This window comes from Cnephaeus nilssonii (assembly GCF_951640355.1).
Source record: "Cnephaeus nilssonii genome assembly, chromosome: 5".
NCBI classification, from domain to species: domain Eukaryota; kingdom Metazoa; phylum Chordata; class Mammalia; order Chiroptera; family Vespertilionidae; genus Cnephaeus; species Cnephaeus nilssonii.
The window spans coordinates 95,703,558-95,991,915 of record NC_137076.1 but is presented as its reverse complement, the minus strand read 5'-3'; the positions used below and the strand labels follow the sequence as shown (position 1 = coordinate 95,991,915).

Sequence of the window (288,358 nt, the reverse complement as noted above, 5' to 3'; positions counted from 1 at the left end):
AAGCAAAGTTTTGAAGTTGACCTCAAGAGCTAGAGTAGATGGATAGAGCATTTTCGATTCCGGAGAGACTGCGCTCAAATTCTCCATCAAACACCTCCTCGTGCTCTTTTTTTTCCCTCTTAAACAATAGAAGATATCTAATCAGTCTCCTTGGAAAGCCCTGTCACAGGAGGCTGCCCTCCCTCCCCCCCGCCCCCGCCAGCCCCCAATGACCTCACTTCAATCTTATCTCCACTTCTTTCACAGAATGTGAAAATTACTTTGAACTTGAAGATTTAAAAGAAAGCATTTGACCTACAGTTTTTCCTACTGAGGCAGCCAAGGCAATGAGTCCTCACTGTCCCATCCTTAACTAAAGCCATCCCTCTGATTGCTGGCAGAGACCATAAGAAAGAAAGCTTCACAGGTGGGTTGGGAGCCTCTGGTTGGATTTTTAGTTTGACAATATTTGAAAAACAAGTTTTAAACATGGAGCACTGTGATGAAGGGATGAGGAAATATTTTTCTGACAAATAAAAAATAAGGATATTTACATTAGTAGAGACTCTGAGAAACCATCCTACCTAATAATAGAGTAATATGCAAATTGACCATACCTTCCCTACACCCACAAGCCACGCCCACCAGCCACGCCCACCAGGAAACCGTTGCAGGGACGCTGGGGTTCAGCAGAGCCCAAGGCCGGGAAAGCCTCAGGTGGAGGCTTTCCAGGCCTTGGGCACCAGCAGGGAGCCTGCACGGATCGCAGGAAACCACTGGGGGTCGGCTCCTGCGATCCTTAGCAGGGATGTTGGGTGCGGCCGAGCCCAAGGCCACTGCCCGGGGCCAAGCCCCGACCCTGAAAGAAGGCAGAAGGCGGTGGCCACAGCCAAGGCCTGGGTCCCTGGTGCCGGCAGAAAACTGGTGCAGGCAGCCAGGTGAATGAAGGTCTATTGCACGAATCTTCGTGCAAATGGGCTGCTAGTCCTATATAATAAAAGGGTAATATGCAAATTGACCCTAACAGCAGAATGATGGGTCGCTATGATGCGCACTGACCACCAGGGGGCAGACGCTCAACGCAGGAGCTGCCCCCTGGTGGTTAGTGTGCTCCCACAGGGGGAGCTCCGTAGCCGTGGCAGGAGCCTCTCCCACTTCTGAGGGAGCGCTAAGGATGTCCAACTGTGGCTTAGGCCTGCTGCCCGTGGGGAGCTGGCCTAAGCTGGCAGGTGGACACCCCCCAAGGGCTCCTGGGCTGCCAGAGGGATGTCTAAGCCAGCAGGGGGTCCCGGACTACTAGAGGGCGCAGACCAAGCTGAGGGACCTGCTCTAGTACATTCATAAGTAGCTCCCAGTCAACTAATCCCTCTTTGTTTTCAGGCGTGTATAGTTAGGAAGCATTCTCTGCTTTATTGTTCCTCTGCTTGTTGGTCATGAATTATTAATGATATTCTGATATATCAGGGAGGCTACCTGACATTTATCATGTTCCCTCTCCAAGGCCTCCCTACTGAGATGAGCTCTCTTATTGAAACCTCAGTCAATCATTTGTGCATTTATTGAGCACCTACTATCTAATCAGGCTATAGAGCAATGCAGACATAGAAAACACAGTTCTTGGCCTCAAGGAAAGGAAGACAAAGAATCAATTATGTCATGTGTTAGATGAGAGACAGCTTCAAGAGTGGAAACGGGGCTACCCTGGGCACTGTTGCAGTAATCACATTAGAGGTGGATTGTGGCTGCATGAAAAAGAAATGAACAGATTCTAGGGATGTTTTAGAGTACAAATCAATAGGATTTGGTATTAAATTGGATGTGAAGGCATAATTGAATGGGGAACATCAAGTCTGATGCCTTGGTTTTTGTCAGAGGCTAAAGAAGGGGCTGGCTGGCAGGTGGGCTATTGATTTACATCAATGGTAAGCAAAGATCTGAAGGCATGCTGCTGTTTATTAGTATTGTGTGGACATTGAGCACACCTAAAAAACAATAATGACTAGAACTACAAGTTTTGACATACATGTGTTCCTGGATAAGAGGAAAGAAAGTGGTAATGATTGGCACTAGGTAGGCTCAGTTTTTTGCCATAGGCCCCTGGAGGGCTGTTGCCAGGTGATATTGAGCAACTGGTAACATTTCCTGGTGATACTGAGCAACTGGTGACATTTCCTGGTTAGCTTTGATAGCCCCCCTATAAGTTGCCCAATACCCTTCCAACTCAGACAGCCTATCCTTAGATTCTACACACACTCAAAACTGACACTGAAAGAGAACACTGTTCATTCATTCAGTCAACATATAGTTATTGATCTCTGCCATGTACCTCGCCCTGGAGAACCTAGAAATATAGCTAAGCACATAGCTGAGCTATTTGGGTTTTAATCTAGTTGGAGTCAGTAACTTTTGGAGCTGAATCAACACATCTAGAATTGTAGAAATTGGACAGTAAAGAAAACAATGGTTTGTATCTATGTGCCAATTATTAGCTAGATAATCATGTAGGCTAGTTTGCCTGGGAGGTCTTTACATCTTTGATTTTCTCTTTTTGAAGTATGGAGATGGTAAACTCAATAAAAACTAATGGATGACAAGTTTTCAAAGACTTAATTCCAATTAAAACTAAGTTAAGGAAAAAAGGCTTGTATCTCTACATGGATAAAATATTCCCAGCTGGCTAATTTACTGTGTGCCCTGTAAATCCTTTATGCCTGAAAAAAGCCATTTGTCAGCCTCTTCAAAGGTTATGTCATTTCCCTTTTAGGCATGCAACAGTTGAGTAGCTTGAAATGGGAATAATGAATGCTTTTTACATAACAATTGGATTATTTCAAGAAACCACCTCAATAAATACTCAATGCAAACCAATATATGTGAAAAGATATTTAAAAGAATAAATTTCCCTATATCCCAGGATCTTATTACCTCTACAGTAAAAATAGAATAGAAATAATAAATGTTAAAACAAGGCAGAGGGTAATATGCATTGGGGTGGGTGCAGGCAAACATCCTTCCTTTCATAGGTGGAAGGTGGCATCTGATTCACTCTCTGGAATAAAATAATATTGGAATGAGCACCTTTAGCCCATTTCTCCATCTTATTATCCATTTCTCCCCATAGGAGAATGAAGAACTTATGCATTGATGATCTCGGAGAAATCTGGATATTTAGAGAGGAAAAAGCCAATGCTTACAGTATATTGGGTTAAATAAAATATATTATTAAAATTAATTTTGCTGTTTTAAATTTTTCATACTAAAATTAATTTTTCATACTAAAAATTAATTTTACTCTTAAATTTTTCATACTAAAATTTTTAAAACTGTATGTACAGCTCATATTATGCTTCTATTGCACAGCAGTGCTCTAAGTCATTTTCTTGAACAAGTTTGTTAAGGAAGCTACAATTTTTCAATTAGCTGGCTCTATAAGCATCTTTCCTGCAGACTCAACTTTTCCCACATGGGATGTAGACTTGGGAAGGGGTGGATGAATAGGGAAGCCCTCAGGTCTAAGCCATGTTTAATAATCTAAGAACACTTGTCATTTATGAGTTTTGTAGCCTCATTTATTAATTATCCCTTTTGGCTTCTTCTGTCTATTTCAATGGTGAGAACTAGGACAAAAGGACAAGGATTATCAGGCTCTTTTAAGCATGAAGGGGCAGATGAACTACTATGAGAATATATAGGAGGAAGAGAACATTTTAAATCTAAGGTATATAAAGAAGACTAATAACAAAATGGCATTTGCCATTGAGCTATGCATGTAGAACCATTCTAGGAAAAGGGCATATTAGAGACAGAATCTTGGAACCAGGCAATGTGGAAGAGGTTTTGGAGATAGCTAATCATCCCATTTGGCTGGATATTAGGATCTTTGCCTGGGCAATGCATAATGTCTCCCAAGGTTGCTTAGGACACGTTATGAAGGAACTTGAATGAAGGCTATGAATATTTGGATTTCCTCTTGGCAATAAAGAGCCACAAAATAGTTGCTGAGCAGGGGAATAAGATAAATGGGGCTCTGGTTTGAAATAAATGTTAGTAATGGGAAGAAGAGACTGACCTAAAGAGAAATTGGAAGCAGAGATACCAACAAACCCAAGAATTGCCCAATAGTCTATAGAACCTGTACATTGATGGTTATGAAAGCCAAATTGGTTTGGAAAATAATGGATTGGAAAATCCAAATAATGAATTAGAAAAATCTATAATTTTTAAAATTTGAATTCTATTAGTAATTATTGAAAATATATTCTAACCCAGCCTTGTGTAAGTCAGATGGGTTTACTGTCCTCATTCATATAGTCTCCTGGGGAAAATAGCTGCTAAACAAATATTTTAAAGTGTGTTACTGAACATTGGGAAGGTCGAGTGCAAAGTATTTCTAGTGCGTTTTATTTTAGAGAGTCCTAAACTAAGTCCAACACCATCATTTTATAGCCACGGAGCATTCAAAGTTTAAGCATCAGAAAGTGACATTTCAGCTGAGCCCAGGAAAATAATTCACCAGTGGGGACTCATTGTATCAGGAGGGAGGAGACCAAATATGCCAGGCTTGGGAAAAAATTGGTATGAAGAAGTTAAGATGAGTAAGAGCATGATGCTTTTAAAGAAACTAAAGGAATTCAGTATGACTAGAATTGAGAGCAAGAGGAGAAGAAAGGCGTGGATGAGAATAAAATCATGCATGGCTCTGTCATAATGGAGACTGCCGTCCAAATCCTTGCCAAACACTGGGAAGTCACTGAAAGATTTCATACTGTGATAGGAAATTATTAGATATAAATTCAATATTGGGATGAGAAGATAGGTTGAACCCACCTAACCACATGGCTGAGGGGACAGAAGGAGAGGTGTGCTACAGTGTATAGAAAACAGTGTGCCTAGAAGAAGACAGAAAAAGTTGCTAAGCAGACTATTAAAGATGTCCATTTGCAGAAATAAAAAAAGAGTAAATTATGGATTGAAAGGGGGAAGAGAAGGAGTAGAAACTCATAGGAAGCTATTATATGTAGTCAAGGGGAAGATGGCGGTTACCTGAATTTTAATTGTACCTGTGCAAGTAGAAACAAACAAATAAATAAAAGATTCTAGAATTATTTAGGAAGGAAATAGAGACTTGATGGCTGGTTGACTGTAGGAAGGTGATGGAGAGAGCATAGCCAAGGACAGTATTCACTATTCACATTGCTGGCATGGTAGATGATGCCTTCCATGAAGAAAAGGAACAAGGAAAAGTATAGAGAATATTTAAAGTATCACATGCCGTGTGTGTGTGTGTGTGTGTGTGTGTGTGTGTGTGTGTGTGTGTGTATACTTTTTTCCTGTTGGATTAGACTTGTCAGGAATTTGGAATATATATATATACTTTTTTCCTGTTGGATTAGACTTGTCAGGAATTTAAGTCCAACACCATCATTTTATAGCCAAGGAGCATTCAAAGTTTAACTGATATTTGCAAGATCTCACAACTGATTAATAATGGAGCTAGAACTATACCTAGACCTCTTGAATCCTATGTAGCCCAGCTCTTTGCTCTACATCCTTGCTTCTCAAAACACGGTCTAAAGATCCGAAGCATCAGCATCACCAGGGATCTTATAAAAAGTACAGATCTAAGGCCCCACCTAAATCTCCTGAATCTGAATCCGCATTTCAACAGATTCTCATAGAATTTGTATGCACATTAGAGTTTGAGTTTTACTATTCCACATCATACATTTCTATTTTGTGTGTAGACATCCAAAGCTAAATCCACAAGATATCATTCTTTATAGCCAGAATACAAATACTTTTATTTTCCTTTTTCTTTTACATAACCCAGCACCATAAATCTCAATTCTTTTTAAGTAAAAAGAACTATTCGTAGGCATGCCAGGGGGCTGCTTTTACTATTTTGGAAAAGAAAGTTTAAAAATATCAGCCACTTTTTCTATGACAGAGAATGTAATTGAATATAGCTGTGAGTTCAAAATGCAATCAATCTATTTTTAATGACTTAAATTGTTCTTAAGGATAAAGATAGCACAGTTTATCTCTTAGGTGTTGCTGGCTTTGTAACTCACCCTTGATACCAATCTGACTAATTCTGGACCATTTCTTGTTCCCAATTATTTGTAGGAGAAGAGAACATGCTCTTTGTTCTCAAAGGCTGTGGTCACTTCCCAGAGTGACTTTGTTCTGCACAAGCTTCCAGGATATTTAAGTATTTTTAATAGAAACTAGTTTGATTTGCATTTAGATCAAAATTTGTATTTTCAGGTGATCTTCTGATTCATTCTTCACCCTATACATAGCAGAGTAGCACAATCTTTTGTTACCTTTTTCAATAACTTGGTCCAATATTTCTTTCTTTTCTTTCCTCTTATAACATTTCTTTTACAAACTCTAACCCAGTCAATTTCTTCTAGTGCACCAATACCTGAAAGTGGCCAGGTCTTCATTAGCCCATAGCTCAGAGGTCATATTTCTATGACAACTCTTCCCAAAGCAGAGCATATTCTTATTTGTCTTGGTTTTCCAGAACCTGACATAATGTATACCCACTCTTCAAAGACTGAAAAACAAGTGACAAACATCCCCAAACCAAATGGTCTTAAACAATAGAGTTCATTAACTCACAAAACCAAACAGTCCAGAATATGTTCTGATTTGGGGGAAGGCTTGATTTAGTGGTTTAAACCCACCAAATCACCATGGCCCAGGTGTCTTGGCAACATGATGGCCTCAGTGCTTCCAGGCTTCGCATCTTCCTATCACACCATCAGGGAGAGAGAGCATATCCTCTGGTTCTTGCCATGGAAGACAGAGAAAACTCCTGCTTTTAAGAAGCCCCGTAGTTTCTTCTTGTTTTTAATTGGCTATGGAGTGCCCAACCCTGAATATTCCTAGGTGGTCATGGAGATGGACTATGTTGATTGGCTTAAGCTAATCAAGGACACTCTTAAAATCAGAGGGTGGTGGTGGGGCCTATCCATGCCACCTGGTATATATATACCCAAGAGAATATGTGCACTAGAGAAAAATTTTAAAGTTATTCCAAAGACAAAGACAGCAAACTAAAGATGTCTGTGTGTTGAGTAAATGAGTGAACAATTGAATTCATATTGATTTTATATGCCTTAACACAGAACCAAGTCTTAAAATGCAATCTAAAATTGGTAAAGATTATTTCTTGGATAATTTCTAAGAAGGCAGAGCAGTATCAAAATCTTCTTATCACTCAAAGCAAAATTATTCATCTTTCTATAAATCTTTAAACCAGTTTATCTTGTCCTCTACACGCAGATCTTCTTTTTCAAGGAGATAATTAATCTCTTTTGGTCTGTGCTGGTCAGAATGTGATGGAATCTTGCCAACCATGGATTTTGCTATTACTGAGATTTGAAATTTGTTAAAATTCTCAGCTCACATTTAACCTCAAATACCTTTTCATTGTTAGCTTACCTTTCTTCCTCCTCAAAGGCCAAAGCTAAATACCAACGGAACACTCTGCCTCAGTCTTCATTTGGCTCAGACTCCCTGTCTGGTAACTGAAACCCAAAGTTCATTCAGAGTTAATGATAGACCGCCATCCTAGTTGTTCTTTGGTCTGATGGTGCAGCAGTTCAACATGATTGAAAGCAACATCTACTAGAATCTAATAACAATGGCTGTCAGCTCATATTTGTGGCCCTTCCTCTTTGTTGCATGCTCTCTTTTTTTTTAATTTCTTTATTGATTATTACATATGTGTCCTTATCCCCCCATTACCCCTCCATTCCCCCCCCCACTCATGCCCTCTCCCCCCTGTTGTCTGTGTCCATTGGTTAGGCCTATATGCATGCATACAAGTCCTTTGGTTGATCTCTCCCCCTTACCCCCACCCTCCCCTACTTTCCCTCTGAGGTTTGACGGTCTGATCGATGTTTCTCTGTCTCTGGATTTGTTTTTGTTCATCAGTTTATGTTGTTCTCTTCCTTTTAGATAGCTAGTGATTAAAACCTGCTCTGATTTAGTGTCCAAAAATAAATATGTATCTTTTACCTTTCTAAAGAAATTACATATTACAACTGGAATATGAAGCTGAGTCCTCTTAAATTATAGAGCAGAATTCTGACTTGGTTCTTTTTTTTTTTTTTTCTAACTAGCTGCCATTTCAATGACAGCTGTCAGCTACTGTAAATATATTCTTAGTTTGGATATAAGTAATTTAAATATCCACCTATGAAGTGTCATGCTCTGCTCCACTCTTAAATCAATCCCAGTGAAATATGAAAATTAATTTTTTAAAATTACTGTAGCACAACTAAGACTGTGTTCTGCATGACAGCGACAACATATTGTGGAAAATTTAAAGTTATGGAATCGGTCATTTTCTCCAAACACGTTAAGCATTTTCACAGGGAATGGTAAATACAGTCTTCTTAGACAGCCACATTTTTTTTCTCCACTCCTGGTTTAGACCCCACTTATTAGAATATGACTTGCTATTGCCATAGAGGAGAATTGTTAGGTTTACAACTATACTACAGACCATCCTGTGGCCCTAATAGGGCACCCTTTAAAGATGGATTTGGATTCAGAGTTCCCTTCTCCAAATTACTTGCTGTGAGGAGGTAGGCTAGTTGCCTAGCCTCTCTGACCTCAGTCTCTCTCAGAAATCAATGAGCTAGTCCTGAAGAGCAGTACCTACAAGCCTGGGACGTGGTAGCTACTCAGTGAATGCTAACTGCTATTGACCCATAAGTCCTCACGTATTCATCTCCAGCCCTTCCCAGAGTCAGTGCAGTTAACCTTCATGGGGATAAGGGGTAGGGAGAAGGAAGAGAGACACTCACCGACATATTTGGTTATTGTGTGGTAAATGTTTTGAGGAAAGCATCTTTAGGGTAGAAAATTAGAAGTAATAACTATTTAATATATCTGTCTGAAAAACATATCCAAGTTTATATGACATCTACATTGCAAGCCTAGACCTGCCACGTGTAAATAAAGACACCGAAACACAGTCACATCCATTTATTTTACCTTATTATCTTTAACTGCTTTCATGTTTTAATGGTAGAGTTGAATAATTGCAGCAGAGGCCACCTGGTCTGAAAAACCTCAAATATTTAATATTTGTCTTCTTACAGAAAAAGTTTGCCTACCCCTGGGCTAGAACTTCACTTAAGTTTATTAGAAGGGGGACTAGACGCATTCAATGGGTTGGTGTAAGTTACCTTCAATATCCATTTCAACAGTCTCCTTCTGGTGTCATAGAGATATAATTCTTTAAAGATAGAACCTAAAAGACAAAATATGTTTACTTCCCTTAGACTTATAGCCACATAACATTCTCAGTCCCTCTGAAAGCAGAACTGGAGACAAGCACTTGGGTGCCGGTAGTTTATTTGGGAAGTGATCCCAGGAAACAGCAGTGGAGGATTGGAAAGATTGAGATAGAATAGGAGAGAAAGGCTGTGTTTTCAAGCTGATCACTGCCATGGGTGACTGGGGCTCAATCTTGCAAATATCCTTGAAGAGCTGTGTCAGATGCAACTACAATGTCCACCTGAGGAATAGAAGAAAAGTGCATCTATCCGCCAGCTTCAATCGCTCATTGGGCAAGCACCCCCGGGAGTGTTAACTCTCTCCCATTTCCAGATTTGTGCATGCACCACCACTAAAGGATTTCCATGTATATCCCTCGTCTCAGCCACATAGGAGATCCAGGCTCAGGAAGTGAGAAGTGCATAGGGCAGCTGTAGTGAGATGCATGAGTTGCTATCAGCTGCTCCAACATGAAAATGAGTTGCTTAGTAGTGGCTGGAGCAGAAGGCAGGCTAGGCAGATATGAGGCAGGCCACAGCAGGAGTCCAACATGGTACCTGATATTCATTGAGTGCTTAGGCTGTGCAGATCACTGAGTGAGAAATGCTGTCTCTGCATTCTCGCCCTAACTTTGATACCAGCACAATGAGCTAAAAAGGTTCTTTAACTACTTCTTACAGTTAAAGAAAGTAATGAAGGAACTTAAGTTAGAGACACTAAATAGATACAACTAATGATGGTAATTCATATTTATCTCCTGATACTTTCATATGCTAGCCAATGCTATAATTCCTTTCCTTGAACGGATTCATTTAATCCCCACAATAAATACTGCAGGTAGGAGATATTATCTGTCTTTGATGCCTGAGGACAATGAGGTTTAGAGAAGTTAAATAGTTTGCCTAAAGATATACAGCAAGTAAATGGGAGAGCTTAGTTGGAACTCCAACCCAGGTCTCCCTAACTCCAGAGGTCACGCTCTTAAGCATTTCCTTAATCTTCTTTCCAAAATTTCTATAATTGCTTCTTGGCCAAACACATATTTATCATTACACACATTTTCTGATAGAATCTTTGTGAGCATTTTAATGATTCCTACACTATGAGTAGGCCAAATGCTCAATCTAGATGAGTCAATAAAAAGGTTGAAAACTTCAACATGTTCATCATTTAATCAGTTATTTTAATCACTTGTTATTGATTAGATGACAGGAAAGTAGTGTGCATCCAAACGAAATTATAATCAATAAGTATGCTGGAGTCTTCACCAAGTCCTTATGGGCATTTAGATTTTCATTATTTAGCTCCCAGATGGTAGAAATATAGCCCAAGTCTGTAAATAGTATTTTAAAGCACATTAATACATTTTAAACTGATTTTCATGGCTCAATGTACCAGGGCTTTACCTACAATGATAAGCAAAAGGCAGTATCCCAGATGAAGTGATAAAATTAGGTTTCACAATAGCCTGGGGCCGTGAGACTAGACCTGAATCCATAGCCACTAGTCATGAATTCAAGGTCTACCTCTGCCACCCAGGTGGCCCAAGGAAAGTCCTTCCAAGTCGGTTGCCTGATTTTCACAATGAGATACAGTATACCTGCCACACTATCCTAAGGTTCAGGTGAGGTCACATACTTGAGAACACAACCTTAAATATAATATAAATGTAATTGATAGCTGGCAGGATAGAAGTCTATTTCAGCTGGGGCGCAGGAGCAGCTGAGCTGCTGTCAAATGTGCCTGGTGGTATCTTTGACTACAATGAACTGATTTGTTGCTGTCAAAAATTATGCACCTGCAATAATAAATTCAAGAGCCTGGAAGCACTGAACTTTAACTGCAGGGAATCTGTTAAGACTCTGGATGATCATAATTAACGCATATTTCAGCAAGACATTGATCATTGATCTTGCTGCTTGAGAACATTAGCATTTGGGGCCAAGGAAATAACTAACAGTATATTTTGAACAAGACCCCCCCCCTTTTTTTTTCAGTCAAATAGGCACATAACTTTGGGAAGTTTTCATAAAAATAAATGGTTCAGTTGAACTAAATTGATGGACAAACTTATGATTTCAATAGAGGACAAAACATGTATTGAACTGAGAAATAATGATTCTTAAAATGCACTGATCTTTTTTAAAATATATATATTTTTTTATTTCAGAGAGGAAGAGGGAGGGAGAGAGAGAGATACCAATGATGAGAGAGAATCATTGATTGGCTGCCTCCTGCACATCCCACACTGGGGATTGAGCCTGCAACCTGGGCATACTGCCCTGACCCAGAATCAAACCGTGATGACATGGTTCATAGGTCGATGCTCAACCACTGAGCCATGCTAGCTGGGCAAAAAAAAAAAAAAAAAAGCGCTGATCTTTATTAGGTGCTGAGCATGTACCAGACATTTAGCTAAACACCTTCTGTTCTTTGCCATCTTGGAGAATCTACCTTCTACTTGCAAAGTTATTCAAAGTCATGTGGGTAGTATTTGTCCTCCTATTTTTTTGTGTGTATGTGTTCTGCTAAATCAGTGGTCGACAAACTCATTAGTCAACAGAGCCAGATATCAACAGTACAACGATTGAAATTTCTTTTGAGAACCAAATTTTTTAAACTTAAACTTCTTCTAACACCACTTCAAAATAGACTCACCCAGGCCGTGGTATTTTGTGGAAGAGCCACACTCAAGGGGCCAAAGAGCCGCATGTGGCTCGCGAGCCGCAGTTTGCCGACCATGGTGATAAATGATTCTAGAACATGAATCTTCTCTGTTTTGGATTCATATTAATCCATAGACTGTGTAGGGGGGACAGTGAGTTGAAACTTGTTTAGAGATTTACAACAACATGGACAAACCTGGAGGACATTACCCTAAGTGAAATAAACCAGACACAGAAGGACAAATACTACACGATTCCACTTACTTATGTGAGGAATCTAAAATAGTCAAACTTACAGACTTAGAGAGTAGAATGGTGGTTACCAGGGGCTGGGAGAAGGAGGAAATGGAGAGTTGTTGTAAAGAGGTATGAAGTCTGAGTTATGCAAGATGAATTAGTCTAGAGATCTACTGTATACCATAGTGCCTAGAGTCAACAATACCGAATTTTGCACTTTCAAAATTTGTTAAAAGGGTAGTGCTCATGTTAAGTGTTCTTGCCATGAGGAGTAGGGGAGCAGAGAGAGGCAGGAGGGTACTTGCCTAGAGAAGGACAAAGCACAGATCCTACATGAGGACCAGCTGACAAAAGGGTCGAATTTCTTCTCCTTTCTAAGAACCTCCTCTGGAAGGCTTAGGCTTTTTTATCCTCTGCCTCTGAAGTTTCAAAGGAAAAGTTCCTCCCTGCCAAAGATGCAGGGCAAAGAGATGACCTGCTCTTTCTCCACCTCAGAGCCAGTCAGCAGCTGCAAAGAGCCTGAAGGGAAGTGGCATTGGTTGAAATAAACTTTATGTGATGTTCTTGCAGGAAGGTACATGCTGACTCTGACATTGCTCCTGATTCTGTTGTCAAACTCTCCTTGTATCTCCCTCAGTCAGTGATTTAATTGCTTCTTCCCCTTCCGGGAGCTTTTGCAAGTGCCCTGGCCTCCCCTGTATTCCAGTATGATTGGAGTAGAGGCATCTGGTGATATATTCCTCCAGTGCAATCACAGTGCTACCTGCTGGAGTGTCTGTAATCACCCCACCTTGCGCGCGCGCACACACACACACACACCACTACATACACCACACACATCACGCTACACACACCACACACACCACGCACATACTATATACACACACCACACATAGCACATACACATCACACACACCGCACAGACACACACCATACACACACACAATAAGATACAACTGACACATGTGACTAGACTCTTACTTATAGCTGTTTTGTTGTTGTAAGAAGAGTTAACATGAGATCTACCCTCTTAACCAATTTTAATGCATAAGACAGTGCTGCTAACTATAGGCACTGAGGTGGACAGCAGATCTCTAGAACCTGTTATTCTTGCGTAGCTGAGACTTTATGCTTGTTGACTGGTAACTTCCCACCCCCAACCCTCTCCTGGCAACCACAATTCTACTCTCTGATTCTATGAGCTTGACTATTTTGGTTTTCTTATATAAGTGGAATCATGCAGTATTTGTCCTTTTATTCCTGGCTGTTTCACTTCACACAGTGTCCTCCAGGTTTATCCATGTCACATATTGCAGGATTTCCTCCTTTTAGAACTATCATATGATCCAGCAATCCCGCTTCTGGGTGTTTATCCAATTGAATTAAAATCAAGAATTCAAAAAGAGCCTGGCCAGCATTGCTCAGTGGTTGAGCATCGACCTATGAACCAGGAGGTCAAGGTTCAATTTCTGATCCGGGCACTGGTCCAAGCACATACTGGGGTTGCAGGCTCAATCCCCAGTGGGGGGGGGGGGTGCAAGAGGCAGCCAATCAATGATTCTCTCTCATCGTTGATGTTTCTATCCCTCTCTCTCTCTCCCTGCCCCTCTCTGAAATCAATAAAGACATACTTTTTTAAAATGAACTCAAAGAGATAGCTACACTCCCGTGTTCATTGCAGCATTAGTCACAATAGCCACGATGTGAAAACCACCTAAATTTCCATCAACAGATGAATAGATAAAGAAACTGTGGTAAATACACAATAGAATGTTCTTCAGCCTTAAAATAGTCTTTTTTTAATTGGAAAACTTTTGGTTTTCTATTTTGTTGTTTTACTTTTAATCTTCCAAAATTTACAAAATGAATATCACACACACTCTCACACACACACACACACACACACACACATGAAATATTGGTAGTTATATAACCCTGGTCCACATTCCAATATGGTTACAGCCATGAAATCTCAGAAGGGCCTGCCTTTATAGACTGAATGAATTAAATGTTCTTCATGTTCTACAGGCCCCTCCTGGCCCACTTAATGTTATACTTTTGGATGGTCCCTGTAACATGAAAATTTGATATCTCTTGGTTAATAAATCTCATTTTTACCTCCAGAAACTCTAAGTCCCTATGTCTGAGTGGTCAGTCCCCAAAGAAAAAAAATTATATGGTCTGCTTATCTCTTTCCAGTGATAAAAGCTTGTTTATATCACCCAGGCTGACTTAGGTCCCTCATGATAAAATATGAGTAACTAGAATGTACTAGAATATAAGTTCCATGAAGACAAGAATGTTTCTGTTTGTCTTCATCACAACTGTATCTGTAGCATATGAAACAGTGCCTACACTTAGGAAATACTCAAGAAACACTGTTGAAGAACTAAGTGAACCAAATTCGTACGAAAGCTACAGGCCTTCCTAATTCTTGAGGTAGAAGAGGGATACTGTGTTCATTTAGTGACTGTGATCCTATATGTTGGCTAAATAAAACTAAATGTCTAGAGCAGGCGTCCTCAAACTACGGCCCGTGGGCCACATGCGGGTGTTTTTGCCGTCTTATTTTTTTTACTTCAAAATAAGATATGTGCAGTGTGCATAGGAATTTGTTCATAGTTTTTTTTAAACTATAGTCCGGCCCTCCAACGGTCTGAGGGACAGTGAACTGGCCCTCTGTTTAAAAGTTTGAGGACCCCTGGTCTAGAGTCCAGCGGTCGGCAAACTCATTAGTCAACAGAGCCAAATATCAACAGTACAACGATTGAAATTTCTTCTGAGAGCCAAATTTTTTTAACTTAAACTTCTTCTAACGCCACTTCTTCAAAATAGACTCGCCCAGGCCATGGTATTTTGTGGAAGAGCCACACTCAAGGGGCCAAAGAGCCACATGTTTGCCGACCATGGGTCTAGACCATTTTATTTCTATAAGAGAGAGTTGGGGTTAAAGCAATTGGTAATTAAGCTGCTTAAGTTCAAATTCCAGTTGGCCACTAACAGCTGTGTGACCTTGGACAGATTACTTATGCTGTCTATGCCTCAGTATCTCTATCTCTAAAATGGTATTTACCCACAGGGGCAGTGGGGGCTTGCCCGGGGTGGGAATTGGGGGCGGGGAGGTCAACTGGGGGGAAATGAGACATATGTAAAACTTTAGACAATAAAATTATAAATAAAATAAAATGGTATTTACCTCATAGAGTCAGGAGGTTGAATGAGATAACCAATGTAAGGCATTTAGCAGAATATTTAGCCCATAGTATGTGCTTGATAAGCATTAGATGTTAATTTTGTGTTTTGAAGCTAATTTTATTTATTTATTTTAAATATGTTTTCATTGATTTATTTTTAGAGGGAGAGAGGGAGAGAGGGAGAGAAAGAAAGGGAGAGGGAGAGAGAGAAAGATCCATCAGCTGCCTCCTGCACACCCCCTACTGGGGATCGAGCCCACAACCCAGGCTTGTGCCCTGACTGGGAATTGAACCAGTGACCTCTTGGAGCATGGGTCAAAGCTCAACCAACTGAACTACACCAGCCAGGGCTGAAGCATATTTTAGAAAAGAGGCTAATAAATCATTTTATCTGGAGCAGAGAATACATGTAGGGCAATAGTGGAAGATAATGCTAGAGCTACATAGAGGATCCGGAATTCAATTCTAAGGCATCTCAGTAGTGGGAGTGACACAGTGTGCTTAAACAGCAAAATGGTGTAATGTTCCTCCACCTATGCATTAGAAAAATACATCTGTTAGTAGCAGGGGATGGGCTGGATTCAAGGCAGTTACGGCCCATGGTCTCTACAGGTACTGACAAGTACAGATTCCGGGTTTTCTTTCACTTACTTTCTTGTCATACACGTGGACGTTATTCTTATTTCCTTCAGTTTGGGGGGTTTGATAGATTTCTAAAAGATTAATTAGTTCCTGGATTTGTAAATTAGGCAAAGCCAGGAGCTTGGGCTTCCTCCCTCCCAGGCAAAAAAATCTACATGAGCACTTCTCAGAATAATGCACCAATCAAGGAAGGAAATTTTGCCCACTCCCTTTGCTTTCTATGGTACTTAAGCCTTTGGAAATAAATGGCCCTTGTGACCAAGAGGTCATCAGGAAAGCTATCCTGGGAGCTCTTCAAAGTCAGCAGTCACAGCGTGTTTATAGCCCAGTGAGAGGAGGAAGCTAAGGAGGACATGCTGTTCAGGGCTGTTTTCAAGCACTGTTCCACTTGGACTCACTCTCTCCATCCATGGGTGGAAAATTCAATTAATCTCCAGTTTGGGGCTATTTCTCTAAACTAATAAGCAATATCTCCTAGAATGTTAAAATAATTAAACAGGAGGCATCATATCATTCTTTCCAGCCAAAGACCCAAAGAAGAAAACCACTTATGAGCATGCTAAGAGGGAATCTGGTTTTGTAAACAAAAAGAAATCAATTACATTTTGCACTCAGATTATTAGCCTGTCATACATGTATACATTTTTTTACCATTCAGCAAATGTGTACGGAGTAGCTACTTTATTCCTGATCCTAGCTCTATAGTGTCGAATAGCACAATGTCCCTGTCCCCATGGAACATATATACAGTCCCACCCTATATGTCATGCCTAATGCCTTTGAAGTCTATATAGGGTAATAATTAAGAGTTTGAATTCTGGAGTCACACAAACCTGGGGTAGAATCCTATACTAGCTATATAGTCTTGAGAAAATTAACTTCTCTAAGTGGCAGCTACTTTATCAGTAAAATGGAGAAAGTAATAGAATTGATCACATATCTTATTTTAAAGATTAAATGAGATAATGCATGTAAAGAGACTACCATCATGTGAAAGACATAGTAAGTGCTCAGTAAATGTTGTATTACATTTATGACCATCATGATGCCTAGCAATAGCTCATTCTAGTAACAGATTCTATCCTTGCTCCCACTTACCTGTTCCTACACAACAATTGGTATATCTTTTGAATTTAGCAGGCCATGAACAAAAATAACAGGGGGAAAACACACACATCTTTTGGAATTAGTAGGAAAGCAATAGGTCCATTCTATAAACTTGGCTTCATCAATATTATCAAACAGCTATCAAAGTGTGAGTTAATATATTAAAATGATTGATTGCTTTAAGAGTTTTTCATTTTTTATTTGGGATAGGTAGTGATAATAAACAAATCCAATAAAATACATAACAGCTAATCAGTTAGATACTTGTAATCATTAAAGAAGCAAAAATAAAATTACCTGTCCTAGATAATATTTGTGATTCCCAAAATGGTGTCAGTGAAAATGATTTTATTCTTACTGAAAAAAAATGAACAGTCTAGAAACCCTAGAAAAAGAGAATAATTTAGGGTAATAATTTACAGATTTCTAAATTATGTTCATGAAATCATTGAAAACATTTTTTATTGTATTCATAAATTCTTCTGTTTTTTTCTGGAGATCTATATTTCACCCATTCAATACCAAACTCTATGCATGGGAAAAGAATAGTTTTGGAGTTAGCTAAAGAGTGGCCACCTCTACTGTATGACTTTAGAGGCCAAAGCGGTTGCACATATCATATTTCTCCTTTGCTTACCTAGAATTTCAGTTAATACCTTTAATTACTATTTGAACCTCAATTGCTCATCAGGAAGGTAAATATTTAAGCTGTTATCAAGCGCTTACATTTTGACCTGATGAATTTATTAGCATGCTAGGTGATTATATGCTCACTGACCACGATTCAGACAGTCCCGAATGTTAAAAATCTCACTCTCCTTCCATGCAAAAATAACCAGTTGCCAAAGTTTCATACATAAACTTATATTTACCCAAATATTATTCTTTATGTAAATGGGGCCATATTATATACACTGGATTTTGATGAATTCATTACTAGTATAAAAATATGTTTAATAGTCTGTTGAGGGGAGGATTCATTCTTTTAACAGCTGCATAGTATCTATGTTTATTTAACCAATCACTGCAGTGGTTGATGAACATCTAGACTATTTATCCACCCCACAATGAATTAACTTTCTTACCTGTCTATTCATTCTCAGGGCCTGACCAAAGCAGAGAACTGTATAAACAATGGGTCTCTTTTTGGAGACAAAACAATATATTAGAAATTTAGGTTATAAAACCATTAGTATCAGTCTCAAAGATCTGAAGGCTTAAGGCTTGTAAGGGATTCAGAAAGATTAGATGTTTGTTGATAAAAACTTCATGTCCTAAATAAGAATTGACTTTTCTCCAAATAAGCTGACTCTCCTGATCTCAGATGTTGAGACAAGTCAGCATGGAGAGAGGGGTCTCAGAGACCTGAGCAATTTAAAAATGCTAATGACGCATATCTTCATCAGAGGGTCTTTGCTATGGATTTGAATAAATATGTTGCTAAGAAGGAAAAAAACAGGGATTAGTTTTAATTACTGAAATGATTTGTTGGCAATAACAAACACAGTGCTTAAGATATAGCCCTCCGGCCCAGCCCGTGTGGCTCAGTGGTTGAGCATTGACCCATGCACCAAGAGGTTGCTGGTTTGATTTCCAGGCAGGGCACATGCCTGGGTTGTGGGCTCAATCCCAGGCAGGGGCCGTGCAGGAGGCAGCCAATTGATGTTCATGTTTCTCTCTCATCGTTGTTTCTATCTCTCTCTCCCTTGCCTTTCCTTTCTGACAATCAATAAAAACATGTATTTTTTTTAAAAATTATATAGCCCTCTGTATCACACAGGCAGGTTAAAATAAAAATCATCTATATGCTCATCCAAAGAAGAAAATTAGTGATTGAAATTGTGGGTCCTGTCAGAGATAACAGAGTGATGCTTCTGAAGGTGGGAGTCCATAGAGTCCCCTGCTGTGATGCTGGGGACCACAATCACATTGGACACATGGATACCCCAATGCCACAGGGGCTGAATGGTTCTAATTATTATGCAGTGGCATTAAATTAAAGGAAACCATGTTGGAAAAGAAAGATAATTTATTTTAAGTCATGGGAAATGTCTAATGTCTCTTGGGAATGGAACTACTTAGGAAAACAAATGAAATTAAACACGGTAGCTTTATAATATAAGTTTAATTTATGCCTATAATTTAATTGAGTTGACTGATAGCCAAGCTCGTTCATTACTTGGGCACACAACAGCTTCAGTGGCAACAGGTCAATTTTTCCACATCACCCTCATTCAAAACATGATCCTACTGAGGTTCTCTAAGTCTTCCTTGTACAACTCACCAAACTCATCTGGTGCTATTCTAGTATTTTGTGGATGCAATTAACAGTAGAAAACCCTGATTAAAGCATTATGATTAATTCATGTGGAGTCATTTCCACTTCATCAGTCCTGTTCATTTGAATCCATGCGTAATGTCTCTTTTTAGCCACCACTTCTTTATTTAAATAAACAATCAAAATCTCTTCTATGTCAGTAGCAGACGGGGAGAAAACTGGGTGCCGAAGGGTTGTGTTTTGATCAATTTGCAGGTTCTTTCAGAGCTGGGCGCTGATAAGTTTATTTATGCTGAGAACATTTTTAGACTTAAGTCAGATGTCAAATGTGAATTTCAAAGGCACTTCAACCAGCCTTTAGTATCAAAATGGTATTTGATGTCCAGGACCTTATAAAGCCTTCAATTTCCATTCAGCAAAGAAAGTCATAATTTTCTACTATGGAAACTGATAGAAGAAAATGTCTTAATTTCTGTATTCGCCTCCCAGGCACTCCTTTCTGAGGAGACTGCTTCCCCACCCCCACCCCGGGCTTCGCCTCTGTTTCTTAATGGTTTTTCTGTTCCAAGATTCCTTGGGTTTCTTCACTAAAGTCGCTCTGTACCATGTTGGTGCTCTTTATCCCCAGTGAAGAAGAGAAGCTTGTCTATTACATCAAACACTGAGGACTAAGTTGAAAGTGAATCCGATGAGCTGACCTAGAGACAGATAATAAATAGAGCTCACCCACAAACAAATGCTTGCGGGTAGGGACACTTCAGCCACACTTTTGCATATATATTAATCTCTCCCTGACCTCCCCACCCCAGTGTGCCATGATGAAAATTAGGTTAGCATGGGTTTGTTCCATTCTTTGAAAATGTGGTATTTTGAGAGGCCAGTAATTGACAATGCTATGAAGATTATGCATAATGAATTTCCAAATGCCCTTCAAAGGGATTTTTCTTTTCTTAAATCAAGAATGTTCAGCACAATTTACAACAGCTAAGATTTGGAAATAGGCTAAATGCCCATCAGCAGATGAGTGGATTAGAAAACTATGGTACATCTACACAATGGAATACTATGCTGCTGTAAAAAAGAAGGAATTCTTACCATTTGCAGCAGTATGGATGGAACTGGAGAGCATTATGCTAAGTGAAATAAGCCAGTCAGTGAAAGAAAAATACCACATAATCTCACTCATTTATGCATAATAAAGAACATTATAACCTAATGAACAAAAAGATAGATACAGAGGCAGAGAAGCATCAAACAGACTGTCAAATTATAGCGGGAAGGCTGGGGAGGGTTGGGGGAGGTGGAGGTAAGAGATCAATCAAAGGACTTGTATGCATGCATATTAGCAAAACCAAAGGACGCAAGACACTGGGGGGGTGGGGGGCGGGGCTGTGAGGGCATGTGTGGGGGGGGGGCGGGGGGGCGGGTAGGGGAGGCCAGGAGGTCAATGGGGGGAAAAAGGAGACATATGTACTACTATTTGTAATACTTTAAACAATAAAATAAAATTTTAAAACAAAGAAATATCTATAAAATAAATGTTCTTTCCTTATAACTTTAAAAAAAAAATGTTATGTACACTACCTAACGAATATCATCAACAGGTATAGGTAATGATTTGGTGAACTCAGACATTAGAAAGAGCCATAGCAGAGCATAAATAAGTGTCCCTTAGGCTGACATCAGGGCTGGAAATATAGGTGAAAGATGTAAGGAAGCAGAATGGTGCCCATTCTTCCTCCTTAGTTCCCCCATCATTGTTCAAATATTTAACTCTCAGGAAATGCTGAGGTTTTGAATTGTTTTGATATCCTATTTCTGCTATTCCTCTGAGAGAGAGAGAGAGAAAGAGGGAGAGAGGAGTTTAATAAACCAGGGATTGAACCAGAAATAAGAGTGTATTGCTTTGAGCTCACCTCTTCACTTCTCTGGATCCTTCACGTATAGCAAATGGGGGAGGAAGGGAACTGTTGGACTAGCTCCTAATGTTTCTCTCATTTCTAACATTCTCTACGGAAAATTGTTAAAGTTGGTTTGAAATTATAAACTCTACTCTCTGAAATGTTTGAGACGAGATGATGTCATAGCTAGACTTGAGCACATTTTAGAAGAGACAAAAATAGGCCCGTGGATATAAATCAAAAGAGCCCTGCTCTTTGAGGAGTTAGGTCAGTGTGATCAGAATGCTGCTGAAGAAGCAGTAAATTCAAGGAAAGTTCTCACAAGTATCTTCTTTTCTCGTAGGCCAAACATGATGTCATAACTTAAGCTGAAGTACTTGATATATTTTATCTACTTTCTCAGGAGAACAGCCACCAAAGGGGGCGGGGGGAGAGGGAGGGAGAGGGAGAGGAACTAAACATTACTGGTTTAATTTTTTTATTTGTTTTTATCACATCTTAACGAATCAGGAGTCTAAAATTACCCAGTCTCCATGGTCTGTTTGCTCCTTCCACTGCTCGAACTTGTTTGGCATTTCAGCAATCTTCTCGTGCTCATGAAAACATTTACAGTGCTTGCCTTGAGATTGTTGATTAAAAGTGTGCAGGCTTGAAAAACTATCTGCTACATAAACCAATCCTATAAGCCTGTCTTTTCCCACTGAACAAATATTGTATTCTGCTTAGTTCCTTTCTCTTTGTATTGTGATCTATTTTATTTCTTCTCATTTAAGTGTTCAATGTGTGCTTGGAAAGAATACATATTGTCAAATATTTGAAACAATGATCCATCACACAAACTTACTATGTTTGCTCTTAAACCTTCAATATCCTTTCTGACTTCTCTGCTCAGTCTAACCATTACTAAGAGTGGAGTGTATGGAGTTCTTGTAGTCGGGATAGCTACCATCTTTTTCACCATTAAGTTCACCGTTACTGATGGTATCTTCAACATCAATATTGTTTATATCAAAAGCATTAGTGACCCAGGATAACTCTGAATTTCCCTCACTGACTTGCATAATTTCACTGGTTGTAAGCATATGCTTCAAAGATCCTATCTTAATTCAACAATTTGTGCTCCTTATTCCAAGTGAAATTATCTTCATTTCAGATTGCAGGGTCAGGTAAATCCTCTCTGAGGTGACAATTAAATTGAGACCTGAAAAATAAGAAGAAATTATTCTGGAAGAGAGTGAAAAACAAGATCATAGCAGGGAGAACAAACACTATTCACACTAATCTCAAGTAGGAAAGTGTGATATTGTGGTTTATAATAAGAAATGTATATATTTATAGTTGGCCTTTCTCCCTGTTTTGCTCCCAGAATCCTTGGAATTTCATAAGAAGTGACAGTGGTCAGGGGGTCTCTTGTTATGTTAATCAGGTAACTTCTAGTATTCACTGAAGGTTGGGGGCTGAATGCCTAGAGACCAACCATGTGATTAGAAGTTGGAACTTTTAGTCCTAACCCTTGTCCTCCAGGGAGGAGAGAAAAGCTGGCAATTGAATTCAGTTATCAAGAATCAATCTTGCCTTTGTAATGAAGCCTCCATAAAAACCAAAAGGAGAGGATTGGGAGAGCTTCAAGGTTGTGAACACATGGTGTGCTGGAGAGGGCATGGAAGCTCTATGCAGGTCTCCATACCATACCATGTGTATCTCTTCCAACTGGCTACTCCTGAGTTACATCTATAATAATAAAAGTGTAATATGCTAATTAGACCTGACAACCTTCCATACAAAGCCTGGGCTGTGAGGGAAGCCTGTGTCCCGGGTGCCAGATGGAAGCCGGTGCTGGCAGCTGGGGGAAGGAAGGCCTACTCTTGCACAAATTTCATGCATTGGGCCTCTAGTCCTATATAATAAAAAGCTAATATGCAAATAGACCCAATGGCGGAACAACCCAACAACCGGTTGTTAGGATGTGCGCTGACCCCCAGGGGGCGTGTGGGAAACATGGCAGGTGTTGGCCACGACGGGATGGTAGAGCAGGTGAGCAGGGGCACCAGACCAAGGCGGGGCACCGGTTGCTGTCATTGGGGCGAGCCTAGTGATTACTGAAAATTCATTGCTCCCATGTGCCACAGTCCCACTCAGCACTCACACCCGCTGCCGGCGCCGTCCCTGCTCACACCTGCTACTGGCACTGGAGCCACCACTTGCACCTGTTGCTGGCGCCCGGCACCAGCCCCAATCGCTTGACACTGTCAGCATGTGTGAGCGGCTCAAATTGCCCCTGAGGGCTTCTCTACCTCCCCCTGCTCCTGAGAGGCAATTGGGGCAGCAACTGCCACTTGCACCCACTGCTGGCGCCGGCCCCAATTGAACTGCCATCAGCCTGTGGGAGCAGCAGTGGTGGGAGCGGGGCTGCCTCCAGACAGGGGACGGGGCCAAGGTGGGAGGGGCCATCTGGGGGTGCGGAGGATGGGCCGAGACCCGCCCCTGTGCCCACTACAGCCTCACGGCCTACAGTTCCTTTCAAGGTGCACAAATTTATGCCCTGGGCCCCTAGTTATTTTATAATAAACCAAAAATTGAGTAAGTAAATTGTTTCTCTGAGTTCTATGAGCTGCTCTAACAATTTCATCAAACCCCAGGAGAGTGTGGTTGGAACCTCCATCAATGGCCAATTCAGAAGTATAGCCGATAAACTGGTGTCTAAAGTGGGGTATGAGGTGGGAGGGGACAGTTTCTTAGGACTGAGCCCTAGACCTGTGGGACATGATGTTATCACCAGACAGATAGTGTCAACATTGAGTTAAACTGTAGGACACTCAGCTGGTGCTGTGGATCATTGGTGTGGAGAAAAAGACCCATGCATTCAGTGACCAGAAATGTCAGAGGTGAAGTGTTCTATGTGAGTAGTAAAGAAGACATGGGAGGAAGAAGACTGAGTTTTTCCAATTCAGAAATATATTGTTTAATCAAGCATTTGAAAATATACAAGCTTGAATGAGAAGGAACATGTCACTAGATGAAGCTCGTAGAGAGTCATAGGCTGGGTCATATAATAAGGATTTATATGACCCAGTCATAGGCTGTGTCATATAAATCCTTATGATAATTTTTAAGTTTTATATCTTATCCATGGCATAGTTTTATGCAGTGAAGTACAAATTTGCTTTGTGGAGAATGAGCTGGAAAAGAGTAAGACTGAACACAAGGAGACGGATTAAGCAGGCTATTGAAAGTGTCCATGTGAAAAATAACAATGACTTGGATTAAGACAGTGGCTGTGGAGGTGGGTGACTGGTTGGAATTGGGATATATATTAAAGGGAGAATCAATAGGACTTGGTGGGAGAACAAACAAAGATATGTGAAAAGAAAGCATCAAGAGTTTTTGCTTAAATGTTACAAAAGCTTATACTTATACAGATTTTATAAAATACTTCATTATCTGAAATGATACTCAAAATAACCAATGGGATCACCATTATTATCATTTTTACAGATAAAGAAAAAAGGCTCAAAGCAGTCAAACTGTCTATTGTTACTCCAATACATTAATCCTCAGCTGAAACTAGAGGCAAATTCTGTAATACTGGTCCAGGGCTCTTTTCCTGTACAGGGTGTGGCAAAAGTAGATTTACAGTTGTTCATATGGAAAATAATACAATAATAAAACAAGAATAAACTCGGTGTTTTGTATACTCACAACGTTTGCCCCATCCTGAATATAGCTTTACTTCATCAGTGTGTGTTTTAAAAATACAATGAAGGACTCATGGCAATTATCAGAGTTGATGTTTCTGCCATGCCCTCATCACTACAGAAGTCCCAGCCAAACCCATCACCAGGAAATTGAAGCCAATAATCTGGAGCCAATAATAATCATAATAGATGAATTTTATTGACACCACAGTCTTTCAAGCCTTTTAACATGCATTATCTCATTTACTTGTCATACTAATCCTGTGGTACGTATACTAATATTAACCCATTTAGAGTTGAGAAAACTGAGGTACAGAAAGATTAAATCATTTTCCCAAGATGACTGAAATTGTAATTGGCTAAGTCAGAATTTGCCAGAGTCTACACTACGCTGCCCATGATGAACTCCAGAAGAAAATGTTAATGGTACACACATGGACAACATCACAGTGTGATTGCAAGAAAACTGGATTCACACTCAAAAGATCAGCATTTCTGTGCTGGCTTTGTCACTGACTTTCAGTCCATGCCTCACCCCTCAAGCCCTGCTGTGATCACTTTCTACTCATAAAATGACAGGCTTTCATTACATGATTTCTTGGGCTCCTTCTGATTCCTATTCTTTTTTTTTTATTTTCCTGTATGTTTGTAGGTAATCATATTTTCAAGAGTTGGTTAATATAGTTTGGATTACAGCCAGCCAATCCCCTCACTGACCATCCCACCCAATTTTCTCTTCAGGCTTAAACACCATTCCCTCCCCTAGAGACCTCCAGCCCCACCCTTGTTTCTTAGACAGTTCTCAGCGGGCTTAGAGGGTGCTCCGTTGCTAGCTTGGCAATTAACTCATCCTGCTTGCACACTCCCAGTGCAAAGCGCTAAATTGTAGGAGGTGTTTATCATATGTCAGGGTGACAGCCTCCTGCTGTTGGCTTTGATTTGCTAAATACCTGCAAAAGATTTCCTAACTGGAACACCTGGTCTGCAGAGCAGGCTGCACCCCAAAGCTGCAGGCAGCATCTCAAGAGGTTCCTGAGTGCCCTCCTGCACCCCTCATCCCCCCTCTCTGCTTTTCCGAGGGAAGTGAAGAGGAATAGGGCAGAACCTTGAATGAACCGAGATTTACCAAAGTCCATTGGCTTTGTTAGACTAGTATTTTATTTAAAAGACAAAAACACCAAAACCCAGGAGCCAGTGCTAAGACTTCTAATTTGTTGGACTCAGACATGTCTGAATACGAATTTTATATTTTTTGCATATACAGATTCTGCTATCTTGGGTAATTACTTAACATTTCTGAGTCTGTACTGAAATGGTTAAGGAAGTGGGAACCCACCTTCATCTCTTTGCCCTGACTGATACTATACTAATGAGCAATTATGGTGTGCTTATTATGTACCAGGATCTATGCCAAATACATCAGCTGCACACACTTATTTAATCTTTCCAACACCCCAGGACTTTAAATAACTTGCTCCCTGGTCATCCACCAGGGGTACTACAACCTGGTTCACTTAGCTCAGCCTGGGTCTCCTTCCCTCTGTCCTGTTCGCCACAACCCAGACATCAGGCTATACTTTCTCAAAGGTAGCAATGAGTTAGCAAGCAGAATACTTTCTGCTGTGTTTTTTTTTTCTTCTCAATTATAAAATTCCACGGCTCCATGAAAGCGCGGTGGTCCTTAACCAAGCTGGGAAGACACAATGGTAAGTCAGCAACTCCCTAGTCCCTTGATTAGAGAGCAGGAGAAAGGTTTACTGAGTGGTTACTCAGAGAACACTTTTGAGAATACTGTCTCCTCTGTCCATGTATAACGATGACTGGTTTGAATCAGTCCCAGTCTTTCCATTTGGAATTTGCAAATCAATGGTCCATTGGCTTTGTTAGACTAGTATTTTACTTAAAAAACAAAAACACCAAAACCCAGGAGCCAGTGCTAAGACTTCTAATTTGTTGGACTCAGACATGTCTGAATACGAATTTTATATTTTTTGCATATACAGATTCTGCTATCTTGGGTAATTACTTAACATTTCTGAGCCTCAATGTTCTCATCTGTAAAGTGAAAATAATATAGTACTTGCCTCAAAGGCTGGTATGAGAATTAATATGTGAACTTTATAGGGGAGAAGAAGCATGGAATTGTGAAAATGCATGTGCATTTGAATCTGGTCTCTGAGACTTCAAAACATTTAATACATTACTCAGTGTCTGTGTGTCCATATTCTTTGCCTATAAAGGGCAATAAGGCCAGCCGGCGTGGCTTAGTGGTTAAGCATCAACCTGTGAACCAGGAGGTTACGGTTTGATTCCTGATCAGGGCACATGCCCGGGTTGTGGGCTCGATCCCCAGTGTGGGGTGTGCAGGAGGCAGCTGATCAATGATTCTCTCTCATCATTGATGTTTCTCTCTCTCTTTCTCTCCCTTCCTCTCTGAAATCAATAAAAATATATATTAAAAAATAATAAATGGGACTAATAATACTCCTTTAAGGGTTGTGGTAAGAACTAAATGAAATAACGTATGTCAGATGCCTAGAGCAGCCCCTGGCACAGAGTGCTCAGTAGGTATATATAGTTCCTTCTGTTTATATACATTCATATTTTGATGTCTTAATTTTTTCAATCACATATAACTAAGGGAAAATTCGTTAATTAGGTTGATGAACATGAGCATCACTCGGGAATTCAGGGGATTGATATATTTGTAGATAAATTAGTTTCTCCCAACTTTTATAGTTAGGAGTTGTGAACTGCAGTCACACAAATGCATGTGGGTCTCAGCAAATGGTATAGTTGAAAGGTGTGCATTCGGCCACAATGACCAGAAGAGTTCGCCATGCTGGTGAGCGGATAGCATCACAGCCTGTTGATTCTGTGCAGAGCATTGTGACTCTCTCTCTAGTAAGGGACACACTGAAGCCAAGTCTGTCCTGGGAGATGGGGCATTTGCTGGGGGAATTAGTGCCATGAGATGTGGGCCCTTCCCAAATTGGAGCTCTTGTAGCAGGACCTCCAGTTCCTAAAATTGACAAAATCTTTCCCACTGTTTCTCAGTTCTTTTATTTGTCTTACACATACAATTATTGGACTTCATTTTTCTGTTGGGAATAGGTAATTGCAATTCCTGGGAAATATCAAAAAATGTTTCCAGCCCTAGCTGGTTTGGCTCAGTGGATAGAGCATCGGCTTGCTGACTGAAGGGTCCTGGGTTCGATTCCAGTCAAGGGCACATGCCCAGGTTGTGGACTCGAGGCAGCCAATCAATGATTCTCTCTCATCATTGATGTTTCTATCTCTCTTTCCCCTCTCCCTTCCTCTCTGAAATCTATAAAAATATATTTTTAAAAAAATGTTTCCATGCTGGGTTTATATAAAAGTATAGTTGTAATGGCTCTTGGGAGAAGGGGGCTTGACTTTGCAGAACACATGTTCAGGATCTTTCTGTGGCACTCCTTAAGGAGTCTGTCCTGAATAGACGTTTTCAGTATCAGGGCACTGAAAACAGGCAGATTTCTTACTCTCAAAAGCTGACTTCTAGGCCAGGAGAGGCATGTGGAAACCTCAGACCCTTGGCATAGGAGAAGCTTGCAGGTCAGAGGCCAACACCCAAATCACAGGTGCAGTATTGTTCCTGTAATAGTGAGCTGTTGAGAAAGAGACACTGGGGAGCTGAACAAAAGTACTGAGTTTAGAGTCAGAGATCTTGCCTAAGTTCCAACAGTGTGACCTGGACTAAGTTACCCATCCTCTGTACATGACCGTATCTTTCTGTAAGAGGGGATACTAGCATCCACCTCAGCAGGGATACTAATGCCCACCTCGGTGGGGTTTTGTGAGGAGTAAGTAAAATAACATACACAAAATTCTTAGACTGTTCTGGCTCAGAATATGGACAAATGTATGATAACCTCTCTCATTCTTGATTCCTTGGGAGGAAGGGGGATTTTTCAAAGTGTTGCACTTCTGTCCTCCATGTTTAAAAGGAACACTCAGACTAGGGTAGTAAGTGATCCTAAGGCCCTTTGTTGAATATTTACTACATACCAGCATGATATGTGTTCAACATTACAAGATCTCTTTCATCTTCATCTCCTTTTTTTTTCTTTTAAAGATTTTTTTAAATTTTTTAGTGTTATTTTTAAAAAGTATATATTTTTATTGATTTCAGAGGGAGGAAATGAGATGGACAGAGAGACACACATTGATGGGAGAGAAACATTAATTGGCTGCCTCCTGCATGCCCTTTACTGGGGATCTAACCCACAACCCAGGCATGTACCCTAACTGGGAATCAAACTGGCAATCTTTTGGTGCATGGGAAGCCGCCCAACCACTGAGTCACACCAGCCAGGGCTATCATCACCTCCTTTTTACAGATTAAGAAACTGAGTCTCCAGTTTTAAGTAACTCCATCAGTAACCTAGTTAGGAAGTAGCAGAATCCAGGTCTACCAGGAGAGCCAATAAATACACTCCATGCCTACACTTTACAGCTATACTAAAATCTTGGTGGCATGGCTATCCCTTTTTTCCCTTCTTCCTGACCTCTTTTCAGTAGCTTTTCTACAGTAAAGCCCTACTCATGTGGGATTTTTAAGCTTCTGATGTTAAGACTACCATTGCACATTATTCAGCAAACACTTTCTTCATATCCAGTTTGAAGTTATGGGTGTGTTGGAACCACTTGAAGAAGCAAACTGTCCTCAAAGGCATTGTAAACCCTCAGTCACATAGGTGGGCTGAGTATCATTGTTCTTGTTTACTCATTAAATGAGGTCAGCTCTCCTGGGCAAACAAGTGTCAATCCTAGCTCGTTTCCTATCTGTCTCTGACACTGAGCTAGAAGTAGCTTTAGAGTTGACCTTGTCTGTCTTCTTCATTTTCCACCAAAGGGGACTCTAGAGGTTAAGAGCAGTAATGCAGTGGAACAGCAGGAGCTACAGCCATAGTCATGTTCATAGCAGCAGAACTGAGTGCTCCCTATGAACCAGGTAGAGTGCTCTGCCCCCCATTTAAACTATTTCATTTAGTCTTCATAAACAGCTATGAAAAACAAACATGATTTTTATCTTCATTTTATAGGTGAAGAAACAGAGAGGTTAGGTAATTTGTTCAAGGTCAGTTAGCCAAGAAGTAATGGCCCTAACACATTTGCACAGTGTATTCATCCAAAAAATAAAACATCAACTCCATCTTAAAGGCATCGCCACATTGGAGTCCCTCATACTACCCCACATGAGTTTGGTGGGTGACGTTTTCTGAAATGTGCAAAACCATATAAGTGAGGCAGATATAAATCATAAAGCCTAAAAAGGCGAAGAACAACTGTGGACAGCCGTGGATGAGGTCATTTGATTTCCTGTGAAGAATTAAAACAAGGATCAGCAACCTATGGCCTGTGGGTCAAATCCAGTCCAGCATTTGTTTTTCCTAAATCAGGTTTTATTGAAACACAGTCAAAGCTCTTTTTGTATATATTGTCCGTGGCTGCTTTCATGTGACAATGGCACAGATGAATAGTTGCCAGAATGACTTAATGGCCTGCAAAAGCTAAAGTATTCACTATTTGTCTCTTGGCAGAACAAGTTCGCTGACCCCTGGCCTAGAACATCAGCAGTTCTAATGATGTTCTACATTCCTCCCAGATCACATGGCCACCTCCTGCTGCTCCAAGAGGTAACCGCTATTCTAAATTTATGGTGCACCATTATCTTGCTTAGTTTAAAAAGTTTCTTTTTTTTTCTCTTTTAAAATATGTTTTTACTGATTTTAGAGAGAGGGGGAAAGAGAGGGATAGAAACATCTATCAGTTGCCTCTTGCATGCCCCCTACTTGAGATCAAGCCCACAATCAGGGCATGTGCTCTGACGGGGAATTGAACTGACAACCTCTCTCAGTGTTGGGGACAACATTGGAGCCACACCGCCCAGGGCAGGAAACTTTTTATTGAGGTACACACATAGAGAAATGCACAAACCCCAAGTTTATTCCGCAGGTGCATGGTCATCTGCCATACAGTGGTTCTCGCACCGGATCTGGTTATCCGGTTAACTGGCAGAAAACGGAGTGAAAGGGTGCCTGACCCAGAGACCACAGCAAGAACAAAGGGGTGCCAACGAACTGCTGATCTAGCTGGGAGCATCCTAGAGGCTGGGCTTGGAGTGAACCAAGTGGTTTCCCAGAATGACCTTGGGTGGGAAAAGTCAGAGGTCAAGTGTAGGTTGTATGAACAAGAGAAGCAATGTGGGGAAATCCAATCTGCTTCACTTACAGTAGGCGGTTGGAAATGGAAGAAAATTCGCATGAGGGCTGGAACAAAGTGAGAAGCTGAGGGAGTGCCCGGGAGAGGCAGTGCTCATGGCAGCGACCACTGCTGAGCCCATTCTTAGGGAGAGTGGGTTCACTGGGCTGGTTTCAAAGCATCACTTTGTAGCTGGTGTAGCTTTGGATTTCTCACAACAAGAGCATGAATGTGTCTTAAAATAATGGGCACATACTACCAAAACAGGGTGGAACGACGTATTCAGACAGACAGCCTATTTTGTAATGCCTCCCTCTACTCACCCACCCAGGTCCCAGTTGCCACGAGGAATTTCATTATTATAGGCAGATGGCTCAAAAATAATCTTTCCTACACTTTTACCTCACACTTTTTATGACTTTGAGGACTCAAGATTTTACTTTTCCTATTAAAAAAACTAAACAACCTGGGATCTTTAAAAGTGAAATGCCAGTCTTTGTTTCAGATTATCTGAGAGTTGGGAAAATCCTGAATTGCTGTTTACTGTGACTACCAGAAAGATTACACGTATATTATGTACATGTCACTTTGGAATGTCCTTCTGTTGGGCATCAGGGTGAAAGGATTTCTGTGGTTTATATAAACCAGAAATGCTCTCTGCTCTTTTGAGAAGGGCTGAAGCTATCTCCATGCTTTCTCTGGTTCAAAGTCCCTTTTCTCAGTTACCTGGGCACTCTGGGAGAGAGTGTCCCAAATCCTAACACAGACCGCCTGGAGAAACCTGATTGCATTGAATTAAAATAAGTTTGCCACTAGCTCTGAATTAAATGTTAGAAGCATCAGAGCCCTGTGTTTGTTTGAATTCTGTCCTAAAGAAGAAGATGGTGGGAGGAGCTTCCGGGATGCGTTCCTTCCCTAAGGATCAGTAGATTTGCAAACACTGAGCTCAGGAAAATGTATCCTGTCATAGAAAAACATGAAAAAGTGCATGTATCTTCCCAGCATTTGGTGAATATTCCAGTCCCAAGTTCCCAAGCTGAGGTGTGAAAAAACAGAGAAGGTGGGAGAAAAAAAGTCGCTGCTGCCCTTTCAATGCACATCAGATTTAGAGGCTAATTTGGAAACTGCATTTGCCTTTATTCTTCTTGACTTAAGTTAATGGGATGAAAATAGCTTCAGAACACATCATTTCTTTTCCAATTTCACAAAGCCACAACCCTTTATTAAGGCGCCTGACCTTCCCCACTCTAGTGAGTGTGTTTTGTTTTCTTAATTTCACCAACCAGCAGATAACCAGTCCAATGTCACTCACCGAACCTGGCATAGGACAGTGAGCACCTAATTAGCCCCGTGTTAAATGTAAAGTAGACAAAACCATCACCGGGGGAAAATCGTTTTTCCAGAAATGTACACTCAATAGGATTCGTGATTTCCTATCTCGGATGCAATGTTTCAATATAGGGAGAAAGTCAAAGGATGCCTGTGGTGAGGGTTTTGTTTGTTTGCATAAGTTACCTTGAAGGATCATCAACAAAGATGATAAAACAAAAGAATATAGAATTTGGATTCTGACAGACCTAGGTTAAGTACTGTTCCCACCAGCCAGCAGTATAATCTCCCCCAAGTTACTGAACACACGGTTTCCCAAACCTGATTCATATACATCAGAATCGCCCAGGCTTTGGCCGAACAACCTGCTTTTTAAACAAGCACTTTAGATGACACTAATGCACAGCCAGGTTTGGGAGCTTCTCACGTGTATTCTCTACTCCTCAGTGTCCTCATCTACAAGATGTGCTTCCATACCTACCCCACATGAGAGTCCTCAAGGAGATAAAGGACACACGGCATCTTTGTCATTGTCCTGCACCCAGTACAGACTAGATATTCTCCTTTGGACTAAATACTTTGAGATGATTTCATGCAGATTTCAGCTCACTTTTAATTCATCATAACTGCCATGGGTTTATCATTTCATTACCGCACAAGACAGTGACAGCAGTCTTGCTGCTAAAGGAAACCAACAAGTCACAAATGAAGCATCTCCCAGCTGAGGGGCATGAGGAGAAAGTCTGAGAAACATTTTCCTTCTTTTAAACCAAAGATTGAGCTCTGCAAAATCAGTTCAACAAAATGGATTTGAAAGGATTACAGGTTCTTCCCCACTTTCTTTCCATCTGGAAGCAAATGAAGATGTGAGAAGCACTGTACAGCAGGTGACCATGCTGATTTTCTGGGTCCCTTCCTCGAGGTATTGATCATCTCTGCTCACAGCAATTCCCTCCCATTCAACCGGTCAGTTCCTGCAATGGTTGACACCTTTTAATAGCTTCTTTCTGTTCCCTCAAAAAGCATTTCCTGTGTGGACTGGCTCTTGCTCCAGCCCCACCCACTGTGGAAACCACAGCGTTAAAAACAACCAAGCTCCCACCAGGACGATTATTTCAGGATAGATGGCGTGATGGTGTCTGCATAGCATTTTTTACTTCTCAGTCTCTTTCATAGCCTCCTCATATCAGCTTGCCCAACACTGGAGGTAGCTAAAGCAGGTATCATTGCTGCCTTTTTAAAGATGATAAGAGCGAGGAATCGGAGAGAGCAAGGTCACAGAGCTGGTTGAGTGACCAAGATGGAGTCAGAAGCACCAGATTCTTAGGTTGTATTGTTCAGGACTCCAACGCACATGGCCTTGAGGGTGTTGGCTCTTAGAACCAGGAAGTCTAATGAACAGGTCAGTGTTTTAGGCACAGATGGTTGCAGAATACAAATGATACCATCAAGCATAAGTGGCGCCGAGTCCCTCTGACTCTCTCTGCATATATCTTTGTCTCCGTGTATGTTTGTATGTGTCTGTGTGTGCTTTGCTTCCTGGCTGTGCCTGTGTGTCTGTACCTGTGTGTAAAGTAACTGCCCTTTCTCTGGTTTTGTCGCCATCTTCCTTTGGTCTCTTTCTGCCTTTTTCTGTCTATCAGTCTCTCCCTGCCCATCTCTCCAACTCCCTTTCTCCAGATGTTTCTTTCATCTGGCTCCTCTCTCTCTCTCTCTCTCTCTCTCTCTCTCTCTCTCTCTCTCTCTCTCTCTCTCTCTCTGTCTCTCTCTCTCTCAGTTATTAGCTATTTTCTTCTTTTTGAATTTCAGTCTTAGGTTTCTTCAATAGGGTGTTAAGATGGTCCCTTGTAGTTTCTGTAAGCTTCCATGCTTACAGACACATGGGGTACAATGGAAATCTCCTCTTTCTCTTTCTTCCCTTCTCCCCGCCCCTTCTCTTCCGTTTTCCCCTCACCCCTCCCTCACTCTTGCTCTAGCTCCTACTGTCATCAGAACAAACCCCTAATGCTGCCTCTGATTGACCTTGCTTAGTCGTGCTCCTCACACAGACAACACTGGTGCCCTGGACAATCTGACAATCAATGCCAGCCCTTTGGATTCAGTCCCATCAGATGCACTTGGAGGGAGGAATAACAGTTTTGTCACTGAAAAGCAGGAGGCTCTCACCAAAAAAAAAAAAAAAAGAGAGAGAGAAATCTGCTGAATTGGCAAAATCAGTACACATTCAGACAGCCTTCATTTTAGTACACCACGTAGTGCGTCCCATGTATGGTGTCTTTAAGGATTCTTAGTCCTTTGAAGTTAGGTCAAAGACAGAATTCCATATTGTTACCTGAAATAGTGCCATGTGATAAGAGTCATGGAGGGCAAAAGCATTTGAACAGGCTGATGACCTGCTTCTTACAGATAAACCTCACCCATCATGGACTTTTATGAGAAGATATGTTTACCTGTGCTAAAAGAAGATGATAGAAGGAAGGAATGCTTAAGCAAATCACATCATCTGAGCCTCAGTTTCCCCATTGTCACATGGGGTAATATAAGTCATAGGTACTTTTGCAGACCACAGAATCCACTCTGGTTAGTTAAACAAGAAAGTGATTTATTGCAAACTTACATAATTTCTGGGAACCATCCTGGGCTGCTGTTTAACCAGGACCCAGTGCAGTTAGCAGAAATGTCCAGTCATCCTATGGGCCGCTCTGGGGAAGCTCTATTGTAGATTTCACCCGCAGCTTGAACTGAAGATGATGGAGTCAGAGAACAGCAGTCTTAGGTTGTTGCCCCGCAAGAGCCTCCACCATTGTGTTTGCAAGAAGATCCCATCTCAGTGTGCAGAGCCCCCACCTCTTGTTGCTCATTTCCCACAGACAGATACAGAAACCACACACAAGCCTGCTCCTGGGGGGAGGGGAAGGCCTGCCCATGCGCTTTATCTATGGCCTGGGTCCTGTGGGCCCTTGTTAGACACCCAAGTGTTAGGTCAACAAGCCTGGGCCTTGCATTCAGGCCAATCTGGGCTCAAAGAGGTGTGATTTTTACTTTAACATCTTTAAATTCTCCATTTTAGCCCCCTGTTAAATAGGAATCCCTGCAAAGAGAGATCAAGCATGCAGGGCACCTGACCCATAGCACACTCTCAGCACAAGGTAGCTATTCGTGTTTTCTCTACGAGACTCAAAAATGTGTGACAATATATCACAGACACACCTTTTCCTTCTCTCTTATGATCATCTCCATGGCCCATCTTTTTACACACAACTGCACTGAATATACGTGTCTGCGAGTGTTTGCTGCTAAAGCCTCCTCCAGTGAAAAGTTCGTCCTTGGCAGCCTTTATTTTCAACTTCTAATGACCCCACCTGAGACCTTCCTCTGCAGCGCATGCCTCCTCCCCCGCACAGGCCGGGTCCTCCCACAGAGGCAGCTCTGCCGCTCGCCTGGACCAGGAGTCAGAAGGCACTCCAGGACACATTGCTTAGCTCTCTGCTTCCTGGACACCAGGCCCATCTCCATGGCATCACTCAGCTGAAAATAGACAAGAGGTTTATTTCAGATCCATAGAGGGGAAAAAAGCAGATAGATGGGGAGATGATTAAAACGAGAGACTGACAAATCTTCCTGCACATTCCAGAACCAACCTCCTCCTCTAAAAGCTTTCTGGCCACTTCAGCCCTAATGTTGTCCCCATTCCTCCTGACCCATAGTACTCAACTGCTACACCTCAGACCCTGAACCAGAAATTTAATTTAATTTTGCTGTTTTCTGTCAATTGTGGGTTGTTGTTTTGGGGATTTTTTTTTTTTTGTATCCTTCATAAACTATAAAGTTCTACAGGGGAGGAGTCAAGATCTATTATTTTCCTTTTTCATGTTTTTCTTTTTTAATATATATATATATATATATATATATATATATATATATATATATATTTGACTTTAGATCAAAAGGAAGAGAGAGAGAAAGAGAGAGAGAGAGCAAGAGAGAGGGAGAGCAAGAGAGAAACATCAATGATGAGAGGGAATCATTGATTCGCTATCTCCTGCATGCCCTACACTGGGGACTGAGCAACCCAGGCATGTGCCCCAAACAGGAATTGAACTGTGACCTCCTGGTTCATAGGTCAATGCTCAACCACTGAGCCATGCCGGCCGGGCTATTCTTTTTCTATACTCCCCTCGCCACCCCACACCCAATTCCTAAATCAGGAGTATGGCTTTGAAATAATCAGACTTGTCTCAACTGCTTACTAGCTATGTGGCAAGTCTCTTAATTTCCCTAAGTTTTAATATTTTGGGGGTGGGAACTGTTTAAATAAGATTATTGTAAATCATGCAACATAATACTTGCCACAATAAGAGAGAGCTCTCACCTGAAAATGTGGGTCCTGAACTCGTGCTGTCTAGGGTTTTATGTTGGCTCCAGCACTTATTGGCAGTTTTATGTAACTTCATTGTGTATCATTTCTATATCTTTAAAAAGGAGTCCAATGATAGTCCTGAGTAGTGTTGTTGGGAGAGTTGAGTGAGACAAGCCATAAAAAGTGCTTAGTAAAATATCTGGCTTACATAAACTTCAGCAAAATTCTCTATCGCCTTCTCCAGAGAGGCTAAATTCAGACCAGCTGAAAGAATACACACCATCTGAATCTGCTCAGTCTTTCAGAAACATTGTTTGATTCTCTTTTTAACTCACTTAACTAAATATTTCCTTGTTACCCACTCTTGTATTTTTATCACCATACCCCTCCTTCATCCTTAGACTATCTCTTGCCCTTGATTGTTACAAAACAAATGGTGTAGGTGCCTTCTGATAAATTAGTGGATAAGGAACATCATCGCTTTTAAATATAGCAAGTGAGTACTTTGTTCTACGAAGATGCCATACTTTCCTCTCCATAAGCCAATAGACAAAGAGCAGAGGTCTGTTCAGGCCACTTGGTGCCCCCTGCTGGCTGCAGGAGATTTGGGCCCTCCTTTGGCTCTTGGATGAAAGGAAAGGGTCAATGCAAATGTAAGAGCTCTCCCAGCTTCCCACACTACAAGTTCAGCTACTGTTCTGGAGGATGTTCTCTTCTAAACTTGACTCTGGCAGCTGAATGCCACACGAAGCTCCAACCCACAGTCATCACCCCCTTCTCAGGATGCTTATTATGCTCCTGGTCTAATTTGGAATTGCTTACGTCTTGTTTATTATGTGCTAGCTTTGTGTTCTTCTGTTTAGTTTCCTCAGCCACCCCTGCAATCATTAGCTTTGTCTCTATTAAATTTTCCACTTACAACTTATACTTAGATAAACATAGTCCTAGGAGAGGACCTTAAACTTCCCCTTCTCTTCCATCCTGTGTCTGTGATTACAAAAGAAAAAGCAGGGGGACGATTGAAAATGAGGGCCGTGAAAGCAGAGATGTTCTAAAAGAATGGTTAATGAAGGAAAATGTGTAATAAGTGTCTGGTCTGCGCCCTGAAGCCCTCACAATTAGCTGAGAAAGACAGACATGAACACACTCCACTATGGCATGAGAAGACACACCCTTGCCTTGGCTCTCAGGGGAAGGAGCCTCTATATTCATGGCTCAGACAAGAGTCAGAGATAGATTTGTGAACGTATCTTCTCATTGGGATCAGCTGTATTTCCACTTTTTCTCCCTTCATGAGAATCCAGTCTCTTTCAGTTGGTGACCATTCATGTCTTTGGAGGACTTACAAAAATTAGAAGCCATCTCACTCATCTGAAGCCCTGTCCTCCTTTGAAAAACTCTCAACTATTGATGATATCTTTTATTTCTCCATCCCACTCATTAGTGGTTGGGTTCTCTCATTTTGGTGTCTTCCTTCCTAATGCTTTCAACTCAACAGGTGATGATAGCATGTTATGGGGCTGGATTGTGCTTTGGCAGGGACAGGAGTTTTTCACTGCTCTTTGAGGTTGGTGGGAAGAAAAGGCAAGCCCAACATCACAGAGTGGTTTTTTTCACTGATTTTGAAGAGATATCCACTTTTTCTGGTCACTGATTCTTAGAAGAACCAGAGAGAGCTGGACAGGATCTCTCAACTAATGAGCCGTCGGATGGCACTGAAATAAGACAACATTAGTAGCCTGAAAGCCAGTGTCCAGGACAACCCCCTAACCAGTGAGCAGTGCACCGATTCACCGGAATTGAGCTGCAGTAGAAGACAGTGAGGCACACACTGGGGGGTCCTTATATTTTGAATGCTGGTTATAAAAAGTGAAGCTGAATTAAATGAGTGACTGCACCTGCAGCAGCAAAAAAGAAAAAATGAATCCTAGGAGAAAGTGAGACAGACTCAAACTTCTAATTTGGAAATGAGCCAAATTATAGTCTGAATTTGGTGCTTGTCTTCTGATCTACCAAGTGGCAGGTGGGCCAACAGATTCTAGACAGCTATTTCCTCCTCTCCTTTTTTAAATACATATATATACATGATTTCAAAGAATAAGGAAGAGGGAGAGAGAGATAGAAACTCAATGATGAGAGAGAATTATTGATTGGCTGCCTCCTGCACACCCCCTACTGGGGACTGAGTCCAAAACCCAGGCATGTGCCTTTGATTGGAATTGAATCTGGGACCCCTCAGTCCGAAGACTGATGCTCTATCCACTGAGCCAACCAGCTAGGGCCCTCCTCTCCTTTTGAGTACAAGAAAGGGAAGCATACTTGGTAGACTGGAGTAATATAAAATCTGGAAGTAGCTCTTGAGATCATTGCTACCTGCACATGTTTTAAGTGAGGACATCAAACCCCAGATAGTGTTCATGACATGCCCAGGGCCACCCACCTATCACTGGCAGACTGAGATTTGAACTCAGGACCTTTGACTTCTTACCCACTACTCTTTGAAATCTACAGGATTCCTATCTTTGGGGCAATACTTGTTGTTGGTCATCATAATTAGAGGAATCTTAAATATTGCCATTAAAAAACACCTACCAGTTTTGTCTTATGAGTACACAGTATTATAGGAGTTGTCCAATATCTAGACATGTATTCACCCAGCAACACAGTTTGAGTCGAGGTTCCACTGTCTCTAGCTGCAGTTAAAGTGCATTATGCCTGATCATGTTAAAGTCAGAGAAGGAAGCAAATAGGACATTGACTGTCCATGGTAGAAATTGGTACAGGAACCTCACACCTCGACTGGGGACAGGGATCTCAAGTCAGCTTCTAAAGCAAACACCACAGATAGTCAGAAATCACCCATCAACACCCCTCCAAAGGCACGAGTGGAGATCATAATACGAGCTCTCAGCGTATCCAACACAGACTGCATTTGCTCCGATTTGGGAACAGATTGCTCTTTCTTCAACTGAGCACCAGATGAAGTGGTGAGCTGGCTTGCATCCAGGGGCAATGTTGTATGAAAAATATGTATCTTTAAACACTAAACACTCAGCGGAGTGAGAGGCTCACTCCCTGGGAATCGGGAGAGAACTCGCTACCCAGGGAGAAGAGCATATTGGTAGCTCCGTGTCAGGATGCCTCGGGCCATATGGTTCAGTGGAGTGACTGGCGAGTCACCTGCATTATTTATTCTCTGCCCTTCCTCTTTGCTACTCCTTGTTTTTGCTGAGCCCCTGGAGTCAAATTTGCCAAATGTAATGTATATTAGGATTTCACCGAACTTCCCTGAAATTTAGCAGTTTGGTTGCATAACTCACTGGCCCAGAATAATGAAGCTACATGTATACACATATGGACTTATTTTTGCGGATTTCTCTGCCAAAGAGCCTCTGTGCTTCCATCTCAGCTGCAGTTATCGCTGCAGCAATTGTCTGGTGACAATTTTTTTAAAGGTGGTGTAATTGGGAGTTAAGAGAACTAGGTTCTAATCCTGCTTTTACAATGAACTAGCTGGGAAACCTTGTACAGTTTGTCTAACCTCTGAATCTCACATTCTTCATCTTCAAAGAGAGGGCTCAGAAAAGATATCCACGGTGACTTTTAGTTCTAAATTTATGTTAGGATACTGCAAGTACTGAGACTTCAACCAGAAATAGAGTAATTTAATACCTCCCCTTCCTGTTCCCTCTTTTCTCTGTCCTTCTCTCCCTCCTTTCCTAGTGCCTTTCTGATGCCCCTCTCCTTCTGATCCCTCTCTTCCTCTTGTCACTTACCCCCTCCCTCCTTTCCTTCCTTTGTTTCTTCTTCCCTCCCTCCCTCCCTTCTTTCCACCTTCCCTTCCTTTCTTCTTCCTAACCATAATTAGGTGCCTATTGTGTGCTAAAGTATATGTAGGCCCTACGGTTACAAACACAACCTTGAGATTAGAACATACTGTCTCTTGCACATTGAAATAGCTCTTCGCTTATCATAAATGAAACTGAGCAAGTCCAGTCTAATACTATTATCATAGAATAATTCAGTGTGAAGTGGTTTGGGGAAAGCACATCTTTTATCCAATTTGGATAAGCAAAGATGCCTTTTAGATTGCAGCAGGAAGTCACACACATTTTTCCTGAATTATGTTTTCTAAAGCTGCTCTATTTATTGGTAAAGAAACAGAAAGACTAGCCCTAGCAGGTTTGGCTCAGTGGATAGAGGGTCAGCTTGCAAGCCAAAGAAACAGAAAGGACTAAAGCATAATAGTCAGGGCTGTCTGGAATCTTCTTCCATTATATTCCATTCACCCCCAGTGCCAGAGCAGAGACCAGGTGTGGAATTAGACAGACCTCGTTCACACAGGAGCACTACCACTTCCTGGCTGAGACGCCCTGAATGCACACCTTCACCTCTCAGAGTCACTGAGTCTGCTTCTATATAACGTGAGAACGCCTACCCTGCAGAGCTGTGGTGAGGAATGATGCTGTGCGGGCAAAGAGCCTAGGAGGGTGCTGCACCACAACAGGTACCAAACAGAAGGTAACTAAGCATAATTATGGGCACAATTCCAGGGAGAGGAACTCACACTCACATCGCACCTGCCATGTGTCAAGAATTGTATCCTAAGGCGGGGCCAGGCTGCCATGACACATTGATCGCAAAGTGTATAATGGCCCAAACAAAGCAGAAGTTCATATCACTCATCTAACAGCACAGGTGGGTTCATGGTCGGCAGTTGGCTTTCCTCCGCGTGGCACCTCGGAGACCCAGTCTCCTTTCATCTTGTGCTCAGCGTCACCCTCATCATCTCGTCTGGCAGAGACAGGAAGAAGAAGGCATCCCTGCTTCCTGAAAGCCTTGGCCCAAAAGTGATAGATATTACTTCCGTTCTCAGTCCATTATTGAGACGTGCTCACCAGGCCACCGCTGGCTGGAAGCAGGAGCTAGAAGATGGCCCTGCTGCAAAGCCACTACCCAGATGTGACTGCATCCCAGAGAAGGACAACCAAAGGCTGGGGGACAGCTGACTCTGTTACGGTGACTTTGACTGTTAAGCCACTTAAGTCTATGACGTAGGTATGATCATCCCCATCTTATTGATAAGGAAATTGCAGGCCAGTTATTGAGTAACCTTCCAGGTCAGCGGGACCCGAGTCCAGCAGTCAGACTCTGAGGCCGGCATTCCCAGTCTCACCTAACCTCAGTCCTGAGACAGGGAGCACACTCTGGAATGGTGGGTTGGATTATACCCATACAGCATGTCCCAAAGGGTTTTAATTAACATGCAAAATGAGCATTTATAGCCTTTCTTTATAATTCATAACATCTGGCAACTCTGGGTCCTTATTCTAGCAAGGCAACAACTGCCTGAAGATTACCCCACCTCCAATGCCTTAGATGGGTCATGTGCTATCTGGTTCACTCACCACTACCCCCGCCCTCCCCAGTTTATCCCCATCCAACTTTACCCATAGGCATGACAGCTCTGCTATAAGCAATATCTTCATAATTTAATTTCTTGATATGGAGAGTCAACATTTTCCTCTAAAAAACTTGTAATAGGCATGTGGAGATCAAAGAAATTTTATACACACACACACACACACATATATGTATATATTATCAGAGACTATTTAATACTTTTTGTGCTTCTTTAAATTTTGTGCTTCACATCACTATGTCTCACCTCAGATTTATTACTCTGTCTTGATTCACAAACTCACCTAAACAAATTTCCCTGCACACCCCACCCTTTAACCACCCCATGGGTCCAAAGACCTCTCCTCCTCTCCAAAACCGGTTTTATGTCTCTTTTCCTAGTTCCCTCCCTCTCTGCGCTTATCTGCACTCCTCATTCCACTCCCAACAATAGCTTGGTTTCTATCAGTTTCATCCATCTAATCAATACAGCAGCTATTTGTCAACAGAGCCCAGAGAGTTTTGACTTCATGTTCTCAAGATTAGAGTTCAGTAAAGACTCAGAAAAGCAGAGGACAAAGGACTGAAGGGGAGGATGCACACTGATTGTGGAGCGAGAGCACAGGATGAGCCAGGAACCCACCCCTCTGGGGAGTTGTCCCCTGACCCTGAAAATCAACTCCAGCTTTGCAGTCTGCAAAATGGCGCCTCAGAGGGTGGGGAGTGACCAGCCAGGCCAATCTCACCACATTTAATGAAATGCACTTTTAATTCAGAGGCATAACTGACTCATCTACCAGGTTTGGCTTTAACAATACAGTGACTTGCAACATGGAAGGTGCTCATTGGATTCTCAATTTCTAAATGTATTTATTATCTGGGTTCCCCAAGGGCGTGATTTTTTAAACAGTTGCCTCACTATGTGCACTTTCTATTATCAATCTTCATTTAACTTTCTAATTGGTCATTCTTCTGCCCTTACTACTGCCCTAATCCTTCTTGAGCGCACCAGGAAACCCTTCTAAGCAAAAGATCAAGAAAACCTGTTCCCATTGGTCCATACAATGTGTTCCCAAATGAGTCCCAGGGAACACTATTCAACAGGAAGCTCCTAAAAGGAAAGTTTTATGCTCCTGTAAGTTTTGCTAGAACTACCTACTATATTGTTCTTTAGCATATTCCTGACAGAAGGTAAAATAATGCCTCAGTTAACAAAACAAACACCATTGAAATGTAACTCTGTATTCCCCATACTTATTCTACTATAGAATCCCACCCCACACACCCCACCCCTCCTTTATCATGAAACAGGAGTCTACTGGAATGAGTGTTCCTTGATAGATATTTTAGGAAATGTTTTTCCAGCACCAAGATGCGTGATATTAGATGGAAATGTTTATTTCCTTTTTGTTGCCTTTTTCAACCCTACAAGTGTGCTAGAATGAATTTTTGGTTACAATTCTTCATCACTTTCTACATTCATAACTTTTCAGTTCTTCTCATAAAAGATGACTGAGGTCTTAACCATGTGGTTTGCTGTGATCAATGGTATATAATAAATAAAACATGAGCAATGGCTGAGAATGGCTAACATAGTTTAGCTTATCCTCCTGCATTTCTGCAGCGATCGTGAGAAGAACATGCTCCAGCTAACCGACTGGTCCCAGAAAGAGGATGAGAGACACAGGGAATAGAGTAGCCCCAGCCAACCCACAGACATGCAGCCTGAAGCAGGACTTCCCCTGCTGACGAGTAAAGCATGATCCAGAAATCAATGCCAGCTGTGTATGACTCTGAGCTTTCCAGAGTGTTTGTATGCAGCCATAGTTAGTTAATAAAACATGAAAATGTTGAGCTACCAAAAGAGAAAAAAAAAATAAAAAGGACTCTCCGCCTTCAGAGACCTCATAGTAAGAGAAAATAGAAATAAACAAGTAATAATTCAAGACAAAATAAAATGAGGATGCCAAGAGATATTCCAATAATACTCGTGGGAAATAGAAGTAAAACCAATGCTATTCATAAGAAGAAGGTAGAATTTAGATTTCTTAAAGGATTGAAAGGATTATATTGGAAGAAGAAATTAAGAGGAAAGACAATCCAGGAGAGTGGAACAGCATCCATGAAGAGAAGTATTAACATCTTCCCTCCCAGGGGATGGTAAGGTTCTTTCATGTATATTACTGGTATACCTTGTTAGCAACAGAGAAAACTGGACAGCTACTCAAGGTCACATATGGCAGAACTGGGTTCTAGGACCTAGGTCTCCAGACTCTAATTTTAGACCCCTGTTCTATAGGTGTTTACGGTACATACACTGGAGTAGAATGGAGAAGCAAAACTAGGAAATTAGCTTGCTGTTGTGCCTGGGAGTAGCCACAAGGGTCCGGGAGTAGGCAAATGAAATGTATATACTAGTGATCATCATCATAATAACCTACCATGTACTAGATACTGTTATAAGTGCTTTGTATGTGTTATGTTCTTCATAATAATAACCCTCTGAGGAATGTACTATTAGTAGGCCCATTAAACAAAATAAATAACTAAGGAACAGAGAGGTTATACCACTTTCCCATGGTCACACTGTAGGTGGGGAAGTTAGAACACAAAACCATCCTTGACTATGTCAGGAACCTGAACTCTTACTACTGTGTTCAAGAAAAAAAAAATAGAATCCTCTCTGGGGCTTTTTAAAAATATCAATGCCCAGGTCCCGCCCACACTAATGAAATCAGAACCTCAGCTCTGAACCATCTTAAAAGCTTTCCACAGCCAGTATTAAGAGCCACGGTGGGAGCAAGGCCAAAGTCAGAGGCAGGTGGGTCAGCTGGATTCAGAGCGTTTCCAAGGAGCAAGAAAATCAAACAACAAATCAATCAGACAGAAGCCAAATAGGGTAAGACTGACCTAAGAGTTATAAATCAATTGGGAAAACCTTGGAGTTAACTTACTGATAAAGGCAATATTCTTAATGGAGAAAAGTTTTCAGAATAACCCACTAGGGCACACTGACCATACAACGAGCAATCTAAAGTACCAATAAAACTAGATGGCATTTAGGCTCTTGAGATTACTAGTAAGAAGGGGAAAGAGCTGGTGACAAATGCTGCCATCTTTCCTGGTCTGGTTCTAAAATTTTGAAATGGTCCCGGTTAGATTTTGGCATCCTCTCATCTTATTTTCTAAATTGTCCTGTATGCCTTTCCCGGTGCCTAAAACCTACACAGTTCCCTCAGCTCCCCACGGCAAAGGACACACTCCAGTCCCCAAGGCAACTTGATCTATAATGGGTCTATCCAACATGACATAGCTCCCTGAGCAACCATTGCTCTCACATAAAACTCTTCACTGTAGCTGACATAGGCTCAGAATCCTTCTCAGCTTAAGGCAGGCCTTGAGAGGAAGCCAGCATTGACACTTCCAGGGAGGGAAGGGGGGGACAGATCAGGTAGCCATCCCTGTTCTGAGAGCTACACACGGTGATGATGAGGCAGGAGAACGGCGTCAGCACCTGCAGAGGCTGAGTCGGGGCAAGAAAGTCCAGCTGCTGGAGGCACATGCTTCTCCTGCCTCCTCCTGCTCCCAGCTCTTCCTCTGTCCATGACAAGGGATGTTCCTTTCAGTTTCATTTGCCAAATCAGACCTCATATTTGCATGTTTCTTTGTTCACTGCATTTTCATAAAGACCTCCTGGTAGTAGGTTCAGCCACACATGGTAGAAGATAAACTCCCTCCTGGGGGTGCTGTGCTTTGTAGTTCACATCCAAGGGCAGGGTCCCTTTGCTCCTGTTCTCAGCACCCTATGAGGAATGCAAGGCCACTGGTATTCCCCCTATTTGCCAGGTGATAAAATTGAAGCTAGAAAGAGAAAGCCTGTTAGAATCTTAAAATATTAATTGGAAGGGAAATTGTCTCGGCTCACGACATAGTTTATATCAGGACTGGCTTCATGTATTCAGCCAAGAATCATTTTCTGAATACTGACCATGTGCTAGCACCTAGAAACACACAAATAAATTGTGGTTGGTATCCTGAAAACTCTAGAATCTGGAACAGAAATCGACTAACTATAGACTGTGGGCCAGATTTGTCCCAATGCCTGTTTTGCTAAATCAACTTTTATTGAAATACACCCATGCCCATTTGTTTTCATATATGTAGCACCTGTGGCCACTTTCACGCTTTGGCAGCACAGTTGAGCAGTAGTTTTTACTGGAACTGTGTGGCCCACAAAGTCGAAAATATTAACTCTCTGAGTCTTTACAGAAGGCTTGTGCTGACCCCCAATCTAGTAGAAGAAGACTAAGGTGAAATCAAGTGTTTCAGGCATTATTATAGAAGTCTGTGTCGGGTATATAGTGGGGGCTCAAATTAAGCAAGGGAAGGCTTCATGGAAAAGGTGAGGTTTGGAAAGATATCCAAGGGAAAAGTCAAGAAACAGGAATGCAGACAGAGGTAACAGTGTGAGCAAAGTAAGAGAGATAGGAAACAGCAAGGCTCACAAGGGAACTGTGGTAGCTCAGCACAGCTGGCCTCTATGGTGGGGGTGATGGGAGAGAAGGAAGAGTCAGCAGAGAGCAGTGGGTGGTCAGGGACCACCTGAGGAGGGCTTCATCCACAAACCTAAAGCCATGGACTGTGCCCAGATACCTGTGAGATTTTGTGTGATAGATAAAGGCTATTCTAAAAATGAAACCCTATATTTCTCTTCCAGGCTGGGTAACTCCCCAGGACCATTTAGGGTTCAGTAACCATGATGCCAGTAGAGCATAAGTTGAGGTATAGTTTCAGTGGAATACATTGCATTTTTTGTTAAATGGATTTCAAGTTGTTTCCTTCTCTTAGTTCATGGCAACTAAGGATAACAGCTAAGAGGGAGAGTTCTAGGGTTCCATGGGAGCCTGTGATCAGGAGAGCTGGTTTACTCTGGGGGCATGGAGAAGGTTGTCCCAAGGGAGTGGAATTGAAGGCAAGATCCGAGAGCTGAGTACACATTAGCCATGGAAAGACTCAAAGAGTCACATGAGAACTTTGTCTTAACATTTCAAAATCTGCAAAATTTAGTCATTTGAAAATGGTACTCCTCTTCTTGGCAGAATTTCTGGATTAAAATATCATTGGCCCACCTGGGAAATGGAGATAATGATATCCTCACATCACAGGGTTGTTCTGAGGACAAAATAAAGTAATACAAAGGGTGCTTAGCATAGGTATAGCAGAGAGTAAGCATGCAATGAATGCTAGCTGTCTCAGTATCTGTTTTGTTGTTGTTCTCTAAGCATGGTGAGCCTGTCTTGCTTGTTTATATAAACTTTCACAGTGTCTAGATATAGAAGAATGTTGGTCCATATATTATTGTGGAATATCAATTAATACAGGTTTGTTGTTGTTGTTATTTTTGGTGAATCAGTGAATCTCAGACTCAGAAGCAATGGAGCTTCACCTCACTAAGTGTGGGAATCCCTGTTTATGAATCCCAACAGATGGTCTTCCAATATCCACATGGATGAGGCCAAAGATCACTTGCTCCCCAACTGGGCAGCTCTGATTGCAGGAAAATTCTTCTCCATATGGAGCTCAAATTAACTTTCCCGAACCAGCCACCCATTGGTCTTATTCTGTCCTCTGGATCATGTAGAACATGGATTCTGCTCCTTCCACAGGACAACCCTTCAAATCTCCTCATAGCAGTTTTCCCACACAGAGCCCAGACCATGGATGGGATCCCTCTCTGCTACTGCACTGTCTTCTCTCTCTGATCTTCCGTGATTTTAAAACATAGAGGTCCCACCCTGGCCAGTTTTCTCAGTGGTTAGAGTGTCAGCCCATGGACAGAGGGTTCTCAGGTTTGATTCCCAGCCAAGGGCATGTACCTCGGTTGTAGGTTCATCCCTAGCCCACGTGAGGGAGCCACTCAATCGATACGTCTCAGAATGATGTTTTTCTCTCTCTACCCCTCCTCTATCTCCCCTCCACTCTCTCTAAAAGATCAATGGGGGGAAAAATCCTTGGTTGAGGATTTTAAAAAACTAAACACAGAGGTCCTTTACCACAAAGCTCACATCTTATTCATCTCTGTATCCAAGCATCTAGCACCATGTTTCTCACTTAGTAGGCACTTAGCAAATGTTTGTTGTTAAAGGAAAACATGCCTATTTCAAAGCTTATTACTCTTTTAAAAGCAAAATGAGACTGTATAATATTTCATCCAATTTTGTTCCAAACTCTAGTGTGCATCAGAAAACATCATGGGGAATTTAGTGGAGATACAGATTTCTAGACTACACCTTCATACCTCTGAGTCCGTCAATCTTGAGTTTTCCTGGGCATTTGCAGGAATATAGCTGAATCCAGTAGTCTACTGACCACACTTGGAGAAACACTTCTTGAAACATTCCGAAAAGCAAACCAAACAACTTTCATTAAACTTGGTATTTGGAAGTAGCAGACACATTTCAGTTACATGTACTTGGGACAACTTCACATTTGCTCTCTTATTATTTTTTCCTTGAAGCATTTTTTTTCTGGGTCACCCAGCCATAGCTACCCTCCCATGCTGAGAGTTAAGTATGCTCCATCTATTACATTCTTTTCAGACCTCCTAAGGAGATAATTAGGCATTGCAATTGATTGCAATTTATTAATCAGAGCAGGATTTTATAGAGTTTGGGGGTAGGGGAGAAGCACAGTGCTGAAGTCTACTCTAAATGCTAGGCAAGTGCAGAGTGACAGGGGAATAAGGCAAAAATAAGCATCAAATCACAGGATGTTTTTAAGCTGATTTCCTATTTTATACTGTGGTATCCGGATCTATAAAAAGAAAATATTAAAATCTGGTTGGTCTAGCAGCATAGCCAGGTGTGAGGTCTATTCCATAAGTATTTATTGAGTGCCTACCACATAGCAATACTGTCCTTGATGCTAAGGATACATTGGAGAACAAGACCAAATCCTTGCCTCAGAGAGAGATAAAAACATGTAAATACATACATGTATATTTATACTAGACAGCAAGTAAGTAGAACTGAATAATGGGATAGAGAGGGAAGGAGGGAAGGTTGTAGGTAAGGTCTCCTATTCCATAGGAAGGTCAGGGGAGGAATTTCCAAGAAGGCAGCATTTAAGAAGAAATCTAAATGATCCACATGAAGATCTGTGGGAGAATGCTTCAATGGAAAGGCCAAGGTGGGCATCAGGATGAGGAGTGGGCTCTCCTGTTGGAGGAATAGCAGAAAGGCCTGTATGACTATAGCTGAGTGAATGAATGAGGAGAGTGGTAGATGCAAATAGGATGGCACAGATGGATGCATGGTGGAAAGTAGTCTATAATGGGATGGTATTACTCTTACAGAACTATAAGCCACCAAGGACCTGAGCTATCACCTAGTCCGGTCCATTCATTCAATAGGTGGAGAAACACAAACCTAGAGAGGCTAACAGATCTCTCCTAAGTACGAGATTGGTGCCCAGATCTTAATGTTGTGTCATGGAGCTTTTGATTCATCTTTCCTGTTTTTCTTCTTACTGGTACTTTTCCTCCATTTTCCTTGCCTTTTTTTTCTTTCCCATTCTACTACTTCTTCCTTAAAGTTCCCTTTTTCTCTTCCTTTTTTTCCCCCCTAGCCTCTCCTGTTTTCTCCATTCTGCTGCCTCTCTCTTCCTATTCATGATCTCAGTGTTTTCTAACTCCGTGACTTGTGGTCAGTGTTAGGTCAAGGCAATAAGATTTATTCCTACATGAAAATAGTTCTGACCAGGAGGCCTTTTCTACTCAACAGCATCAGGTGATTTCAAATCTTGATATCTGAGAATCTCAAAATATCATTCCCCTAATTTCTCTCTACTCTTTTTAGAAGCATCTTGTTAATTTGGCTAAAAAATCCCTTTTCCTAGTGTCTGATACACAAGCCACCTTCATGATCACAGGGGTTGTATATCTGTTCCCCAATGTGGAATATTTGGTATAGAAGGTGCAAATCAAGACCTGAGAATAGCAAAATCCAAATAGAGCATCTAATTCAATGGGGTAGGCATTAAGTACAAATCACTGGTATTAGATATGGGAGGGAGATAAAGATGTTAGACAAACCATAGGAAATTCCGCCTCTTTGAAAGAGGTCTGTTTGTCCTTGTCTAGCCATTTCTGAAAGCAGTTGTCTTACTTCAGCCCAGATTTCCTATGATAGATACTAGGGTGATGCTCTGAGCAATATTAGTGACCCAAACAGATGTCTGATTTCTAAAGTGTGAGTGTAGAAGCGATGCTTTGTGAGTTCATCACATCCTCTTCCCAGCACACATCCCCAAGTGAGTCCTAATAAAAATCCTGACCATTATATTTCAATTTCATATTTCTAACCACATAGTTAAGAAATGCAGAGCTGGCATCTCTAGAAATTGATTTTTCTTTTTCTGTAAAAAGAGTCCTTTGCTGTCACAACAAAGCGTATTCTTTTCCTTTGAAAAAAGTAAAAGGAATTACTGGGCATACTTTTATCCTGCCAAACATCCAGAATCAGTCTTCCAAACAGCTTCTCACCTCCTCCAGCCCTATCTGCCACTGCTGAAAAATAATAGCTACACACATAAATGAGTCCTTTAAAAGGAGCAACCCAAAGTTTACTCTGACAGATGACATTCCTGGGACTCAGTTTACTCATATTTAAAAGGAGGGAGTTCAATAAATGATTTGTGGGTTTGTGGCAACTCTACCATTCTATTCCTTCTAGCTTCTCAATTCGTTATGTCAGGAATGATGTTACATGGGAAATAAAATAAGTACCAGACTTCTCCCTTCTCTTTCTCCTAACTAATGAGCAAAGAACGAATGGTCCATGCCTTTAATCCTGATATTATTAAAATTACATATTTTTCATGAAATTTCAGAGGGAGTAAGGAAGAGATAAAAATGTGGTTGTGGGTTGCTGTGGATGCTGGAAGTACTTCATGATGGTTTTTAGATTCAGCTTTGGAGCTTGATTATATTTCTAAATAGTGTTGAAATGTACAAGAGAATTTGCTTTATAAAATGTATATGCTTAGACAAGGAAACACAAACTGTCAGAGAAGTTCAACAAATCCTCACCTGAAAAGCAATGATAAAACTGGACAGAATTGTTAAAACAATCATTGTAGAGTTTTGTAAAGTGATCAAGGGCATACAATAAATTGAGAAGTATTTATTTAAGAAAAACTACTAAACATCTGTAAAGACAGGAAGAGTCAGTGACTTTTTAGGCTATTTGTCCTTTCACCTCCATGCCATGGGCAGAAGATGAAAGCAGACAGCTCTGCCATCATAGAGGGCTGGCTTGATGTGAAGCAGAGTAGAGAAAAGCCACATGCCCAAGGGCTTTGTAAAAAACAATAGAGATCTCAGTGCCAATCTATGAGGGCAAACACCTCATCAACCTGAGGCTGTGATGCTGACCAAGCCAACCAACAGGTTAACCAGAAATGTAGTAGGGAAATACAAGGAACAAGGTAGGCATGAAGCATTTTGATAACAATCCAGATGTTTCTGGTGGTCAAGAAGGCTATGTGTCTGCTCAGGAAAGACAAGAAAAGACCCGAGCTATCTACTCATCCCTAGCTGAATATAAGGCCTTCCACAAGCAGAAATTAAAATGTGAAGCATAGTTGATAACTGGGTTTTGAAGCAATTCTGCAATCTACAGAGAGCCATCAGCAAAATGTGAAAGTCTCAAAGTTTATAAGCACACCTTCTGACCAGTCTTTTTAGGTGACCACTAAGATATGCTGACCAGGGACAACCTTAAGAAAGTCAGGCTTCAGAGCTAAAAAAAAAACAGTAAGAAAAATAAGCTAAATGGAGACAATGGTGGCCCCAAAATGCAGGTTAAACAGAAGCCTGTTCACTAAACCAACACCATCTCTTGGGAGAGGGGAAGTCAGAGTTTAAAGTATTACAATATATTAACTAAAATGCCCAAATTTCAACAACAAAAAAAAACATTATGAAAAGTAGAATGTAATAGGAAAGTCTGACCAAAACACAGAAAAAAAGCATTAGTAGAAATTATCTTTGAGGGGATCCCGATGTTTACTTTAGCAGACATTTCAAAGCAGCTATTGTAATAAATGTATTCAAAGGAATAAAGGGAACCATGTGTAACAAATTAAAGGAAAAAATGGCAGCAATGAATCACCAAACAGAGAATATTTATTAAGAGATAGAAAATATAAAATGAATGAAATTAAAATTCTGAGTTAAATGTACAAGACTGTACTTTAAAAATACATCAGAGGGGCTCAATCATTCTGAAAATCCATTTCCCCTCAGCTTCCCATTTTTCTCAGCTGAATATATTGACTGTAACTTTCTCCCAACAATTTAAAATGCTGTTTCAAACACTAAATTTCTTTGGGATTTGAGATTGATTTCCAGACTATGTTCTACTTCATTGTTTTTCTGTCCAGCCCAGATTGGTACCACCCTTTCAGGTTATGTTCTCCTGATAGGCTTAGTTTTTTCTTTAAACCTTTGTTTTTATGAATCATTTTTATATGGCTTCTCTGTGTTTTCTTTTCTACTTAAACTAATGTATTTATTTCCACATTCTAGATCCGAAAACTGAAAAGCATGGAAATAAACGGTGCCACCCCATTGAGTGTCAGGGTAAGTGCTGCATATCAGGTATGTCAGCCTCCTCTGTGTATCTTTGTATTTGTTTTGTATTTTTATATGTGTGTAGATTTTTTGTTGCATTTGACTTTGCTTTTTTTTTCAGTATTTTGTAACAAAAGAACCTAAACCCTGTTTGAAATATTTTACCGTCAGTAATAATATGTGTACCCCAGGGCATCTGTCTGAGAGAGCGCCTAATACAAAGGGTTTAGAGCTGGATTTCTCCATCTCTGGGGGCCTTGCAGGGTGGTGGCAGTTGTGGAAAGCAAAAGTCAGAGAATCTCAAAGTGGCGGTTAGATTTAGGGGGCAGGCTCATGGGCCATTTTATGAAACTTTTCATTTGAAAATAATTTTGAACTGACAGAGATGTTGCCTGAATAGTTAAGAACACACTACCCAGATTCACCCTGCTTTTAACGTTTTGTTCCATTTGCCTTCTCTCTATATGCACACATCACTACTCTTTTTTCTTAAACGTTGGAAAGTAAATTGCATGCATTATTGCCCGTTAACTCTAAATACTTCAGTGTGTATTTCCTAAGAAGAATATTCTCTCCTATACCCACAGAACCATTCTCAACTTCAGTGAATTGAACATTAATACAGAACTTTTATCTAATCTGCTGCCTGCATTTCTTGTCAATTTGTCCAATAGTGTATTTCATTGAATTGGTCTAGTACATTATCCTGTCTAGGATCACATATTATATTTAGCTATCATGTCTGGAGTATCTTTTCTTCTACTTTAATGACATTGCCATTTTTGAATAATAAAGTGTTTGGGCCTTCTTGGGAAAAATAAGGGCATTTTCCTCTAGAGAACTTGGTGAGCAGACAGAGGGACCTCCTTCATCAGAGAAGTAACCAGTCACCCTGCCCAGGAGAAGGGATCAGCACAGACTGTGATACCCGAGTTATTGCCTCAGAAAAGATAGTCACCTTCAAAAAGCAAACACAAAATCAGGATGAGCCATTTGTTAACATAGATCTGTCCAAGGGGAAAGTGAGCAAGTGGCCCTAAAACCAAGTAGGTTAGTGTCAGCCTCCCAGCAGCTGAGTCTGAGGCATCCCTTCGGTCCCTCCCAGGAAGCCTTTGTCCTCCAAAAGGACCCACCTCCTGGCTCCACCCCAGACCTTCCTTCACCCTGCCCTCCCTGCTGAATCATGGGCCCAGAGAGAAGTGGTTCTAATACCTACATTTTTGCTCTTTTCTTATTCCCCAAATTCCGTTGCAGCTGAGTTTAAGTAATGGAGAGGCTTGTCTCCCGAGTTTGAGAACTTCCCTTGCTCCTCTGTCTTGCATTCCAGATCTTCCTGCCCATCTTGCCCATGAGACTGTGAGCTCCATGAGGGCAAGGACCTCACCTCTGTTGTTCTCTGCTGTGTCACCTGCACTAAGTGCAGGGAACAGAGCTGGTCTGGAGTAAATGCCCAGAGCTCAGAACCGGTGTCTGAGTTGGTCTGCTTTTTTCTACAAGAAGGTCTGGTTCTGCAAACCCAATGGGCAGGCATGCCTGTTGCAATGAAAATGAAAGCACTAGAGGAGAGTGCTCTGGCTGGGTTTTTGCTGTGAGGCTCATAGCAAGCTTTCATGTTTCAGGTGTCTTCTGACATAAACATTGCTGCTCTGTGGGGAGCTAGGCGCTTGCATCCTGAAGCAACACATAAATCTCTGGATTTAAATTTCATGACTGCATCACTGAGATCTCACAGGTAGGAACAGATCCCCAGTTTTGAGGGGTTAGGCTGTGTGGCTTCTGCAGCTCTCTGAGGCTGAAAAGTCCCTGGCTCCTTGCATCTCCACCCAGAGCTGCAACCTCATTATGCAGCGATGAATGTCACTCACGAGAAGAATGGGGAATCAGAGCCCTATCTCATTACACACATGGTCACTCAGAAGGATTCTTATTTGTGGCTTTCACTTTTCATTTGGCTTCTTCTGCTTCAGTCGAAGAGATTAAAATTAAGGACCTAAGAGAGGAATCAAAACATTAACAGCTTGTTGTTTGTTTTGATATTTCCCCTGGCCTCTTCTGGTGGCAGTTTAAGGTCATAGGAAAAAAGTTTAGGCTATGAGACCTTGCTTGTCACTATACCCTGGTTTGTCATTATTCTCTGTATGACATTATGCAAGTTAATATGTCGCAGTCACTATTTCTTCAGCCATAAGATGGAAATATCAACACACCTGACTGGGTTGTTTTAAAGGAAAGGGAAACCTCGTTATCGATTGTCCTCTTGTCCTGGTGATCCTTTATCCTTTGTCTCAATGGGTGTCTCCAAGATCACCCAGCAACCACTCAGATGCAGAATCTCAGCACCTCCTCAAGTTCCTCTAAAGAACCCACCCACACAGCTGTCTCCATAAGCAATGCCTGTTTTATTAAAGCTTTTATAAGTCTGAGAAGGAAGTTTATAACACATATATGACTTTTTTTTTTAACTTTCCTTACTCGTTTTTCTATTCTCCTAAAGACCTTCACCTGAGCTGTCTGGGTGTGATGGGGGAGGGGTGTTTTCCAAATCTTCCTCCCGAGAGGGACCAACCTGCCTGGCCCCTCTCATTCCCTTCCTGGGGAACTTGAATTCCGCATCTGACAATTATTATACAGAATGATTTTCCACTCTCTAGAGCCTTGGGGCCTACACCCTGTGGCCCTGACACCCTAAAAGACTTATGAAACAAATAGGAAAGTGTCTTTAATGAGAAAGTAGTGTCCTTTATTGTAAATAAAATTTAAAAATCTCTCTAGGATCAGCCTACTTGGATTGAATTCTGGTTCTGCAACTTACTAGCTGGTGATATTGGGCAAGTTGTTTTCCCTTGTTAAACTTCCATTTCCCTATTTGTAAAATAGAAATAAGAGCATTTACATTACAATGTTATAATTACATAAGATAGTCCCCAAAAAGTGCTTAGCATAGTTCCAGGCTTATAATCCTACAGACATTAAGAAATCATTATGTAATAAACTGATGAACAAAAATAGATCCAGAGACATAGAAGCATCGAACAGACAGTCAAACCTCAGAGGGAAGGCAGAGGAGGGAGGGGTGAGGGGGGGAGAGGGGATAGAGATCAACCAAAGAACTTGTATGCATATGAGCATAACCAATGGACACAGACAATAGAGGGTGAAGGCCTGGGCTGGGGGGTGGGGGCGGGCTGGGAGAGATCAATGGGGGAAAAAGGGGACATATGTAATACTTTCAACAATAAAGATTTTTTTTAAAAGAAATCATTATGTAAAAGGCCTCATACCTAGTAGGCTTTTACTAAGGAGCAGTTATTGCTATTTTGCAGGGTTTTGTGTGAGGTATATGTTGTCCTATACATTAAAATAGTAGCGATTTAAGGCATTGTTGGGAAAATACTTTGAAAATATGTGATTCAATGAGGAGCATTTCTGTAGTCATCAAATTGGAACTATCTGTGAAAAGGAGTAGATGGATTTTGGAAATGTAAGTTTTCCTATGTGTGCAGCAACCTTTTAAATTGGGGGGGGGGGATGCATTATCTGCCCCATGTCACCCCCAGACCAAGATATCATCACTATTATTTCCTTATTAAGTAGAATCTGAGTTCATAGGGTGGTCTTTCACCTTAACCAGAGGCCTGGCCAGTGGGGTTCAGTTCTACAGGTATTTATGAAACTTGAATTTCATAGGCCTATGGGTGTAAGAAACCTCCAAATCTGTAGAGAATTTTTATGAGTTTATTTAAGCCAAACTGACAATTGTCGGGAAGCAAAATCTCAATGGATTGAGAAAATGCTCCAGAGAATGGTAGCATTGCAGTTATTTTCTACATTACAACCAAAGGAGGAGGTGTAAGGAAGGTTACATGAAATTCATTGGTGATAGATTAGGGAAGTGGGAGAAAGCAAAGCAGGGAAACATCTGAGATTGGATAAAGAGCAAAACAGAGAGACACATGCTTCTCTTATACTGGTATGTGCAGGATAGCTAATAATTAACATTTGCAGCACTTACAGATGATATGTGGGGGAATAAGATAGCAACAGGGGTTCTGTGGTCTCTGCTCTGGTGGAAGATTGTGCCCTGAGGGGTCTAGAAAAAGGATATTACACTGAAATTCCAAAGGTATATTATCTTAGATACAAAAAGACAATAGAGAGGCTCAGTTTCAGTAATGATTGACCTTTGTCAAGGAAAATACCAGCCTAGGACAAGACTACATGCCATGACTAGCTTTTAGTTAGAAAGTTTTAACTTCAGACCGTCCTATGGGGTTACTATGGGTCTGTGAGTTTGTAAGGCCCAAAATGCAGGCCTCCCCTGAGCTTGTCAGGTTTAGTATGTGGCCCCCTTTTCATCCAAAGGCTTTTATTGAATTTTGTTACCAACTTTAGGATGGACAGGATGCAGGAAGCCAATTCCAGCATGTCATAACTGCAAGAGTTTCATCAAAAGATTGATGGAACTTGGGGACTCAACAAGGGCTGAGTCACATATGTTATCACCTGTTGGAAATGGCTAAAGGCATTTCCCCAAATCTGAAAGGATGCATTTAATTGATTGTTTGCTGCCAGACAGCTCAGGGCATCTTAATCTACATGTTATTGCCTCCTACTGGACAAACACCTGAACAGCTGCAAGCAATTTCCCAATCTGACAACGCTTCTGTGCAAAACCCTACCCTTTGAAGTGTATATCTCCACCTTGCCTTAGGACAATTTGTGTTAATAAAAAGCAAGGGGTCCTGAGACAAGGAGAACTTGGTGTCTTTAGCCAGGCTCCTCTGCCTCCCCCAATATGCCTTTCAAAATTATGTTTCGTCTCTAGACTCTTATTTAATCTACGCATAGCCCTTTCTCCAGATTCCTGAACCCTTCTAGATGCTGGATCAAGACCCACCAGCATTAAATGATGCCCAACATCCGGCAACAGGAGATATACTACCCACATTCCCATTTATGGAAGGACTTGTTGCCCAAGTTTCATCAGGCAGCCTCAGCAGATGGACAGCTTCTCCAGGCTTTGCTCCAATGGCAGAAAACCACCCAAGGGTCATCCTTCTGGGGGGCCTCACATACCAGAACTGATCAAGGCAGGGACTGGAGATATGAAGGCCCTGTCATTTGGGTGCTTCATGGAACAATTCTGTGGGTTTGGCTGAGGTTTTGTTGAGTCCGGACTCTAGTTGGACACTTTCATTTGCCCAGTCCTTCTCCAAGTTTCCTCCCACATGCATTGATCCCTAACAAATATCCTGCAAGCCAAACTTCATCACAATCCCTGCTTCTGGAGAAGCCAACACATGCCATGCTATTGTGGGACCTATATCCTTGACCTCTTAAGGAATGCCTAGGACCACACTACACACTATGGGTTTTATAAATGAAGTACACATGTTCTTGTCCTCAAGGGATTCCATAGGGAAACAATACCCACACAGCCCTAAAATAGCTAAATAATAACTCAATATAATTTATGTGATAATATGTGACCTTACATGATTATGTGACAAAATTAGAGGGAGAGAGAATGTAAGCAGAAACTAACAATTGGCCAGGTTAGCAATGGGTATTTTCAGAGAGGAAATAGGCTTGTGTGGGCTCTGAAGTTTGGGGAGAATTGGGACAAACACTGTGATATGCAATTTAAAAAGGTTTCCCTTTTAGGAAGCAATAGCCAGACTGGCCTTCTTAATTCATGATAAACAAACAGAATAAATTCAGCTACTGATCCCAAGAGTCCTTGCAGTTCTTTGGGAAATTGCAAAACCAGAGCTTAGAAATCACTGGGACTGTAGCAGACGCAGGGGCTGTGCTCGTTTTAATCCAGCTGACCTGGCAGCTTAAAGGGTTATCATGATGTATTGGGTGTGGGACGTGTTGGGCAGCCTTAAGGAGATTCTGGAAGGTTATAGATAAGAAGGTTTGGCAAAGACCAAGTCTGAGCTCAGGTACCATGCCCCAACACTGCCTCCCAGACGGCTACCTGCTCAGTTGCAAGTAACGGATGGCAGAGCTGATGTCAGATCAAACCTTGCATCCCCTTAATACACACACAGGGATAGAGGTTTCATAGGCACTTGTGGAATGGACACATAAATGAGCTGACCACAGGCAGAAGAACACTTTTCCAAGCTGCCTAGCAAGCATTCATTCAAGCCTTCATTCAACATTACTTATTGCAAGTTTATCTGACTTAAACCACACTAAGCATGGTCTCCAGAGCTTAACAAGGTCTAGTGGGAGCTGGAAACCACAAAGAATAAAGTCAATACATATGGCAAAGGGGGGCAGGCCCTTTAACACAGGGTAGTGGAGAGGGCTTTTCAAAAGAGAAGACAAAGTAGAAACAATAAAACCAGAAAAAGGTGACCAGGTTGAAAGGTAACAGGCGGGATAGGAAGGGGGATGGTAATTTTAGGCAGGGAGAAGAGTGCATCGGAGGATTCTGGGACAGAAGCTTGGCTCATATGAAGAACTACAAATAGGCCAGGTGGCTGGAGCAAACAGAGGCAGGGAACAGGTAAATCAGGTGAAGATAAAAAAAAAAGTGGGGCCAGATCACATAGGAACATATTCAGGAATTTGGATTTTGACCCAGGAGCAAAAGGAAACTGTTAGTTAGTTTGTTTGTTTAATTTATTGTGGTGACAGTATTTAACAGGATTATGTAAGTTTCAAGTGTATATTTCCGTGATACATAATCTGTATATTGCATTGAGTGCCCACCACCCAAGTTAAAATCATCTTCTGTCACCATATATTTGACGCTCTTTACTCCCCATCCCCACCCCCTTCTCTCTGGTAACTACCATACTGAGGTATGTGTCTATGAGTTTCTGTTTTATATCCCACGTATGAGTGAGGTCATATGGTTCTCAACTTTTTCTGCCTAACTTATTTTGCTTAGCATGATATTCTCAAGGTCCACCCATGTTGTCGCAGACAGCAGTATTTTGTCTTTTCTTATGGCTGATTAGAATTCCATTGTGTATATGTACCACATCTCCTTTAGCTAATCCTCTGTTGAAGGACACTGGTTGTCTCCATGTCTTGGCCACCATGAATAATGCTGCAGTGAACAGAGGGATGTATATATCTTTGCAAATAAATGTTTTTGGGTTTTCAAATAACTTCATTCTTAATTTTTTGAGGAACAAACTGCTGGTCTATTTTCCACAGTGGCTGTACCAGTTTACATTCCCACCAGCAGTAAAAGAGGGTTCCTTTTCCTTCACAGTCTCTCCAACACTCATTATTATTTGTCTTGTTGATAATAGGCATTTAACAGGTGTGAGGTGGTATCTCATTGTAGTTTTGATTTGCATTTCCCTAATAGCTAGTGAAGCTGAATCTCTTGACCATTTGTATGTCTTTTGGGGAAGTGTCTGTTTAGGTCCGTGGCCCTTTTTTTAATTGAATTATTGTTTGTTTGGTGTTGAGTTTTATGAGTTCTTTAATATATTTTGGATATTAACCCTTTGTCAGAGCTGTTGTTTGAAAATATCATCTCCCATCCAGTGGTTGACTTTTTGTTTTGTTGGCAGTTCCTTTTGCTATGCAAGAGCTTTTTAGTTTGATATAGTCCCATTTATTTATTTTTGCCTTTACCTCTCTTGCCTTTGGGTCAAAGTCATAGTGTTCTCTATGAGCAAAGTAAAAGGAAGTGATCTAAACTTTAATAATGGTCAAATTAAATTTAAAAGCACATTCCTTCTGTAGGGTGGGAAAAAAACATCCTGCTCCCAGATGACTTCACCAAAGTACCTTGAAAGGCCAGTGAGGATGGAGAGTTTCTGTGTCTCGTTGTCTACTCTTTCTCTTTGCAATGCCATCAGCACCAGAGCTATGCTATAGAGCTTGCCATAGTGTGTGTACATGCGGGCAAAACTGATGATTCTCAAAGCTATGTTTTGGGCTTGCATATCAGAAGCAATGGAGAACATCAAGAAAGAACATGGGTGTTGATCCCAGAGATGTGGCCTTTGAGTTTTGACTGATCATTTTACCTTCCAGGGTCTCAATTTTGTTCATCTTTAAAAACAATTAAGCTGCATCCTTCCTACTTTTCTTATATAAGAGAGGTGAGGAGACATGAGATAATAGATGACTTAGAGGCATAGTATTTTTAAAAGATAGAGCCATTTTCTTTGTAAAGTAGTAAATAACCAGGAAGACAGGTTGACTGCATTGGTGAGAAATAAGAAGTACAGAACTTGAAAGGAGAGACACAATTTTGCAATTTCCAAACACATATGGTTATATAACAAGTAGAGAAAAATGTATTCTCAACGGGATGCTGCAGAATTTCTCTTAAAGAGCAAACCACATTTCTCGGATGAATGCCATGAGAGGCTCTCTTGGGGTCACTGAGTGACTGTGGGGTAGGCTTGTCAGCTTACATGGAGCTTTCGCAGAAGGGCAGAGCCACCTGCTAGTGACAGGAAGGGGAAATTGTTCCTAAGAGGGAAAGTGAGAAAAGGAAGAGGGGAGGGGAGGGGAGGTGGCAGAAAACTTTGCAGGACACAATGACACCTTTACCATTGACCTTTACAATGTTCATGGGTTTGCAAAAGAACAGATTACACAAACCAGTTTCCTTGCTGTAGAAATTCCTAGAAAGTTTAAATGCGAAAGTGCACTATGGCTATTTGGTGGGAGTTTTCTTTGCAGCCTTTCTAAAACTTTGTTGATGCAAGAGTCATTTCTTTTTCTCTCAGTGGCTCTCATTTCTTGGAACAACCTTTGAGAAACATGGAAGCAAGCAATCAGCAAAGTCCTTTCCGACTTCAGCAGCCCTAGGTTTTGTAAATTTGGGTTTAGGAGAGCAGTGGAGGAGAAGGAGAAGCAGATTTCTTTATTGTTTATTTTTTTATTTTTTCAAAGGTCCTCTGTGCTTTATTGTGCAGCAAAGACCCCTCCCGGAGCCTGTGTCTTGGCATTCCTAGGGGCTCCTGGGGCCAGCCCCTGCCCCAGCCCCAAGATGGAGAGCAGATTCCAAACCACTGAGTCAATGCAGCCTCAGTCAATGTCTGCAGTAGAGCCGCAGAGTTAAACTTGCCTTCCCTGGAGCCCAAATCCACAGGCCCGGAGGCGCTTGGGCTCTGAAGGCACTATTCCTCCTCTCTTATTAAGCCTTCGAGATAGAAAGATGGGGGGGAATTCTATGGCATTGTGAAGTATTATAAGTCTCTTGTCACTGGACTCTTCCATAGTTCAGGGAAAAGCAATCTGGACAATGCAAATGTTAGAGAGGTTTCTTCTGCAGAACTGGTCCAGAGAGTTGAGCGCTCTTCACCTGTCTGATGCTGATAATTCTCCACGAAGACCTCCCTTGCTCTCTCAGATGAGTTTCTCTGGGTTAAGAAACTTGTTCCACAGCCATTTGAAAGAGTAGGAAAGAGGTTTTCAGGCACATAGTTGTTTGGCATGAAATTAAAGATGCTGAGACTCAGCATAAGAAGGAACTTCTAACGGATCATTCTCAATAATAAAAATTAGAAAAGGCTAAAATCACAACCATCTTTCATATAAAGTACTTTATAAACAAACCAATTGTGTTATAATTTTTTCAATTTGTCTTTATTACAAATTCAGTGATGAGGGTATTAGAAAACTTGTAATTTAACATTATTAATGAACAACATAGAATTATAAGTATTAGAAGTAAAAAGGCCGCAGAAGACTGTCAATTGCTTTCCTTTCTCATTTCAAAGAAGAAATTAGGCTAACGATGTATACAAGGTCACATAATAAATTAGTGTCAGAGCTCAGTTTAGAAATCTTGTCTCAACCCTCCATTCTCTCTTTAAGTGAAGTTAGATTTGGAAGGAATTGATCTGGCATTTTATCTTAAAAAATATGACAGGCTTTTCTTTTAAAATCCTCACTATAATCATCCATGGAAATATGAATGTTTCATTTTTCAGAAAGCTCCCTACTATCCCTTTAAAAATAATAGCATGAATAATTATCTCTATTGAGCACAATAACAATACTCCTTTAATAAAACGCCACCTAGTGGAAATTTGGAAGCAGAACATACCTCTTCCATGTAGTCCTCTTCAAGAGACTACCTTTCTTAGGCTCACATTTTAATCAATATCATCATCTCCCCCAGTGGTACATGATTAAAACTAACGCTGAAAACTGTCCTACTTTCAGAGCACAGTGGGGAAGACAAAAATTAGTTGGCTCACAAGAAATAAGGTATACGGGGTCAAACTGAAAACCATGGAGCCAAGGGGCCTTAAAACTTCACCCCCATTTTACTGTAATGAAAAACAAAAGAAGAATTAGAAGAAAATTTGTTATGTTATTGTCTTTCCATGCTCTGGGGCATTCAAGTCTGTATGGAAGATGGAGGTTGGGGAAGAGGTAGCATTTTGCCATGAACAGCCTATCAGGAAAAAAGTTCCTGAAATCAGAAAACCTCCAGATGAGGAAGCACTAAAATGTTGTCTGGTCCAGCTCTCTGACTGAGCTGAGGTCCTCATGGATCCAGTTTAAAGACTCCACCCAAGAGCAGTGTGGACAGCTGTCCTGGAAGAATGAATGCGTCAATCTGGGGAGCTCCACTGGAGAACCACGAACCACAGATGGATACCAGGCAGAACCGTGTCCACGCAGCAGGAGGAAGAACGCTCAAATCGGAAGTGTCCATCATGGATTAAAAGATTGCACCTTGGGAGGCTAAGCTTAAGTCGGGACAATTCCACTGGTTATTGAGTTTAAAGACACTTCATATTAACCATTTGGGAGACCTACTATTTAAAAGGATTTGGAGTGAACTGTGTGTAATGGTAGAAGATTTAGAATCTGTCTTTGTCTTAAAATCTGTTCCCCTGGGAAACAAAGGGAGAAGTGCCCTGGGCGGGGGTTGGGGGGGTGGGTGTGAAGGAAGTAGGACTGGTCAGAGGGAGGCACCGAGTGGTAATGCACAAGCAAGCAGGGAGGGGGGAGGGGAGGGGGAAGAGGGGGAGGGCCCCTCAGATCCCAGGGCAGGTCTGGAACTGGATGACCTTGCTGTTGTCCAGCCTTGGGGCAAGGGCTTTTATAGACCTGCTAACCAGCCAAGGGGTTGGGTGTTCCAAGGGAAGGGGTGTGACCTCTGATTAGCAGTTCTATTTGAGGATAGTTCCCAGAGAAGAACTCACTGAGAGCCAGCAGAGGTCAGTGCAGGGGAGCCTCAGCTCTGAAGGGATCGGACAGAGCACAACACCCACTACACCATTTTCTCTTCTCTCTAGAACATAGCCAGGAAGTTACTCTTGTCATCCTCAAGGCTAAATAACCCTTAACCTCATAACAGTTTGCATTAATTTGTTCTTTTCTGTCATAGAAATTGGGCCCCACTTCGCATTTTAGGCCCTCTGTGCCTCATTTCTTTATCTGTAAAATGGGTATAATAATAGTATCTCCTCTCATGAGTTATTATAGTGATAAATGAAATAACTAGCATAGTATCTAATTCACAGTAAAAACTTAATGTGCTATCATTATTACTGAGACAAAGAGAGAGAGTGATTTGTGTTTATTACACACACACACACACACACACACACACACACACACGCACATTCATCTTCTAATCTCCAGTATCCTTCCCTGGACCACAGTTCTCAAAGAGCCCTGAGACCCATTTTGGAGGTCCATGAGATTAAAATTATTTTTACAATAATATACTAAGCCATCAATTGCCTTTTTTCACTTTCATTCTTTCTTGAGTTGAAAATGGAGTTTTCTTGAAGCTACATGACATGTATTGATGTTATTGCTCTGACATTAATAGCTTATTATTGCTATTTTAATATAAGTCTGCAAAAATTTAAATTCTAATTTCTAATTGGGTAACTATTGGTAGTTATAATCACACACACACAAACTTATAAGCATCCTCAATAATTTTTACAAGTGCAAAATAGTCCAGGGACTAAAATGTTTCAGAACACTGACCAGGACAAACTGTCTCCTCCTTCTAAGTCTCTGCCCATCCCCACTCCTACCGCAAAGCCTGCCTCATGGCCTTCACCGGCTTCTACTTCTAGGCTGCTCTCTGTCTTTAATATTGAGATCTACTCAAGGTTATGATCTTGGAGATGGGAAAATAGGATGGGGTCAGTGTGTTTTGCCCCTAGGGACAGTCAGATGGAAGGTTCTAGAATATCAAATGAGGTACCAAAGAACCAGATGTGTGGTCAGAACTTGCACAGAAGATGTTGAATGGCACCAAATGCATCTGCATCCCAAAGTGACGGATGTCCTGGTGCCCTGTTGCTGACTGTATTTTAGGAGGACAGCCATGTGCAGAACAAAATGGACTCCATGGTTGAATATATGACCTCTAATGATTACCATAGAGATGACTCACTCGAGTCAGTTTGACAGTGGAGCAGAAAAATACAGCAATGCAGTTCCAAACTGTCAGAATTTAGGAAAGAAATACAAACTTTCAGAATGCCTGCACAGACCTTAGTTCCTTGTCTTCCCTCCAGCCCCTGATGATATTGAGCTCTCCATATGAGGAGGGGAACAGGGACACTGTACCCAAAGGGAGAATTTAAGGTGAAAGGGAAACAAAAACTGGTCAGAAACATTATCATAATGCTGTGTAACTCCATCCTGCAGCAGCTCAGAGGCTTCTCTGAGTTTTCCTCCCAACAGCCCATGAGGTAGGGATGGGCGCCCACGTGCTACAGATGAGGAACCTGAGGATGTGAAAGGTTTAAATGCTTTGCCTGAGGCCACACCTCAATTAGGTGACAGAACTGGGTTACTCGCCAATGTCTCCCCACTAGAAAACATAACACTTCACCTTTTGCCAGATAGATCCAGTTTTAAATTTAATTTAGTATTTGTCAATTGCCTAACAAGGCACTGAGTTTGATTCAGTGGGGTCCTTAAAGATATAAAGCTGGATCTATGTGGGCCCTGCCCTCGAAGGAGCCGCAGGACAGGCCAAAAGTGAAGCTACCTTCATGGGCAAAGACTAGTTGTAGAGTCCCGCAGAAAACAAGGTGACAGAAAGGAAGAGCAATTCTGTGGCACTACTCTGTGCTGTTCACATGAATTTCACAAGCAGCCTATCATTTCATCCCACAGTTCTCTGGAGAAGGTATAATTATTGTTTCTGTTTTATACACAAGTAAACAGAAGCCCACAGTGACAAAACAATTTGTCCAAAGTCTACGACTGGTACGTTCTAGTGCTTGGATGCAAGTCCAAGTCTGTGTGATTGACAATGCCCAAGGCTGCTCTTGCACTCCCCCTCCCCCGCATTCAGAGTGAGCATTCCTGACCATCAGGAATTGGTTTGCATTTATACATCAGACTATGACATCCCTGTCTATCCCTCAGTTAAAACTTCCTCTTCCTACTAGGCTATGTGGCCAGTGGCCTGATTGTGGGTTATGTGGGTCAGATGAGAGCCAAATAGTATTAACCATTTGCTCACGGAGGGGCTCTCTGGGTGGAGAATTTTGAAAGAGTCTTATCATTACATGGTAGCACTGTTGTCTTGTGTTATTATACCATGTACAAGTGTCACTTCTTCGATGAAAAGAAAAGCCAGTTATGAAAGGAGAGGACAAATGAAGGAAGAAAGGAAAGAAGGAAGGAGCTTTTGAGATGGAATTAAAGGAAACATGGCATTTGAAAGACAGAAAATAGGAGAAGACATTCTGGGAGCAAAAATTTTGAAAAAAAAAGGTTGTTAGAAGATGTAATGGCTAAATTGTGTTCACCCCCAAATAATTTGTGTTGAAGCCCTAACCCCCAGTACCTCAGAATGTGACTATATTCGGAGATAGGTCCCTTAAAGAGGTGGTGAAGTTAAAACGAGGCCATTGAGATAGGTCCCTAATCCAATATGGGTAGTGTCCTTGTAAGAAGAGGGAGAGACACTGGGGAGAAACATGTACAGAGAAAGGCCACGTGAGGATACAGCAAGAAGCTGGCCATCTGCAAACCAAGGAGAGAGGCCTCAGGGGAAATCAAAATGCCACCATCTTCATTTTGGACCTCCGGTCTCCAAAACTGTGAAGGAAAAAAAAAGTATTTTATTTAAGCCACACAATCTATGGTATTTTGTTATGGCAGCCTGAGCTGACTAATACGGACAGTGAAGTCTCAAGTCTTTGTGCAGAAGAGTCTGAAGTGGCCATCATAATGAAAGGGCAGGAGGGATTATATAGAGATAATGTAGAGAAGGCAGATGGGGAAGATCCTGGGGAGACGTTGGTGTCATTAAAGATGTTCAGATTTTCAGAGCAGCTACAAAGAGTGAGGAAAAAGGAAAAAAGTGATTCCTCATCTATAGATCTTCACATCTCAGAAATACTTGTAGAACAAGAGAATCTGCCAAGAATTTCTAACAATGCTTTTCTTTCCCTGGCCACTTGTAAAGTTACTTCATCTAACCAAATTTATGATTTTCCATACTCTAATTGTTGTCTTCCTTGCCCCATTCCATTTGTCTTATTCCATCCTCTACCTCATTTTTGTATTCCAATTTTATTCTAAACCTTAACTTTCTGAGGCTTATGCAGCAGCAAAAACATTGACCTGCTACTCTGCTAAGTAGAATATATCACTGTGAGAAGAGCTTTCAGAGTATCTTGTCTGGTCCCCTTTGATCACGAATAAAGACTGGGATAGACTCTCAGAAGGTCACACAGGCACACTTAGTCCAGTGTCCTTCTGGACAGTTCCCTGTACCTGGTCCGTCACCTCTTTGCCTACACAACTCATTCCAGGAGCCCGGTTTTTGCTGACGTCAGAGCAGCTCTCAAACCAGGTTGTGTTTTCTCTACACACAGAGACTATCAGTCACTTGCGTGCAGGTGGCAGGAGGGAGTGCACAGGGAGGTTAGCGGCTGACCTGAGGTCATCTCTCCACAGTCCCCTGGCACCTTCATTTTCTTCACCTTACAAGTTGATGTCAGCATGAAAGACTCAATGGGAAAATAATTCCCACACCCATTTCCAAACCCAAACTGGCCAACTTTCATCCAAGAGTCCACCTGTGATAAAATATGAAAGGTCACTCTGTCCCAACCCCAGAAGCTTTTGCTTGACAGTTGACTAGAGCCATCCATGATCTGCTGTGCTCTGGTGGGAGTTAGAGCAGAGTTCAGAAATTAATATATAATCTCCAGCTAATTGTCTTTAAGATTCTGCTTAAATTTCATGTGATAAGCTCTTACTAGTAGTCCTTTATCAGGCAATTTTTCCCATTTTCAGGCAATTGTTTTAAAGTTGTATTTTTTTTTAAATGTAACCATTATAATTCAGGGACCCAAGGGGTTCAGTCTCAGAGGGACTTTATGTTAAAAAAGTATAGTCAGTATCCAAAAATAACAAGAAAGGAATTCCATTCTCCACTAAAAGGGACCCCAAACCAACAGGAAATAAAATTATCTTTCTTCTTTTATCCTTTAATCTCAGCATGAGCTGTCGCATCACCATCCTCCCCGCTCAGAAATCCCTTCTCTGCTCCCACTCAGGTAGATTTTCTTTCCTTTTCCTTTTGTTGTCTTCTCTCCCCCAACTCTTTATTATATAGGTTGACTTAGCATATTGGCTGATATGTGGAAACACAACTAATAGGCAAGAGAAAAGGCCATAACAGCAAGCAGAAGTAGTCCAGGCCAGTAATGAGGTGGTCCAGGCCAGTAATGAGGTGGTCCAGACAGGTAATGAGGGAGGGAAAATAATGAGCAGGGTTCGGTTCTGTGACATGTTTTGAGACAACAGGATCTTGGTTTTCTGAGTGAGCTTTTGATCACCATGCCCATGCGACCTTCCTGAAGTTTTCTGTTGCAGCCTCTGACATCTATGGGCCACTGTTCAGATAAAAATGCAAACATCACCCTAGAACAATCCACCAATTTTAGTCACATTTAAGTCTAAACCCCAACTTATAAAGTTAAAAGTATCCCCTGAAAGAATGTAGTCTGAAAATACATTTCTCTGCCTACAGCACAGAAAATGTGTTCAATGATTACAGAGCAGTTTAGCTCCTTAAATCCTCAGTAGTTGCAACCTTGACCTCCTATTTTGGTCTCATTTGTAATGTATAACTAACTGCTACCTTGCCCATGACCAGAGTTAGAACCACAGAACACCAGGACTGTTAGTTTGATCCTGGATCTCAAGTGGTGTGGGCATTTATGGGTGACTATCTCTGTTCTACTCCAGGTGACTAGTCTCAGCCATCCAGGTAATTCCACTTCCCTTGTTCATGGTTGACTCTGAAATGTGCCATGTGACCCATCTGGCTAATAGAATTCTAGAAGACAGTCTACTGGGGATTTCTACTAAAGGATTCATTATCCCTAGGAAAGAAACACAGAAAGTCTACCTTCTTCCTCTGGATGTTCTTAGGTCTGGAGGAGAAGCCTGAAAATCCAACAGCCATTTTTGAATGTAATCACTCATAAAGTGAAGCCGATGCTGGTAATGACAGAGAAAAAAAAAGGAAGAATTTGAGTTCTTGGTGATATTATTAAGGCACTGATCAAAAATGCCTAGAACTTGTCATATTGCTAGACTTCTAGTTTTGTGAGATAACAAATTTCTTTTTTTCTCAAGCCAGTTTGTGTTGTAGTTTCCTATTACATTCAGATAAGTTTGTTCTGTCATATATGTTGAGTTTTATGTTGTTTCTAATTCAATAGATATTTATTAAGGATCCACTTTGTGCGATGCACTGTTCCAGGTGCTGGTGATACAGAGGTGAATAAGACAACACCTGCCTATTCTCATAACAATAATTTTCTAATTGGGAGATGACAGAAGAATGTAGAAATAAATGGGTTAGCTTAGGTAACACCAAATACTATGAAGGTGTTAGAATTACTAGGAGCATGGAGGAAAAGAGAAAAGTTTTTTAAAAACTATTTATTTGAAGTAGCCCAGCCAGTGTGGCTCAGTTGATTGAGCATCATCTCATGCACCAGGAGGTCACAAGTTCAATTCTCGGTCAAGTCACATGCAAAAGTTGCTGGCTTAATCCCCAGTAGGGGGCATTTAGGAGGCAGCCAATCAATGTTTCTAATCTCTCTATCTCTTCCTCTCTCTGAAAACAATTTTTAAAAAACCATAAAAACAAAACAACAAAAGGCTATCTCTATATATAAAAGCCTAAGCAACCATTACAACAAAACAACCAGAACGACCAGTCTACCAGTCGCTATGATGCGTACTGACCACCAGGGGGCAGATGCTTAATACAGGAGCTGCGCTCCCACAGCCAACCTCCCATGGCCTGCCAGTGGCATTGGCATCCAGCATCTGTTCCTTCTATGCGTGGCCCAGCCACCATCTCCTCCTCTCCTGACCCTGCTGGGGCCTTTGGCCCCTGGCTGAGATGGGGAACCGGGGGTGGGTGGCAGCAGACACGGCTCCTTTCCCAGGGGGGCCGAGGGCTGGCTCCCTCCTTGGGGTCGATGGCCAACCTCCCATGCCCTTGCCCTCCTCCAGGCCGGCATGCCCCAGTCAGCCCAGCCCTGATCAGCCCTGATCACCAGCCATGCCTAAGGACCCCACCCATGCACAAATTTGTGCACTGGGCCTCTAATTTGATATAAAAGGAAGTGGGCCAAGTATAGGCCACATAACTCAGTGTTTGTAATAGCAAAACTACTTATAGTTGCCACAAATTACTTGGATGTCCATCTATAATAGCCTAATGCAATTAATTTTTATACATTTACTAGTATGTGATGGAATAGTATATTGACAATAAAAAGACAAGAATATAAGATTACATTGTTTTTATGATGCTATCTCCAAGATAAATTATTAACAAAAAATAAAAGCTGATTGTAGAATAGTGTTAGTGTTACCCCAGTTCTGGGAATTAGAAAAAGCATAGATGGATATAGACATAGGTAGAGATAATTTCTGGATAGATATGTAAGAAAGTTTACCAGTGTCCTTTAGGAGAGAGAAATAGAAGAGACTTTTATCTTTTTTATAATGTACATTTTTATAATTTATTTTTCCATATACATTTTTAATATCCTATCTAATAAAATAGTAATATGCAAATTTACCATACCTCCGCTACACCCATAAGCCACACCCAGCAGCCAATCAGGAGCGAGTATGCAAATTAACCCAACCAAGATGGCTGCGGCCACAGAGCGAGCAGGAGGCTTGGATTTCCTCAGCAATGGAGGAAGCTAAGCTTCCTGCACACCCTGGCTGGCCCAGGCCTCTGCTCAAGGCTACAAAGTTTCAATTATAGAAGATAAATAAATCCCAACAAAAATGGCTGCGGCCACAGAGCCAGCAGGAGGCTTGGGTTTCCCCAGCAATGGAGGAAGCCAAGCTTCCCGCACACCCTGGCTGGCTGTGGACTCCACTCAAGGCTACAAAGTTTCAATTATAGAAGATAAATAAATCCCAACAAAAATGGCTGCGGCCACCGAGCAAGCAGGAGGCTTGGGTTTCCCCGGCAATGGAGGAAGCCAAACTTCCTGGCCGGCCCTGGCCTCCACTCAAAGGCTACACAGTTTCAATTATAAAAGATAAATAAATCCCGGATCCCTCCATTTGGGTCACCAGGGGGCATGGCCGGCCTGCAAACCACCACAGGCCCCTCGCCCAGGCTGCCCCACACCCCAAGGGAACCCCCACCCTGATCCAGGATACCCTTCAGGGCAAACCAGCTGGCCCGCACCCGTGCACCAGGCCTCTATCCTATCTAATAAAAGAGTAACATGCAAATTGACCATCATTCCAACACACAAGATGGCTGCCCCCATATGGTCAAAGATGGCTGCCCCCATGTGGACACAAGATGACCACCACAAGATGGCCAGCAAGGGAGGGCAGTTGGGAGGGATCAGGCCTGCAGGGGAGGGCAGTTGTGGGCGATCAGGCCAGCAGGGGAGGGCAATTGGGAGGGACCAGTCCTGCAAGGGAAGGCAGTTAGGGGCAATCAAGCTTGCAGGGGAGGGCAGTTAGGAGTGACCAGGCTGGCAGAGGAGGGAAGTTGGGGGTGACCGGGCCTGCAGGAAGGGCAGTTTGGGGGGACCCAGGCCTGCAGGGAAGAGCAGTTGGGGGTGACCAGGCCTGCAGGGGAGGGCAGTTAGGGGCAATCAGGCTGGCAGGGGAGCATTAGGCATCAATCAGGCTGACAGGGGTGTGGTTAGGGGGTAATCAGGCTGGCAGGCAGAAGCGGTTAGGGGCAATAAGGAAGGCAGGCAGGCGAGCAGTTGGGAGCCAGCAGTCCTGGATTGTGAGAGGGGTCCCAGATTGGAGAGGGTGCAGGCTGGGCTGAGGGACACACACCCCTGTGCATGAATTTAGTGCACTGGGCCTCTAGTATAAAATAAATATCTTGAAAAATGTTTAATATCTAGATTTTCCTCCAAGGCAAATCTGAGTCCAGGAATAATTAATGGAAATAAATATCACTGCTTAAGAGGAATGGCATTTAACATGCATGACATCAGAGGAGAAGAACCTGACTTTAATTAGGAACCAAGAAAAAAAAATGGGGCCATCTGTTCTATCTGGTGTTACCTGGCATACACTCCTACCACCATTGGGGTTAAAGCTGCAGGAGAAGATTCTACCACCAGAAGCTCTGCAACCACCATGAGCAACCTTTTGTGGGACCAGCTGCCAGGATTATCCACAAGATAATTTCAGGGCAGCAATGATGGGAGAGGATGATAAAATAAAAAACACTTGAGGATGCCAGAAGAGGCTAAAACCCTGACAGACCATGGGGGCACCTGAGGAAGGGCCCCCATGACAAGGGACCCCTGGAGATGTGGAGGTTGATGAGGGATTGTCAGGTTATGCCCAGGTGTACTTACATGACCTTCCAGGGCATTTTACTCCCCAGGTCCTTAGATCTGAGCCAGGCCAAGAACCCGTGTTGATTTCACTTAAGCTCTGGCCACCCTCTTCACTGAACATGTGTTTTGAAAAATCGTCATCTGCTGCATGTCATACCCATATCTGTAACACCATCAGCAGGTCTCCGAAGGAAGCTGACTCCAAGCCAACTTCAAGAGGAGGATGGGTTGGACCATCCACTACAATAGTGATGAAGATTAGTGCCAGGGCACTTTTCTGGATGGTTGACTTTTTTTTCTTTTCAGTTCTGTCTTCTTGTCTTATCAATAACTATCACCTATTTGGTGACTAGTGAGCCGATTTTCTGATAAATAGCACATGTAGGGAGAAATGATAGATCAGGATGGGGAAAATAGGTTTTTGTTCATCCATGGAAGCTTCTACACATTCAACATCAAGCTCTGTAAGTGCCTATATTTCAATGTGTCAGAGGCAGTCACTTAATGATAACCAGAATTGCTATAAACCTTGAGACTTTTTACTGTTTCATACATTAACTCTTTGGGTTCAACCAGGTCCTTTAGCCTCTTCCTAATTTGGTTTCTAACATGGGATATTATGCAGGGGTGGCACTCCATGGAAGAGGAGGGGATGCACAGTGGTTCCCATTAAAGCTTGTTTTGCAAATCCTAATCTTTAAAATGTTTTCTCTAACTCGAGGCAAGCAAGGTGTGACTTTCCTGTGCCCATGGCCAGCCTCACTAACCCAACACAATGGTGCTTTCTTCAGATGCTTCTAGATGGGGTCTCAGAGCTTCAGGCAACTGCTGTACATTAGAACTGACAAGTGAGCTAGACTCTGCTATCCCTGCAGCTGCTCTAACCAGGCTTTTCCTTTGAATCCTACCCATGGTTTGGTCCCAGAGGTGTCACTTTCCCTTGCATTTGTGCAGTGTGATGTGTGTGTGTAGTATAGCATTCATGCCATTAGCTATGGATGATGGCTGAGGAGCTTGTAATTTGCAGATAATACATCCTTATGCTGGAAAGGAAGCTAAACTTGCTCATGTATCATCCTCTGTCATTGAGAGAATGTCTGGAAATTTATGGGTTCCTCATTAAATCATTTCCTGGAGACTTTCTGAAGAGTTTAAAAATAACCCAATAAAGGGAGAAGGAATTTTAACTGTCTTTTCTATCCACTCCTTTCAAGGGAAGGGGAGAGAATGACTCACATAATTGGTCAGAGATCAAGAATTAATTGTGCCGTGAATATTAGTGGTTGGGCCATTGCACTAAAAGGCCTTACCCCAAGTTCTGCTCCTCTCTCCATGCCTTCCTTCCGCTACACACAGTTTGGTAAGTCAAATCAGGACTTGTCCTTGGTAGGACTTGTCAGCTGCCTCTCCTCTTCTTAAACTTCAGGAAACACTCAGATGCTGAGTCAGGATTCTCTCTGGAGCCCTAGCATTGCTCTCTGTGTACATGCCGAGTCATGCTGGACATTGCCCTGGGTTAGCGTCTCATTCGCTTCAATTCTTTACAAGTAACAAAAATGTTTTAAGCATCTACTATGTGCAAGCATCAAGGTAGAGGGTGAGCATATAGCACTATACAAAGCAAAGAAAAATAGATTGATAGGAGGTAAGGTCAGAGCTATAAAATGGATGGGGGGACCACATTGTGTGGGGCCTTGTAGGTCATTGTGATAACTTCGGATTTTATTCAGGATGAGAGGAAATAAATAGGAGCTGTCTTAGTTTCCTGTTGTTAAAAAGGACCACAAACTTAACAGCTTAAAACAATACAAATTTATTCTTTTACAGTTCTGGAAGTCAGAAGTCCAAAATCAGTTTCTCTGGACTGAGGTCAAGGTGTTAGCAGGCGTGGTTCCTTTTGGAGGCTGTGAGGAAAGAATCTATTTCCTTGCCTTTTTCAGGGTGTAGTGGCCCCTTTGTCCACCTTCAAGCAAAGCCCACCACTCCAATCTCTGCCTCTGTTGTCACATCACCTTCTTCTCTGGCTCTGATTGTCCCAGCATCCTTTTATAAAGATCTTTGTAACTACATCAGACCCACTTAGGGAATCTCTTTGTCTTAAGATCCTTAACCATACCTGCAACATCTCTTTCGCTATATAAGGTAACTATTCAGCATACCCTAGAGACCCTTATTTGATTCAGGTTTCTAAAGGGTTCTTTAGAATAGACGTTTGGATGTGCAAGGACAGAAACAAGGAAACCAGCTAGATGGCTCTTGCAATACCTCAGGGAAAAGATGTTGAGGGCTCACGCAGGGTGGTGGCAGCAGGGTTGTTAAGTCATACCTTGGACCTGTTTTGAAGACAAAACCAACATGATTTGCTGATATGGGTCATGAGAAAAATAGAAGAGAAACTGATCCCTCCAAGTTTTTGTCTGAGCAATTAGAAGGATAGATATGCTTCTTCCCAAAGTGAGAAAGCAGATTTGGAAGAAAGATAATGAGTTTGGTTTTGTGCATATTACATTTGAAATGTGTATTGAAGATTTAAATCAAGATGCCAACATTTGAATTAAATCCTAGGACTTTAACCTAAACAGGTGAATCAAAATAGCCTTTACCAGAATTGTGCACTGAGGGTTATTACACATTGTACTTTATATACCCTTTAGCTATTATGCTTTGCATGTAATTCACATGGGAACACTGAGAACAGAACATGGAAGGTGGGCAATAACAGGGCAGGATTCATATACTCCCAAAACTCTGGTTGTAATATCATCAAAATAGCATGGAAAAGACCAAAAATCCCACTTAACCCTAAACACTGTATTTTTCAAATATAGTTGCAATTTTCAAGGAGAGAGAAAGGACAGGTAGGTTGTGGCAATGAGTATATGTGGTGGGGTTTGGTGGGGTTTTGTTAAGAATTCATTGAGCACTTACTAGGGGCAGGTATGACATCACTTTATTCTCACAACACCCTAAGAAGCTGGAGGAAAGTAGTATTACTAGTCTGCTGGTGCAGATGAGAAAACTGAAGCCCTAAGAAATTAGACGACTTTCCCAGATCACATAGCCCGTCAAGGCAGAGCTGAGATTTTAAGAAGGATTGTTTGCCTGACTCCCACATTTACGCTGGAACACGACGTTCTGTGTTGGGATGGGAACATGGACTGATTGATGAGTGGTTGGGTGTGTGAAAGGGGATCTGGTTCTATTCGTAATGTCTGGATTATGTAGATTGAGTTCAAAAGCCAGGTTGACAGGGTTCAATCAAATGTGGATTCTACCACTTGCCAGTGATGTGACCCTGACCCTGCTATCTCATCTCTCTAAGGCTCACTGTTCTCTGAAAGTGGGGATCAAATAGCATGTACACCACAGAGTGACTGTGATGGTTAAGAAGGTAACACATGGAAGTCTTATTCACCATGGCCTACAATACAACATCTCAGCATGGTCACCATCTGCTTCCCTCTCCAACCTCTGTCTGTACCACTCTCTCCCATTGTACCTCTTGCTTCAGAGATGCTGGCTTCTTCTTGCTCCACAAGTAAGTCTGCTTCATTTGGGATGCTTACCTTGGGATTCTTGTCTGCTAAGAAAACTGCCCCACAAAACTGTGACAGGGCAAGGTTTTTGGTGGGTTTGTTTTTTAATGTCAGTTTAAATGTGTCTCCCATAGAGAACTTTTCCTTTACGTGTAACGGAAAGCAGTTCGTTATCTCTGGGTCAACATCATATTACTGTTTTATTTATCATTTCATGGTAGGTATTACTCTTTGGAGATGTATATTTATTTGTTTACTTGATTATTATTAGTATCCCTCCAAATGGAATTTAAGGTGCATAAGGTCACTTGTTCACTATGATAGCCTGAGCTCTTAGATGAGTACCTGATATGCACAAGGAACTCAATGGATAGTTGTAGGAAGGAAGAAAGAAAGGGATAGAGAAATAAAAGAAATTAAAGGATATTATTATTCAACAAATAGTTATCAAACACCTACTCTAAGCCAGGCATTGTGCTGAGCTAGATTTATCAGCTTTACAGCGGAGTATATCCATACGGCCCTCTAACCCACTGTTGTGTATGGACTGGAAAAGTTGTAGGGGACACAATGGGACACAATGAGAATCTCTGACTCTTAGGGCTCTTTGAATTCTGGACTCACAACCACATTTTCAATATATTTAGGAAATGCTAATTTGACTGGCACCTGTCCCAAGCACACAACTCATTCTCCAAGTCCACACCAGACAGAGTGACCGAGCAGATGGACTCTGCATTGCACCCGGGAGTCCAGCCAACTCTGACGGTGCCGGCCGCATTGGGGAATCGCACAGAAACGGGGTAGGATTTGCAAATTTCCAAAGGGGGGTGAGGTCCTAAGTCCCACTTCCAATTTTGAATCATGTAGATTATGGGTTTTAAATGGGCCTCTTCATTATTTCACTTCACTGAATGTTTGCTCCTTTTACATTTGGGCTGATGAGACATGCCGGGCCCCTCTGCCAGCCTCATTACCGTAACTATTTGCCAGGCAGAGGACGGCTGGTTTTAGGGACATATACAGCTTCTCTAGAGAGTTCACACATACACATTCTGTTTCTGCAGGCTGGTGGGCATTGGTGAGGGAGCAACAGGAAAGGTCTGTGTATCCAGAGAACTTTTCAGATTTCTTATTCCTTCACCTCCTTGAATCAGCAACTGAGCAGAAATGTCCTTCAACTGAGACTGAAACAGAGTCATTCCCAGAGTGGAACCACAGTCTGTGTTGGCAGTTCCGAGTCCTCTCTGGGTATCTGCAATGAGATTTTCAAGAGAGAAGCACCAGTAACTTGCTCTTCCTTAAAAATACCCATTCTAACCAGAGTTGGAGCCAGTCAGTCTAGAAGTCAGGCCCTACCGTACTCCCTGTTTTGGCAAAGTAAGTGTCAGAATTCGGTTCAAAGATTTAAAGAACATTTATTGTGTGCCAGGTCCCAGGTGTTGATGTTACCATGGAAACAAGTCATTTCTCTCATGGATCTCAGAGTCCAATGGAAGATAAAGTCAAGGAAATGGCCCAGCTGGCATGGCTCGGTGGTTGAGCATCGACCTATGAACCAGGAGATCATGGTTTAATTCCTGGTCGGGGCACATGCCCAATTTGTGGACTCGATCCCCAGTGTGGGGTGTGCAGGAGACAGCTGATGTTTCTCTCTCTCCCTGTCCCTTTCTATCTGAAATCAATAAAAATATATTTTTTAAAATCAAGTAAATGATTTATTACAAGTCAATGTGATGAGAGCTAGGCTGTCTAGGCTACTTTTTGGAACCCAGAGATGTTTACCTAGTTTAGACTTAAGTAGACAGAAAAACCTGTCCAAGGAAGAAGTATCTTAATCTGAATCCTGAATAATAGGATGTATCTGAAAGAATCCTGAACCAGAAGTCTGTGGATCTGGGATCCAGGTCCCCATTTTTGAGTTATTAGCCTTGTAAACATGAGCAAGTCATTTAAAATCAAAGAACATTAGCCTCTTAATCTTGGAAATGGGGATAATAATCCATCTCACAGAATCAGGTAGAAAATGTATGCAAGTGACTGGTAAATTCTAAAGCATTCTACAAGGTGAGAAGAAAGGTATCTGTTAAGGCCATTGCTGTCAGTTCCCCAGAATCCCAGCCTGTGTGAGCTTGGATTGGGGCCAGAAAGTTTGGCTTCCCCTCTTCCCAGCATCATTCATCTTTGACAGCGCTGGAGTTATTTTGCAACCAAGCTCCACAAATGGAAACCCACACTTATTTCCAGCTTGACTCTGATGATGTTCAATCTTATCTTTCAATGCACCCCACACTCTGACCACATAAGGACTTTTTCTACTCTTCATACTTTCCTAGGAGGCCAAAGAGCATGAACCATGACTATTTACCAGCATGATTTGTGATTTGTAAGTAGATTTGAAGATAAAATGTTAATATTTCAAGCATCAAGTTTGAATAGTTTTCAAACTAAAATATAGCTCTTTTCCAAAGCGAATGTGAGGAACAAGCCCTTCCAAGGCATTGCAGCAAGATTTATTTTTCACATCTCGTCTCTCACAAAGCACAGCAGCACTCTCAGCTCATAGGGCAGCCCCTTTCACCTACCATTGCTGGATACAGCCGAGTTAAAATCTCTCCGCCTGAATAGAAATACATTTTTCCCATAATGAATATAATAGTGACCAATGTGTTCACATCCAGGAGGCATATCTGGAATCACTTCTATATATATAATCTATATATATAATAGGGAAATATGCTAATTAACTGGGATGCCGTAATGGGTCAACCAGACAGGAGGTTGCGCACACAGCGTAGGGAACAGGGCGGCAGGGGCCTCCGCACGCCTGCGCTGGGGGAGGGCCTGATCAGCAGCGGCCCAGGCTGCTTCAAGGGCTGGAGAGGGAGGCAGGGCTGGACCAGCAGTGGCCACGGCTGCTGCAGGGCCCGGGGAGCGAGGTAGAGCCGGATGGGCGACTCGAGAGTGGGTGGCACCATGTGATTTCGAATCACGTGCTGGGCTCCTAGTATGAGATAGAAAACCAAACTTTAGAAATCCTAGGCCCAATGCCCAGAAAATCAGTGTCAATTCCTTAGATCTATTCGGACAAAAGAAAAACCTCTTATCCACAATTTTGCTTTCCACGGTTTCAGTTACTCGTAGTCAATCATGGTCCAAAAATATTAAACGGAAAATTCCAGAAATAATTCAGAAGTTTTAAACCGTGTGTCCTTCTGAGTGACATGATGAAATCTCGCACCATCCTGCTCCGTCCCTTCCGGGACATGAACCATCCCTTGGTCCAGGTTGTTAAGTAGCCATGTAGGTTACCAGATCAACTGTCATGGTATCTCAGAGCTTATGTTCAAGTCACCTTTATTTTTCTTAATAATGTCACATTCACATAATTTCATTACAGTATATTGCTATAATTATTTTATTTCATTGCTACTGTTGTTAATCTCTTACTGTGCCTAATTTATAAATTAAACTTTATCATAGGCATGTAGGTACAGGAAAAATTGGTACTATCTGTGGTTTCAGGCATCTACTTGGGGTCTTTGAATGAATCCCAAACAGATTAGAGGGGACAACTGTATTTTCACATTTTTAATGTAAAAACTGGTTTTCTGGTAAACTAGCTGATGACTCCTGGTACCCTCGCTGTACTCGTCCTGACTGTATGTTTTAGGAGGTTCCTGGAGACAAATGCCTTCATAAAAGGAATTCTATGTCTGATTCTAGATTGTTTAATAGGCCAATGGAAATGTAATCTGGAGTGGACAAGCTTTCTAATCTTCACATCACACAGCTTGCAACCCAGATGTAGTGAGGCAGAAGCATTCAAAGGATGAGTGTGAAACATTAAGACTAAAGAGAGCATAAATCATTCTGTTTTCAAAAACTCACGTCTAGGTGACTGGTGCCAAAAGCCTCCTAGAGGAGCAGCTGCTTGAGAGGAGCATTGTATTTTATGTACTTAAATGCATTAATCTTGGAAAAATTAACAAGCAGGCAGGGAGGCTGGGGGTTTCTTATCTGTGGAAGTCCAGACTTTCAGAATGTCCTCCTCCTCTTTACTTCCCTGCATCTGCTGTTTTGCTGTAGGCTGCCAGGATGCCAAGCTGTAAATGATCATTACAAGTTAAACAGGCTGTTTTGGCTAAAGAGAAAACCCAAAGGAAAGATAACAGTGGGATGGGGGTGGGGGTGGGCGTTCTACTATAGGCTGTATAGGAAAAGAGGCGACTGTGAAGGGCATGGTTCTAGGTGGGGAAATTGAAGAAAGACAGCTTAATGTTTTAGCCCATCTTCAATTTTGAGAGGAAGATGAATACTTAACACAGAGGGAGAAGAAAGAATAGCAGAGAAGTAGCAAAGCATGGTGGGAAAAGCAGGTCTTTGAATAAAGACACCTGCTCTGCCACTATATAGGATGTTTTCATGGGACCCAATTGACCCATATTAGAAATGAAGATGTTGGACCTAATGATCTCCCTAGTCCCTTGAAAGAAAGCTGTGATGCGCAAGGAGTTCAGAAAACTGTGTGGGGAGCTTTGAACCTATCAGCTCCATGATTAACATTTTCACTTAGGCCCACTTTCCTCTTGTGCGATCTCGGGACACTTGGCCTTTGGTTAGGTAGACAGGTTAATTCCCAGGCCTTTGGATCTGAAAAACGAGGTGTCACTTTCTCATCTTTGATTCCAATTATATATTTTGGCTTATGATGTGTAAAAGACTGTGAAAAATAAACTCTCCAAGCTGTGCTGTACAGAACTTTAGACACTGCATCTCCTCTGCAGGTAAAGTTTCTTAAAGGGTTTGTCATACAGATACACCATGAATACCAACCATAACAATGGAATGTGATTTGAGCACTTCAAATGGGCCATATTTCTACTTGAGAAGGAGTACAACTAGGCTCAGACCTTTGGACATTGTGGGCATAATACAGAGCCTGTGGTTGGCACAGGGCTGCCTCTGTCTCAGTCGCGCATCTATTCAATAAATACTTATTGCACATCAGTTGTGTACCAGGCACTGTGCTAGGCACTGGGGAAGAAATAGTAAGACAAACTTGATCCTTACCCCAGTGAAACTTAGTTTAGAGGGTTCTGTGACAGTTTCATAGGAGAGAACCTAGAGTTGAATGTCAGAGAAGACCTCTCTTAAAGATAGCAATTGAAAATTACAGATAGCTGTCTTGTCTTTCCTACACCTTCTGGTTGTTTTACATAGTCCCCCTATGAGAAATTTCCCACTTCCTACCCCAGGAAGTGGACAAGGTGGACATTAAACAATGTTCTGACACACACAGTTTGTCAGGGTCCTCTTTAAGTGGGGCCATCAGAAGTGAACCCCAGATGAATCTAATCTAAGAAGGGGACAGGATTCTTCATGCTCTCTGTTCTGAATACATTAATATAGCCTATGATCCCATTGGCTTTAGTTATAATATAATAATCATGATGATTGTAAGGATGGTGGTGAGAAATAAAAACAATGAGAATGCCAAGACTTTGAATGCCTGGACTAAAGTCTGTATTCCATCTCTATCTTGGTTTGGGTTCCCCCGAGAACAGGGATAGGTTGGGGAAGATACAAGGCCTAGGTCGCCTGAATCTGCAGTATACTCTTCACATGTAGTTTCTTCTACTAAGAAACCCTTTCCCCTTCTTTATATTTCTTTTCTTGTCCACTCCCCAGCTGGCATTGCCTATGAAATTTTCCAGTCCTAGCCTAGATACCACTTCTTCCAGGAAGCCTTCCTCAACTCCCAGACCTGATTGGCTTGTGATCATATGTGTTTTCACAGCTTCTTGCCTTTGCTGCATCTTGCTATATTTGAATTGCCTATTGTTTATTTGGATTTGTGGGACCTGAGTTCAAAATGGGCATAGAGGGCGAATAAATGAATGAGTGTATGAATGGATATATGATGTTGCCAACTTTGCTCTGGGCCAACCAGGCATGATCTTCCCCATGACTGTTTAAAAAATAAATAAATTTAAAAAAAATAAAAACACAGATCTCCCTCCAGCATAAATGTTTATTTATTCCCAATGAATATTGTTCTGTTAGTCCTACCCTGATTTCCTCTATTTCATGAAATCTGACTTATTTTGGTTACTGGAACATAATAAACACATGGTGTTTAAGACTGTTTGGTGGATGCAAGGGGAGACAATCCCACAATAATCCCAGTGAATCCCTCCAAACCACTTCTAGGTGGTCTGTGTCCAGGGCACTACTCAGATCTCAGGGTCCCACAGGGCAGATGTCCTCGGGTTGATGCTATTGATGATGCGCTAATAAAACTCTCAGAATAATCCTCATGCAGCTCAGTAAAACAAAAGCCAGGGCCCAGGAAACAATAGAAGAATAAGGAAGCATTGATCAGACTGTCAAGCCTCAGAGGGAAGGTAGGGGAGGGTGGGGGAAAGGGGGAGAGACCAACCAAAGGACTTGTATACATGCATATAAGCCTAACCAATGGACATAGACAACAGGGTGGTGGGGGCATACGTGGGGAGGGGTTTGGGATGGGAATGAGGGGATGAGGACAATTATGTGATACCATAATCAATTTTAAAAAATAAGAAAGAATGTAGCATTCGTGTCTGAGAGATATAAGACCGTTAAACCCCAGGTCTGTCCTTTATCAGCTGCAGGTCCTCACACAAGTCTCATTCTCGGAGCCTCATTCTCCTCGGCTGCCAAATGGGATATTATTTATTTCTCTTGTAACCACACCTGGAACTAATATATCCTGATCTTAAAAGCTATATGGTAGCATATAGACCAAAGAATATTCCATTTAAAATAGGCAGGGAAAAATAAGGGCAGTAGGTTGCTACTCTTAAGAAGCAAATGGCTTTTCTAAAAATATTCTTATGCATCAGGCCTGTTAAAATAAAGGTCAATGGGCCTGAGCCCCAAGTTTCCAATCCAGCAGGTACCGAGTGGCCAGGAAAGCACTGGGCCCTGGGGTGTGAGAATGAGCTCACTGGTCTCTTATCTTCACAGATGTGACAATTTAATGGATGAGGTGGACATTAAACAATGTTCTGACACATGGAGTTTTAAGAAGACAATACCACATGCAGACGCCTCCCAGAATATCATTAAACGCTCTGTTGGTTCTCCAACTTCGGTGCGCGGAGACATGATCTGGGGTGGTGGGTGGGTGTTAAGATGCAAATCTCAGGCTCCACTTCAGAGAGGTCAGTAGGTCTAGGGTGGAGCCAGGAACCTGAATTTTACAGAAGCTCCCCAAGTCACCCTAAAGTACATGGTCTTTATCCCACACTCCAGAAACACTGCTTTATGAAAGGGCATCATTTCTCGCTGATGCATTTTTGTTTGTTTGTTTTATTTTTTAATTCTTTATTGTTGAAAGTATTACATATGTCTCCTTTTTCCCCCCATTGACCTCTCCCCAGACACTCCCACCCCCCAGCACATGCCCTCACCCCCCTACTGTCTGTGTCCATTGGTTATGCTTTATATGCATGCATACAAGTCCTTTGGTTGATCTCTTATCCCCCACCGCCCCTCCCTGCCTTCCCTCTGAAGTTTGACGGTCTGTTCGATGGTTCATTTTTAATGCAGTCTCTTACATTAGGATAGACCAGATTGTATTTCCTTCCCTTTTAATAAAGGAATTACTCAAAATTACCTATCTCTGCTTCTGTCTCTCCCTCTGGTATTTCAATGGCCTTATGGGAGCTGTTTTAATTAAGTAATTCACGCAGAGAACACCTGCTCAGGTGTGCCTTGGCTTTATGTGGAAAACAGTGATTAAAAACCAAAACCTCACTACTTCTGGTACAAGACGTGCATCTGTTTGTTTGAAGGCATGGATAATATTTGTAAAATGGGAGAGAACGTGAGAATGTATGGTAGACTGTATTCTACATTCAAGCACCTTCTGATAATCCTGATGTGTATAGGCAATGCAAATAGGTCTCATCTCACATAACCATTCCAATTACTGAAGGGGTCGCTGTGTGGACCTATGTGAGCGAGCAATCCTAAGTTACTTCTGGGTTCAGTGGCACGAATGCATAGCAGGCTTTAGTCTCTGTGCCTTCAGGACCAGGGTGCACATGAACAGCAGAGCATAGCTAAAGCAGAGGCAGTTTTAGAAGGAAGCCAGTAAAGACATAAATCATCATAAACCCAATTGGCCCGAGGCCTCTGAGAGACTTAGGAGCAAATAGTCCACACCCCAGGAAGCAAGTGGAATGCTCTGTTAATGGCCCTTCCCTGTCATGAGGCTTTGTCCCCTCCCAGGAGCGTGAGACGGGAGCACAAGGGTACAATTTCACTGTCAGATTACCTTGACAAGACATTAGCACAACATGGGACAGAAGAGAAGAAACCTCCAACTTTCAATAAAAATTAACTGGAAACCACACCACATATCAAATGGAGGACTCTGGCCAAGAGGAAAAAATAATATATCAGAGAGAGATAAAGTAATTGGGTTGCTATCAGATCCGAATGCCCTGTGTTGCTAACCTATATTACGAAAGTTGAAAAATTGGTGTTAGATTGCAATCTAAAAAGAGATCCCGAGTGGCATTCACAGTGAGTCATGGCCCATCGTCTTTTATTAATATAGCCACGTGTAAGTCTCCACAATTGGGTCATCCTTCAAGTCAAAAGTGACCCACCAATTGCACCATTATGCCTTTACTTAGTATTCACTCACAAATATTTGTGGACCATAATACATGCAGAGCACAGAGTGAAAGACTGTGGGAGGGCACAAAATTCAATCACGGGGTGGGGGGCACCCTCTCCATTAGGGGAGACACGGTTCATGTGAACTATATCATCCCACCGTATTGTAGAATCAGCTGTCCTTATCCTCACTGGCATCTCCCACAGTAAGGCGACGATCAGGGCTAGGGGCAATCAGAGCAGGCTTCCTGTAGAAAGCAGAAGAAAATCATATAATGCATTATAAGGGACAGAGTAATTGCAGTTTGTTGAGGAGAAATCAAGAGTTCACTCTCTGCAGAAGATCCAAAAGGCCAAATTTTTAATCATGTCAGTCTTTTCTTGGTGAAAGCACCTGAAATTATAGAAAAATGGTCTGTCCTTAATTATCAAATAAATGAAAAAAATAAAGCAATAATCTCCACTGATTAAATTGGCCATATAAAATAATTATCAACAGAGTTGGCAAATCCTCCTCTGAGGTTATGTGTGAAATGCTTCAACTTTTCTTGAGGGAAAACTGGCAATGTTCTTTACACTGGTCATACCCTTTAGGATAAAAATGCCATCTCAATGAAATGATATCCACATTGCTAAATATAATAAACTTCATTGCAGAATTTTTACAAAATGAAAAAATTACAAAAACCTCTAGCTATAATAATAAAAGCATAATATGCAAATCGACGGAACAGCCGAACAGCAGAAGGACCATCTGGATGGCCACGCTATGACACGCACTGGCACCAGGCCAGCCAAGGCGGGTGCCATGCGATTGATTGGGGGGCCCCCGCCATCGCCTCTCAATCGTCCCGCAGAGGTAGGCCCAGACCACTCTCTGCGTGGTGATCGATTGCGGAGCCCCGGCTGGGTGGGGTGATTGATCTGGGGGCCCCGTGATTGATCACCCCACAGAGGGTGGCCCAGGCCACCAGCCAGCGATGCTGTGGTAGGTGTGTGGGCCAGCCAGCGATCACCCTGCAGAGGGAGGCCCAGGCCAGCCAAGCAATTGCACCCCATGACTGTCACCCGTAGAGGGAGGCAACTGGTGGCGGGTAGGGGGGAAGGGCAGCGCCGCACAGATGGCAAGCAGTGGCAGCGGCGAGGGCAGGGCCAGCTGCCAGCAGCCGGGGTAAGGGAAGCCCCAATAGGCCCTGACTGCCAGCCAGGCCGAGGGACCCTACCCAAAGGGTCCTGGATTTCGAGAGGGTGCAGGCCGGGCTGAGGGACACCCCCGCCCCCTCCCCCCATGTACAAAATTTTGTGCACCTGGCCTCTAATATCTAATAATTTGGAATTAGTGAAATTATAGTGTATCCATAAGATGATGATAATGGGGAGACTATTTAATAAACTGGAAAATTTTCATAACAACTGAAAAAGAATATGATCCAATTTTGGTTTTAAAAATAGTTAATATATATTAAAAAGCATCTAAAATTCTAGAAATATGTTAATAAAAATAGCAATCAAAGATGGTTCTCTCTGAATGGTAAAGTGTGAATTTAATTGTATTTTTTACTTATCTGTCATTTTTAAATTTTCTTTAATGAACATGTATTACTTCATAAACCAAAAACATAAAAGTGTTCTTTTAATAACTAAGGAAAGAGGTTATATGGGTAAAGGTCAATGTTTTCCCATGCTCACAGTATAAAGGTCAGATTACCTTATATGACTTGTACCCTCCCCCCTCCCCCTAAAGCTCCGGTCTTGTCTATCAGTACGTTCCCACCAATGTCTTTAGCATTAACCATGCAGGCCTCCAGGTCTTTTGCCATTTGCCTTTTATCACAAAGTCTTCATACAGTAGATTGTATTATCTTTGCAATTATTCATCCCCAACCCTTCCATGTAAGAGGATTATGTTCCTGCCACTGCCATATACCTTGCCATGTCCCCAGTGTTGAGAACCATACATCCCTGTCCCATTAACTTTGGACTTTGGCCTTGGTCTCTACTACTCAGGCCTCAGGGGCCCCTTCTTTTGGATTTGGAGACTGTTAAGAGTTCACTGTCATTAAAAGGAATGTAAGCAGACACAACGAGGCTATATCCAAGCAGAAGCTTTCAGAGTCATGGCAAGCTTCCACCAATGCTCTTGACCTTTCTGCTACCGGAATGGCATGTCTCACATAGGGACTCAGTTTGAGTCTCTGAATGAGAAGCAGAGTCATAGCCCAAGCAGAGCTGTGGTCAACCTACAGCCTACCTGTAACATAAGTGATTAATGAACCTTCATGGTGTAAGTGACCGAGATTCAGAGGTCATTTGTTACTGCAGCAAAACTGACTAATACACATGGCACATGCTATTTCTTTATCTGGAATATTCTGACAGGCCACCCTCACTCCACAGGTTTAACTCCATCTCTTCATTCACATCCCAGCTCTGCTCTAACCCCTTGACCAGGTCAAGTTCCTCTTCACACACTTTCTCAGCACAGGTATTACTTCTTCTTAATACTTATCACAACTATACTTAATACTTATCACACTATAACTTCACAGTTTTTGTGTGATTTTTTTTTTAAATCACTCCCTGGTATGCCAATGGACTGTAGACTCCTTCAGAGCAGGGATAGTTGCTGTCCATTCACCTACTGTATCCCCAGCACCTGAAAGAGCTGTTGGCACATCATAAATCCTAGTTTAAAAAAAAAAATACTAGTTAAATGAATACATGAAGGAAAGCATGGATAAACTAATAAAGACCCTTGAACACAGAGCTGAGAAACATAAATCAAATATTTGGAAGACATTATTGGTCTCCAGGTGAGAAAACATGAGTCTTTTATAGTGCAAATAAATACACGGTAACCATGTTCAGGATCTCCTGAGTAAAAATATTTAAGCACTATCACTGTTCAAAGCACTTTATACACATTAGTGCTGGTATCCTATCAGCCTGGTATCAGCCCTGTGATGTGAGTACTATTGTTATCCCGGAGGGAAGGTCAGCCCTTTGCCCAAAACCACAGGCTGTGAGCTGGTGGAGGGAGGGCTTGAATCCAAATAGTCTGGTACCCACTTGTGTATTTATAACCTCTGGACTGTGCTGCCATTCATGTGATCTGAAAGTTATAAATACTGGGAAAGTTGTGGAACTGCACTGGCAAGACAAGAAAAAATTTATGTTTAATTTCCCTATCGTATCACTTGGGATCACCTGAGTTCCTAATAGGGTGGCGGCCTGCAGCTCCAAGAGAGCATTTCCCCTTGGGCAAACCAAGCACACATTTTCCCACATCACTTTCATTATGTGATTCCTATTCAGTGCCCTCTGCCCTGGTAGAACAACGCCAATAATAACATCATCATCAACACCTTTGGGTCTTCTTCACACCTTTGCTGTGCCTGTCACAAGTCCCTGCACATAACAGGTGCTTAGTAAATGTGTTTTGAATCAAATGAATCCTATAGTTCTTGCCTTATGATTAAGTCATTGACTTGGGCAGGCATGAGATCTAGTCGACTTTATGATAACTCCATTTGGGGGAGCAGGCTGAGAATCTCATTCTAAACTAAACTGGACTCAAGAAATAAGGAACCTGAACACAGGTTGCCTTAGCCATGGAGCAAGGAGAGGAACTGGTTGTAGGACCTTTGCTGCTCTCCTGGCTTCTTCTCTGGCCACAGTGGTACTAAGACAGAGAGAAAGCCTGAGGAGGGGCTGGCGTGGGGAGAATTCACCTTGGGACAGAGGGTGTAGAAGTGGCAACAGTGTGAGGTCTGAGTCTCCGGTGGGAGAAAGGTGGGACTCTAGGACTCACTGTCTTCTCTGATGTGATAAGAAAGGATTCGGCGGCATCATTTCAAGGGCCCCTTAGAGCTGGACTATCTGTGAGGCTAACACTCTGCCCTCTTACAAAGTTTATTTGGGAGTTAAAGAGGACGATATTGGAGTCAGCTGAGAGCAGGTTAGAAAAGCCAGTAGAAAACAATGGAGAAGAGCTGGTCCTCAGCTGAGTTTTAAAGGCACCGATGTCAGGCTGAGAATGGAGGGGACAGACCTCCTCTAGGGCCGTAGTCCTTGAACCACAGGTGCCAGACCACCCACATCAAATCACCTCAGAAATTTTTAAAATACTGATTCCTGAGCCTTTCTGGAATCTTGGAGTTTCATACAGAAATCTGCATTTTTAATACCCCAGATAATTCCTTTGAATCCTAAAATCCGGAAATCTCTGACCTGGAGAGATAATGCTAACTTGCTAGGGTAGGGAAATAATGTCCCAAATGCTTCTATTTGGGACCTACGCCATTGTCTTATTTCAAGAATAATTTAACTCCTATCTTAAGACCACCTGTGGGTTCAGTGGAACAGCCATCACCTGGGGTGACTAAGTGCCCTTTAATAACAGACATGCCTGCCTGACCCAGCTTTCCTCGCTGATCTCCCAACCCCTCCCAGAGGAAGAAGCAGGCTCTCCTTTCAGCCTCTCACCTCCTCCTGGGAATAAGGGTAGCTCCTCATCTGCTGTAAGAAAAGCTGGGCCCCTGAAGGAAGGGTGCAGTATAGTCAAGTCTGGCCTGGACTGAGGTCACCCTGTGAAGCAGCTCAGCCGAATCTCCATCTCCTGACACTTGACCTTCAAAATCCTACACTTGTTAGTTAATCGCCAGAAAATGGAGACTCCATGTGCCCACAGCTGGGCCAAGTTACCAAGTTCTGGCTCTAATTAACCCAGGAGCTCTCTCTCAGAATAAATTGGGGTGGAGTGGGGGGCAGGCCAAACACTCACCAGCTAACAACACAGCAGCCTCTCTGGGGTTAGCTCAGGCTCCAGAGCTGGTTAGGCCAGCCCTGCCAGGCAGCCTCAGGAGGAAGAGGAGGAGGAGGAGGGTGGAGATGCAGACCTTGGAGGAGGAGCCCGAAAGCCTTGGGCAGGGCAGGGCTAAGCAGGCCGGGAGAGGAGGAAATGGGGTGGAGGAACTGTGTGCAGCTCTGTGACATTGAAGGCTGGGCTTCTGAAAGGGGTTGGGGCTGCCTTCTCAGGTCAGAGATGAGAAGGAAGCTCTCACTGGCTGTCCCTCCCTTTTGATGGGATAACTGGAGGTGGTGGCAACCCAGCCTCCCTCCCTAGTGGCCCCATCAGAATAAAACCGCCCAAGGAGTGTTGACTACCCCGGGAGAGCTTCGGAGCCTGCACCCAGGAGGAGGAGGTAAGCACCCTGCTTGATGCTGGGATGGGAGGGTGCTCTTTTCTCCTGAGCTCTCCTTCCTGCTTGCTGGCCTGGGGCAGGGATGCTACTTCAAAGGGAATCTCTGAGATACCCTGGGTCCTGGGGCTACAGCTGGGTCCACCACCAGCCACAGGCTTCCTGGAACCTCATTCCTGTTTATTTGGGGAGCTTTTTGCTTATGATGGAGGGCCCTGTGCGTGCAGTTGACTGGGTTACAAGGGTAGCTGTGGGTGGTGATGGTGATCATCCTACGTGGCCGAGGCTTCTTCCACACACTGGTGAGCAGGCAGCCTCAGCCTTTGCTGCCTATAGCTTGGAATGAGTTATCTGTATGGAGGGCCCATAATATGTGAGCATTGGTCATTACCTGTACTATGTCAGGGTCTCTTTCCAAACACTTACAAAACCATTATGCAGGATTTTGAAAGAAGTAGGCGTGTGTGAGGAAGAGAGAGAGTAAGACAGAGAGTTGGGTTTTTGATGATGGTGACTCATGAAAATAATATTGAAAGCTTATGATTTGCAAAACATGAGGGTGAAATACTATACATCTTGTTGCAAGCCCGTGAGGCAAATGTCGGTATTATGTACAATTACGGATGAGGATGCTGAGGCTTGGGGAGGTTAGCTGAGCCAGTGTTCCTGTTGAATGTTGGGGCACTAATTTAGACTTGGGTCTCTACTTCTCAGGCCTCAGTAGCACCTTCTTGTGGATTTAGAGACTGTTAAGAGCTCACTGTCAGCAGTATGTAACCCACATGGTCTGTGCCATTAAGAATCAGAGACTATCAGCTGAGCAATGGAGTTGGTCTTTTCAAACACTGGAGCCAGCAATGGGAGGGGAAAGGGAATGTGTTTGAGAGCTGGATACTGGATCAGTGCACTGTGGCCGCTTAGAATTAAATCCAACCCCAAAATGGTTTACCAGGCCTCCCCTGTCGCCAGCCCTCGCCCAGCTTCCAGCCTGACCTATACCAGGCCCCTAGTTCATGCTGAGCCAGGACCATGAGCTATCTCTGTTCCTCCCCTCTGCTTGGAACACATTCCCAGGGCTTTTCCTGTCTTCAACCAAGTTGCAGCTCAAATGTTGCCTATTGATGAGGGCTTCCAAGTCCACAGAATCTAAAATGGACCCCCCAAAACCACTACCAGCCCCATTACCTTCCCTCCCAGTGTTGGTTAATTTCATAAAGCTGACGACAATCTGAAGTTCTGGATTCTTGATTGTAAGTTAGAGTGGGGACCTTCCATGTCTTCTGCCTACTGGACACTGCTGGGCCTCCAGGGTTTAGCAGATTTCCCAATAATAACAGGGGCTCAGTTAATAGTTGGCAAGGGAAAGAATAATAAGAGGGATCAGGAGAGATCATGCCCACCTGTTTGCCTCCTGCTCATTCAACACCTCCACTCAATCTCCCTTGGGAAGGCAAACATCTTGTTCTAGAAAGTAAAGAGCTACCTGGGTTTTCAGGTACTCGGGGGTGGGAGGAGAGGTGAGAAATGATTTCATTTTGGGGGTAACATAGGGAAAAAGGCTAAATGGCATCAAATGGATTTAGTTTCCTAATAAATAGCAGGGTATGTATGATACAGCTGTCTCTGCTGCCTGTGACTCACCCTAGCATGTTCTTCTAAACACCAAACCTGGTCTTGATCTTAGCATGTAGGGTACTCACCACGCCTGGGGTACTTGCCATGCCAATATGGCCTCAGAAAGCTCAGAGTTCACCCTTCCAGCCCTGCTTTATCAAGCCACTCATTCATATTCTCACCAGGCTGTGCTATTTTGGGTGTCATTCATTTATAGGATAAGAAGAGCCCCATATTTGCAATCAGGGGATCCAATGTGTTTCTATGGGCTCTACCACTCTGCTACTGTGGGCAAGTCCCTTTGAGCCTCATCTCACACTTATCCTCAATCAAATGGAATGCTAACAGCTGCCCTCTGCAGCCTGTGAGGCTAGGAGGTGCACCTGTGATAGCAGACCTTCGCAGAGTATAGGCCTACGTCGTTTTATTGTGCTTAGCTTTATTGTGCTTTACAGATGTTACATTTTTTCCAAATTGAAGGCAAGACCCTCCACCAGCAAAAAGATTAGGACTCGATTGATTATGATACTTGCTTTATTGTGGGTGTCTAGAATCAAACCCACAGTAGCTCAGAGTCATGCCTGTATTCGTTGTGACAGTGATGTCAACACCAGAGCCATTGTCTCTGGCTCACAAGCAGCCGGCCCTACAAGCAATGGGTTGCAGAGGATACAGTTCCAGAAAAAAATTGGAGAAAATCCACAATTCCAGAAGAAATCTATCAGAGGAAGAGACTGCTCTGCAGGAATCCTTTTCTCGGGCAGCTACCTTCCTCAAGAATCGACTTAGACACTGTAATTAACACCCAGGATTCACTTTGCAGCGAGGAACGGTAGAACCCAGCCTGGCGATGCTTCTTCCTTGGCAAGCACGCAGCATTTGGCAGTATTTTACAAGCTGGTGGTTTTATGAGTCCCTTCCTGCACTTACATGTTCTTCATTGTAATGTGTGTGGAGCCTTCCTGGCATCGGCCCTGGCCCTATTTGATTTAAGAGACATCCGATTTCTATTTCTAATCCTCAGGTGGTTCTGTGATTTTTTTAAGACACTCCTTATCTGTTCTATTCCCTTATGCTATTCTAGATTTTTTATTGCCTTTTATCAAAAATAATATTTTGAATCAGGAGACAAGTGACAGAGTCCTGATGGTTTTCTGGAGAGGAAGAGGCTCATAAGCAAAGTGATATTATGGAAAGAGAATCACATTAAGTGTTTGAAGACATGGGCTCGAGTTCTGGCCATGCTGTCACTAACCCTCTTCTGATTCCTTGAGCCATGCTGGGGATAATAACAATATTGACAGTGGGCTTTTATTGAGAACTTACTAAGTGCTAAGAGGATTCCTTGGATAATCTCATTTAAATGTTCAAGCTGACTGTCCCTGTTTTTGGAAATAAGCCATGTGAGCCTTAGAAGGTAGGAGGCCCTCAGGTAGTGAGTGATAGAACCCAGTTTTAATGCATGCCGATGGATTTATTTTTTTCTCCAAGTGGCTTTTGAAGAAAATGACAAATTTTCATAAAGCAAAATTGTGCACCTTGCCAAAAGGGAATATGAAAACCATCAGATCTATTCCAGAGCATACACTGGATACTTGCCTGAACCCAAACTGTTTTAAATTCTTAAAATCTCTAGGTAGGAGAGCTTGAACATACTATATGCTATGCCAGGGACTAATGATATAATGATGGTAATCAACATTTATTAACTAACTAGTGGCCCGGTGTACGAAATTTGTGCACATTAAAAGGGAATTAGTTAGAGGAAATATTTTAATATTGCTATTTTCCCTTTCTCTATAATAGAAGTGTCAGAGATGAAAGAAAATTAGTAAAATGTATACGAAAATCTCCCTCCTGTCAGAGTCTGGGGGGTGCCGCAGGACCCAGAGTCAAGTCTCCGCCCATTCACATGCGCCTCCAAATTGCATGAGACCCAGACCCGGCTGGTCCCACCCCCATCAAGCCCTGTAGGGCAGGGGGCATGGCCTCAGGTCCCCCAGTCCTGGTGCCAGGGCAGGGGGTGCAGCCTCAGGTCCCCCTGCCCCAGCCCAAGGGTGCGAGGGTGTGATGACCATTTGCATATTAGCTCTTTATTATATAGGATTCTTCTTACTCAGCACTGATAGAAGCATTATCCTCATATTATCTCATGTGCAAGAGGCAGTTCATCACAGTAGTAAAGGGGGTGGGCTCATGGTGTAGAATGCCTGGCCCTGTCAGCTGCTAGCTGTGTGACCTTGGACAAGTTTCTCATCCACTCTGTTGAATATTCCCCATCTATACATGGGGATATTCCCAATCTTTCCTCCTAGTGAGCATTATGTACAAGAATACACACAAAGGGCTGAAACAGTGCTCGCTATGTCATGTTCTCTCAAATGTTTGCTGCCCCTGCTTCAGTTCCCTCAGTGCTTCTATGAGCAAGGTCCTCTCACTGCCGTCTGTCCATTCGATGTAGAAACTGAGGGAGGGTCAGGTCGCATGGCTAGACTCAGGATTTGAAGCTTCAACTGTGCTCTCTAGAGCCTTCTCCCTTCTGTGTCATATTCCCTCAGTAAACTCTCAAGGAAACACACATTCCTCTGGGGACTCACAGTTTGATGGGAGCTGATACTCCAAGACCCAAGCTACTTTCTCTCCATGAATGTTCCTAAGCTGATATCTTTAGGCTGGTGAGTGAAAGGCCTTGTTGAAAACTACTTACATCTTTGGGATATTGCCCAACCAGCCAGAACTTTCTCCTCTCTTCAGGATTCTTTTGTGGGCAGGCAACCGCACTGCCCTTGAGGTGTGAAGTTTTCTGATTAAAAGCAATCAATGGTGCTACTCTTCCCCCAGGCAGAGGGCTGAGCTGGCTGGTTCCAGGACATCTTCCAGCTCTGCAGTAACATTGTCCTGTGCTGGCTTCAGTCTGCTGATAGTCTCTTAAGTTAGCATCAGTGTTGGGATTAAGAACCAGAAAAAAATTGTGCAGAGGTCTGTCCTGGGCTGGGCAAAGACAGATGCCAGCATTTGCAGTCTTTAGGCTGTGATACCAGGTTGGGTATTGGAGTTATTTTCTGGGCTCATTCTCCTTTGGGTGGGGACTTGCTTCTGCCAAGATTCCAGCCCGCAATGTAAGACCAGCATGACCCCTGAGAAGCAGTCATCCTGCTGCTGCCTGCTCTGAGTATGCGTGGCTCTGATATGCCTCTCAAATAATGACAGTAATTAATAATTAACAGCTTTCTTTTATTGAGTACTTGCTACGTGTGAGTTTATTTAATGAGCTCATGTAATCCTAACATAACAACCCTCTCCAGTAGATTCCAGTAGTGTCCTTCCTATTTTAGGGAAGAGGAAGGTGGCATTTGGGAGGCTACACACTTGGCCAGGGTCCTCTGCTAAAAGTGGCACCACCATGACCCAGCCCTCACCTCTGTGCCCGACTGCCCCAAACTCCTCCTTCTGCCTGAACCACCCTCTTTGAGATGGTTTGATAACACGTTACTGATTAGCTGTGGAAAAACCCGTCCAGCTGGGCCAACCCACGAAGGATGTGGGCAAACCTGCCTTACCCGGTTTCCCTGGTCCTTCCCACTATGGGCGCTGAGCCTGTATGTTTTTCTGTTGCCTCATCTTATCCATATGCAGTTGAGCTCCTTAACTACTTAGCTTGGCATCCCCCCTCCTCCCTCCAACCCTTTAATTTAGAAAAATCACAGAAGGTAAGCATGAGGGTGAAGTTTGTCTCTCTCCAAGGCACCCTCAGTCCAGTCCTTACCCTTTTCAACAGTAACCCTTTTGCCAATTTTTCTTCCCTTCCTTGTTCTCTTTCAGCCTGGTTTAAGAGCAAGCCGATAAAGCACATTTTCAATGCTGTGAAATAGTTCAGTCATTGGCATCTTAGCCTGAGGACTGGCCTGTAACTTTTGTAAATTCGGTCATTTACCAAAGCAGACAAAATCTTGGTCGGCACTGTGGCTTTGTCTCCAGAAAGTGCTGTCCCTCACAAGGGGGTACTTGTGCAGCCGGGCTGTTCCCAGCAAGGAATGCAGAAAGGACTTGGAAAAATCTAGTTGGGTCTTGAATATCACACCTCTTAATGCTTATGTGATATTGCACAAATTATTTATTCTCCACGGTAGCATGACACTGCTTTCATTTTGTTCAGCTCTGCAAACATTCATCGATAATACTTCTACATTGACCCCTGTATGCATAACATGTCACTCAAGTCTCCCACCAACCTAATGACATAAGTACTGGGATCATCACGTTGTAGATTAGGCGACTAAGGCTGGTAAGGTTAAGCAGCTGTTAAGTAAGTTACGGAAGTGGGATTTGAACCCAGTGCTTTCAGTGGCAACAATCCCTTCCCCAGACCAGCTTAATGCACAGGCTGATGGTTTGATATGAAATTCTTCCTTTTCCACCGCAAGATCACCAGACTTTCTCTTGTGCACAGCAAGGGCAGCTGGGCTCAGCACATGGGCAGGTGGAGTGTCCCCTGCTCCTGTCCTTCATGGTAGCTACTTCATACCTTGTGGCTCAGCCAGGGACAGCCTTGACTGCTCCCTACCAGACATCATTATTTCAGTAGAAATTAGATTTGTTTGGAAAGGAAACTTCTTTAAGTGGGAAATTAGTATTTCTTATCACAAACAGGGTAACTGAAATTAAGTACAAGGAGTAAACGCTAGCAGACACCACTGCAGCCTGCTGAAACCTGGGGCCCTGAGGCCAGAGCCTTGCTTTGTTGAAAAGGAGACTTGACATTAACTGGCTCCATTTCCTGGGTATGCAGTTTCCATCTGGGACTTTCTGAAGCTGGTGGCAGTGATGGTTGTGCAGTGTGAGGGTGCCTGCTGATGCCACTGAACTCTGCACTTGAAAAAATGGTTAACATAGTAAATTTTATATATACTTGACCACAATTTAAAAATCAGGCAATTCTATGTGCAGTATGAAACAATCCCCAAGATATAGTACGTGAAAAAAGCAAAGTGCTGAACGGTGCGATTAGGATGCTGTCATTTGCGGGATTTGAAGGATATATACACGCATACGTCTATCCTTGTATATGAGTGGATCCCTCTGAAGGGATGACAGTATTTGAATCTGTAGAGGAAAAGGGCTTCTGGCGTTTGGGATAGAGAGTGAGGGAGGGAGGGTTGGCTATTTGATTTGTGTTCCATGTGTATGTATGACTCATTCTAATGGATAATCATTTTTTCCATCCTAAAACCAAAGAGTAGTGAGCATCAAACGGAAACTGTCTCCCTAAAGCAGTGGTTCTCGGTCTTGGCTGCTCTCTCAACTGGAGCTGCTAAGAGTAAGGTCCCCCAGCCAGCAGCGAGCATCGCCTGGTTAAAAACATAGGGTCCCAAGCCCTACCCAGACCTACAAAATTGGAATCTGCACTTGACCAAAATCCCCCAAGTCATTTATAGGACATAAAAGTGTGAGAAGCACTGCCCAGGGCTGATTTCAATGTGGGGGAGGGGTGCGGGGGGGGGGAGTCTCTGAGGTGGGGCTTGAGCCTAGGGATCTGTTAAAGCTCCTGGGATGATTCCCTGGGGCAGTTGAGTCTGAGAACCACTGACAGCAGAATTGGGAAAATTGAAAGGGTTGAAACAGGACCGATATTACTATGTGATTCTGTTATATTCAATGTGGGCTCCGTGTGTCTCATAAAAGTCATTGCATGTTCCACACATGGGAGCAGCGGCCAGGATGGCTAGCTCAGATCTCACGAATGTTACAGGAGCATACAATAATGAGACACACCTGAGCTTGATAAGGACAGATGTTCCTGTCTACTAGCTTTGAGCATATTTCCCCCTTAAATAAAAGAGATATCACAGTTCTACACCGATTCAGGGCTCTTTTGATCCAGGGATGGAGCAAAGCATCAGGACATCGTAAAATCATATTTTTGGAGTGAGAAAGATACAGATTTGAATTCACCTCTCTGAGTCCCATGTCAAATGAGGTTAGTACCGACCCCATAGAACCATCGTATGAAATGAGATGGTATAGGTGATGCTCGATCCAAGAAGTGCTACATCACTATTAGATGATAATTTTGATGTTTATGTGCACACGCTCCACATCTTGTCCTGGGCCCCACTCACTGTCACTGCTCCTTTCACATTTGCTTATTCTGCCTTGAGCATCTCATGCACAGATGACATTTGTCACATTGCAGTTGAAGCCGAGGAACTTGAGTCCCACCTCCCCCATCTCCTGACAAACAGAAGCAAATATCTACTGTCTCTTACCAGATTACCTGACACATTTCTCAAATACAACCGAGACCTCATTACATGGCTGAGCAGCTTTCCATCAGCTCGTTTCTAGCTCTGATGTTAATATAATTGTTGCCGAGACATCGCAGTTGGCCTCAGACACAGTCGGGAAGGAGTCATTGCTTGTCCGTCCCACCACCGCCCCCCCAATGGTTCCCAGTGCAGAGAGAGCGAGGGGAAGCTGCTAGGATTTCTGCGTGGATAGATGATGCATTTCACGGTTCCCTTCCATTGCTGTGTCTGTTACTGCTTGCAGAGGGACAGGGTGTCCAAGTCAGAGAACAGACGCTCTCCCCTCACAGCACCAGCATCATCTCTTCAAAATGCAAATCCAAGCATGTTTAAAACCTGCTTAAAACTCTCTAAAGCTTCTTACTACTTAGAATGAAGACCAACATTCTTAACGGGGTCTACAAAGTTGGCCTTCTATCTACTCCTCCCAGGCACCTTCCCACCTCCCTTTGTCTGATTGATGGGTTGTCTTCCTCACTTGATGGAGTCCTTGCTGCGTGTGAACTCTAATTCCCAGGCCATGGGCCAGGTCTGATTCTGTGCAGTATCATAGCCACAGAGTCTGGTTTGTAGCCGATGTCCAATAAATGTTCATGGAAAAAATATATGCATGCAAGGATGTCACACAAGGGCTTCCTGCCTAATCTGCCACCCCCCTGCTTTACAATGTGCCTCCCACTGCCACCAAAATGCTGGTAGTTACCTATAGAGGTACCATGCTGTTTTCCATGCTTCAGCTTTTGCTTAAGTCTACCCTCTGCCTAATCATCTTATTCCTCACTTTCTTTGCCTAGGAAATCTTACTCTTAAGCAAGGGTTATCTCCTCCGATAAACTTCCCTGGCTCTCCAACCTTCTAGGCTACTCTGGCTGTGTCCCCATATGCTCTGTATAGGACTTCTCATTTCACTTAACTCTGTTCCATGTTTGTGTCAGCTTTTCCAACACTTTGAGAAAGAGAAATGAGAACAAGTGCGCTGTGTGTGGGACGGTAGGTGATGAGTAGATAGGATTTGTGGTGTGTGCGCGCGTGTGAATTGGTCACTGACATTCCATAGCAAATAAAGAAGGGTGCCCTGTGGTCCCAGTGCTTTGCACTTGCTGTTCCTTCCATCTGCATGCTGTTCCTACCTCTTCTCCTAGTCATTTTACCTGCTCCGCAGTTCAATTTTATCACGGCCACACGGAAGTTTTCCTTGCCCCAATGCCTAGACTCAAACTCCAGGCTATATATTTTCACTCCTTGTCTTTATAAAGCTTCTTACCAATTCTAATTCTAAACTGTGTTTTTATTTCAGTTTGCTTCTCTCTTTATACTGGCTGCTTCGTGAGGCCTGGCTTTATATCCATTTTCCCCCAGCACCTAGCATAGTGCCGGGCACCCTGTAGATGCTCCCTGAAATGAATGGTGGGTCATCTGCAGCCCTTGTGAGAACCCTGCGTGGAGAGAGAGAGTAGGCAGATGAGAATGCCCAGCTTCCCCCTCACTGTGGTCCTGGGAGGGTGTTCCTCAATGACTATGCATAGTAACTGTGCCCTGTCACTCAGAAGCCAAGGGACCTGCTAGGAAGCGTTGTGGCTGCGGGTCCCCACCCTGCCCTGCAGGGCTCCCCTCCCTGCTTAAATCAGGCCACAGCTCTCCTGAGCCCTTTCTCCTTGGAACACTCAGCCAGGTCCAGCTGCCAACTGCTGAGGCAGCAAAGGGGCATGATGGCAAACCCAGAGGGAAGGCAGTTGGCAGGGAGGACAGCAAAGTTGTATCTTGTAAGTAGGTCTGACAGCCCCAGATACATTCTGTCCAGAGACTGAGCCTCACCAGATTAGGGGGGCTGGCAGGGAGGGGCTGTGACCTTCCTTTCTCCCACCCCCGGCTACCCCACTCAAGCAGACAGATGGTGTGATTTGACTTGAGGAGTATGAGTATGTTCTAGATGACCCCTCCCCCCTCCCCATTACATCACTTCTAGCTGAACATTTTCCTGACATCGCCAAACCACCCCAAAGCTCTTCTTCCATTTGTCCGGCCCTAGAAAGCCTTCTGGTGACTGTCCCCAGCCAGCTAGAAGGTTAGACACATTCAAACATCCAAGCAGCCCAGGGAGAGGCTTAGAACTTAGGTATGTAAGTGTGGTAACAGCCCCATGGCCACGGGCGGTGGCCTGGTTACAACAAGGAGATGGAGATGAGGCAGAAAGAAGAAAGTGCACTGGGACCAGGATCCCAGGGCCCACACCCAGCTACCTGCCCTCCGTGCCTCATTTCACCACCATAAAGCAATGGGCGGGGCAATGGGAACGATTTCCACCCTGTGTTCTGTGGAGCTGCAGGTTTGGAAGAGATGGTCTGGAGCCACCGTGGAGGGCAGAGGGGCCAGACTTCGAGGCACTCATCCCACATGCTAACCTCTACATCTCACACACATGCATATTCATACACTCCATGTAACCATGACATACACTCTGCTCTTTTCTCAGAGAAGCTGCCATCTGTTTTATGTGCCAGCATGCTGTAAAGGACACCTGGCACTGTGGGTGATAAGGAAATAGGGTCCAGTAGAGTATGCAAAGGTTTGGAAGCCACAGAACCAGATGACCTCTGAACTCTACCAGCTCCTGGAACTTTCAGCTGTCCTTGGGATGCACAGTCCTGTTTCAGATGTCTATTAGAATGTAATAAGAGTGTTAAAGACAATGGGTGCTAGAGCCAGACTGCCTGGGTTCAAATCTGGCTTTTACCAATTACTGTGCGTCCTTGGGAAAGTTACTTAACCTCTCTGTGCTTTCATGTCCTCATCTCTAAAGTAGATATAAAGCAGTAGAGTTGTTGTGAGGATTAAATAGGTGAGTAGGTAAAATGCTTAGAATGATGCTGACATAAAGTAAATATAAGTATGGGCAATTATGATTTTATTGCTTAGCGTCTTTAAACCAGTGGCTCTTAACGTTTGGGGGGATCATGAATCCCTCCGTAAATTTGTTAAAGCTAAGGACCCTTACCTTGGAAAACCAGATACCAAAATGTCTTGTGCATTCAGTTCAGAGAGCAGCGGGTGTGTGTCTTCATTGGAAAACTGAGGCGCCAGCAGGAAGGCTTTGCCAGGATCATGCAATACAGTAAGCAGTGAAGCAGGGACAGAGCCCAGCCTTCCCAGTTTGCAGCCTAGTGTTCTCTTCTGGCGAATGCAGATGTCTGCGCCACCACAAAGATTTGGATTCCAGTGCTGCTCTCCCACCTGGGAGCTGTGTGACTTTGGCACATTTCTGAATACCTCTGAGCCTGTTTGCTTGTTGGTAGAGACACACTGTACCTCAGGGGTGTTATCTCATCCCCACCTCAGTGGGAGCACAGAATAGGTGAGCTACTACATCCTAACCCCCGTTTCTATGGAAACAGAAGGATGCTCTGGGAAGTGAAGACGCCTCCACACAGAAGGCAGCTAAGGGAATGGGGAGGATCTCCTCTGCAAAGTGCGGTGGCAATGGAAAGTAAGTTGGCGCACTTCAGGCACGGCCCCGGGCCAAAGCAGGGAGGCTAACGCCGCATTCTGTCTTTTTATATGTTCCCTTGGCTAGAGATCCAGGGAGATGGTTCTCTCAAGAGCTTGACCCCCAAACCAGGGTCCCTCCCTGCTTCAAAGGCCATTTTATCCTACTTCAAAAACTTGTAAAAGTGAGTTCAAGGAGGGAGCTGCTTGTGAGGCTGGCATGGGAACTCAAGCGTTTATATCCTGAATTCAGGACCCTTCCTTTGTTATCGCATGTACCTTGGTCTTTACAGACTGTCCCCATGGGGCCCTGAAGCTGGCTGCCGGCATATGCTGGGGCACCAGCCTCCACGGAACCCCGTCCCAGTCTTTACAGACACCTCTGCCTGCAGTGGCCGGGATCCTGGCCATCATGCTGCTTCTCAGGAGAGAGGCAGCTGTGCCCGAGGTCTCAACCCTGAAAGGAAGTGTCCCCATGGTCCTTTCCAGGGGGCGTTTAATAAAAATCACAGCAAGTCCACCTCCTTCATCCCATGTTGGTAACTTCTTTCCCTGAACGGCTGTATGATTAGTGTCTGGACTGTATATCATTGTGGCTCCATAGAGTCTTGCGTTTTCCTGTAGTTTATGTCTTTACTACCCAGATGGCCTGTAAAAGGTCTAGAGAGGAGGGTGGCATTTTACCACCTCTTTGCCAGTAGGTCTAGCCCAGTTCTGAACATACAAGAAAGCATAGTTGAACAATTTGGTGTTTTTTAAAAAATACTTACTGTTGAAAGTATTACATATGTGCCCTTCTTTCCCCATTCAGCCCTTCTAGCTTACCTCCGCCGCCTGCCCCAGGAACTTTGCCACACAATTGCCTGTGTCCATGGTTTATGCATATATGCATACAAGTTCTTTGGTTGATCTCTTCCCACCCACCTACCCCAGCCTTCCTTTGAGATTCCACAATCTGTTCCATGCTTCTATGTCTCTGGGTGTATTTTGTTCATCGGTTTCTTTTGTTCATTAGATTCTACATATGAGTGAGATCGTGTGATACTTGTCTTTCTCTGACTGGCTTATTTAGCTTAGCATGATACTCTCCAGGTCCCTCCATGCTGTCTCAAAGGATAAGAGATCCTTGTTTTAACCTAACCAAGCAAAACACAAAGGGCTGCTTACTTTTCTTTCAGAAATAAATGCATGCATATGTAAATAAAGACACACATATACATGCATGTATATGTAAGTGACACATAGCTGGCTCTTTTTTTTTTTTTTAGAAGTATTTTAGTAACTCAACCCAACCTGTCAAATAATAAATAACCAGGCAATTAAAGGTTCTGATAAATGATGGCTAATTAAATTTTATGGCAAATAGAGCAAAGCCAATCTACATTTATATTAGAAAGCACATCTCTTGAATTGCTGCAAATCTCTCAAACAAGGTATACATTTATTTAAGCACCTTCCAAAGGGACCTGGTTTCAAAGATTGCAATTTACTAAGAGATTGGACTGGGGATTTCCACAGCAAATAATTCCATTTACCTTACACCCAGGCCCCGTAACACGGCATGCCATGAATAACTCATTACGATCAGTGCAAGGTGTCAGCTGCATAATAGGTGCAAGAGCATAAAGAATATATAAAAGGGGGAGAAATATACAGGTTCTTCACATTCCCTCAGGTTTTTGCCAGCATTCTCTTCTTCAGGGCATTTAGCGAGGGAGAAGTAAAAGAAGTGAGTTGCACAAAAGAGAAATTAGGATAAGAGATGTGTGCACTGAGGTGAGGGAGGTAATAGGTGGACTGAGATGATGAGCTCAGAGAGACCAGCTTGGGAATACTGAAACAGTATGTGCAGCTCTCATTCTTCTGAGGCTAAGCTTGGAAGGCTGCACTCCCATGGCAGGCGCCTCTGATGCCTACTCCTCCTCCATGGTCCAACAAAGTTCTGAGGGTGGTGGAGAAATAAAGGGAGCCAGGGGAAATCCCTCTAGCATCCACTGTCTCCATCAGTCGTAGAAGGGCAACAGGAGCAGCTGGTTGTAGAGGGTGGTTAGGAGTCCTTCTGCAGGGTGCAAACAGCATGGAGCTGGGGCTGGACCTTGGATCTCCTCAATCTCATTCTGCTGCCAGTTCCATGGAAAGAGGAGGAAGAGATCTCTTACCTGTGAATCCTCGAGAGACCCCATAGAAGGGGTTCTTGTTGCCTTGTTTAATGGAGTGAAGCGTTTCAATCACATAAAGAACGTTGTCATAATGTGCCGATCAGCTAGTGTATGCGGGACATTGGAGGTAGCCTTGGAGCTGAGGCCTGAGTTCTCTTGTCCTCTTGCCCCCAGTGAGCCAGTAGCCTCCACAGCTATTCTCCACTCCTCAAGTACTGCCCTTTTTAAAGACCCATTTCTTAACTATATAGGGAAATAAATCTCCTGAACTATGCAAACCCAACTCTTTAGGGTCCCAGAGAGCACAGGGACATGTGGCATGTCCCACATTACATTGCCCACGGAACCATCCTGGTGTTGGAGATAATGAAAGCACAATTATTTAATATCATCTAGAAACTTTAAAAAATTACAAAGGCTTGTCCTCACCCTGCAAAATCCCATATTTCCTTGGATAACTTATTCTTCATTGTCTTACCTCAACCCTCACATTTATTTTTTATCCAGATTACTTACTCATTTGATTGTCATGCCAAGGACTCGGGCTCTGTCTTGCCTGTTGCCCTCTCTGTGCTCACACAGTCCCTTTCAGCACCAGTGGGAGTCATCTCTCTCCCCGCTGGCGTGTAAGCTCATTGGCAGCGGTTATTTTTCCTTGTCTTCCTTGCGGGTCTGTATACATAATGTAATGTTTGCTTACACATTTGTTAACTAGAATAGATTCATAACCATGATGCCAACCAAAATGCTTTCACATTTACTGTTTGCCAGACACTGGGCTGAGATCTTTATGCACTCTCCCCAAAATTGTTCAATTGATGTCTTACCACACACACAAAAATTATCTGGTACCAAAAATACCATAATTCTTGCTGAATTTCCAGGCTAATGAATCCTTGAGGAGACTAAACTTGGCAGAATATTTTGAAAACGGTAGAGACCTATACAAGCACTGGCGGTTGTCATTATATTATTATAATGCATCAGTGACTTGATATTTACTGAGCATTTACTTTGTTCTCAGGATAGGGACTGGAGCATGGAAAAAGAAAAAATAATGGCAAAGTCCCTTCTCTCCTGGAGCTTTCCTTATCGGAAAGAGATTAAGAACATACACACAGAGAAGGGAGATTTTAGAAAGTGATGAATCCTGTGAGTAAAACAAGGGAATGGAGGACAGCACTAGCTACAAGAGTCAGGAGAAGCCTGTCTGGGCTGAAACCTATCAAAAAGGAACCAGTCTCATCTTGAAGGGAAGAGGCTGGGAAAGCATTTCAGATGGAGAGAAGAGCAAACCACAAAGGCCATGGTACAAGCTTGCCAAGGGTCAGAGGAGAAAGTGTGGCCGGAGCACAGTGGGCAGGACGAAGGAGGGGCCCAGAGAGAAATGGCCAAGGCCACATCATCTAGGGCCTCCTAGGGTCTAATGAGTTTGGATTTTAATTAGCCCAGTCCCTGCTTTTGACAAACGCAGGAACTGAAGCCCAAAGGTGAAGTGACTTGTTCCAGGTCACTGAAGCACTCTGTGGTTTTGGACAGGAGATCTCTTCACTTCCTGTCAGCTGTTCTGCTTAAGGGGGCGCACGGCAGCTTTGACTCATCAGCTAAGGCCTCCGAGATGGAACCCAACACTCCCCCGCACTCCTCTGTGATTTTTTTTCTAAGTTTTTCTGATAACATTCTTTTCCTCCTAATTAGAGATGAGTATGTGTGCATAGCTTAGCTGTCTTATGAACAAAAGCAAAAAATAGAAGTGATTGTGAGCCATGTAAGTTAACATTAGTTACTAAAATATTGAAATAGTCAAGACGGAAACAAAGACCTGATGGGTTGCTCTGCAATGGGCTCTGGTATCACAGCTGACATGGAATCATTCTTCAGTGTCATTGTTTTTCTTCATCTACTATATCAAGATAATAGTAGAGAACTCAGAGGGTTGTTATCATATTCCACTGAGACAGTGGACACAAAAAAGCACTTTACCTACAAAAGTAGACCAAGTGCCCATCTAAGAATCTGGTGCCATAATGTCCTTTTCCTTCCCACATGTGAGAATCGAGGGCAATGTGTGCCCCAGATCAGTCGGCCTCCTTTTGCTCTATACATAACGTGCTATTTAGTGAGCACCCACTGAATGCCTTGAACTGTGCCATGTATGCCCAACTAGTGAATATTTCAGGCGTGTCTACTAAGTGACCCTCATTGTACCAAGCGTTGTGAAGTTTATAGGAGGTTCAGTGAGATGTAGTTTTGCCTTAAAGAGCATAATACTCAGAGGGATAACTTTCAAGTAGAATGTTCTTCGGGTTTTATATTTTCTAGATGCCAGAATGTATGTCTTTGGGAGGAAGAGAGAGAGAGAGAGGAGAGAAGGATGAAACTGAAGCAACCAGAAGGCTTTGTGGGAAAGGCTGGGGAGAGAGTAGAGGCCTGGACTGGGCAGGATTGAGGTAAATCTAGAAGAGATGGGGTGGTGGCCCTTCAGGCCAAGGGACTAAGAGCAATGTAGGCACGGGCTAGACATAGGGCAGGTGAGAAGGGGAAAGGATGGTAAGGAGGTAGTGACCTCTGACCCTACCTGGATTAGATGCCTTGTGAGAAAAGGGGCATTGTAAGGATCTGGTGCAGAAGATTTGGGTACCGGCACTGCTTTGTCCCCGTGATGTGAATGTGGCCTTGGTGCTGCCAAGTTGAAGAGTCCAGAAACACTGATACCTTTAAATGTCTCATAGTTCCTGCCGAAGGTTGATAAAAAGCCCCAGAGATGAAAAGGCAGGATGTGGCAGAATCCTCTCTTGCCACACTATCTATACAGAGGAGTCCCTAGCAGCTACGTCCTGTTTGGGAACTAGGATTTCAAAAAAGAATATATGCTGCATCGTATTCACTCACCTCTCCCAACAATTTGTTTTCTGAGTTCTTTGGCAAGTAAATTAACTCCTTAGAATGCTGAGAAAGGCTTCCTGACCCTTCTGGTTACAGTGACTCTGTAGTGGTACCTAGAGTCCCCTCAGACTCCCCAATCAGAGTTTAGTGTGATTGCCTGTCTGTGTCTGACCCCCACAAGACCACAGGCCATTAAAGGTGAGCAGGTCCCATATTTGTTTTTATGTCCACCATCCAATCCCCAGAGCCTCGCATAGTACCAGGCACATAGTAGAGATTTGATTAGTATCCTATATAATAAAAGGGTAATATGCAAATCGACTGAACAGAGGAATGACTGGTCACTATGATGCGCACTGACCACTAGGGGGCTGCCCTCTGGTGGTCAGTGCGCTCCCACAGAGGGAGTGCTGCTCAGCCACAAGCTGAGCTGATGGGGCAGCGCTAAGGATGTCTGACTGCAGCTTAGAGGGAGCGGGCCTAAGCTGTCAGTTGGACATCCCCCAAGGGCTCTGGGACTGCGAAAGGGTGCAGGCCAGGCTGAGGGACACACACACCCCCAAGTGCACAAATGTAGTGCACTGGGCCTCTAGTTTAATATATTAAGCTGAGACCAGCTTTCCTGAAGCAGAGGTTGGTAGGTGGGCTAGAAAGAAATTGGGGTTAGAACTTGGAGCCCATTGGGCCTGACAAAAGGTTGGATCTGATGAGAGTTCAAGGGAGGATTGGCCAGAAGAGGAAGGGAATAAATATTAAACATCAACCTGCACTGCCTGCCCCCTTCTCAGCAGAGCCTTTGATGGGGATGAATGGAATAAAATTAGCAAAATCATTAGCAGGGTGATAACCAGAGTCCCCTCATGCTGGGAGCTGGGAGGTAACCAGAGGTATTCTCTGCTCTGATCCTCCAAGCCTTTCAGATAGATCACTATTCCTTTCCTGCTGAGACAGAGTAAAGGATGCTCAAACCAGGCTGGCCCCAGGGTCCCCTATGTGATGAGATCTCTGTAGGGGGGGGGGGGGGGGCGGGGCGGGCGAAGGAGAGAAAAATTACAAAGCTGACTCCAGTCCTCTGTTCTTTGGAGGCAGGTGAGTCTCGCTTAGGAGCACTGAGATTTGGAGTTTGAGTCGGGGCTTTGAAATCAGATATTCCAAGGTTTGAATCCAAGATCTTCCATTTACCATTTCAGTCGCCAATAGCAAGTGAACATTCAATAAAGGGTAGAGGTAGTTATCACTTCCTATGGCAATCCTCATACTGCAGATCAAGAATATAGAAAAGCGTGTCTTCCAGAGAGGCCCAGACAAGGACCAGAGAGCTCGAAAAGGGTCATTTTTTTAAGTAGGTATCCTTTTTATCTCCTCTCTTAGTTCTGTATTGTTTTGTTAAAAGATAAAACCTCAAGAAGTGAACCAGAAATTATTTCAATTCACCCTTGTCAACGCTTTGGGCGGGATAATTAACTGTAAGTGCACAACAAATAAACCATGAATTTTCAGTGGCTTCATGGGTAATAACTTACTTCTCTCTCATATCACAGTCCAGTGTGGGCTGGGAGACCATTCTTCAACCCGTAGCCAGGCCATCCTCCAAGGTCTTCAAGGCCACTGAGGCAGGTGGCAAGGGATAGAGGAGATTCACCAGCTCTTAACTGCTTCAGCCTCCTAATGGCATGTGTCACACTGCCACTCACAGGCCATTGGCCAGCACTAGTTACAAGGGTCCAACCTGAATGCGAGGGAGGCTGGACGTCTAGGGAGTACTGACTGTCTCTGCCACAGCCACTTTCTGTGTGACACTGGCAAGACCACTTAACCTCTTGGAGCCTCAATTTCCCCACCTCCAAAATGGACCTAATAGTTGCAACTGTGTGGAACCTTGTGAGAACTACATGGGATTATGCAGGTAAAGAACTGAGCACATTACCCTGCACATAGAAACTATTCATGGTCAATGTTGTGCAGGTAAGTAAGTACCAAGGAAGGTTCTTTGGTTGCAGGCAACAGAAGTAGGCCCTAACTTCAGAAACTATGGGATTTATTGGAAGGATGTGGGGTAAGTTCTAGAATCTAAGTAAAGACTGAAGAACAGCCCAGCCAGCATGGTGCAGTGGTTGAGCATCGACCTATAAACCAGGAGGTTACAGTTAGATTCCCAGTCAGTGCACATGCGTGGGATGTGGGCTCGATCCCGTGTGTGGCATGCATGAAGCAGCTGATCAATGATTCTCTTTCATCATTGATGTTTCTATCTCTCTCATCGATGTTTCTATCTCTCCCTCTCCCTTCCTCTCTGAAATCAATTAAAAAATATTCTTTTTAAAAAGACTGAAGAATAAACCAAATTATAGAAGACACTCAACTGGGGCTCCATAGTAGGAATACAGGAAACTATTTGGCTTTGGTGCCCATCCCTGGGCAAGCCTGACAAGGCTCCATATAGAGAAGTAGTTCCTTAAAAGGAAGTCTGGGTGCTATTGCTGGAAGAGAAAGAGTGAGCCTGAGTAACCACAATTAGTGAATGTCCATTCACTCTATAGGTACTAGGAATAAGTCACATACAAATAAAATAAGACCCAGCCCCAATGGCTTAGACAAGTGGTGCAGAGGGAAGCAGTCCAGGGCTGGTGTATTGACTCAAAGATGCCCTCAGGGGCCTGTGCTGTCTAATCTTCCTCTCCGCCTCCTCGGCGCAATGGCTTCTCATGGTCATGCTGTATAATCACAACATGGTCACTCCATGTCCAACAGGAGGCCCAGATGAAGCTTATGTGCAAAGCCAGGCTATCCCACAAGGCTTTTCGCTAATGGCTGAGCATACCTAGTGCACTAACTCTGTTTACAACTGCACTCACAAGACTTACGTACACAGTGTAGTGTTATAGTTAAGAACACAGACTCTGGAACCAAACTAGCTCTCTGACATTAGGCAATTTTCTTGACTTCTCTAAGCCTCAGTTTACTTATCTATAAAATGGGAATAATAGTAGTTCCTAATTTATAGGTTTGTTGTCAGCACTTGGTATAATATCCAGTCCAGAGTTACTGTTTGATAACTGTTAGTTGTTATTTTTCTTCTAGTCTGTTGGAATTTCATCCATTTACCAACTTTTTGTATAGCCTTGGGAAATGTCCTCCTCTCTTTAGGCCTCAGTTGTTCCATTTGTGAATAGAAGGAAGTTGTCTCAGTACCCCCCATGTCTCCCTCTAGGTGGCATTCCACGCCTCTCACGCTGCACAGTCAGACTCCACGTGAAGCAACGCTGTCTTGAGTGGGCCCTAAAGAAGCATAAGGTCTCCATGAAAATAAACACGTGGTTAATGTTGGCAACAGAAGTGCCAGCAGCCCCCACGTTCTTAAGATGATAATAGCAATCGTTGGCAGAGTGCTTGCTACGTACTAACCGCTCCTAAGAACATTATAGACACATTATCCTGTGCAATTCAAGAATCGGCTCATCCCTTTCCTTCTCTCTTGCTGATGTTGGCAAAATATATATGGCAATTTGGGCTGGCAGTCTTGATGAGGTATCCCATTAGCTAAAATATATATCACAGCTAATGTGACTGATACACAAACACACCCATATATGTACATATATATACAAATACATATGTATACATGTATATACAGGGTGGGGCAAATATAGGTTTACTCTTGTTCACATGGAAAAGAATACAATAATCCTATATAATAAGAGAGGAATATGCTAATTACCTGTTACATCGGGATGGGTAACAACCGACTGCGTAACTACCGGATCACGGATCTGCAGGAGGGTGGAGCAGTGAACTATAAACGGGTGGCGGAGAGCTACTGGATGGGGCAGGGCAGCAAGTAAGTGGGAGGCAGAGAGCTACAGGAGGGGGCAGGGCAGCAAGGTATGAGGAGGTGCAGGGGGAACTACAAGAGGGCGGGGCAGCAGGCAGAGAGCTACAGGAGGGTGGCAGCGACCTACTGGCGCATGGATTCATGCGCAGGGCTACTAGTTAATAAATAATATAAAAACAATCTCAGTGTTTCACATACTCACAACTGTAAGCCTACATTTGCCCTACCCTGTATATATATATGTATGTGTGTGTGTGTGTGTGTGTGTGTGTGTGTGTGTGTGTGTGTAGAGAGAGAGATTGAGAGAGATGATAATGTAATTACCTTTCAGAGTTGTCAGCCCATCTTTCATGTCTAGATGGTGAGGACCCAGGAGAGGAAAGGCTAATGTCTATTGGATAACAACTAAGTTCCAGGCATCTCACATAGGCTGCCTCATCTACTCCTCACAGTGTCCCTGTTGTGTAGGTACTACTAGTATATTTATTTGCATATAAATACATAAGACTTAAAGAGATTAATTAGCATGCTCAGCTAGAAGCTAGACCCCTACCTGGCAATTTAACTCCAGAGCCTTTATACTATTAAGTTTCTGAACTTAAGCTCCTTTTTAAAAAAAAAAAAAAAACGGGTAACCATGTCTAGCATCCTGAATAGTAATAAAGGCACTGGGATCTTTCCTAGTCCTGGGAAGAAGTGCAAGAGTGGTGTCTGAGGCCCTCAGTCTTCACGCCTTTGGTGACAAAAGCAGCCAGGTGAGGCCACCCCATGGATGTTCTGACTTCCACATGTCACCCCGCAGACACTAACTGCGTCACTAGTCAGGGATGACCTCCTGGTCTAAAGACACAGCCCCCAACGCCTGCTGCTGACCTCGCTGACCTAAGATGCCCGTAGAGCTGAAGCTTACAGCCACTCTGCACACCTGCACTCCTTTCTGCACGAGGAGCACAGACTGGGTGAGCGGGCAGATGGGGCCATGCTCTGGTCCTGTTTTGCTGCGGTTGGAAGTGTGATCCCTGCAGGGAGCAGCCAGGCTGTACCCTTGTCAGGCATGTGACAGTGACTCCTTAAATGATGACTGGTGGCATTCTGCAGTAAGCTGACTGGGCGAACAATAGGGATATTAAAATTTCATCAAGATGTCTGTAATGTTTCATGTGCAGTGGGCCGCAGATGGTTAGGTAGTTAGTCCTTTGTGCAACAGGAAAGAGCAGATTCATGTTAATGCATGTCTTCCATTTACCGAGAGGGGGCTCTGTGGTGCCCACTTGCCATGGAGACAAAAAAAATTGTGTTTGAGCCTGTGAGGGCTTGTGCACCAGGGCCTGCTGGAAGAGGTCTCTCTGTGTTTCCTGAATGGCGAGCTGGGGACCACACATGAGATCCCTTCAAAGCCCGGTGCCTGCCACCACCTCAGTCTCGCTACAGTTAGAACAGGGCCTGGCTTTGCTGGACCCAGTCTAGTAACTTAGAAACTTCGAGTCAGCAGACCAGGTTCAGGTCTTGGGTCTGACACAATGAAGCTACATAACCTTGAGCCAGTTGGTGAGTCTCCGCCTTTCTGTCTGTAAGATATGGATATAATGTTTAGACTAGAAGGTCCCTGAGACTCCTTCCTCTTTAGAATGTCACATGACAAATAAAGAACTCTCGGCCATTTTCTGCTACTATTAATATAGTTACTCATATTAGTTTGGGGGGCAGGGTTGTTGATCTAATAGGTTCTCGGCTCCAAGAAGGCAGATTGTTTTGTTTCGAAATTCTGTCTCCTGTGTCCCATGGGACACGCAGTGGGTGCTTAATGAATGTCAGGTGGAAAGTAGTTGGGTGGGTGCAATTTCTCTTCTGAATTAAACATTGCCTCCCATGGACATGCATAGCCTGTATTCACATGCACCCATCAGATGTCAGCTGACCCTTCCGTGTATACTCCCACACGTGAAGTGTGTCCATGCTAATTGCTGGTGACAAACTCCTGGAGCTTACACAGTGGATCCCTTTAGTCATCTGGCTCTGTGTCCTAGTTTAGTCTGTCACTTATCAGTCACCATGTCTTTGCAGTAACAGTGTCCTTTCCCATCTCTCAGAATGTTCCAAATTATTAACCAATCAGCCATCTAATTATCTACCCTATGCTAGGACTCTCTGACAGGTCCCACAGGGAAAAAATAAATTAGGAAAAACTGGCCATCAAGGAGTCTATGGCCACCTGGGAAAAGCAAAGATGACCCTGTTTTTCTCCTTGTCACCTTCAGTTCTTACCCTGTTGTTCTTTTTTTTCTCCACCATGAGCTCCATTCCTTTCCCCCACAGCAGACTTCAAAACCATGTTCCACACTGCCATTCTTTATCTCTTCAAATGCCCAAAGTGTCTCATTTTCAGGGAACTTTGACCCCACAGGTTCTCACCCACACATTTGCCACAATTCCTCACGTTGCTGAGAGTTCAAGAGCAAGGGCACCATTAGAGACCCTGAGGTCAAGAGTGGTGAGTTCATTTCTCTGAGGTCACGTAGCACATCAATCACAAGGACAGCCTAGGAAATAGAATGCCAAGCCCACCCAGTCCATGCTCTTGAACTCTCCTGACCATAAGGACATTTTCTGGACACCTTAGCCTGAGCTATTACTGAAGCAAGAGACTTCTCTTTTTTCTTATAAAAATGCTCTTTTTTATAGAATTTCACCATATACTTAAAAGAGGGGAAAATTTTTCTGTAAAGCTAACATTTGATTATGAATTTTCATTATAGAAACAGTGATATGCTTAATGTTTAGTTAATTCTGTCATTAAATACTGTTCTACATGAGCTCATACCTTTGCATCTTCAAGAATTGAGTGGAAGCAGGTGCATTTTGGAGCTTGCCCAACACAGATGGGCTTTGAGCTCGATTCTGTTACTCACCAGCCATGTTATCTGAGGCAAGTTCACTGAACATTTTCATCAGCAGAATGTGGGTTCTTTATTTAAAGGACTACAGCCTGTGGTTGTTGGGGAGATGGAGTGAGGTGGAGTCTATAAAACGTAATGCTTTGCAGATAAATGCTCCATAACCTACTGTCTGAATCAAGTTCAACAATTTATTGGTCTCCTGCAATGTGCAAGGCCTGCTGATGGATGCAGAAAGGACTGAGCCAGCGCCAAAACCGGTTTGGCTCAGTGGATAGAGCGTCAGCCTGTGGACTGAAGGGTTCCAGGTTCGATTCCGGTCAAGGGCACGTACCTTGGTTGCGGGCACATCCCCAGTGGGGGGCGTGCAGGAGGCAGCTGATCGATGTTTCTCTCTCATCGATGTTTCCAACTCTCTCTCTCCCTTCCTCTCTGTAAAAAATCAATTAAAAATATATTTAAAAAAAAAAAAGAAAAGAAAGGACTGAGCCAGCTGACTCATTTCCAAAACCAATATTTAATATGTGGCTTCCTACCCAATCCTCAGATTTCCAAGTCTCAGCTCAGATATCATCTCTATAGAGAGGCCTTCCCTTCTGCCATATCTAAAACCAGCCCCTGATGACTCATTGTAGTGTCACCTTGTGTATTTCCTTCCTGGTGTAACAGGGTTTTGTTGAGTGCCTTTCTTCTGGGAGTGGGTGTTCGTGGTTTGTTTTTCCATTTCCCACTAAAAACTGTGATGCAGCCCCAGCCCTAAGCCACTTCTGACAAAGCAGCTGCCTCTCGATAATCCTTCGTATAAATACAAACACTTCCATATCAACGCTATCGCTTTGACTTCCTTGTGTAACTGGAAATGAGGCTCTTTGAGGATGATTTTGGCACCACCGTCGAAGAGAAATGCTGGCTTCACTCAGCCGACAAAGGGAGGTTCTGTGTGGGTGGCTGTGTGTGCAGGGGAGGGCTGGACAGCCCAGGCTCCATGCCTCCCAAAGCTCCCTGTTTAGAAAGGGGGACTGACTATATCCAGATAAATAATTATTTGTGAAGGAAGACTGAAAGCATGCCAGTGACAAAACTTGTGTTTTGGTTTTCCTTGTCAATATAAAGCATAAAGCATGGCCTTGGATGGAAGCAGTTAACTAAGTTGATAGCCGGTTCTTTCTTAGCTTACAGCTTGGGGAAGGCTGGGGAACAAGGTTCTAGGCTGGAAAGCAATTGGGGCCTCTGGGGAACAGCGGGCCGAGGTGGCTGGAGCGGGAGAGACATGGAGAGAGGCCTGAGGACACAGCTGGAGGGGTGGGCAGGGGCCAGATCACAGAGTCCATAAAGGACTTGGACAGATTTGGGGTTGTATTCTGAATGCAATGAGAAGCCATAGGGAAGTCTCAACCAGAGAAGTGACACAATTTGATTCGTTAAAGATTATAGTGTCTCATTAATGGACACATAAATTTAAAAAAGGTTAACTTTCTGATTAAGACAAATTATTATGAATAGCTATAAAATAATTATAATAAAATTCTCTCTATATTGTTTGTTATTAGAGAAAAATGACAAATGACAATTTTTTACTGAAGCGTGTTATCAGGCACAAGTCTGGGCATTTGCCTCTACAAAACGAGTGTTATCCCTATTTTACAGATGAGAAATCGACTCAGAGGTTCAATAATTTCCCCAGGTTTACAAAACTGAGACTAGCTTACCTAAGGAAATCAATAGGACCAATGGACATGTCTCTTTCAAAACTCATCTGCAACTTTTGGCCCTCGGGGCGCGTTTAGACCTGTGTCCCAGCTCTAAGCTAATGGCCTTTGCAAAGGAAATAGGTTACCCAAGGAAAGGAGGAGGAGATGGAGGAAAGTCACTGGGTGGAGAACACGTGCTGGTGGGACTCCCGGGCCAGGGACAGAGAGCCCACGAGGGTCACCCAGAGTGTGGTGGGTTCCTCTCCACTTGGCAAAGGAACTTGAGGGACAAGTCATGGGCCCAGACAGTCCTGGCAAAATGGAACATTTGGAAAAGAGGAACAGACTCAGCACTGCACAAACACGGGCATCTGTTCTTCACACCAAAGGCCTCAGAAACTTACAGAAACGTATAAAAGTACGGTCATAGCTTTCACCACCATGCAGACCCAGGGCAGGTTTTTAGAATGGCTCATAAAACGAGCAAAGTCCAAACACACTGCCTGGCATTGAGGGAATTCTGTTGGCTACCTAATGAAGTTTCTCAGAAGCAGAACTCCTGGGTCGTCCAAGCAGAGAGACCAAGTCGGGCCGTGGTGTCGCCCTCTCTCTTGGCCTCTGCTGCGTTTGTGTTTTTCTAACAGGTTCCTTTGTCAGAAGCACTGATTTTCTTGCCTCCGAGCTCGTTAATTTCTCAGCATTAATACATTCCCCGTGTCCTCTAATTAGGTGCCACCTCTCACGTACTTATGGTAGTGAATGCCCACGGGCCCAGGGTGCCCCTTCATGCACAAGCCAGTCCACACCTGTGATCTGCGCTGAGTGATGCATGGACGGCTGGGGAGCCACTTGTCAAGTGTGAGTCACCCAGAGCCTTTTATTCAATACATTAAACAAATATTTGAGCAACTACTGCATTCCAGGTGCTATTCTAGATGCCAGAGATTTTTGCAGAGAACAGAAGACAAAAATCTCTGCCTCCCAGCATAAGTAAACCGTATCATAGGTTAGCAGTTCATAAGTGCTGAGGGGGAAGCAGCAAAGAGTGGAGGATTAGAGGCTAGGAATGCTCGTGGCAACGGGGTAACGAGGGTTTGTAAATAGGGTGTTGAGAAGTTGACCCTTAACAGGGACTGTTTGAGGAAAGAGTTGGCCATGCAGATGTCTGGGGAAAGAGCAATACAGACCTTGGGGACAGTGAATAGAAGACCCTAGGAAGGGTGCATGACTGGTATGTCCAAAAACGAGTAACAAGAGTGAGGAGGTCATGGTGAGGTTGAGATCTGAGAAGTAATGGGGCAGATAGCATGAGACCTTGGGGACCTGGGTGATGGCTTGGGCTCTGACTCTGTACAATCGGGGCCAATGCCGAGTTTTGAGCAGAGGAGCAATGGGATCTCACTTGTGTTTTATTCATTACTTGTTTGTGTTTCTATTCACCTGGTGGTTTTAACACTCGTTGAAACTCCATGCCTGGATCAATGACATTGGAGCTTGCACAGAGCGTTCTCTAATTTTGTCACTCATCTACCCTCACCGGCTGACATTCCTTTTTGAAGTGGAGCTTGCTCTCATCAACTCTGGGTATTTGATTGTCCAGGAATACATTTCCTGCTGGAAGGTAAAATAAATGTTTAGGTCATTCGCTTAAATGGCAAACTTTCAAGGGTAGCTTTTTAATAAAATAAATAGCCACCTGAAATGGAGACATATGTGCCTTATGCTTTAGAAGGCTCTCCCTTTTACATTATTTCCTTTTACTGGGGATGGCATTTCAGCTGGGAGCCATTCCTTGCGTGAGCTGTTACCTTCTGGAGTCCCCTTGTGGGTGGTGCACCCATGACCTGGAAGAGAAAGGAAGACCCTGGAGGAGAGGACGTCAATAACTCTTCCCTAGATTTGTTGGTCAGATGAGTGGATTGTGTGTCGAGATCCTAAAGGGCAGCGTAGAGGGTGCATGCTTCTTCTTGACAACCTTAATTCTTTAGTTGCACTCAAATAGCTTCACGCGGTTTTACAGACTCACCGAAATCTGTGCGATGGTGATCTTTTAACTCCTTAATTATTTTCCTATCTCCCTACACACACACACACACACACACACACACACACACACACACACACACACACACACCCCTACATTCTAGACATTACTGTAGCCCCTCTAAACTACCCAGTATCCCAGACGCCAAAAGGCACTCTTTTCTGTTCCACCTCCCAATTTTGTCTATGGTATAATTGCCCCTGATTTTATCGCTGGCATAATTTTCTCTTGGGACATCCTTCTCCAGTTTTCTATTCCTGTTGAATTTCATCCTTCACAGCCTCCATCAAATGTGCCTTCCCTGTTCCCCACCGTCAGCAACCCCAAAGCTGAAATCTGTTTCCTCTTCTTCTGTGCACCCACATCCCCCGGCTTCCCCCCTCTCGCTTTGTTTCTCATGCTCTCATCGAATGTATTAGTGTTCATGGTTATCTCAGCCACCGGCTTACAAATGTCTTCAGAAGTGAGGCTGTTGCTCTAATGCTTTCCATTTCTCCCAGTGGCTACAAGCAGTGTCTGGTTCATAGTAAGTGCTCACACATTCCTGGAAAGAATTTACACAGCAGCTGTAGCAATATTCAAATGTCTGCTTTCCTTCATGCATTTAGCCAGTACATACGGAGCATCTGTTGTGTCTCAACCAGTGCCATGGACAGTACAAAAGTGAACCAGAAAGTAGATCCTGCCTTCTGGGAGACTCCAACTTAGGAGAGAGAGGACATGTATGCACTAGTACATTGCTAATGACAAAATAAGAAGTGCAAGCAGCTAGAGTCAAGAACAATGGTCAGATTCACTCTGGTGTTTCTCTTTGCTTCTGATACTTTCTCCAACGGTCTCTGACTCATCCCACCAGCAAGGATGAAAACAACTTTCACTAGGCCACCAGGGACTTTCTCTTGTCCCCACAATAGCTTTCCGTGTCATCCCGATGTCCTTCCTGAGCAGAGAGCAAACACAGGTCATGTTTTTGCTCACTTGTTAATTCAGGCTGGGTTGCCACTCAAATGGGATTTTGTCATTTTCTACCAGCAACCAAGACTTTAATTTTCATGATTGCTATAAAATAGGAATCAATGCAGTTAGTCCAGAGGTTTAGCCAAGGTGACCTCACACTCTGGCTTCCTCTGACTTGCCTGAACGTTTTCTGGGCCCATTGTTTGTGTGGGTTTATCAGCCAGCCCTGCACACACATCTGGGAGAAGAAAGACACTCGCTAAAGACCTGCTTTTTCTCTAATTTCCTGCTGGTTCTGACTTGCCGTTTCCCATCTGGGCCATGCAGGGTGCTACCTTCCTTGTTAGAATCACAGTGTGCTCCTAGCACCATCTCTCCTTATTAAAACAGGAGAGCTGAGAACAGTTGGAGCTTTGCAATTCTCAGTTCATCTCTTTTCTGCTTACTTAGTCATTCACTTATGTATTCATTTATTCAACAAATACTGATTAATCTCCTCCCTTTTTGTATACTCTGCCTATTCCCAAAAGGATCAGAGGTGGCCTATGGGATCAAACATAATGCAAAACAGGGCAGCCAGGAACAAAAACGGAAAAGGTGGAGGAGGCGTTGCCACCACCTCCAAAGGTGCTTGGAGTTTGGCCATAGCTCTATTTTAGCAAAAGAGACATTTGTCAGATTTCTGGGGTTTTGCTTTCTATCCAACCAAACCATGCAAATTTGTGTGCAGAGTATAATTTCTTCCCCTAAGTGAATACGTTTATTGAGCATTTAGTGAACATTTAGTGGAGTGCTTTGTTCTTATATGCAAATACTTCATAATAAATGAAAGAATTAATTCACTGGTTCCCAAATTTTAGTCATTTGCCTTCTACTTTTCAAATGTTCACTTAACTACTATCACTGTTATTTATTTTATAGTTATTTAAATTAACTTTTAAGTTTATTCTTTAAAAACTTGTGCTTTTTCATCAATGGAATATTTATATCAATTGTCATAACTAGAAAGTAATGATAAAATAAATGTAATAAAAATTGGCATCCCTTTCCAAGTAAACAATGGTATATATCTACCTAAAACCCTAAGCTGTGCTATCTTCATTTGTGTTACAAGGGAGGTTTGAAGGTGCTGAGGACTAAAATTGCACTAACACCTATTCTGGTGAATAATTTCTGCACAGATGCACACGAAAAACTTCTCATCCTTTGGAAAGGAGACTCACATCTATTCCATTCAAACACAGACACATATGCATCATAGATTCTACGACTAGAAATTCCACTTTAAACTAGCAGCCATGGCATAACTCTGAATGTTCTCCACTCTCTGTCATTGACCACCTGAACCAAGTCAAGAGTATTCTATATGGAGATTGGCCTGTGTTTTGGATTTGTGTACAGGTTATTAAAATTATACAATTTTAGAAACACCTGTGATTCATCCGATTGACATTCTCCTATGTGGCTAGCTGCTCAGGAAAAGTCCCAGTTCTGTGTTTTCTAAAATAAAGAAGAAGCCTCACACTAAAGCCACGAGCTTGCTTCTATTTAAAATAGGTGTGGCTCGTTGGTTGAGCATCGACCTATAAACCAGGAGGTCACATTTACCCCTACTAGTAGAGTTACAGGGAACTCAGAAAAAAAGATTATACGTGAAAATTTCCTTTCAGGGCAGGAATCAAAGCTCTCATTAAGCCCATTAATAATCCTGATTTTCTGTATGTTTGAAGCATTCACATAATCCATAAGTATAATACTTCGTTCCTACTTATTTTGTTTAATCAAACAGTAATCAGTAAGAACTATGACTACTGCGGAGTGAGACTTCTGAAGCTTTGAGGCAAATTCATCACCAGAGCGAATGCAAAAGTCACTACAGAGGGCGTTTTCTTAATTGCCCTTAAAACCCAGCAACTGGCTTCTATTCCAGGCCCCCAAGGAGAGCTACAAGGTTATAATTGTGTCACACTTAATTACATGCATTGCCAAAGGTGGCTGGGCAGAGTCATTTTTGTACCATTTGTAGAGAAGAAAATTGCTTATGAATTTTGATATTGCTGGCTCATTGAATTACAGAAAGTAGAAATGGATGCACGAACCATGTCTAACAGTGATGGTGCTGTGTAAACACGCAGCCGAGCCGAGAACAAGTGCCTTCGCTGTCTGGGCCTGGGGCCCACCCTCACAGACACGCTATTCTTCTCTCTCTCGCGCGGCCCAAGGGAGGCGGCTTTCTTTCCCCTTTTCCTTTACTGGTCACAGTTGTTTCTGTCCAGGCCATCTTTTTCTCTGAATTTCCAAGGGAGTGTTAGCTTAAGGCCTGGCCTGGACACCATCAGATATAATCAGAGAAATGAAAAACGCCATAGGAAGAGAAATGATATGTTAGCTGAGATGTGCAAGAGAAATGATGCCACGTTCAAGCCCTGTTTTCCGTAGCCTATCTTGGAGCTGGCTCAGAAGGGACGCCGGCTTTGCTGGGGTGAGTAAAGCAATCTGGCCCCTCCTATACCATAGGGTAGCTACCGCCGAGTCTAAGGTTTCAGTCAGGCCCAGTGCAGAACTACTTTTCTTTATGCCACACTTGGAATTTCGTGTGGCCTGCTGGGTGTGAGATCCACATCCCTTTTGTAACAGAATGTTGTCTTTTTCTTCAATTGATTTCATTAGGATAAGCTGATAGCAAATGCTACTTCTTTATACAATAGAGCTTGCAACCCCGAATGTACCTGAATACTTTTTATAACAAATAATCCATCCTGCAGTCATCCAGTGTGGCCCGAGGAAGCAGATGGAGTTAGTGTCGTGTTCTCAAAACAGAAAGAAACTACAGCTTTGGGGAGGAGAGTGAAATCATTGTGAGGCTTCCCAATTCATCTTGATTAACTGAAGCTGGCGCACTGCGGTAGTTTTCAGCAGTAGGTGGGAACTTTGGTCTTCCTTTGAGCTCAAAGGAGAAAACTGGTGCTTAGAGGAAAATGTACTTACTCTCTGAATATTAACTACGCGCTCCAGGAAAAGCCCAGGCACGCAGGGAGGTCCGAGATGAGCACCAGTGGACAGTCCTCCTATGGCACACTGTTCAGGCTGGGGTCAAACATCTCCAACCACAAGGTGAAAAGTCAGGTTTTATAAATCCCTACACAGGTTGTTTAGCCTGAAAATGTTCACATCCATGGTAGAACTCATTTGTGCTCTGAATGTGCTACACAATTCTGGTCCGGGCAGCCAGAGCGGAATTCAAACTTCTAGGGAGGAACTTGACCTCTGAGAGTCCATCGAGCACCCTGCTCCTTTCTTCTTCACCAGCCCTTTTTCTGTTTCCAGATCTTGCAAACACACAGTCGAGAGGGCTAGGAGTGTTATTCCATTAACAGATGCACTCTTACATGAGGCCATTAATCAGGCAAATCACAGATGTTGTTTTCTTTCAAGATGTTCCTATAATGACTCCTAATAACACCTACTGAATTTGTCATTTTATTGCCAGTGATGACTTTTAAAAATGATATCAGATGACTTCTTTCTTAAAGCCCATCTGTATGGATTTCAGTTGTATTTGTACCTTGGAGGGTTGGGATTTGTCCTCCAGTTGTCAGCATGTAGTTCTTAAAGGATGTGGCAGGGTAACCGCACACATGGGTAGATTCAAAGGCTCTTGAGACACTGAAGGTTGAAACCCACATGCCGAGTGTGCAAGCAAACAATAGTCTCCTTATGCTAAAAGATGGGTGTGATCATTTTGAGGCATCTGGTGCTCATAAATCCAGTTGAAGGAATGTGCGTTCTCAAAGGCAGAGCTAGGAAGGAACTTAGTGCGGCTGTCGGGTTTGCAGAGGGTGAAGCTGGAACCCAGAGAAATGAAGTCGGAGTTACTGAGACAAAGCAATGACCAGAATCCAAGGCTCACAGCTGCCCATCGGTTTTGGTTTATCTAGCACACTCCTGAAGGTCCTGGCCATATCAGAAGGGAATAAAAGTCTCCCTGGAGCCCTAACTGGTTTAGCTCAGTGGATAGAGCATCAGCCTACGGACTGAAAGGTCCCAGGTTTGATTCCGGTCAAGGGCATGTACCTTGGTTGCGGGCACATCCCCAGTAGGAGATGTGCAAGAGGCAGCTGATGGATGTTTCTAGCTCTCTATCCCTCTCTCCCTTCCTCTCTGTAAAAAAAAATCAATAAAATATATATATTTTTAAAAGTCTCCCTGGCTCAAGAGCAAACTAAAACAGGTTGCTTTCTGAGACTGGTTCTACCCGCTTACTCTCCTAAAAGCAAAAATTTGGCCAGACCTTCTTAAATCCTGGTTTAAACCTAGGAAGCTCTATCTTCATTGCTGATTAAATATCACCGATTTGTCCTTTATTCAGTGACATTGTTTTAAATTTTTCTTCTAAACAACTCAAGAAGCATCAGGAGCCCTTTCTCTTTCATATCTTCTAGTTCTCTGTGAAATACGTGTTTATTGAGAGATTGAGTAAGTGGGTAGTAAGTAACAGCGGTGGTGTGGCTGCCATCCTCAGAAAACAGTAGGTACTTGCTACATTATTATTTCTGAAGCTTTACTTGGAAGCCACATAGCCGTGTGGCCCTCTGAATACCATTTTGCCTGAGGTTCAGAGTTCTTGTTTGTAAGACAAAGAAGACTTAATGATCTCAAAGGGCCCATCTACCTCTTCTTAACGAATATGTATTTATAAACATATGTGTTATGTGTATAACATACTGTACATATACTGCATATATGATAAATTCTCTATTTCCTAGACATAAACCTTGAGTGTCTGGGGATAATATTGAAAGTGGCCCTAGCCGGTTTGGCCCAGTGGATAGAGCGTTGACCTGCAGACTGAAGGGTCCCGGGTTTGATTCCAGCCAAGGACACATGCCTGGGGTTGTGGGCTTGATTCCCAGTAGGGGGCATGCAGGAGGCAGCCAATCAATGAGTCTCTCTCATCATTGATGTTTCTATCTCTTTCCCTCTCCCTTCCTCTCTGAAATCAATAAAATGTATATTTTTTACAAAAAGAAATATATATATATTTTAAAGTGGATAGGTTGTGTTGGAAAAAATCGGGTCGCAAGGAATGTGTGAGCTGATGTACATGTCAGAGCTCAAAGGTAGTTTCATTGTGTTTTATTATCATCTGTCAAACTCGAAGCAAGACAGAGCCTAGAAAACAGATTGTCATGGAGGTGTGTGATGACAGTGGTTTCCATGAGCTGGTGTAAATATATTCAGAGAGACTTGTTCCTACTTAATAACCACGTTTTCCCTCTGCATTGCTGATGCATTCACTCATAGCATTTGAAAGGCAGTTTGTCCTTGGCTGTCAACTGAACTTGATAGAATAATAGAAGATTCTGAAAAATTCAATCAGATCTTGTTGCTTCTTGAGGGAATTTCTTGACTACTTATTCTATTTAAGGAGTAAAAGAGAAGACACTTTTTGGTCTTGTACAAAATACTGAACCAGTTTAACAGCTCAGGTTCTAGCTAGCAGGCACCATGCCGTTTTCCCTTGTCAGCATCCCAGGGTGGTGCTGCTGGAACTTGGGGGCCCTTTAGCAGGGGAAACAATACCAAAGGGTTTGCTATGAGATTGCACTGTTAGGAAATCAGAAGTGGTAGCCATCAACTTATTTATTGCTCATAGCATTCTTGACAATCAAGAGACTTAAATTTAAAAAATGGTGAAATCAGTTTCTCTTAATCAACATATAAAATAGTTTGCACTCTCTCTTACATAAACTGGCCATCAAAACATCCCGGAAACCAGATCCTCTGTGATATTGGCGATTCTGATGAAACACCCCAGTGGGTGTTTAATGTAGCTGTCGCTTAATTGCAAATTACTATACAAGGAATAGGGAATGTGCTTGGAGCTAGTAGACAAGGGTTCAAGTTACTGACTTAACTATCTCTTTAAGCTCCAGTCTTTTTATCTATAAACTGAGATAATATTCCTACTTCACAAGACTGTTCTGAGAATTAAGGAGGTAATGCTGGAAATAACCAGAAGAGCTCTTATTCACTGAGCAAGGCCTATTCTTGCACGAATCTTCATGCATCAGGCCTCTAGTGATAAATATAAGTAAATTCTTAAAGAAAAAGCAGTGTGTGTGTGTCTGTGCACACGCACGTGTGCACTTGCATGTACAAGCATGCGTCTCCTCCCCTTTAAAAATCTATTATTTGGAGATTAGAAATGAATATCATGAAAAAAGTAGGGAATTTTATAAAGGAAGGCCACAGATGTGTGATAGTGATAATATTACTTGGGTCATTTGAATAAGATCTGGAAAGCAGTATGTGTACCAAAGTCTGTTAATACATCTACTTTTAAATTTCTTTTAATTTAAAAAATAACTAACCACCTTGCATGTTGTCATGTTTGAAATAGTAGGGATATGGAGGTAAATGAAACACGGCCCCTATCCTACAGAAGTCCATGATCTAGCCAAAGATGCCAGCATACAACACATAGTTGTAAAATAGTAGATAATGCTCTGAAGAAAAATCAAGGAAGAAGTATTTAATTTGGCTTGGTTGTCAGAAGGGACTTCACCCATAAGGTGTATTTTCTTTTTTATATTTTATTGTTTAGAATGTTTTCTTCTTTATTTAAAAATATTCTTATTCATGAATAGCTTACACACAATAGACTAATCTTCAGTACACAGTGTGATGAATTATAACAAAGTGAACATGCCCATGTGATCAGTTGGTCAAGAAATCACCACTTGATAGAGAAAGAGAACAACCTGTATATAATCAGTGTTATACACTCCTTGTTTTTTTCAAAGAAATCATGAATGAAGCCACATGGCCCCTAAATTGGAATGTTTTAAATAATGAATCCAATTGCTTTAATAGATACAGGGCAATTCAGATTTTTTTCTTCTTATATCAATTGATAGGTTTTATTTTTATAGGAACATGTACATATCATCTAAATTTTTAATTTTCTTTTTTTATAGATTATTTTTTTCTTTATTTTTTTAATTTCTTTATTGATTAAGGTATCACATATTTGTCCTCATCCCCCCATTCCCATCCCACACCCCTCCCCACACATGCCCCCACCCCCTGTTGTCTTTAACCGCTGGTTAGGCTCATATGCTTGCACACAAGACCTTTGGTTGATCTCTCCCCTTTCCCCCCACTCTTCCCTACCCTCCCTCGGAGGCCCGACAGTCTGATCCATGCCTCCTGTTTCTGGGTCTGTTCTTGTTCATCAGTCTATGTTGTTCATCATTTCCCCTAGATGAGTGAGATCATGTGCTACTAGAAATACACTTATAAGAACTGAAAATTAGACAAGCAATGATGGTTATGCTGAGAGGCAAATGAATCAGTCTGTAGTGAGTTTCTTTCTGGGCCAACAGTTCTTTTGAGTCCCAATTTCAATGTCAAACAGTTCTTTATGTGTACGTGTCAGCAATGATATTTCAGTTCTGGATGGTGGACAAATGGTGGTAATGCAGGTCTGACCCTCTCTGGTTTGGTCCTAGGCAACCTGCAGCGACACACAGCTGCTGACTGCTAATATGGCAAGGCGTCGTCAGCGTCTTCCATCTCTGGACTGTTTCTCTTCTGTCTTCATGGCTGGAGCAGTCCTGTCAATTCCTCTCTGTTGCAGGAATCCACATGGTCTTAGAGTTATTTTCTGAAAATATACAAACATATTCTCGACCAAAAGTTAATAAAGGAATCTTTTCTATAAATTTGACTTGCGATCCTTTTTCATTTTTTGCCCAAACGATTTTTCTTTGGCTTGTTTTGACACCATGTATGTTTTACATGGGTGTTTTGCTGTTAGCATTACAAATGAAAGTTAATTTTCTAAAGTGAAAATTTTCTAGATGTAATTTACTTACAGGATATTTTTCCTTACATGATATTCTTCTACTATCCCCCCTTTTTTTATTTAAATATTAGGAGACTTGGAAATTTTATAATGTAGTCTTGATAGCTTTTAAATTTTAATTTTTGCACTAAAATATGACTGCTTTAGCTTCATTACATGTTATGCAATTTTACCATGAGATGAACTACCAATAAAAATTTTAATTTTATTGATCTAATGTCACTCTTAATATCTTCCAGTGGTATTTTTTGTCAGTTGAAGCTTTAATGATACTTTTTTCATTCCCTTCATGCTACTGGCTATTTGAGCCTTCTCTTTCTTTCTTTCTTTTTTTTTTTTATTAGCCTTCCCAAGGGTATAACAGTTTTATTAGGTTTTTCTGAGTGGCAACTTTGGGATCTTGAAAGTTCTATCTACAGTACATTATTCTTAAAATTTCACTAACATTCTTCCATTTGCATTCTTTGGGTTTCATTTGCTTTTTTCCCCACCTTATCTCTTTGAGAAAGATACTTAGCTAATTGATTTTTAGTCTTTGTTCTTTTCTAATAGATGTACTCAAGTCCATGATTTCTTTCTAAGCATGGCTTTAGCTATCTCCCACAAACTTTGATATGCTATATTCATTATAATTCAGTTCAAAATATTTTCTAAACTTCCATTATGATTTCTTCTTTGGCCCATAGGTCATTAGTGGTGTGTTGCTTAGTTTTCAGATTGGAGAAAATATTTTCTAGTTACCTTTCAGTTATTTATTTCTAGCTTATATCCACTGTGGTTTGAGAACATAATATGCTTTCAATTATTTGAAATTAGTTGAGACATGCTTACTGGCCAGCGTAGAGTCTGTTTTTATAAAATGTTCAATATGCACTTGAAAGCCTATACAACCTCCTATGCTTAGGTATTTGACTGGTTTCCTAAAACTGATACTGCAATAAATAGCCTTGTGCATATGGATTTTTGTGCTGCTGGGGGTGTATCTTCAGGATAAATCCCTAGAAGTGGGATTGCTGGGCTGAAGATAGATGTAAATATGTGTTTTATTGTTTTTTGCCAAATTGCCCTCTAAGGATTTTGCATTTCTACCATTTTGCATGCCTATCAGCCAGCAATGCTGGAGGCTGCCTGTTTTTCTATTGCCATGGGAGCAAAGTGCATTGTCAAGCTTTTGGATTTTTGCCAATCTGATGAGTGAGGTATAGAATCTCAGTGAGTTTTAACTGACATTTATCTTAATATGAGTGAAATTGAATATATACTCATATGTTCAAGGCTCATGTTTATATATCTTCACCACTTCCTGTCTTTTATCTATTTTTCTGTAGGATTGTTTGTATTATTTTTTTTTCTCTCCGAGTGTTAAAAGTTTTCTCTGTGTGTATTAAGAATGTTGGCCCTTTTCCTGTAATATAAACTGCAAATATTTTCTCTTTGTCATTTGCATTTTTACTTTGCTTATGATGATTTTGTAATGTATAGTCAATTTGTCAATTCTTTATCACATCTGGAATTTTTAGTCACAGTTAAAAACATTTCCCTAAATCTGGATTATAGAGGAGTGCACCATTATTTTCTTCTAATACTGCTAAAATTTTATTTTTCAAATTTATATTTCTGATCCATTTAGAGTGTCCTTTGTATATGACATGGAGAATTCATCTGGGTTTTTTACTCATTTATTAAAAAAAAAAAAAAAAGGTTAGTCCCAACATCTTTTATTAAAAAGATAACTTTTCCTAAGTGATTTGAGATACCACTTTTAAACTATACCGTACTTTTATAGATTTCCACTCTATTTGATTGGTCAATCTTATCATAAGCCAGTACTATACTGTTTTAATTATAGAGGCTTTATAGTATTAATATTCAGAGAAATAGACCCTGCTCTCCACCTGTAGCTCTTCCTACTCACTCTTTTCCTATCTTTCCTTGTATTTACTTTTTCTTTTATTTATTAGACTAGAGACCCAGTGCACGAATTCATGCACAGGTGGGGTGCCTCAGCCTGGCCGGCAATTAGGCTGATTAGGGCCGTCTCCCTCCCATGGGAGGTTGGCTGGCTGACCTGCTCCTATCAGGGCTGATCACCGGCCGGGAAGAGGGACCATGGGAGGTTGGCCAGCAGATCGGAGAAGGCTGGCTGAGGGGAGGGACCAGGGAAGGTTGGCCAGCCTTGGGAGGTTGGCTGTGGGAGCAACTCCTGAATTGAGCGTCTTCCCCCTGGTGGTCAGTGAGCATCATAGCAACCAGTTGACCAGTCGTTCAGTCGTTCTGTCGTCCGGTCATTTGGTCATTCAGTCGCTTAGGTTTTTATATATATAGATAGATTGTGTGAGGCATCATTGATAAAAAAAAATTATAGGATATTTAAAGTATAATGATGACAACATAATGACTTGATATACATATGTATTTTTATATGAACTTTAGTCTCAACATATATCTAGCCTGATAATAAAGCTTGTAATATTTTCATTGGGTAATATTAATTTATATTAACATGCTGAAAAATTAGTTGTTGATTATGTTGTGGCATCCTCAGCAAGAAAAATGATTATCTTTCAACTTGTTCAAATCTACTTTTGTGCCTTTCAAGAGTGTTTATACTTTTCTTCATATAGATTTTTTAGCATCTCTTATGATGTTTGTTCCTAAATATTTTCTTTTTTATTGCTATTATAAGATTTTTCTCATTCATTATATCTTCTAACTGGCTATTATTTGCATATATAAATGCTACTAAGTTTTGTTATAGTTTTATTGCAAAATATGGTTTTTAACATTATAAAATGTCTTGGACTCATTTTATGCTTTTGGCTTGAATTCTATTTTGGTTTGAGGATTTTAATTCCTGCTTTCTCGTTGTTTTCATCTGCCTGGTAAATCTGTGCATTCTTTTACTTTTAGCCTTTTTGAATTACTGCATTTTAGATATATTTCTTATATAAAACATAGGGTTTGGATTTTTATTAATGGATCTATTTGAGAATAATTTTAATAGACGAGTTCAGCTCATTCATATGTATTGATATAACTGTTAGGTTTGGTAAAGTCTGTACTATTATATTGTAATTTCTGTGAGCATCATTTTTACTGTGTTTCTTTCTCTGTTTGATGTGTCTTCTTTTCTGATCTCACCTCTTTTGGCTATTTATAAAATTTTATATTTTTGCCATAGTGTTTAGTTTTGTATCAATAGTATTCTTGATTCCCTTTTGTCTTACTCAAACTTTCATTAACTCAAAGCTTTCAATGGTTCCCCTAAAATCCAATTTCCAAGGCCTCCTACAATCTGTTTTCTGTTACTTCTCTTGAATTTTTTCCTATGGCTCTCTCTGAACTTTAGCAATATGACTTTCTTGGTCTTCCTTAAACATTTTCCTGTCTCAAGACCTTTGCAGTTAGGTTTCCTCTATCTGAATATCTTTCTGCCAAATTTTTACACTATTCACTCCTTTGCTTCATTCCTGTCTGGGCTCAAATTTTAGCCCATCTTTCAAAGAGTTCTTGACCCTCATGTTTAAAAGAACACCACTACATCAATCCTAGCCCCATACCCTATCAAGCATGCTAAACTCTCTGCTGGCGGGCAGGTTGCATGCCTCAAGACAAGCAGCTCACCGGGCAAGAGTTTGACATGCTTGTGAGTTTCCTTCAAAATATGTGCTACCACTTGTCATTATTAATATAAGTCACAGGTGGACCTGTTTTCTTATGTTCGCTGGACCATTTTAGTAGGAATCTAGAGTAAAGGTCCATGGTCTTTTACCCATGAGTAAAACTGGACAATGTGAAAACTCCTAGAATGGAAGTCTAGCACCAGCTGTCCAATGCAGTTTTCCAACTTCACGCTACATAAAGCAAAGACGAGAGCCATCATGAACTGATGAGGTATAGCATAGTAACCTGGGGCTTCAAGACCTGTGCCAGATGAGAAGGCAATTGGAATAGGCTTCTAAGTACCAGCATAATCTTGTAATTCTGGCAAAAGTTTTGAATGAGAGATATCCCAATCCCAAATGGTGCCTGCAATCTGTAGCTACATTGTAGAATCCTGATGTAGATAAATTTGGTTCTGATAATGTTGCTCAAACCTCTATGAGGTAATAAATACCTTTATAAACAGTAATGGTTATTGCATCCTTTTATGAGCTAATTAATGATAAGTACAGGAATATCTTCAGGGTAAGAATGGATGGAGACTGGATTGAGGAAAGAATTCTAACAATGGTTCTCCAGGGCTAAGGCATAAACCAGATGGTACTATATTTTAAAAATGGGAGAAAACAAATTATAACTCTTTACATTTCTACTCTGAAGGTAATGCCTGTATTTTATATAGGATGGCTTCTTTGTTAAGGACTATTAACTTGAGTGGGGAGAACTACCACCAAATGATATTTTAATGGCCAGCATAAAAAATGTGTTACTTTTGCTGTGATTTCACTGAAAAACAACAACACATATCTTGGTTGTTGCAAAGAGAAAGTTTGATCCTATTTTAGAAGCTCTGTTGGGTCTTTCTCATTAAATAAAATAGTGACAACATTTCAGGAAGAGAAACACTAATATGGACTTATCTTTCAAAAATGGTTCAACTCACCAAGTGTTTCACAAGCTCTTGCTCTGTTCATGGCACTGTACTAGGAACCAAGGGGATATAAAGAGGAATAAGATATATCCATTGACTGCATTTATGATTTTGTGAAAAATATTTCAGCAGCAAAATCTTCTGTAGTATATAAGAGATAGAAACAATATGTAAATGAGCCACCTCACCCACATTTATAGCAACTAATTATTTTATTCTTGCTTTAAATGGACCTTTCTAGTTTAAAAAAAAAAAAGAAACCCCATAAAACTCTTTCTTAGACCAGCCAAACTACTTGCAGTGTTAGACAAAAGCAATCAGTCGTGAGGAGAAAACATGACAGACTGACTGATGAGGTGGAAAGGCTTTTGATTGCCTGTGTATGTGATAAGACAGTGAATCCATAGTCTTGGAAGCCAAGTGATAAATTTTTCCAAAGGGTTGTTGTGCTGAAAAACTCTTGAAGAGAAAGAAAAGTGAGACATTAAAGAAATATATTTTTAGTTAGAACAAGGGGCTATTTGATCATTCCAGGAGGATAATCTGTTGCATAACCTCCTAGTTCAGGCGAAAACTGCAAGGAATAATGGCACTATGGAATACAGAGAGAAGGAGGAAATGAGGAACAGAAATGGGATCTGAAGGAAGGATCCTTGGAGGAGGTGGCATTTAATCTGAGGCTTGCAGTCTGCAGATGGGGCAAGTCCATGGGAAAGAATGATTGAGTCAGATGAACCAGAGTGAGCAAACACGAAACCCTGAATTTGCTAGACATCTTGTGAGGGAAAATAATTTCTCTGCTGGGTTGGTAAGAGTTGAGGAAGGAAAGATAGTTTGCAACTAGTTCGCAGAGGGTGTTCACTTGAACTTTATTCAATAAACAATAAAGAAAATGTTGGGTGTGAAGAAGAACACAATGCGATCAGGGTTTTAGAACGATAACTGGAGGAACAAAGGATAAGTAGAGTACATGTGACAGTCCAGACCAGAGAGAACCCTATCTCATTTTGTCCTCTACAAATAACTAGCATATTATCAGGCATATGGCAGGCATTCCACAAATATTTTATTCACTCAGTGCTTGAATCTGGCATGTCTACCACATATAAGCATCTGTGGATGCCAGAGAAATGGAGAAATGTTCCATTGTTCCCAAGAAATTTAAAATTTTTATTGGTTATTCATGAATTTACAAGATTTTGGGGGGAGGGATCATCCAAGGTTCAGTTGCCCAACTATTTTGAAATGGTTTGCATTCCACTCTCAAGAGTATTTTAGCAGTTAGGACCAAACTCTGATAAATTGCATGAAATAATCAAACTTGGCTCTCTTATTGCATCTCCACATTGATCTTACTGGTCTATTTCCACAGAAATTGAAATGTTATCTAAGAGACTAGAATGAAAAATAGATCTGTCTAAAGGGGAGCAATTGGAGCCCTAAAGAGAACTTGTTCCTTTTGTATATTTCCAATGCATGGAGAACAATTCCTAACTAGAAGCCAAGCACCCTAAGACCAACTTGCTTTTTAAACATTATTCAAACATGTGGAGTGTAGGCAACAGCTGCTTGACAGACAGGGGTTTGGAATCAAGGAAGAGGAAGAGACTTTTTGGTCAAAAATGGCATAGTAATATTTATCTTCACAATGCCGTGTATGCCCCAAGCTTGCCTTCATCCTTAACCCCCAAGGAGGGAGATAAACTGGATTCAAGCCAGTGGGTCAGGATCCAAATGCACCACATAAGCTTATTCCCGATGCAGGTAGGAGGTCCCAGAGAACAGCATGTTCTGTAACACCTTGGGCAGCAGGGAGAGATGACCATATGCTCTTCTTGCCATTTCTACTTGTCATTTTCCACTCCCCTTCCCCCTGCAGGTGACTGATAAGCAAAAGCTTAGCTTTCCTTTAAAAAAAAAATCCACAAGCTATACCCATCTCAGCTTGTTCTTCCACAAGCACAGTGTGTTTCTGAGCCAGTGTTTGGAATTTGAAGTGACAATTTGACCCAATAGTTTTACTTCCCTCTCGCTCAATCTCAATTTTTTTGCCAGACCTTAATCCAAGGTATAAGAAACAGGGCTGCCATAGAATGAAAAAAGTCTTGCTGAGGAATGATCTTTCCTTCAGTTCTACAACATCTCTTTTGGATATTCTCCCACTGAGCATGTGGTCACAGGGACTTCTCATCTCATATTAACCTTTTGAACACTTAAATAGTATGTCGTCATATTGGCTGAACCATCATTTATCCAAGGAGTTTCTTATTGATGGACATTTCATCACTGAGTGTTTTAATATTAAATAAAGTATCTATTAACAATCTTTATAATGGTATTTAGAGTTTTATGGGTATTCCAGGGTTGAATTCCTAAAAGTAAAGTACTTAGTTAGAAGGTATTTACTTCTTTTAAAAGATGGCATTAAATACAATACAATCTTTTCATATCACTCTGTGACATCCTTATGACTATTACCACTACATTACTTGGATGTCTGATTACTTGTGGACAAGTGTTTGGGTACTTGACTCCTTGCATCCAAAGTAGGTTCTATAGAACACTAGTGGCATGAATATTTCATGAAAAGGGGTTCTGTTGTCAAGTTAGATTAGGAAATCCTATATATCATTCCCACACATCCTCCCTTCTTAAAGATTTGGAATGTACTTCAATATATTAAAGACTTTGTGAAGCCATACACAAGAGTGATCTATTTAATTTATCTAGCCCAGTGTTTTCCATAAGGAACTCGTCCATTGCCTAATTATATAGTGACATCCTATGGACAGAACACATTTTGGAAAATGTTGCTTTAAATAATTGTGTTCCTTTAACAATAAATCCAATTGTTTCTGTTTCTTCTACCTCTTCCCTCATGATCGGGCTTTCAGCACTCTTCACAATGAGTTGCCCTTTTCTCTTAATCTCTGAATCTCCTAGTCCAGAAGGGCTATTCTCCCATAGAGATGGAGAAGCTCTGTGCCTGTTAGAATTCTCTATAAACTGGAAAGAAGCAGACTTTCAGAAAGAGCCTGATGAGCTCCCCCATGAGTCAGTAGTGAAAACTTCAAATGCCCAAACTCTATTGCACTTATTTGGTCTTCCTATAACTCTACTTTTTTTCTTTCAGAATTCTCTCCTGTGTTTTCCCCTTAGTGGAGTGTGATGTCCTTGCCTGTCTTCTGAAGTCCTAATTTAGGAAAGTCTCTTACTTACTTAAGGCTTAGGCAGGAGGAGTGTATCCTACCAGAGAAAACAAGTAGAAATTTTCAGTAATCTTATTTATTCTAAGGTATCAGAAGAGAGTTGTGTAGTTAAACAAGAGAGACCATATGCTAGATAGAGTCACAAGTAATTGTGAACTTATTGTATGTCTGCCATGATGCTAAGTTTACTTGAACCATCTTATTTAATTAACTCAATAACAGACTAATAAAATAACCATTGCCCTAACCCCGTGGTCGGCAAACTGCGGCTCGCGAGCCACATGCGGCTCTTTGGTCCCTTGAGTGTGGCTCTTCCACAAAATACCATGGCCTGGGCGAGTCTATTTTGAAGAAGTGGTGTTAGAAGAAGTTTAAGTTTAAAAAATTTGGCTCTCAAAAGAAATTTAAATCGTTGTACTGTTGATATTTGGCTCTGTTGACTAATGAGTTTGCCGACCATTGCCCTAACTGGTTTGGCTCAGTGGATAGAGCATCAGCTCGCCGACTGAAAGGTTGATTCTGATCAAGGGCATGTACCTTGGTTGCAGGCTCGATCTCCAGTAGAGGGTGTGCAGGAGGCAGCTGATCAATGTTTCTCTTTCATTGATGTTTCTAACTCTCTATGCTTCTCCTTTCCTCTCTATAAAATCAATAAAATATATTTTTTTAAAAAATAACTACCATTATCTTCATGAAACAGATAAACAAACTTGGTCCCAATAAAATTTTTTAAATAATTCATTTAAAGTTACAAAGAAAATAATAAGTGGCAGGGCCAAGTCTGCTGGATTTCAGTCTGTCTTTAACTACTGCACTGTTCTGTCCACTGTGAGTGTGTGAGTGTGTGTGTGTGTGTGTGTGTGTGTGTGTGTGTAGACTGAGACACAGAGACAGAGACAGAGAATGAAACTAACCAAAGCTGTTGTTCTGATTTGTTGGATTGACTAGAATGAGAGTCAGAGATTAAAGGCCAAGCTAAGCTGGGGTAAATTTCCACTTGTCAGTTATCTATCAGAATCCCATTCTATATGCTGTCCTCATTTCTCCTCTGCAGCTTCCATTGACATCAGTTGGAGAATATGCATTAGAATTCTGCACTGCAGATAAAGGGACTAGAGGGCATCTCTAAGCTAAGTGGGGAGGGGGGGGGAACAGTCCAGAGAGAGTTTCATACATATAGGAATTTGGTTCAATTCTGAGCGAATCTGCATTGCATGCAGTCAACACTGTTTTCTCTGTGGATAACCAATCAATACATGTACAAAAGACGGCTGAGATTAATCTGCAGCTAGAAGCACTGTGGAGAAAACAAAGCACAGGTTTTTCAAAGCTTGAAAAACCTTAGGCCAATTTGATCTAGTGTCATGATTATAATTTGTCACATGAAGAAAACATATTTATTCAGTAAACATGTATTAGAGCATTTGACTTCCCAGTAGCACGCTGATGGTCACAATGGCTACACAAACACAGTAATTGGAAAAAATTAAGGAGTGAATTGCTTGAGTGCATCTGGGAAGATTATAAGACATAGAAGATTTAGAAGGTTTTAAAATGTATAAAAATGTGTGCTACTAACTTCTGACACACAAATAAATGTTGGCAGGAAATAATTTCAGTGGAATTGGTGAAATGAATTTTATGTTAGAAATCTCATATTCATTCAACAAATATTTGCTGAGGAACTCTTACAGACTAGATATATGCTAGGTCCTGGAAATGTGGGGGGCACGTGGGACAGTTTTTGACCTCAAACTTCTTGCAGCTAAGTGGGAAAGAGAAACACCACCTATTAAGGTGTTTAATAATGGCCTAAACAAAAAAGCGAAGACAAATTTTAAAGAATTAATGAACAGGCATGAACATGCATTAAAGCTAGTTGATGGTATATTTAGGTTCCTGAAATGTTAAAAAGATTTGGGCAATCATAGGCTAATGCCCTATTTTCCCAAAGAGAAAGCCAGTCCCAGAGAGAGAAGGTGGCCTGCCCAAAGCTAGCAATTGGCAGAATGGGACAAGCAAAATCCTTGATACAGGCTAGTGCCCTCTCCCAGACAGTTGAGAAGACATGTAACCTTTTCTGGCCCACTTCTCACCTGCCACGCAGTTGTGCCTACTGCTGTTCTCCTAAGCTTCGTAGTTAGAATGAATGTTTGTGAGCATGCCCAAGCACTTGCCAGAAACCACAGCAAAATGCCAACAGTTTGAAATAAACATTTCATTACACGGTGTGACAGGGGCTACTTTTGAATGAACTATCTTACATTACAACTTTTGAATGAACTATCTTACATTACAACTCCAGTGGGAAAGGCTGGAGTTTGCTGGGAAAAGCCCCTTCTTGGTGTAACAGGAATGGAAATAAACAGCTACTGTATTTCTGCTATGTCACTGCTGGGAGGTGTGTGGAAGCACCTCTTGTCTCTCTTGTTTGGGTTGGACGTGTAACTAGGCCACGAAAAGCGGCTTTTTCAGGAATTAGCTTAATGCCCTGTATAATTCACTAAATAATGAAAACTGGAAAACCAGTATGCAGCTGAGATTCTGCCTAAATCCCTCTTAAGTTTTGTTTTTTTTTTCTTTAGACTGCGTGATATAAAGGCAAGGAAGCTTTGTAGAAACTGGATGGAAATCTTAAGCAGGTTCATGGACTTCAGCCCCAAAATGCTGCTACTTAGAATTTGTCTGAGAGAGGTTACTCAAATGGAAAAAAAATTCATTGTATTTAAGACACTTTTAATACAACTAGTTATAATAGTCAAAATTATGCAGACATGTACCTGTCAAATAGTGGAGACAAGTTAGGTATATTAGATCATTTGGGAAACTTTAAAAGCCATTAATTAAAGCTGTATAACTACATGGAGAAAAAAAAAGACAATTTGACCACATACTCTGAAAGTCACCAAGAAGTGAAAATATAGTAAACAACTTTTTATGCATTAGCCAAGCACCCAATTAATTGAAGAAAACCCCAAGAAGTCAAACCAAAGGAGGAAGAAAAAATAAATCATGGGTATTGTTACTCTGAGTTTGAGGGATGGCTGATAGTCTCTATAACATAATAACTTAGTATTTTAACACCCACTGGTGTGCCAGAGCCAAGATCTTGGGCCTCAGTAATTTAAGGAATTTTGAATTAAGTTGCCTATAGAAAACCAGAAACTTCAGAGAACTGCAACTTCAGGGGGTGGAGGGAGATACGTTACCTAGATAGGAAGAAAGAAGAGAATTATTATTGATGGAAGACATAATCATGTACATGGAAAATTCTCAAAGAAGCTACTGGAATTATAAGTAAACTTAAGACGGTCACAAGGTAAATATATAAAAATCTTCCTTCATAAATGATTATTTGTTTACCTCGATATAATCAGTTCCCCTTTCTAAACTGAAAAAAAAGATTCAATATAAAATTTAAAATATTGTTTACAAGCATTTTAAAAAACCATTAAACCAAATATGCTACCCAAACTCTTTGCTGAGATAATTTTTAAAAAATATAAATAAATAGACATGTTAAATTCCTGGATTGGAAAACTCAGTGTTGTTAAGATGTCAGTTCTATTAAAATTTGACTATGGACTTCACACATTCTCAATGAAAATCCAAGCACACTTTATTATAGAAATTAAAAAGATGATTCTAAAATTTATATGGGCATGCCTAGAGCTAATATAGCCAAAGAAACTTAAAATGAAGAATAAAGTTGGAGAACTTGTACTACCTCACTTGAAGAATCACTATAAAGTGTTGTAGTCAGGATAATGTAGTATTGACATACTTATGGACACAGAACAATAGAACAGAGTAGAGACACCAGAAATAGACACACACACACACACACACACACACACACACACACACACACATTTGTGATCAATTGTTTTTTTGACAAAGCAGCCAAGGCAATGAAACAATGCATGTAGTAAATGCTATATAATTGTTACTATCATTATTATCATTTTATCATCATCATTATTATAGGCCAATTGTATTACAGGATTTCATTTAATCTTTATAAAATAGACACTTGTATGGTTTCCATTTTACAGATAAAGAAACTGAGGCCTAGAAAGATCAAGCAACTAGTCGAAGTCACTTAACTACTAAATTGCAGAGCCAGGATTAAACTGAGGTTGACAGACTCCAAATTCATACTTTCAACCACTCTCCTACAATGACAGGATTATAAGAAATAATGTCTATGAAATGCCAACCAAGATTTTTGGCACTCTATATATGACATCTATGATCATTTATTGATGAAACTGGCATTTTCATTATTACCAATGGCACACAACTTCCTTCTTAAATGAGATAATGAATGGACAAGATTTGTTACCAATTGTTAGTGTTCCAGTGCAAAAGGCCTTATTACAGCTGGCAAAGAGTGAGGTCCAAATTCCTAGTCAGAAAACTTTGCATCTCAAATGGATGAGAATTATGGGTGAAATTATCAGTTGTAAGGGAAGAAGGAAAATAATTTTCTCCCAGACTTTTAGAAGCTGAGAACTCCAGATTTTATCAGGCTGCCTAAAACTGTACACTCCAGAACTTTCTGTCATCTGCCCCATTTCCCCATTTGGCCATTCTTCCCCCCAAGTTATGTGTTTTTGCACAAGCAGCAGACAGCTAGCGCTCATGAATGGCTTAATTCAGGCTGTAATTGGGCACCTGGATCATCCATTGATATTTTTTTTTTAGGCTTATACTGAAAGTTGTGTTCAGATTTAGAAGAACCCTTCATTCCATAAATAAGCAATTTTTTACAGCAATGTCTGCAAAGCAAACATCAGCATTAATTAACAGTGACTTTGGAATGTGTAATGTTTTCCACTAGATCTGAAGGGGGCTAGAGATTGGAGGACAAAGGACAACACCTGCATCTGGGGCAGTGGTCGGCAAACTCATTAGTCAACAGAGCCAAATATCAACAGGACAACGATTGAAATTTCTTTTGAGAGCCAAATTTTTTAAACTTAAACTTCTTCTAACGCCACTTCTTCAAAATAGACTCGCCCAGGCCGTGGTATTTTGTGGAAGAGCCACACTCAAGGGGCCAAAGAGCTGCATGTGGCTCGCGAGCCGCGGTTTGCCGACCACTGCTCTGGGAGGAAAGATGCTACATTCAGATGCAGAAGTAAACTCCTGTTGGCCTAAAAACATCAGGGAAATGGTTAGAAACTCTAGTGGTTAACGTGGAGTCTGTTAACCCAGGTGATGGGTCTCCCAATGGCCACGCTGTGCCTGGTCAGTGGGCAGTTACCTTGTTGAAGACATTGTCAGCAGCACAGGCAGCTTAGCCTGAAGGCCAGGCATAGGAAAGTGTTCTGAGCATGAGGACTTCTTTCATTCATTCGACATACCTTTCTAAAAAACAAATCTTAGGAAAAAAAAATTCGTTCTTGCTGCTGCCTACCAACACCCTTTGATGGATCCCCATTTCACTAGTAATGAAACGTTGTCTTTTCCTTGCCACCGTGTCACTGACCTAGGGTACCGTAACAAATGACCATATTTGGTGTCTTTAAACACCAGAAACTTATCCTCTCACAGTTCTGGAGGCTGGCCATCCTAATCTGATGACTCTCAGGGGGTTGCTTTCTCGTTCCCTCCCTAGCTCCCGGTGATGGGGGAAATCCTTGGCATTCCTTATCTTGTAGACACATCACTCCAGTCCCTGCCTCTGTCTTCCCGTGGCCTCCTCCCCTGTATGTGACTCTGCGTGTTCCTGTTTTCCTTTCTAGTAATGACACCAGTCATTGGATTAGGGCTCATGCTCCTCCTGTAGGACCTCAATTTAACTAGTTACATCAACAAAGACCCTGTTTCCAAATAAAGGTCACATTCTGAGGTTCCTGGTAGACTTGAATTTTAGGGGGACACTAGTCAACCTAATGCACCCCATGTTCTCCCGCTGAGCTCTAGCCATAGTGGTCTCACATCACCTCTGAGGGTGTCAGAGTCCCTCCCATCTTAGCCCTGTGCACTTGCAAGTCCTCTCTGCCTAGAAGACTCCCTGGCTGCCATCTCTCGGCCTGGCAGGCTGCTTCTCGCCTCTTAAGACTCAGTTTAAATGTCACCACCTCAAAGAAACCTCCATTTGCCCACCCTGTCTGAGCTCCTTGATCCCATTACCTCCTCTCAGTCTCCACACTTGTCTCTGTTCTAGTATGCAGCACCATGCCAGTGCTGTGTGTGCTGTGTGTGTTTTCCTAGCTTTCTCCCTAAAATGTGAGTTGCACAATTAATTTGTTCCCTCCTAGTTCGTTCACGCAGCACCATTGAAGTCTCCGACACCTATCATGTACTAAATGAATAGTTGTTTATTGAAGAAACCACTGGAGAATCTCTGCTATGCATGGAGTATGTGAAATGTAATCCCTGCCTCTGAAGAATTTCGGCTGAAGGTGAGGTCAGAGGCCGACACAAAGAATTCTGAGATTTGATGTGTTAAGTCCAAGCAGAAAGAGACTGAAACAGTGCTGAGGGCACAACTAAGAGCAAACAGTTTAGCGAAGCTGGCAGTCTCCGGGGAGTGGAGGGACACAGGTGGAGACAGATTTGGAAAGTTGCTTTCAGAGCAAAAAGGGAGCTAGTATTGATGCAAAAAAGTGAGAGTAATTCAGGATGCATGCACCGTAGGTAACCTCCAGGGCATTGGGCACATCTGAGGACCGGACACGGTGGAGCCATAGGGAGTGGGTGTCTGAGCTCAGCTGCAGGGCAGTCAGGGGGAAGATGCAGGGAGGAGGCCTTTCCCCCAGAGGCCTTGAAGCCATATGTGTTGAATGAGTTCTGAGCACACAGAGACTCAGGGGAAGCTCCCCTGGCCCACCCTCAGTGCCCCTGGCAGCTGACACAGGTCTGCATGGCAGTTTTGTTTAGGTTTCTGCCTCCCTCCTTCCCCTCCAGTCCCCAGCCTAAGAAAACCACTAAGACTGCTATTTTGAAATTGGATAATGGCTGTGAATAAAATAAACAGTGTCATGAGAGATTCTACTGCTGAAGATGCTACTTTGGTGGAGAAATTAGAAAAGGTCTCTGTTAAATTTAGGTGAGATTTGGAGATGCCCCCTGTGCAGACAGGCTAGTGAAGGCATTGCTTTCCAAACACGACACCCTAAGGGGCCAGCAGGCTTGGCATGTCTTGGAATAGTCAGAAGGCAATTGTGGCCAGAACCTAGACCTGGATGAAGAAGGCAAGTGGTATGAGATTGCAGAGGCAGACAATCCAGGAAAAAAAGTAGTCCAGGAAAAAAGTATGAATAAGTACAATGAATTAAAGAGATGGGTGTGCATGTGCATGTGTGTGTGTGTGTGTGTGTGTGTGTGTGTGTGTGTGTGTGTATGTATGGGGGGATCAAATATGCATTTTTCAAGATTTGTCAGGAGAACAGATTATTGCAGTACAAGGATGAAGCAAGAATCTGTTAGGAGTTTGTAGCCTCATCTAGGCAGCAGATGGTGAAGATTTGGACTTGGGTAGTAACTATGCATATGAAAATGAGAGAAGGGATCTTAGATATCATTTGGAGGGGGATCCTACAAAACTTGACTAACGTATTAAATGTTGAGCATGAGGATTAAAAAAATAGATCAGGAGAAAAGGGTGAATGGAGGTACCATTTAGAAAGATGGTATAGAACAAGGAAATAACAGAACGCTGGGGAGGGCAAGTGAGACCAGATTCTGAAGAGTTATTGTAGAGTCACATTAAGTTGGAGAAGCCTATGAAGCATCCAAATGGAGATGTCAAATCAGACATTGGATACATGAGTCTAGAGCCAAGGGCATGGTCTGAGCCAGGGATATAATTTAAGAATCAACAGCCTACAGATAGTATTAAAGCAACGGGATTGCATAAGGTCACCCAGGGAGAGAAGGATTAGGTACTCCTGCAGAAAATGGATTGAAATCTCACTCTGCCCTGATTTAAGTCTGTGTTCTTATCAATTTTGTATTCTACCCTTTTCTAGCTTATAGATAAATTTCCCTCTGCTGCTCTGAGCCCTCTGGACCTTCAAAGTTCACATGAATAAAACATAATAATACCCACAAATGACTTTATGTAGAGAAAAAAAATGTTTAAGGACAGTCAATGTGTAAAGTGCTTGGGCATGACTTGTAGTGCAGTCTTTCACAAGAATGGTGTTCAACTCTACACTTGGCGTTCTCATAGGTGTTCCCATCACTTCCTCTCCTCCAAAATATTGCAGGGGCTCACAGAGATGGGATTTGTACATGATGAGGTATACTTACCTGAAATACTACACTAATTTCTATCATGTTTAGTGTTGAACTGCCGCCTGCTCGCTCAGATCCTTAGGAACAGGGATATTGTCTGTCTTATTCACCACTGTTTTCTCCATGCTGAAGACTGTTCCTAGAGCATATTAGCTTCTCAAAAACTGCCTATTGTAGTCACAGGATGAATTAAAAGAATAACTAAATATCATTGTTATGCCACACTATTGCTGGGGACTGAAGAGCTAGGGGCTAGGAATACTAATACTTACGCTACATACTTATCAGACTTTCCTGATGATTAAATGCTATTAGATTGTGAAAGGTCTTTGAAAAGTATTGAACATACAAACACAAGGCATTTGTTGTTAATATAGTCAGCTAGAAAATGAATGCTCAGCAGAATTATCAAAATAGGCTCTTAAAGGGGAATGGCAAAAAAAATAAATGCAGAAGTTTGTAAAGAACGTTTCAAATGGCAAGAAATACTTAGGCAGCAAAAGACAATTTTCTAAAATGATGGGTTTGAAAATAATGAATCAGCAATGAATTTCAGTGCAAAACATTATTTAGAAAGTCTGGACATACTTCTGATTAAAGATAGTTTCAATGACTCCAGCAGAAATAATAAAATGCCAGGAGAGTCTATTCACTCTCCTAGCTAACCAGGATGAGAGCCTGAGCTCATACCTCCTCCCACCAAGTGCCTTCGGCTGCTTTGAAGGCACAGCATATGCATGTTCAGTTGTATATTCGGTGCTGTACTGTTTTCCAGTCAACAGGAAGAGGGTAGGAAGAAGAGTCCTGGCAAGAAGATTTATTTTTATGAAGATGACCCAGAATTTGCATATATTACTTCCATTTATATTCCATTGGCCCTAACTTAGTCACATGGTCCCACATAACCCCAAGGGAGACCAGGCACTGAAATGTTTAGTTGGAAAACCATGTGCACAGGTAACACTTAGGGCTAGGGGAAGGGGTTAGTTATAATAGGAAAAGAGGACTCAGGGTCCTGGGGACAAACTAGCAGTGTCTGCTCTGTGGTGCATGTATTGAGTTCACTGCCTCTGAGTAAGACAGTGGCCTGCATCCTAGAAGGCAAGAGACACACTCACAGCAATAACTCGCCACCTGGTGGAGTGTGACAAAGAGTAAATACGAACCCAGTGTTATAAAAGTTTAAGGAAGGGGAGATTACTTCAGTCTGAGTGGAATTTAGGAAAATTCTTGGAGGGGATAAGATTTGAAATGGGCCCTTAAGATTGAGTAGGACTAGTGCAAATTGGAAATCAGAGATAAGAAAAAGGACTGGGAAGTAGATGTTTGAGGGGCCAGGTTGAAGGCCCAATATTATAAATGCTGGCAGTTTTCTCAGGTAGATGTGGGCTGGGGACCAGGGTTAAGATTGGGGTTTGCCTCTTTCTTCAAAGCCAGAACCTGAAAAAGCCTGAGCAACTTGGAAAAAGGGCTTAGGACTGTTGAGTGGGTTGCCAAGAGCAAGTTTTTTACAGAATCTTTCAGGTTAGAGTTGAAGGTAAGATTGGAGAAGGAGTGTTTCATACCCAAGGCACAGTAATTCCGGAGGGAAAAGAAAAGAGGGAACAAATATCCCTTGAAGGGAATGATAAGCTGATGTACCATCCAAATTATCGAGTGAAGCTGGGGAAGGTCACCTGAGTGGTGGTGTTCTCCTTCAGGACCCAGAATGGCTTGGCCATTGCACTTTGTTTCTTGTGCCCTTTGGTTGAGGGAAGTGTGGGGTCATTGAAATATAAGCCCCAAGAGGCCAAGGACCTTGTCTGCCCTGTTTACTTTAGCCCCAGATCTCAGAGTACTGCTATGCACAGAATATCAACGAATATATATGTCCTTGAATGAATGAATGAATGCGTGAGTGGTAGGCACCCAAGTCCTTCTTCAGTTGTTTTCCCACTGGGACAGTATGGCCCCATGTTTAAAAGCTTATTCTCTGAAGTCACACACAAGTCCAGGTCCCACCTTTGCCGTTTATCCCACCAGCATTTATCCCAGTGTTTTCTGGGAATTTCCCTGGATCTGCTTCCTATCTATAACATGTAACCAATAATTACTACTTGGTGTTGTGAGGTTTTATTGGTATCCTATATAATAAAAGGCTAAAATGCAAATAGACCAAATGGCGGAACAACCGGTCACTATGATGTGCACTGACCACCAGGGGGTGCACATGGAACATGGCGGGTGTCAGCAGCAGCGGGATGGTGGAACAAGTGTGTGGGGGGTTTGCGGGGGGGGGGGGGGGGGGGGGTGCCAGACCAAGGCAGGGCACTGGTTCCTGTCATCAGGGCGAGCCTCTGGTGGTTACTGAAAATTCTTTGCTCCTGTGAGCTGCGGTTCCCCCGCCCCAGGCCCCCCCCACCCCACCCCCGCGCTCGCACCTGCTGCTGGCACCAGCCCTGCTCGCACCTGCTGCCGGCGCCAGAGCCACCACTCGCACCCGCAGCCAGTGTCGGCCCCAATCGCTCTGCGCCATCAGCAGGTGCGAGTGGAGCCAGTGCCGTCAGCATGTGGGAGCAGTGGCAGCAGGAGCAGGGCTGCCAGCAGACAGGACGGAGAGCCACGGTGGGAGAGTCCAGACTGGGGTGTGGAGGATGGGCTGAGACCCGCCCCTGTGCCCACTGCAGCCTTGCGTCCCACAGTTCCTTTCAAGGTGCATGAATTTGTTCACTGGGCCCCTAGTAGTAGTTAAAAAAGTGCTTAGCACAGTTCTAAGTAGTCAATGACTGTACGCTGTTAATGTTAGTCTAGACTCTAGACCCTCTGCTCATACCAAGGTGGTCTCAAGTCAAACTTAATTTCTAGTCTATATGCCCTTGCTTGCATCAGCTATCTTGTCCCACCAACATTTTATGCACATGTATGGGTGTGTGCATACACTCATACACATACAAATATTATTGGAGCCAAAACAAATTTAAAAGTTATTTCCCCATGCAGTCAGCTATTATGGCCCTAAACTAGAATTTATCTTTATAACTAGAGGCCCAGTGAACGAAATTTGTGCACGGGGGGGGGGGTGTCCCTCAGCCCAGCCTGCACCCTCTCCAATATGGGATCCCTCTCACAATCCAGGACTGCTGGCTCCCAACTGCTCGCCTGCCTGCCTTCCTGATTGCCCCTAACCACTTCTGCCTGCCAGTCTGATCACCCCCTAACCACTCCCTGCCAGCTTTATTGATACCTAACTGCTCCCCTGCCAGCCTGATTGCCCCTAATGGCCCTCCCCTGCAGGCCTGGTCACCCTTAACTGCCCTCCCCTGCAGGCCTGGTCACCCCTAACTTCCCTCCCCTGCAGGCCTGGTCCCCCCCACCAACTGCCCTCCCTTGCAGGCCTGGTCTCTCCCAACTGCCCTCCCCTGCTGGCCTGATTGCCTACAATGGCCCTCCCTTTCAGGCCTGGTCCCTTCCAACTGCACTCCCCTGCTGGTCATCTTGTGGTGGCCATCTTGTGTCCACATGGGGGCAAGATCTTTGACCACATTGGAGCAGCCATATTGTGTGTTGGAGTGATGGTCAATTTGCATATTACTCTTTTATTAGATAGGATAGAGGCCTGGTGCACAGGTGGAGGCCAGCTGGTTTGCCCTGAAGGGTGTCCCGGATCAGGGTGGGGGTTCCCTTGGGGCATGGGGTGGCCTGAGTGAGGGGCCTGTGGTGGTTTACAGGCCAGCCACGCCCCCCGGCGACCCAAGCCGAGGCCCTGGGATCTGGGATTTATTTATCTTCTATAATTGAAACTTTGTAGCCTTAAGCGAAGGCCAAGGCAGGCCAGGGCTGTGGAAACTTGGCTTCCTCCATCGCCGGGGGCAACTCAAGCCTCCTGCTCTCTCCAGCTCCGTGGCTGCCGCCATTTTTGTTGGGATTTATTTATCTTCTATAATTGAAACTTTGTAGCCTTGAGTGGAGGCCTGGGCCCACCAGGGTGTGTGGAAAGCTTGGCTTCCTCCATTGTGGGGAACACCCAAGCCTCCTGCTCTCTCCGTGGCCAAAGCCATCTTGGTTGGGTTTATTTGCATACTCTCTCCTGATTGGCTGGTGAGCATGGCTTGTGGGTGTAGCAGAGTGGTGGTTAATTTGCATATTACTCTTTTATTATATAGGATTGTTGGATGATAATTAACTCTTTTTTCCCCATTTATCACATGTAAATACCTAGCACAGTATCTGGCATGTAATATAGAAACCTAACATATTTTGGATGGATGGATGGAAAATTAACTTATATTCTCTGGCAGTTTCACAGGAATTTGTTTATCTTTATACCCTCCCTGGTCAGCCCATTGCCTTACCCACAGTAAGGGCTCACTGAGTGTTGTTTGGATGGGGATAAAGGGGAAGAAAAAATCAGTAAAAGGGAAAATCAAGACCAATGCCCAGCTGGACCCATTCTCCTTTCTATTGAAAGGAGTTATTGAGAAGAGAAGCAAGGGGTTGACAGCCAGTCTCTGGACTCTCTCCTAGGGCCTTTTTAGAACACGAAAGTTAATTATGGAACCAGATTAACAGTTTCTTTTTTGATACAGTGGAAGTAAAACCAGCAGGATGCAATTTAGCTCTTCCCCCACTTTCCAAATAGCAGCAAATTTTCATACAAAACAAAGAGACACTTGAATTGCAAATTACTTAGAGAATCAGCTAGCAACCCTAATGGAAGAATATTTCTGCTACTTTCAAAACCTGGCTGTTGCCCTTGCAGATTTAACCATGTAATGGGACATTCACAAAGGCTTGGGCAGCTTGCTTTTTCAACTGTGGGCCAGCTGGTGAGGAGGGGTGGTGACTCATTAAGCTTTACCAGAATCCTACAGGATGTCTTTTTGCTCAGAACATTTTCTCTTCTCCAAATCATCTAACTCTCAGATCACCCATCTCCACTCCCAGAATTGGGGCTGATGGGTTCCTAGAGGTCATCTCTTTCATGGGAAACAAGAGAAAATGCTTATGAGGGCAGGCAAGGATTAAATGAATAAAGCAGGTCGTCAAGGTACCTGTCCGTATCCCCTAGAGGACTGGGGTGAATTCACAAGCCCCATCGAATCATCGTTGTCATGTGGGAATGCTGGACCATTGCCTGTTGTTGCTAGGTAGTTTTGACAAGTCTTCAATCTGAATTATTACCTAAAATATTCTTTTTAGCTGTTGGCATATAATTGATACAATTTTTTAAAGTTGTGTTGGGTATGGATTGTGGCCAGCAGTTTATGACTTCTGATCTAGCTCAACTTCCTCCCTTGATAGATAAGGAAACTGAGGCAGGGTGAAGGAAATCTTTTATAAAAGGTCCCAAAGTCACACTCTTCTGATTTCTGACTTCTCATCCAGTGGCTAGCTGGCTACACCACACAGTTTCTCTCAAGTCTGCATCCCCTGCAGGACACAGGGCAGCTTTATCTTCACAAGAGCATTTATAAAACCTTTTTTCTGATTCAAATAAATAATTCCTGGTTTTTAGAGAATCTAGAAGACAAAGCAAGAATCCTATATAATAAAAGGCTAATATGCAAATTGACTGTATGGTGGAACAATGCAGGAGCTGCCCCCTGGTGGTCAGTGCGCTCCCACAGGGGGAGCTCTGTTCAGCCAGAAGCTGGGCTCATGGCTGGCGAGTGCAGTGGCAGTGGCAGGAGCCTCTCCCACCTCCACTGCAGACAGGCGGTAAGGAGCGAGGGGTCCTGGACTGCGAGAGGGCCCAGGCCAGGCTGAGGGACCCCTTCCCCAGTGCAGGAAATTTCGTGCACCAGGCCTCTAATCCTATATAATAAAAGCCTAATATGCAAATTGTCCCCTTGACCAGAGTTCGACCAAGGGGCAGGGCCAGCGGGCCAACCGCCCACGGCCCCTCCCCTAGCCGGCCCCACCCCAGCCGGCAGTGGTGGCAGGCAGATGGGGAAGGGGAAGGGAGGCCCTGACCAGCAGCCAGCAGCCGCTAGGGACCCTACCCGTGCACGAATTTTGTGCACTGGACCTCTAGTAAGAAAACATAAAATAAAATTACACAGTGGTGCCACTTGATTTTATTTGGGAGAAATGGGAAGCTGGGGTTAGAACCTGGCTGGAGACAGGATGCTTCCAGACACAGCCACTGGAGGGCGAGGTGGCATCTCACCTGGGTTAGCCCAAGTAAGTCTAGGAAAGGTAGGACAGGGTTGGAGATGTGCACAGCCAGCCAGGCAGGCGGCAGAAATGAGTCAAGGAGGCCAGATAAGGATTGCAGTGAAGGAAGCAAACATGTCTCAAGGACTCAGATGCCATTCAGCTTCAGCCTGTGTCATCCTGTGGGAAGGCACACCGGGTTGACAGGTCTTTTGATTTTTTTTTTTTCAAGTGAAGTTTGAAATCTAAGCTTTTCTGTAACAATTTTTCAATGCAACTCAATTTAAAAATATATATATGTGAGTCAAAGAAAACACACAGAGGAGCAGGATTTGGGTTGCGGGCTTCCTCTCTATGACCTCTGCTTAGTGACTCAGTGCGGGTGGACCAGGCACTGGCCAGGGCAGGCGGCTGGATAGAGAGGCGTTTCTGATTAGTTCAGTCACAGACCAGCAGACAGGGCTGGCACAGAGACATCAGGAAGACAGACTGAGGGAGCAGAAGCCAACCGTGGACTTAGAGCTGCAGTCCCATGGGGAGAGGGCTGCAACCAGAGCCCACCTGCAGGCTGGACAGGTCCTTGGGGGAGAACATCTGTGCAAATATAAAACACCTACTGTGTGGCCTTATATAATATGTGTGTGTGTGTGGGGGGGTGCATGCATGTGTGAGTGCACACACATGTAACCACCTTTACTTTGCTGAAATAATACAGATCATCTATCACCTCCCTTGATAGCCCTATGGGAGACTTCTCCATTTTCTCCAGAGCAGAAATGTTCAGGTCTGTAAGATACCAATGCATGTCAGTTGTTTCCACTTTACTGTAACAAATCACAGAATGAGTAGGTTGGAGACTGTAAGGAAGGAGATCTTAACCTCCTGTCCTTGCCTTTCTCTGAGTCTCCATTTCATCCTTTGTAAAGTGAGAACAATGGCACCTGCCCTACCTCCCTGTAGTAAGTGAGGAATTTTGTTTGGAAGTGACAGAAAACCCAACTGGCTAAAGCAAAAAGATTATTGGTTCACACGACTTGTAAGCTCAAGCATTTCCATTATAACTGGAGCCAGGTGCCCAGATAACAGTATGGTTTGGTACCTCTTGCTCAAAATTGCAGTCATGATTTCCCATGTTGTCTGCCAGCCACTCCAGGTGTGCATCCTTACCCTCCTAGGTGCAGTAGAAAGAGATCTTCTCATCCCCTACCTTTTCAACACGAGTTTCAGGACTGTCTTTCGTTGGCCCCAATCAGGTCTTATGCCTGTTCCTGAACCAGGTAAAGTGGCAAAGGAGATGAAATGCACCTAGTAGCTGGGCCAGTATGCATTCCGTAGAGCAGTGGTTGACAAACCACGGCTCGCAAGCCACATGCTGCTCTTTGGCCCCTTGAGTGTGGCTCTTCCACAAAATATCACGGCCTGGGAGAGTCTATTTTGAAGAAGTGGCGTTAGAAGAAGTTTAAGTTTAAAAAATTTGGCTCTCAAAAGAAATTTCAATCATTGTACTGTTGATATTTGGCTCTGTTGACTAATGAGTTTGCCTACCACTGCTAGAGCAATCAGGCTTGTAGCTAGATTCTATGGGAACATGATGTGCATTGTGGAGAGCAGTGGTTCGAGTAGGAGACTTGATTCCCTGGTAGGAATAAATCGTTCCAGTTGAAACAACTTCCTGGAAAAATCGTCAGGCTGATCTGTAGTTTGTTGAAAGCTGGAGCCATCCAGCTGGAGAGGAAAGGCCAAAATGCTTGATTGCAGCCTGATACCAAAATGAGATGGTGCATTTTGTATCTATTTTCTCTCTCGTGTCTTGCAGGCTTGCTTCAACAAGAGGATTGGAACTAGTGACACTTGTTCTGATGAGAGCAACTATATAAATATAATTAGTAATATAGCTCTAGGAAGACTTCTCTCTATGCATTTACAAATCTGAGTCTTCTGTATCAGTCATCATTGAGGCTAACAATAAACTAAAACTGAGGTGTATAAAAACAGTCCACTTTAGCCAGGTAGCATATATTTGTGCTGTAGCTGGGACCTTCAGGTCCCACGTCAGGAATTGGTGTGGCTATTTTAAGCAGATAAAAGAGAGATTTGGGGCAAGAAAGTCTTTCTGTACCTCTTCAATCACTTCCTATAAATATTCAAATATAAGCTCACAGGTGACTCTTACAACCAAATGGAGACATCTGGGGAACTGTTATCTTCCTTTGGCTGCACAAAGCAATTGCCAATACCTGAGTGATGGTAGTCAGCGCACAATGAATAAGAAATCTGAGAGTCATTTTAATACAATGAACTCCTATTGGTAATTTTCAGGCATCAACCCAATGCTTTAGCTTAAAAAAAAAACCTGGGTTTTAGCTCTCCTATTCTTGCTGATTTCTTTTCAGACAGGTGGAAGGTTTTATTAAGCACTCAGTATCTATAGAGCTGTGCATGTCTTTGTGAAGATCCCAGACGAATTAAAAAGTCAAATTAGCAATGCATATTTAATACTGCTTTGTAGTTTGTTTTTTAAAAAGCTGGCAGCAATGTTTACTCTTTGAGGGGAGTTGATAATTATGCAAATCGGAGGCACAGTCTGCATATGGTTTATGATAATGCCTTGGGTGTTACATCCAGAGTCTAAAGTATTTCTGAACATTTCTTCAGTTTTATCCATGACTTGGAGGGAGGTTAGCCAAGGCGAGGGGCCTGCTTTTTCTTCAGTGATTTAATATATGATGCCTTGGAACCTAGGCGTCTGTACAAGCTTTGGACTTGGAGGAAGCACCACTGAGATTTGCATAGCATCACCTCATAGCAGATACTGCTGGTTGCCTTTGCCATAACCACTGATCCTTCCTTTCTAGTGGGCTAATCAAAGTGAAGTCTGGAGGCCAATAGTATTCGAATCACCTGGTAGTTCCTTAGGAATGCAGACTCCCAGACCTACTGAGTCATAATATGTATTTTTCAAGACCCTTGGGTATTTGGCATACACATTATAGATTCAAAGGACAACCCCTTGGAGTCATTCTCACTATTTTCTTATTTCCAAAATACCTCATTGCTTGAACCAACAAGTGAAGCTCATGTGAAGTAAAGAATAACTAAACACGCATTATTTCAGTAGCTTACACCAAGAATGTCAAACTCACGGCCTGTGGTCCTCAGGCCTCATTTAAATAAACAAGGCTCTCAGCCTGTGAGTTTGACAAGCTTGGTTTACACTATTATCATGTTGGGCGGGGGGGGGGGGGGGGGGGGGAGGATCTTTCATGCCAATTTGAAGGACATTTTCTACATTTAAAATCAACTATTTACTCCTTAGAGCATTTTATCATTTCCAAATCAACTTTCCCTCTATTCTCTCATTTGTTCAAAATGGCAGCCCTACAATGAAACCAAACCATGGTAAAAATGAGGGTTAGGATAAGGTGACCTTTGGTGCTCCCAGCCCCTCCTTCTGGGCTTATCTTCTCTATTTCCTTAAGGTTTCCAGTACTCTTAAACCCTCTCTCTCTCTCTCTCTCTCTCTCTCTCTCTCTCTCTCTCTCTCTCATCTCAAGCAAAATATATTCTTGGTAAAATATAGGATGCCAGCCATTTCTATTTTATATTCTTTTACAGATTTGTTCTAGTAATTCGTAGTCATAACCTCTCATAATGAAAGAACATCTTGGTCTATCATTAATGGAACATTACACATGAGGAAGAGTGAAGCCATAAGAAGTATTGACTATATCAGAATTAGCAAATAAGTTTCATCTGTGCAATTGGTAGCTTCCTGGAATTCTGTGTTAGTAAGGATTCTAAGCCTGCATCTAGGTTCACCAGGAAAATATACTTAGTCGTTAATCAGTGATGTCTGATAATAACCTTGAATAAAGGTGGAGATGCAGCCATAGAATGGTTTATATCAACATTCACTAAATCTTTGCATGTCAGGCAAGGTCAAGTCACTTGCATGCTGGCTTGGTTATCTATTGCTGAATAGCAAATTACCCCCAAAATTTAGTGGTTTAAAGTATAATATTTATTATCTCACAGTTTCTGTGAATCAGAAACCTTTGAGCAGCTCTCCTGGTTCTCTGTCTCAGAGTTTCCCACAAGGACACAATTGAGGTATCAGCCATACCTTCAGTCTTACTCAAAGGCTGGACTGGGGAAGGTTCCACTTCCAAGCTCACTCATGTGGTTATTGGTAGTAGCATTGAGTTTCTCGAGGGCTGTAGCTCTGAGGGTCTTGGTGCCTTACTGGCCATCGTCCAGAAACTGTTCTCAGTTACTTGCCAGATTGCCCTCTTAAGAGGGCCGGTCTGCAAAAAGAATGAGAGAGAATGTTAGCAAGAGGGAAGTCGAAGTCTTTTATAACTTAGTTGTAGAAGTGTAATCCCATCGCCTTTGCCTATTGTATTCATTGGATGCAACTCACTATGTCTACTCAAGGGGAAGAGATTACACAAGAGTGTAAGTGCTAGTAGGTGGGAATCACTGGGAGCCACCTTACAAGCAACTCGCCATACATGTCTTATCCCATTTGATCTTCACCATGACCTCTTAAGGTCCATGCTATTAATTGTCCCATTTTCACAAGTGAGGAAGCATAAAGAGGCAGTCATTATTCAAGATGACATGGCTAATACAGGACAGCTGGGATTTTCAGCCACATCCATCTGACTTTAAGGCTGATATTATTGTCACTTGCCTTTTGCCATCTCTAGAATTATTCTGTTGAATGGTCTTCAAAATGTTTTGCTCATGAACTTCTATTAGCAAAATCTTTCAGAATAAACCTTTCCTATATGCATAAGCATTTATAAAGTGCATCTTAATCCATAGTTAAATTGAGGAAAGCTTACCTTTCATTTCTAAAAATTATTTATAAATTATTTTATTCACACCATAATGGATTGCTTTGACCTTCCCTGGGATAACTCCTACGTGGGAGGCTACTGATCTAGCACCCTTCTAGCTGTGACATTCTATGATCCATGACTCCCTGATGGGCAGTCAGGTGGGCTGATTGAAGATACAGTTGGAAACTTCAGCTGCCCAACCACTTAAACAGGAGAAACCGTCAGCCTCGTCCTCGTCCCATGATGGATGTTAGGAGAAATAATGAGTGAGTAGGAGTTAGGACAACTCCTTCCTCTCACTTGGTTTCATCAAGTCCCTGAAGGCAGAATTGGAGCAGTCTTCTTCCAGCCTCAGAGCCATGGGGCTTCATTATGGGAGAAAAGAAAAATGTCTTTCCAGCTACCTCCTGATTAGACGTAAGGTATGGAGAAAAGTTCAGATGCAATTTCCAAGTGAGGCGTTATATTTCATGAAGACCTATTTATTATTGTCTGAAGATTATGTATGTGTTTATTTTTAAATAGGTAATTTGTGCATGTGATAAAAAAACATGTTTGCTGCATTGTGGATATTTAGTGACCATTAAGCTTCTGCAGAGACTATGTCTGACCTTTCTGCCCTCCTCTCCTAAAATAACTACTTTGTCTGTGTGTAACCTTCCGCTAAGTCAGTATCCATTCAAATACACGTGGATGCTCTCCCCCGCCCCATATTTTGGTAACCCAAATGGTATACACATTGTTCTACACCTTGGTCGTTTTTCACTTAATATTTCTTGGAGATGGTATTATACTGTACACACAGCACTTTTTCTTATTCATTTGAATGACCCTATAGTATTCTGTAGCATGATTGCACCAAACCTTACGTAACCAGTCCCGAATAGATGGATATTAGGTTGATTATGTCTTTTGCTCTTGTAAACAGTGCTGCAATCGCTATATCCTTTAGAGAATTGTACTGGAAAGCATTTGGCTTTCAGTGTTTCTGTCTGACCACTTAAGAACCATGTGTCATTGTTCGGGCCAGGAAGGGGAGTGACACTGAAGAACAGGGACATGTAACCGCCTTTTGCGCTCCTCCTGTGTAATCCTCTGACAGTGCTCCCCTTGCTCCAATACTTGGTACCTCCGCTGAGCAAGCCCCATGGTGCTGCTAAGAGATGAATAGTGTGTGACTTTCCTTGAAGACTAAAGAAACCAAGGCTTCCTCTCCCATCCCTGGATCTTCCAGCGCAGTCCTGGGAAATGAGTGTGGGAACTCTGCCATGGACTAGCTAACAGGATTTATCCAGGGTGGTAGGGGCGGGGGGGGGGGGGGGGGGGGGGGCCTTGAACGGAGGCAGCATGGTTGGTGGCAGAGTGCCAGCTTTCAGGTCAGTGTCCTTGAACTGTGCTGATAGTTCCCCAAATCAAGAAACTGCCCCCAGAAAATAGGGGACTGGATGCTGGCCAGGCATAAACCCTAAGTGCCCATTCTCGGGAATGTTCAAGTAATCCCTTTGTCGCCATTACTTTTATAGCTCTGCCTCTCCCTGCCTCTCTGGTCCTCTTTCCTCAGCAAGCTTTCCATCTCTAGCTTTCCCCAACTTTGTGATTTGCCATCATGTAAGGAAGCGGGGAGGTGCCAATCTCAGGCATCTGCCTTATTTTGTTTAGTCCCCATGTTGTCCGATCACTCAGAACTCGCCAGATGTGGAAACCCGCCTCTTCCTCTTGCCTTCCTGGCCAGCTGCAAATGGGAACTATTCACAGTTGCTCAACTGAAATGCCTTCCAAACACATGTGTTTGCTTTGTTTTTCAAACCAGTATTCTGGCCAACAGGCACATTCACTGAAATCGCAGCCCTGGAATTCTGACTGGGCAGGATGTTTTACATGTGGACAAATGGTTATCAGCACACAGATGACTGGGCTGACTATATTGTTCCCTTCTGCCAGGTGTCATGGGGAGTAAAGGGGGGCAGTTAACCCTTAATAATAACAACAGCAGCAGCAGAAGCTACATTTGGGTACCTATTTTATCCCGGCGTCTATATGAGACATGGACATTGTGCTGAAGAATACGGGGCCTGACGTCAGTCTAACTGGTTGGGAACCCCATCTCCATCTCTCAGAGGCACCAAGGCACGTCCTTGACCTCTCTGAACATTAATTATATGATCTACAAAAAACAGTTTTATAAACCATAACCACACCAACCTCAAAAGGGCTTTGTGAAGATCAACCAGGCAGCCCACGGAGAACACATAGCCCAATGCCTGGCACATAGTAGGCTCACAGTACCAGTTAGCTGTTCTGGCACTACCTCTGCAAGATTGTTTCTTCCAACTTCATAAATGTGCAGACTCAGAAGCACAGAAGGCCAATCACTTGCCCAAGACCACAAGTACCAGAACTGGGCTTCAAACTGGGATTTAAATTTATGTCTGTCTGTCTCAATTCTTCAGCAATTTATTAGGACATAAGGCAGCCCAGTTCCAAGCACTGGGAATAGAGCTGCAAGTGAGGAAGACATAGTCTTGGTCCTCATGAAGCTGACAGTCTAAGGAGATGGATGGAGCTCCCTGACATCCACTGCCTTTGCAAAGCTGCCCTGGGTACCTCGTTAAAATGCCCCTGGATACTCTTGACAGTAATTGCAATAGCTGATATTTATTGGGTGCTATTAAGTGCTCACTTATCTCTCCTGTAGCTCTGTGAGGTAGCTTCTATTATTATCATTTCACAGATTAGAAGTCTGAGGCTTGCAGAAGGCAGAATGACTTGCCAAGATCATATTGTTAGAAAATGGTGGAGCAGGGATTTGAGCTCAGCACAGTCCAAGAAGTCAGGGTGGCTTGTGGACTAGGATCAGAGCTAAAACAAAAAGCTATGTCACTGCCAGAGCCCCCATGTAATGACATATAAGGAGTGTCCCATTCTTTGTGCCCTTAGTTCCTGTAGTTACCTCCAAGGGTGGAAAAAAATACTAGAAGAGACATTTAGCCATGAAAACAGAGAAATCAGGTGGCAGGATTTAAATGAACTGTGCTCCCCTGAGCTCTACTTGGTTTCATTTTCAAGGACCCCAGCATCCAGGGGCAGGCACCATTAGGTCAGCCAGTGGCAGATCCTGGCCCCCTGCAGCCTGTGAAAATGGAGTTTGGCTTGTCTGGGTGCAGACAGGCATGGCTGAGAAGGGATGGGCAGAGGCAGAGCCCGGTGTCTGGCTGATAGACGCAGCCACAGCCTGGTGACTTCTGCAGAATGGTAGATCACGGAGAGGACTGTGTTCAGAGGAGCTGAACAAACGCAGTTCTGCCTCCCCGATTCTACGGATTCATCTGCATGTCTTCAGGCGCCTGGGGGATCAGGGAGCCGATGATGCTGGCAATGAGTGAAGTGCGGCCAGCATGATTTCCTCCCCGTTTGCTGGCTTTCTTCATGGCTCACAGTTACCAGCCCTCGAAGGAGGGTATGCTCCACCCTAAGGCACCATGAGATTGTTGATGAGTGAAAAACAAGGCAGAGAAGTGAGGCTTCCTGCAGAAAACCAAGAGGCCTTGCCTTTAATAAACAAAGCCAAGCGCGGCTGGAGCCTGAGTTCGGGTCTGTGTTCCTTATAGAAGAGAACACAACACCAAAACCGAGGCTAGGTCTGTCTTCTTGTTTGCAGTCTGGAATTAAGGAATGTAAAGCAACAAGACCTTCCAGGATTGACTCCCCAGCTGCCCCCTCAAGGTGAGCAATCACCACTGGAAAACAGAACAGCCCAGGACTGTGCTCAGGAGGCGGAGCATAGTTGAGAGAACCAGACAGATAGGCTGTCATCTCTTTTTGAGGTCCAGGTAGTCCTGGTCTGCTATGTGTTAGTGACTCTTTAGAGTCCTCAACAGATTTCTGCCTATGGATTTCCTCTGTGGTTCAGGGAAATTGGGGGATCTGTCTGGGTGTTAAAGCATCGCTGACTTGCCTTAGGGAAGGCTGGATTTTTAGGACACAAGGCCACAGCCCAGGCATCACAGAAGGCTCCATCTGCCAGGTGGCCTCCTGGATAATAGACATTGTGCCCAGGGGGAAAGGATCACATCAGAAGAGCAAACCTGGCCCACAGCGCATATGGGATGGCACGTGCTGTAGATGTAACCTGGGGATAGTATGAAGGACACCTACCATGCCCTAAGAGCTAACTCTGAGCCAAGATATGTGCAGAGTATTGAAATAATTTCTTGCAGCAGCCCTAGGAGGAGAATCCTCTTGTTAATCCTTTATTCTTACTTATCATTGAGGTATTTATCATCATTGTAAGGATGAGGAACTGTAAGTTTGGGGCGAGATCTCAGATCTGAGATGAGCATTAAGGCATATAAAAAAGAAAGATGAAAGATTCCTACATTCACTAAAAGGAGCAAAAGTTATTGTTAACCAACACCATAATTGTTAATCATGACTTTTTTTCAATAACAATATTTGTTGCCCTCAATATTTCTCTATGGTCCATTTTCCCCTCAGTTGTAAAGTAGATTCATAATGTGCCTACACCCTAGAGTTGTAAAGATTAAATGATTTAATGCATGAAAAGCACTTAGCACCGTGAACAACTCGCAATTGTTCAGTGAATTTTAGATATTGTTATCATTACTATTATACTGTGATTTGGTTTTTAGAAGCAGTAAAATTTATTCCAGTCTAAGAGTGGAAAATACAGTAAACGATTCAGGTGAGTGCACTTATATATGTGCTAATAATACGTTTTTATAATATGACTTCCACTTAGGGCTTTCAATACTGTATTCGCTTTTTATTGCTGTGTAACAAGTTACCAGAAACTTAGCTTAAAGCAGTGCCTATTCATTATGTTACATTTTCTGTAGGTCCAGGCAAGGCATGGCTGGGTTCTCTCCTCAGGGATTTTATCAGGTTAAAATCAAGGTATTAACTGGCTGTGTTCCCTTCCAGAGCCACTTCCAAGCCATTCAAGGTGTTGGCCAAATTCAGTTCCTTGCATTTGTAGCTCTGTAGTCCCATTTCCTTGCTAGTTGTCCTTAGAGGTCACCTGCATTCCTTGTCATGTGGCCCCCTCCATCCATCCATCTTCAAAGCCAGCAATGGAAAATCTCTCATCCAATCCCTCACTTGCCAGGAAGAATACAGTCCCTTTGAGGGGCTCACCTGATGAGTCAGACTTACCCAGAACCTGAATTACATCTGCCCAACCCCTTCCCAGCAATACCTAGAATAGTATTTGATTGAAGGAGAGAAGGCTTGTGTAGGCCAGCGACCAGGAACCTTGGGGACTCTGTTAGAGTTCTTCCTACCACAGATAAACATTCTCAGCCACTCTAGCTTGAATCAAAACCAGATGAGACAGTAAAAGAATGGGAGTGACTCCTTTTTATGTACAGCTTGTAACAACTCTTTAAAGGCTGTTCTTGTTGTTTTATAACCATACCCCACATGTGGGCCCCCCAAGACCCTTGGCCAGCACTTAGCAGAAACAAGGGTTCAAGATGCTACTCTTGATGTATTATTAGACCCTTTAGGAATAATCCCAATTACACCTCAATACTGGCTGTCACTTAACCTTTTAATGCCTATTTTATCACCTACAAAAGAAAGAGACAAACATGGACATAAATGTTTAAGAATATGTTTTATGTCTTGCAAGCTCACCAAATTCAAGCACCTCACGTACTCCTAGGGGCCTTGTCCTGTAATGGAAGGTCTGTGGCTCCAGAACTGAGCCAGAGTCATGATTCAGTCCCAGCTCTATCTCCTTGGGTGAACTTTCTAACAACTCCGTAACTTTAGAGAGTGGTGACTAAATGCACAAACAGAGGATGATAATAAAGGATAGATTATGGTCCCCAATGTAAGGGTGGATGCAGTATGTGGTATTCACCCAATGTGTGGTGATTATGTAAATATGGACCCTACAGCCATACTTTTTTTTCTAAAACTGTATTCATTTTAATACCACCTTAACGATTTTTGCCCTAAATGCATACCATCTGTTCATACTACCTGCATATTATATATTCTTTTAAATCAATGTTTTTCTTATCTGTGAAATCATAGTTTTTGTATACTTGTTTTGTTTTTTTCTAAATTCATGCTAAAATAAATGAATAACTATTGAAAGTGTGTTGAGCAAAATTACCATGTATCACACTAGAGATTTAAACTGTGCATGTTCAGCTGGTGTGGCTCAGTGGTTGAGCATCGACCTATGAACCAGGAGGTCATGGTTCAATTCCCAGTCAGGGCACATGCCCGGGTATGGGCTCGATCCCCAGTAGGGGGTGTGCAGGAAGCAGCCAATCAATGATTCTCTCTCATTGATGTTTCTATTTCTCTCTCCCTTCCTGAAATCAATAAAAATATTTTTTAAAAGGAAAAAAATTACGCATGCTGAGAAGCACTGTAGTGAGGGCATGAAAAGCCCCCTTCTAAATGGAAGACAGTGCTCCTTGAGGTCTCAGAGGAAATGAGGGCTACCCAGACTTTAAACAACTTCATTTTGTTTCTTTGAGAGAGTGCCTTTGAATTGAATTCATTTGATGTTTAAAGTAAGCCCAGGAAATGGGGGGTCGGGAGAGAACATATTCAGTTAAAACAAAAATGAAAATATGCTAGAGCCAGAACTTACACTCAGATTTTTTCATCCCAAAGCCAAGTTTTTTTTAAAAATCACAAGAAATGGGGCAATTGGAAGGAGGTAGGTGAGGAAGTGTGTGTTGGGGTGCGGCAGGGGCAGGGGGAATAGAGAAGGAAAGATGAGAATGCAGAGGAAGAGAGGCTGGCAAATGGAGAGAGAGAGAGCGCATTAGGAAAGAAGTTGGGGTGGGGCCCTAGCCAGTTTGGCTCAGTGAATAGAGCATTGGCCTACGGACTAAAGGATACTGGGTTCAGTTCTTGTCAAGGGCACATGCCTGGGTTGTGGGCTCGATCCCCAGTGGGGGGCGTGCAGGAGGCAGCCGATCGGTGATTCTTTCTCATCATTGATGTTTCTCTCTCTCTCCCTCTCCCTTCCTCTCTGAAATCAATAAAAAAAAAAAGTTGGGGTGGGGATGATTTGGCAAAACCTTTCTTGTTACCCAATTCTCGGTAACAAAGTGCAGTTCCCTCCTATCACTTCTCTTTGTATGTTATTTAGGTGATTGACAGCTCTTCTGCCTTTAGAACCCCTCTCAAAATCCACATGGCATGGCTGCACACAGGGCAGTTATAAACATGCTCATGATCAGGCCAGTATGACTCCAGGATCTGAAAACCAAAGTGAGACTCTTAACTCTGAGTCCCTGTTTGGTCAGAAAAACAGCCACACTAATTGCATTGCGGTAACCAACAGAAACTGATGTCCAACAAGAGAATGTCGAACAGGAGAATGGGGTGATTGCAGTGTTTCCTTTTGACTTTCCATTCTTTGTCAAGTGGTTCTCGGGAGATGAATTTTCTCATAGCCATTTGCTTCTACAACTAGAATTCAATTCTCTGCCTTGCCACTGCCTGTCCCAACAAGTACCTGGGGAAGAGCACTTTCATTCTAGATTTGAATTCGGCCCAGACATCTGGTATGAACTGTGGGTGTTTATTTGCACACCTACAGGCTGTTGGCTGTAAAGGAGCCCAGCCTATCTGGAGATTACTAGTGCAGATGGAGACTGCAGTCATTTAATTTAATAGAGCCACTGTGTGGGCCTTGTCGAATGTGCTGCGATTGTGAAATGCGGGCCCCACCTCACTTTCAGGTTCTCTGCGCTGTTCCTCATGTAAGGAGCATTTCACCTCCTCTGTCAATCTCCATAACGAATACAGTCAGTGAGGAGAGCTTTCTTGGAAGCCTTTCCAGGGACAAGGAAAAGGGGGGGGGGGGGAGGGGCAGAGGATCCTCTGGGAAGGATTTGAATTTATCAAGACAATGAAATTTGCCAAGGTCTTAAATGATCATCTTCCCTTGTCTGTTAAACAAATGTGCCGTGTACCACTCCAACCGCATCTAATGAGCCTCCATCTTCAGTGTGCATCAGGAAGTGGACATCTGGCACCTCAAGGGAGCCAGTGTGGCAGGAGATGGTCAGAGTGGCCTCCTGAGCACTTGTGTTTCCATGACACTGAAATGACCCCTTACTTTCCCACGCCTGGAGCACCAACTCAAGACTGAGGCTCCAGTTTCATGGAGCCTTACCTGTAACACCTGTTTTATTTCCCACTGTGTCCCCAGTGCCTCTCCCAGTGTCTGACATAGCTTCCGTGCTCAATATGCATTTGTGGGAAGAAAGGATGATTAATAAGTCCACTGAGGTAGTATTTCCACTAAGACCCATTAGCTTCTGGAATGCATCCCTCTGGATGTTCTCAAAGCTCTGGGCCCATCTTGGGTAACTTGCTGGGAAAATTCCACCTATCTGTGTGTTCACTGGCTATGAAACCGGCTGCTCTTACATTGCTTCCTAATCATCTCTTGCAGGCCTGTGGCATCCCAGCTAGCTTACGTTTTAGCTGAGGAGAGGGGCACTCGCAGCACAGTGGCAAATGATACAACAGAAAAATGCTCCATGGAGCAGTGCTGGTTACATGCTAAGGAGTTCAGAGGGGAGGGACTTCCTGTGGCCCAGGAAAATGAGAAAGACCTCACTCTAGGTCTTGAGTGTGGGTAGTCAGAGAAACTGTGGCAAGTCTTCCATATAAAGAGGAAAGGACGTAGAAAGCAATTAACAATGGGGATTATGGACACATCTGGCTCACATTCCCAGCTTCCCTGTTAACAAGCAAATCCTGGAGCAGAGCCCTAGCAACCAGGGGGGCAGACATTACTGCAGTCACACCCGAAGCAGAGTAAAGAAAACAATTCACCTTTGGGGAGGATGGAAGGTGAAGAAGAAAATGTTCGAATGAAGTTGGTGAGGAGAGATGATAGGAGGGAGCGTAGGAGAGAGCAGACAGATGGGTATTCCTTTGGGAACAGACGCATTGGCTGTTCTTGCACAGCATATTGCTAGAGGTGTCTACAAAATATACGCGCTGATGTTTGGAAAGACTAGATTTAGGAAGACCTGAGATGTTCACCCAGGCCTTACTGCATGCAGTAAAACACATGGTGAAGCAAGGATCATTTTGTTAAAAAATAAGCTGCTGTTTTAATATTCAGTGAAAGATAATTACCCATGCATCATTTATGGGAGACAAATCTATTCTCTTATTATCAAGGTTAGAGCCTTGGAATAACCTTTGAAAACACACGCTTACCTGTGTAGCCATTCCCCTCTTAAGAATTTACCCAAGGAGAAAGAGAAATAGATATATTTGTACAAAGAAATATAGACAAATGTTCAGAGCAGTTTTATTTGTCATAGCCAAAAACTAGAAACAGCCTCAACTTCCATCAATAGGTAAATACATAAATTGCATATATCCATACAACAAAATATTTATGCTAACTAAAAGAAGCCACACACACACACACCAAAAAAGCACATATTCTGCATGATTTTGTTTATAAAATTTTCTAAAAACTGTACATAGTCTATAGGTCAAACAGCAAGTCAGTGGTTGCCTGGAGGACAGGGCTGGTGAGGGATAGGAACCTATAAAGGGACAAAGGAAAATTTTGGGATGATGGATACATTAATTCTCTTTATTACAATGGTGATTTCATGACTGTATTTGTGTCAAACTCATCAAGCTTTAATGACACTTTAAATATGAGTAGTTTGTTGTATACATCAAATATACCTCAATAAAAATGTAGAAAAAAATGAAATGAAATAAGGTTTAGCTCCCATTCCCCGATGGGTGGCATGTGTTGCTATCCCTGTGGTGCTAACTGCAGTGGCCACAAGATTGTCTGTATCCTTTAGTGCCAGCCCAGTGAGGTCTGCTGACCTCTGTCAATCTCTAGGAAGGTTCTATTGGTGCAGTCCGTCATTCAGTGGTCAGCCAGCCTACGCACAAAGAACTGAAAAGGCAGCAATTGCTTAGAAATTGCACACGGGTAACATCGGTGGCCTCATCTTGGGCAATCTTCATCAATAAGTATGGAGCGAGTTATACTTTGAAGCTTGGAGGTCATATAAGTCCCCATCTAGTAAACAGTGTCTGAACACCTCTTCCATAGATCCTTGCGATACATTATCCTTGAGGTTCATTTCACATCTTTATTTGTACCACTGATTATATGTCTTTGAAAGCTTATTGGTTTTTACTTCAAATTTTCGATGTCTCTTTCCTGACCAAGAAACAAAATCAGATTTATTTCCCAATAACCTTCTTCTTGGGGATGGGTAAACCATGTTCATGAATTAGGAATTTGCATGGGTGGTGTTTGAGGATGCTTTTTGACAATTTCTGTCATCTAATCAGTTTTCTCTATTCTGTATATATTAAACAGAAAGTGGCTATAATTTATATTATAATGAGAAGCTGCCTGCTATAGTAGAAATTGCCACAAACTTTGGACTCCAAGCCTATTTGTATAATTTCCTATCAACATGACATTGGCCAAGTTTCTTAACTTCTGTGAACCTCAGTTCTCTTCCATAAAGTGGGATGTTGTTGTAAGGGTTTAATAAGGTATTTTCTTTGGAGAAGTTTAAATAATAAGAAACCATAGTGGAATCATTCAGATCATGGGATCTCAAACCAGACCACCTTGAGTCAATCCTGGCCTTGCCACTTACTTTATAACACATTGTGTCAGTTTCCTCATCTGTCAAAATGGGGATGACAAAAACACCTACTTCATAATGCTGGTATGTGGGTTAAAATATTTAATACATATAAAACATTTACAACAGTACCCGGCACAAGATGAGGACTCATTACATGTTAGCTGCCATCAGCATGATTATCACAGTTATTTGTTATGACATGTGCCACATAATAGGTGTCGGATAAATGGCAAGCATTGTTCATTTAAAACCTGCTCTCCCTCTAGGTTTTCAAAACAACTTCTGTCCCCTATAGCCATCCCTGAAGTACTTTCAAGAAAACCCAAACATTCTTGAGATCACAGTAAGAAAGACACTTTTCCCCCTCGTGTGTATGTGTTGTTCGGCAAAGAAAATAGAATAATAACTAATGCGAGATTTTAATTATCATGCATGTCAGTGCTGCTGCTTTGCAAATCAAATGTAATTAATTCTGTGTACTTGCTACTTCTTCAATCCTTCTACCAGCTCAGGAGCAAGCATGCTAGAAATATGTAATCTATACTAATAATAGAGGGATATGCAAATTGTCCAGGATGCCGTCACAGTAACAGTAACAACCAAACAGCAGGCTGTGTGGGGCGACCAGGCTGGCAGGGGGGTTAGTGAAGGACAACCAAACAACTGAACAGCAGGCTGCATGGGGCAATCAGGCCGGCAGGGGGTTTAGTGAGGGATGATCAAACGACTGAACAAGCAGGCTGCGTTGGGGTGACTAGGCCAGCGGGGGGGGGGGGGGGGGGGGGGGGGTTGCAGTGAGGGGTGACCAGGCCAGCAGGAGGGTGCAGTTAGGAGCGACCAGGCTGGCAGAGGGGGGCAGTTGGGGGCAATCAGGCTGGTGGGGGGAGGCAGTAAGGGCAACCAGGCTGGCGGGGGGAGCAGTTAGGGGCAATCAGGCAGGCAGGCAGGTGAGCAGTTAGGAGCCAGGGTCCCAGATTGTGAGAGGGATGTCTGACGGCTGGTTTAGGCCTGATCCTGGCCGGGCCTAAACCGGCAGTCAGACATCCCCCAAGGGGTCCCAGATTGGAGAGGGTGCAGGCTGAGGGGACCCCCCCTGCCCCCCATGCACGAATTTCGCACACCAGGCCTCTAGTCTATAATAATAAAAGCATAATATGCTAATTAGACTGGATGTCCTTCAGGATGAAGCCAGGACTGCAAGGGAAGTCCAGGTCCCGGGTGCCTGCCAGCAGCTGGAGGGAAGCCCGGGTCCTGGGCACCAGAGCGAAGCTGGTGCCGGCAACCAGGGAAAGGAAGGCCTACTCTTGCATGAATTCCATGCATTTGGGTCTCTAGAATATAATAAGTAGAAATATGTGAACAGCCAAGGTGAGTCTAGAAAGAGCATTGGAAACAAGCAGGATGCCATCTACACAGCAATTACAAGGCTGGGAATTTAGACTTATCATACTGAGTTCCACCCAAAGTATATATCCTAGAAGGGGGCGGCATATTTCCTCACTGCGATATTAGTTACCATTGGGCTTATCCATCAGAAAATGGTGCAAACGTTTTGAATTGATGATTTTATCTTAGCCCCCAGGAGCACTCCTCAGTGTCATGGGTTCAATCATTTATTGGGCCATTATGTGAAACAGTACGCTCTTTTATCTATCTAAACGCATGTTTTCACCCTAGTTATGTTTGCTCACACTGAATCTTGCATGTACATGTAATTCATAAAGCAAAAAAGGAGAGGAGCCAAGGGGTGTAGGTTGAGAAATGAAGCCAGTGACCCCCCAACCAATCCCCACATGCACTCCTGTCCCCTACAGCTGCCCCTGAAGGACTTCAAAAAAAATCCAAAATGTTCTTTTGATCACACTTTGAAAACCTCTGCTCTAACATACTTTTCTTCGCTCAGTTTTCAAAGAAGCTTCCTCATCTTCATATTTGTGTATTTCACAGAAAGCCCACAATCCCTCTGACTTCATCGGTTGTGCTTTTATCCATTTCAACCATGTTGCCTTTAAGCTGCCTACGTTCCAAGGTGAAAAAATCCTAAATTTTTCTATAAATCAAAAAATTACTCTTCCTACCATCCATTTTTCTAATCATTGCAACAATTAAGAAAAAGGAAATAGACTGAAATTTTCCCCCAAAAAAAAATTTAATCTGGAAAAAACACAAGTAAAACTTCGGAATGATTGAAGTCCATGAGAGGAGGAAGATGGGTTCTTTCAGCAAATTCTTCACTAATGGACCTCGGGGGTTCTTCCTTATAGCTTGACATTAAAGATCCACACAGAGTATGAGAATTTAACAGAGATCAAACATTGAAACCACTTTTTTAAGAGACCAACAAAGATGATAAAACTGTTGGTGTTTGTTACTCATCAGTCTTGTGAGGGCAAATCTGTGACATGCATGCCCCTATTCCCATCTCCAATGCCCTATAGAACCTACAAGGCGTAGATCACTAAATGATCATGGCGTAGGTGCAACCTCGGAGTCCTTCACAACACAGAGTTCTAGGCAGCCACTACCAGTTAGTTCATCAACATTGTCATGTGATTTGAAACGCTTCTGCCAATACTGATCTAGTCCAATCACCAGATCTTACATATGGGAAATAGCAGACCAGAGGGTGAACAATTTGCTCAACATCACACAGCTAATGAATGGCAGTTAACCATGCCCTTCCACCAAACAACTCTGGGTCCATTGCACTGCCCATGCTAGAACATGTATTGGACCCTATCTGAGAATTCCTGTGTTCTTATTTCTCACATCAATATATACGGAGCTAGGAGCATCTCATGGCCTTCTTTTAGTCTTAAAGTTGTTTTACCGTGTTCATTCCTCTGTAGCCTTTCAAAATTGATGTGACTTATGCTACACGTGGGAGATGGCATCTTAGAAAGATTAAGGGCACAGACTTTACCTGACCACAGGTTTTACCTGATAGTCCTGCTTAGCCACATACTTGCTGCATGGTCTCCAGAATGCAGTCTATCCTCTTTGAATCTCGGTTTCCTCATGCACAGAATAAATACCCCTTCACAGGGATGCTATGAGATTAAATCAGATCCTATATGTGAAAGTGCCTAGCACATGGCCCAGAACTTCCTTCTTTCCTTTTCTCTTCTCCTTTAATGTGGCTCCAAAAGTTATTAACTTCTTGGGCAAGAAACTTAGCCTTTCTGAACCTCTTTCTTTATTTAAAAAATCAGGATCATGTTAGTACTGACCATACTGGGTTGCTATTAGGAGAAAATCGAATTACACCAGCAGCACTAGCAAACTCAACTCACAACATTGGTGTGCGCTCTGGACCCAGAATCTTCTAGAAGACTAACCAGATTGCTTGGACTTAAATGTCTAGTCCCAGTGGCTTTTTCCATGAATATTTGTTATTGCTGTGGAGGTAGAATGCAAAGGAGATGGATACTGTCAAAAGGCCCAGCTAACTCTTGAAAGGGAGTCTTTGTATGGTGAGCAGGACAGTCATTGGATGGCAAGTGTGCAAACCTGGATTCTCACTGAGCCTGTCCTGAGATTGCGCTGTGACCTCTGGTAGGTCATTTAGCCTCTCTGGACTTCAGGGTAATCCCCCATGCTTACCTCCTAGCATGGGTGATCCAAACGAGAAATGACCCAGGGAAATCTAAAGACTCTACAAATGGAAGGAATTGTATTTTTGTCTTTTCCCTGGAACAAAAACAACAACAAAAATGGGTGAGATCTGCCCCCTGGAGTTAGAATCAGCTCTAGTTTATCTTTATTCTCTTGCATACACAAATGTCTTTTTATGTGAAGATTTTTATTTTACTTGATTGGAACTGTGGCTGCCCAACTTAGAGTCAAAAATGTCTATGAGCAGTGTCTTTAACTCCCACATACAGCCAGGGAGAGGATGCAGACTGATCTTGGCCCCAGAGAACCTGCTACTGAGCTTAGAGTGGAGACTTCGTGTCCAGAGTCCCTGAGCTATTCCATCTAATGATCTAGTTCAGCCAGGACCAAAATGTAAAACATATCTTCCCTTTTACCTGCCCCTCCCACCACAAGCAGACACATATGCACATGTGTACACACATTCACACTCATATATTTACACTCACACATACACACACTCACTCCTTTCTCCAGACCCCTTGTGTCAAACATTTCAGAACTACTCCTGCCAAGGTGCTGTGAGACTCCACGGTGATAACCAGAGGGAAGGCACCAGTGACAGTATTAGTTCTGATGGACCATTTTGACCAGCAGCAAAGAGTTTCCAGAATGATCCGAAAGTACTAGGTAAATTGAGAATGAGTCCTTTGGGCTATTAGGTATCTAGCAGACAGTAAGATAAATCCTCATCTCTTGCTTAGTTATAGAAAACAGACATATAGCTTCCCACTACAAACACAGTGAAAGGACTAGACTGTTACAGGTTACCATGGCAACTTGGATGCACTACATGCAGGGTTCATCCTGTCACTATGGAAAACTGGAGGAGAAAAGGAAAACAACATTAAGCTTCTCTCTGTTTTGCGGCGGGGGTGGGGGTTGTCAAATATTTTGAAGTGACATTTCATGGCATGAACCTGAAACCACTATTTATGAACAGAAAGGATAGGAGAACGTGATGGGGGAGAGAATAGAAGAGGAGTGAAGATCCTGGGGACATGTTTGAGAGGAATGAACTGTGGCTGGTGTGGCCGGTATCAATGAAACTGAGAGGGAAGGAAAAGAAAGCAATAAATATTTTTTGAGTACCCACCACATGCCTGATGCTGTGCCTAAGAATGAACCGTCTGCAAGCTCTCAGAGCTCTCTTTCTGGAAAAGAAAAACAACTAAACAAGTGATTGCATGTTCTTCCGGGGCATAAATGCAGGGGGCGATGGGCACAGGAGGCAGATGGTGCTGACACAGGTTTGGGGGATGGTAGATTTCCCATAAGAAATTTCTGTCGGCATCAGAAGACCGAGGGAGGGGAAAGCAGGTGAAAAGGTCCTGCGACATCCTGGTTAAAGGAGTGAAATGTGCCGAGGCCTTGAGGAGAGAGAAACCAGGGACCTGGGAACTGCAGGAAGCTCATTATGTAAAGTTACGAGTGTGAGGGATGCATCAGACAAGACTAGTGGCAGTGGACAGGCATGGGTTGAATCTAGAAATTCTAAGAATTAGAACCAATAAAAGTATTGGGGATGAAAGAGAGAGAAAGAAGTGAAAAATGCAGCCCAGGTTGCTGGGCAACTGAGTGACTGACAGAGCCATCTTCTACATGAGGGTCAGTGATGCAGGAGGGTTTGGCATTATTTTGTCCGGTTACAAAGAAGCCAGATTGGTGATGTCGTGTTAAGCCTTTAGCAAGGTACCTGTCGAGCTTTTGTGTGAGACTGTATGTGGGTGTGCTCCGAGTTTGAAGCAGACCTCGTGGAACACCACGGAAAGGTGACATATTTAGCTTACAACATGACCAGAGGGATCTGGTGTTGACCCCACCACCAGGGGCCTAAGAGCAACCTCAGCCTAACAATGCAGAGTATCTTCCTACTCTCCATCTTCAATGACAGCCTGCATCCCTTTGCTTCCTTCCTTACTGCTACCAGCATATGAGTGAGAGGTGGGCATCCTTAGCCTTGGAGGGAGGAGGAGATTTAATTCCCCTGTCGCTATTGGCAGATATCCAGGAACTTGGCTCTCGTGGAGTCAGGCTATCTCGATTCAGTGCTGACATTTACTAGATGTGTGGTCCTGGACAAGTCATTGAACTCCTGTGTCTGTTTCCTCATCCGTTTTACAGGTTATCCTTCCCCAATGTTCTCACAATGATTAGGAATCATTTATGTAAGGGACCCAGCACAGAGCAGGCACTGAATAAGCAGTAGCTATATTCTTTCATTTATAATAAATTTTAATAATCTATACTGTATATATAAAAGCCAAGTGACCAGAACAACCAGAATGACCGGAATGACTGGTCACTATGACATACACTGAGGCCGGTCAACTGGCCCGATGGGGGTGGGGCCTGCCGGCCAATCTCCCGCGGCCCTTCCCTCCTCCCCGCCCCCGGCTGGCTGGCCCCCATTGGGGTGGCCGGCTGGACCCCACCCATGCACAAATTTGTGCACCAGGCCTCTAGTAACAAAATCAGAGTATATGCTTACCCAGACCCTTAGCTCACCCTCTCTCTTGCTGTGATTTACTATGGCTGTATAAAGATTTCTTCATCCCAAGAAAAGCATCTGAATTCAGTGGTGATGAAACAAGTTGGCATGAGAAAGGATTGGGAAAAATCATGTCTCCAACTCCTGCTCAGAAATCTCAGCCAGCATCACTCTAGCTGGTATCTAAAAGTCTCTCCTATGTCTCAGAGCACCTCTGCAAAGCCAGATCCTGGGGGGCGGTGGGCGGGGGGTGGTGGCAGTGAGCAGCGTGGGCAGGAGATGGGGAGAGATGTCCAACTGGGCCTGAGCTCCCGCCACTGCTCCGTACTCAGTGGCTGTGTAAAGGGTGGATGAAGGGTATTTGGTTTTAATTGGGAAATGCTATCCATTGTCCTAGGCTCATTTAAAAATCCATTAGCATCAGGAAGTGAGCAGATTAAGCAATGAGGAAGGGAAAGGCTGTCAGCAGCCTGCTTTGCAGGGAGCGGGCGGCCTGTCCAAGCTTCACCGGCGAGGGCTGTGCTGAATGCTAAGAAGCTACTGGAGATGCTGGGGAGAGAGGAGGTGTCTGGGCCATGTCACGCAGTCCTGGGCAAGCTTGTTCTCACAGCTCCCAAAGGTGGTACTCCAGTGACCCGCAGGACATGGCTCAGGTTCCTGCAGCTGTTTCTAGCAGCCTGGCCGAGATGCCACCCAGCTGTGAGCCCTATGAATGCCTGCAAACAGTCACTCCCCTTTGTCGCCTCCCTATTTGCCCAAATCCGAGCCAGGCTCAGCGACCTTTTCATCCTGGGATGCCCACCCCTTGCACTGGCTGATCCCTCGCACAGACTCCCATGAAGGACTGGGAGGGGAGGGGGGGAATGGTTTGTGCCTGACTGCAGAAACTTCTTTGAAGGTGAAGGGCAAAGAGGGGACAGGAAGGTCCCTCCTTGCACTGCATTATTTGGCCTAAGATTGCATCACTGAGCTTTTTTTTCCCCCTGTCATGTGACAATTTTGATTCAGGCTTCTGAATAAGAGAAATCTGGTTTTAATATTGGGTGACATTTAGTCTTAAAAGCGCTTGATGTGAAAATGAAGCTTCCCAATGGCTTTTCATATTTATTTTTAGAAAAGAAAAAAAAAAACTTTCTCAGAAAAGTAAAATGCAACCTTACAGAGAATGTCAGCGTCTGAAATGGAATCAGCTGGTGTCCCTTACGTGCCGCTAAGGCATACTGGTAACGAGGGTGGTAGTAATAGTGGCAGCTAATCCTTGCTGAGTACTTGCCCGCATGCCAGCCACTATTCACCCTAAGACCTACCCGAGGAGGGAACTAAGGCTCAGAGATGTTAGGTCATTTGCTCAAGGTCACAGAGCTCAGTGTGGGAGTCAGGCGGGCTGCCTCAGGCTGCCCATGACCTTTCCCACCCTACTGCTCTGCTGTTTATCCCAGTTCACTACTTGCAGAAGAACCAGCTGACTGCAAATGAAAGCCAACAATAGAGACAGGCCTTTGTGGCTTCTGACTTGGGGTCATATTGAAACCGCGGTTTGAGTTGATAGCCACGGGGACTTCATACACGATGACAGCTGCACAGGCCTGTCACTCTTAGGTCGTCTGTCCTTGAGCTGCTTCCTAGGGCCTTTCAAAGAGATTTTCACGTCTGCCTCGGAGAGGACAGTGTAAGTCAGAATATCCCAAATCTGAGCCTCCAAAGTTGGTGAAAACCTGTCTAGCCTTTAGAGTGGACAGGAACAAACAGGCACCAAATTCACTGTATTTGTATAGATTTTAAAAAAACAAAACACTGGCCTGATCCAAGGGAGAAGGGGCCCAGCGGCACTCCGGGGGTACCTTTAGGGAACCTCAGGTTCTGGCCACCTGGTCGGGAAGCCCTGGTTCTAGCCGGGAAGAAACAGGCTTGGCTGCTGTCCAGGAAAGGCAGAGAACGTTGTCCTGGGCTAGAGAGGAAACCCAGCATTGGAAGTAGAGTCAGCTTATGGGAGGGCGCGGTGCGGATACACAGCCATGCGCGGCTCTGACCTGCAGGCCCATGAGCTTTGCAGCCCCTCTGAGACCTTGGTCAGGGCTGCCCTCGGCTTTGCAGAGGCACTGCTGGTGTCTGGCTCGTCTGGGACCAAACACACTGTTTAATTGGCATGAGTCTGGGCTGATGGTACAACTAACAAGTGAAACCTCTCTTGAGCTTTCTTTGCTCTATACTCTACTGGTAAAATATGACTTTGAAATAAAACATGAAACTTAAACACTAAGCTTCTGGAGAGTGGAACCACAGCAGGCTCCTAGCTTCGGCATGACTGACATCGAGCTGGATGGCGCTTTCTCCTGGGAGCTGTCCTGGGCGTGGGAGGACCGAGAGGAGCATTCCTGGCCGCTACCCACTACGCGCCAGGAACATGACCCTCCTCTCCCCGAGTCTGTGACTATCCAAAAATCTCTGCAGACATAGCCAAACGTCCCCCCCGGAGGGCAAAATAAATTCCAGTGAGAACACTGAGATGATTCCAGAGGTACCATTTAGCTAGGATCCTATGAGCCCGATGATACATATTTTTTGTTAATCCTCACCCCAGGATATTTTTCCATTGATTTTTAGAGAGAGTGGAAGAGAAAGGGAAAGACAGAGAGAAACATCAATGTGAGAGAAACACATCGATTTGTTGCTTCCTGCACGAGCTCCGACCAGGGCCTGGGCCGGGGAGGAGCCTGCAACCAAGGTACATGCCCTTGACCAGAATCGAATCCAGGACCCTTCGATCCACAGGCTGATGCTCTATCCACTGAGCCAAACCAGCTAGGGCTTTAAATACATTTTAAATAAGAAGTGTAACTCAATGTATTTTTCCTACTGCTAGACTTGTCCATTGTCCAGATGCCCTGGTTCATAGGTTGGGGCCCAGATCACAGTGGTTTGCCGTCTGCCCAGTTGCTCCTGGCTACTTCACCTCATGTCAGTTACTTAGAAAGTTTACTCCTGAGAGGCACAGGCCTGTGGAAGAGGCGTTACTGCTGCACCCGTGAGTGGGATCTGAGAGGGACCAATCAGCTTTCAGTTCTAAGGACACAATAGTGAATGTTGCAGGAAAATGTGGATCTGCCACGCGGCACTCGTGCACGCACACACCAAGGGGATGAGCTATAAAGTGACAATGAGAATCTTCCTCTTTGTCCCCAACTAATTATTTTTGCCAGACCCAGATTTTGAGCCTCATACAGCAATTCTCAAAGCGTGGTTCATGGACCCCTGGGGATCTCTGAGACCCATCCACGGTGTCTGCAAGGTCAACACGACATTATTGTAGCGCTACGTTGTTATCTGTTGTCTTTACTGGGTTGACGTTGGCACTGATGGTGAGTAAAACTGTAGCATGAATCGAGGCAGGGGTACCAATGATTTTTTTTTCTTTTAGTTTTTTAATATATTTTTATTAATTTCAGAGAGAAAGAAAGAGGGAGAGAGAGATAGAAACATCAGTGATGAAAGAGAATCATTGATCGGCTGCCTGCTACCCGCTGCACACCCCACACTGGGGATCGAGCCCACAACCCAGGCATGTGCCCTGACCTGGAATCGAACCATGACCTTCTAGTTCATAGGTCAACGCCCAACCACTGAGCCAAACTGGCTGAGCCATGGTCTTTTTATCTTTACCACCATGACTTGTGGTTAAAAAAGGAAAGAAAGAAAGGCAATTTCATTTAAAAATATCCTTGATGAAACAGTAAAAATCATTAATTTTTAAAAGTTTACTCCTGAAACTCTTCGCTTCAGTTTTATTATCTACGCAGTGGGGACAGCAGTAGCAGCTCCACGGGGTGGCTGTGAGGGTTTAATCAAATACAATGCGTAAAGCGTTTGGCAAAACGCTGTGCATACAGTACGCCTTTCCGTACAGGCTATGACCGCTATCATCACCGTTATAATCACGTTTCATTTTCACTCATTCCCTCTCCTCCTATTTCAGTTACGAGGATCTGGACATAATGAGTTCAGGCAGCCAGAGGATTGCTTTAGGGAGCTTTGTAGAAATAAACATATTTTTTTTTTAGAAAAGCAATTAAAACTTATTTCATCAGACCTTTCCATCTCTATAAGATTACCGGTGAAGACGTCCATAGGATGTCTGTCATGAACTCAGAAGCAGAAATTAGGAAGTCACCAAAGACCCCTGCAAAGTCCCCCAAATCTCTCTTCCTTCTTTCTTTTCTTGGGCTCCTACAAGGCCTCCTCTGCTCCTTCCATCTTTGCAAATGTGGCTGCTATCATCATTTGAAGTGGCTGCACTTGAGTTCAGAATGACAGGAGCAAAAAGATCTCGTTTCCTTGGTGATGCTGTATTTGCTCAGCTTGCAGGGAAGAGGTGAATCTCAGGTGCAGCCCAAGTAGCTGCTACCTCTCTCTCACGGCCCTCCTCGCCGCCTGTGTGCCGAGCATGAGAAACAGCTCGGATTTAAGGGTTCAAAAGACTTTTTGGCCTTTTTAAAAAATCAACAAAGACTTGAGTGTTTACCCTGGAGTCCTAGTTCTGCTGTGTAGGCGACCAGCAATGAGGGGGTCTTTTTATATACATCTTTAGTATGCTGTATATGTAGATAGCATTGTGCTCACACCCTCAGTCAGAAAATGCACAGGCCTGAATCCCAGCTCCGCCACCTACTAGCTGTAAGAAAAGACTGTCCCCTCGCACATTTCAAGGCACTCTCCTATCCATTATCCGGATGCTCCCCGCGCTAGCTAGCCCTTGGGAGCCCAGGAGTGGATGTCATTAACCCCATGAAACCAAGAATCCCAGAGGTGGTCAGCGGCTCAAGATTCCCTATCAGTTGTTGTGAATTAGAGAATAACTCTGGCAAGGTCTTTGACCTGTTTGAGCCTCAGTGTTCATGTCTGTATTTCTTCTGCACAGGGTTATTCTAATGATTCAGTTTATAAGCAATGTTTGTGACACATGTAGCCCAAAGCCTGGCATCGAATATGCTCAATAAATAGCACTGAAAATCATGGTTATTTAGATGACAATAATGGTGGTCAGTGCAGAGCAATACATATGGAAAGACCCCTGCACGAGCAGTTAGGAGACCTGGCCTATCAAAGTCCCTAGATCTGTCCCTAATTGTTATCTTGAGCTACTCTCATCTCAACCGCTGCAGCACAGTTTTCTATCAGGCTCAGATGAACTTAATATTATCTGCATCTAATTGCATAGAAAGATCGTGACAGGCCCCACCCAGCTAAAGAGAAGAAAGTATCCTTGAAAAATGTAAAGTGCAAGGCATATTTGACTGGTAACCATTTCCTCCCCCTTTGCATGCTGCCCTGGTTATTTTGCTGCAGGGCAAGGCTGGTTACCCATAGGCTCTCCCAGCACATTGCTAGACAGGAAGAGACTGCTAGGGACCATTGCTGGAGGCAGCTCAAGGCAGAGTCAGGGTTGGGGTCCAAGCCTCTGACCCCTCATTTCTTTCTCACTCGTGGGATGGAAAGGGCCTCCTCTCTGTTCTCTGGACCTCTTGGGGAAGCTGCATAATTGGACTAATGGTATTAGCAAAATGAGAGGCATCAGATGGTTCTGTGAAACCATTGTTTGCTAAATGTCCAGAAGCATTTCTTCAGAGCTGTTCGTCCCTCCTTCCTTGTCTAGTCCTTCCAGGTAAAAGAGTGTGCAGCTGCTGAGAGTTGGTGATGTGGTTACCCTTCCCCCCTTTCCCCCCACCCCCTCACCCGACCTCCCAGCCCCCTGCCAAGCAGTTCATAAAGCGTGACTTCTTCCCGGAGAGCTGTTTGCACAAGTTGCACAAGGGTGGGAGAGGGCTCAGTCCACTCACAGAGGCAGCAGAGATTGCCTGCAGAATAAGCACACAGCTTCTTCCAGATCATTACTCTAGAATTGAATAGCTCCCCGATGGAGGCTGGGGCCAGGGAAGTGAGGATTAGGGAGGCCGATTCCATTCCTGGAACTTATGAAGTTCCTTCGAAATGGGAGCCACGTTGGTCAGAGGGCTATCCAGGGATGGTGATCTCCCAAAGCAGACCAGCGACATGCTGGGGAATGAGGTCACGCACGGATCGGGAGACCTCCACCCCTGCTCCTTCCTGCAGAACTCGGCTGGAAAAGCGCAGCCTGCGCAGGAATTCCTGACAGTCAGGGCCTCCTGCACTTTGCAGTCACCAAAATTGTTATGTAACTCGAGGACAGATAGTGCTAATTCAGCATTTGTGTGGGTGGAGGCCACAGGCCATTGCTGGACGGATTAGGGGAGGGAAGAAAACTCAGTCTAGTACTGGAATTGTTTAGTATTAGAACAAAAAACAGAGGTAACCCCAGCAGCCCTTCAGATATTTGACTCAGATGCTCGGGGAAAGGATGACAGTTTTGTGTGTGTGTTTTACTGTCCTGTGAGTGGACGCCATGGGGAGATAACCCCACACCTGGAAAACGGACAATGGAAAGACGTGCCTTGTGAGATAACAAGTTGTGATCAGGCCCAGAGTGGTTTACAAACTTGCAGGCATCGCCTTAGGGTTCTCCTAAAGGTCAGTACAGTCACAGCACATGGAGGATTAGCTTTGGCACTTGGCCTGGAGACAAAAGTCACCTTTGGTCCAAGTTACTTTTGATATGTGTGCGAGTGTGTGGCACATGCGGTTGAGTGTGCCAATTTAAGATGAGCTATGCTGCTGGTTTATGAATCTCACAGGATGAGGACGGGGTGACATCTGGGCCTTCGCATTTTTGCTATAATTTCAAAGGCTCTTCTGATATCTCTTACATGTTAGCGGTTTTTTGTTGTTTTTTTCCCCTCCAGTTTCATTAGGGTGTAATTTGGATATACTAACCATTTTAGATGTACAGTCTGAGTTTTCACAATTGTATATAGTTCTAGAACCATTACCAGCGTCCAGATCTAGAACATTTCTATCACCACCAAAAGTTCCCTCGTACCCAGACCCCTTTGCAGTCAGTCCCTTCCCCTTGAACTTTCTCTTGGCCTTGGCCACTGGTGTGGGATTCCTTGTCACGTCCTGCGTGATTCAGGGTTCCCGTTCAGGTCCGGTTTCTGGAGAAGGCCGCAATCAAAATGAAAAGACTGGAAAAGAGTTCATTTGGGTAAATGGGGGGCCAGGCGGGAGTCCACCTCTAGTGGGAGGACTACTACTGCTCTGGCCTTTGCCATCCCTTTTATTGGAGTTCTGAGATACACCCATTGCCCTTAGGCAGGTAATTCCAGTAACAGACAGATTATCTTATCAATAAGGATTTACATGATTATTTGGTGGGGAAGTTGCCTTAACTACCAATGTCAACTAAACAATGAGTGACTAGCTCTGACCATTCAGAGAGATTAAGGTTGACCAAAGCATTCTGGATTCCCTTTTCACATTTAACTTCCAATGTCTCAATGTTTGGTTTCCGGCACACTGGAAACAACTGATCTGATTTCTCTCACCACACTATTCCCTATTTTGGAATTGCCTATAAATGGAGTCATATGGTATGTAAGAGTCTTACATGTTTGACTTCTTTTACACAGCATGGTGCTTCTGAGATGCAGTCACATTGTTGAGTTTATCAGGAGTCCTCTCCTTTTTATGGCTAACAGTCCATAATGTAAATCTATGACAGCTTTTTTACTAGTATGAAGAATGCTACTGTAAATATGTGTACTCGGGTTCTTCGTGTGACCATATGTTTTCTTTTCTCTTGGGTAAATAACAGAGGTGGGATGGTTGGGTTGTAGGGTATTTATTTAACTTTATAAGAAACTGACAAACTGGTTTCCAAGCCAGCTGTTCTATTTTGCAATGGCATTGGCATTCTGTGAGAGTCCCAGTTATTCCAAGTCCTTCCCAGTACTTGATATTGTCCCTCTTTTTAATCTGAGTTAACTTCATGTGTATGCGTAAATGGTTTTTACTAAAACCACTATGATTTCTCAAGTGGTAATATTACTTCAGTGACCTCCAAACCACTCCTCTTACTTCCATTCTTTGCTCCAGCCACTTCCAGTCCCTGTCCAGATGTCAGCTTGTCTGAGAGGCCTTTCTGACCTCACTGCTTAAATAGCAACCACACCCCATTACCTAGTTCCCTTACCTGCTTTATTTTTTCTTCATAGCACTTATCATCACTGAATTATAAATACTCGTTACACACACACACACACACACACACACACACACACACTCACACACATGCACTCTTGGAGACAGGGGTTTCATTTTTTTTTTATTGTTTTGTCTTCACTACTGTATCCTCAGTGCCTAAAACAATGCCTGACATATAGCAAGCACTCAGTAATCATTTGTTATTGGGTGGGTGGGCCGATGGGCGGATACGTGGATAATACTAACGGAGGTCTTATCACAGTGCCTGGAGTATAGTTAGCACTTAATAAATCATAGGCTTCATTATCAGCACTTGATAAATATGTGTTGAATGAATGAATGAATGTGTTCAAAAGTAGCAACAAGAACTTTATATTGAGCCAGGATCACCATCTGCCTCTTGATCTTAAGTCTCTCCTAATACCACTTTACCGGATTCGCCATCCCAATGCTAGGTGCCCAGAAAGTCATTGCTTCATGCTTGTGAAAGACCCTCTTCATGTTACCTTACCCCCAAGTCAAACACGTGCAAAGGTGTCAGGAGCAGCCGCCTGCTCGCCTGTCGGAGAACATCCCTGTGCAGTCAAACTCACTCACAGAAGACCAGCCCACATAGGGCCTGGCTGGTCTTTATGACAGAAGGCCCGGCCAGACCACATAGGAGTTGAGGCTTTTAATGTATTTAATATAATGCTGATGTGTAATAGGTTTCCTTCATCCTTCCCTCCCTCCCTCTCAACCTCCCTATCTCTCTATGTCTATCCCTCTCTCACTCGCTTGTTCTGTTTCCTTTTCCAACCTTCCATCTCCGCACAGGATGGGAGGATGGCACTTCAGTGTGCTGTGACTAAGGAAATCCCAAACTCTAGGGAGCCACATTCCAGCAGCAGCCTTAGGATACCCCAGTCCTAGAGACATTCCCTGACGGTATCGGATGAACAAAGCCAGCTGTCCGGGGCTGAATGAACAAGAGCTAACACGTTGTAATGATTTCACTCCACTCCAGATCTGGTGTAAATTGAAGTTGAAAATGTGTTTCCAAATATACCCCGGCTGCTGCAGATGTCTGAGCCTGCTTCACCTTTGGTTACACAATAGTCTTGCCTGGGCTTCTCTTCTGGGCTCTCCGGGACGCTGGGCTCACATGCCAGGAAACTTTCCTAAGAAAAGCCCTGCACTCCTCCCTAGCGTTAACAGTCAGTGCACCCGCTGCACAGAGGAAGAGTCTAAAGCACCCACGGGTAACACTGACCACGTCCTGAGGCTGAGACCCAGAGCTCGCACCATCTGAGTTCGACTCGTGCGGCTCTCCTGACGCTGCCTGGCATTGTTCTGTGGTTTGGGGAAAGGCAAACCTTCCTCAGACCCATATTCTGTGACTGAGATCAGCCTTCTGCATACACTTCCTCAAAATACCTTCTCCTACAGAGCTTCAGAAATGAAGAAGAGGAAAAACGTCCTAGTGCAGGGCCTGTTTTCAGTCTGGTAGAGATCGGACTCGGCCCTGGCTGGTTTGGCTCAGTGGATAGAGCACTGGCCTGCAGACTCAAGGGTCCCGGGTTCGATTCCGGTCAAGGGCACATGCCCAGGTTGCAGGCTCAGTCCCCTGTGAGGGCCATGCAGGAGGCAGCTGATCAATGATTCTCTCTCATCATTGATATTTCTATCTCTCTCGCTCTCTCTTCTCTCTGAAATCAATAAAAAAAAATACATATAGATATTTTTTTAAAAAAGATCTGACTCATAGATTAGGCCATTTCCTTCCCAGCACCTCTTCCCACCAACGTGGCAACTGGGAGAATCTGTGATAAGGAGCCCACACGTTCTCTGAGAATTCCTTGATAAGCCTGTGACACAGTCCAAGGCAGTTAGAGCTGGTGCATTGCCCTTATCTTACCTGCAAGGTATAGAGAGAGAAAGTCGCTTCTCCAAGATCACAGGCATTCTTAGTGAGTTGAGCAGGTAACTGATTAATCTCAGGAATCAGTGAAGATTAATCTCAGGAATTAGTGAACTGAAGTGAACTAAAGCATACTTCCAGGCTTTATTTTATTTTATTTTATTTTTTGCATACGTTCAGGCCTACCCTCTCTTACTTAGCTTCAAAGGATACTTCTCCTGTGAGCATTCCTTCCTTTCTTTATCGTATGTGTAGTCATTTCTCTTCATCTTCCTCTTTCATCAGGCTCCAATCTTAATTTCTTTTCATTATCATGTCAGAAAAACAGGTCCTCTTCCTTAATTCATTGATTAAATAGTTATTTATTAAGTGCCTCCTACACACAAGGAACTATTGTAAGCAATCTAAAAAATAGAATGGATGAAACAGACAAAAATCCCTGCCCTCCTGTAGTTAAAATTGTAGTAGTGGAAAGCAAGCAATAAACAACAACAACAAAAATAGTAAAATATATATATCAGATGGTGATAAATGCTTTGGGGGAAAAAATGTCAGGAAGAATGTTGGAAAATAGGGTGGTCAGGGATATTCCCGATAAAAAATGACATTCAGGCCGGATCAAGGGAGCCTAGTGGGGATCAAGACAGAGGTAACTGCAGGTCCTTGGGCTTTGAGGTGGCACCTGCCTGCTGTGCCCTAGGAACAAGTAGGAGGGCAGTGTGGCTGCAGTAGAGCAAGCAGGAGGGGAGTGAGCTTAGACAGGTGGTCAGAGAAGAGAGTGACTAAGGAATCCCAACATGAAGGACTTCTGCTCTGAGCATGTAGGAAGCCATTGGGGCATTTTGAGCAGAGTTGTGAAATGACATATTTTTAAGCTATGGCTACTCTTTTAAGAATAGACTGTAAGGAGCAAGAGTGATCATGTGGAGTTTATAGCAACAAGTCAGTTGAGAGATGATGGTGGCTCAGACCAGGATGTATCAGTGGAGGAGATAAGCAGTGGTCAGATTCTATATACATATATTGATGTAAAGAAGGTGATATTTCCTGATTAATTGCATATTATTGGATACTAGAGGCCCGGTGCATGAAATTCATGCACGGGTAGGGTCCCTAGGCCTGGCCAGCGATCAGGGCCAATCTGTGGGGCAACAGGTGGGGCAATCGGGGGCCCCCGCTGGCACCCACCTTGGCTGGCCTGGGGCCTGCAGGCTGGGGACAGCTCCTGCATTGAGCGTCTGCCCCCTGGTGGTCAGTGTGCATCATAGCAACCAGTCGTTCCACTGGTTGTTCCACCATTCGGTCAATTTGCATATTAAGCTTTTATTATAGAGGATAGGGTCCAACAGAGAGGCAGAGGGACAGACAAAGAGAAGTAAAAATAACACGACAGTTTTTGACCAACAATAGAAGGATGGAGTTGCCAATCAAGAATAGGAACAAAACTTGATTAACCTCTCTCTGCCTCAGTTTTCTCATCAAAATGAATCAAAATGATAAGATTGTGAAAGTTAAAGAAGTTGTTATAGGCCAATGCTTAGAATTGTGCCTAGTGCATAAAAAGCAAGTGTTAGCTACTGTTCTCATGAGTCTGGTCCTCTCTGTGCTTAATTCCTTCAGAGAACTGAGCACCATTGGATAGGATCTTGTTTGTTTTTCATTGTCCTCTCTCTCCTCCACCAAAATGAAGCTTCACGCGGTCAAGAATCTCATCTGCACGTTCATGCTGTGTCATCAGCTTCTACAATGGTGTTTCAACCTTAATATATGCTTGATGAATACTTATGAGGAGAAGCATGAAAGGATATAACACTTAGTCTGAATTTCCCATGACATCACTGCTTGACATATGTACTGTCCATGTCATACACTCATTCTTGCTCATTTGCAGCTTAGAAAATTCAGTCACTAAGATTAAGGAGGGCTTTACCAGGAGGTACACACATAGGTTAGATAGTTTACTCAGAAGATCTCTCTGTGCAATGCCTCAATGGAGGGGAAAGTTCTGCCTAAATGCAGCCATTAGCAGGTGCTCTGAGATTCAGGCAACATAGTCTATGGCTGAAATCAATGCCCCGGGTTGTTCTTTAGTTAGCAGAGCCTCTGCCCTGCCTCCACCCCCTGGTTGCACTGGCAGGATGCCTCTCATCTCTGGGCTTGCTTGCCATCCCACGATGGTATAGCTTGCTGTGCATGGCTGGAGAAAGGCAGGAAAAGGGCCAGGAGCCAATTAGATTGAAATGGAATCCGGTCTTTGGAGGCCTCTTGTCAGGGTGAGGAGTATTGGATGTTCCCAAAGATGACAGATGCTTCTTTATTTGGCCTGATCTCAGGGGTGAGAGGTCATTTGTAAATAAGATTTGCTCTATTTGGTATGGCAAGTCCTGTTCTGCATGCCTTACTTTTTTTTAGTCCCTGAGTGTTTTTCTCTGTGTTTTGACATGTTTGCTCCCAGAAGAAAGGTTGTTTTGTCTGAAATGAATATTTCAAGTCCTTGGGAGCAGCTGAGTAGCAACCAACAGTTAGACAGGTTCAGTGAGTACACTAGCCATCAGTTCACAGGGAGCTAAAATGACCAATGGGAAGAGAAAAGAGGGAATAACTGGTGTGATGGATGGATGGATGAATAGATGGATGGATGCATGAGTAGATGCATGAATGAATGAGTGAATAGATGAATGAATGAATGCATCAATGAATTAATAAATACATGAATGAATGAGTAAATGAGTGAAGCCTCAGAAATTATTTCCTCTGATTTGAGCTACGAAGAGAGGAAGTAAACTAAATTATATTTTTTAGTCTTTATGCTGTTGGCCTGTGTAAATTTAGTGTTTATTATGGGTTATAGTCCATGAAATATAATCTTCAAGTAAATAATAACCCATTCTGAGTATAAACACAAATTTTAATTCAAATCAGGGACTTTTTAACACATGTCCATAAGTATCCATGAATTGCTTGAAATGTGTTTTTTTAATGTACTTTTTAACACACGTCCATAAGTGTCCATGAATTGCTGGAAATGTGTTTTTTTTTTTAATGTATTTAGTCAAAGAAAGCACTTCCTCTGGGGCAGTCATTTTAATGTTTTAGAACTATTATCTCATGGAACCCCCAGGAAGTAAGCATTACTATCCTCACACAAGTAAGATCACTGAGAGACTAAGTGGATAACTAGGATTCACAGCTAATAAGTGGCGGAGCCAGGATTTCAGCTCAGGAAGTTTGGATCTAATTGCCTACACAGTGTCATGATAGGTCAAGGCGAGGGCCTGGATATGGAGTTGCTTTTTGGTTGTGTTTTATTAAGGAGGGTGTGCTGAGAGGAATCAGCACATCTCATAGAATCCAAGGCCAACAGAGCAGACGCTCACATAAGGGATCAGAGCCAGAGCATGCCAGGTTGTCAGGAGCCTTCGTGGTGTCTCTCTGGTTGTGAAAAGCCATGGCCAGTGTGGCTTTCGGGTTCAAAGGCTTGGAGAAAGAGCTGATGCGCAAATTAAAACACAAGACAAGAAATAATAATTTTGAAATTATGGGGGAAGCCAGGGAAAACTTAACTGTAGGAGTCAAGTTCCACTGAGTCTCCGTTCCCAGCTGCTTTTATTTACTAGAATACGCAATTGCCTTTTAGGAATGCAAACAGACATATCAATGTAATGTTTAATAAACAGTAAGATTATCAGGTTTGGGGGAGTTTGCTTTAGGCCATTGAGTCAGCAGTAGGTAATAAAATGCAAATATTCACCCTGTGAATATCAAAGGAGCCCAGGTCAGCCGTCTGATGGACTTCTCACATTTATATTAATTACTGTTGATTTGGTTTCCAGCATCTGGTGTCTTAGTTCTTCTCTGCATTATCTCTGCAAAACCGACCTGTGAACCCACCCATCAGCCTGAACGTGGCCCCTCACAGCTGCCCAACATAGAGCCCCAGCTCCGTCTCACTCTCACATTAACCTCTCCTCAGTGACTCTAAAGATAATAGCAACTGGCCTAAATGGACAGAGTTAAAAAGTTTAATTTCCAGAAGTGTCGTCAGACATTCGGAGTTGTACTGCAGCAGCCTATTCAGAATACCACCCCATTCCATGCTCCTTCCTTCATGGCGTTGAAATGTGAGGTTCGGGGTGCAGATTTTTCTTCCCGTGGGTTCTTGTCCTCACGAAGTTTGAAGAATAAACTCACTGACAAAAAGTCTTCTTTAATAAAAAATGTAGACGTTTACTGGAAGCAGACACAAACTCCATCTGGGCAGGGGTGTCCCCAAATGGGACCCCATGGGGAAGGGCCCCCCTCCAATGGGAAAAGCCTGCTCTCTCTCTTTAACCGGAAAATCAAAAAGTCTCCACCTCGTGTCCCTTTGTCTCCAGTTTATATATGCTGCAGTTCTTTGTTTGAGTCTGACCTTTTCTTATTGGTCCCTTTCCTTAATTTGGGACCCCTATGTTTTCCTCATTGGTCATTCTGCTGCATAGAATTGGTTTTCAAAGCTCAAAGCCCACGTGGTGTCCCCTGTTTCTCTCCCCCTTATCTTGCTGGTTGGAGTTGGCTTAGATCTCCCAACTGCTCAAACCAGAAATATCTCTGTCCTTGGTTTGTATCTGTTTTAATTGCTCAGGCCAGAAATACCCCTGTCTGTCTGTCCTTGGTTTATGGCTGTTTTAATTGCTCAGACTAGAAATGTTTCCATCTGCCTGGACCCCCTCTTCCCGTGGCATTTCTCTGTCCTCTGCACAAGTAAGTTAAGCACCCTGGCATCTCCAAGTCCCCATCTAAGTATTCCTCACCCATAGACCCTCCTCATTCCCTAAACCTTCCTAATTAAGCTAGCTAGCTAACCCTTTCAGTGTGAGCCCCAGGCAGCAAACCCTTTTTTGCTTTTCCCCTTTGATAGGATGAATATTGTTAAGCAGGTCAGCCTCACCCTAATGACCTCTGAATCCTCACAGCTCAGGAGGCCTGAGCCTTCCATCAGGACAGAGCAGCACTGTCCTAGGCGTCCTGCTTCCAAAAAGAGTGTGAGTTTACACTGGCCCAACCTGCAACTTCTCACCTTCTTACTCTTGCAATCATAACATTCACACCCATACTGACACACATTCCCTCACACACTCCTCGGCACCCACGACCTGTACTAAAACTGGTCTACTTACTGCAACCAGTGTCGCCCAGTTGTCAGCTGAGTGAGCTGACGCCACCCATATAACAAAAGGCAGTTGTGCCGAGTCAAGAGGTAGAATGACTTTTGATCACGTGGCTCCCTGAGCAAACATGCAAATCATATGCTTGTCCATCAGAGCTACAATTTTGACCAAAGGAGCATCTCTCTTTGAAAAGCTAACCGACATGGTGACACATTAAGGAAGGAGTTTTCAGCCTGAGTAAGGGCTATAAACTCAGAGGAAACCACCCATGCAGAAAAGCAGCAAGGAGCTGAGCTGGAACCGTTGGGGTACAAGGCTGGTATCTGCAGAGTATTCACAAAACAAGAACCGAGGTTTCATAGTCAAAGCCAGCTTGCAGAGGCTTTCAGACATCTCAGCTCCTAAGGAAAGTTTCTAAGTGAGTTCACTTTAATTTTAATTTCGTTTAAAGATCCCTAGAGCAAAGAAGAGGGCTTAAGAGGCTTGTTAGAGAGAGATTTGCCAGGAAAGAAAGCCAACATTTTCATTTCAAACTTCATTGCACTCAGATTTTTTTAAAGCCTCTTTAAAAAAAAAAAAGCAAGAAAAAAAGAACAGAATAAAAATTATAATGTAGCCTTTCCATTCAGTATTTGTGTTTGCAAAAGCACGCATTTGCGGGGTTCTTTTTCCCTTCATATGTTTTCATGAATAGTGTTAGTATTTTTATGTACATAAGGTTTCCACAGGGTAATACCTATTCATAACATCACTCCTGTGGGAAATAAGGGCTTACATTAAGTCAACTAAATTTGCCAGCCGAGAACAATTAGGTTAGTAGTTGCAGCTCAAGTATATTCAGAGTAGCCATCAGCTCGCCAGTGCCTTGGGAGAAGTTACAGGGCATTGCAGAACTTTTCTCAAGGAGACGGGCAACTTCTTTCGAGCCCTTGTTGCTGCTGCAAAAGGAAAAAATTCCAACCTCGCCATTAACTTTGGAGCCCGAGAGACCTGCACTTAATTCCTAACTGGTCCCTTTTGGATCCGTTTGGTCTTCAGGCGGTCACTTAACCTCCGGGGCTGGGTCTCTTCATTGCGAAATGGTAACGATAAAATCTAAGTTTTAGAGAGCATCCACTCCACAGCGCCTGGCACACAGGATGGACCAGATAAGTGGTGGCCCTAGTTATTTTGTTTTTGACAAAGACGACAAAGATGTTTCTACTAGAGGTTTGGGATCATTCTCAAACAAGCTGGCTCTGTGTATATGGCTCTCTGGAAGGCCTGCTACAGTTCCAGGCCATGGTTGTAAACCCATTTGATAATTCATCTGAATTCAACCAACAGCTATTCAGCAAGTATTGCTTCCGCATGCTCCTCCCTCTCTGAAAGTAATAGGTTTGCACAATAAAAGGATTACACAATCCCCCCTTTGTCGTCTGTTCTGCTTTTGGAAAGAAGTCATTTATTTGGAGGAAGGTAGGAGGATAGATTAAGAAGCTGCCTCCCTGTGGCTGGTCTTGGCCCCTGCGGCCCATTCTCATGTACTTGGGCCCGAAGGGCTCTAATCATGTCACTTCCCTGCCTAAAACTCTGCAGGAAGCAGCCTTCCCAGGCCAGCTGGCCCTCGTCTGTCTCTCCAGCCTCAACCTTCGCCACTCTTGGCCCCTCACTTCTATGTACTCCATTGGACACTCCTGTGGACTTTCCCTAATTTGCATTTATATTCAAATCTTGCCCGTTGTTCAATAGTGTCATTATACCTATTTTTTTTAATCTCCCACAAGTTCAGGATCCTATCCAGCATCATACATTACATTTAGTTGTCAACTCTTTTTAGTCTTTTTAAATCAGACACAGTCCCTCTGCCCTTCTTTGACCTTTGACATTTGAAAAATGTAAGCTAGTTGTTTTGTAGAATAGCTCCCAATTTGAGGTTTTTCAGTGTTTCCTTGTGCCTACCACAGACATGATGCCATGTCCTTTAAGTACATCATATCAAGAGGCCCAAAATGCCATGTTATCCCAGTATCGATGATATTTGCTTAGATCTTTTGGGTAAGGTGGTACCTGCCAGGTTTCTCTACTATGAAGTGATTCTTTTTTAACATTATAAGTAATTATTTTTTTTGGTGGGGGGGGAGAGATACTTTGAAATGATGGAAATGTCTAGTTGCTCATCAAAGTCTCATCCATTGGGCTGGCATTCATTTTATATCTGCTTAATTTTTTAGGAAGCTTATTGTTAATAAAGAAAAATAAAGACTAGGATGATGATAAATGGGCTCTTTCAACCACCCCACCTAAAATACCTGCATCTCCCATGTCAACCCAATCTCTTCATTTATGAAGACCTTATCACCTAAAGTTGTGAGAAGACTCATATGCATGGCACTTGCCAAGGCAGTATTTCTCATTTGCATTTTCCACCCTATTCTTGAATTATCTTTTCATTTCCTTTTTATTTTTTTACAATAAAAAAAGAATCCATAAAAAAGAGGCATATTTTTTATAATGTGAAAGAAGATACACAGTATTATTTCTGGCTTGTCAAATGTCATAATATGGCTTCTGGTCACATTATGATGGGCATGAGTAATTGCATTTATTTTTTCATGCTTGCTACAAAGGACTCACTTAGGACTCTGAAGAGCTTCTTATAGCTGTGGGGTTTGTGGATTGAAAATCATTTGGATTGATTAAAGTCATGAGGAGAATTATAAGGGTCAGATCACATGGGCACCAGGAAGGGAAAATATTACCATTTAAATGAGCAATGGGATTTTTTTTCTCCTTAAGTGAATCATATTTACAGTGACAGGTGGTGTAGCTCCTTATAAGATTAATAATACCTGACGTTCACTCAGCCATTTATTCAAAAGAAAATTATCCTGTGCGAAGCACCATTATATACAACTTTTAACTTTACCAACGATATCTTTGCATAACATCCTTCTGGGTCTCTAAGCAAGATTTGGCTAAAAGGAACCTTGACGAATTTCCCATAGGTTTCACTTAAAGACCTCAGAAATAGAAATATCCCAGATCAAGCAGTATTCGTCCACTGTCTAGGGAGATTGGCTACTTGACAGGCACTCAGTTTCCGAAACCACCAAGTGGAGTGGAGAGGAAGGAAGAGATCTCCCACCCTCCAGCCCCGGTCAACAAGATCTGAAAAAGCCAGCTGGTGTTCCTGGGACACCACATAGCACATCCTAGAATGTCCTGGAAAAGAATCTCTCTCTTCTGTCCCACCTGTCACTATCCTTTGAGGTTCTGGCCACAACTGGGGTTCTTCGAAATATCATCGGTGTCAGAAAAATTTAGAGCTGGAGAAAACCTAAAGAACAGATACCTTTCCCTTCAAGACATGTCTCAATGTACTTTTATGTACTATTCAATTTGTTCCTCACTACAAGCTTGTGATAAAAGTCGAGTAAGAATAGTTTTTCTCATATTATGGTGAGGAAACTGAAGAACAACCAGGTGAAGGGACAGTTCAGGTTTAGCAATGAACCAGACCTAGAGTTCTGACCTCTGGGGTCAGAACTGAGAACTGCAACTAGGTCATCAGAATCCCTTCCCCTTAAATGCTTTCTTGGCACTTATCACAGTGTTGTGTATTATTTATATGACTAGAGGCCCAGTGCATGGATTCGTGCACTGGTGGGGTCCCTTGGCCTGGCCTGCACCCTTGCGCAATCCGGGACCACTTGGGGATGTCAGAGAGACAGTTTCAGCCTGATCTCTATAGGCCTGACCCAGATAGGAGGGAGCCCAATCCTGTGTGCTGAGCGTCTGCCCCCTGGTGGTCAGTGCACATAATAGTGACCAATCGAACAGTCGAACAGTTGAATGGTAGCTTAGGCTTTTATATATATAATTTGCTCAATGTCTCTCAGCCTAGAACAAAAATGGATTATGGGAATTGAATCTAGTTTTCTCACATTGTATCCCAATACCTTCCTTGGATGGATGGGTGGACAGAGGGTGGATATGAGCCGCTATACCACATATTTCTTCTGACCATGGAGACCTCATGTGTCTGTTTTCAGCACGTAGCTTGCTGCCAGAAATGGCCCTGTCAGTGGACTCATCTTGGCACCGGTGGCAGTGGCGTATCAGAGATGGCCTCCTCCCGTCCGCATCAGAAGCCACACCGCTGCTGTCCCCGGAGAAGGAGAGGCAGAGCTACAACCTGACACGGCAACGGATCGTGTTCCCCAACAATGACATATTCCACCAAGATTGGGCAGAGGTCTCCAAGAGATACTCGGGCAACAGAATCTGCACAACCAAGTACACCCTCCTCACCTTCCTGCCCCAGAATCTCATGGAGCAGTTTCACAGGTACACTTGGCCAAGCAATGCTCACTTGAAGCACATACCTGCCACTCAGAGGACCTCAGAGATGCGCACTAGGGGCCACCTTTCCTTTAAAATCCAAATGCATGTACATTGGAAGTCTTGTCATTCATTCATTCATTCAGTAAATATTTATGCAGATTCTTCTCAGATATTAGAGATTCTGTACAGATTCTACTCTGTATTAGGCCATCTGTTGAGTTTTAGAAATACATGAGAAACAAAAAGAGACTGCCCTGACTATATTGTCCAGTGAAAGAGACATTAATTTTACTAATTATATAAACCGATGTAAAATTATAACTCAGATATTCCCCAAGGAGAGACATATGGTGCTGTTAGAGGAAGAGGGAAATCTGGCCTCATTAAGAAAGTCCAGGAAGACTTCCAGGAGGAACTGATCATTGACGTATAACCTGAAAGAAGAGAATGTGTTAACTAGGTGAAAAGAGGCAGAGAAGAGTCCGAGAAGGGAGCCAGGAGAGTGTTCCTGCAGACGGATCTTCATGTACAAAGGCACTGTGGCAAGGGGGAGCAAGATGCACTTGGAAAACTTAAAAATGCAACCCACTCTTTAGAGATGACATATGCAATATCATCTTTTCATTGTAAAGCAAAATGTGCACTTCGATATCATCCCAACTTTTGTAATTATTGTTATAAGCTACCATTTATTGAGCAACTGCCATGCTCCAAAACTCTATGTGTACATAAATATTAGCTCATGTAATATCTATAAGAGCCCTTTAAAAGTAGGCAGTACTATCCCTATTTTACACAAGACAAAACAGGCTCGGGAGGTCACACAACGAGTAAACAATAGGAACCCAGTTTGAATCTAGATAGATTTGGCTTCACAGCCCTTACCATAATGTTCGAGGTGACACTGAAAAAGAACGTCATTTTAGTTGGTTAAAGGCCAACAGTAGAAATAGTGTGGAGAGTATATTTTTCTTCTCCGTGATATTCACTCACACTTTGCTTGCCCCTTCCAGGTGGGCCAACCTCTATTTCCTGTTCCTGGTGATTCTGAACTGGATGCCCACCATGGAAGTTTTCCACAGGGAAATCACTATGTTACCATTGGCCACTGTGCTGTCCATCATCATGGTCAAGGACGGCATGGAGGACTTCAAGCGGTACTGCTTTGATAGAGCAATTAACTGCTCCCACATCCAGATATATGAAAGGTAAGAGGATCATTCTCCTGTTGTCTCTCTTATAAATAGGTCATACAGACTCATCAGCACTTTCAAAAGGTTGGTCTCTCCTCATATATTTTCTTACATTCACTTAATTCAGTGATTCTCAACCAGGGCAAGTTTGCCCTGCAGGGGACATTTGACAATGTCTGGAGACATTTGTGGTTGCCATTTTGGAAGGCAGCTATGCTCACCACTATACCACCAACGCAACTTTGTGGTTGCCATTTTGGGAAGGAAGGTGCCACTGGTATCTATCTAGTTGGTCTTACTAAAGGATAATGCTAAACATCTTACAATATATGGGACAGCCCCCACAGCAAACAATTATTATCCAACCCCACGTGTCAAAAGTGCTGAGACTTAGAAACTTACATTTCACTTGTATAAACTCTCATATACTTAAACATAGCAATGTTGTATTATTAGGAATAGGCTAAGAGCTCAAAAATCAAACTCTAGTATTGACTGGATCATCTCAGAAGACCAAATTGAGGAGCAGATCTTAGAGGGTGACAGGCAATTTCTCCCAAACAAGAAAATGAATACCAGTTTTCAAGCATTTGAGCTTCTTGGTTAAAGATCCTTGCCTTTAGAACTTAACCAGATAGGTTTTAGGACCCAGAGTAGGCACACCTGTTCTTGACTGCCCGGGCTGGAAACGAAAGATACCTGTGGGTGACGTCTACATTCCAACAGGTGGAGTCTCAACAAGTAGGAGGAAGTGGCCTGGCAGGTGGACACCTGCTCTTTGCAAGCTCTTTCCTTGTCAGATTTCTCCCCGGGTGTTTGTGGACCAGCTTTTTATTTGTAATATGCCTTGTAAAAGAAGAGAGAAATTTTCAGCAGAGAAGAGAGGTAAAAGATGTCAGGGACGTGACTGGCTGGTTGCTGAACAATGAAACTGATCCGGGGAAAACCTCCTTCCTGTGGAACTCGCATGCCATCCTATGAGAATCAAAGAGACAGGATTGAGCAGAGATGAGAAAGGAAGGGAAGGGAAGGCGGAAAAGGAAAGAAGACAAGAAACGAGTGGTGGTCTCCAACCTGCCCTTCGAAGGATGTTCCCACAAAGAGAACCCCAACAGACATTACGGTGGGAATCAAATTAAGACGAGCAAGTACACTGTGCTGTCCTTCGTGCCCAAGAACATCTTTGAGCAGCTACACCGGTTTGCCAATATCTATTTCGTGGGCATTGCTGTTCTGAATTTTGTCCCCGTGGTCAATGCTTTTCAGCCTGAGGTGAACCTGATACCCATCTGTATCATCCTGGGGGTCACTGCCATCAAGGATGCTTGGGAAGACTTCCGGAGGTACAAATCCGATAAAGTGATCAACAGCCGAGAATGCCTGGTCTACAGCAGGTAAAGCAAAAATCCTTCGGGGATGTCTCGTGGGCCCAGCTCTGTTCTGTCTGTGGCTGCTGCCCCTATGGCTACTATTTAGAGAAGGGATGGAGTAGGGAGCTAACATTATTTTATCTCAATGAAGCTGTTCAGTTCTTCACAGTGAAGATTATGGTCTAAAACCAAAAAAACAACAACAACAAAACAGGAAACAAAAATTAAAATAGAGGCTTGACTCAATTGTTCAGTTGTTTATTTTAATTTGGCCTTTATTATGTGACATTTACTGTGCTGTATCAAATGTGTTCAGTATCTAAGAATTTTGCATCAGTTCTCGTGTATTCTTAGTCCTGTGTGGCCATGAGCACATTAGAGTTCAGAGCCCCTCCAGAGCAAGAGGCATGGCTGTTTGGGGAGCAGAAGAGTGTTGTATTAGAAGTAGCATCGGAGACACACTGCCTGAGTTGAACACTGTCTCTACCCTTAGGGAACTATGTGACCTTAGGCACCTGACCTAATCTCTCTGAGCCTCATTTCTGCATTCAAAAAATCGAAACACTTCCGGGGTGGTCCCAATAATGGCACAAGATAATCCTTAGGAAGTGTTTAGCACTATGCCCGACATACAATAAATGCTCAATACGTAAGCTGTGACTGCTTTATTTTTGGAATGTAACACTCGTCTTAGCTCCATCATTAAGCCTGTCCTTAAGCTTTCTCTCGTATGTTGCCCCAACCAAAGCAAAAACTGCACACCACCTGTCTTGCCACATTGTTATTTTATGCATGTCATTGTTTTATAGAGGTTCTACCGAGCAATGGACCAAACTCGTTGTTTGGAAAAGGACACGGTCTTGGTCAGTAGGGGAAGAAAATAGCGTTATTGTGTGCCTCAACTTTGTAACGTAGCCTGGAAGGCAGCCGAGCCTGGGCTTGCAGAGGCTGCCGGACCGAGTGCATGCTGGGCAGGCAGGTAGACGCCTTAGCTGATTGACTCACCGGCAGGTGAGGACTTGACTTTTTGGCAAATAAGGAACATGTCTCGCTCAAGGAGCGCTATCTGTCTGACGTTTTCACTCTGGCTCTTATCAACCTTAATTCAGCAGAAGTTCCACAGTCGCTCTGACCATTCTTGCTGCAAGGTGTGCGCTGCAGCCGTACGTGTACGTGTACGTAAGGTCTGCTTCCTTCTCAGGAGGGGTCCTCTTCCTCAACTTGGACCTGCTGATGGGAGGGTTTCTGAGCCCAGCTTCACTTGGAAAATTGTCGCCAGGGAAACTTCTAAGGAGACATGTAACACAGGTGACTCATTCGTCCCCAGGATACCCCCAAGGGAAGCTCCACTTTCTCCCTCAGCTTCAGATGAGCTTCCAGCCAATTGCGTCTAAAAAAAATTAATCTCAAGGCTTTTGGTTTGGGTTGTTGTTTTCTCAGCTAGACCCAATTGTCCTGAATGGTGTTGGCACAACCTAGAGTTGAGATTTAGTCATTCCTCGCCTGTGAATAGGAATTGTAAAGAGAAAGAAAGATGACTGCTGGGGTCCGATGCCTTTCTGTGAAGAGGCTGGCTTTGAAGAAAGCACGGGTTTCACCTGTCACCAATCCACCCCATCGCTTTGTTTCCCACCTTTCCCCTTTGTTGTTGTTTTCAGAGAAGATAGGGAGCCCGGAAGCTGGCTTCTTGGGGAGGGATGCCTGTGGACCTCAATTAGGCTGGTCCTGTTCTCCCTGCTCTGCCAGAAATCCTCTGTCCTAAGCATCCCAGAATAATGGGGCTATTCTTCGGGATAATGTCAGTGTAGATCAGACCACAGACTGGCCTGTGCTGGGTGCTCCAGCCTGATGGAGACCAGGCTGCTATAGTTCCGTTCTCAAAACAACTTCCAGGGAATAACAGAGAATAATCCCAGCAAAAAGGGACATTAGTCCACAGGCTCACTGACAAGGAGGGACATTGGGAGGTTATTGTGACAGTATTTCCCAAGGTGTATTTAGTTAATAATAGGGACAAAGGCATGGTCTCTGAAAAAAGACATTCACGCCCCCCTCCCAAAAATAATATATGCTGGCCCTCCTAACCCCCTGGCCCATGAAGGACTAAGAAAAGATGCACAGTAAAGAAACTTGTTCATCATTGACTCACTCAGTTGTTTGGAAAAGGACATGGTCTTGGTCAGTAAGGGAAGAAAAGAGAGTTATTGTGTGTCTCAATGTTGTAACGTAGTTGTTGCAAACTTACTGAACCTTGGAAATATTTTTTAATAATTATTACTTTTTCCAGGATAGCAAAATAATTGACTACTGGGCCAGGTAGGTAATTGAATGAAATAGACTGGGTACAAGGAGGAAAGCAATATTTTTTGTGTAGTTATAAATGACAACTGACAGCATTAGCGTTAGGGTACAATTGAGAGTGGCGGCGACTGTGGCAAATAGGAGGTGCCCATGTGTTCATCTCAAGAGGCAAAGATGGCCACTGAGCTCTAGCTGGCTACTATGTGGAAATACAGAGTGGAGCAAAAGTAGGTTTACAGTTGTGAGCATGCAGAACACAGAGTTTATCTTGTTTTATTAATTCTTAATTATTGTGTTATTTTCCATATGGACCACTATAAGCATACTTTTGCCCCACCCTGTATAGGCTTGGTGTTGCTGGATTGCCTGAGTTTTATTGGCAAGAAGCTAGAATTAATATTTTTATTTGAAATAACCTGAGTTTTACATTGTAACTGATTGATTTTTTTCAAATACTTCAGACCTATTTTATTTGACATAAAGTTTTTATGTTGCCTATGAGCCCCCTAACTTGAAACTTTTGCATTATAATATCCTAGGAATCTGAAGTCTCTGCAAAAGAATAATTAGTTTCTTCTTTTGAGATATCTTCAATGAGGGAACCTCTTAACCTCTTTGGGTAGAGAGGAGGTATGATCTTCAAGGGAGAATGCAGGCCTAGGAGCCAGGAAGCCTATACTCTAGGCCCAGATCTGTGACTACCTACCAATACAGTCAACTCTTGAACAGTGTCATTTTGAACTGCACAGAAATCCACACAGTTCAAACTTGAGTTGCTGAAGAGTCAATGGTAATAACTTAGAAAAGTCATTTAAATCTCTAGGTCTTAGTTCATACTTTGGTAAAATTTAGGAGTCACACTAGGTCTTGCACTGTGAAAGAATGGAATGCACAGCCAAATAAATGTGGGAAATGGTACAACAATGCTTATTAGCATAATAAAGTTTCTGGTGTACCCTCCTTAAGTAACCTAACAACTTTGTTTGATTCAGTTGTGTCAGTTGAAATATTTTCTGCTGCAAGCAGCAGAAAGCTCAGCTCAAACAAGTTTAAATGACAAAGAGACCTGTTGGTTTAAGTCACTACAAACATTCTGAGGTGGGCATGTGATCAGACACAGTTCAGTCTGCATTCTAGATCCTGCATTTAGCGGTCCTTTTCATTGAGTCCCCCTGTATCATCTTTATTCTTAGGCAAACTTCCCTCATGGCAATAAGATGGCTGCAGCAGCTCCAGCCTTCACATCTACAAAGGATAATTCACAAAGGGATAAAAAAGGGCACTCTGAAAATATTCTTGGAAAATTGAGTCCCTCCTCACAGGTCAGAGACCACAGTGGGTCACATGCCCATCCCTGGACCAATCCCTGTGAGCAGGAGGTGGAATTATGCTAATTAGGTTATATCTGAGTCACAGAGTCCAACATGCAGTCTGCTTCCCTGAAAACATCTGAGCGACCCAGAGAAGATGGAAAACCAAAATGAGGGGGGCGGGGAATAAGATAGTGTCTGAGAAGGGGAGCAGATGTTAGAGAGGCCACCTCCATGTCCTTAAAATTGCTCTCATCCCCTTAAAATTCTTTCGAGCCTAGACTCTTTATAAATTGCCTTCCACATATTAACAGACTGGAACATATACATTTTGGGACATTGTGGACTGCATATCCCTAAAGTTCTTCCGACTCTGAAGTAGTTCCATTCTATGAGAGACCCCAGAATAGGAAATGCCAGATAGTGTTAGTTATTATGTTAACTGACGGATGCTCAATGGCACTTCCTTTTGTCAAGTATCTATGATACATGCAGGATGTCAGGCAAAGAATACAAGATCAGAGAGGATAATTTTTTTTTTTTCTGAGAAGCAACAGAAAAGCTTATATCTCAAGCACTAGCTCTATCCCTTTTGTCTCAGAGTCACACATTTGAGAAATTGATGTCCGTTTGGGGGGAGTTATTTTCATTTTTGTGCAATTGAATTCTAGGGCCCTTCGACTTTTGCTGAACCTAACCCCATGCATCATCCAGCCTACACATGTTTACACTGTGAGGGAATCTTCTCGAAAACACCAGCAGCCTTGTTAACAAACTCACAATCCTGTTAGAGCATTTTCTTTTAATACAGCCACTGTGCTTGTGGTCTAAAGGTGACCCATTAATCAGATTCGTGGAATGACTTAAAGGAGAGATGAGCTTTGGAATTGGATTAGCTTTGTTTCTCCCAGAACTCAGTTTAATGAATCTAGAAACCTTACCTAGCAAGAGATTTTTTTTCGTACAGTTTAGTAAATTTTTTATTTGTATTTAGAACACATGCAGTAAGGGAGCAAGAGTGGGAACCAAGAGAATGCAGGCCGGTTTTTGTATTTTGTATATTATAATGTAGCAAAAGTGCTTAAGGGGCCAGGTGCTCCATTTATTCCTCTGTTTAGCAAATATTAATTCACGACTGTGTATGCACCACCGTGGGCCCTGGGTGCCCTCAAGGGGCTCTCAGTGGTCCGGGGGTCAGGAGGCATTGGTAGCCTATGTACAAAGGGCCACGTTCCCACGGGGGATATGGTAACTCATCTGCATGTGACAAACATCCAGGCCAAGGGAAGCCTTCCCTGAAGAGGTGACATTTCAGGAGGGATTGAAGGATGAGCAGCATTTAGCCAGGCAGAGGGGACACCTTTCGGGTCACAGTCTGTTCACGTGTCAACTAAAGGCTGTGTGTGTGGCCTAGGCTGCTATCAAAAGGACCAGAATTGAGGAATGTCAGAAACGGAGGAGAGGAATGACTCAGATGAAAATTTCTTAAATTCTGACACTTTGCCAAGACTTGGAGATTGTCTTTTCTGTAAGTGCGGTGGCTGCTGTAACAGACATAATTGCAGATGCTGCAGGAGAGCGGGCCTGATTTCCTGTGCCAGTGCCCCCATTGGGAAGCCTGAGAATGAGGAAGCAGAGGTCCTGCCCCTGGGTCTGCCACTCATTAACCGCATGACCTGGATGAGGCTGCTTAAGCAGTTGGGGCCCCATTTGTCTCGTCTTTAAATGGGGATCATAATCTCTCTATGGTACCTTTGTGAAAAGATGTACAGGTGACATGCAAGAGGGCTTGAGAGTCACGCAGAAACAAAGTGTACAATGCAATGTGAAAGTGTGGCAGGTAAAGCAGTCTCTTAAATGTCTAAACAGTGACATTTAAAATGTGACATCTTACTGGATGCTTGGCATCAAGGACTTTGACATCAGACCCGGGATTGTCATCTCAGAACTAGATGTGTGGATGCATGTAATTGCTTGATCACTTGAGCCTCCATTTCAATATCTGTAAAATGGGGACAATACTAGCACCTATCTATGGATTGTGTGAGATAATCCTTATAAACCATTTAACTCAGTGCCTGCACCATAAGTAGTAGCACTAAGTAATTTTATTTTTATTCCAGGCACTTCAACTCTAATTTTATCAATGGCAGGCCCAGCCTGAGCCTTAATTCTTCTTGCTACCTTCCCCCCACACACAAGGGAGGAATTGCTTATTTTATTAATAAAAATCAAATACATTCACAAAGCCACATTTTCCAGTGGGTAGGGTTACAATGTTTTAAAAGCAAAATCCTGTGCTCTGTTCTCTCATTTCTCATCTATTCTATGAGCAGAATTTGAAATCTGAATTCAGGAAATCCCTCTGTGGCCTGTCTTCCCCACTTGCCTCCTGCCCCTTCCACGCCACACCACACCTGAGTATACTCATACCAAGATTTAGATTGATGTAGTTGGTCTCATTTAGCCCAGAGCCTAAGCCACTTCATTTAAGCCAACATCTAACAGAGAGTACGTATTAGAATGTCATTCTTGGGCAGCTATTAATAAAGCAGCTGTTTGGACCCATGCTGCTATTATTTCTTCCAAATAGCAGCTCTCTGGGCAACCCAAAGAGATGAGATGATGGACAGGGCAGAATTTGGGTTTTTCCAGGGCTATTCTTACATCTAAATACAATCACAAATCCATTTTCCCCCTAAAATTACATCTTGGGTCGCTGCAGGTATTAAATGAGATAATGCATGTAAAATGCTTAACACAGTACCTGGCATTCAGTAGCACTCAGAAAATGTTAGCTAAAATATTGCTAAGGAGGATTCTATAACCTTGATAGCCAGCAGTCATCGTGAGCTTGATGCTAGGGGAGTAAGAAAGAAAGACCATTGGCCGGGGCTTGGTACCAGAGAAGAAAAGACAAACTCTTTGCCATAGAACCGGGCTGCACGCTGTAATAACATAGCAAAGTGACCCTGGGGAAAGAATCTAAAAAATGCAGACAACAAAGGAACATCAGTCACTTGAAGCATGACGATGAAAAGCACCACTGGCTGGAGTTTGTGGACCAGCAGACCATTGCATCCATCCCACAGGTCAGCTGCAAACTAGGCTCCTCTTGGGAAGCGTTAATTTTGCAAGTGCCCACCCCTCCTCCCACTGCCGGGCCCTGTGCTCACAGAAGACTATACACTGTTTGGGCCAATTCAGCTTGTCCTTTCAGGATAGGGTGCATGAGGTCTTCCCTGAAACTCAATGGGTGGAAGAGTCATAAAGCAAGAACTCAGGCGTCACCAAAGCTCTGCACTGTGTCAGCATGATGAGTATTTCAGCAAATGAGGATTTACGGCCTCTGTTGGCCACTAAGGAGCTCACAATATGGAAAGGTGAGGCTTCTGTCCTCAAGCCAGCCTCCTTGAAGCCTATGACACCACCTTCTGAGGCCTCATCTGCTTTGCACCTCCCTCCCAAACAGAACCAGGAGACCACAACAAGCCATGAAGCCCTTACAGCTGTCACTCATATGTCCTGATAGACACATCTATAAAGATAACCTTGACCTTACAAGATAACCTTTTGGGGCCTAAGTTTCTCATCTATGAAATACAGATAATGGTAATAACAAAAGTTGTTTCATTATTAGATAGCTAAGTGGTAATATAGATTAAATGCTGGGTTCATTTCAGGCACTCAATAGATATAAGCTTATTATATTTATTACATTAGATTTATATATGATATATTATACAATACATATAATATTACTAATAGTATATTCTATTATAATATATTATCATTATTGGAAGTCTCTACTGGTGAGTCTGTAACAAGAATAGCTCGATTGGATGTTAAAGTGGCTAAAGGTTAGCAAAGCTTCCCTTCTGGTGCCTCATGTTCAAGATAAATCTACAAGGAATCAATTCTTAATATGTACTGAACACCATCCAGACCCCATGTCAGTACAGAGCTGCAAGACCCAGGGTCATCCCAGCTCTCATCAAGCTTCTTACATGGTTGAAAAATAGAAGACACATGAAGCAATTAGGAGCAGCTGACTATATTTATGTGGGTTTGCTCTTGGCTCTCTCATCTGTGCCATTGTCTGTTCTTTTGTCAATACCACACTGTCTTGATTGCTATAGCTTTATAGTAAGTCTTGAAGTCAGTCCTCCAACTTTGTTCTTCTCCTTCAATAGTGTGTTGACTATCCTGGGTCCTTTGCTTCTCCATAGAAACTTTAGAATCAGTGTGTCAGCGTCCACAAAAGGACTTGGTAGGCAGCCTGGGTTTTTTTATATTTTTTTTTATTGATTTTTTTTTTTTTTTTTTACATAGAGGAAGGGAGAGAGATGGAGTTAGAAACATCAATCAGCTGCCTCCTGCACACCCCCTACCGGGGATGTGCCCACAACCAAGGTACATGCCCTTGACCAGAATCAAACCTGGGACCCTTCAGTCCGCAGGCCGACACTCTATTCACCAAGCCAAACCAGCTAGGGCGGCAGCCCTGGTTTTAAGGGTCTCCTTTTCTGGGAGATTGTCTCAGTAGCCAGCATCTTAAGTCTTCGATCTGCTGAGTTTGGGTCCCTCTCTTCTGGGCTTAGAGAAAAGGTTTTGGATTTTTAGAGTCCCTTGTGTTTGTACATTGTGTGCTTGGGCCCAAGCCATAGAATGTAATCACGGGCATAAAATGGCTGTCCTTACGGCATGAAGAACACACTGGGGCTGGCTTCATAGTGCTTAGCCTTTGCCAGAACACTAACAGCCATTTGTCCTCATCATCATAACAGAAGCTTGTATTTATTGAGCACTAAGTGCAAAACCCTGAGCTCAATACTTTGCCTGTGTCACATCACCCATCCTTCTGAGGCAAGTGCATATTTTACCTTCAATTGGAAAAAAAAAAAAAAAAAACAGAGGCAACAAGCGGTTAAGTAACTTGCCCAAGATCACACAGGGCGTAGGTGGTGAAGCTGGGATTCAGGCCCGCTCTTCATCCCTGCCCTGCACTCATTCTCCCTGGCATTTCCTTTTACCCTGGGTAGCAGCACTGACCATTCTGAGCTTGACATTCAAGCTTCCTGGAGGATAGCCCAGGTCAGTGCATCATCCTGTGTTAAATTAAAAGCCCCACAGACAAGTAATCCTCCTGATAAATTCCCTCAACTCCAGTTCCTTGAAACCCTTTTTTCTAAAACCCACGTATTTGAGAAATGAAACCTTAAGCATCCTCTTCTCCCCCATCCCTCCCCACCCTTTTATCTACTTCCCCATGACATCCGGTTGGTTACAAATCTCTCTTGCTGTTTATTTACCTCTTAATAAGCCCTATCTCCTCTCGGAAAGCCATTTAACATGACGCCACTTAATTTCTCCTGGAGGCAGAATCTGCCAGATGGAGTCTTTGTCCCAAGCCACATTGTTGATTTGTCTCATTTTTAAACATCGGTGAACATTCCATGAAATTAAAATAGCAGTCAGTTCCCAGGTGTGGACTCACTGAGCGGAGGGGGCTGGGGGGGTGGTGAACCTGTCCACCTGGGTCAGCTGTTCCAAATAGGCTGGATTAGCCAGGGAATGACTTTCTCAGGTGGCTGCCAGCCTGCAGCTGGCCGCATCTGGCTGTCACTCAATGCAGGAGCACGCTTTTCCACCTCACCTGGACTCAGCCAGTCATCACCTCCTCTGGCTAGAGCCTCGCGGGCTGTGCATCCTTGCCTTTTCCACGTTCATGCTCCTGACAGTTGAAGAGACAAAGTGGACCCAGAGGATCAGGAGAACAACACAGAGTGGCCCAGTGCAAGAAGGCAGTGTCCTTGATGTTGCCCTTTTTTATCCCTAAAATTCCTCTGATTTCATAATATTTGAATTCATATAAATATAATCCTTTAAATTATGAGGCAGCTAAATAACTAAGCCATATCCCCTACCAAAAAAAATTCTTTTTTAAGAACTAACACCCCACAATCATGTTGATTTCATACCTTCGTGACTCCTAGACATGCACGACAGGCTGTGTGCCTGGAGGTCTGCGTGTGTCTGTTGGAGAAGCACAGCCGGGAGATGGGCATCCTGGATTGGGGAGGGAAGCCTACAATGAGAAAGTTTCTTCACCACCACATGCCATCGTAAAGGAGAGAGGCGTATGTCTGAAGAAAGGACAGAGGCGATTGTTACCAGTGTCGCAGTGACCTCCCTGGGATCCAAGGAATAATGGAAAGAAGACAGAGACTGGTCTGACTTACAACTTCTTGGGTGGCTCCATGGACGTGCGATACCTGTCATCATGGTGGCAATTGACAAAACAACACTACAGCCCAACTCACAGAAGTGACTCTTCATTTAAAAAAATGTATACCACAATCTCATCTCCATAATCTTCCATCACCTTCATAACCCACATCCCATAATAAGCAGTCAGTCCTTTCTAAGAAAGGAGAAGCATAAGATCCAGTGTTAATCGGTGGAGGTGTGTTGGACTTGCCTTTGATAAGCCTATGTATGCAGCACTCCCAACTGGCATTTGCAAACCTGTGTGCTCTGAAAGCACTGGCAATCAGGAGGTAGCTCAGAGTCAAAGTGTTCTCCTTAAATCCTACCTCAAATGCCAGGTGGAATGCTGAGATTATAGCAATCAACAGTTACCCCAGCATCCCCAAACGCTTTATCCCAAAGGACACAGATAATGAAGAGGGGAGGTGAGGAGGAAGGTAGAAAGTCGAGTGATAAGTCTTTGTTTCTTGGAGAAATTTTGCTGTTAATATTTAAGACTCCTTTCTTAAAGCATGCTTTCAAAAGGGGGAAAAAAGCAATAGAGAAAGCCATCACTCCATTACCCTACGAACCCATTCCAGTTCCTTTAAGCAGCCTTATATTTGAACATTTAACAGGTGCTCCCAGAGCTGATCTGAAGAGAGACCAATATCTCCCTGAATCCTTCCCTAAATGGATTATTTGACAGCAACACTGACCCTCCCAATGGGGGAGTATCCACCCTAAATACATCAATAAACAGATACATGTATTTCTGAAATGACATTGAGAAACAAATCTGGGGTGACTGTCTCTGTTCTTCATGGCAGGAGGGAAACATGATGTGGGGAGGAGAGGAAGCATAAAAGAAGCTGATGGACTGAAAGTGCTTAAAACCCTGTGACATGCTTTTCCCTAAAAAGAATTTTTATTCTTATTCCCCCATTAACCCCCTAGAATAAGGACACATATGTAACACCTTAATCAATAAAGAAATTTTTTTTAAAAAAGAATTTTTTAGTGAAACGCTATGGGTGCATTGCCCCCGCTCCTCAGAAGCGGTCTCAAAGCCCGTGGGTGGACTTAAGCACCGAGCTCTCTGGGAACACGGGTACTTCCCCAGAACTCTGAGGGGCTTGAAAGTTGCAAGGCTGCTTGCTCTCCAGTTCTGAGGGCCCCGATTGCTTTGCAGACTCTAATGAGAGCTCCCCTTGGACTTCCGAAGGGAAGCACATTCACTTTAAGGGACTGAGAGTCTCTGGGAGGGTCTTTTATGACAAGGAAAATAGGGTCCTAGGAAGACTCGCCTGGGGCTCTCCAGAGGGCCCCCAAAGAAGGGAGGTAGGCATCAAACCCCTTCTCCTCCTCAGGATGTTTGTGAAGTCAAAAGGGAAATTCCAGTCATGCCTCTTTCTCTGGAAGAGTGGACTTGTCCTGCCCAGGGCAGCCCAGATTCCAGTAGAAACAGGAGCAATAACATGCCCCGAGGGGCTCAGTGTCAGGAGGGAAAAACAGCAAAGGAGAACCTGCCTCTCCAGGCCCGCTGGGCTCAGTTAAAAAGACCTTGTGCATTAGTGGTTTGCTTCCAACTCCCACGTTTAAAGAGGGACTTTCTAAACGCAGCCTGAGACCGAAGAACCCCTACCTGCAGGACAGATCTTGAAAGAAAAATTGAGGGCCCTTGGGAAGTTAAATTCAACTTGGCATGGGACGCATGATGAGCACCTTAAGTTATTTTTAAAATGGTAGAAGACGGGGGGAAGGCTTTGCAAAAGGAGAGCTGCTTGAAGTGGAGTGCATTGCCTTGGGTGATAGCAAGTGCTTTTGCTGGCGGTGGACCAACTGAGGCTGCCCTTCCTCCTGAGAGGAGAGGGGGGCATGTGTTTGGGAGGTGGGGAAGCAGTAAAAACTCTGGGATTTGGTGTCAAGTTGGACCCAGGCTCAGGTTCCAGCTCTGTCTTGGTAAGACCTGGGGAAATTTTTCTTGGACTCTCAATTTCCTCATTTGTGCAATGGATATAATAGTATCTACTCCACTGGATTATTATGCAAGTAAGTGAAGCATTAATTAACACCAGTACGATTATTGATAGGAAAGATGGCGACCGGCAGGAAGGTAGGGAGAGAGAGAGTGTGAGTGAGGAACCCATAGAGGAGAGTGTAGATGTGTGTGGTGTGTGTGTGTGTATGAGATAGGGTCAGTTAGATTCTGCAGGTCTTCCAAGGGGCTCCCGAACAGGGCAGCCCTAGACGGCGGAGCCCCGCGCACAAAGCGGACACTTCTCGGCAGCTGGTGCGGACGCAGAGACCACGCCATCTTGAGAAACAGAGCTGCCTGAGACTCAGATCCTGGCTTCTGACACAAACCAGGACCCTGCAGCCACCGGGGACAGAGAACTGCTATCACAGCTTCAGACAAACAAACAACAAGAATCCAGACTTCCCGGCAGATTTCCGTGAGTCAAAGAGCCTATCCCCCTCCTCGCAGGCGCTGATAGCGCCATAGTAACTGATAGACCTGCCCCTCCCCCAAGCTGCTGAGCGCCCACAGCGCGCGGAAAGCGCCATAGTAACTGATAGACGCGCCCTTCGCCCTAGCTGCTCACAGGAGCGCGCGCACAGCGCGCACAGACAGCGCCATAGTAACTGATAGACCCGCCCCCGGCCCAAGCTGCCGAGCTTTGCGCAGGGACGCGCTCCCTCTTAGGGAATTTGGCGCGCGCTCACGCACGGGACAGAAGCAGCTCCCCGTCGGGGAAATCTGTCAGTGCGCACAGAGGGCTCCCCTTCGGGGAATTGGGGGGAATTTGGCTCGCGGGGCACAGCTCCCCCTTCGGAGATTCTTAAAAGCGTGCATAGAGGGGCTTCCCTTTGGGGAATTTGGCGCGCAGGACGGACTCCGCCCCCCTTCTGGGACTTTGGGAGAGTGCACTGAGCCGGCTCACCTTCAGGTTTTTAAGAAAGTGCGCTCTAGCCGGTTTGGCTCAGCAGAGAGAGCACACACAGGACGCAGCTCCACTTCAGGGAATTTGGCACGCCGGACACAGCTGCCTGGGATCCCTGACTCACAGCGCATTCACACTAAGAGCCAGCGACCCCAATTGTTGGTGCGTGCACACACAGGGACCCTGATTCTCAACGAGAAACCGCACAAGGCAACAGAGACTTTGACACTCGAGTCTTGGTGCAGACACAGGGAAACTCTGACTCCTGGCACATGCTAAGGATCTCATTCTCGGCACATACCAACAGTGTGGTGCAGACAGGGCCCCTGATTCTAAATGTGCACACGAGACCACACAGAACACTGGGGACACTGATCCTGGGCAAGTCTGGTTCCCACCAACCAAAGACAGCCACACGTCCTAGTGTCAGAGCACTTCAGTGAAACTAGGGTGGAGCGAAGTCCACACAGCACACGGCCCAGGTCCACGCAAACAGAAGCTTGAGCTTTCTGGTAATAGCCAGAATGGGGAAACGAAATAACTCACAGAGGAAAGAAAATGTGGAGTCGCCAAGAAAGGAAATTAGTGAAAATGAAGCTTGCAACATGACCGAAAAGGAATTCAGAGTAATGGTCATGGAATTTATACATCGGATGGATGAGAAAATCAACAACTTATGCAAGAATCAGGAAGAAATGAAAAGTGATATAGCTACAATCAAAAACACCATGGAAAGTTTCAACAGTAGACTACAAGAAGCAGAGGACCGAATTAGTGAGTTAGAAGATCAGGTACAGAAACAAGCTCAAGCTGAACAGCAATTGGAGAAAAAAATTAAAAAGCAGGAGGAAAGCCTAAGGGAACTTCGGGACAACATGAAACGAAGTAACATGCGTATAATAGGGCTGCCAGAAGGACAAGAAGAGCAGCAGGGATTAGAAAATCTATTTGAAGAAATAATGACAGAAAACTTCCCGGATATGGGAAAGATAAAAGTTACGCAAGTAAAGAGAGTCCCAAGCAGGATCAACCCCAAAAGACCCACGCCAAGACATGTCATAATTTCAATGGCAAATATAAATGATAAAGAGAGAATCCTAAAGGCGGCAAGAGAGAGACAGAGAGTTACCTACAAAGGAACACCCATCAGATTGTCAAATGATTACTCATCAGAAACACAACAAGCTAGAAGTGAATGGAAGGAGGTATACAAAGTGTTGCAAAGCAAAGGACTGAATCCAAGAATACTATATCCAGCAAGACTATCAATCAAAATTGAAGGGGAAATCAGGAGCTTTGCAGACAAAAAAAGCCTCAGGGAGTTTATCACCACCAAACCAGCAATGCAAGAATTGCTAAAGGGAATACTGTAAAAAGAAGAAATAAACAGGTAAGAAGGAATACAGACACAAAAATAGATATGACTGCAAACAAATACCTTTCAGTAATAACTTTAAATGTAAACGGACTAAATGCTCCCATCAAAAGACATCGAGTAGCTGAATGGATAAAAAAACACGACCCATATATATGCTGTCTACAAGAGACCCACCTCAGAACAAGAGACTCACACAGATTGAAAGTGAAGGGATGGAAAAATATCTTTCAGGCAAATGGAAATGAAAAAAAAGCTGGGGTAGCAATACTTATATCTGACAAAATAGACCTCAAAGTAAATGCCATAACAAGAGATAAGGAAGGCCACTTCATAATACTAAAGGGAGAAATCCAACAAGAAGAAATAATTCTGGTAAACATATACGCTCCCAATATAGGAGCACCCAAATACATAAAAAAACTCCTGGAGGATATCAAGGGAGAGATTAATAGCAACACAATCATAGTAGGAGACTTTAACACCCCACTATCACCACTGGACAAATCCTCTAAACAAAAAATCAGCAAAGAAACAGCAATCCTAAATGACTCACTAGACCAGATGGAATTAATTGACATCTTCAGAACATTTCACCCCAAAGCCACAGAATATACATTCTTCTCAAGTGCACATGGGTCATTTTCAAAGATAGACCATATGCTGGGTCACAGGCAAAGTCTCTTCAAATTCAAGAAGATAGAAATTATATCAAGCATCTTCTCAGATCACAGTGGCATAAAACTGGAAATCAACTACAATAAATACAATCCAAAGAAATCAAACACATGGAGACTAAACAGCATGCTATTAAACAAGGACTGGGTCACCAGAGAGATCAAGGAAGAAATAAAAAACATCATGGCAACAAATGACAATGAAAACACAACAATCCAAAATCTATGGGACACAGCGAAAGCAGTCTTGAGAGGGAAGTTCATAGCTCTACAGGCCTATTGCAAAAAACAAGAAACAATGGTAATAAATTACTTAACCCTACAACTCAAAGAGCTAGAAAAAGAGCAGCAAGAAAAGCCCAGTGTAACCAGAAGGAAGGAAATAACAAAGATCAGAGCGGAGATAAATGACATAGAGACCAAAGAAACAATACATAAGATCAACAAAACCAAGAGCTGGTTCTTTGAAAGGATAAACAAGATTGATGGACCTCTAGCCAGGCTCACCAAGAAGCAAAGAGAGAGGACCCAAATAAACAAAATCAGAAATGAAAGAGGTGAAATAACAACAGACCCCGCTGAGATACAAAGGATTGTTACAAAATACTACGAACAACTCTATTCCAACAAACTGGACAACCTGGAGGAAATGGACATATTCCTAGAAAAATATAACCTTCCAAAAATCAATCAAGAAGAATCTAAACAGCTCAATAGGCCAATAACTATGGACGAAATTGAAGCAGTCATCAAAAAGCTTCCGACAAACAAAAGCCCGGGGCCTGATGGCTTCACAGGAGAGTTTTACCAAACATTCAAGGAAGAACTAAAACCTATCCTCCTCAGACTATTCCAAAAAATTCAAGTGGAAGGAACACTTCCAAGCTCCTTCTATGAAGCCAGCATCACCCTAATACCAAAACCAGATAAAGACAACACAATGAAAGAGAATTACAGACCAATATCCCTCATGAACATAGATGCCAAAATCCTCAACAAAATTCTAGCAAATCGGCTCCAGCAGTACATCAGAAAGATCATACACCATGACCAAGTAGGATTTATCCCAGGAATGCAAGGATGGTACAATATCCGCAAATCAATAAACGTGATACATCACATAAACAAATTGAAAGATAAAAATCACATAGTCATATCAATTGATGCAGAAAAAGCATTTGACAAAATCCAACACCCTTTCTTGATAAAAACTCTCAACAAGGTGGGAATAGATGGCTCATACCTCAACATAATAAAAGCTATATATGATAAACCCACAGCAAACATCATACTCAATGGACAAAAACTAAAAACATTTCCCCTAAGAACAGGAACAAGACAGGGATGCCCACTCTCACCACTCCTGTTTGACATAGTACTGGAAGTATTAGCCATTGCAATTAGACAAGAAGAAGAAATAAAAGGCATCCAAATTGGAAAAGAACAAGTAAAGCTGTCTTTATTTGCAGACGACATGATATTGTACATAAAAAATCCGAAAGACTCCGTCAAAAAACTAATAGACTTAATAAATGAATTCGGCAATGTAGCAGGATACAAAATTAACGCCAAGAAATCTATGGCCTTTCTATACACCAATAGTGAACTTACAGACAGAGAGACTAAAAAGGCAATCCCATTTACCATCGCACCAAAAAAATTAAGATACCTAGGAATAAACTTAACTAAGGAGGTAAAAGACCTATACACGGAAAACTACAGGACACTGAAAAAAGAGATAGAGGAAGACGTAAACAGATGGAAGAACATACCATGTTCATGGATTGGTAGAATCAACATCATTAAAATGTCCATACTACCCAAAGCAATCTATAGATTCAATGCACTCCCCATTAAAATACCAACGGCATATTTCACAGACCTTGAAAGAACTCTCCAAAAATTCATCTGGAATAAAAAAAGACCCCGAATAGCCACAGCAATCCTGAGAAAGAAGAATAAAGTAGGAGGGATCTCAATACCAGATTTCAAGCTGTATTACAAAGCCACTGTTCTCAAAACGGCCTGGTACTGGCACAAGAACAGACATATAGATCAATGGAACAGAATAGAGAATCCAGATATTGACCCAAACCACTATGCTCAATTAATATTTGACAAAGGAGGCATGAACATACAATGGAATAAAGACAGTCTCTTCAATAAATGGTGTTGGGAAAATTGGACAGATACATGCAAAAAAATGAAGCTTGATCACCAACTTACGCCATACACAAAAATAAACTCAAAATGGATCAAGGACTTAAACATAAGACGGGAAACCCTAAAAATACTAGAGCAATCCACAGGCAGCAAAATGTCAGACATATGCCAAAAGAAATTCTTCACTGACACTGCCCCTAGGGCAATGGAAGCTAAAGAGAAAATTAACAAATGGGACTACATCAAAATAAAAAGCTTTTTCACAGCAAAAGAAACCATCAACAAAACAACAAGAAGGCCCACTGCATGGGAGAACATATTTGCAAATGGCATCACTGATAAAGGTTTAATCTCCAACATCTACAGGCAGCTTATACAACTTAATAAAAGGAAGATAAATGATCCAATAAAAAAATGGGCAACAGACCTAAATAGAATCTTTTCAAAAGAAGACAGAAGGAAGGCCAAGAGACACATGAAAACATGCTCAACGTCACTAATTATCCGAGAGATGCAAATCAAAACAACAATGCGGTACCATCTCACACCTGTCAGAATGGCTATCATCAACAAATCAACAAACGACAAGTGTTGGCGAGGATGCGGAGAAAAAGGAACCCTCGTGCACTGCTGGTGGGATTGCAGACTGGTGCAGCCACTGTGGAGAACAGTATGGAGTTTCCTCAAAAAACTGAAAATGGAACTCCCATTTGACCCAGTAATCCCACTCCTGGGAATATATCCGAAGAAACTAGAAACACCAATTAGAAAGGATATATGCACCCCTATGTTCATAGCAGCACAATTCACCATAGCTAAGATTTGGAAACAGCCTAGGTGCCCGTCAGCAGATGACTGGATCAGAAAACTGTGGTGCATCTACACAATGGAATACTATGCTGCCATAAAAAAGAAGGAATTCTCATCATTTGCAGCAACCTGGGAGGAATTGGAGAACATTATGTTAAGTGAAATAAGTCAGTCAATGAAAGAAAAATACCACATGATCTCACTCATTTATGGATAATAAAGAACATTATAATCTTGAACAAAAAGATAGATACAGAGACAGTAAAGCATCAAACAGACTGTCAAATTACAAGGGGAAGGTTAGGGAGAGGTGGGGGAGATAAGAGATCAATCAAAGGACTTGTATGCATGCATATAAGCATAACCAATGGATGCAAAACTCTGGGGGGTGGGGGCATATATGGGAGGGGGGTGTGGGGAGGGCAATGGTAAGATATGTACACATATAATACCTTAATAAAAAAATTGAAAAAAAAAAAGAAAAAAGAAAATATCATAAAAAAAAAAAATAAAGTTATTATTGATAGGTAAAAAAAAAAAAAAAAAAAAAAATTAACACCAGTACTTGGCACCGTCGAAATGCTAAATTTGCCATTATTGCTGCCACTGCTATTATCTGAGCTTGATAAATTGAATGGGAAAAGGAAGTATATAATATCCTTAGGTTTCTGTCGTCCTTTGATTCTATTATCTCATGGGTTCTAGCCAGTCAAAGCTCCTGATGCCATCTTCCTAATTCCCTGATGACCCAGAGTTCTCTATTTCAGAACCACTCAGATCTTCCCATACACGGGCCTATATCCTCACCTTTCCAATGGCCACTCTCTTCCTGTAATCAAAAACGGTCTTTCCTACACCCCAGTTCCTTGCAACCCTGCTTTATACGGTGATAACTGGCTATTCTGGGAAAAAGATGTATATTCAAAGTATATGCTCATATGACTGTGTTACCTTCTCCTTTCCTTGGCAGGGAGCAAAAGCTGAGCACAGTCCCCAGTCAACAGCCAACAGTCCATGAAAACTCTAAATGAGTATAAGGATGGATCTTGTATGGTGGGATTTGAGAGATCATGCTTAGCTTTTCTAGAGAGATTCTGGTGGTAGTCTTTAGGGGCAAGGTCAAATACAGAGCTGTCTTGTGACAGACTGCCTGGGAGATATTTTGGTGCAAGTAGGACCTTCCTCCATTCACTCATCAAGTTTCTGGAGAAGCTCAGGACTCAGGCTGACCCCTGTGTTTCTCCCACCCAAGAAAGGAGCAGAGCTACGTGCAGAAGCGCTGGAGGGATGTGCGTGTGGGAGACTTCATCCAGATGCGATGCAATGAGATCATCCCGGCCGACATTCTCCTCCTCTTTTCCTCGGACCCCAGTGGGATCTGCCATCTGGAAACTGCCAACTTGGACGGAGAGACAAACCTCAAGCAAAGGCGTGTGGTGAAGGGCTTCTCGCAGCAGGTAGGGCTCTTCCTAACATCTTCTTTGCAGACAAGGACAACTCTACTGAAAGTTGAACATAATCAGGTGGGTAGAGGGGAAGGTAGAGACTGCCTCCTTTTTCCTCTGACATGGGTATTCTCCCCTTATCACAGATGAGGAAACTGAGGCATAGGAATGTTCAATAACTTGCTGAAGGCCTCAGAATTCCTAAATGGGGACCCACTCTGTTCATCTGATGACACTATGCTCTCTGCTCTAAACCCAGGAGTCTACCATCTGTTCAGTTACCCTGGGACCAACCTGCTTTGCTGTGTTTATCTAATCCCTGCTCATCCTGCCCAACTCAGCGCCAGCAATCTCTCCCTCCATGAATCTTCTCTTATATCCCTTTGACCCCAACATGAACTGCAGTGAGGCATTACTGTTTCCATTTGTGTGTAGTTTGCCTTCTCAATAGTCCTGAAACCTCTTTGAGGACAGGGAGCAATCATTGACACTTTTGTTTAATCCCCACACTTACACATATGGTACTTTGGACATCATGGCGAAGTCTTTATTATTTAGTGGTTAAATGCCCAGAACTCATCTCTAAGCCCATCCTCGCCTTTTATTAGCTCTCTCACCTTAGGCAAGTTACTGCTCTCACACCTTTGTTCCCTCATCTGAAAAAAAAAGGTAGAAAAGTAGTACCCTCCCCACAGGATAATTCTAAAGACTAAATGATATGTACATGAATTATTTAACATGAAGATAAAGGCACATAGTTAGAGGCCAGTAAGTAGTTGGCAATAAATGTCAATGGTGTTCATAGGCAATAAACATTGTGACTGATTAAAACTGAGTGTGATATTCTAATTTTCAACTAAAATTCCCCTTGAAAGAGTTGATTTCCAATCTGGTACCTTTCTCTGCCCATGGAAAAGAATAAACTTCTGCCACTCTGTGCCTGGGGAGAAAGTGGATAAGGCAGGAGATTTAGGATAAAGAGGGCAGGTGCTTCCCTCCTCAGAGATGCCCATGTATTCAGTTATTTCTAGTAAAACTTCTCGAGAAGAGGCCATCCATCACCGCTCACTCTGCCTCTCAAAGTACTGAATGAACAGTTTTCATCAAAGCCCTTTCCTATGATTAATCCTGTCCTCAGAAGTCTGTTCTCTCATCCTGGCAATGGAAATGACAGCTGTCCCATAGTTTGGCTGTAAGATTCCTATGAGATAAGAAAAGTAAAGAAGAAAATACAGGATTTGATTCAAAGTAGACCCACAGTAAATGGTCTATCGCTGCTTCCATGGTGGCAGTCACTACACTGGGAATGGACCCACCATGACCATTACATACACGCACGGGTGCGCGCGCATGCACACACACACACACACACACACACACACACACGTGTGTGAATATGTGAGTGTGTAAAACTGCCTCCTCACTCAAGCTACGTGCAAAGCATTCTTAGAATTTCTATTCTATTTCTTTTTGTTTAAGTTCTGGGAACAGTGAAACTTGTATTTGCTTACAAATCTCCCTGTCAGCCTCCTCACCCCAACATCCTCATCACAATTCGGAGTCCTTTTTACTCTCTCTCGGGAAGTTATGTCGGTGTTGTTGAGTTCCACCGGGCAGTTTTGTTTTTCTCTCTGTCTTTGGCAGCAGCTCCCAAGCTGTTTCTTGTATATTAATTAGTCAGGTAGTGTGGGGTTTGACTAGAGTGAAGAGCCAGATGAAAGGGTCATTCACACTCCAGTGCATAGACCAGCCAATTTAATAACATCTCTCAAACTCTAACCCTGAATCCTCACAGGGTACTGGGCGTAATGACTTACAAAAAAGGTAAATTCGTTTATGAAGGGAGGAAGGTTTATTTGAGCTTAAAGTTTCTCGGCATTCCCTCTTCTGTTTTAATTATTGATTCTCCCTCCCTGACTTTGCTCAAGTGTATCTTTTTCCATTTCTGGGTAATAATAGTAGTAATAATGATATGTTTTTATTAAGCCCTTACTAAGGGCATTGCATGATTACCTCATTTGTCCTCATAAAAAAAAAAAAAAAACACAAAAACAATGAAATGGGTGCTATTATTATCCTAATTATACACATGAGACTGAGGCATAGAAGGTTAAGTAAGTTGCCCAAGGTCACTGAGCTGGGAAGTATCAGAACCAGAATTCAAAGCCAGGTTTGTCCATTGTCTCAGCTCTTAAGGTTTTCAGTAGCTCATCTCCCTGGCCCTTTATTACCCTGAGATTACCCAGAGATACTTACTTGAAAGTACTCATTTATCATCTATATAGTATATAAAAGCCTAAGTGACCATTACAACCAGTCAACTGAATCACTGGTCGCTATGATGACACACTGACCACCAGGGGGCTGACACTCAATGCAGGAGCTGCCCCCTTGTGGTCAGTATGCTCCCACAGCCAACGTCCTGTGGTCCCTCCCCCCGGCGGCTGGTCCCAATCAGCCCTATCGCAGCCCAAGCCGAGGGACTCCACCCGTGCACTAATTCATGCACCAGGCCGCTAGTTTTCAATAATCTTTCCACATATAAGTAGTGGGAATAAAACTAGACTTAGCTGCCTGGGGAAGAGGAATTGACTGATCTTTGTTACCTTGATTCTCCCTTATGTCTTTAGTATAAAAAGATTTCTGAAGTGGGTAGAATTCTCTTCTGCTTAACTCTGTATTATATAATTTTCCTCAAATATATTGAACAAAGACATTGATGAGAGTTGCAATAAACGTACATGTTGCAAAGTCAGATAAATTCAGAAGGAAAAGTTTGCAAATATTGTGCACTGCAGGACCTCTCAGATACTTCAAAAAGCCCCAGGGAACTGATGGGGCAGCTACTAAAGTGTAGTCTTTCTAAACATTTAACCACTGAAACCTTTTATTCCAAGGAACATATTCCAGGACTACTGCAAAAGAGATGAGATTACTATTTAGGGATTTGTCCCCAATTACATTACAGGGATTTGTGGGTTTTTTTAATGTACATGACCTGGGTCTGGACATGCATATTTTTAAAATGTTTCCCCAAATTATCTTTATATGAGCCTGCCACCACCTTTTTTTAAATATATTTTTATTAATTTCAGAGAGGACAGGAAAGGGATAGAGAGAGAGAAACATCTATATATATAAAAGCCTAAGCGACTGTTACGACTGGACAACTGGCTGGTAGCTCTGATGCGCACTGACCACCAGGGGGCAGACACTCAATGCAGGAGCTGCCCCCTGGTGGTCAGTGCTCTCCCAAAGCCAACCTCCTGCAGCCAGCCATCCTCCCATGGTCCCTTCCCCCACCCCACCCCCCGGACTGGGTGAGATGGGCCCAATTGCCGGCCAGGCAGAGGGACCCCACCCATGCATGAATTCGTGTACTGGGCCTCTAGTCAATGATAAGAGAGAATCATTGATTAACTGCCTCCTGCACACCCCCTACTAGGGACTGAGCCTACAACCTGGGCATGTGTCATGCCCAGGAATTGAACCGTGACCTCCTGGTTCATAGGTCGATGCTCAACCACTGAACCACGCCAGCAGGGCTACCACCATCTTCTTGAGAAGCTGTACAACAAAGAGAAGGTGCACCTCAAGTACTTAAAAAAAAAATCCTAACAGCAATGAGAACAAAACTACCATCTTTTGGCTTCTCACCTATACTGGTGTTTTTCCATGCATTGTCTCTTTTAGTACTTGCAAACTCCGTGTGAGGTGGACATTACTATTCCCATTTTACAGATGAAAATGCTGAGGTACAGAAAGGGCAAATTTTATCACTTGTCTCAGAGAAAATTTTGAACACCTACATATAGTTTTTTGGGGGAAATTTAATAACTTAAGTATTAATCATTTTTGTTAGCATGTTTTCCCTCTAAATCCCTAATGTCTATGAGACTGTCACCTTTCCAAAAGGGTTTTTACTAACCACTGAGACTTCTGGAAACCTCCCACCCAACACATGTACCTACACCCATTTTCATCATCTTACAGATGATGAGAGATTACTAAATTCTGTTAATCTGAAGTCAATAAAACAAACTTTTTTTTTTCAGCTCCCTAAGACCAGTATTTCTCAAGGTGGAATCTGCCAAACCCTTTGCTCAAGAGATAATTCTTGAGAACCAAGGTTCATGGTCAAATCTGATTGGGAAGCCTGTGTCCTGTAGACTCCTCTTGGGCATTCCAATATGCATTAGCATACTAAGGTCTCTGAGAAGAGTTGGAGTCAAGAGGCTGGTTCAACTCCCTAACTCTGAGCTTTCCAAACTTATTTAACCTCAGAACCATTTTTAAGCATAACAATTTTTAGCATTCCTAAGCAAATTTGAGGGAAATGTTAAGCTGGGCTGTGGAACACCCATGATCACAACAGGTAAGGAGTGAAATTCAAATGAAATTCTAAAATATGAAAGAGCTTCTCAAAAGAATCTTCCTTCTATGACACACCAAGTCATTCTCAAGGTTGCCAAAGAGTTGGTTTCAAAATCCTCTTTTCAGAATGCAACTCAACTTAGCCTATTTTTTTTTCAGTTGGAACTTTTATTGTGATGAACCATCTTTGAATTCACAAAATTATTGACTTTTCAAGAAATATTTATTCCCATATCACATTGCTGGGAAAGGGGCCAAAAGGGGAGGAATCTAAAATTAGGATTACTATGCTAAGAGGACATCATTAGAGGATTAAATGCACAGTTTTCTCTTTGATGACATTCTGATACCTAATTCCTCTTCTTTAAAAGGATTTCCAAGATGGGAACTAGGCATTTAACATCTGGAAATGAGTGTGTGCCATTCATTTTGGGAAATTGGGCAGTTATCAAACCAAAGAATCAGAAATGAATTCTTCCAATTAGTATTTCACATCAAACACATTCCTGAGTAAATTTGAAGATGTAATTGGCTTAATTAAGGGATTCATAAATCAGGTAGAATCCCATCTAGTAACTAGAATGGTGCTCTGAGGAGTCATAAAATGTGGAAAGTTTTTATAGGAAGAAGGGTTGGCAAGGGAGCTATTAACAAAAGAAAAAAAGGATTAATTTTAGACTAGGACATCTTTTGGAGGGAAAGGAGTGGTGAGGGTTTTTATTGTGCCGATTGTCACTTCCTTTAGTGGGGGGGGAGGGATTAATGGAGAGACCCCAACATAATAGATTACCTCATTGATGTTGACCAGAAAATTTTAGACTGTTGATTAAGGTTGCATTAGTGGGAAAAGGTTGAAACAGCAATTAGGTCAGGTATTAAATCTAGATTTGGTAACATGGGCTTTAGCAGGAGTGATGCCATTTTGGACCAATTGTTACCTGTCATTCAAATCACCGGATCCTAATTTTTATGGAAGCGTGTGTCAGATTATTTCCTGGTGCCAACCAAGAATTTGTGACACCAACTGAGATGCAGACTAGCCTCTTCAACATCACTTGAGAGTTTGTGATAAACGTAGAGTCTCACACTCTACCCCAGACAAAACCAGAGTCTGCAATTTACCAAGATCCCCTTGTGATTTATGTGCACATTAAAGTTTGAAAGCACTGGCCCCAGCATCATTGATTATTGTACTAATTGTGCTTACCTGTGTATTGCCCAGGTTAAAGAGTCTTAATTGCCTCTCCCTTTTAAGTAGCTTGCATTCCACCGATGGTTACTGTTTTTAAGCCATTTGCTCAATTGGGAACAGCCATTGTAGCTTGGACCCTCTGCAGTGCAATTGTATGCTGACTAACATACAGGAGTGGGCCAAAGTAGGTTTACAGTTGTGTGTATGTGAAACACTAACTTTATTCTTCTATTATTAATTAATGATCATATTATGTACTTTCCACACGAACAACTGTAAGACCTGCTCTTGCCCACCCTGTATTTAGGCAGAGGACTACTTTTCTGACAGACTTGAGGTGGGGTAGGGAGTCATTTAAGGCCATCCCAGTTCAGTGATGATACACCTTTAAAAAAGCAGAAGGTAGCAGCCTATCACCTCAACCTCGCCTGCCCTGAGAACCAGGGAAAAATCCTCTTTCCTGCCCCTAACAGGCTGTTCCATATTTCTGTTAAGAATAATACTGTCTTTCTACCTGTTGATAACTGCTTAAATGTTGAGCTGAGATCATGTTGTTTAGGGTTCTTTTAATATAGGATCTACATAATAATATATCATAATAAGTAGTATCACTAAATAGCTTGATTGAGCACAAAAAATAGGCATAGACAGTTCTTCTAAGGGTTGTATACCTATTATCTCTTTCCACTCCTCAGAGATAATTATGAGATAAGCACTTTGATTATTCCCATTTCACAATTGGCTGAGCTCAGATTTAAACTCAGGCAGAGTTCCTTTTTTCTTCCTTTCTTCCTTTGTTTCTTTCTTTTTATATGGAAATGTTCAAGTATATACAAAAGTAGAGAGAATAATATGATAATTTTTAGGTACCTACCACCTAATTTCAATAATCAACTCATGATCAATCCTGTTTTATCTTTATCCCCACCCTGTTCTCTCTGTTTTGAAGCAAATCTTCTATATCATAACATTTCACCCATAAATATTTCAATATCTGTCTCTTAAGAATATGATTTTTTAAATATACCATTATATCATTGTCATACCTAAAATATTAAACATAATTCCTTGATATCAACTTTCAGGTCAGTGTTGGATATTTTGAATTTGTCTGATTCCGTATTCAAATATTGAGATTAGCTTATTAAATCTCTTGCTCTATAGGTTGCCTATTCTGCTTTTTTTTTTTCTTGCATACTTAGTTTTTGTTTCTGAGTAAACCAGGTTATTTGTCCTGTAAAATCTCCTGTAGTCTTGATTTTGCTGGTTGCACTGTCTCCCTGTGGTGCCATTTAACATGCTTCCCCATACAACATATTTCTAACATTGGTAGTTAAATCTACTGCCTAAATCAGATTGTGGTTAATTTGTGTCTGTGCATGTTTGTGCCAATGTTAGATGAGTTGACTTTCTAGCATCCTCCAGAGATGACTGATGAGGTTTTTTTCCTTTTTATTAACCATATGAACTTGTGGATTTAATCATATTGGTGGATGTCAAATCAGTGCAGTTATTACCTTTATGATTGTCCCACTCAGTGGGAACTTCTTCAAATTGACTCCTGACTTCTTTTGCCATGACCTCAGTACGCTTATGTTGACACCTAAAACTAATATAATTTTACCTCGATTTAAAAAGGAAGATTTCAAGCCCAGCTGGTATGGTTCAGTGGTTGAGTGTCGACCTATGAACCAGGAAATCATGGTTCAATTTCTGGTCAGGACACATTTCCCGAGTTGTGGGCTCCATCCCCAGTGTGGGGAGTACAGGAGGCAGCCTATCAGTGGCTCTCTGTCATCATTGATGTTTCTATCTCTCCCTCTCCCTTCCTCTCTGAAATCAATAAAAATATATTTTTTTAAATATCAATAAAATAAATAATTTTTTAAAGAAAGATTTCAAGATTGCATTTAGTCAACATTTGTATTTGTCCACTTGAGAAAAGGGCACATGGACTACAAGGCAGAGCCCTCCAGATCAATCTGTGTGCTTTTGTAGGAGAGACCCAGAGTCATTGAATATGCAGACTATTTCCTCACCCAGATCAGAAGGGACAGTAGCTGCCAGTCAGCCTATTGTGGCTGATCTTGAAAAGGACTTCTACCCCACCCGGAAGCAAGAAGGTTATCAAGTGCTGGTAACTGTCATTAGTTTTCAGAGAGGATTCTCAGAAATCAGCGGGTTAATTTGTATGCCAGGAAGGAAACCTCTGTCACCTGGCTCAGCAGCTGGGGCATGAAGAACATTTGCTTCTACAATTTATCCAAACTAGCATGCTAAACTAAAAAAAAAAAAAAAAAAAAAAAAAAAAGCAAAACTTTAAATAGCATTCTTACAAGGTTGCAGTGTACCTCCTTCATAGCTGCCAGAGTTGGTGGAGATTGTGTACCCTGTAACCCTGGTCCCTACAGAGTCCACAGGCATGCACCACAAATGAGTTACCACTGCTGCTTTGCCACCCTAAACCCTGTGTGGGGCGGGGGGAGGGGTGGGGGTGATAGGGGTGGTTCTAGCCTGAGGGTTGTATGGGTAACAGACTCTCGGAGCTGCACAGAAGTTTGATGATCCCTGGTTCAACTCTTCTTTTTCATAACCATCTCAGTAACAACTCTGTAAATAAATGCATTCTGTATTTAAAGAAAGAGTTGAGTTAATTTCTCTCTTTTCAATTAACAGCACCATCCTTGAATATTTCCTAATGGCTGTGGAGGGCTTTCAAAGTGCTCTAAGATATACTTTCTATCCTCTAAGACCTTAGGACTAGAGATCCATTTTTCTTTAAATTTAAAACCCTGTGTCTATCAAAAATTATTGGAAATCTTAACCCACCCCCTCCAAGCTCTCCTCCCTGAAAGTAGTTGTCCTTTCAGAGTCCTTTATTTAAGAAAATAATAACAAAGAGTTACTATGAATTTGATGACTTCTTAAAATGGATTTGTAATTTATTGATTTCAAGAATTCCTGTAGAAATTGGAAAACCATGTATAAGTGAGACTTATTTTTACTCTGTCTACAGATGACATTTGGGTGCATATGGGAATTTGTGGACCAGTTGCCATGCTTAATCTACCGATTGGCTTATAGAAATAGCTTGGTACTTGACACTTAAAAGTATAAGACAAATTTAAAGTGAGTGGTATAGATATTTAAGAATTGTCTAGGTTCAAAGAAGGAGAGATGGGAATGGTATGTGGTGGACAGAGGGTCCTTAAGAAGTGTAAATCTTGAGCTTGGCTATGAAAGTTTAAGAGAATTATCAATATGGAAAACTTGCAAAGAAATCCTGAAAAGGGCCAAGAGGGTTTGCTCTGTTGGCAAACAGCATTAAATAGTTAAATCAAGCAAAGAATGGTGCACATTTTAGAACCAGACAAGCCTCTGTGCTCATGAGCTGTGAGACCTTGGGCAAATTACTTGAGAGTAGTCAATGTTTCGTTTTATCTCCAATAACACAGAATAACCTGTCCTGAACATGTCACGGGAGAGTTGTGAAGATCAAATAAGGTCAAATAAATAAGAGGCAGCATTTTCTGAACTGTGACATTACCAAATTAATAAACATCATTATTTTTTAAAGGCCCAGATATGTCCATGCAACTGAGTAGGCCACTGTGTTGGTTAGGATTCTCGGTCTGCAAGCAACAGAAATGATCTAACTAAGCAAAACAGAATTATTGCAAAAAATGTGGTGGGGATGGGATGGTAGGGAAGAAGCACACAATATAGCTCCCAGAATCAAAGGAAAGCTGAAGACTCAGGCTCAGAAACAAGAACCAGGAAACAGTACAGTGGGAGAGATGGGTAGCAGCAATTACTTAATGGTCTCATTTGTTTTTTCCTCCTTGAGTCATTCCACTCACGTCAAAGTCCCACAATGGGAGAGTCTAGGGGGCAGGGCATCTTGACTTAATTCCCATTGAGATTGAGAAACCATGGAGGAGAGATAGTTTCCCACAAGGAAGTTAAATGGTTCTTCATGAAAGAGGAGTAGAATGGACAGTGAATCACCAGAAAACTACAAAGTATTTCAAAAGAGCGTTCATGCCTTTATGCCTTTATGCAATTATATGTATAGACCAACTTGAAATTCAATTGTGAAGAACAGTGGAAACTAAGACTAGAAAAGTAACAGTTAAGACTAGTGCAAGTGAAATGGCCTGTTCCAGTTACTGGAATATATTTCAGGCTGTTTGCTTCCCCGTGGCCTTCCCAGTGGGGCTGGGAGGAGGCAGCTGGCTGTTTCTGGGCCATAGGTCAGTGAGGAGTACGTTCACCTGGAGAGTCATTACACACTGACCCTTGGCCTTGGCTGATTTTCCTCTACTTTCATAGATACCGATATTGATACATGAGTTGAACTGGGAACTTTGAGTGGTGTTACAGCTGCAATAATTGATTTGTGTCAATCACCTCTTCTCTTTGATTCTCCCTCACTCTGGTTCAGATAGCATGGACAGTCAGTAAATGCTTGAATGCATGCATGAATGACTGAGACTAGTCAGATCCTTTTCAGGGAATTAAAGGAGATAGCATGTATAAAATACATAGTTGGTTCTTGGCACAAAATAAGCATCCAATAGATGCTAGAGCAATAGTTATCACACTAACAGAAGGAAGAGGAATAAATACGATGACGATGATGATGATGATGATGATGATAGAGAGGATGATCATGATTGGCTTTGGATTCGAATCATATCCATTGCAATCCTGGCTCTGCTACTTACCAACCGTAAAGCAACGGCTTTAGTTCAGTCTCCATTTGCACATCTGTCAAAACCTCTTAAGGCTACTGTGAGGACTTAATGGCAGGTGCCTGGAACATACTACGTGCTCAGGGTAGGTAGGCTTGGCCCGGAGAATGCAGAGGCGTGCACTTTTCTTTCTGGGAAGAATTTGTCTTTTCCTGGCCATTTTGCTATTAGTGAGACTTCCACTAGGGCAGTGGTCGGCAAACCATGGCTCGCGAGCCACATGTGCCACGTCTCCCGTCGCCCAACCGAACGACACCCCCACTTCTTCTAACGTCATTTCTTCAAAATAGACTCGCCCAGGCTGAAAACCGACTTCTGCGCATGGGCCACGAAGTTTCAATCGCACTGTACGTGCGCGCCTGCACGTGGTATTTTGTGGAAGAGCCACACTCAAGGGGCCAAAGAGCCGCATGTGGCTCGCGAGCCACGGTTTGCCAACCACTGCACTAGGGTCAGTGCCTTCGGCAGAAGGCTGGGTGTGAAAAGAAGTTGCTTAGGTGAGCTTCATCCACAAGCTAAGAGAAGCTGTGAGGCAGGGAATCAGAAGGGAATCCAAACTCCTGATTCAATTAAGGGCCTGGCGGAGTTGGAAGGCGTGGCGATGCCCTCCTGTCCTTGGTCTCAGCTCCCAGGAATGAGTTTTGGCAAATGCTTCAAAGGAAGCAGGGCCTGAGGGGTTGTCTTTGGATACAGCAGAGCCCACATACCACTCTCCACAGCCCATCTTGGGGAGGGGAGGAAGGTGGCCCAGGGGACAGGTAGTTAGAAAGGGCAAGGTCACTTCTCCAAGAGGAGAGGGAGACAGAGGACCCAAGGCCATTGCCCAGAAGCAAAGCAAAGCAAGGGGCACTTTAAGAGGAAGGTCACTGGGAAGCCCCTTGGAGGGACCAGAAAGGGAAACTTGGCCATTACCAGGCATCCACCACGTCCCATGAAACAGGCATCAGGGACTCGCTGCAGCATGATCTTGAGCTCTCAGACCCCGAGGCCACTCCTCCCTAAACTGTGTTTGGATTCAGAAAGCCAGCAGCAAGCCGAGTGGATGGATCAGAGTGAAGCACACGGCTTAATCAGGGCACGAAAGCAGCTGACAAATTACAGCATGATTTGTCATCATCTCAGAACTCGGCAAGTGTTTGTCCCTGAAAGAATCGATACCTGGAGGGAAAAGGGCCATATTTTTAGAAACTCCTGGATGGGTAATTTATTTCAAGTGACTGGAGGGTTTATTTATGCTGGTGCCTCCACAGATCCAATGGACAGTATATTTACACGAAGCCAGAAAATGCTATCATTTCTTCTGATCAATTTGCCCCTTTGAACAGCTGTACCTTGGAGCTTTCAGCCGTAAATTCACTCCCTGTGCTAAAAGCTCTACCCAGGCAACCGTTTCCTGTCCCGCCCCTAGCATTTCTTCCTTCTGTTTGCTTAGCACGCAGCGCCTCTCACTCCTTTCCCAAGTGGATTCTGTCTCCTGGGGCACAAATGAGATGGACAATGGGGTGGCACTAGTCCCATTCTACACATGGGGAAACTGAGGCTCAGGAGGTGAACATAATAGTAGTCCTAGAATTAGAAAGCAAGATTTCCCCACCCCTAGTTGTATCCCCACCCCCATTGGACCAGAAAAGATTATACAACTAAAATACCTAATGAAGGAGAAAAGCGGAGAGTCAGGGAAGTGTTTCAAGTACTTGGCTCCAAGAATGTTCACCAGGACGGTGTGCTGTGTAACTAACAGCAGACGGTCTAGTCAGACTTGCTTTCAAATCCCAGCGCTGGCCATGGGCACCAGCGGAACCCTTCTGGGCCACAGTGTCTCCAACTCTAAACCGGGGATCGTTAAAATTCCCATTTCATAAAATAACTGTAAGCTTGACAATTTGTGTAAAGTTATCATCATGGTGTGTGGCAGAAACGAAAGTACAGTCAATGCCATTTATTTTTATTGATTTCAGAGAGGAAGGGAGAAGGAGACAGAGATAGAAACATCAATGATGAGAGAGCATCATTGATTGGCTGCCTCCTGCACCACCCTACTGGGGATCGAGCCCGCAACCCGGGCATGTGCCCTTGACTGGAATTGAACCTGGGACCGACCCTTCAGTCCACAGGTGACGCTCTATCCAATGAGCTAGGACTATTTTATTTTATTGGCAACTATTTTCACAGAAGTTTTACAATAGCAAAAGAAATCAAAATAATGTAAATGTTCAATAGTGAAATGATGAAGGGAAATATGGTGGCATTCAGACAGCCGGTGTCTATGCAGGTGTTAATGAAGATGTAAAGAATTTTTAAAAAGATGTAAAAATGTTCAAGTATATGAACAAAAAAACTCAGTTTTCAAATGCATAACTGTACATGTGCGTCCATACATAAATGTGTGTGGGTGTGGGTGTGCGTGTGTGTACATGTATTTTTTAAACCCTGGGAATATTACATACACAAGAACATTAACTGTGGCTATCTCTAAATGGCATGACATACAATCTCTTATTTTTTATCATCTATTTCTGTGCTGCCCAGTGTGGTAGCCATTAGCCACGTGTAGCTATTTAACTTTTAATCAATGAAAATTAAATAAAATTTAAAAATCAATTCCTTAGTCATCCTACCACATTTCAGTAGCCCCCTATGATTTGTGGCCTCCATATTTTGGACAGTGCATAATAGAACATTCCCATCAAGGTCTGTGGGCAGTGCTGGTCTAGCGACTCTACCCTAGGCATTTCTGGTTGTCACACTGGCGAGCATGCGGCAGGCATCTGGGAGATAGAGGCCAGAGATGCTACTAAACATCCTGAAAAGGCATAGGACACGTGGTCTCTGGACATGGGAGGTTGTCCAACTTTTCTCTGCTGTCAATCCAAATTTTATTTGCATCTAGGTTCTCCTCTTTCATGAGGATTTAACTTTTTCTTCTAATGCATGACAACTATTACATTGTGACAAAGCAGGGATTACCTTATTCACAACGATTAGCTCCCCGATGATCTATTAAAAGTAGATCCCTCCAGACTGTGGGGCCTCAGAGGGAGGGTAGGGGAGGGAGGGGGTAAAGGTGAGAGATCAACCAAAGGACTTGTGTGCAAGCATATGCGCCTAACCAGCGGTTGGGGACAACAGGGGGGTGGGGGCATGTGTGGGGAGGGGTGTGGGATGGGAATGGGGGCATGAGGACAAATATGTGATACCTTAATCAATAAAGAAATAAAAAAAAAAGTAGATCCCTCTTAATAATCTTGTGACATCCTCTCTCTCACAGGAGGCCCAGTTCAAACCAGAACACTTCCACAACACCATCGTGTGTGAAAAACCCAACAACCACCTCAACAAATTTAAGGGTTACATGTAAGTATCTCGTACGTGCTGCTAGTAAATATCTCCTCTTCAGCGAGAAACATTTTTTCCTTAAAATGGCCAAACAAATAAGCATTCGGGTCCTAAGGAAATGTCTTTCTTTTTTATCACAAAGAGCAGCTAGAGAAACCTCAGTGAAAACCGCAGGAGGTTTGATGTCTGTGGCCTGGGTTCCCGAGTCCTATGATGCCCCACGTTCTAGGTGTGTGGCTGAGCCTTGAAGAGTCAAATAAAATAACATCAGACAATGTTGTTTATAAACACAGTAAGGAATAATTAGTATTAAAGGATATTTTTAATTACAATAGAGCACTCTAGAGCCAGGCTTCCTGGGTTTGAATCTCTGCTCTGCCCCTTACTATCTCTCTGAACTTACCTCAGTTTCCCTATCTATAAAGTGGGTACAGTCACATGACCCTATCTTACAAGGCTGTCATGATGATTGAGTTAATACATTTAAAAAATACACATATACCAGCCCTGGAAAAAGAAGTATTGAAGACCTAGAAGGAGAAAAAGCCCTAAAGGTTCTGATGATTATTTTTCTTCACCCCAGTGCTGTGGGGAAGTTATGTTTAAACTTCTGAAAGCTCCCAAAGGAAAGGCATCAGGGTAGAAGAAGGGCCAGACACGGGGTAAAACCTGGTGTTAGTTGGACTCAGAATTTTCAAGTGTGAGGCAAAAATGTCCAATCTCCTTGAGCCTGGAGCGAGGAAAAAAAAAAACCTCCATCCCGCTCTAAGAAGTCGCCTCCCCTACATGGCACCAAGTCCCCTGCCCACCTCCCTGGAGGTCTGTTTATTTTATGAGACGGAGCCAGAGGAGGATAGTGCAGGAGTGAGGCCAGCGAGAGAAGGAGCTGGAGGAGAGGAGCCCGCAGCTGCCCTTCCTGACCCAGCTCACATCCAAGAGGCAGGACCGCCTGGTGTCGGCTGTGGACTCAGACGGTCAGCTTGTGCAGTTGTGTCCCCGCAGCCAGGTGACAGCAAGCACGAGACCACAGCCTGAAGGGAGCACAGGCGTCCCTGTAGGGCCAGAAGCCAGATCCCTTTCCGGTGGGGAATGAGGATTTCCTTCGGGTGGGTCATTCCTCTCACAGCCCAGCCCCCCAGGAGCTATCAGGAGTTGCACTTGAACATGGAGACTAGATTCCAAGTTAATACCCCTCTTCTGAAAAAGAGGGAGGATAGGGATCGTGTTCACTCACTGCTTCTAGTTCTGGGATGCCACGGAGATACCATTGTGCCAGTGATGGCATGGAGAAGCCACCAAACTACTCTCCGTCTTTCCTCGTCCCCAGGGAGCATCCTGACCAGACCAGGACCGGCTTTGGCAGTGAGAGTCTTTTGCTCCGAGGCTGCACCATCAGAAACACCGAGGTGGCTGTTGGCATTGTCATCTATGCAGGTCATTGTCCCTGGACCGTTTCTTTGGTCCCTCTCTACCTTCCCTCCTCTGTCCCCTCCTCCAAATCCATCTCCACGAGGGGAAACTCACATCAGTTCTAAGGGGTAGAGTCACATAACTTCCCATTTCTCAGCTAAGCAAACTGAGGCTGGAATCACAGCTGCTCACTCGGTCCACAGGAGGCATGTTAGATTCCAAGTTACTGTCACTCAACTGAACAAGACAGGGAGGGAGAGTCCTGCTCCTTCACCTCCAATGGGTTTGTGACACTAACTATATAGGCAAGATGAAGTGTATCTTATTGAGCCTGAGGAATAACCTCATCAAACTTAATAACTTCACCTTTTGTGCCTCGGCTTCCTCATCTACCCATGGGGAAAATATTTGTATCTGCCTCATAGAGTACTTGCGAGGATCAAATGACCCAACACATGAAAAGCACTGCATCTAGCACGTAAAAATGTGATGGGTTTTCATTGTGTTTTGCAGTTATTATTATTATTTTTATTCATCTTATGGCTGCGGTTATGATGGTGTGTCTGACCTTGCCACTGCCATTTTGCTTTCCAATTAAAAAAATAGCAACACATCTTACAATGAAATCTAAAGTCTTATGGCTACTGTATCCCTGGGATCTAGAACCTGGTGCCCCATGGGTTCTCAATAAATATCGGTTGTAACGTTGACAATTGCAGACTTCTTCCTCTGTAGGGGCAACACGGTCTCCCCGAGGTGTCTACTTTCACTGGAGGACTCCAGAATACATGTCTCTGGGTCTTTTATTCACTAGGATACCTTGCTTGTTGTTTTGTTTGATTTGTTTTGGTCTGAGTAGAGCCCCACTTTTGATGGACATAGAAGAGCATTCTAAACATCAATCTACCCTAAGATTCATTTTTTGGGACTGTCAAAAAAAAACAGGTTTTTAAACAAATAATGACACAATCTAGCTAGCTTTCCCTAATTTGGGGGAAGGAGGGGTTGTATTTGTCAGTTCAGGTGACTGTTTTGAAGGGTCTTTGGTAATGAGTTCAGTGCCATCTGGTAGACCCACTAAAGGTGAGCTGTGCAGCAATCCCTGCCCCAGCAACAAAATCCACATGGACTTAGATTTGCTTTTCTGAGTGATCAGAAACAAAGGAGAAACTCTATGTGCATGATGGGAATGATGTATGAGGGGACAGGTTTAGAGAGAGCTCACTGTGGCTCTGGGCGGGGTGGGGGTCAGGCTGCCTGGGTTCAAATCCACTCACCAGCTCACATTCCAGTGCTAGCTGGCTAAGCTTTCGACATGGGTGCACTAAGAGTTCCTATCTTGTAGGGGTATGAGGTTCAAACAAAATGACCTGTGAAATGGGTTAGCACATATTAGGTTCTCAAACAGTATGAGCAAAAAGAGTGCTAATTATTTTCGGTGTTATTATCTAGCGCAGGTGTGCTCAATCTTGGCACGATTGACTTACAGGGCCAGATTGCTCTTGGTGGTGGGGGCTGCCTTGTAGGATGTTGAGCAGCATCCCTGGCCTCTACCCACTAGATGCCATTAGTACCACCTTCTCAAGATGTGCATCCACCACTTCTCAAGCCATTGCCAAATGTCATCGGGGGAGTAAAAACCCCCTGGTTGAGAATGACTGGTCTAGAGTCTCTCCCTGGACAATACGGACGGAAAAAATAAGAGTATCCTCGGTATCAAAGGCCCAAAAAAGCCAAACTGAGCTTTGTAGAGGAAGAGATCCAGTGTGGAGGTGTGTACCCCTACTGTGTACAAGGAACGCATTGAGGTACTTTGTGTATATTAATCCACTCCCCCGCCCCAAATATATACACAACCATCATCTCCCATTTTGCAGACAAGGAATTGAGTTGCAAAGGGAATCATTCACTCAAGGTCACTTGTCTTCTGGTATTAATTGCACTTAACCCAAGGTCAAGTATCTGCAGAGTCTAGCTCTGACTCTAGAGCCCACATTCTAACGGCTACACCATGCAGCTTCCCCGCCTTGAGTCCAGCTCTTGTCAAAAGAATAGAGGGATCTAAGTGGTGAGGAGCAGGTGTTTGAAGAGAATGGTCCTGGGACCCCGTGTATGGGGTGACCCTGAGGAAGTCAGGAAGGCACAGTGTCGTCAGCACCATCAGGCTGTGCTCACTGTGCCATGCAAACCCCCTCACAACTGCAGTGACTCAGGTCTAATTTAATAAGCCTAGAGTTTGCTAGTCCTGCTGTTTTGTTGCCACTTTAAATCCACAGGGCAACTAGCTAAACAGCATTAAACCCATTCACCGCTGGAGCTGATGTATTCATTTTCTTTAATTTTGCACAGAAAACATGTGATTGGTGTTTTTTAATTTGACTGCTAAGGAATACAGCATGGTAGTTAAAAGTTAGCAGCCCTAGAGCAGTGGTCGGCAAACTCATTAGTCAACAGAGCTAAATATCAACAGATTGAAATTTCTTTTGAGAGCCAAATTTTTTAAACTTAAACTTCTTCTAATGCCACTTCTTCTAAATAGACTCACCCAGGCCATGGTATTTTGTGGAAGAGCCACACTCAAGGGGCCAAAGAGCCGCATGTGGCTCGCGAGCCACAGTTTGCCAACCACAGCCCTACAGGACAGGCTCTGCCCAAAGACAGAGTCTTGGCTTGACTCAGCAGCTGGCTGTGTGGCTTGGGTACCACCAGGGGCTGCTTGGAAGGAGAAATAGGCTGGGAATTAGAACCCAGGGTTCTCAGTGTGGCTCTGGTGGTCATTTATTCTTTCTTTATAGGCAGGTCCCTTCTACTTTTCTCCAACTAGAAAAAGGGCTGGTTGGGTGAGATTAGTAGTTTTCAAATGTTGTTGTCCTTTCTTTGAACAAAACATTATGCATGCAGAACTCTGAGACAGGAGTGGAGCTGTACAGATTTAATGTTGGGGTGGAGGCCTTTGGCCCTGGCCACTCTTACCCGAGCAACACCAACACCTTAGGCAAAGAGACAAATATGAAAATTACTGGCCCCAAGCAGTGTCCTACCCCAAGGCCTTGGCACCTACTATTCCTCCAGCCTAAAACCTTCTTCTCCCAACTCTTCTCTCCCTTCAAGTCTTCCTTAAATGTCACCTCTTCTGAGAAGCCTTCCCTGATTATGTTTTCCAAAACCATCTCTTATTATTAGCCCTTTGTTTATTGTTTATGTCATGGGACTTATTACTGACTGCAGTTATCTCATGTATTTGTTTCCTTGTATATTTTCACCAGAATATGAGTCACCTGTCTTGGCAGTGTATTATACCACCACTAGCCTATAACAGTGCCTTTGTGCAAATTAGAAAGAGCCCTCAAAACAGTTAATTGTCATTTGCCAGAAATGTGTCATAATAAACTTATAAATCTATGACAACTACAAAATGAGGGGAACCTCTAGGTCTGTGCAGGGCACAACCTGAGCATGGTAGCTCTGTCCATGCCCACCAGTGGCTGGCATGTCGGGATGCTCAATAAGTACCTGCTGACCAATTGTGAGAAGCCTCTCCAGCGGTTCTCAACAGCCTCCCTGAGGCAGGACAGAGGCAGGTGAGAGCAGGAGGCCCCTCTGTTACTGTGGGCTCCTGTGAGCAGAGCCAAGGCTATGGTCCAAACCAGAGGCAAATGGGAGGCAAGAGACTGATAACCTCATTTTTGCTTGCAGGCCACGAGACGAAAGCCATGCTGAACAACAGCGGCCCGCGGTACAAGCGCAGCAAGATCGAGCGGCGCATGAACACGGACATCTTCTTCTGCATCGGGCTCCTCTTCCTCATGTGCCTCATCGGAGCTGTAGGTATGGAATGTTCTGGAAAGAACAACACACAGTGCCACAGTAATCTTTTTTTTTTTTTGGCGGGGGGGGCAAGTTGCTTCAACTCGCTGAGCCTCAGTTTCCTCATCTATAAAATAGAGTTCATAAAAAATAAAGCTTCCTCTATATGATCACAGGATGCCAATGTGAAATCTCTTAAGTGCTAATTACACAAAATATTAGGAATATCATCTGTCATTTATTTGCTCAAGAAATACTGTCAGAAGTCAGACACTCTCTTAGCGTGAAGGATAACAAGGCCAGCCCATCCCAGCTCCTGGTCCAGCAGGAAGGAGCCAGCACGTGGACAGGATCCCTGACAGTCTGTCCCCTCAGGGAGGGCTGCGCACAGGAAACTAACGTCAACTTACTGGTTTAACAGGGGTGGGGAACTGGCCCATGGGCCATATAAGGCCAGTGAAATCACTTGGTCTGGCCCTGCCAAGGCATTAGGGGTGAGTTCATTAAGTGCTGGACCAAATAGAGCAGGCTAATGTTTAAGTTGCAGGAACCACTGGCTGCCTTTGCTTCAGGGCAGGTTTGTTTAAGCAATGTCGGGACTGGAAAGGACATTTGAGATCGTCTCACTGTGTCCCCAGAGAAAGGAAGTTAATGGTTAAAAGGTCACACAGTGAGATAAGGTGCAGGCAAGCCAGAATCAGCTTGGCAGACTGCCCAAATGATACATAAATTGGGAAAGTTATGGGAGGGGCAGAATTCTGTTCTTTCTGAGAAGAATGACTCACACACAGCGATGGGCCCCTGTAGGAGGTGAAAGCGCTCAGCGAGCTCCCTTCCCGGTTCTTTATCACACGTTCACTTGGACTGTGTGAAGGTGGTGGCTCTTTTTTCTTAGCCCAGAATGCATGGGGGACGTATAGAGGGTGGGTAAAGGTTGTCAAGACTCCCAAGCCAGGCACTTCCCATCACACAACTGGAAAGACCGTGTGTCCCTTTCTCTATTCCCAACCCCTATATCACAGAATGTCATGAAAATGTAAGCAATCCCCATGATACTCTCCTCTGGCAGGACAGACTTAATGCCTCCCAAGAGACTGACATGTAAGCTGTATGAAGGACTACTTCAGAGCTAAATGAGCGCGTGCACACACACAGCTATATTATATAGAACTAGAGGCTCGGCACACGAAATTCGTGTATGGGTACAGTCCCTAGGCCCCGCCTGCGATCAGGGCCATCTTCCCCAGCTGCCTGCAGCCAGCCCCACCCCCCGCCGCCACCCACCCCTGGTTCCCTGTTTGCCATCAGGTGATCGGAGCCTGCCAGCTGGGAGGAGGAACTGAGAGGTCAGCTTTTCTGCCCACTTGCCAGCCCCGCCCCCCACTGCCACCCACCCTCGGGCGATCAGAGCCTGATGGCCAGGGGGAAGGGACCGAGAGGCCGGCCATTCCCCCCACTCGCTGGCCCCACCCCCACCGTGGGTTGCCCTCTGTGTGTGGGGCGACCCACAGCAGGGCTGGGACCTTGGCCTAGAAACGCCCACATCCCCCACCACTCACCCCTGGCTCCCCATTAGCCATAGGGTGATTGGAGCCTGCCAGCCGGGGGAAGGGACCGAGAAGTGGTCAGTGTGCCTCATAGTGACTGGTCAAGCAGTCATTCTGGTCATTCTGCCATTAGGGTCAATTTGCATATTACCCTTTTATTATCTAGGATAAGGGTGGACTCCTCCAAAGCATACTCATGTCTAGGAATAGGTTAAGGGCTGATGTAATTGACCAACCTTGGAACTAAATGGAGATTCTGTCTCATCCTCCTTTGCCTCCTCTCAGGTCACAGCCTCTGGAACGGGACGTTTAGGGAACACCCTCCCTTCGATGTGCCGGACGCCAAGGGCAGCTTCCCTCCCCTTGCCCTTGGGGGCTTCTACATGTTCCTCACAATGATCATCCTGCTCCAGGTAGGAGCTCCTCTCTGACGAATGGCTACGAAGGCCTGTGACAATACCATAGAACTCTGTGAAGGAAAGTTCAGTGCTGGCCCCAAGAAGGAACTGCCTGGACTGAGATGGGGAAATGTCCATTGCTTTCTTGTGGGCCTTTGAAAGTATTCCCATTTGGGTTCATGTCAGGACCAACCCTGCTTTGTGAGGGGACCCTCCCCTGAGATAATCGTGGAGAAAAATATTTATTAGGCTTTTCTATATAAGAGTAAGATTACAGCAGTGACCCACGTGTGCCTGGCCCTTTGCCGGATACTGAACAGGTGAAACCTAATAACTGGGGAATAAGAGAAGATAAACTAGCACAGAGAACTGCCAAACCCTAAATACTGAGAGGAAGAAACCACAGATTAGTGTTTTAGTATTTTATCACTTGAGATTTAAAAACACAAGGGGAAGGGGGGGCACTGACCCTATAAGGAGAAAGAAACAAAAACACAGAGAAACTACATGAGAGAAGGAGAAAAAAATGTACAGGCTCTATAAGAAACTACAATCTATGAAAAGATGATGCAGCTTCATCTACACTCAATTTCTTGTACTACTTGAGGGTGTTTCACTGTCTTCTTACTGGTGAACCCTTTTGAATCATTAGTTCATTCATTCATTCATTTAGCAGAGTGATCCTTTTTTACGTGTGAATCAGGTCATACCCCTGCTCTGCACAGACCCGACAGTGATTTCATATCCTCCTGAAGTAAAGTCCAAAGTCCTTACTGCTGCCAACAAGCCCTCAATGATCTGGACCCTGACTCCCTCCCTGTCCTGTTCACTCACATACTTACTCTCACCCCCCAACACCCCGCCCACTCGCACTGCCCAGCAGCTGCCCGGAATGCTCCTCCTCCCACAGATATCCTCAGGACACACCCTGTCTTCAAGTGTCTGCTCAAAGGTCATGGTTGATAAGAGTCCCTCCCAACCATCACCCACTACCCTCTTTACTTTTTCTTTATGAGACTCACCACTACCCAGGGTATATTTGTTTGTTTGTTGGAATTCGAGGTCTTCAAGGCCAGGGATTCTCTTCTGCTCACTGCCATGTCCAGGACCTGGAATAATATGGGACTCACACAAAGCGCTCAATAGATAATAGGTATTGAATCAGTGGCCAGTAATCAACAATGGGTCTGAACACCTGTAAAAGTGGGAGGCCGTCTTCCATGGCACTGGGATCCAGGAGGAGTCGGGGGACTCCAGACAGAGGCACGACCACTCCTCACCCGCTTCCCGCTCTGCATTAAACAACCAATGGCGAGTGCCTGCCTCATACCGACACCCCTGCCTGAAGAAGGCATATCCCCTAAGAATGTCAAGGGAGGCCTGAGGCACGGACCTTTGATTTCCCAGAGAAAGTCCATCGCGCGAGCGGACCTCAGCTTTCCATTCAATGCCTTTGCCTCCCATGAGAGAGGGTCCTGAGAGAGGGTCCTGACACAGGGAACCAGCCTGCCTTCTGACTACCTGGACTCGGTCTCTTGCAGGTGCTGATCCCCATCTCCCTGTATGTGTCCATTGAGCTGGTGAAGCTCGGGCAAGTCTTCTTCCTGCACAACGACCTCGACCTGTACGATGAGGAGACCGATCTGTCCATCCAGTGTCGAGCCCTCAACATCACGGAGGACCTGGGCCAGATCCAGTACATCTTCTCCGATAAGACGGGGACGCTGACCGAGAACAAGATGGTGTTCCGGCGCTGCACCATCGTGGGCAGCGAGTACTCGCACCAAGAAAACGGTACGAGGCCTCCCGGGGGGCCCCCATCCTTCTTACTGAAAGAATCGCCTGCTCTCCTAGAGGATGGGTGATTAAAGACATCATGCTGGCTCCCCACAGAGGCTGTGTGGCTTGTGGAAAGTAGCTTCCTGTGTCCCTGGGGCTTCCTGGTCACAGATCAGTGCTGTTCTCATCACCTGTGAACCTTCAAGTGTTCACAAGGCTGTCAGTGATCTGTGTGTGGCCCTCCAGTCGCTTTGTCCTGCGCCATTTACACCCAACATTGTTACCTGTCAGGAGTAGCCTGGGGACATGTCCCAATTATGCGCCCAGGTTTAAGAATTTCTCGGGTCACCTTACCTGAGAGGACAGGCCAGGTCTAGGCGCATGGTCAGATTTGATACACCTGGGAAATGCCTTCCATGCTCCGGGATCTCTTGAAAGCTTCCGCTGAGCAGATATGGCTATAAAGTGCGCAGACTGTCATCTTGTATGGACTAAAGATGGCCTGTAAAGCTAACCTGATCCCCTCAGCTCCGTCCCCCATACACACACACACACACACACACACTTTTTAACTGAGAGAAGAAACTCTCAAGAGAGCAGCATTCATTCTTTTGAGTATGAGGAATGGAGAAAGAGAAAGGAGGTGATATTATATTATAGGGAACCCAATTCCCTTTGCCATGATGGTAACCATTTTTGTGGGACCTTCTGATCCTTTCATAAAAAAAATTTTTTTTAATTGATTTCAGAGATGCAGGGAGAGGGAGAGATAGAAACAGCAATGGCCCTAACCGGTTTGGCTCAGTGGATAGAGCGTCGGTCTGAAGACTGAAAGGTCCCAGGCTCAATTCTGGTCAAGGGCAGGTACCTTGGTTGCGGGCACATCCCCAGTAGGAGGTGTGCAAGAGGCAGCTGATCGATGTTTCTCTCTCATCAATATTTCTAACTCTTTCCCTCTCCCTTCCTCTCTGTAAAAAATCAATAAAATATATTTTTTTAAAAGGGAAAAAAAAGAAACAGCAATGATTCACACTGGGGATCGAGCCCACAACCCCAGGCATATGCCCTGACCAGGAATTGAACCATGACCTCCTGGTTCATAGGTCGATGCTCAACCAAGCCACGCTGGCTGGGCCCTTCTGATCCTTTTTAATAATAAAAACAGCTACCATTATCAGTACTTAGAGTATTCCAAGACTCCAAACCAACACTTAGTGTTCAGTACTTTTTTTAACCCCCTATCTGAGGAAATGGAGGCATGGGAGCCACAAAGCTCAGAGCCACAGAGCTAGGAGGTAGCAGAGCCAGCATCTGCACCTGTGGGACTTGGTTGCACTCCTTTCTCCAGTCAGGGTAGCCAGCTCCCTGCTTGCCAGAGCAGCACATTGTTCTTCCTCAGTGTTCTTAACCCCCACTTCGAGTCTGGGATCACCCCAGCCATGGTCCAGCCCAGGTATGACAGGGGCAATAACAGGACTCCTTCCCCACAGCCAAGCGACTGGAGATCCCAAAGGAGCTGGACTCAGACAGTGAAGAGTGGACCCAATACCAGTGCCTGTCCTTCCCGGCCAGATGGGCCCAGGGCCCACCAGCAATGAAGAGCCCAGGAGGCGTCCAGCCTCTGAGGAGGTGCCAGAGTGCCCGGGTACCCATCCAGGGCCACTCCCGACAGAGGTCCGTGGGGCGCTGGGAAAACGCACAGTCTTCTGTGGCCTTCAGCAGCTCCATCGTAAGTCCCTGCCTCTTCCTCTTTGAATTGCAAGCGGCCTCTACTGGGGAGGGATGGAAGGGGGCTCTGGGGTGTGAGAGACAAAAGACAATAAAAACCCTGAAGGGCTCTCCAAATGCCAGCCCTTGGTCTTTTTTTTTTTTTATTGAGGTATTATATGTGTACATATCTTACCATTACCCCCCCCACCCCACACCCACACATGCCCTCACCCCCCAGAGTTTTGCGTCCATTGTTTATGCTTATATGCATGCATACAAGTCCTTCGTTTGATTTCTTATCTACCCCCCCTCTCCCTAACTTTCCCCCTGTAATTTGAAAGTCTGTTTGTTGCTTTAATGTCTCTGTAACTATCTTTTTGTTCATCAGTTTATAATGTTCTTTATTATCCATAAATGAGTGAGATCATGTGGTATTTTTCTTTCATTGACTGGCTTATTTCACTTAGTATAATATTCTCCAATTCCATTTTTTTTTAATATATTTTATTGATTTTCTACAGAGAGGAAGAGAGAGGGATAGAGAGTCAGAAACATCGATCAGCTGCCCCCTGCACACCCCCTACCGGGGATGTGCCCGCAACCAAGGTACATGCCCTTGACCGGAATCGAACCTGGGACCCTTGAGTCCGCAGGCCGACGCTCTAACCACTGAGCCAAACCGGTTTCGGCCAGCCCTTGGTCTTGTATGCAATCCTCATGAGTGTTTTATTGGGCATGCACACTTCTTGTTCATTTCCAATGTTTAGTATTTAGAAATTGGGAGATTTCACATAAACATAGATTTCTGGCTTCTGTTTTTAAAAAATGGAATTGGGAAAATTCTTCGCACTAAGCCAGCATTTCCCTGTGGAAGAAATTGGCTTGAATTAAAGAGTCGACGCCATTTAGTCTGGGCATGTAATCTCTAGTTCATCACAGTTTCTGCCCCACTTCCATCACTGAGCCGAGGGCCAGCGGCATGTCCATTATGCTCGTTTTTCCAATAATACAGTTAAGAGGAAAGAGAAATATTTGCCATGCCCCCGTTTCTATAAAGTGGAAAAACAAAAGATAAGCCTACAGGTTTATGCATTTCAAGAAAAATGGGAGAATATCTTCTTCGTGATCATCAAAAAGAGCCTTCAGTTGTTATGAAGCAAAAACATCAACGTCAGAACTACCCAGCACAGTCGCTCCCTTAGGTTAACTGCCCGGCCCCTGTGGTCCTTCAACCCTGCAGCTTGCTGCATGTGGTCCCTTCACATCTGATCCACAGGGACACCCGTCACTAACTGTCCAGGGAGCAGGTGAAGAAATTGAGTTTCTTCTACAAGATCTCACAGCATTCCCTGGGAGTGAAGGCCAGAACTGGGGCCTCTGGCTCCTGCCCGTCTGCTTTCCTCTGCACCTTGCTCTTTCTCTAAGAGACACTGATCTAGAATCTTCTGTTCTCACAGAAAGGCCACAGGGAACCCCAGCTTGTCTTTTAAAAAGTCACAAACTTAAAGAGAAACCTGAAGTGCTAGTATGCCATGATTAGAAAATACGATTTTCAAAATGATCCTTTCGGTGAATTTCCTTCCAGGCTTTTATTTCCCCCATTAATACACGTGCATAACTCCATATATGTAACATTTTTGCAATCCTGGCACATATAATTATAGGTTCTAGGTTTTTTGGATCTGACAAGATGTCAGAAGCATTGTTCATTTTGCTGCCTCCTATTCCTAACCCAGGACTGTGCTTTCTGACTGCAACAAGGAAAAAACGCTGGGAGTCTGTGCGTTCCGGGTTGTTACTTCTGTAACTCTGAGTACAACATTGAGTTAACTCTTTCCTGGCCAGGTAGCTCAGTTGGTAGAGCGTCATCCTGCTACACCAAGGTTGTAGGTTTGATCTCTGGTCAGGGCACATACAAGAAGCAACCAATGAATGCATAAATAAGTGGAACAACAAATCAATGTTTCTCTCTAAAATCAATAAACAAAGTTGAGTTAACTCTATTTTGTTATTATGCACAGACATGCAACATTAGCAAGGATCAAGCGATAACAATGTGTTAAGACATCTGATGTTCATAAACTTGCAAGATGAATTATCTGTAGATGCCTTTAGGAAGCTCTTGGATTTGGTGTGTTTTTTCCCTGTGTTTTTTTTCCCCCCAAATGAGATAACAACAGAACCTCCATATTGTCAAGTCTTTCTCTTATTTAATTCTGTCCCCTCTAAATGGAATGCCCTTCCCCCAGCTCTTTACCTAAATATTTGAACCATGAATTAGTGAATTCTCATTAGGCATGGGTTGTAGGTCTTGCACTGTGTGTGTCTTTGGCACTTTCCAGTTCTAGACACCATGGGTGGCCCATGTGCCTGAGAATGTCTCTGCCAGGACCCGGGGGGAGAGAAAGGAGCCTTTCCTCGGTAGATCTCAGTTGGGGCTCACAGATTCACTGCCCCCTGTTCAACCTGACAAATCTCAGTCACCCAGAAAAACTGCAACCCTGAGCCAACCCAGTCTAACTTCTATTCGGGGCCCTTCACTGCTTGCTGGTCAGTGAAAGGGACACATTAACCTCTGAGCTATATCCAGATCCTGGATGTCACCTCCCGCCCTCACTGGCACTCTGAAAGGCAGTTCTAAGTTCATTCCAGAACAATAAGGAAATTGACACACAGATTAAGAGCCAATTCTTGTTGTCTAGGCAGATGCGGATGGTGACGCGTTCTCTTTACGAGCTGCCACATGGGTCATTCTCCAGCCTGTTTGCTTGAAGATCTGGGGTTAGTGGGACAATAGCATCCCCAGATAGGAAGGGCACTGGGCTAAGGGTCAGGAAACGTAGGTTCTCATTTCAGCTCTGCTACTGGCTTGCTGGGTAACCATAGCAACACGTCAGACCCCTTTCATTCCCTTTCATTACCTGAAAATAATTTACTTAGAACTCTCACCAGCTTTCTAAAACTCAAATAACATAATGTTCGTGCTGACCTGCAAGGTCCCTTCCAGCTACGCGTTAGACACGTTTGGGGTCATCTCAGCTCTACCATTATTAGCTCTGTGGCTTCGGTCAACTTGTCCAGCGGGAGGCCTCCACATTCCCATCACTGTTCTGCCTCTTGAGCTTCTTTGGATGATTTAATTGTTCAAATTATGCATTCTAGATGGATGGGTAACTAATCGCAGTTTAAGTCATCTTTCTGAAAGAAAGCTCTCTGTTTTGGACAAATGATCCCGTCTCTGGGGACATGTGGTGGTGCGGGGGGAAGAGGGGATGCGCGGGAGGGGGTAATGAACATCTTTGTAATATGCAATGCTGAGCCCTCTCCCCTGAGATACTGGCCTATTTGGTATATGGTAGCGCCTGAGCACTCATGTTTTTATTTCTGATGTTCTAGTGAGCAACCAAGATGAGGACCTCTGTAAGCATACCACCACCACCACCACCACCACCACCACCACCACCACCCCACCACACCCTCGGCTAGGAAATAGTCTACCTTTGGCTCAGATAGGCTCCTTCTCCAGCTTGGAAGGCATTGGCTGAAGGGGGTGGTTTATGTTGCCTTAAAGGGCTCTGACTACCTGTAAAATATCTGTGGCTGGCGTGGCAGATCCTGGAATGAGTCCATGGACCATGTTGGGGGCAGCCCCAGAGGATCTCCTGGTACACACACACACACACACACACACACACACACACACTTCTTGGCAGGTTCCTGAACTTGCCTCTCTGCCACCTGCCCATCTGGCAGTCAGCTGGTCCCATCATCCCCTGGCACCGCCAGGTCTGTACTTCCCTTTGTAAACACCGTCAGAACTTGCCTCTGAATCCCCCGGGGTGCCAAGTCGTGACGGAGCACAGGGCCACGTTCTAAAGGAGCCCGTTCTTGGTCTCCTTGGCTCTTGGCTCTTAACCAAAAATAAAATGAGTATCAACAGTAACAACAAAAGCTGGCTTCTTTCTTTTACTACAAAGAACAAGGAAGCATGGGTCGTTTTTGCCTAATAGCTGCTATAAAATCTGTGGTCTGAGGTGGGGTAGCACACTTATGACAGGGTGAGGGCTGAGCCAGTGTTTAATAGACTGGCAGATAGAAAATGAAATGCCTTTTTTTTTCTCTTGGTCTGCAAACAGCCAAGATTCGAGCAGAGAGTCTTTGTTTAAAAGTGCCACTTGCAAAAGGTTTCCAGAACCATCAGACCAAAGAATATTTTCCTGGTCATGAAATTTGCATTGTGGACCGTCCAGTCTCCAAACATCATCACCACTCCCTTCTGTGGGCGCGGCCCCTCCGGAAGGAACGCCCTGGCCCTCTGCCTCGTCCTTGGTCTTGGTCTTCCTTTCCTCCTTTGGAAGAGACTGGTGCAGCACTGCAGTCTGTTCCTGTGGGTGGACAGCCCACATACCCACACACCCACACTGCCACCACACCCCCCCCCCGAACCCCCGCGCACACACACACACACACACACTGGATGGCCAGGTACTGCTTTAATCAGCCAAGCGCAGAAAAATCTTTTGAAACTGATGGGACCACACGGGCAGGGACAGATGAAGGCCATCTCAACTGTGCTTCCCTTGGCCCCCAGGGTCCCTACTGGGGACGCATGACTGCAGTGATCCTATTCATAAGAGGTGGAAAACTCCCTTCTTGCTAGGCCACTGATGTTTCCCCCACCACCACCCCACCACCCCCCGTGTGGTGTATGTCGCATTTGGAAAAAGCTTACCAGAACAATCCATGTGCTTTTCATGGTTACTGAAGTCGAGGTAGGATTTTGGTAGACAGGAGGGGACTTATCAAACAAGGTAAGATCACAGGCATAGAATGGGAGTATTCATCCAGGAGACAGCAAACACACTGCCCGGCTAAGCTGAGGGTCTGTGTTGAGAAGTGGTGGGAGCAGAGACTGTGAAAAAAATTGAGATGACAGAGTAAGTTGATTGTGCCAGCAATGAAGATCTCCTGAAGGACTACTGAGCTCAAGAGTAGCTGAGGGAAATGGTGTTTAGAAAGATGCACGGGTGATACATGTGAAGGGTTAGAAGGAAAAGAGGTAAGAGGCAGCAACATCAGCTTAGAGGTGATGCAGAAATCCCGGAGTGAGACTACAGGATCTGAGCCTGTTGATAGCATCAGGACTGAGGGCCAAATGGTGGGGAGACAATGTAATGAAAGAACTGCCAGAGCTTATATCTGATGGACATGTGAGGTGAGGGAAAGGGAGGAATCAAATAAGAATCTGTAGTGACTGAGCTTGCAGAGGGGGAGTCGTCTGGATTCAAGAGTACAGGGAAGACTGTTATCCTTTGCCCAGGCATGCAAAGAACCTGGTGTGTTTGGGGGTTGGGGGGAGGCTTCCTCTGAGTCCCTTTAGGAAAGACTCACCAAGTCCTTTCTCTCTCAGGAAAAAGATGTGACTCCAGACAAAAACCTACTGACCAAGGTACAAGATGCTGCCCTGTGGCTGGAGAACTTGCCAGACTCCAGACCTGCCAAGGCTTCCCTCTCCACCACCTCCTCCATCGCTGACTTCTTTCTCGCCCTAACCATCTGCAACTCCGTCATGGTCTCCACAACCACTGAGCCCAGGCAGAGGGTGAGGATCGCTGATGGAGGGAGTGGCAGAGGAGGGGAGGAAGGGTAAGGGTAAGGGGTGACACCCTGAACAGGAAAACAAGACACTGGGGCCCTAGCCACAGTATCACCATTTCACCCCTCTGAGACCTTGAACTCTTACCCTTTCTGGGCCTCAGTTTCCTCATCCTATCTAATAAAGAGGGAATATGCTAATTGACCATCACACCCTCAAAGATGGCGGCGCCCACAGCCACAAGATGGCGGCACCCAGTCCCCTCAGCCCCACCAGGGTGGCAGACGTGCAGCATGGCTGGGCCTGCCCCCAGGTGGGTCCGGCTGCTCCACACACCTGCCTCCGGAGTCCCCCAGCCACCCAGTGCCGCCTGAGGCTCAGGTAACCAGGGTTGGCCGAGGCTTGTGCTGCCAGCAGTGGCAGCAGCAGAGGTGTGATGGGGGAGTCGCCTTCCCCTGATCGCCAGGTTGCCTCCCGCCCCTGAGGGCTCCTGGACTGTGAGAGGGGGCAGGCCGGGATGAGGGACCCCACCCCCCCTGCCTCCAGTGCATGAATTTTCATGTACCGGGCCTCTAGTTTTTAAATAAAATAGAAAAAGTTATATATGAACTCTCTATGTAGCTTTCAAATTTTGTGTCTATCTGCCTGTAGGGTAGATATTAAGAGTTAATATTTACTGAGCACTTGCTACCTGCCAGGCTCCATGCCAAACACTTTGGCTACATTATCTTTTAATCCTCACAACCAAATAATCCTACGCTGTATGGCTTTGCATTTAACAAGTGAAGAAACAGCGCTAGCCAGTTTGGCTCAGTGGGTCCCAGGTTCAATTCGGTCAAGGGCACATGCCCAAGTTGCAGGCTCGATCTCCAGTAGGGGGCATGCAGGAGGCAGCCAATCAGTGATTCTCTCTCATCATTGATGTTTCTATCTCTCTCTCCCTCTCCCTTCCTCTCTGAAATCAATAAAAATATATTTTACGAAAGAAAGAAAGAATAAAATAGATTCCACCTAAGTTTAAAAAAAAAAAGTGAAGAAACAGGCTCAGAGAGCTTGAGCAATTCAACAAAAGATGTATGGTTAATATAGGACAGAACCATCTGTATGACTCCATAATAGCATATTACACTGGTCTCTGCTTTTATATGGGGGTTAGAAGAAATACTGCCATGTGTAATGTTCTGCCAATTGGGAGATAATGCAGCTGGATGGCCATTTATAGGAGATTCTACTCTGAATTATTTTTTAGTACTGAAATTAGCTGTGTCTTTAATTATCCACCGACTCTCACCCAGGCTCCCCTGTGAGTGCCTGATGAGAATAATTGGGTGTTATAGCTTGTGGCTCTGAAATTAAGAAAAAGGTTCACCCAGGCACCAACTCAGAGCCCCCCCTTCTTATATCCTAATCCCAAACCACCCTGAGAAGTCTCTTCAGCCACTGAAAAGTCGCTGGGTTATCAGAAGTCTTCAGGGAGATTTGAGAGAAGGTAGCGTTACCTGAGAACTCTGTTTTCAAGAGGAAGAAGCAGCATTCAGGGGAGGACAGCATCCGCCTCTCAATCTTTAAGTGAACAGGGAGGCTTCAGCTGGCTGGCCGCTGGAGGGCCCAACCCCTGGAGTCAGACAGAACCAGGTCTGAGGCCCAGCTCTACTCCCTGTACACTGGGTGGTGATGGCAAATTTACTTTACCTCTTTGTGCCTCAGTTTCCTCATCCATAAGGTGGGATAATGATAGTATCCCATAAAGTTGGGGAAGATGAAATGAGATGATGCATGCAAAGATAAAGGCTATGGTAAGGGTGTGGGGAATGTGGACTCTTACTATGGGTCTGGCTTTTGTCTCCTTTTCTTCCCTTGGTCTCTGATTAGAGTGGGATGGTCATTACCAATCCCAGGAATGTCAGGGCTGGAGGGAACAGCTGGCCTGACGCTCTCATTTTACAGGTGGGTAAACTGAGGCTCGCCTAGAGGAGAACACTTGCCCACAACCACAGATGGCCCAACTAATCCATTTCTTGCAAAATGACCTTCAGATTCTGCCACAGACCGCGTGACTTTTTTCCCAACATTGAGAATAATGTTCTCCTTCCCTCCTTCGATCCCAAGGTCACCATGCCACCATCGACCAAGGCCCTGGGGACCTCTCTGGAGAAGATCCAGCAGCTCTTCCAGAAGTTGAAGCTTTCGAGCCTCAGCCAATCATTCTCATCCACTGCACCCTCCGACACTGACCTGGGGGACAGTTTGGGGACCACCATGCCCACCACGGACTCGGAAGACAGAGACGACGTGTCTGTGTGCAGTGGAGGCTACTCAACTGATACTGACGGCGGCTACAGGAGCAGCACGTGGGACCAAGGTGAGGCCCTGGCGTCTGGGTCGGGCACTTCCTTGGAGGAGGTGCTGGAGGACCCGGCCCTCGGCCCGGCCAGCCCCGAGCTCTGCTACGAGGCCGAGAGCCCCGACGAGGCTGCCCTGGTGCACGCCGCCCATGCCTACAGCTTCACACTGGTGTCTCGGACGCCAGAGCAGGTGACTGTGCGCTTGCCCCAGGGCACCTGCCTCACCTTCGATGTCCTCTGCACCCTGGGCTTTGACTCTGTCAGGAAGAGGATGTCCGTGGTTGTGAGGCACCCGCTGACGGGCGACATCATCGTCTATACCAAGGGTGCTGACTCGGTTATCATGGACCTGCTGGAAGACCCGGCCCGCGGTGAGTGCCCCCTCACCAGGGCTCCAGGAAGGGAGGGCTCCATGGTTTAGGAGGCAGCTTGGGAGGGCAATGATGAGTTCAAGTTACAGCGCCACTCAGCTCAGCAGATCCCAAGGAACAGGGGCCACAAACTGCTCTCCTCAAAGCGGTTCCTTAACACGCTTCTTTCATTCCACGTGCCCTCAACCTGGAGAATGACAGCGCTTGGGAGCCAGACTTGGGGAGGTCTTGTAAGAGCAAGTCTCTTTAACTCCTTTATCCCCATTTCTAGTTTTCCAAACTCATTTAAACATGGATTCTCCATACACTGTATTTTAGCAGGACATCCATTAACATATCCTAGAAAATACTGTGGTCCTAATTCTTAGTTTTGGAGAGAGACCAACCTAACCCAGAGAGGGAAGTGACCTCAGAGAAGAGGCGAGGTAACCAGTGACACATCCTCGGCCCGGGTACCCTGAGGCCTTCCATGCCGTCAGACTTCCCTGCCAGGCTCAGTGCACTCTGGGAAGCCTCAGATGGCCCTCTTTATCATCCTTCCCCCTAGCCTCTCCCAAATGGATTTTCATAAACTTGTACCAAGCCAGAAAAATGTTCCAAAGTCCCTAGCTATGAGTGTCTCGTTTTGGAGCAGCATGAATTAGTGCACAGACGCTTCTTGATGGCTAACAAGGAGAAGACGGTTATGGGGCTATGATTCTCCCAGGGTAGCCGGTTCCAGCCAAGCTTTAGAATTGCCAGGCAGCCCTGTGCCTCCTGCATTACCAGCTATGGATCAAAGCCAAGAGGTTCATGAGGATGGATGAGCGTTTAGAATGGGAAGGGAGCTAATTAGGTTTCTTTATCCCCAGACTCTGGCAGAGGAGTGAGTTTCTGAGTCAAGGGAGCCACAGTATTCTGCCCCTGGGCAACAACCATCAATGCTGCCCTGGAGATGTTTTTTTATTTGTTCCTCGCCTGGTTGCAAAATGGATTAGAGATGCTTCCAATAAAAGACACATGAGCAATGTTACTATTAAGAATTGAGGACTAAAGCTTTGAAAAGGAAGGTGGAAAATAACCCTAGGTTTAACATATTTATGGTGTTTGAATGTTCAATTTGACCATGAGGTTTCTGTTAGCCTGAGCAAAAAAAAGGTCAATTTGAAGGGAACCAGATAGAAGGCAGAAGGGTTTAATCTTAGGAACTGATGTCTTTGAAAATAAAATACTGCAAATAGTGCTCAATAAGACAATGCATAAAGACTGTGCTTCGGGCACTAGGAAAACAGTAACACCTTCTGAAAAAGAGAAAGTAATCTTTGAAAGAATTTTTGCAGTATATAAAAACAGCCGTAGAATAGTATCGCAGGGAAAATCAGAGCTCATTGTGCTTTCTTATACTTATCTTACTGTTAAACATTGTATTTTTAATTTTGCATTATATGGAGGGAGGGATGAGGTGCACAAAATCTGATTCCTACTTAGGGCCTCTGAAGATCTCAATCTAGCCCTGGTTTTTTTTTAAAATGACTGAAGCTTTTTCCAAACTTAGCTTTATAAAGTGCTGCAATTGATTAGAGATGTCTGTGACATCTTAGATAAAATAAGTGGCAATAGCATCAATCCTACCCCATACCCACAAACCCAGGATGAAAAATTCCTTTTATCTGGTAGATAAAAGTACTGGAATTCAAGAGAAAAAGATTAATTTTTTTCTAAAAGAAATGCATTATGTAGGACTTCATAAAGGGGACTTTGAGCAGCACAATGAAGTATTTTTCATTCTAAACACTATATTGGTAGGAAATGCAAACAATTTTTTTTCTAAGACCATTTCTTGCAAACTTAGTGTGGTGAAGAACTTAGCAATGGGATTCAGGTCCAAACCTGTCTTGGAACCTAACTTGATATAAGGACTGAAGTAGGTGACAGAGAAGGTGATGGGTAGTATGTCTAACACTTAGCAAACCGTTGGTCATCCAGGGCTAAAGTGGCTACAAAGAATGTGTGCTTGCATATGAGCCTAACCAGTGATCATGGACAACAGGGGGGTGGGGGCATGCGTGGGGAGGGGTTTGGGATGGGAATGGGGGGGATGAGGACAAATATGTGATACCTTAATCAATAAAGTAATTTTAAAAAAAAGAAAGAAAGAAAGAAAGCACCTGGGGTTATAATAAAGTTCCAGCTGTCTGGTCCCCGATTCAGCAGAGCTTCAACTGGACCTGGGAATCTATTTTTTGTTTTTAAGTTCCCAGATAATTCTGATGCAGACAGCTGTTTGGTAAGAACACCTTGGACCACCTACCCTCCTAAGTAGTGCATTTCTCAGCCAAGCTTTTGATGATCAGCTGTAGAGAGCAGACAATGGAAGGACCCCCCAGAGATCACCTTCCTGGGCACCCTGACAGCCAGGAGAGTCCCTCTGGTTCTGTGGAGGGCTGTGCGGGGATTTCTCCGCTAAAGATTCCAGAATGTTAAGAATGGGGATCCCTGAGCATTCGTATATGACCTCATGTGGGACAATGACTCCTTCACAGTGACTGACACTGATGTGGAAAAGAAGCTGAGGAAAATCCGAGCGCGGACACAGAAGCATCTAGACTTGTATGCAAGAGATGGTCTTCGGACGCTGTGCATCGCCAAGAAGGTGAGAGCAGATTCCCCGTGAAGGAGATGAAGGGCTGCAACCCCGATTTTATCTTTTCTCACTTCTTTTTAGAAGACCCTTAATGTGGGTTGCTTTAATGTTTTCAAAATTAGCTATTTTGATTTACCGCAAAGACCCAGGACTTTTGACAGTTTTGCTGGGGCAGAAATCTGAATGGCAAGGTTCCCTATCAGTGTGGCTATTTGTATATGTAATCGGTTACCCCTAACTCATAAAATATTGTTTAATGTTATAATATTGCCTTCAGCATATTCTTTTAAAATCTGCATTATTTGCATAGATTTGGAATTTGGGAGATTTTATGTGATCACCTAAAAATCTAGATTTCTGGTTTCTCCCAAGAATTTAGAGGAGCTGTCAAAATGGGTCTCCATCCTCGAATAGAAGCAAATAGCTACAGCCACGTAGCAGCTGATCCCTGAGGAGGAATGTATTCTGCTGTGTTGTGCTTGGCCACAGTCCCCACTATTCCCTGTTGTTTCCCTTGGCCCAGTTATAGTCATGTAGATTACCTACCTCACCTCCTGCAGGTCTTTAACTTGGCAGCCCCTGCAGGTGAGGCAGACAGAGAGCTAAGAGTCCCAGAGCAGGGGCATCTAATGAGGCACCTAAAATGAGGGAGGGAGCCATAATGGACATATATTTCTAGATTGCTGGATTTATTTCTCCATAAATCACCAGAGCTCATCTCTTTTATGGTCCTTAGGCAACCATAAAAATTTAAGAGTTTATGAGCACCCACTTTAAAGCCAGACCTTTCTGGGTACAAGTCTCAATCTCACCACTTATCTGTTGTATGACATTGGGCAAATTTCTTCATCTCTCAGAGTTTTGGATTTTCTTATCTATGGAATGGTATCAGCACTCCTTACCTAATACAGTTGTCATGGAGATTAGCCCATGTACATGGAACAGCAACCAGTGCTTACTACTCTATAGCTGTAATTATACCACCTTCTATTTTCCATTGAAATTATTTGTGCCTATTTTGTCTCCTCTAATAAAACTGTGAATTTCACAAGAAATTCAAAAGGCCTATTCCTATCCCCTTAGTTTTCCCTATGTGCCATGCACAGAGAGAAAATCTAGGGATATTCATTGCTGTATTCATGCAATTCCAGCAAGGGGGTCTAAAGTACTATGGGACTCCAAGGGAGGAAGATATGTCCTCTAGTTGTGTTCTTCCAGCTTTTGGTACCACCTCCAATAGCTGGTGGAGAATTCTATCAGGCTGTGTAAGATCTGGTTGCTGTTTACCTTTCCAACATCATTGCTGGCTCTTCTCTACTTGGCTCTCTATCCTTTGGCCAACTGGTTTTTACAAGGAATAGACAAAACCAAGTTCATTGCTTTTTCACAGCCTTTGCACTTGCCCCTCCCCATGTCTGAATCCTTCTCGTCATTGGCTCTCAACTTGTATGTCACCTTGTCTAAGAGACCTGAAGATTCAAATGAAATAGGCCCTCTTCCCACAGCTATCCCTCTACCCAGTCTCTCTCTCACACACACATCTTAAGATCACGCTCTAATTTCTACATAGAATTCCTTGAAATGACCTCTATTTTAAATTATTTACTTGGACAATGTCTCTCACCCTCCAGTAGCACATAAGCCCAGGCATGCAGGGATCTTGTCTGTCTTCAGTGCCCAGAGAAGGGCAAGAGCTCAACAGATGTTTGGTGATAATGGAACATGAGGATCAACCCTTCATTGATTCATGCACTCAAGAAAGCAATCATTGAGGAGAAATCCCCATCTAATGGTATAGAGAAGCTCAAACAGGCACATGGGAAGGGGATCAGAGTTGTGATCGAGCCTATTCCTGTCCCGTAGGTCCTAAGTGAAGAGGACTTCCGGCGATGGGCCAGTTTCCGACATGAGGCCGAGGCATCCCTCGACAACCGAGATGAGCTTCTGATGGAGACGGCCCAGCATCTGGAGAATCAACTCACCTTACTGGGTAGCTAAAAATAAGCCCTCGTTAAATGAAAAAATAGGAATGCTGCAAGCTGGAAAGGGAGTTCTTGGCCCTGATTCTGACACTGCTACAAACGTGTCTCAATTAGGAGCCTTCCCCGGGGTGCCTTTCAAGAGATTTGGCACAGACGGGGCCAACATGCAACCCAGATTCCACATGCAGCCTCCTGAGGGTGCCCGGGAGCATTCCTGCACTTTCTGCTGGACGAAGCCTAGGAGTCTGCTTGCTTCTCCTCTATTTGTTCAAATGTTTGTTGAGCACCTACTATGTACCAAACAGCAGGCGAGGCATTGGGGCTACAACAGGGAACAAGAGCCACAGGGACCTGGCCTCCCAGAGTCTAGAGTCTAGTGAGGAAACTGACTAAACAAGTAATTAAACAGTGTGATGAGGGCCGGGCTGGAAGATTGACCAGACGGGATGGAAACACAAAGTAAAAGGTGCTAACCTGGCCTGGGGCCAAGGGGGGTGCAGGAAGGTTGGACTGAGTGGAGAAGAGGAGTTGGTCAGGCCAAGGGGGAGCGTGTTGCAGGCAATGGGAAGGGGCCGGCTGGTAACTCAGGTCTGCTATGGCTAGACCATGGCGGGGGGGGGGGGGGGGGGGGGGGCGGGGGGAGTCAGCAGGACCCAGATTAGGAAGGGCCACACCTATCACATGCTGAATGTTTGGAGAGGGGGGAAGGGGACGGGAGGGAAAGCAGGGACAGATCTGTGCTTTCTGCACAGAAGTGAGGTTGGTACGCTGAGGGGAAGACGAGCAGCATGGAGGCCACAGTTAAGAGCCAGCGTTGGCTTCCTGGTGAACGAAAAGCATTGCTGAGAGAGCAGGGGAGGCTTCATTTATCAGGATTCACCTCGCAGCTGGGGAGTCAGACCTAGAAAAGGCCTTGCGGGCCAGCAGGCACACACTGGCCACAGGACAGCTTTCTTCCACCTCAGAAGGCGATGCTGACCTGGGCACGAGGGTCAAGGCGTAGCTCTGCCAGACCTTGCTGTGTGCCCAGGGACACATCCCCACAGCCTCCGAGCCTAGCTTCTTCTCTGGATAAAACCCACACCCCCGGCTGCTCAGCCAGGCCAGGTGCAAGGGGACAGGAAGGCCCAGCGCTGCTGCAGGAAGCCTTTCTATAAAAGCAGCAGCAAGATTTGGACATAGTAGGTGCTCAGCAAACGGAGTTCTGCTCCACCCCTCCTCCAGCCTTTCGTTTCTGCGTTTTGTTTGCTGCCTCCCAAGGCCCCCTTGAAAGCTGGTCATGAGAACTCATTTCAACAGGCACCAGAAGTCTCTAGGCCAGACAGCTCCACCCACCACACAAGGTCACCGGAGGGTCATCCCACCAGGGCGCTGACCTTCCTCGCCCCTGCGGTTCCTTATTCCAGAGCACTGGTCTCTGTTGGTGAGAAGTGCTCGCCGGCTGGTTCCACGAGAGAGAACACACTTGTCAGGGCCCGTCAGCCCCCTTTGCTGGGAAAGGCCTTCATGCCTTCCTCTTTCATTTTCTCTTTCACACACACAAAAAAAATGTGTTTTTCCTCCTCTCGCCTTCACTCTGCCTCCCCACAACATCCATCAGCTTCAGAGGCCCACCTTCCAAGCGAACCCTGGGAGGGAAAGCTGAGGCCGGGCCATCACTCTTCCCGGGGTTGTTTACCTGGCTGTTTGGGCCTCAAATACAAAACAGGCACATTTCATGACAGCGAGGCTGTTTTTCCTCCCTGGAGGCGGCTCGGGAAGGTGAGGGCTGGGGCTGGGCAGAGAGCTCAACTTGCCAGCTAGAAACCGCCCTGCCCTTGCGAAGCTGCCTCGCATTCTCGCTCGGCCCCAGAGTAGGGTGATCTTTTCACTATGCATTCAGCGTAGCTGCTTTGCCAACCTATTGTCGCCCGGAATCATTGAAAGAAATGAATGCCTTGCTCCTGCCCAGAGTGAAATGGGTCTGTGCTCTGAAATGAATCTCAATTTAAATGCCGGTTTATTTTTGCTTAACCACTGTTATTCAATATTTAGGTTGATGCAAAGCTGGAGATGATTCAAAATGTATGGAAGCTGCATGTTTAATTCTCTCCAAGAAAATGAGCAAAAACCTGGATCTCTATTAATTCTGCTGGGAGCGACTGCATAGCCAAGATTTCAGCCTCTTTGTTTCTCTCCACTCCCACTGCCACTCTGCCGGCAGCTGTCTGCACTCCTGCTCGGCTTCTGACTGTTAGCCCCAAATTGTTCATGCTGCTTGTTGGAAACTCCAATCCGTTCTCTAGAATGATGTTCTTATAACTCAAAACGAATCCTGCCACTCTCCAACTTAAGTCCCTTTAATAGCTTTCTCGGCTACCAAATAAATTCCAATCTTTGAATGCCCTGCTCAGCGAAGCCTATCTCCTGGCCTCATTTCTCACCCCACTCTGCCTCCTTTTCTGTGTCTTCTCTTACTCTGACCCCAGGGCCTTGACACATGCTGATCCCACTGCCTGGAAATCACTTTCTCCTCCACCTCTTGGCTTTATCTTCCATGTCTGAGCTTAAAGGACACTTTCTCAGCAAGGCCTTCTCTGACCTTCCAGATGAAGTTCGGGTCTCCTGGTATAGGTTTGCATTCTGGGCTTCCTGGGCGTCTCATATAGCTCAGTTATAAACCCTTATTCAGCAGGCCCTGGAGCTCGGAGGGTAGAGGCCAGCTCTGTGTGTTTCACTGCTGGATTCTGGGTGCTTAGCACAGCCTAGAAATGTGGAAGATATTTAATAATTACTGCCTGGCTCGATAGGGCGCCAGGGAAATTAGGCAGCTGCTTTTCCACCCTGTAAATGTGATCCCCGGTGTCTCTGATCACTGCAGGAGCCACTGGGATCGAAGACCGGCTGCAGGAAGGAGTTCCAGACACAATCGCAGCTCTGCGGGAAGCTGGGATCCAGCTCTGGGTCTTGACTGGAGATAAGCAGGAGACAGCGGTCAACATCGCCTACTCCTGCAGACTGCTGGATCAGACCGACACTGTTTACTCCATTAACACCGAAAGTCAGGTGAGGCCAAAGGAGGGCCCAATGTCCAAGTGCAGAGTAGCCCGGGCCAACAGAGGACAGGCTTAAGGGTGGTATTGGGGTATTTGAGGAAGTCACCCTCCCAACATCTTGGAGCTCAGAGGGCCCTGGAAATCAAGCAGCCCAATGTCGCCTAATCTCATCCCCACATATGGTAGGCCAGTGTATTTACATTATGTCTAACAGTACATGCTCAAAAGTCCTACCTCTCCTGAATTCTACCTTTGGCCCAGCCCCCTCATTCTACAGATGAAGAAACTGAAGATCACTGAGGTGACACCTGCCCAGGGTCACCCTGTGGTTCTGACAGAGTAAGTCGAGAATGCTGCTCTCCTGTAGGCCAGTGCGGACTGCATGACACCATGCCGTTCACTCTCAGAGCCTCAACGGTTTGTTTGTTCTACCTTGGATGAACCATCCATTGAAAATAGCCTCGGTTAAATTGAAATTATTCTGAGTTTACAATTTCAGCTCCAATCTGTAAGTCACTTTGGTTTGCCACAGAATACTTCCTGGAGGGAATGACACACGAGATCAGTCCATTTTGATGGGTTCGGAGAGAGAGAGAAGCACAGTTCTAAAACTGTGATTTTTTTTTTTCAATCCAACCAGGTTATGGGTGGCAGAGAGCAAGGTTTGGAGAGAGGGCTGTGTACAGTCTGAAGAAGAATATTCAAAGTTGTAACGCGATTTTATATTTAAGAGGAGAAGTCTATTTTCACAATGCAAACTGCAGAAAGTGAACTCCCACTGTCTTGCTGGGACTGTGGGAAGTGGGCGCTGACTTGTATGCTCCTATCAGAAGGAGGCAGGGATGGCATTAGATGTGGGTGTTAACAAGGAAAGCAGTGTGTTGCAGGGGTGGTGAGTGGAGGGGACCTGGAGACCTAGAGCATGTAGAGCATGCCACGGGGAGAAGGGTGGAGCAGAGGGAGGAAAATGGAAAAGAAAGACCACAGGGAAAAAGGCAGGAGGAGGATGGAATCTCGGACTTCCATTGTTGCCTGAAGCTGATCAGGATCCAGAAGTTTGTGAGATTTGAATTTGGCATTTATTTCATGAAGAATCCATATATGCACCTTTTCAAAAGGTAGTGTATACTATGGAAAGTACCTGAGGCCCTTTAGATGAGTTGGAAAACCCATTTACTTTCTTGTCAGGTGCACAGATGATGCTATGATTAGATGAAACCCCAAAGAATTTTCTAAATGAAAATAATCTCGGGGAAATATCTGGCATTAAGATGATGCTTAGGAGAGAAAGTAATTTGCAGCTTGCTTGAGTGCTTGATCCCCGTAATAGTGTCGATGTCACCCTACTCTGCTGACAATGGAAATGTTGTTCGCAAAGATCATTTCACTCAAGGTGATTCCAAAAGGACTTCGCAACACAGCAAACCTGTGAGCCAGCCTGTGTGTGTTGGGGATTGAAGGGGCGGCTTCTGTGGGTTCTGTTCAATGCAATGCATCCCTGCAGGAAGCAGATGTTTGCTGATTAATTAGCCAAAGGGCCAAAGGAACAGTGGGCCACACTCCATGTTTTCAGTCACTATCAACTCTTTAAAGTTGTCTGGGACCTTCCATGTTGGTGCCTGATGGTTAGTTTCTCCCCACACCGCTGGGCGTGCTAAGCCTACGAGTCTTTCTCATCTTCTTGTCTGGGGAAAAGGAGTGGATGCCTGAATATGTCAAGAGAGACCCTGGGGAAATCCATTCTAAATCTCGGATTTATTTCAACCCCCGTTTAATGTAATTACATATTCAGTGGATATTTTCTCCAAGGGTTTTTATCTGCCTAATTCATTATAAATTGATTTAGAGCTACTGTTTCTTTGTTACGCATCTTAAAGCCATAAGCAAGTTAGGGGACCTATCTGGACCTCAGGGTTCTCAGCCATAAGATGAGAGAATTAATAACCCATCACTGGAAGTGTTGATCTGTTAAGGGATCTTAGAAGGGACTATAGTATTAAATAGAAACTAATAATAGCAGCTATTATTGTTATTATTAACAACATATTTGAAAGCTTAATATTGTCCAGATACCGTAACTCTGAACTTCATTTAGAAAAGATTTATTTCAGAGGTTATTTTGGACAATTAAATAAGATCATAGGAGGAAAATATTTATGAGCATAGGATTTGTATTTCTTGACAAATTATGTCTAAACTTAGCCACTAAAAGCAGAGAAACATTTATTATCACAAGGTTTCAGTGGGTTAGGAGTCCAGGAGTGGCCTAGCTGGGTATGTACCTCTGGTTCAAGGTCTCTCTTGATGTTTCAGTCAAGCTGTCAGTCAGGGTTGTGTGTTCAGCTAGATGCTCAATGGGATGGGTCGTTTGGGGATGCAGGGGAGTCCTTCTTCCAAGCTCATGGACATGATTGTTAGCAGGCCTAGTCCTTGCTGCGTGGGCATCTTCACAGAGTGTTCTGCAGCCTGACCGCTGGTTTTCCCCAGGCAAGCCATCCAAGGGAAAGAAAGTGGCATTGGTAGCCAGTCTTTATAAACTAACCTGGAAGTGGCATCCCATCACTTTTGCAGAATTCTCTTCATTCGAAAGGAGTCACTTAGTCCTAGCCCTCACGAGATTGCACAAAGGCATGAATCCTAGGGGGTGGAGATCACTGAGAACCAGCTAAGGGGCTGCCTACCACAGTATCTGACATACCAAATGTTAAATGAGCAGTAACTAATGGGATTATTACATAGAAAATTCAAAATTTTGGGGTTTTATTTGGAAGCTTACATTCCCAATGACTTGCATCGGTCCTATGCTGGAGGAATGTATGCTAATCCCAACTTCCAGCAAGGACTATCTTGATCTCTTTCCCAAGTAAGTATTTCAGGTGTAACCAGAGGCTGCTTGAACTACTTCCTGTGGCGCTTTAGGGTTTGTGCACACTGACTGCCTCTCTAGTGTTTCCTAAAGGAAGGCTCAGGAATAATAAACTGCAGTCCTGCTGCCTCCAGAAGAAATTATAACATTTTCAGAAGCTTCTAGATCAATGGTTCCAAACCTGTCATTTTAGAACAACTTCCACAATTTTTTTTTAAAAATCCACGTATTGCCTGTACTGTTTTTTACTTAATGACTTCATTTACATTGACTCACTTTGGGCATTTTAAAATTCATTTTTGGAAGAAATTTTTGGCATGGCAGTAAATGAATAATACTGCTAAGTAAAGATGGCACAATGCTATTAAAATCGATAATACAGTTGACTGCCACAGTTTTTCTCTAGCTTTATTTTAAAATGATGTTTACGGAACGTAGAGGATGAAGAATATATTTAGAACCAAAATCTGACACAACCAAAAGGAATGGAGGAGAATTGATAAGAGGAAATAAACTTCACTATGTTTCAAGGTAAACTTAGAGCAGAAAAAATGTTTCTTTAAACCAATCAGACTTTCACATCCATGTACAGTGACCAACACATTCACACCAACAGATAAACACAGTTCATGTATTTTTTCAATTAAGAGGCCACAATTGGTCTGCCTCCACTAGTAAGTTGGATGACCTTGAGCAAGTTACTAAAAATTTCAGTTTCTATTTCTTCATCTCTAAACTAACATTGGTTTAAAAAAAAAAACCTACCTACACACAGGACTGTTCTGAGGAACAAAGGAGAGCTAAAATGACACACAGAAAACATTATTCTAGCACATATTGTCCTATTTACCATCACATTAGTATGGTTTAGTATCTCATACCATCCCCATATCAGTCCCCATCTTGCTGAGCTATTGCCATGCCCATACCCAAGCAGTATCTCCTATTTTGGCCATTAGTTTTGATTCCAAATTAATATAGCTTTGATGTTGTTTGAAATATTGCAAAGAAATGTAAAAATCAGAGAATGATTCCTAGGTAAGTGATCTCTATGGTGGTAGAGTTTGGTAACTATTTCATTGAAGGATAAAGTGAGATTTTAAACCTACGTTTCCAATGTTGCTTGCTAACACCAAATGTATCATTCCGACTCTTTATAGGAAACTTGTGAATCCATCCTCAACTGTGCCCTGGAAGAAGTGAAGCAATTTCATGGGCCACGGAAGCCAGAGCGCAAGCTCTTTGGGTTCCGCCTACCTTCTGAGACACCTCCCCCTGCCTCGGGAGCCACAGTGCCAGAAGTTGGATTGGTCATCGATGGGAAGACACTGAATGCCATTTTCCAGGGGAAGCTGGAGAACAAATTTCTGGAGTTGACCCAGTACTGCCGGTCTGTCCTGTGCTGCCGCTCCACACCGCTGCAGAAGAGCATGATCGTCAAGCTGGTGCGAGACAAGTTGAGCGTCATGACCCTTTCCATAGGTACCCATCATGCTGAGATGTGGGTGGCAGTTTTATAGGGCTAATCTGATGAGAGACCTGGACCAGATTGGGGGAGGGAGGGTTGTCAGGTATCAAAGTCAAGACGCTTAGGCTGAAGGTCATTGTCTTAAAGGGAGAGAGGTCAAAGTGACATGTGTGGCAGCCAGGAGATGAAGCCGAGTCAGAGAGTGAATCAAAGTTCTCAGGATTAGAAAGTCAACTACAGAAAAAGCAGGACTTGGATGGAGGCCAAAGCCAAGAGGGGCCTCAAATCCAGGTAGCTCATCTACACCCAGGCCAACTCAATTCTGGGATATAAACCATTTCCCCCTTCAATATTTAACATGTGGCACAGTGCTATGAACCTCAGGTGTTTGTGGATTTGACATTCTGTTGAGTGTTGATGGCTGGTGGGGAGATTTAAAAGTTGGGCCTGTCCCATATTTAATTTTGTATGTTCATTCCTAAATACAAGACCCAGCACAAAGCATACACTTAATTAAATGCTGGCTTGTTTGATGAAGAATTCCTCATAGGAGACTAAACTTTAATCAAGGTTGAGGTAGAGAAATAAAGCTTGTACTTACTTCAAACCTTCCAGGAATAACCAATCCTGGTTTATAAGAATCTTACTGGTCTCCATCAACCTTCCAGCCTCTCCCCAGCACTCAGCACTCTAGGTTCCAACCCAGAGAAACTACTTCCCATTCTCCAACAGCCTCATCCTCTCTCTCTCTCCCTCCTTCTCTCCCACCCCTTTTCTCTCTCTTTCCCTCCCTCTTCCCTGCCTTTGCACAAGCTATTTCCTCTGTAACACCCTCCTTCTTCCAATCCTTCCTAACCTCCCTTTTCTCTGGGCGCTCCCATGGCACACAGCCCTCCTAGCTCCAAAGTGCTGGTGTGCTTTCTATGATGGCATGCCTGCTCAGGAGACCATGAGTGCCTGAATAGAGGGACAATGTCATTCTTACCCACCCTTTCATCCCACACCCAGCACATACCATGCAAATAGTAAATATTGTATTTATTTAGGGACATTCTTGAAAATGGTTCCAGGTTCTCTTCTTCTTACACAGACATGGGAAGAGATTGTCCTTCCTGGCATTCCAAATAAGAAGCCTATTATATGTTGTTTTTTCTCCTGGTATTCAGGTAAAAACAATGCCCCCCCCCCCCCCCGAGAGAAAAAAAAAGGAAGTGGGCAGAAAGAATATAGGGAGCATAGCTTTAGCCACTGCATTCTAATTTTATTCCCCTGAATTGTCCTCTTCAAAACTTCAGACACAAACAAGGCAATCGCCTGAGACTGATTCCCTCAAGTATGAGATTGGCTTCATTCCCATAGCAACAGAGACAACACCAGCAGGGTGAGAAAGAGCATGATTATACACCTCCACTCCCACTGGTTTGCTACCGGAAGAGGTGAAAGGGTGAATTTGTTCTGCTATGCGGGAAGATTAAAATTATGTGCTGCTCTACTATCAAGGAAAAAAAATCATTGTAAGAATAATAGCTACTTATAATAAAATTTTTAATATCAATACATTTTGTTGACCCATAATTAGGGGAAGAAAATTCTCTCCCCCAATGACATTTTTTTCTATAATGTCTAATAGAGATTTAATTGCAGATTATGAGAACCTACTGGAAAAAGAGGTGGGGTCAGGAGGTGAAGGCAACATAGTGTACAAACCACGGCCCACAGGCTGAATCCAGCCCACTGCATGCTTTTATATAGGGATGCTGAGAATGGTTTTTATTTTTCTAAATGTAAGGACAGTTGTTCAATTTTGCATCTTGGCTGACAAAGCCTAAAATATTTACTATCTGGCCCTTTACAGAAAAAGTTTGCTAAACTCTCCTGTAATAGATAAAGCATTAGGAAGAGGATTATGAGCTCTACAACTCACTGTGTGGAGCTGTGCTGTCCAACACAGTTGCCCCCTAGCTATCTGTGGCTATTTACATTTAAAATTAAATAGAATTTCATGAGCCACATTCCAATAGTCCCATGTGGCTAGTGGTTTCCATGTTGGACAGTAAAGTTATATGACATTTCCATCATTACAGAAAAAATCTATTTTGTAGTACAGGCCCTAACAACCTCCAGTTTCCTGAATTTTCATTGAATGAGAACTCAATGTGACTAAATGTACCTCAACCAAAAAAGTAGTCAATCTCCTTTGTCTATATTCAAAAACAAAACAAAACACTGTCCCAGTCCTTGAATACCATTGACAATCTGATGACTTAGTTGTCCAAGCATACCAGTTGTCTTAATATGGCCAGTATTTCGTGTGATACTGAATTCGGGAAGGTATACCAGCTTTGGAATTGGAAAGATCTCAATTTTCCTGAGTGTCTTCTCTAGCACTTGCCTTAGATTACTCTTGCCAAATCCCTATGTTGTTCAAATTCTCCATTTGTGCCGTAACTGGTTTGGCTCAGTGGATAGAGCGTTGGCCTGTGGACTCAAGGGTCCCGGGTTCGATTCCGGTCAAGGGCATGTACCTTGGTTGCGGGCACATCCCTGGTAGGGGGTGTGCAGGAGGCAGCCGATTGATGTTTCTGTCTCATCCATGTCTTTAACTCTCTCTCCCTCTCCCTTCCTCTCTGTGAAAAATCAATAAAATATATATTTTTTAAAAATTCTCCATTTGCTCCTCAGTAAAGTCCATTGTAACATTTGTGAAGGCCGTTTGTGTAAACTATAAGCACAGTTCAAGTCCCACTTACTCCCCATTGTATTCCCAATAGCTAATATTGTGCCTAGAAAAAGGACACAAATATTTGTTGAATGATAAAAAGTAGGGCTTCTTGTTCAAAGAAGAAAAGACACCTCTCAGGCCAAACACCATAGCAATTGACTTTTCCAGGAAAACTAGAGAAATGTTAAAAGGATTCAATTAAGTACAAATGGGACACTTTAGAGCTACTGGTATAAAAACCCTCCTGTGTCCCACAGCAGTTGGACCAGGAATAAAGATGCCTTATGACCTCTCTTCTTTCAGGTGACGGAGCAAATGACGTAAGCATGATTCAAGCTGCTGACATTGGGATTGGAATATCTGGACAGGAAGGCATGCAGGTACTGTTCCCATTAACTGTCCTTGTTTCTTCCTTGGTCACTATTGGAGAGTTAGGGCATTCTTCACAGTTGGGTGAACGGCTCCCTGAGAATTTTGCAGAATAATCATTTGAAAGTCAGGAGGCGTCTGTGTGATAAGCCTCCATCACCAGCTCCCTCCTGCCCAGACCTTCAGAACACAAAGAAGATCAAAGGATGCTTGGCTTTTTACAAACAGCTGGTGATACCTATGTTCTAAAGCCAAATAGTGCCCAACCATTCAGGGAAGCATTACCACCAAAACCTAATGTTTTTCCTTAAAGTCCATCTGCCTGTATGCATGGGCCCAAAGAAATGCACCAGGAGGAGTTGGCAGTATAGAAAGTTTAATACTGAATTGGCCCGAGTCAGGGAGCTAATATGAAAGCCCGACTCCCAAAAGGCATATAGGTTACAGATTTCACAGGGAAAAATCACAAGACACCATGGTTTAGGAGTCCAGCTGGGAGTTGATTGTCAGAGGTGAAGCAAGGGTGATGAATCGATTCTTCAGGTCTTGAGGACAGCTCTGAGGTCTTGTCCAATCCCTCTGTCCTGTCTCATGGGAAAGAAGTTAAGGGGTCTTTCCACCTTAGGGCTCAGGAACTGAAACATAAATAGGTCAAGATGTTACCATTAGTCTGCCATGTTAGTCCAGTCTAGGGTACTATCTTCTGCTGCTTTGGGAGCTGCTGAATCTCTGGAGGAGAGGCTAGGGGAGATAGGGGAGAGGGAGAGTTTTCTAGAGTTAGATTTTAAAGTTACATTTAATCAGTCATAAGGAAACTCAGTTTCAGAAGCCTAAGCCTTCCTCTGACTGCATGCTTCCTCCCTAGATTCATTGCAGGATTTATAACTAAGCTTGTTCAAACCTCAGAGTCTTAAGAGTTCTAGGAACTGTGTCTTGTTCTGAGTGACCCCAAGGGCAGAAGACACATGCCCTCTGAGCGTGGAGCGAATGGCCTGCCTCAGGAGGTGGCCAGGTGTTCAAGGATTACTTACCTGGAAGCCCCTACTCTCTGGGTAACCATCAAACCCCTAGCATGGTGCCCGAAACACACTGGGCCATAATAAACGCTTGTTGGATAAATAGAAGGAGACAAAAGGCCAAACTAGACCACTTCTGTCCTGCCTTTTTGGATTCCAGTGAGAAAGAGCCACCCAAGGGCACCACATGAGGGCAAAAGGCCTTTCAGAGTCTACTAGCTATGGCCCTAGAACAAAGACCTGCCCTCGGGGACCCTCTTGGTGCACTGGCAGCAATGATGGACGTGCTGTCTCTGTTCTGCCCTCGCAGGCCGTCATGTCCAGCGACTTCGCCATCTCCCGCTTCAGACACCTCAAGAAGCTGCTGCTGGTGCATGGCCACTGGTGCTACTCCCGGCTGGCCAGGATGGTGGTGTACTACTTCTACAAGAACGTGGTGAGTGGCCCACGGCAGCCTCCCACCCGGGCCTGGGGAGTCTTTGCAGGGGACCAGCTGTCCCCACATTAGACAAAGCATCTCAGCAGGAGGGGAGGAGTCAGGCTCACCTGGATTTTGAATCCTGATACAGTCCCTTACCAGCTCTATGACCTTGGGCAAGACAATGCACTTCTCTGGGCCTCGGTTTTGAAAGACTGTTTAGTTAGAATTCAGCATACCCCTGTTTAATTTTTTTTCACTTGGCCTATAAGGGAATAGTTCTGAATGAGCTCAATCTCTTCTCTGCATTAAATTTGTGGAATAGAAAAGGCAACCTTGCCAGCCAGCCATGCTTTCAAAACTTAAATGATATTTATTTCCAGCCCGATGCCTCGCTCACAAACGGAGATACTGACGCGCATTATCTCCCTTTGCAATTAGAGGGTGGAGAACTATGAGTTCCACATCCGAAACCAATTTCAGAGGGGATTAAAACCTGGCCTGCTCTGCAATGTGAACAATGAATTAATTACCTCACCGTGGCTTCTGGGGAGGAAAGGCAGGCGCCCAATCTGGCGATGCCATCGTCGGGTTCAATGCACTCTCTCCAAGGTACCAAGACTCCCGACAGAGGAAGTGGAGAAAAGCAAGGTCCTCCCAGTGCCTCAGAGGAAGAACACCCTCTTTAATGTTAAAACTCCAGCATGAGTGTTAGGGGAAAAGAACAACTAAGATAAGCAAATGATTATTCAAATCATTATTGAACACCTACTGTGTGGGAAACATTATCAGGCACTGGGTATAGAGACAGACATATCTACACCCAGTGCCTGATATAGATGCCTACAGTCTAAATCAGGGCTCAGCAAACTCACCCTGCAAAGGGCCACATAGCCACATAATAAATATTTTCAGCTTGGTGGGCCATCCAGCCTCTGTCACAACTGCTCAACTCCTCTGTGGTCCCATGAAAGCAGTTATAAACACTGTGCAAATGAATTGAAGTGCCTGTGTCCCGGCATTTATGGTTGGTTTGGTTTGTCATCTCCTGGTCTCAGTAATCATTGCTTCTCGAGATACCGTTTGGGGACCAGCAGCATTAGCACTACCTAGACACTTTTAGAAATGCAGATCCTCACGGCCCACCCCAGGCCTGCTAACTCAATATCTGCATTTTAAATACAATCCCAATATGATCCCTATGAACCTTAAAGATGGATAAGCACTAGTATAGGGGAAAGAAACTTAATTTTAAAAGTATCTGCCTGGAGGAAGGTCAGGGTGCTATGGGCATATCTCTAGGAGACAAGGAAGCCAAGGCTCAGAGAGGTTTAGTGACACTCCCACGTTCACACAGCCTTCTGGAGTCGGGCAAGATTAAAACCCAGATGACCCCCTACTCTAAACATGTTTGTCAATAGATATTTTATTTAGTGTCCTAACCTCTGTGAACTCCCTGTTGAGAAGTGACATGTAGGGTCAGGTGGAAACCAGGAAGAATAACCCAAAAGTGGACTGAGAAGGCTTGAGGGTGGTTGATGAGAATTTTGAAAACTCAGGTGCTGGTTGTAGCACTTTCTAGCACTTGGACAAGGGGTAACCGATTATCTTAGAGCCTCTGATTCCTCATCTGTAGAGTGGGGCTAGGAATATTATTATTAACATATTGATATAATAATGCATAAATATGATACAACTAGAGGCCCGATGCACGAGATTCGTGCACTGGGAGTGGGAGGGGTCCTTCAGCCAGGCCTGCACCATCTCGCAGTCTGGGAGCCCTCAGGGGATGTCTGACTGCTGGTGTAGGCCTACTCCCCCCCACAGGGAACACCACTCAGCCAGAAGCCGGGCTCACAGTGGGTGAGCGCAGCGGCGGGTGGCAAGAATAGACCTAAGCCGGCAGGCGGACATTCCCCGAAGGGTCCCGGACTGTGAGAGGGTGCAGCCCGGCTGAGTGGAGCTCCCCCTGTGGGAGCGCACTGACCACAAAGGGGGCAGCTCCTGCATTAAGCATCTGCCCCCTGGTGGTCAGTGCATGTCATAGCGACCGGTCGTTCTGCTTTTCAGTCGATTTGCATATTACGCTTTTATTATATAGGATTATATTATTAGCAATGATATTAATCTTGCCAGGTTGTTGGGACAAACTATAATGTATATCACATCTAATAATGTGCAATGTACTAATATGCTATGTCACACCAATGTACTAATATGCTATGTCACACTAATAGAAGGTCAAATAACAATTAATGGTGTTACTAATAATAGTATTAACATGTTTATATTATTATCACAATAATACATAGCCAGCCTCTTCAAAATAACCCTGGCGCGGCAGTTAGGGAATGAGAATTCAAACCCGCTGAGTGATTTCTCACAACATACTTCGCCCCTCTGGGCCTCAGCCACACACAGCAGAGAAGGTCTAGTCCTAACTCCAGGGCCAGCTGCTTATTTACATGACCTTGCTCAGGTCACCAAACCACATCACAACCTGGATCACTATTCTCAAGCAGTAACAGCCCAGGCCAGGTGGGAGGACTTGAGTGAGAGAGCTGCAGAAAGCAGAAAGCCACAGTGAAGCAGATTTCCTTTTTCACCCTTCTCAGCTGCATGACCATTAGCAAAGTGTGAGAGAAGAACCTTCTCATGAAATCCTCTTCCTGCCACAGTCCAGTCTTTCCATCATGCCTTCCTCAGGGCCATGTGCCAGAGTCTAGGTACTACTACTACTACCCTCATCTGAAAGGTGGCAAGGTAATGATCAGAAAGGTGGAGCAACTTGCCCAAGGTCACACAGCTAGTAAGTGACAGAACTGGCGATTCAAAACCCTCTCGGCCTCCAAAATCTGTGTTCTTAACCATCAAACTACACTTACCTTAACAAGAACATGAATTGTAGTTAGCAGGCGGAGTAGTTAGCAGCAGTGGGTAGTGATAATAGGGTCAGGAGCCGCTGCTCTAAGGATTTGAGTATCTCCAATCTTTCCCCGACCCTGCATGTCACGCATGAGGAGACACGCTCCCTGTCAGGTGGTGACCTGTCAGAGGCCCCGAGCAGCGGCCGAGGACGGCTGCCCGAGGGTCCTTGCTCACAAGGCCATGCTGTCCTCCTGCAGTGCTATGTCAACCTGCTCTTCTGGTACCAGTTCTTCTGCGGTTTCTCGGGCTCCACCATGATTGACTACTGGCAGATGATCTTCTTCAATCTCTTCTTCACCTCACTGCCTCCTCTCGTCTTCGGGATCCTCGATAAAGACATCTCCGCGGAGACACTCCTGGCATTGCCCGAGCTGTACAGGAGTGGCCAGGACTCCGAGGTAAGGGGCTCAGCTTCTCCCTGGAGGTGTCAGGGCATGACCACTGGGCTGGGGGTCAGGAGCCCTGCATTCAGTCGCCACTCTGCCCCTCACCTCCCACGTGACCAAGCATTTGCTGTGAGGATGGCTGACGAACCAGACCAGTGAGTACGTTTCTTTTAGTGATTTCTTAGTTATATCACCCATTATGGGACCCCCTGAGTTGAAGAGGGAGAGGGCATGCAGAAAGATCCCCCTGAGCCAGCACCCCCTCCAGGCCTTCAACAGAACCCCTGGGAGTAAAAGCCAGTTTGCTCATCAGTGGGTGAGGCGAGGGATTCTGCCACAGGTCAGGAAAGGCAAAACTACAATGACATGTGGCCTAGAACTTGCTGGTATGATGTAGACTAAAGAAGGCCTGGGGCACCATCAGAATGGTTTCTTAAAAGACACAGAGTGGCCACAGTGGCACCTGACTGATTTGGAGAGGTCAGACAGGTGGGCAGGAGGAGCTCTGGGAAGAGGGTCATTGAAATGCTGAGAGCACCTTTGCACCTGGGAGAGAGGCGTGCACAGCCAGGTGGGTGCCGGTGATACATTGTGGACAGCCAGCGAAGAGGCAAGTGCAGTCCTAACCCGAAGACAGGAGAGCACAGCAGCCCCGCACCGCAGGCGAGGCGGACAAGCGATGGCGCAGGGGCATCCTAGGCTTTCTACCTGCCCCCTCCCCACAGGCACGCTGGCGGGATGATGTATTCCATGAGTACCTAACATTCAAAGTTAATGTTGCAAAAGCATGGACTGTAATATATATGTACACACACTAGAGGCCCGGTACACGAAATTTGTGCATTGGCGGGGGGGGGGGGGGTCCCTCAGCCCGGCCTGCACCCTCTCGCAGTCCAGGATACACACACACACACACATATATATATATATATATTCCCAAAAAAATGTATACCCTTTGGCTGCCATTATTAATTCCAATGGGTTAAATCTGAAAAGAAAGAAGTATCGATTGAGCTATCAGCTATTAAAGAATGTATACATGTTTTGGGATACCCTGTATAGGTATATACAATCAACATAAGGGTACATATTTCTTTTCAAATTAATGTTTTGTTTTCTTCAAATAATATCCAGAAGTGGAATTTCTAGATCACGTGGCAGTTCCATTTTTTGAGGAACCTCCATACTCTTTCCCACAGTGGCTGCACCAATGTGCATTCCCAACAACAGTGTCAGGGACCCCTTTTCTCCACGTGCTCACCACAGCTTGTTGTATGTGGATTCACTGAAGAGAGCCATTCTGGTGGTGGTAACTGCTCGTGTATTCTTTCTTGGCAGTGCTATAATCCGTTGACTTTCTGGGTTTCCATGGTGGATGCGTTCTACCAGAGCCTCATCTGTTTCTTTATCCCTTACCTGGTAAGTCATATCGTTCCATTCTAACGATACAAATTGCAGAATGACACTGGTCCTGTTTATAGGAAATCCTAGACTAGTAGTGTCTTTCTGGACACTTCAGAGCAGAGGCTCAAAACAGGTGGCCTGCAGACTACCTCCAACCTAGGGTGTTTGACAAGTCAGAAAGCTTTGCCCAAACATTTTACTTTCTGCCAGGTTTTGGAAAACTGAAAGCTATCATTACATGGGATCATTTTTCCCTCATGGCAGAAGTCCAGAGTTGACTCACAGCCCTGCTTAGATGGGGCCCATATTCTCGTTTGCCGTAGTCCCCACCACTCCCTTTTGTCTTATCCCAGGCCTTCTTCACTCACTGTTTCTTTTTGAGCACTAAACGTATTTGAATTTACAACCCTTCATTTAGATTTGTGCTTTAAGCATTAAGGCAGCAAGTTCTGATAGTGAAGAATACTACATTACCTGAAATAAAAGCAGGAATACATACAGCAAGGATACCAGCCCCATCTCAATCTGGTTCCTCGGTATAGTGTGAGAATTTAGATAGTGAAGGATATCTATTTCTCCTGGACAGGGAACCATAATGTGGGCTCATATCCTTTCGCAATTAGCAACATGAGGGTCGATAAAGCAGGCATTTTATGCTTTCTTTTAATTTCCTAGCTTACAATACTCTCCCTGCTCAGACCTCTGCTAGTCTTTCCTGCTGAATCGTTTCCTCCTATTTTGAGCTCAACACAGCCACCATCTAGGACTATTTGAAGTTCCACAGCTCACCACATCCACCCTCAGTTCTGGCCTTTGGCTGGACTGCCTTCCCTCCCCTCAAGAGATTAACTCCTTCTTACAGTCTCAGCTGATAGAGACCCCCTTCTGTATTCCCAGGGTGCATTGTACTTGCCTCCACTGTAGCATTTACTCTGCCAAGTAGGCTGTAAACTCCGTGAAGGTGGACACAAAAGTATCTTCAGCAATTGGCATCATGCCTAGTGGGTGCTCAGTAAATCATTCCATTCATCCCAAATGTTCTGGAATGCCCATCCTGGCTTCCTGGTTTGCCCTGTCAACTCAGTCCTCACCTCGTCTGTTCTGTGGGTCAGTTCCACACAGATGGTGGCTGGATATCTTCTCCCCATTCATCCTCTAACCCTTGACAGATGCTTTAGAATCACTGTCAAAGCCAAGGCTAAAAAAGCCTTGGATAAAAAAGCTGTGGTACATTTATGCCATGGAATTCTATGCAGCAGTAAAAAAGAAGAATCTTTTACCCTTTGAGAGAGCATGGAGGGACCTGGAGAGTATCATGCTAAGTGAAATAAGTCAGTCAGAGAAAGACAAGTATCACATGATCGCACTCATAAGTAACAAAATAAACTGATGAACGGAGTGGATCCAGAGACATGGAAGCATGGAACAGAATCTCGGAGGGAAGGGTGGGAGGTAATCAACCAAAGACCTTGTATGCATATATGCGTAACCCATGGACACACAATGGGGTGCTGAAGGCAGGGGAGGGGGAAGGGGACATATGTAATACTTTCAACAATAAAGAATTATTTAAAAAAAAAAGCCAAGGCTTTGAGTCCACAAGCACATCTGAGGGTACCTATTTGTTCCTCCTCTGCAGACCTACAAGGACTCTGACATCGACGTCTTCACCTTTGGGACACCCATCAACACCATCTCCCTCGCCACAATCCTCTTGCACCAGGCGATGGAAATGAAGACCTGGGTAAGTGCCTATTTGGCTTAAAATTTGTGTTCCTGATTATTGACCACATTCAACTTTCTGAGTTGTTGTACTTTATATCACTGACCTACTCGATAAATACATATTGAGCTTTTACCTGTGTCTGTCCTATGCAAGGATGAAAGAGGTATAGAAGAAGAAAATTCCTGGCCTCAACTTGCTTATCATCTAGCCAGGATGATAAAACTAACATATATAAAACTATGAAACAATTAGTTACAAAAATAGATATTAATAAAAAATTGAGGGGTGTTTTCAGAGACAAAGAGAACCATGCTGTTAGGGGATATGCTCCCCATTTAATTTCAGGATAAAAGGTTAGAAAACTGCCTCTACGTAACTACATCTCAAGCCAAAATATCACACTTTAGTATCTAAAAGGGCAATGCCGGCTTTTTCATTAAGTTCTTCTTAAAATTATATGCCTATCTACAGGTACCTATCTACATGATTTTTTAATGTAGTATCTCATTTAACTTTCTGGAGTCCTTTGTGTTCAGTAGGCTTTGTTTTGAGACTTAGACTTACACAGTGCTGTAAGTCAGTTAAGTGGACAGCGTGATGGATAAATACATGTATGTGTTAAGTGGGGTTTTTTAATCTTTAGTGTTGAAAGTATTACATATGTGTTCAAAATAAATCCAAATATATCAGTAGTCAATAAATGTATATTGATTTAATTTACCTATTAAAAGCAAAATTTATCAGACTGGATTTTTTTTAATCCAGCAAAATATAAGGAGAAATGGACAAGTTCACAATCATACTATGAGATTTTGATATAATTCCATCAGAAAGAGACTAGATCAAATAGGGAAAAAAAGGGATATAGAAGCATTATGTTACACTTGACCTAATATATGAAATTATGCTCCAAACATGCATCTATTCAAACACACAGACCATTTACCAAAAATTTAAAAGACCAGATTCTGAATCACAAAGGAATTTGAAAGAATCAGTATCATAAGCAATAAAAAATAGCCAAACTCAACATGCTTGGAAATTCAAAATGCATTTCTAAATAACTCATGAGGGAAATTATAACATACTTGTTACTAAATGACTATAAAAATATATACAAATTCGTGAGAGTATCTAAAGTTTTACTATTTAAAACAAAGGTAAAAATCAAGGAAACAATAGAATCAATAAAACCAAAATTAAGCTCCTCAAAAATGTAATGAAACCTAATCTCTGGCAAAACCCATCTAGGCGAAGACACAAAAAGACCACAGAAATGATACTCAGAATAAAAAAGGGCTATAATTGTAGATATGATCAATTTTTAAAGATATTTTTAAATGTAAAGTTTACCAAAACATAGTCAAAATCATTCAGCAAACCTGAGTAAACCAATCACCATTAAAGAAACTGAATTTATAATCCTGTGATCAAACTTATAATTGGTATAAGGTAGAGATTATCTGTCCCTTATTTCACAGATTAGAAAAAAATCGGCATTTTTTCATGGCTAGCATAATCCTGATACCAAAATCAGCATGGACAGATCAAGGAAAGAAAATTATAGACCAGTCTCACTAAATGAACATAGATGTAAAAATTCTAAATAAATTCCTGGCAATGCAACTCAGCAGTTTGTTAGAAACAATAAAGCCCAACCAAGGAACTTTCATATCCTGTTAGTAGACCATAAACTGATACCAGCACTCTGGAGAGCAATCTGAAAATAGCCAGGAGTTAATGTTCATATGCTATGACATGGCTCCACTTCTAAGTGTGCACCCTGGAAATAATCTTGCATCTGTGTATACAGAGACATGTATTACACCATTGTTCTTAATAGCAAAAAAAAAAAAAAAGAAAGAAAGAAAAAAGCCTAAAAGTTCATCAAGAGGAAAATATGCCAAATTGTGGCATATTTATACAATAGAACAGTTAAAATGAATAAACTAGAACTGTATCTATCAATGTATAGTGTGTAGTTTTAAAGATACAGAAGGATATCCATACATGATAAAGTAATTGAGCATCCATAAACATGGCTGCACAAGCATGTAAGTATAAAATACGCATTGGAGTGATGAACACTGAATTTATGTTCAAGATTAAACAGAAAGCATTACAGGGGATACATGGATGCTTTGATTATATCTGTAAGACGTAACCTTTCAACAAAAATCTGAGACAAATATTACGTAAGGTTAAAATTGACCAAGCTGGACCCTGGGTGTATGAAGTTTATTGTCCAAATACTGGAGATATTTCCCAAGAGGAACTCTGCCCTCAGTGACCCTCTAGACCAGGTATCCCCATAGTTACCGGTAATTTCTGGTGCTCTTGGGAAAGGAGTCAACCACCGGCATTGTTATGAGAAATTTCTTTCTTTTTTGAATGTTGAGGCATGGGGAGACTCTATTTCTAACCTGGGGAGAAATCTAACATGAATTTTAATGGCTGTGTCGGTTTTCACAGTCCCCACTAAAAACAACTGAAAAAAATTAGCTAACTGCTTTCTTCTTCTGGATTATTCAGATCACCTCTCCCACTGAAAACAACTAAAAATAATAATTTATTTTTTAAAAAAATACCTTAAAAGAGCTGACAGGATAGTAAAGACAAAAACCTTTGGAAAAGGAGGTTTCTAGAGAAGCAAGCTAAGCAAAGCCTGCTGTCCTGTGGGGTGTTTGTAACCCTGCCCCAAAGGAACTTTGTTTCTGGCAGACTCAACTAAGTACAAGCTTCAGAAATCAAAACCCAGGCGCCCAAGGTGGGAGTCTAATAAGAGACCACATTACATTAGGACCCCCAAAGGCTGCAGCTTCAGAGTAAGGGACACGCGAAACTGGACCTGCCTGTACTCCCTCCCCAGCAGGGGCTGCGGGTCGGCTCGTTCCCACCGTGGGGAGCAGAGCAGGGAGAGTCGGCATAAAGGACCCGTCCTGGGAAACTAACACAGCTGCCTCCGACAGATGTGCAGCCCAGGCTCATATCACCTGGTGAGCCAAACTCGAGAGAAAAGTATCTCAACCTAAGTCTCAAATTGTCCCTACTAACTTTTCCAGGGCAATAAGCACCACATATGCAAAAATAACCAAGCTCTCAAGGAAACAAGAACTCATTAGTGAGGATTTAAAAAAAAAGTCAGAAACCAATATTTCAGGAGTTGGTATTATCAGATATAAATTATAGAAAAGCTATGTTTACTATATGTAAATAAATAAGGACTAAGCTTTAAAAATATCTACAGATTGGAAAACTATATAAAGCAACCCAGCAGACTGGAAAGTAGACCTCATAAAACATTTAGAAATACAAAAAAATGCAACTTTTTTTTTCATGGCTGGCTTAACAGCAAATTAGATACAGCTGAAGGGGAGAATTGGTGAAATGGACAAAAGAAATTATCCAGAATATAAAACAGAGGAGGAGGAAGAAAATTATGGAAGATGTATTAAATATATAGAAGATAGGGTGGTATCTTAGAAGGTCTAATATCCATTTGGTCAAATTCTCAGAAGGAAATGAGACAGAGGGAATATTTTAAAAGATAGTGACTTGAAAATTTTATAGAAGTGATGAAATACATCAATCCACAGTTTCAAGAAAGTCAGAAAAACCCAAACAAGATAAAAAGAAATTCACACTTATTATATCATACAGTAACTAAAGACAAAATAAAAATTATAAAAGCAGGCCAGGTTTTAAGATTTCCTTCTAAGGAACAACAGGTGAAGAGTTGTAAACTTCTCAGTAGCAAAAATGGAAGCGAGAAAACGGTGGAATGTTACCTCAGATATGCTGAATGAAAATAACTTCCAAACAAGAATGCTATATCCATCAAAAAGGAGAATGAAATAAAGCCTAAGAGAACAGATCACCAGCTGACTCCCACTAAAGGCTGTACTTAAAGGAAGAGGAAAGAAATCTCTCATGGGAGTTCCATGAGAAGGAATTAAGGCATAGAAAGTGGTAAACATAACTAAATCTTAATAAATATTGGCCATATTAAGCTATAATGACATGTGTGCTTTAAAAAGATGAGACAGCCCTAGCCAGCTTGGCTCAGTGGGTAGAGTGTTGGCCTGCAGACTGTAGGGTCGTGGGCTTGATTATGGTCAAAGGCATATGCCTGGGTTATGGGCTGCATCCCCAGTAGGGGGGCATGCAGGAGGCAGCCAATCAATGATTCTCTCTCATCATTGATGTTTCTATCTCTCTCCCCCTCTGCCTTCCTTTCTGAAATCAATAAAAATATATTTTAAAAAATAAAAAGATGAGACAATTAAAATAGGCAGTAGCAATAAGATATGTTGGGAAAGAGGGTAAAGTGCTCTAAAGCCCTTGTATAATTCAGGAAGAGAGAAATCAGTTCTAAACTTTAGACTGTGGTAAGTTAAGATTGCTTATTATCATTTACTGAGTAATCACTGAAAGAATAGATATGGAGTAAGTACATAACTTTCAAACCAGTAAAGGGTGGCAATAAAATTATGCAAAATAGTCAATACGTTTAAAAGAGGATACAAATAGGGAAAGAAAGCAGCACAAGACAGGCAGGACAAAATAAGATTAGACAACATCACTGAACTCTGAAAACTAACTACAGCCACATGTGGAAAAGATGGATTCATCACACAAAACATGATTCTATTTATTAACATTTCAAAAACAGTCTACACAGAGAAACAGAGAAAGGTGGTAAAACATCCAAGGACAGCTTGGAAATTATCACCAAAGTCAAGGCTGAGACAGAAGATTTAGGGGTGCTTGGGGTATGCGTGTTCAAATTTTGTGTTGCATTTCCAAAAAAAAAGGAAAAAGAAGAAGAAGAAGCTTAAAACAAAGGTATACCCTCAACAGTGTTTACTTCTTCCCTTCCACAGACCATCATCCACGGGCTGGTTCTTGTAGGCAGCTTCCTGATGTACTTTGTGGTATCCCTAGTGTACAACGCCACCTGCGTCACCTGCAACAGTCCCACCAACCCCTACGGGGTGATGGAAGTCCAGCTCTCAGACCCCACTTTCTACCTCGTCTGCTTCCTCACACCAGTCGCGGCTCTTCTCCCAAGGTTTGAGCACAGGGGCCCTTTCTTCCTAGAACTACCAATCTCCCCTCCATAAGCCATTTTCATAGCCCAGGGGTCAGTAGTTTGACTCTTGGTTGGGATCCTTGAGGCTATAGTCTCAAAGATAGGGTCCTAGGACAGAAAGAACAATGAACTTGGAGAAAAATACCACAGACTCTGGTCCCAGGTCAGCCGCAGAGTAGCCAGGTCACCAAATCGGGCATGGCCTCAGTTGTGACATCTTTAAATGGGAGGGATAATTCCTGTCCTCCAGCCTTACAAATTTTGAATAAGCACAAGCCTCAGAGGATATATTTCCCACCACATCCCTTCTTCAGCCCAACCCCTTGGGAGATGGACCCTGGGAGAGACCATGAGGATTGGGCCCTCATTGGAAAAGGGCATCAAAGGTGTGTTAAATACTTTTGTCCACAGTTTTGGGGTTAAGTACGGTTGTGATCACCACTGACCAAGGGCTGAGCTCCTCTGTTCTGTGTCTTTTGGGGGGGTGTAGAAATAGAAATTTATCAGCCCCGTATTCTTGGTCTTACCCGTGGCTAGGAAACACACTTGAAGCCAAAAGCTACCAGCCTGATTAGAATCCTTGAAAAGTATAAAAGACTGTTGACACATGCTTCGAAAAGACGGCACTGAACAGTACAGCTTGTTAAACAGAGACAAGTTAGCAAATATTTACTTGTTAGTTACCATAGCACATAAGTTAAATCTTTTTGCTTATTCTACATTATCATCATAAGGTTGAATTTCTGTTTAATTCTGTTTACTAAGGAAAGCAAAGAGGTTTCTTCTGAGAAAGGATTATTTTAATAGTTCCAAGGACTGTTGACTTGTAACCTTGAAAAAAATTAATGTTTGTTATAGAAATCTACATGGTAGAATGTTTGCTGCAGAAAACTATTAGTTCCCTTAAGGTTATAAGCTGTATATATCATAATGGAGGTAGATTTCACTCACCAACCTTGTGATAATTAGCCCACTAACCATGACCTCACTAATCTTAGTCTAATTAATTCAACCGGTACAAAAGAACTGTACAGAGTCTCTTAAAACCAAGAACATGTAAATTGTTTTTGCAGATAAAAACAAAAGAAGCTTGCACACACAAACCTTAAAACCTAATGAGCACCTTAATTAGCACCTTAAATAGAGGATACCAATTTTTGGACACTCTCAGTTTTTCTCCTACTGCATGTCCTTGACATGGTATGTAGGTCAAGCCTTGGTCTTAGGTTCTTTTGTCTTCTAACTTTATAGTCTCTCTGTTGACCTAGCAACCACTAATGTGAAGATAAATATTTTGAACATATGAATCTCCAAATTCCCAACCCAGACCTCTCTTCTGAATTCCAGATACATTTTTTTCTAGCTACCTATTCACCACTTCCACTAGGCACGTAAGTTCAAAGAAATTGGGAGACGTCTATAATTTAAGTCATGATCCTCCCTTTATCACCACCACCATCTAAGATACCTGGGTCTCTTCCAGAGTTTCTTCTATCAAATGCTATCCAATTAGGACCAAGGCAGACCCCTGCAAGTTATCCTTGATACCACCCACCACCTCATGCCCACATCTAGCTCATTACCAAGACCTGACAATTCTATATGCTATATATTTCTCAAATCCATCTGCTATTTCTATATCTACATCCACCCCCATGGATAGATTATGTTCTTCCCAAATTACTGCAAAAGTACCTTAATAGATTTCACTCTAATCCACTATCTCTGTGTCAATGTGTAATCATGTCATATGCTTAGAAACCTGCCAGGGCTTCCCAAGGCTTTTACAATAAAGCACAAAAAACAAATCACGGCTCTCAGTCCTTGCCTGCTCTGGCCCTGCCAACCCCTCTGTGTCATTTCCCCTCTTGTCCTCACTCTCCACATTTCAGCCATCGTGCATGGATTTGGTTCTCACCTCCTATGCATGTCTCTTCCTCAAGGAAGGTGTCTCATACCAGATCAGGTGTCCGACACGCTCAGTGCTCCTTCTGTTTATAACTCTGTTCAGGTGCCATAGGAAAGCAAGAACCTATCTGTCCTGTTCTCAGCTTAACCTCTTCGGGGAGTGGCCCATTGTAGAAACTTGATAAGAATCTGTTGAATAAATGGATGGAGAAGGAACGTAGCATCGGTGGAAAGGTTTAAACTGAGAAAATTCCAGCTTTCAGGCAGGAAGTTGAGTCTTTCCTGAAATAAACATGCCTACCTGTACTGCCTCTCTGGGTGAGATGAGAAAGAGTGGGGCAAAGTTTACCTGATGCCGTGGGAGTCTTCAGAAACCCCTTGTGCACTGTGAGGCTGCCTAAAGCTTTCAGACACAGTGGAAGGATGGGAGTCTCTGCTTATAAGGCTTTAGAAATAAACATTTTACAAAGAATTATCTGGGGGAAAGATTCTGGATGTCTACTTTCTAGATAAAGAAATGGATACCCAGAGCCCAGTATCACAAGATGGTATATGCTTTCTCCATAGACCACACAATTGTATTCACCTTCTTATTCTTTCCCCAAGTGTGGAATAGAAGGACTCCAGGCACAGAGAGAGACTTCCAATCCCGGAGTCCAGTACAGGCTACATGCAGCTTGGCCAGGGAAAGGAACCCTGGGTTAACCATCAGGGAGACCTAGGAAGTGCTCAGGTGACCTTGGAAACCCTATCTCGTCTCTTGGAGCCTCCGTTTCTTCATCTGGAAAATGGTGCAAATACAGCAATGCTGGGAAATTAGCATGGCCCACAGATTCAAGAGAATATGTATTTAGAAACTACTTAAGTTCCACAAAGGGTTGATATTGCAAAGCAAGTAAATTTGCCTAAATCAGAATAGCCCAGAAAGAGAAAGGACTGCGCTATACATGGTAGATAAAACTCTAGGGATCCAGAGTGCTCGGTTCTGACCACAGCAAGACCACTGTGTGGCTCTGGACAAGTCACTGCCTCAGTTTCCTCATGTGTAACATGGGGGAAGCAAAAATACCAGCCACATGGGATTGTTGGGAAAGATGAGTTAATAACACTAAAGCACTTAGAAACGTTCTGGTTCATAATAAATGTTAGTTATTACATATTGTTATTGAACTCCCAAATCTCAGAGGTGCCCAGCATAGATTTAATAACCACAGTCAGGAGCACAGCGAAAAGGATCTCACCATGGGTGGGGAGTTGGATTCTAAGGTCACTTTCAATGCTAAAGTTCAAGACGTCAACAAAAAAATCAGGAAAAAAAAGATTTATTGTTGTTTCTCCTTCCCCACCAGGTACTTTTTCTTATCTTTACAAGGGACATATGGGGAGTCCCTGATCTCAAAAGCTCAGAAAATTGACAAACTCCCCACGGACAAAAGAGACCTGAAAATCCAGAGTTGGAGAAACAGACAAATGCCTGCCCCTGTGCCTGGAGAGGCTCAGCGCACCCACCGTCCAGTGCCACCTGTCCCTGAACAGGACTTCAGAGCCAGCACCCCAAAGAACTCCAGCCCTCCCAAGCAGAAGTGCAAGGAGAACCGGGGGGTGCATGGAGAGAGAAGCAGCAGAGACCACAGGAGGGACGACCCAAGCTCAGCAGACTCCTCAGCTAAACTCTCATCCAAAGATCACCTTCTTCTGGGGCCCAACAGCAGGATGGCGTCCGGAGCCTACCCCAGCGGGCAGACTGATGAATACAGGCGCTCGAGCAGGGGCAGCCATCGCCGATCCCAGAGTTCACTGACCATCTGAGGGACCTGCAGAAATCTGTACAAACTTAGGGGAGGCCGCCCAATCGCTGGCCTAATTAACCCAAGACTCTTCCTCTCCATGGAGGAAAGAACGAGCCAGTCTTACTCTTTTCTCCCTGCCAGGCTTGACTTCCTTACAGGAAGTACTGGCCACAAGGGGGTTGACCAAAAAAAGGCTGGAAACCACTCAACCTCCAGTTTCTTCCTGCTGCCAGGCAGCACATCTTGCAAACAGGGTTTCATAAAGAGGCTATGTTACTATGGCATCGAGTCCTCTGAGACATTCTTCTGATCCTCTAGATAAGTACAGCCTACAACCCAATACATAAGTTTCCAAGATTCCAAGAAATGTATAAACCCAGGCAATCTCTCAGGCTGTGGAAGTTTCTGGTTTTGCCATACCATCACTTCACCGCATGGGTGCCAGAGTTTAAATTTCAAAAGAGACCCATACATGCAGATGCTTCATCTTGATTGTATTGCAGAGATGGCCACGTGGGGGTTAACATCCCTTCCACTCACCAAGAGTAGGGACGCTGTTTGTCTCTAAGTCAAAAAAAAAACTACATCTAAGTATTAAAACTAGACTTGAACTCAGTGCCACAGACACTTCAGAGGGTTGTGGGACCACAGCTAGTGTAAGAGGCAGAAAGAACAGAAGCATTCTAAGAGAAATGGGTATACCAGAAGCCCCATGCTTTAGCTGACAGACCGCATGTCCCACAGCCTGGGGAATCTACCAAGAGAGCAGCCCTTTTTTTAAAAGCTATTTATTTTATTTGTTTTTATATTAAAGGACCCACTCTCATTCAGCTCTCAGAACAGGGAAACTCTAAGATGAATAGATCTTAGCAAACCTGCCCACAGAATAGACCCATATGATGCAAGCAACTCTGAACCCAAACAATGACATCTTCAAGGGTAGGGCCAATGTTAAATCCTATTCATTAAGCCTAGCCCAGAGAGGAGTGTCACCTGGAGGACACTGGCACATGCTTCCATTCAATTAGGGAGAGTCATAGGAAGTCTCACTTCACAGGGAAAAGGATTACATAGGCTTCTTACCCCTAGAGATAGTAAATACCAAAAATATAAGAGCTCAAAAACAGTGTTGAAATAAAAGAATGGATGATAGAATTCTAATAGGTTGTCAGGAGAAGCTATGTCTACTATGGGCAAGGATAGCCTGTCCCTAGTCTTTTAAGATAAGTCAGGGAGGGCTACTAAACCTTTTACCCTTAAGGCAGTGCCTATATATTAAGGAAATCCTTATAGGTTAGGAATGAATGCAACAAGTCTTTGAGCCTAGGAGTCATAGCCACCTCGCTTGAGTAACTTTTCAGCAATAATGCCCCCAAAAGATCTCAACAACCAAGTTGGCAAATGGCAGGCTGAGCTGGTCCTCGGACCACCCTGCTGACAAACCTGAACTGGAGAAGCCATTTGGAGCACCATTCTGGAGCCAACACACTGGGTCTCTTTCACTGACTCTGCCACATAATGACACGGGCACTGGCCAGCTGGTAGGTATTCAGGGGAATTCCACAAGAGGATTGCTAAAGGAGAAACACAGCAGGCAAAGCAGTAATGACTTTGTCCCAAATAAGAGGATTGAGCCAAAACTCAGATTTCAGGGTCCCTTTCTCCATATGATTCCTGCCCAGTCCTGAAAGCCAGATGAGAAAGGATGCTTCAGAAGAGAACAACGGCGTGGGAAGACCACTAGCCTCAGGAGATCTCAGGCATAGATCTTTGTTCTCTAGAGCCAGGAACCTTGAAGCAGGATGCCACACCTACAAATTAGGGTAGAACTGCCCTACCTCCCAGGCTTGGCATAGGAACAAGTCAAAGTTACGTAAGAGGTGAGGGAGAGAAGGGATGTGAAAACCCTTTGAAAGCTGTAGGACCCTCAATAATAACACAGGGATATTTATTTCAGAGCTTAGAGGAAAAGAGGTGATGTGGAAGTTGAGAAAATGTCTGATCCTGACACCTAAATGCCAAACCATACCCATCATTGTGATGCTGCTCTCTTTCTTGCATGACCAACCATCCCAGTTAGCCTGGGATTTTCCCAGTTTTAGCACTGAAAGCCCCACATCCTGGGAAACTCCTCAGTCCTGGGCCAACTGGTCACCTACTCCTGCCCTTCTTTGTAAACCAAATCAACTGTGACTATCCAACATGCCACCTTAGCGGGAAAAGTTATAACAGCTATTTCCCTATAACATAATCCTAATGATTGTACTTAATACATTTTTATACTTTTATGACCTTTTACTGATTGACTGGAAATGTGCTGTCCTTTTTATTAGAAGAAAAAAATAAACATGACTTTCCAGAATTGCTTGAGTCCTCTCTCATCCATCCATCCTTCTTTGCATTCACTCATCTGTTCATTCATTTATCCACCCATCCATTCACTTATCTACCCAATGAACTTCTATTAAGCCCCCTCTAGAGGCCTGTGATGTGCTAGGAGCTGCAAGGAGCTCATCCCTGACTTACAGAAGCTCATAGCCTTGTTGGGCATCGAGTATCAGAACAGATTTGATCCAATGTAAGGGTGTGACACCAACCAAACCGGGTACAAGAATTAGAAGCAGCACACACAGTCCCCTCTCTCTGAAACTCTACCCTAGCTGCGCCCCTCTCCTGGAAGCCTGCGCCAACCTCAAACCCAGGTTGATTAGGCGCCCTTTCTCATTCACTCACTCAGCAGATGTCAAACAGTGCCTGCAGTCCACAGCATTGTGGCAGGCAGCAAGCATAAAGAGGGGACAGAGAGAGGTTCCGCTCCTACTCTCCAGGGATTGACAGTCTAGAAGGGGTAACAGGGAGGAGGGAAGGGGGTAGTTCCATGGCAATCAGAGAAGCCTGCTCCAAGAAGGAGAGGTTTCAGCTGACACCTTAACCATGAGAGAATTAAGTAGGAAAGCCCTGAAAAGGAACACAGTTTGGTGGATTCAAAAAGTTTAGAAAAAAAGAGAAATGAGGTCAGTGTGACTAGAAACCAGTGAGCAGGAGAAAGTGCCCCATAATAATGTTAGTAATCACAACTGCATTAGCTTACTGCGGGCTAGGTGCTAGTTTAAGCACACATCACCACATGAACCTCACAGCCACCCAGCAAGAAAGTACCATTATTCTCCCCTATTTCATTTAGCGTTAGTGACATAATGAACCACCCCCAAGATTTAGTAGATTAACACAATTATTCATGTGCTTACGATGCTGTACCTGGGCAATTTGGGCTGTGACCTCCCTCCACATGGTCTCCATCCTCACAGACATCAGCCAGCCTTGTCACATGGCATCAATTTTCTGGGAGCAAGAACAGAAGCTGCAAAGTCTCTTGACACTGAGGCTCAGAACTCACACATCATCTTTTCCACCACATTCTCTCAAAACAAGCCCCAAGGCCAGCCCAGTTACAAAGGGGTGGGAAAATATACCCCACCTTTAATGGGAGGAGTTACAAAGAAATTTGAGACCATTTGTAATCTACCACATCCCATTTACAAAAGGAGAAACTGAGGCAGAGAGAGGTTACATGAATTCGGCACAGTTACACCATTAACAAGTGGGGAGGCAGCATTCTAGTCCCAGAAGTCTGAAACAAGAGCCTATAATCTTAGCCACTGAGCTACACAAATGTGAGACAGGGACCAGACACCAGAGGGGCTTGTCTTCTCGACATTCCTTTGAGAGACAAGGTAAGCACAGTGCCTGAACTCCATCCCAACTCTGTCACAGGCTGGCACGGTGACCTAGCCCACGATGTTCAGCTGGGTTGCTCACCCAGACCAAAGCTTCAGAAAGTAAGGAAGAAAGCAGCCTCAGGAGAAGCAGAACGCCAGTATCTCCGGTGAGCTGATCACCCAGCCAGAACTTTCCATTCTGCACACAGAGCCCCAGGAGAAATCAATCCCCTGGGAGTGAATTCCCCCAGGTAACCAGAGAACCAAAGGGGGATGGAGGTGTGGGATCCAGAAAGTGGGGACCATGAGCTGGGGCAATGCCCAAGAAGGTAGGTCTTTAGAGGGTACAAGAACTGCCCAGTCAAACTTCAGGACTCCTGCAAGGAGGATTCGGGCATTTTCAGACAAGAGCCGAGACTGGCAGCCTTTTGTTCAAAGGCGTTCTGGTGCCACCTAGCAGCCATGGTGGAGCAGCTACACCGAAGGGCTCTTCCTGCAGCCAGATCAGGGAAGCAGGGCAGGGGGAACCAAGCCAGGAGTCAGCAGGCCAGATTTCAAGTCTGGCTCAGACCAGGGTTTCTGCTGTGACGCTGGACACATCCCTTCACCAGGTTTCAACTTCAAACTGAGGTTCAGTCAGTTTCCCCAAATACTCAAGGTGGGAGCTGGGCTGTTCTAACATCCTGTGATTCTGAAAGCTATTTTGGGGAGGCTGGTTACAGTATAGGAATGACCCCTGGTGAATCAATTTATTGTTAGATTCTCACACGTGCGTGCATAAACACACACACATACACACACACACGCGCACACACACACATACACACATGCATGCACGATGGAAGATCCCATGAGGGAGGGACCTGCCATCTGTTCTCTGCTGTGTTCCCAGTGCTGGGCTCACTGCAGTGCTCAACAATGTTGTGTTCTTGCTGTTAAAGAAAAATCAGCCCTAACTGGTTTGGCTCAGTGAATAGAGCATTGGCCTGCGGACTGAAGGATCCCAGGTTCGATTCTGGTCAAGAGCATGTACCTTGGTTGCGAGCACATCCCCAGTAGGGGGTGTGCAGGAGGCAGCGCATCGATGTTTCTCTTTGATCGATGTTTCTAACTCTCTATCCCTCTCCCTTCCTCTCTGTAAAAAATCAATAAAATATATTTTTTTAAAGAATAAAGAAAAATCATAGGGCCCAGCCCATGTTGCTCAGTGGTTGAGCATTGACCCATGAACCTGGAGGTCACAGTTCGATTCCAGTCAAGGCACATACCCGAGTTTCGGGCTCAATCACCATTGGGGGGCATGCAGCCAATTGATGATTCTCCCTCATTATTGATGTTTCTATCTCTCTCTTACTCTCCCTTACTCTCTGAAATCAAAAAATATTTTTTAAAAGAAAAATCATAAATAGGGGCTGGTCTCAGTGGGAGCGTAAGAAGGCATGAGGGCAGCACCTGCACCTGGGGAGAAAATGGACCCCCTGAGCCGTTTTGAGGCCCCAGATTGCCTTTTTCAGATCAGTAGATATTAAGGAGTTTAAGTACCTACTGAGAGGCAGGGCAGGGCGCCCCCATCTCAGACGTCAAAGGGAGCTGGTGCTAGGACGCCTCCTTCCCTGACACAGGCTTGGACTCATTCCAGGTGGTAAACTATGTAAGGAGTTGGGGAAGAAGAGCTTTAATCTCCTACAATCTCCATCAACATTTCCAACCACCCCCCAAAAAGAATAGCTGCTCACCACCTAAATGAAGCACTGAGACAAGTCTCTAGTTCCCCTCCCTGCACAGCACGGCCCCCAGCCCCTCCTGTGCCCACAATTAGATGCCACTATCTGTCCCCTGACTGCCAGTCAGTCTACTAGAGGGGCCAGCTCCACGCAGGTCACACCCGGGGATAGGTAAGCCCAGGCACCTCAGGAACCAAGACCACCTGGACCCAGCAGTATCCTCAGAGTCTGTCCTCAGACCACAGTTCAACAAAGGGAGGGCTACCTGACTGAATTTTGAGAAAAAATTATTGGGGTTTTGTTTGTTTTTTCAGTATTATGAGCCATTCCTATCCCAACTAACCTATGTTCCCACAAGATGAGGTGAAAGATATTCCTGAAGATGACAAAATTCAGAGAAGAGATAAGCAGAGGAGCTCAGGGTCACCCAGTAATTTAGATTTAGAGCTGAGTCTAGAATGACACCTCTCAATGAGGGCTCTTCAGCCACCTCATCAGCCAAAGATGAACTAGTAATCCTTCCCAGGGCTTCATGGACATTTAAAAATGAAAAGATTAACACAAAAGGGTAACATTTGAAAATAGGCCACATGGTAAGTGAGTCAGAGATCTGTTTGACTATGGAGTGCTTCCAGAACTCCTCAGATCTCCCTATTTGCAAAGGGCAGCCTGCGGGTGAGGCTGGGGCTATACCAGTAAGAAGTCACCTCTCATAGTCTTCACCTGCAGAGGCGAAAATGAATTCTGAAGCCCCAACAACTGCTGCTTCTGAGCCTCCAATCCTGCCTTTAAAATAACCCACCTTTCTCCCTCTCTCTCTCTCCCCCCCCCCCGTCTCACACACACAAACAAATACACACACACACACACACACACACACACACATACACACACACATATACAGTAGAAGCCCGATGCACGAAGATTCGTGCAAGAATGGGCCTTCCTTCCTCTGGCTGCCAACACCACCTTTGCTCCAGCTGGAGCTGCCTTTCCGCCTTCCCACCTTCCCCCTTCCCACGCTGCCCAGAGGCCCGTCCCTGGCCGCTCGGTGCCTGCATATGCAAATTAACCCGCCATCTTTGCATACTCACTCCTGATTGGCTGGTGTGCATCGCAAATGTACGGTCAATTTGTATCTTAACTCTTTTATTAGTGTGTGTGTGTGTGTGTGTGTGTATTACATACAGATTTGTCCCTTTTACTGGATACAAAAGACAAAAATGTGAACAGAAGCATACATTTGCTTTTTCCATTTATAATAGACTGGTATGTTGGACAGTGAATTCTTTTTCAAGAAGAGAGCACAAGAACCCTGGGCAGTGGGCCACTCCCAGCAGCTTTTCCACACAAGTGGCCTGCATCGGCTCACACTGAGGACTTTCCTAAAATTTCTCAATGGTCCATAAACCCCAAACCAGGAGCAGCTGGCCTCAGTGTGCCCTGTACCTCTTTCTAAGCAGCCCCATGCCTAGCATAAGCAGAGACCAGTCTCAATTTGCTGTAACTCCCATCAGGTGGCACCAAGCCTGGCATGAGCTGCAGCCAGTGTTGTCTTGGAACATAGCTTCAACTAAGCAGCCACAAACCAGGCACACATGGCAGCTGGCCTCAGCTCACAATGTGGTGCCCACCAAAGGGTCCCAAGACCAGCACTAGTGGAAGCCAGCCTCGATTCTCAGCATAGCATCTCCCAGGTGCCACCAAGCCCAGCACAAGAGACAATTACCTTAGCCTGCACAGGAGCCACTCCCAAGACACTCCAGAACAAACACACCCAATGGCCAGCTTCCTGTCACACCAGGCACCACCCAATCAACTCCACAAATGACAAACCAAAGTGCAGACTCTGTTGACACCAGAGCCCTGCTAAAGTTAAGTGACTCCAACTCCATGGGATCAACCCCCAAATAATAGCTTGTCCAATGTAGTCACATCCAGCCTTCACAGCCAGTCAACCTGATGGTCAATCCCAGCCACTGACATGCCAACAGCAATCAAAGCTCAACTGCAATAGGAGAGCACACACAACCCACACATGGGACACCCCGGAACACCTGGTTCAGATGAATAGGCAGACTGTGCCATGGGGCCTCACAGGGCACCTACTACATAAGGTCACTCTACCAAGACTGGGGAACATAGCAGATCTACCTAATACATAGAAACAAACACAGGAAGGCAGCCAAAATGAGGGGACAAAAAAAAAAACATGTCTCAAATGAAAGAACAGGACAAAGCTCTAGAAAAAGAACTAAATGAAATGGAGGCGAGCAACCTACCAGATACAGAATTCAAAACACTGGTTACAAGAATGCTCAATGAACTTAGGGGGGAAATAGATGAACTCAGTGAGAACTTCAACACAGAGATAGAAAACATAAAAAGGAACTAATTAGAAATGAAGAATATATTAGCTAAAATGAAGAACACAGAAGAATACATTAGAGGGAATCAACAGCAGTTCAGATGAGGCAAAGATTGATTCAGCAAAGTAGCAGAAAACACCCAAGTGGGACAGTAAAAAAGAAAAAATAATTTTAAAATATGAGGATAGATTAAGAGGCCTTTGGGATAACATTACATTTTGCAGGAACATTAACATCATAGGCATACTAGAAGGAGGAGAGAGCAAGCAAGGGATTGAAATTGTGTTTGAAGAAATAATGACTGAAAACTTCCCTAACCTGGCAAAGCTAATAGAAATGTAAGTCTAGCAGATGCAGAGTCCCAAGCAAGATGAACCCAAAGAGGTCCAAACCAAAACACATTATAATTACAATGCTAACGATTAAAATATATGCACCCCTATATTCATTACAACATCATTTACAATAGCCAAGATATGGAAGCAACCTAAGTGTCCACTGAGAGAAAAAAAAATAGATAAAGAAGATGTGGTACATATATACAATGGAATATTACTCAGCCATAAAACAATTTAAAAAATCTTGCCGTTTATGACAACATGAAAGGACCTAGAGGGTATTATGCTAAGTGACATATGTCAGACAGAGAAAGATAAAATACTGTATGTTTTCACTTTTATGTGGAATCTAAAAAACAAAATAAATGAAGAAACAAACACAGATACCGAAAATAAATTGATGGTTGCCAGATGGGAGGGGGTGGGAGGATGGGTGAAAAAGGGGAAGAGTTTAAGAAGTACCAATTGCCAGACATAAAAATAGTCATGGGGATGTAAAATACAGCATAGGGAATATAGACAATAATATTGTAATAACTATATATGGTGCCAAATGGGTATGAGACTTGGCGGAATGATCACTTTGTAAGTTATATAAATGTCTGATCACTATGTTGTATACCTGAAACTAATAAAATATGTCAACTGCAATCTATATATATAAAAGCCTAAGCGACCAAACGACGGGTCGCTTTGACGCGCACTGACCACCAGGGGGCAGACAATCAAGGCAGGAGCTGCCCCCTGTTAGTCAGTGTGCTCCCACAGCGGGAGTGACACTCAGCTGACCGACAGGCGCCAGACACCGGGCTCATGGCTGGCCAGCGCAGCTGTGGCGGTGTGAGCCTCTCCTGCCTCTGCCGCAGTGCTACCAAGGGGTGGCGGCGGCAGGCGCAGCGGGGCCAGGATGAGCGGGAGTGGTACGGCGCCCGGGCTTGAGCTCAGGCTCCTCCCCGGCTGCCTGCTGCTTCTCACACTACTACATCCCTCGGGGGGTGTTGGACTGCCTGTCTCGGCCCAATGTAGGATCGGGCCAAAACCGGCAGTCCAACATCCCCTGAGGGGTCCCAGGTTGCAAGAGGGCGCAGGCCAGGCTGAGGGACCTCACCAGTGCACGAATCCGTGCACCATGCCTCTAGTTGAAAAATAAAATTTTAAAAAAAGGACCCTGGGCAGCTTAATGTTTGCTAGGCTTCAAGTCAAGCCATCCTCTTTTTAAGGAGCGAAGAAAGCAGAGAGGAGATGCAAGACCCCAAAAGGGGACATGAAGTTGCAGGAGGTTGAGAGTCACTTCTGCTGCTCTCAATTGTCCCATGAGCCTACTAGTTACTCATCTATTTTTCTTTTTTCTTTTTTAATCACTCCTAGAATGTTAGAACCTGAAGTCATAGGTCATGAATGATTCCCCTGAAGGTCACTCTGGGACTAGAATCAAGCCTTGGCCAATGGTAGTAGCAGGCTGGCTCAAAAGAGTGTTTTCTTATCTAGTCCTGACCACAAACCCAGAAGAAAAAAGTGGGGACATTTCCTCTGCCTTCCTATACGAAAAAGTCTCTGTCTCAGTCACCCATCTTCTCTTCCCCAGAGGCAGACACCAGATGGTGATCCAATGATCCAAGTTGCAGGAACATCATTAGTTCTTGATGAACTATCTTCAAAGGGTCCCATGCTTGTCAGACTCCTGTCTCTATCTCAGATCTCCTCCTTCCATGGGTCAGCCACCACAACTAGGCTGAGACTCACCTCAGGGGGAAGCCAACCTCTCTTTTGCTCACTTTCTCTCTTCTACTTCAAGCTGTTGGACTCAGTTATAAATAAAAAAATTTTCCCCATTCTGCTAATGTTTTTTATGGCACTAATCTGGACAGAGGGGAGCAGAAGAATGGGGAAGTGGAGGCCCGGAGAGGGGAGAAGTGACTGTCCACATGGGGTAGACATGCCTGAGGTCTCCATGATGCCACAAAAATACCATCAAGATTCCAACACTCTTTTTATCCCCATTTTACAGGTACGCAAACTGAGACTCAGAAAAGTAACTTACCCAAAAATGCATTCTTCATAAGAGGTAGAACAGTATTCCAAACCCAGATCAGATTCCCAGCTCACTGTAATTAGCAAGCAGGGCAGCCTGGTCTTTGGGAAGCAACAGGCCCTGTGATTTTCCAGAACAGTCCTATCTCATGACCTCCCTCAAGGTTTCAAACTGTACCACCAGCAACTTAAACTTTCTAGCCTCCTTCCCTCCCAGCGTCTCCACAGGCACACCCTCCAAACACCGCCACGGAGCCTGGGAGAAAGATTGGCACCCTAGAAGACATGTTGCCATTGGCCGAGCTCTAATTGCAGCTCCCACAGCCTGCACTATGCCTAGTAGACAAACCATAGCAGAGACACATTAATTCCTGCCCCAGCTGGCTCCCACCATGGGCAGGCACACATCGGCATGCTCAGAAGCCCCTGCCTGCACCCCTGACGTGGGAGGAATGCCCCCAGCCCTGCCTCTCTTCTTATTTTTAATTAGAAGTTCCATTAAAACCACTACAGCAATGAGGCACACACCAGGCAGCATACTTCAGGACAATTAGCACACTCCTCAGGTTGCTAAAATGGCCTGGGCCCTGGTCTGAGCCGACATAATTACACCAAAACATACAGTCTACCAGGAGGCGCCCATTGTTAAGGGAAAGAAACAATTAGTCACACAATCTATCGAGCAGTTAAATCTGTAGGAAGTTATTCTGTACACATAAGAGTTTGCCAGGGGTTGAGATACATGGAGATGATCTCTTGCCTGTGGCTCAGTAGGACCGTAAGCAAACCTCAATGGTTGCCCACCCCGCCCCCATGCTATGAGTGCTCTGCGTGTTTGTGTGTAGATGCCGACCCCGTGCAGAGAATGGTTGTAATTATCCAGTGTCTGGATCACTGTAGACCCGAGCCTTCCGTTCCTGGACTACGGGAAATAATCAATGGGGTACCTACCTCCCTGCTACTCTCTGAATCCTCAAGCCACTCATTAAAACCTGCCCCTAAGACAGCTCCTGGCCAGTCATTCTGGTGACTCTGAGGAGTAAATAGAAAGAGCTGCAGAAAAACGCCCGAGGCTCCTGGACCATTTGAAGCCACTCTCTTGGATTCCACGGGCTTCCATCTTCCCTCTCCAGCTCTCAGGCGGAACCAGCGCACCGTCCGCTAGCCAGCAGGGCCACTACAATTAACATTCAACTGGCATTTCCACTGCGCACTCCAGGCCTGTGCTCTCAGCCTTTTCAAATCCTATTCAGCCCAAAGTAATCTTTGCCCTTGCATTTTGGTCCAGGCAGCAGCAATTATTAAGACTGCAGATTATGGTTTATTAGCATTTATTGAACTGCAAAGGAGCCTGGCACAATAGCGACTGTCACCAGGTCTCCGACTCCCAAACTGAAATTAACAAGGCAGCAGGACACAAATACAAACGGCGGAAAGGAAGCCACTTCAGGAAGAATTGTGATTTATGGTTTTTCATGCAAGGCTCTGGATGAGATGGGGAGCTGTGAAGTTTTGGGTAAGGGGGTGGTCAGGCAGATAGGAGCCAGTCCCTGATGGGTCACTCACTCGAGAGTCTCCACAGTCACCCTTCAGGCGTCATTAATTGTGGATCTAGAGAAAGTGGTCAAGTGTAAGGGGGGCTGTGATTCAAATCCTGGATTAATCCATTGAATGACCTTGTGCAAAGTACTTTCCCTCTCGAGGAAATCACCTCTGGCCAATGGCTTTGAATATTACCCTGCCCACAAGAGAGTATACCAGGTGACTTCCAAAACTATGGTATTTCATTTGCTTTTCCCTTCATCCTCTTATTACCTACTAATATTAGCTTTCCAGAAAAATCACAAAGACAAACTCCAGATAGGTGCCGGTCAGTGAGTTTCAGTTTAACATGAGATCTCAGACCAACAAGCAGTGGCTTGTTCAAGCCTCAGGTTGAGAAGCAACGAGACTGTAACAGGCACAACAGGAAGATGCAAGGTGGTAGGTTAGCACTGTCTGTCACAGACACAGTGAGGATTCTGGTGGCCAACCTAACACTGCTCTAGACAGTCCTCTATCCTCTGTTTCCTCTTTTTTTTTTTTTTAGAGAGTATTTCTAAAAAGAGAGACCTAGTTTCTGACGAGAGATAATGAGAAATGATTTTTTAAATTGCTCCATGCTGCCCATAACTCTGGGTTCTGCTTGAGACCTTGTGGATGCCATGATTCAGATGTAAATATCCCCTGAAATCCATCAGTGTCTGGGTAGCTGATTAAGCACCATGGACTATAACAGTGTTCCCTCTTCTGATCTTCAGGCATTTTCATTTCTGTGAGCTGATGTATTACCACGGTGAGGGGACGCTCTCACGCATTCTGCTCAGGATAACAGATGAGGTGTGAAATTGATTCCGAGCACCTAGGAGGGTTATGATTTATCATCATACATTAGGCCCCGTGGAGCTTCACTGGATGAATCCCAACAACACTCAGATCCAGCCACACCCCTGGAAAGAGGACCCTTGGTGACTCAGGATACGTTAAGTACAGCTACTTCAAATTGGCACCCAATAACAGCTCCCTTTCATTGTCAGTCAACAAACAGTTACTGAGCATCTACCACGTGCCAGGTGCTGCTTGAGGAGCTGCAGATACCACACTGGTCAAGAGAGGCTCACTCATCCCTAGACCTGCCTCCTCTCCCCAGTTATAATTTAAACTCACCATTGGGTAAACACGCCAACAGTCTGGTGCCTGGGGATCAG

At 43.6% G+C, this 288,358-nt stretch overlaps 1 protein-coding gene across 2 annotated transcripts; it reads left to right on the top strand.

The window, feature by feature from the left end:
• The first annotated feature begins 89,989 nt into the window (after positions 1–89,989).
• Positions 89,990–277,744, top strand: ATP10B (ATPase phospholipid transporting 10B (putative)). Of its 2 annotated transcripts, XM_079772877.1 has the most exons (23): positions 89,990–90,188; positions 188,949–189,243; positions 190,254–190,448; positions 210,886–211,090; positions 224,667–224,752; positions 226,062–226,168; positions 229,841–229,972; positions 231,784–231,911; positions 233,438–233,690; positions 235,166–235,404; positions 240,796–240,987; positions 243,091–243,697; positions 246,220–246,329; positions 248,184–248,310; positions 251,163–251,347; positions 255,364–255,685; positions 258,697–258,773; positions 260,089–260,214; positions 263,322–263,522; positions 264,849–264,929; positions 266,554–266,658; positions 271,524–271,711; positions 274,990–277,744. In XM_079772877.1, the coding sequence occupies exons 2-23, from the start codon at positions 188,969–188,971 to the stop codon at positions 275,447–275,449; spliced, it is 4,401 nt and encodes a 1,466-aa protein (XP_079629003.1). In that variant the 5' UTR covers positions 89,990–90,188; positions 188,949–188,968; the 3' UTR covers positions 275,450–277,744. The 2 variants fall into 2 exon arrangements, with proteins under 2 accessions (XP_079629003.1, XP_079629004.1); XM_079772878.1 differs by lacking the exons at positions 89,990–90,188; positions 188,949–189,243; positions 190,254–190,448 and adding an exon at positions 191,198–191,827.
• The last annotated feature ends 10,614 nt before the right edge of the window (positions 277,745–288,358 follow it).

Excerpts from the sequence above, each read along its gene's own strand:
- ATP10B (XM_079772877.1), top strand. The coding sequence starts at position 188,969 with ATGGCCCTGTCAGTGGACTCATCTTGGCACCGGTGGCAGTGGCGTATC. Across the intron at positions 251,348-255,363 it reads CCATTAACACCGAAAGTCAG|GAAACTTGTGAATCCATCCT; the intron begins GTGAGGCCAAAG and ends GACTCTTTATAG. Across the intron at positions 264,930-266,553 it reads GTTTCTTTATCCCTTACCTG|ACCTACAAGGACTCTGACAT; the intron begins GTAAGTCATATC and ends CCTCCTCTGCAG.